Source organism: Loxodonta africana, chromosome X, assembly GCF_030014295.1.
Source record: "Loxodonta africana isolate mLoxAfr1 chromosome X, mLoxAfr1.hap2, whole genome shotgun sequence".
NCBI lineage: Eukaryota > Metazoa > Chordata > Mammalia > Proboscidea > Elephantidae > Loxodonta > Loxodonta africana.
Window position 1 is genome coordinate 152,045,262 of NC_087369.1, and position 220,180 is coordinate 152,265,441.

Below are 220,180 nucleotides of genomic sequence, written 5' to 3' on the forward strand. Positions count from 1 at the left end.
TGCCAGTGGCTGCACTGCTTGCTTCCTGGCCTACTTTCTTGGCGACATCAAAACTGAGTTTGCAGAGCAGTGGAGGTGCCATAAGGAGCCCTGGTGGCACAGCGGTTAAGGGCTCGGCTGCTAACCAAAAGGTCGGTGGTTTGAACCCACCAGCTGCTCCACGGGGAAAAAGATGTGAAAGTCTACTTCTGTAAAGATTACAGCCTTGGAAACCCTATGAGGCAGTTCTACACCATCCTATCAGGTCACTATGAGTCGAAATCGACTCAACAGCAACAGCTTAACCAGGGATGCCATCTCTGGCTGGAATGGTGGAAACAGGACTGGCCTCCAAGGAGTCCTTGCGGAACGCCACCCCCCCCTCCCCCCGCCCCAGCGTGGCTCTGAGGACAGACTAGGAAGTGGGCAAAGATGGTGAAGGGAAGGCAGAGAGGACGCTCTGAGGCAAGGGTTGGGTTGAGTTACAACATGGTACCATAAGGTGTGAGAATGCCTTGGATACCACTGAGATCATGGAAGGGCAGACACTTGTGGAAATGCCCAAGTGAAAATACTGATCCCGCTAAAAGTCTCAGGAAATAACTGGATCTGAGTGTTGGGGATGGGGTACAGGTAATGGGTGGCTCCATAACTGTCTGCAGCAAAGACCTCATCAAGGGTATTGCTGGGGTGGTCATGAGTAAAGAATAAAGGAAACCGTAGCTCTAGGAGCTTTTCAAAAGCAACAGGAATCGATACAACAGATGATTATGTGGCCACAAAAATGATGTTTACAAAGATCTTTTTTAATAACATGAAGAAATTCTTGTTATAAGTTTAAAAAAAGGCAAAGGTAGGCTATAAAATTGTTTATTAAGTTGAATCACAAACCATGTGGGAAAAATATGCATTAAAAAAAAAGACTGGAAGGAAATGCCCCAACAGCTGATTTTTTGGGGGGTTGGGGGGAGTAGTTGTGTAACAATATTGGCTACTCACAAAATATTAAGTACACATTAAGTGCCAGGTTCTGTGCTCGGCATTTTATTACGTAAATTACTGTGCTGCATTGCACAACAACCCTGCGAGCAATTGCTCCCACTGACAGAAGCCCTGGTGGTGCAGTGGTTAAGAGCTGTGGCTGCTAACCAAAAACGTTGGCAGTTCAGAGCCACCAACCACTCCTTAGAAACCCTATGGGCAGTTCTACCCTATCTTATAGGGTCACTATGAGTTGAAATTGACTCGATGGCAATGAGTTTGTTTTTTGTTTGTTTTACAGGTAAGAAATCAGAGGCTCTCAGAGGCTAACTAGCCCAAATCCACACAGCTTGGAAGTGGCATGATAAAAATCATTGATTAGATAGTATTTTTCTGCTTTTCTCTCTTTTCCAAATTTTTGACAATGAGCATGAGCTTCTGCCTTTTCCCAATTGCCCCTTTCCCCCACTGAATTAATCCTTCAATTCAGAGCAAAGGGAAGCATTCTCTCCTACTCCTTGGAACTTGTGATCTCTTTCTCAGCAGAACAGAAGCTCCTGGTGGGTAGGGACTCTTCTGTCCCCAGTGTTGAGCATAGAGACAGGAACACAGTGAAAACTGGATACGTGTGCATGGAATAAAGAACTGGAATAAGTAACAGTCACAAAAAAGGTTAATGGTGACAATGTTAATGCTTTGTATATAGGAAGTGTTTGGAAGTGGGGACGGGGCATCCTTTTCACCAGGATGTTGAGAAGGACGACATTTGGTTGACAGACAGCTTTCCTATGAGACTTTGGCCCCCTTGCCCTGAGCAACCTAGGCAGCCACAGTCTCATTTCTCAAATGGTATCCCTAGCCTTGGTGCCCAATGCTCTGGGCATGCCTCCCAAGGCTGTAGCTGCCATGTCCCTCCCCCACTGATGTTGACGTTGTTGTTAGGTGCCCTTGAGTCAATTCCGACTCATAGCAACCCTATGTATAACAGAACAAAACAGTGCCCAGTCCTGCGCCATCCTCACAGTCATTGCTGTATTTTAGCCCATTGTTTCAGCCACTGGGTCGGTCAATCCATCACATTGAGGGTCTTCCTCTTTTTCGCTGACCCTCTACTTTACCAAGCATGATGTCCTCCAGTGACTGATCCCTCCTGACAACATGTCCAAAGTATGTGAGACAAAGTCTCACCATCCTCACTTCCAGGGAGCACTCTGGCTGTATTTCTTCCAAGACAGGTTTGTTCATTCTTCTGGCAGTCCATGGTATATTCAATATCCTTTGCCAACATCACAATTCAAAGGCAGCAATTCTTCTTTGGTCTTCCTTATTCACTGTCCAGCTATCACATGCATATGAAGCAATCCAAAATACCATTTCTCTGTGTTTGTCAAGCCCCAACTCCTATCTGGCTGAAGGAGGGAGAGAGGCTAAAGTCAGGGAGATGCTGGATTGTATTCCCAGGCCCTGGGAAAGCCCCCTTCAGATAACTGGGAGTTGACTGTATTTTGCAAGCTATATCAGATAAGAGATTAAGGAATTCACATGATTACTGTGCCAATAAGAAAGGGCCAAGACGTCTGAAGAACACCTAACCTGCTCATAGGGACCTGGCATCTGAATTTGGCATCCCCGCCCTTGCTGTCCAACCCTAGTGGCTCCAATGGTGAGGCCATGTGTACGGTGAGAGGGGAGGGCAGTGCCTCTCAGGGCCCCTGGTCCATACTCACTGAGTGGGTGGCTACCTCCTCCTATCCTTGTGGGGCAGGGGGACAGGGGACAGGATACTGAGTTCATTTCCTCCTGGCCCATGCTTCCCCAATGGAAAAAGCAGACTGAGGAAAGTTTTCATTGAACTGGTAGCACTTTGGAAAATTATAGCCAATTCCCAGTAATCAGCAGCAACAAGGGGCCAGCAGTAGGGCCTGCAATTAGATAAAGAAAAATAGCAATGCTTACAATCCAATTTGTTTTAAAATAACAGATTTATCTTTATAATTATGAACCAGTGCAGATTCCTGATAGAAGGAGCTGCCCTTTACTCCAGTCCTTCTGCTCAGAAATTCACAATAATGCTTCCACCGGTACCTACATTCCCTGGACTCCGAAGCTCTCCTCCCTCTGCCTGTCAAGGCCTTGCTCTAATCCTACTTCCTCCATGAAGCCTTCAGGTTCCTCAGTCATTTCTCCTCCCTCCATACTGGCTCAACCACTTCCCTAGCACCAGGTCTGTGTCCTCCTCTCCCTCTAGAGTAGAAGCTCCCAGAAGGGAGGCTCAGCTGTGTTGTTCATCTCAGCAGCCCCTAAGCCTAGCACAGTGCCTGGTACAGTGGGCTCCTCGCTGGAGCTTCCTTTGTTGTTGTCCAGTGGAATGGACTCCTAGGGCCTACCTGGGGCCTTAACTCCCATCGGACTGGGGTGGAGGGAGTGTCTACCGTCAGGGAGATACCGGATTCCCGGCCCCGGGGAAGGCCCCTGAGGGCAATAGGGAGTTGTCTGTATTGTGCAAGCTAAAAAGGAATATTCTCGGCCCCAGTTACAGCTGATGTCGTCCTGCCCGGGGTGGGGAAGCCTCAAACCTTGGCTGCAGGGGCAGAGTGAGCTAGCAGGGAATAAAGGGCTCCTTCGGGAGAGGACCTTTTTTTTCGGGAGAGGACCAGGTCTCCGGCCCGCATTCGGTCCCCAGGCCCCCCAAATGGGACGCTGGAGAGTTGAGGCTGGGGAGGAGGGGGTAGGGCCCGAGGCCGCGCTCCCCCCATCTCTGCCGCTCCTCCTTCCTTCCGCGGCCGGGCCGGCCTCGCTCGCTGGCTCTTTGTCGTTCTGTCTGTCTGCCGGCTCTCTCGCGCGCCGGCTCTCCGGCTCGCTCTCCCTCTCTCTCCTAGGTTCACGTGACCGCCTGCTCTCAACCGCTCCGATCACCTCTTCCTGAGGCAGCACCTTTCGGTTGGTAACAGGAGACACTCGGGTGTGGGGGGCAGGATGGTTTCCTGCCTCCTCGCCTTCTCCGGCCCGCGCCCCTCGACCGCTCCCAGCCCCCACCTCGCCTGCACCTCCCCCGGCGCCCAGCTCTCTGGGGAGGGGGCTCCGGCGGGGACAGACAAAAGAGCCCAGACGGACTCAGGGCACCCTCGGAGCCCCCATCACGGGGCCCCACCCTCCTCCGTCTGCGGGAGCCACCCTCCCCCCAGAGGTCTGAGGAGTCCGGCCCCGAGGCAGCCTTTCCGGGCCACGTTCGCGCCACTCGCTCCACCACCGCGAGCGCTGAGCCTCCGGGCGCCTCGGATACTAAGAAATCTCCGGGTGCCGGTCCCTCGGGTCCCAGGCTGGAGGCCGGCCAGCCTAAGGGAGGAGACTTGGGCCCCGCCATCGGAAGGCTCCTGGTCCTGTAGGGGTGCCAAAGTCTCCAACCTCTGGGAGCCTCGAGTCCGATAGGGGAGACCCAGTCTCCCTCCTCTTTGCAGGGCAGTCAATAAGGAGGAATCCCAAAGTGTGAGGCAAGTGTTCTGCAAAAGCCCACCTGGACCTCGTATTCGTGAACTCCTGGCAGAACCAGATCGGGTTTCCCCAGCCCATTCTCCTAGCACTTAGCTGCTCCCCAACCTACTAATTCCAACATTTGGAATTAAAATTGGGCTCCCTCTCATTCCATACCAGGGAACATTTTGAAACATAGGCCATTTAAGTTGTAATAAAAAAAAATATATCAAGTAAATTAGACAAAACCTTTTCAAAGCTCCCTCACTGTGAATGCACACTTAGCTAGTGGCTAAAGAGCTGACCAGGCCTCCATACCATTTTAGAACCTATCAGTTGCCTAGTGGTTAAGTGCTATGGCTGCTAACCAAAAAAGGTCAGCAGTTTGAATCCACCAGGCACTCCTTGGAAACTCTGTGGGACAGTTCTACTCTGTCCTGTAGGGTCGCTGTGAGTGGGAATCAACTGGGTGGCAAAGAGTAAGGGCCTGTTTGGAGCTCCGGTGGCCCAGTGGCTAAGAGCTGTGCTGCTAACTCAAAGGTTGGCAGTTCGAATCCAACAGCTGCTCCTTGGAAACCCCATGGGGCAGTTCTACTCTGTCCTATAGGGTCACTATGAGTTGAAATCAAATCGTCTGCAACAAGTTTGGTTTTTTTGGTTTTAGGGCCTGTTTCCCTGAGCCTCCCACCCCCCCAGCTTACCACTTCATACCATTTTAGTCAATCAAGCTAAGACCCCTCAGGGGATGTTACCTGTGGTCAGAGCCACACTTGCTGCACCTTAAGCATTTTCCTGGCCAATCGGGTAACAAACGACCCAAATGCTAGGGGACCAAGGGACCAGAAGGAATTCCATTTTTCCAGGATCTTGGGAAAGGACTTGAGCTGAGAAGTGCCCAAGTTTGACAGGTACCAAGCAGAACAATACGTGCTTGTGGCAAAATCTGGTAAGAATGGTCACCGTAGGTACTATTTATTGAGCATTTACCAAGTGCCAAGTATACAGCACACATCAACTCTAATCCTAGTTAAGTCTCATGGTAGGTACTATTATTATCCCCATTTAACAGATAAGGAAACTATGGCTCAGAGAAAGTAATTTGAAGAGGTCACACAGCTAGCTGGTTAGGAGCAGAACTGGGTTTGGAATCCATATCTGGCCCATAGACCAGGTCCTCAACCATCATATTACCCCACCTCTTTCCCACATGGAATAATTCTAAAACTCTCCCAAATGGAGCTGGGGCAATTATTGGGCCTGATCATAATCTTGTGGAGGACTGGCTATTCACCAAAATGTGGAGGGCTCCACAGGGCCCCAAAGTCATAAGGCTGACTTTGTAAATGCCACAGACTCCCAAACAGAAGTCCAGATTCCTAGATTCCCAACCTAGAATCCAAATGATGCAGCCCTATCTGCCCATCCACAGAAATATCCCACTTCCGGTTTTTGTCTTCTGGGCAGCAAGATTTGCAGGATGCCAGGCCGTGGGTGAGCTTCTCCGAGGGAGGCAGTGTTATGGCGGGTGGGGGTGGGCTTGATAATGGACCCCCACTGCCCTACCCCCAGTCTTCCCCGGAGGGAGGACAAATAGGTCCATTGATTCGAAACTCTCCCAGAGGGCATTAGAGTAATGACTCTAGACTGTGTGATGCCTACACCCCCTCTGACCTCCTAACTGACCCCTGCCCTGGGAGGTTCCAAAGGCCACAAATCTCTGTTGCTTGTGGGCCATGTGGTTTGTGGCTGTTTGTAGTTTTGAAGGGGAGGGGGAAATGATGGAGGTAAGGGACACTGCTTCTCACTGTGCTGGGCTTCCCAAAAGGACTGGCAAGGGGTGGACAGGGCCCTTTCCAAACCCTGCCAAGACATGCTGCAACCACTGATATACGGGCTCCATCATTTATTTTTGAAAGCAGCAGGGCTCTTGGCTCATTTGCATAAATGTTTGCACTGCCTGCTATATTTTGGTTTGGGAGAAGGGCACCAGCGTAAGGCACATACATAACAGATTTGTAACTGGAAGGTTAATACTGCCCCTGGCTAGGTGAGCTAACTAGCCAGCCAAAAATGGCCTCTCACCCTCTGTGTCTATTTCTAAAAGCCCCTCTAAGTGCAGGGCCCAGCACCAGGGTTATGTGGCAATAGAAAGATCGTGCCCCTAAGGGGGAACTTCTAAACCAGGCTTGTAGTGTAGGTGGATGAGGAGATAAGGCAGCATTTTGACTCCTGCCTCCTGTCATTCAATAAAGACTCATTTACTGAGTGCCTTCTAGTTCTACTCTGTCCTATTGGGTCTCTATGAGTTAGAATCAACTTAATGGCAACGGGTTCTGCGTAGCAGGCACTTTACTAGGCATCGAGAGAATAAAATAAATATCAAGACCCTGTTTCCACCACTGAGGTGCTCATAATCTATCATGGGTGAAAGACACATAATCAAAAAACGCTAGTGCAGTGTGGTGTGCGCTATCAAGAGCATAAGAGAGGGTTGCTCCGGTGGGGTTCTGGAAAGATTTAGGGGGAGGTTTAAATGTGGTTGCTTAATCTGAATCTTAAACATCAACTCTCCCCCTCCCCATCCCCAAACTGAGTTTTAATCTCTGTTACTAACTCCCTGTGTGAGCTCCGCATATGATTAACCTCTCTGGGCAGCCTCAGTACCTTTGCCTTCAAAATGGGGGTAATAATCTGTGAAGCTGGCCTCTGGGTGTCTTATGTGCCCCACCTCCCACCTGGCCTGGTCCTCTATCATAAGGGCCAGTTTCCCCAAGCTGCCATGCAAACACGCGGCAGACGTGGCGAGTATGGAAGACTGAAAGGTGGTGGAAGTGGAAGGGAGATGCGCTTGGGTGCAAGGGGTGTGGCCCCAAAGGGGGGTGTGGGTAGCGGTAGTGGGAGTGCCCTGGAGAAGAACCTCGTGCTTGGTAGAGGGTCTGCGAAAAAGAGGAAGACCCTCAACGAGATGATTGACACAGAGGCTGCAACGATGGCCTGAAACATAGCAATGATTGTGAGGATGACACAGGACCCGGCAGTGTTTCCTTCTGTTGTACATAGGGTCGCTATGAGTCGGAACCCACTCCATGGCACCTAACAACAACAACAATGTATTTAGCCATTTTTCAAGGCCCCTCCTCCCCCCACTGTCTTGAAGCGGGGAGTCCAGTAGCGGTACTGGGGGAGAAGAGTGGGGCTACTGGGCAGGCTCCTAGCAGTCAAGCGTCGCCGGCTTCAGCCTCACGCTCCAAGCAGCCTGTCTTGAGGAAGGAAGCACTGAGGGATGGACTGCCCTCCAACCTCCACCCCAACTTGACTCTCTCTGGAGTCAAGCATTTGTCCGCACTTTTTTTCCCCCCAATACCCCAAATCTGGCCCACCTCTGGAGAGGGGGTTATCAGCTCCGTTCCGTTTTCTCCCCGCTGAGTTAAGGACTTCCTTGGACTTGTTCCAATCGACCCCCTTCGGACTTCCAGGGGGCCCGAGGGCTCGGGTCGGGGACCTAGCCGAGCCGGCCGCGCTGCCCCTCCGGGATGTGCGGCACTCGGCGGGCGCAGCGAGGTCGGTCTGAACTCAGGCCGCCTTCGACCCAGGTAACTCCGCTTCCCTTTAAAATGCAGCTTCTCAGGCCCGCACCCTGCCCGCCTTCGGGCCCCCGCCGGCCCGCCCCGCCCCGCCCGAGGCCCCGCCCCGCCCCGCCCGAGGCCCCGCCCCGCACCCCCGCGCGGGGGGCCTCTCTGCCACCTGCCCGCTGCCCAGCCCACATGCAAAGCGTGACGGCGGGGCGGGCAGCCGAGCGCGCCCACCCGGCCCTGCGCCGGCCGCCGCCCGCCGCTCGCCCGCCGCTCGCCCGCCCCGGCCGTCCGCGCTTACCCAGCATGCACTTCCAGGCCCCGAGCTATCTCGGCGCTGCAGCCCCGGGGTCAGGGCAGCCGGAAGAAACAGGAAGTTTGGGACGGTCCTCGTGGTGGGGCCGGGAGTCTTCCCCGCAGGCCCTGAGCTCGGCGCCGCCGCGCCTCCCCCCGCGCCCTCCCTCTGGCCGACTTCCCTGGGGTCCGTTTCGGGGGCTGGCCTGAACACCAAAAATCCAGATGTGTTTGAGGGTCATTCAAGGCACACTCCCAGGGTTCCCTTCGCGGTCGCATCTCCGGGCCTTCTGGACACAGGGGTGGGAAGGGGAGGGAGTGCGCCCGCCCTGGTAGGGTGGGAGTCCCTGAGGGTGGAGAAGGGGAAAGGCGCGCGATTGGGTGGGGTGAGCAGAGGCTGAAGGTTGGTTTCCCACGGCCATCGCTTGGACAGGTAGGGCAGTGGTTAGAATCTGGTCCAAATGAGGCTAGGGTTATTGTTCCCCCCTCCCCCCACCAGTTAGATTCGCTCTAATCTGCCCTCCGCAAGGACTTAGCTCCATTATCCTTGGCAACCATTTCACAAACCGGGCAATGTTGTTCACCAGGGGCACCAGGCGAGGGAGTAGGGGTGCCAAATACGGTCCCCTTCCTAGTGAAGAAAACGCAAAGCCCTGTTGGAGGTGATGCCCATCTAAACACCCCATTGGCAGGGCGGGAAGGACTGGATGGGTTCTCAGTTTCCCCGGCTTCCCTTTCAATCACCACCCCCACATTACTTAAACCTGTGACACGGGCAGCCTCAACCATCCGCACGTGAGTCTTTCGCTGGAACTATGGCTGAGAGGGGTACAGGTCACGGTTGGCCCCGGTGGGCCTTTTTGATCTTACTGGACCATTTGGCCGGTCCTTTCCGGGCAATTGTGTGCAGACAAGCCTTTTGTGTGGACACACTCATTCTCTTCTCATAGTCTCACACTCCTAGCCAGGGACATCTCACTCCCCATTCACTAGGGGTTTCTGAGTTTTCCCTGTTGCCTTCAGCTCACTGTGCATCTTCCTAGATTTCCTGAGAGGAAGGGGGAAGGATGAATCTATATTTTCGAAGTAGGAAAGTGAAGGCAAAAACTCTTTGGCTGTACAGACAAACGAACAGTAGAGAACAGAGAACTCCCTGAGACTATCGTCCTGAGACACTCTTTAAACCTAGAACCAAGCCTATCCCCTGAGATCTTAGTGAAATAGCAGAGTGGTACACAAAATAAAGACTTACTTGAAAACCAAAAAGGTCAACAATTACTCAAAAGCAAAGATGAGAAGAGAAGGGGACAGAAGAACTAGAGTACTGGAAAGGGAACAAACAGAACACAGTTAAAGACAATGCTGACACATTGTGATAAATGTAACTGTCACTGAACAATTTGTGTGGAAATTGTCAAGTGGGAACCTAACTTGCTGTGTAAACTTTCACCAAAAACTCAATAAAATATTATTAAAAAAAAACTCATTGGGCTGTAGAATGATTGCAAAGTGAGACTGTCACAAGCAGTATTTTGGTCCCAGACACCCCCAGGCAGAATTAATTGGTCTTTCCTCTGTGTTCCGATAGCATTCTATCATCACATTGTATTGTCATTACTTGTGTATGTGTTTCTCTCCCATGCTAGATGGTGAGGTGAGTTCCTAGAGAGCAGGAACGATGCCTTATTTATATCTCTGCAGCCCCCTGCATAGATCCTAGCTCACACACACAAAAAAAAGACTGTTAAATAAATGAAGTAGAAATGAAAGGGATTGAACGAGATGACTGCCAGGATCTCATGTAGCTCTAATATTCTGAGGTGCAACTTAAATATGTACCCATCAACGCACCCACATACTGTAAACACACAAACACCATCATGCCACAGTTGGGGCACCAGCCTAAGACCTCTTGCTTCTTGGAAAGTAAATAGACGTTACATGATGCCAAGTAACTGGCCTTTTGAAAGTTGAATCTGCAAACCTAAACATCTGACATGTCGACAGCCAGCGTCACAACTGGTTTGACTGATTCCCGCCCCCCCCCCCCCCCCCGCCGCTGCCCGGACTTTTTAACCAGCCACAGTTTTATGTATAGACACGTGAACATTTCAGCTGAAAAGGCCCTCTGAGATGCTCTGGTCCAAGTCCCTTCCTTTTACAAATTAGAAGGTCCCTGGTCCCAAGTCACAAGAGCAGAACTGGGAGTAGAACCCAGATGTCTTGTTTGTCCTAGATTCTCACCACTTGGAGTGTGCACATGTATGACACACGTGCATATGTGGTCACCTGTCTGGACCTGCACACATGGCTGCTGACATACATAGACGTGGGTGCAACCCAGAAATGTGTACCACCACTACATATGGGCACATCCTCCCCTCCAACACACACCAACCCAGAGAGGATGGACCCATCCCCATAGAGGAGGAGGCAGGGCTGCTGCTGATCAGAGGTGGGAGGGCAGGGGTCACCCAGGGCCTGGGCAGCCATTGCTAGAGTGCGCAAGGGACCCCGAAGCCTACAGGTTTGCAGCTGTCATTTAACGTGCTCGGCTTGCCCAGTTCCCCTCAGCTCTCCTCTGTCTGTAGAGGGCGAGGAGAGGAGACATTCCCGGCTCATTCCAGTGAGCCGTGTGCACGCTGCAGGCGTGGTATGTGAGTGAGCGGCGCGCTTCCAGCTGCTGCCTTACACTTCGAGGGCTGACAGGCAGCCCCCTCCCCCCAAGCAAAACTCATTACCCACCAATGGCCTCTCTTCACATGGGCGTGATTATGGCCACCAGGACTGTTGCAACCCCTTCTCCAAAGGAGAGAAATTATGGTTTTCCTCCACCTCTCTGCCCGCCTTTGCTGGGGGGCTGTACTTTATAAAGACCCACCTCCAACTGAAAGCCCCCCCCCAGACTTAACCACCCCACCTGCCTCTGATAGTCCCATGACAGCATGCGCCTTCCAGCTTTCACCCTAATCAATGCCCCCTGCTTACATCTCCCCAGCAGGGTCCTCTCTCCTCCTCCCACCCCACAGAATACCATCATTCCTTCCTTGCTTTGTATCGTGCTTTAGAGTCTTCCAAGCACTTTCTCGCCCATGTCTTGTTTTACCTTTACCACAGCCTGGCAAGGCAAGTCTGAGACTGAAGCTCAGAGAAGATAAGCAAGCTGCCCAAGGTCACACAGCTCAAACGTGGGGGCGGGGCAGGGCTACAATCTCCATCTTTGACTACAAAGTGCACGCTTTGTCCTCCCAGCCACCCTAATGCCCAGTTGATGCCCAGCTTTCCAAAGGGAGGGTACTGCCTTTCTGCTTCTTTTGTACCTCCAGGGTATCTGATGTAGGACTGACTCGGTGTAGGCTGGCCATTCCGAGGCCTGGGGCAGACAGACACACAGACAGATGATAGAACCCGCCAGCAGCTTCTGGGAGCTCCGGGAAGGGCGAGGCAGCGCGGTCTAACGGTGTTGGACACCCCCGGAGGCTTTCCAGCAGCCTCCACCCTTTCTGTCCTTTTCTCTGTCCCGCGGGGAGAGCGTTCCCAAGGTTTAGCCCCCAGCTTTCCCTTTCCCCTCTCCTTTGGGGCTTCAGCTTGTTCAGAGCTCAGGAATAAAGCTAATATTGGAACTAGTCGGAGACTAGTCGGGGAGGGACTGTTGCCTGGAGCCTTCCTCGCAGGGACGAGTTGTGCCAATCGAATGTCCCGAGGCCCCAGCCCTTTCCCGCGGGCAGGCGGGCGCGCACTGAGGGCCCCCGGCCCTTTTATGAGTCTCAGCTGATGTTCCCGGAGGGCGGCCCCACTCGGCAGCCCCCTCCCCCGCCCCGGACGCCCTCACTGTACCTGGGCCCCGCCCCGATTGTCCTCAGGGGCGGGGCCAACCCTAGGGCAAGCTGGGGCAGGAAGTGGTTGCAATTACACACTCCCGCCCCGCACTGGCTGCCACTGCCAGAGCGACAATGCTCACTCGGCCGGCCCCAAACGTCAGGGCGGGGGCTGGAAGAGGGCTCGGCCGGGGACTCCTGGGCTGGAATGAAGGGATTGGGTCTCCCTTTCCTGAGAAAAGGGAGTTTCCAAGGCTGGGCGAGGTTGGAAGCCTCCATTGATGGCTCGTCACATCCAGGGATGAAGGGAGGGGGTCGTGGGTCTCCTTGCTCACCCCAGCATGGCAGCCCCTCGGCACCGTCCTGCCTTCTGAACCTGACCACTAGCTAAAAGCAGCTTTCCCCTGCAGTTGGAGCCCACACTGGCTGCTGCCAGGGCAGCTATCTCTGATGCCTCCTCCCAGGAGAGGATAGGCTTTGATCCTCTACTACTGCAAACCACCAGAGTGGTTTTATATCCCGCATTTCTCCCCGAGTTTCTGGGGCATTCCCATCTGGGGCCGGCTCTGGGCCAGGTGGAGGCTGTGACTGGTGTGGCCACAGCCGGGGCTACGTACCATGTAGAGGGAGGGTTAGGGGGAGTTTGAGAATGTTGAGCTGGGATGGCTTCAGGATTCTCTGGGGTGAACTTTCAAGGAAAGCATCCTTAGCTCAGAAAATTGAGGCTACATTAAAGGGGTGAGGAAACCCCGGTGGGATAGTGGTTAAGAGCTAAAGCCGCTAACCAAAAGGTCAGCAGTTTGAATCCACCAGGTGCTCCTTGGAAACTCTATGGGGCAGTTCTACTCTGCCCTATAGGGTCGCTATGAGTCGAAATCGCTATGAAAACAGGTTTGGTTTCGAGGGATGAAGGTAGAAGGGGCTCAGTGAAGAGAACGGTTGAGTGAAAGAAGATAGGGGAGTGAGTAGATGGGGAGGAGTAAAGTAGATTAAAAAAAGAAAAAATCTAGAAATCCAATGGATACAATGGGGGTGGGGGCTCCTCTTTGCCCTTCACTAGCGTTTTCTCCCCCAAGCCCTAGGTTCCTTGAATATATCTGCACCCTGCAAAACCTATACTCAGCAGTTGCTTTCCCAGCTTCACAGCCCCATTTCACATCCTGCTAAAAGCTTCAGGGCACCTTCCTTTCCTTGTGCTATTGAAACTGCTCCCTTTCTTCCAGGTGAGGCCCACCCAATCCACTGAGGTGGGCTAGGGTCCACTTTGGGGCTGCTTGAAGAGGAGGGTCTTCCCTCCCCATCCCGCCCCATCTGGCAGGCGCCAATGGCCTTGTGGCCTGCCTTGGGGGGCTAACTGGCCAGCTGCCCTTTTCCCTGGGCTCCAGGCACTGGAGAGGTTGGGAAGCTCCACAGACAACTCCAGGCTCCACATACAACATGACAAGAGAAAGGAAAGAGAAAAGGATGGGGGGAAAAAAAGCCATCATTCTGTCTGTTACTAGGGGGCAGAAGGGACTCTTAGTCCTGCCTTAGCCATGTGTCATTCACTTCACAGATGGCGATCACAATCAGAAGATTGTCTTTGAATATGAAAGATGATGATGCAGGCACAGGATCAAATAAGGTAATTGGGATTGGAAGAGTTTTGTAAACTCTTACGCTTTATACAGATGTGAAGGATTACTATTATTATTATGCAGTACAAACTTTCAGTTTTCTCCCATGGATCTGGTTTATTGAATACTCTCCTTAATAAAGGAACACATTGCTGTCTCATTAGGGGGAGAGTAACTAGGAGTATATAGCAACGTGTATGTAAATTTTTGTATGAGAGACTGACTTGATTTGTAAACTTTCACTTAAAACACAATCAAAATTAATAAATAAATAAAGGAGCATGACACAGCCCGGTCAGCCCTGGAGGCTTGGGGGTCCTCAGTAAAGTGCCCTGTGTGTGTGTGCATACGGCGCTCACATACACCACACTCAGTGGGAGGGTGCAATAGGGTGGAGCCTCTTCCCCCAACATTTATACCCTGATAAAATGGGGTGATAAAGAACAAGAAGGATCGACTTGAAGGGGAAAACACCTCACAAATATATAGACAGAGGGGTGTAGGAGACAGTCTTGTTCTCTACACCTTCAATGCCCAGAACAAACTGGGGAAAGGAGCTCGCTTAATGTCTGCTGAATGAATGACTGTTGGAATGGAATTGGGAAGGGGGGCTCCCACTTCACCTTTTCTCCTGCTGCGAAAGTACTGAGTATGTGCAGATGAGTCTCAGCTCCTTTCATGGGCAGGAGTCACCTCCTCCTAGCCCAGTCCCCCAAGTCCTGATGTGTCCCCGCAGTTCTGTTGCAGCAAGTCACTGTACGCCTGGAGGTCTCTACCACATCAAGAGGCCTGGCGTTCAGAGACCCAGCACACAACCAAGGCCACTCACACCACACATGTCGTTGTCATTTGATTCTTCACCAGGCCCTTCAGGATCTTGCAAAGCCTCTGGATTGTTATGAACATCAATCAACAAATGGGGTCATGGATGGATGGGAGAGTACTGAGTACTTCGTGACTGGCAAAAGCCCCATACAAATGTAAAGGATTATGGCATTGTATTGCAAAATTAGCTTTCCGATTCTTTGAGGGTTGTGATCATTTGGATTTGGGCAAATTGGAGTTTACTGCATTATGAAATGTGTGTAAAGAGCCCTGGTGGCATAGTGGTTAAGCGCTCAGCTGCAAACTGAAAGGCTGGCGGTTCGAACCCACCATCCACTCCTCCAGAGAAAGATGTGACAGTCTGCTTCCCTAAAGATGTACGGCTTTGGAAACCACATGGGGGCAGTTCTACTCTGTCCTATAGTGTCGCTATGAGTTGGGTTTCATTCCCCGCCCCCCCGGGAGGGCTGTCCATGCATGCGTGTGTTCAGTGTTTAAGGCCCATAGGTAGAACCCTACCTGGCCGAATGGCACATACAAAGAGTCATTTAGATCCATGCAAAGGCAATATTGGTAAGTTAACAAGAATCCCTGCTCCTCTCTTTTTTTCAATATGCTTTTATATAGGTGCACTCATTGGATTCTCCCAACAACACTATGCCACTGTTAGGTCCCTCAGACTTGAGTTCAGTAAAATAAAACACACAGTGAGCTCAGAGAAATCTACTTTTGAGACTTGCAGGCTCTGAGAACTTTGCCTGGGAGAAATGTTCAGACAGAGAAAAACACGGTCTGTGTCGGTCCTGGCAGGGCCCTCCAGACCTATGGCAACTGCCCTCCATTCTCTGTCCCCACAGAGCAGCTCTACGACACCTCCACAGCAACCTGCAGACCAAGAAGAAGGCTCTCTTTCAGTCAGTCATTCAGTCAACAAACATGTATTGAGCACTTTCCCATCAGCACCAGCCCTTCTGCTAGGCTCTGGGCTACTTGGATGAAGAAGCCTCCCCTGCTCACCGTTCACTGTGCACTCCTCACCTCTCAAGCGCCATGTTTTGTAGTCTCTTTTCCCTTTCAAGGCACTCCTTGATGTTCATTTTATTCTGTTGAGCGAAGTCAGGGCTAATGGTTTTGAATCTACCCCAGCTGCTTGGTCTCTGATGCACCTACAACGGGTGCCTTTGGAGAGGGCAGTGCTCAGGACATCAAATGGGGCTATCAGACATGGGACATGGGTATCACAAGCCTCCAGAGGAGATGCAAGCCTGTTTATTTTTTTGTCCACACCCTTGACAAGTCAGGAGAAAAATCATGTGATCAGCGTTGTGTTGGAATAGCATTCTCACCTTGGGTTCTGTCAGAGCAGATGCTTCGGGTTTGGAAGGCCTCTGGAAGGTCTGGAAGGCCTTTCAGGGAGACTGTCTTATTGGTCCTGGGGACATGGCCTTGTGCATTCTTTGTTAACGAAAACACCTCTGGATTTTGGAATTTTCTCATTTACTAAAGGTTAATCCTTAACTTCTTTTTTTGTCCTGCTGCTTTGAGTAGGAAATCTTTCTAATATACATGAGCCCACTTTCTGGATTGTTAGTAGAATCTACTGAGCCACTGAATAGAATCGCTCTTTGTTGACTGGGTATCTTGCAAGGATTTGCCATCAGTGGATCCCTAATTGGGGTCCCCAAGCCCAGAAAAGCCTGTGGGAGACTCTGTGAATTGTGTTTAGTACTTCATAAAGTCTATTGAGACCAACTGGTAACGTAGAGGAGTCAGCAAAAAAGAGGGAAGGCTTCAATGAGATGGACTGACACAATAGCTGCAATAATGGGCTCAAACATACCAACGATTGTGAGACTGGTGCAGGACCAGGTAACGTTTTGCTTCATTGTACATGGGGTCATCATGAGTTGGAGCCAACTCAGGGCAACTAACATACACGCACGCACACACGCACGCATGCGCGCAGTGAAACCAAACACGTACCTGCATGAAGCTGCAGAGATTACACATCGAGTGCTTTTCGGTTTTGGCTGGAATAAAATTACCACAATGTGGCTAGTTCTGGCTGATCTGAAGCTCTGGTGGGTAGTTTTGGATGTGTTTGGTAAATTTTTAATTGGCAAATTAATTATTATAGGAAAACATGTTCTGTTTAAATAGATGAGCATTTCGAACACAAGGGAGTTCAGGGCACAGACTCTGAAGTTAGACTGTCTGGATTCGAATTCTGACTTCAAAACTTACTCACTGGGGAGAAACAAAAACAGAACAAGCAGACAAAAAATGAAACAAAACTTATTAGCTGGGAATGGGTAAACAAATTTGTGGCATATCCATATAATGGAATATTATGCAGCCATAAAAAGGATTGAAGTACTAATATAAGCTACAAAGGTGAATGGACCATGAAAACATTATGCTAAGTTTCTGATTCACTTACAGGAAATGTCCTGAATAGGTAAATCCGTATAAATGAAAGCAGATTGGTGGTTTCCAGGGGCTGAGGGAGGAGAAGAATGTGGGAGCAACTGCTTAACGGGCGTGGAGCTTTATTTGGAGGTGATGAAAATGCTGATGGTTGTACAACGTTGTGAATGTACTAAATGTCACTGATTTGGTCACTTTAAAATTGTTGATTTTATGTTATGTGAATTTCACCTCAATTAAAAAAACCTTAATAGCTGGGCAACCTCGGGCAAGTCACTGAACTTCTCTGTGCCTCAATTTCTTCATCTGTAAGAGGGGGAAATAATACCTTGTGGGGCTGTTACGAGTTAGTATTTGTAAAATCCTTAGAACAGTGTCTGGTACGTACTAAGTAACATATAACTTTGTTAAATGGAGTCCCTGAGGGAAAAGAAATAATAAAACCCTTCTTAGCGAAAAGTTTGGGCATCTCTGGGAAAGATGAAAACGGAAAAAATGCTCAGTGTCTTTCAAGGTATAGTCCATGGATCCGCTGGTTCAGAATTATCTGTAGAGACTTTCAGAGATGCAGAGTGCCAGGCACCAGCCCGAATCTATTAAGTAAGACCCTGGGCAGGAGGGTGCCTTGGAATTTGAATTTTAACAAGCTAGCTCTCCCCAATGATTCTTATGTATGTTAAAACTTGAGAAACATTGGTGTAAGAGTTTATATTGAATGTGTGCTGACAGCAGAACACTCATTTCATGGATTAAAAAAAAAAATCTAAATACCTGATCTTAACCTGATTTTTAATTATCTTGCAAGTCTTCACAAAAATGGACAATTCCTCCTCTGGAGCCCCTTGCAGTTTAACGAAGAAGAACAGAAACACAAGAATATATATAAACACACATGCACACACAAACCCAAAATAAGAATGGTATCTTTACCAAGTTATCTATAGCAGCAAAACTATGTGCTTACTCTATGCTGTTAATGTTGGTAGTGCTATGCTGGGCCGGGTCGAGGACACAGGAAAACATAGCCCTTGCCCTCTAGACATTTATAAATTTAAGAGGCAAGATGGCTACTGAAAAGGCTGAGTGGTTGATTTGAGAAGGGCAGTGTCTGTATGGATACGGGGCACTGGGAGAAGGCATGGTGGGCAGGACTTGAGGAGGCCTATGCCCCCACTGCTCCCCAAGAACAGCTACTGTCAATGAATCCCAAATATTCATTGAGTGCTGTCTGCTCAAATGCTGGCGGGCGAGGGGGGAGGTAGGGGAGGGAGGTGGGGATCCACCTTCTGTGACAAGGTGCCTACCCTCAAATGGGGAGGTCAAACTAGCACAGAAAAGCATTAAGTGCTAAGCTGGGCAGTACTTAACCTACCAAGAGGTTAGGGATGAGAGCATTCCTAAAGGCAAAAAGCATTTGGAGAAGGCTTCCTTCAGGTGGGACTTGAAGGATTTGGCCTGGGAGAGTGGCACTCAGGTGGAGGCACCGGGATAGGGGTGAGAATGTTATGTGTGGGTTCAGCAGGGCACCTCAGTCCCATGCCAACTTCCCCACCACACAGCAGGACAAACGCAGCCATCCCAGGAACTGAAATTTGGTTAGCGCCAGTTGATTGTTGGCCACCGAACTGGGTGCTAGTCTCAATATTTTTTTTCCTCAGTATCCTTTAGCCTCTTTTGGGAGGGGGATAACCGCTTTACTAAATAAGGTCTTGTTAAATTTCATTCCATTTCCCTTACTGAAAATATACTTCTCTTTTTCTTTATGTTCAGGTTGTGGCTTTTATTCCTGGGCTTGAATTAAGCAGGTACTCTCAGGTTCTGAACTCATAAACGTTTCTCAGATTTTAAAAACACTGCTATTGAGCATCTATTAGGTGCCAGGAACTCATTTGGTCCTTATAACGTTTTCAAGAGGTATTTATTAGCCCCAATTTTATAAACAAAGAAACTGAGGCTCAGAGAGAAATGCCCAAGGCAATATCCCTAACTTCAGAGATTGTGTGCATCGCCACTATTTGGGAAGAGAAAGACTAAAAGAGACCGAGACTTAAAAGTGAATCTTTAACTGGCAAGAAGGGAAGCCAGGTCTGGGCCTCCACTTCCCCACTGTAAAACAAGGGAGTTGGACTAGCTCATTCACTCATTCATTCACTTAACAAACATTTATAGTGGGCCTAATCTGTGCCAGGAAACCCTGGTGGCTTAGTGGTTAAGTACTACGTATGCTAACTAGTAGGTCGGGGGTTCAAATCCAGCAGGTGCTCCTTAGAAACTCTATGGGGCAGTTCTACTGTGTCCTATAGGGTCACTATGAGTCGGAATCAACTCGATGGCATCGGGAATCTATGCCAAGGTGGGGGAGAGAGGAAGAAGAATGTGATACACAGAGGAGAAATACTGGGTCCCTTCATCCAAGGAATTAAAAATGCAGTTGGAAAGAGACATGGGCAAAGTATATCAAAGTGCTAAATAAAGGGATAAGCTAAGTACTGTGGAGATACCCTAGAAGGGCAGTTAACTTCCACAGGGAGGGGGCCGGGGTGAGGGAAGGTGTCCTGAAACAGCTGGCAGTGGGCAGCCACAGCCAGTTTTTCAGGAGAGCAGGTAATTTCTTAGAGTTCCTTCCACCTCTAATACTGTATGTTTGATTAAGAACTTAGTTAAGTGCCTGAGAGTCTTCGGGGGGAGTGGTCAGCCAGCTGGAGGGGGCTTGACCTGGTGAGGCCTCTGAGGTGAGTCTAGTCCCCTTTCGTATTTTCCCCCCTTTGGCTATAAAATCTAAAAAGGTTGTTGGTTGTTGACAGAGTTAAGTTTAACCAGACAGGCTGGCTCGAGATCTAGACCCGCGGTCCTACCAGGGCAGAGCCCAGGCCTTCCCGGGCAGCTGGCTGGCCGTTTGTTCTCCCTCGGTGAGCCAGCGCTTGGTCCCCAGCGCTCATGGGCTGCTGGAATGCACGAACAGCAGCAACCCTGCTGTAATAGGGTTTGTGATTTTGAGATTTACAAATAGCAGGCATTGAATCCTCCCCCGCCCCTCCCCAGAACATAAAGTGAAACACTGGCAAACACCATGTAACCCTTGGTCAGCCCTGCCGACCTCACACCAGCCCAGCACTGTCTCCTAGCAAGTGTGAGGCTGTTTCTATCTCCCCCTCGCCCCTGGTCCCCTTTCCACCGGGGTGACTTAGAATGAGCCCTTTGGCAGCCTTGAGACTGAGTTCCAAACCTGACTTCACCTTCAAATGAGCGACTGCAGCAAATGAAGGGACGGCCAAGCCTCCAATTTGCTTCCCTCTGACATTCTAAAGATATAAAGTATTTGGGATTTTTTTTTTTTTTGGTCCTAGGGCTGGGTTGCTTTACCAGAGAGACAAGACCTCTGATTGCAGAACAAAGCAGAGAATTGAAGCAATTATCCTATGAATTTAGTTGGAGGTTGGTTTGGGGCTACTGAGACCCCCTCCCCAATGCCTTGCTTTGTCTGGTAAGTTGCAGGAGGGTGGGGCCCAAGCTGGAGTCACCCCTAGGTCTCTGTACTACATGACCCCAGAAGCTTATGGTGTACAAAACCATCTCCCATCCTTTATCTCATACGATGCTCACTGCTCGCGGAAGTAGGGCAGGTACCTTGATTTCCATATTATGGGGGGGGCGGGGAAGAGACCCAAAACATAGTCCCTGGCGTCGGGCTGGCACTACTCAGTCAAATGTTAGGGCTTGTTTGAGGTCACATTGCTAGTTATTGACAAGACAGGACTAGGACCTGGTGGTTCTTAGAACTTCTCAACAATCCTCTTTCCATTATACCAAGATGCCTCTCTGAGAGTCAAGGCCTGGGCCAATAGATCTTATTGGTGGGAGAAATAATCAGAAAAAACAATCTGCCTAAAAAAGGACTACTTTGGTATTCAGTGGAGACAGGTACCATATTGAGAAGAACTCTGGATGGGGAGTCAGGACTACTACTTGGGGGTTGAGTCCTGGCTCAGGATCTCACTAGCTATATGACTTTGAGCAAGCCACTCATTGACTCTCATTGACTCAGTGTCCTCACCTCAATTACAAAATTGAGCATTGTGAGAAACAAATGAAATAATGTAAGTGGGAGGGCCTTATAAACCAGTCCAATGCTGTACGAAAGTAAGGTATTATTATTATGGTTATGTTGCGGTTCTTGCCTAAAATAAAATCATCATTAATATCTACATTCTTTACAAGGTTTCCCACACTTCTCTCCACCCTGCTCCTTGGTTTCCCATCATCTCCTGTAGGGCAGGAAGCCTGGCCCCCAACAGGAAAGGGCTCAGAGAAGCTAGAGCTCCAGCCAGGAAACAACCATCTTGCCCCAACCTTCATCTCACCAGATAAATGATGCAGCCAAATGGCGAGACACAGACTAGTGGGAACGGAGGTGGCCAGAATCCATTTCAGCCTCAGACCAAGGAGCGAAGTAGCCCTAAGGCCCTAAGAGCCTTAAGAGAAGTAGAGATTTCATAATTACTAGATTTAATTAAAATCAGCAAAGATGATCAACTTAAATCAAAGCAGAATTGGTGGGGCCCCCTCAAGAGGCAGTTTCCCCCTAATAATGCATTTTGAATTCATATGTTGATTAGCTTGAACAACTTATTTCCAAATCTTTACCTTCCCTTGGTGCACCTTAGGCCAAACACTTTTGGGCGGCAGGCGTGTATGGGAGGGTGCAGTGGCCAAGTAAAACAAGCTAGTGAGGAGGTTCCCAAAGCAAAACAAAATGGCCAGCACCATGTCCATTCTGCAGCCAAGAGATGTGGAGGCTAGTGAGGACAAGCAGGAGGGGGTCATCCAACACCAGGCCTCAGCAACAGCAAAGCCACTGCAACCTTAGATAACTTGTCCTCCTCCTCAGTACCCACGCACATCCCTCAAACCAGGTGAGGGAGACAAACCATCTCAAAAGTCCTAGCAGAGGAGGGAAGACAGCCCCTAGCTTACAGATGGACCCCCTGGGCCTAGGAAAAGGGAGGGGGTGGGAAAGAGGAGGAGGAGGGCATTCATTCGGCAGGGCTTCCTTCTAGCCCAAATGACTCTCCAGCTTCCTTAGTATGGATAAGTATATAATAAATAGTATCAATATATCTGCACATAAAGTTTTTTTTTTTTTTAATTCCTGCTATTCATTCCACATTCCGTTTACAAAGCGCTGAACCCTCCAGGAACTACTGGGCACCTCCCCTAATACCCTCCAGGCTGAGGCGATGCCTTTGAAGTCTCTACTACAGGCTCAGGGTTAGAGCTGCTAAGCACCCGAAGACTGAAAGCGAGTCTGCCTGCAGTTTCAGCTCCTTCGCAAGCTTCTCTCCTCGTTAGAGTTAATGTAAAGTCACCAGAGTTCGAATGTGGACCACAACTTTGCTTTTCAGCCCTTCAGTCCAGGGGATGGCCTGGGATGTGAATACACAAGAGAATTTATTTCTTTGGCCAGGCCGGGAGTCGTTAGGGTAAAGGGTAAGGGTCAAGGGGCTCGGATTGGTGCCTGAGGAACCCAGGAAAAGCGGGCAGAACCCGAGTCCTCTTCGAGCCGGTTTTTGGCCCCCGAGTCGTGCAAGATTCCCCCTTTATAGACCTTTCGCCCCCTTCCTCCTCTCCCCTCTCCCGCTTCTCAATCCCTCCCCCACCCCGCCCCGTGCCTCCACCCCGCCCAGGTAGGGGGCTGCGCTTTGAGGGCGGCTTTGGGAGTTTGCAGCCCGGGAGGTTACCACGAAGGGTGGGCCGCCTCGGAGTCGCGAGGCGAGGCGGCGAGCCCCGGCATTTTCCCTTCCCCAGCACCTGTCCCACTTCAGCCGCGGGCGGCCTCGGTGCCCGAGCGCCAGAGCCACGCACCGAGGTCGCTTGGGGTGGGGAAGTGGAGGGCGGGGGGGGGCGGGTCGCCTAGTGGGGCGCCCCCCTCGGCATGCAATACCCTACACCCCCCAACACGCACACAGTGAGGCTAAAACGGAGAGAGAGAGTCACAAATAAAGCACTAGCGAAAACGCTCGCTCTCCGACCCCGAGCGGCGCTGCTCGCGGCCCCCCCCCTTCCTGGAGCCCGGGGCTGGCCAAGGACGGTGGCTCCGCTCTTCCCCCGTGGCCAGTGCGGGGTCTGCGGCTGCCGGGCGAGGTTCCGGCTTCCCCGGGGCTCGCAGGGGGAGCCCCGAGAACTGCAGGCCTGCCCCCCTTCCTCCTCCTCCTTCCCCTCCTCCCCCACGTGTCCTCCCGGAGCCCAGCGGCCTGATCTCAGCACACCCCCCCTCGCTACCTCCCTCCTCCTCCCGCGTCGCCCGCTCCCCCGGCGGCGTGGAGAAGAGCAAAGTTGCCACAGCGGCGGGCGGGGGGGCTCTCCCCAGGTGAAGGGGGCGCCGTGGGGGGGCCGGCGCGGCCCTGCGGCGGGGGCGGGGGGGGAAGAAACTTGCTTCCCATGGCCCCCACCGCGCGCGGGTTCGGATCCTGCGTGGACCGAGCCCTCGTGGCGAGACGCGGCAACGGCGCCTGGACCGAGGCCGGGACCCGGACCCGGACCGTGCGCCTGGGCCGCCTCGGCGGGCGCAGGCAGCGGGCCAGGCCGGCACTCAGGCAAGGGCGGGGTGGGTGGTCGCACACCGGACCGAACCGGGGACGCGGGTGGCCTGGGCGCGGGCCGAACCGGGCCGGGGCCGAGTTGGGCGGCGAAGTAGGACGTGGGTTCGGGGGCGGGGCGCGCGGGAGGGAAGCAGGCCTGGAGGGCTGGCCTGGGCGTGGGGGTGGGGGGCGAGTTCGGGGCACTTGCTGGGCTCGGGACCGAGCGGTAGGGCGGGGCGGCGCGAGGGCTGGGTCGGACCCGCGGGCCGAGCAGGGAGGGGAGCCGGGGGTGGAGTAGGGGCGTGGAGTTGAGAACGGGGTCTGGCCTCGGCCGGGGGCGAAGGTAGATCGGCGGGGCCGCGAGCCGAGGGAGGGAGGCCCGCGGCAGCGCGGCGGCGGCGGAGGCCAGCTTCCGTGGAGTTTGTGCCGGGGCTGCCCGGGCTCTGGCCGCCTCCCGCGCACAAATGGGGAGAGGGGACTGACTGGTAAGCAACTCCGAGTGTTAGACGGGGTTCGGCGGCGATTCCGGGAAAGGCGAGCAAAGACACCGTCTGCAATTACGCCGCACCCCCCACCCACCTCTTAGCATCTGGATCCTGCTCTCAGGGGGCCGCGGACCCTCCCCGCACAAGCCTTCCACTCCCACTGCCTCCCGTCCTTTCTTGGCCATCTGACTCTCCTTTGGGGTCTGCGTTGGGGGGGGTGGTGCACGATGATGGTGAGGCAGACTTTCCCTCCTGCGGCGGCAGCCTAGTTCGTATCTTATTCTACAGTGTAGCGTCGCTTCGAGTCGCGTGGACGTTGGGGTTTAGCTAACCTACCCCCTAGGTACCCCAAGCAATTTGTCTTTTAAGGAAAGGGAAGAATCCCTGGATTTCCACGCCTGGGATGAGGTTTGAAGATTGGGATTCACTCCCGGCTCACTTCCACTACCAACCCCTTTCCTGCGAGCCATTTCCACGGGAATCCGAACCTGGCGGGGGGAGGGGGGCGGGAATATTAACGTGCTTCTCTATCTCGACACAGGATCGGTGTGGCGGAGGACGGCTGGCCTCGGAGGGAAAGTCGCCATCAGTCCAATTCGAGTCGCCCCCACTATCACTTAGGTGAGGGGGGCAGAACTAAGAAGGGGATACTGGTGGGTAGAGGGCCCAGTACAAGGGAGGGGACTGGGTCTGCGCCCCTAAGGGACTCCGATTCTTGGCGGGGAGACAGAGGCAAGCCCCGGCTTCAGGGGAGGGGTTCCGGGGAGGGAGATGGGGGGTGGCGACGGCTGGCGGGGGGGGAGGGAAGAAGGGGGGAGTCACGCCCTGCCAGCGAGGGGAGCCTCCCTCTGGCCCCTGGGAGGAGGGGACTGAATGCGTTTGCTCTGTGCTGCCCGGCAGGGGAGGTCTCCGGATTTGCACACTGGATCCGGCACCAGTGGCCTGAGAAAGTCAGGTCGGGGCATAAGGTGGGGAGGGTTGCAAGAAAGAGAAATCCCTGGCCTAGGCGCACTCATCTCCCTTCCTCAACCTCCCCCTTCGGGGGACGTCGAGGAGGGGCATGGAGCTCTTGCAGCCCCTCGGGTTGAGCACCTCCGCCTCTCCCAGGAGTCTAGCTTTTTGCCCGGCTTGCTGCAGCCACCGCTGCGTCCCTCTCCGGAATCCGCTCGGTCCTCGCCGCGATCCCCTCCTCCTCCCCTCCCCTCCCAGTGTCACCGGGGCTGCTTGGCTCTGCCCCCTTCGCCGCCGCTTGCTCCCTGCTTTCGTCCCTCCCTCTCTTTGCTTGCTCGCTCCCTTCGCCTCCTCCTCTCCATTCCCCCCCCCCACGTCGGCGGTGTTCTGGGAGTTGTAGTCCCACGGAGCAGGGGCTGGCGCCGCCCGCGAGCCCGGCCGGACTCCACTTCCCGTCGAGCTCTGCGACCGGCACCCACTCCACCAGGCATCTCTCGCACACACAGACACACACACACATCGCTCTCCCCCTCACTCTTTCGCTCGCCGCGGCTGCTGCCAGTGTGTGGCTCTGTCTCTCCTCCGCTTTGCTGAGCCCTCCCTTCTTCCTCTCAGTTCCTAGAGTCCGACCGCCGCCGCCGAGAGAGAGGAGAAGGAGGTCGGTGGCGATAAGGGGCGGAGGGGGGCAGCTGATCTGGGCGGTATTAGGCGGGTGGCGGTTCCGAGGGGGTTAGAGGGAGCCCGGGTGGCGGCCTGAGCCTCCCCGCGGAGCCGACCCGGGAACAGGTGCGTCTTTTTTTTTTTCTCCCCCAAGCCTCCACCCCTTTTGACTCCCCTGCTTTCTCGTATCCCCCCACTGTCTTCTTTCTATCTTAAGCTTTTCACCAGCCCTGTCCCTTTTTCGCCCCGTGGCCGCTCTGCTTGTCCCTGGGGGCGCCGTCCTCTTCGTGTCCCCGGACGTAGCGCTCCCTGGAGCTCGCTCTGTCCTCGCCCCTCCCTTCGGGACAGCTCCCCTCTACTTCCCACCTTCGTACCCCATTCCTCTGCCCTAGCCTACCTTCGCCTCACCCCCTTCTCCCGTAGCCAGGTGAGACTTGTTCACCAGGATCCGAGGAAGAGTCTTCTTCCTGGCTGGGCGGGGGCCTCCATGGAAACACGGGGGTCGATTGATCCTGGGGAGGAAACCATTGGAATTACCCTACTCCTCGGAAAGGGCGGTGGAGGCTATGGTCTTGTGAACTCTCTGGTCCTCGACCCCCCATCCAAGAACCCGACAACCCTAAGGGAGGCTGGTCAGCAGGGCAGGGCGAGAAAGGGCTTGGTTTTTTTTTTTTTTAGGGGGGGTGTCCGTGATGAAGTCTTGAAAAGACCAGGAGAAAATACCCTCCAACCTCAGAAGGGAGGTGCGCCGGGTGCTCTTGAAGGCTGCTTTCTCCCCGGTGCTGGGGTGCGGGAACCATAGGGTAAGGGGGACCCCTGGGTGGCGGCGGGGCCTGGGTTCGGGAGTGGGAGTGTTGTGATGGGGGCAGGGGCAATTAGCCGAGTCCCTGGAAAAAAGGCGGGGGATGACTTCGGAGCGCCCTGGCTCAGCTGCCCTCGCTCCAGGGGCGGGGGCCGCCGGGCCGGGCGCGGTGGGGAGGGGGCTTACAGGGAAGGAGGCTGCGATCGGGGGCAATTCACACTAGCCCCGGCCAGCAAGGGGGAGAGCCAGCGTGCAAGCCCTCCACCCGCCTCGCGCCAGGCCTGGAGGCACGGGGTCTGCGAGCGGAGCCGAGGGCTGGAGGGAGGGAGGCTCCGATTACGGGGCCGGGTTTCGGGATCAGGGGCAATCCCCCAGCCCTGGGAGAAGGAGGGAGAGGGATGGCCGCGAACCAGGGGCTCCCCCCGCCCCCTCGCCGCCGGGTCCTAAGGGGCGTGCAGAACGGCCAGCAGGCCCCGCGGAGCTGGATTCGAGCGGATCGCGGCCGGGGCGTGGGGGGGCTCAGCGGTGGGCTTCGGGGGGAGCAGTCCGGCGGCGGGGCGGGCGGGCGGGGCGTGGGGCTCCGGCGGGGCGGGGCCGGGGCGGTGCTGCCGCCGCCGCCGCCGCCGCCGCCGCCGCTGCTCCTGCTGGGGCCGCCGCAGCCGTTGCCGCCGCCACCGCTTCTGGGCGGGGAACGGAGGCCAAAGGGAGTCCCGTGCCGGGGCAGAGGGCGCCGCTGGCGCGCCGTGGGGAGGGGGCCGTTTTGGGGGCGGGGGCAGGAGGGAGGGTGGAGCCCCGACGGGGGGCGGTGCGAGCCCGGACGACGACGACAAGGAGCCTCGGGGGCCGGGTGCATGGAGGACGAGGTGCTGGGAGGAGGAGGGGGGGTGGGTTCCGCGACGGGCCTCGTGGGCTTGGCTCCTCGAGGTTCTGCTTCAGGTCAGAGCCCTGGAGGGGGGCCCGGGAAGGGACAGGGAGGTGAGCTGGACGGTGGAGGGGGCCCTCCTCGCCGGAGTCCCGCCGAGAGGAAGGCTGGGCCGGAGGGACGTCCGGGGCAAGACTGGGAGGAGCCGGCCGCACCTCGGCTCCGGGATTTCGAGTTATGGAGGTGCAGGAGATCGTGGTAGGGGAAGATGTGGTCGAGGGGAAAGGAGGGAGGCAAGCACACTGCAAACCCGGGAGACCGACAGCACAGGCCGGTGAGGGGGGTTCTACTATTCCGCCTGCCCCTTCCCCCCTCCCCCAGTGGAAGCGCTATGTTTCTGTTTTATTGTTTTGAAATGTTTAGTGGTGGTGGTTCGAAACTGTCGGTGTGGTGGTACTTAGTCTCGATGTCTCCTAGAGTCATGACAGCGTCAAGCCCCAGGGATTAGGCACTCGCGAGGGGGATGTGGGAAGGGGGCAGGTAACTTTGTGTTACAGCTGAATACTCGCAAGGCACTTTGGATGTTTTCTCCGTGGTACAGAAGTGGAATACAGTTGCAGAACGCTTTGGTGCTACTTCTGGGGATGCAGTTGTCGGTTAGCATCACACTGGGTTAGCTCCATAGTTGTTTCAACTTAAAAGGCTAGTTCTCAAAGTCACGTTGCTGAAATGTTTTATGGGGAAGTAGACAAGGGGTGCATTTGGGGTTAGGAACGTATTAGGTGAATAATAAAATGCTAGGGTTGGAAGAGACATTAAAGGTCATATAGTTCTCTGTTTGTTTTGTCTTTGAATGTTGGCATAGAAGGAACCTTGTTATGGGGGAGATGGTAGGTGGCACAGTGGAAGATACTTGGAGATTTAGCGGTACTCATATCCAAAGATGATATCACTGTGTGGTACCGAAGATGAAAGAATGTAGAAATTCGGGAGGTTTCACTGGGTATTAAGCAGGGTAACTCAATCCCAAGAATCACCCAGAATCTCTAAATAGAAATAAAAGGTTGGGGAGGAACTTATAAAATTCTGATGGAGAAGCGAAATTAGTAGGACAGACTCGGGGAGCTTGGGAGGAGCAGGGGGTTTGGTGAGTCAAGAGAATCTGAAGGTTGATAGTAGAGTTTAGGAGGGACATGGCCATCTTGACTAAGTCAAGTGAATATTGATAGGCAGACCCATCTTTTGATAGGGCAGCTGAGGCAGCTGTCCTTGAGGTGGGTGTAGGGTGTGAGGGGCACAGGCCTTGGGGCACAGATCCTTACTAAAATTGGCTGTAAGAGAACTGACCCTGTTACATTAGGTTTGCAGCAGGGGTGGGTAGGTAGGTAGGTTTCTTTCTGTCCTGGAGCTGAAAAAAATGGGACTCAAAAAGTAATTAATGGGGGAAAGGGAAAGGGGTCCCTAATGCCTGGGCTAAGGAGAACTAGCTCTTTAGAATATGCTAATAAGGAAGGGAAGGCCAATCCTTGAGATGGGCAGAGGAAAGCTAAGGCCCTGAAAAGCTACGCTGTTGGAGTCTGAATTGGGCAGAGTCGAGGGGAGTTCCAGAAGAAAGGACAGCTGCACCAAGGGCACTCATGTGGATCTGGTCATTTTGATCTGCCAGGAGAGGGTAGGGGAGAAAGGGAAAGATACATTTATTTCTCAGTGGTGTGGACTTTCTTGGGAAGCAAAAAGATTTCTTCTAGGTGTTTGTTTGCTTTATTCATAATTTAATTCACGAAATAGTTGTTGTTAGTTGGCATTGAGTCATTTCCAACTTAAGAAGACCCCATGTGTGTCAGAGTAGAAGTGTGGTCCATAGGGCTTTTCATGACCTTTCGGAAGCAGATCTCTTCTGAGGCACCTCTGGGTAGGTTTGAACCGCCAACCTTTCAGCTAGTAGTTGAACGCTTAACTGTGTGCACCACCCAGGGACTCCTATAATTTGCTTCATAGGAGGGGAAAAATGTTTAATACAGGTGGCAGAGAATCTCACAACGTGGTTAGTCTAGATCATGGGCTGCTTTTAGGGGAACAGAATTATGGGAGGAGAGGACTTCAGTACTAGAAAGGAAGAGAGTGGATAGTGAGGTAAGAAGAAAAATGATCATCACTGGTCCCATGTTTGGGCCCAGTAAGGAAATGTCTAGGACAATGTTCTCCAAAGTAAAGTTTGAAGAACCTTTACATTTCTTTACGGTGTCATGTTAAGATCACTAAGGAGGGAGCAAGAGATAAAGAAGATTTTGGGTAAAAATACGGTGGGGGAGAAACTGGCATTTAGGAAGAAATATAAATATATGTACCCATAAGAAAATAGAGAACTTAGAAATAGTATACAGGTTTTAAAAAAAAAAAAGTAAGAGAGAAATAAAGAACCAAAGGATGAAGACAGTTACTCAGATGGCATTTGGAGCTGCTGTTGGAGAAGGAAGAACTTGCCTTTCATGACAACTGCCCCGGTAGGGGCAAGGAAGCAGGGATTAGCACGGATCCAGGACTAAGCATTAATTAGAAAATCTAGAGGAAAGTAAGGATACTGAATGGGGGAAGGAATCCGCTGTCCTAAATATAAAGCCCTTGAAAGAAGGAGAAAGTGGGAATACACCAGTTTTTCCAGTCGGCAAGTGGGAGGGATCCTAGATACAAGGACGTTAGTGATGGAAATTCCAGAGTGAAACAGGATAAAGAGCAGTGGCAGGAGGGCCTTGGCCAGAATTTGCGGGTGGGGTGCGGGCATGGGGGAGAGGCGCTAATCAGGGGTTGGACAGGATGACATCTGAAGCCTAGGCTCATTGATTCTGGGCTGAGCTAAGACTGGAATGGAATAGAACAGCCACAGGGAATAGAGAGCTGTGTTCCAGGGCCAACCAGCATTCAGGATTGAGACAGAAGGTCTTGGTTGAGTTTGGGTGAGGAAGTTACCACTAGAGTGGAACAGAGAGCATTCTGGGAAAGTAGAAGTTGGTGGTGGGTGGGATAAAATAGATGGGAAAGGGGAGAAGGATGCCACTGATAATTGTAAGGGGAGGGAAGACCCTAGACGCTAAACAAAAACCAAACCCATTGCCATCAAGTAGATTCTGACTCTTAGTGACCTTATAGGATAGACTAGAACTGCCTCATAGAGTTTCCAAGGAGCGCCTGGTAGATTTGAACTGCCGACCTTTTGGTTAGCACTTAATGGTTACGCCACCACGGTTTCCTCTAGATCTTAGAGTTTTCAAAAAGAAAAGAAGATTTTCACTGCTGGAGTTCAAATTAAAAATGAGTCAGTACTTGCCAGAATGTTTAATGTCAAGATAGCCAAAGAAGAGGGAGGTTATAACCTACCTTTTGGCCACTGGGATGCTAGTGTAGTATTTTATTTAAACTCATGTATGAACTGTGCTTTATTAATGCCAATTTTGAGTGGTCATCTTAAGCTAATGTAGAACCTGTTCTCTTTCCAAATAGTACCCTTTCCCACTATTTATGATTTTAAAAACAATGTTTTAGGATGGAGACTTTGTTTGGTGAACTGAAGTTGAATTCTGGTGGAGACTAAAAATTCACTCTTACATTTCTATCCCCATAATTCAAATATGCTGGTTTTTTTTTCTCTTTTTAAAGCAGAAGCCACCCTTTCCCCATAAAACATTTAAAAATGGGTAATTTTTAAAAAAGTGGCTGCAGGCTGTATGTCAAGGTCACATTTTCCCTGGTCATTGAATTGTGATGAACTTGAAGAGATGATTTATTGTTTGTAAAATGTGGTAATTTTTAGACTTACACAACAGAGTATATGAGGCAGGATAGGCCTTCATTTGGATTTTAAGAAGACCTGAAGCTAAGCATACGTGAAAAGTTGAGAGCAGTAAGGGGCAGGCAAAGCTTTGTGTTTCAGGCTTCTTGACCCACCGTCTGCTAAGAAACAAAATTTAGTTACCTCATGGCTAAGGTATGCCTAGAAATCTTAGTGTTAGTGCCATTTAAGGGTACAGTTGAGTTTTGTTACAATGCCGGTGTCGGGGGTAAGGAAAATAAGCAAATTTTAGTTTTTCCAAGTTCTGCGGGGAAGTACACTACACGCGACTATGTGAGCTGATGCACCATCTATGCCTGGATCCAGGAGACGTTTAGGTATTTTATTACGACAGGGCTTTATTCAGATTGACTTGGTTGTACCATGGACAGGTCAGTATCGTGCAGTAGTTCTCCAGTTTTAGTATACATCGGAATCAGCCGGGGGGTTTGAAAACATAATGGCCTTAGGTTAGAGTCCTCGATCTTCTACTTTGTGTTGTGTGGCATGAAACAAGTCATTTAGCTTTCTTGACCTCAGTTTTCTCATCTATAAAATGGAGGTGATGATACCAGTCTCACAGCGTTGTGAGGATTACACGAGATAATTTACATACAGTGACAAGCACATAGTTGCTATTGTTGGGTACCATCGCCAGACCCGACCCTACGTGATAGAGTAGAACTGCCCCATAGGATTTTCTTGGCTGTAATCTTTATGGAAGGAGATCGCCGAGTCTTTCTCCTGCAGAGCAGCTGGATGGGTTTGAACTGCCAACCTTTTGGTTAGCAGCCAAGCACTTAACCGTTGTGCCACTAGGGCTCCAAGCACATAGTAGGTGCCCAATAAATGCTACCTATCCAAACGGTTTGTGGTTGGCTGCTAACCTAAAGATTGACAGTTCGAACTCACCCAGCAATACTGCAGAAGGAAAGGCCTGGCAGTCTGCTTCCCTTAAGATTACAGCTGAGAAAACATTCTGGAGCAGTTCCACTCTGTAACACATGAGGTCGCCATGAATCAGAATTGACTCTACAGCATCTAACAACAGCAACATTATTGTAATCTAATTGTTCTTATCCGGTTGTATTTTAGGGCGTTACTTTTTATGTTATGTTATGGTATGCATGGTGGCAGAGAGAAAACTCTCAGTAGCTCTGGAGCCTCCCTTATGTCTTCATTGCCTGTGCTCTTTCTCCATATTTCTGTTGTATTAGTACACATTTAGCGTTTACAAAGTGGTAGGAAGACAGAGCTTGGCTCATCACTGCATTATTGCATCCATCCTTGAGGTGGAAGTGACAGCTTCTTTACCAGCTGTGCTGTAACACTGCTCAGTATTTCAGGGCGGGAACTGAAGGTTGTATATCCAGTTGGAGCTTCAGGGGAAATTTGGGGCCATGCTTAAAAAATAACTCCAGTCTTGTTACTCGGGTGACATTTTTTAAACCATTGCTTTCTGGAAAAGGGCTGATGTGTTTAATTATGACTGCCTGGGCTTTCCAGCTGTCTGTTACATCTGGAAGTTCTACAAAAGCTGGTAGATAGAGCCTGGGCCTGGCATGGCTCTATGACAAGGATTCGATCAACGGTTGAATAGAAGAGAATAGTATTATCTCAAATAGATGAGGTATCCCCAAACCAAACTTCTGAGCAGGGAGAAACGATGGCATGTCAAATAGATTTTCCTCTCTGCAGCCCAAGTGAACTTTGACGGCAGCGGCTCTCAGTTAGCTAATGTAGGGAGAGAGAGATGGCAGGCCAATCTAAAACAGTAGATCAGTTAACAAATTAACAATTTCTGTTTGACACTGGAAATGCATTATTATTCTCTACCTGTCCCCCTCCCTAGCAGATTTATCTTCTTATTTGTATTCTGCTTAGGCTAATATTAAAATGAGTTGTTCCCGGAGCACATATCTACTGACAGTGGCAGGAGGCAGCCCATAAGTGGGTCGGGTTTAGAAATTAGCAGTGGCTTTTAAGCTACACTCAGATATTGGAAGTTGATTTTATTGTTTTGTCCCAGCCCAATTTTATTTTATTCCTGATCATCTTTGTCATGGAAGTAAAGAAAAGAAGAGAAAGTTTATGGGAGAACAAGGAAAATAAAAGGAATCCATGGACCTAATGCTTTTTATATGCCATTCTTGGTCTTTGTATGACATAGAATGAATTTCGGTGTTTCCCCAGTAATTTAGCACATACTTATTGAGTACGTAATGGGAGGGGGATATAAAGGAAGTAAAAAATATTCTCTCTATCCTTGAGGAACTTACAGACTGAAAGCAGGTTGAGTCAGCAATGAGAGTTTGAAATTCTGTGACCTAATACTGTTCAATTAAGTAAATATATGTGCGTATACACATATATTAAGGAGTCTTGGTGGCACAATGGTTAAATGCTTGACTGATAACTGAAAAGTTGGTGGTTTGAGGCCACCCATCTGCTCCAGGGGAGGAAGACCTGGCGATCTGCTCCTGTAAAGATTGTTGTTGTTGTTGTTAGGTGCCATCTAGTCGGTTCCGACTCATAGCGACCTCATGCACAACAGAAAGAAACACTGCCCAGTCCTGCACCATCCTCATGATCGTCGTTATGCTTGAGCCAGCTGTTGCAGCCGCTCTGTCGATACATCTCGTTGAGGGTCTTCCTCTTTTTGGCTGGCACTCTGCTTTACCAAGCATGATGTCCTTCTCCAGGGACTGCTCCCTCCTGATAACGTGTCCAAAGTATGTGAGATGAAGTCTTGCCACCCTCACTTCTAAGGAGCATTCTGGGTGTACTTCTTCTAAGACAGATTTGTTTGTTCTTTCGGAAGTCTATGGTATTGTCAGCATTCTTCACCAACACTGTAAGGTGTCAATTCTTCTGCCTTATTCCTTGCCCAACTTTCGCATGCATATTAGACAATTGAAAACACCATGGTTTGAGTCAGGCACACTTTAGTTCTTAAAGTGACATCCTAGAAAACCCTGTGGGCAGCTATACTGTGTCACACAGGGTCGCTATGAGTTAGAATTGACTCGATGGCATCTAACAATAAAATAACAACCACGTACACATATATACGTGTATATTTACAAGTTGAGCCCATAGCTGGATCTGGGATGAGACAATAGGAAAATAACCCGGTAATGGCCTCTCCAAATATTTGCGTATACGTATGAAGTCTCGGAGAATTAATTTAAAAAAAGTTGGATGAGGAGGAGTCCTCATGAAAAAATACAAAAAAATTCCATATTGTGACTGTGGTATACTGAAATGGAGACACCAGAAGGCCAGTGTCCCAGTCCACTGCAGGTAGGACACGGAAGCATCATAGAAGGGATTCGTGTCTCATGTTACAATGATGCAACTTCTGAGTGTGGAAGACATACTAAATATTCACATGGTCTTGTTGAAGATCAAGAGTAAGGAAAGCTAGCTCTAATTTTTGATCTAGCAGGAATTCAGAGCGCTCCAAAAAATGAACCTAGTTACTTAGGGTGTCATTTTGAGATGGCGTTGCATTTTGAAAAAGACTGATGCATTTCCTGATGATTGTTTAGGTATTCTAGATACCTGTGACATCTAGAAGTTGTACAAAATATTGTAGCTAGAGTCCAGGTCTGGCATAAAGCTGTGATGAGGTGTTTTCCTTACGTGGAGTAAAATGATTTCCTTAAGGCAGGAAATGAAAGTGAGTACTATTTGAATAATAGGAAAAAGGTATCAAGCACAGCAGTGGGGAGAGGAGCTAAAACTACCTGAGGGTATGGAATTGTAAGTGAGACTTTTAAACAATTGCTTTTGCCTACTCAGTTGTTTGAATAGATTACCTTTGATCTTTTCAAGTGCTTTCATGCTATTCTCAATTTTAGGTAACCAGTTGCCTTGAGTCCACTTCCACTCATGGCAACCCCATGTGTGTCAGAGTAGAGCTGTATTCTGTAGGGTTTTCAGTGGTGATTTTTCAGAAGTAGATCACCAGGCCCTTCTTCTGAGGTGCCTCTGGGTGGACTTGAACTGCCAACCTCGAAGTTGGCAGCCAAGTACTTTAATCATTTGCACTACCCAGGGACCCCCATTTTAGGTAGCGGATAGTTTGTTCCCATTTTATAGATGACGTAGTGAGGTGAACGTATTGAGATGGTCTGAGGTCGCTGAGAATTGGGGTCTGGAAGTGCCCTCCAAGTTTTCCTACCACAATTTGGGCTATATAGATGCTAAAGTATGTCACTTTTCAAGGGTATGCCGCTCTTTAATTAGATGGTTCTGAATGGGTTTGGACAGTTCCTAAACATCACGTTGACCCTCCACGGATGAAGATTCAGCACTAGTAAGGAGATCGAAAAGGGTATGGCCTGCATTTGGGTGATAACTCTCCCAGAGAAGCTCCAGGGAGATCGCAAGCCCTGGCCACTGCATTGAGATGCATGTCCTGCCTTCCAGGGTGGCTTCTTTGGAGGTAACAGCATTCATTTGAAAGAGTAAGTTTTCAACATGTTTAACAGACAGTTAACTTTCCTTTGTATCCAGTCTCATTAACCCTTATAGGCAAGATTTTTGAACGTGGTGGTACCCAAGGAGTCTATAAAGGTGTTCATGCCGGAAACAAGTGCAGGCAACTACTTTAGCCTTCTTGGTAAATACAGGAATTAATGTATGCGAGACTAGGATACAACGTCCCTTGTAAGACTGATCCGTTGGAGTAGACACCAGTGGAAATATCTGGATAGAGAAAAAAAAAACAAAACAGGAGCCAAAAAGTGTCACAATAGTTTTAGTCAGGCAGAAGGCTGGGATGAACAGTTAAAGGGTCCTTCTTCCTCCTATAAATTGCCCGGCAGGTTATTTCCAGTCGCTTGCGTGTGTGTGTGTGTGTGTATGTGCATGCGTGCATGCGAACACAACTGCATGTCTCTCTGTATGGTAATAGGGGAGCCTGTTCTGCGTGAAGGGGAGCAGAGTCAAGTGATTAGGGCAGGTATATGGGGCTCTTGAGTTTCAGGGAATGATAAAAATGTTTGGTTAAAGGTAGTGAAAGATGAGGGGATACAGATATTGGGGGAAAGCCTGAGGAGAGAATAGGTTACCTTTATATGCGAAATCATTAAATTAGACCACTTTAAATGAGAACTTCCTCATTGGGGATGAGGGGTAGTGTAACTGAAAAAAATTTTTTTTTTTTTTTTTTTTTTAGTGTAACTAGGTAGGGAAAAAAGGAATGTTAGTTTCCTGTTGAATACACGAGGAATGAGGCAGCGATACAGGGTAAGATCTGTAGTAGGAGTCTTATATCTAAAGCCTGGTAAAATTATCCTTGTTGGGTATGTGTATACTTGCCTTTTGAAAAAATGATTTTGAGACATTTTGACTTCTCTTTGAAGGTACTCCAGTGACTGGTAGAAATCATGACCTTTTCACTTTGGCCCTAGGATCTCAATTTCAGTGGTCTCTTGGATCTCCTTGCAGGTGTCTTAGATGCTGCTTTTCCCAAGGTAGGATACTGGAATGGCCTCTCTTTTGAATCTGTGAAGTTTGAATGTGAATGACTCTTGTCTCGTGGGAGCTTTGGCCAGAGCTCTGTGTTTCTATTGGAACAGTAGGTCCCAAAGTTGCTTTAATTTTTTTTTTTTTTTGACTCGTTAGTCATCACTGACCCAACCCTCCTCCTTAAACTACTGGCCTCGCCTATCCTCCTGAGGACAGATTCAGGGCCAGGCTTCAAGATGAATATTTTCCAGCTCTTTCCTTTTTTAAGTCATAATTGCTTCCAGGTCACCAGGCAGTATGAATCAAAAGAAGCCTGGGGGAGTACTACCAGATTTACTTTAACTGAGACCTTCTTAATCTTGGGTTCCTAATTTGCTGTCTTGATGGTAGAATCCAACCAAGAAACAATGGGCAGGCTTCATGCTATGTGTAGAGGGCCTAGTTGTGTTCCATACATTGTCATCTCCGATGGTTCTGTCTGTAAGGGGTCTTTTGGCCTCAGAGGAAGCTACATGATTCTGGGGAACTTGTCAGCTGAACAAATGCCCTGTCTGGTTATTTTCAAGGTTAAAAAACTTTTTAAGCCGCGTCTACCTCAGTCGAAGTTATTTGTCAGATGGATGCTCTGTTACCTTTTTTACTGTCCTTCTCTTCCTCATATGCATGACAACTATGCTTTTGCTAGTAATTGTTGTGAAATCTGCTTGTTTTGGCACCTACATTTCAAAACAAAACGAATTATACCCCATCCGTAAAATCTTCCTTGAGATTTTAGTTCTGCCCATCCTCTATTACCGACTCCCCCTTATCCTGACTTGGGCTCTAATTTGGCATTGCTCTTCCCGTTTTGATAACATATTCTCTCTAAACTTTCCTAAAATGTCTGTCTTCAGTGCTTCCCCACAAGTGTTTCAGTTTGGCCCATGATGGTGAAATATTTCAGGTTCCCCTATTTCATTTTTTTCCCCTTTTGGTTGTTCTATGCCATGGGCTTCTCTTTTATGCTTTTCATACCTGCCCTTGTCTTCTAAATTTTTGTTCCTTTTTGGATTTTTTTTTTAAAGATCTCTGCTTCATTATGGTTTCTCCTCCACTACCCACTCACCCTCAGCTTAGCTGCTATTTTCACCATTTTTTAGTTATTGCTCTCCTATTAGTCTATTTTATTTTCAGCTTCCCCTATTCCGTAGTGTGGTGATTATGTCTGGATATCTACTCTCTGCTGCCCGCGTACAACTGCCTGCTTGTTGAATTAATCTCCCTGAATCTTGGTTGTCCTTCTGGTTCCATGTGCACGTGCCTTCTGGATCAAAAAGGGTCGTCTTTACTGAGTTCTTTTCCAGCCACGCTCATCATTTTGGGCTGATAGAGCATGTGCCCCCTTCTTTGTCCCTGTCATGAGTTGGATGTGTATTTGGAGCTCTGCTCCCCCAAGGTGGGGATAGCTCACAGGGGTCCCACCGCTTTCCAAGCGGTGGCCAGCATTTGAGTCTTAGCCCATGCAGCTGTTCATTTCTTAACAATTACATGGTTGTGACATCTGGGAAAATCCTTTGAGGTATTTCATATCCTTGTGCTTGCACTTCCTGGGTCACTTGGGATTACCAGGTTTCTTCCAAGTTCCTTTTGGGAACTTCTCTGCCTTTGATCTGAACATTCCCATCGGAGAAACAGAGAGATAGAGAGATTATGAACACACGTGAGCTTTGTGCTGCTGGCAAAAGCAAGCCCGTACACAAGTGCGTACACCGGTGGAATGCACCAAGCAGTAAGGTTTTTCCTTTGCTCACCTCTCCTGGAAAGTGGTTACTAAATTTGATTGGACATGATACAATAAAACAAAATTCTAGGCCTACTGAATGAGAATCTCTGCCGCTGGGACCTAGGAATCTATATTTTGAACAAGCTTCTCTGTGATTCTGGCTTGAGAAACACTGGTTTATGTTGACCATCTTGCCCCCTTACCTTCCTCTGTGGGCATTGACACCATTGGGAACCTGTTCGTTAGTGCCTCTTGAGAAGTTCCTTTTGCTTACTGTCTGGTCTGGGAGGACCCACCTTGCCCTCTTGCGTAGATCACTTAGCCCAGGGCTCTCCCGCATCCTCTACAAAGTCTACTGCTAATTAGCAACAGTGGGCTTCAAATAGGAAGGAATGCAGCCCTAATGAAATCATAATATTAAGATTGGGAGGCAAAGATTTAAGCAGATGCTTCTATCTTCAGGATCTTATGAAAATGGAAGTCGCTAACATTAATTTTTGGAAACCCTGGTGGCATAGTGGTTAAGTACTATGGCTGCTAACCAAGCGATCAGCAGTTTGAATCTGCCAGGCACTCCTTGGAAACCCTATGGGGCAGTTCTACTCTATCCTATAGGGTTGCTATGAGTCGGTATCGACTTGACAGCAGTGGGCTTGGTTTTTTGGTTTAACATTAATTTTACTCTCTAGGAAATGTGTATTGTATGGTAATTATTTTAGTGTTTATTTGGTTTCTTTTTCTTTCCTTTTTTGGTCTGTAAGTTTATGTAGGTGATGACATCCTATGTTGTTCTGTTCCTAAATGCCAAGATTCCTTCTCTGATTTCTGTCCCAGGCCCTAAAAACAACTACTACTCCCTTCTAGACAGAACAGAAACCTGAGAGTGAAAAAAGCCATGGTCCCTGATTTAGGTCTGTTTCTTACAAATATTCAGGTAGCGACTTTTTAAAACTCCATGCTTCATGTTGAAATAATCTTATGGCAAGAACAGACCTTTCTTTTGCCTGACTTCTCTAGTGCTTCATAGAGAGAAAAGATGAAAAAAGTACCTGATGTCTTAGCTGACAGGCTAAGTTGTTGTTTCTTAAACTGGAATGTTCTAAAATATCCTAAAAAACAGTCAAAACCTGATGAACTAGGACGTTCAGGAAATGTGGTCCTGTTGAACTAATGTGAACCAGACAATCCATTTGTCCTACCCCTTGTTGAAAATCTTTCTAGTAGTGTGTGTTAAACACGGTAACTGTCTTAGTAATGTTAAAAGTTTCGGAAAAAGGTAAAATCATGACTCTCATGCAGATATAAAGTGAACATGTGTTAAGGATTTTATTTTACTCATTAATCAACCAGGGAGGGAACCAGACAGATGTTATAACTGGTTGAAAGAAAAAGAAGTCAAAAGGCACAAATTTTTATGGAGTAAAGGAATTGAATTGCAAATGGAGGCAAAACTGGTTTTTCCACAGTGGGGAGGGAAGTCAATCCAAACTCTACCAGACAAGAGTTTGCATATCCATCAGTTACCTGCAATTTATAGAGGTGCAAAGTAGCTCAAAGACAATGAACTGGGCTTGCATCAGACAACCAGGGTGGGTGCGCTATAGGCATTGCATAGTTTTTTCACTGAAGTACAAAATGTATTTCTGCAGTAATTTAGCATGGTGGACACTTTTTTCCCCCTTCTTGTGATCTCTCAGGGTCGTCACCTCAATTCTCATCTAGAATTCAGTTCCACATAACAGGGATTTACTGAGTGTGGAGGAACCAGGGACAAAGAAGATAGCATCTCTTACTTTAAGTAACTAACTGTCTAGGAGAGGAGACAGACATGCCGTGCCACCAACTAGCCACCGACTAGCCACGCTGCAGAGGAGAATAAGAATCAGTGCTATGATAGAGGCATCAATCAAGTGTTTGAGAAGAAGCAGAAAGGGAGGGGTTAACTTTGATGGGGACTGGGGCTGGGGAGATGACATGGTCACATTTAAACTAGGCCTTGAGGGATGACACAGAGAGGAAGAGGGGCATGGGAGAGGCTGTTTCAGGATGAAGAAACAGTAGAGTCCTGAACCAGGATACTCTGTTTAGGGAAGAGTCAGGGACGGTAGGGAAACAACAGGATGTGGTGGAAGAAGAGGCTAGGCAGGAGGTTTGAGGCCAGGTCATAGAGGACCTGAATGCTGTGCTGAGAAATGTGGCCTTGATGGTGAAGGCAGAGGAAAGCTATTGAAAGCTTTTGAGGCTGGAGGGGGTGATGTGATCAAACTGGTGCTTTAGAAGATGAATCGGTTGTAGAATCAAGAGATTAGAGGCAGAGAGACCAGTTAAGAGGTTATTGTAATATTCTGGGTGAGAAATTATGAGGGCCTGCATGGGGTACTGGGAGAGGGGTACAAGGAGAGGATGGAGATGGCATTTTCAGGCTTTACTCCTGGTTGGCTGTGGGCAGTGGTGGAGAGGAGCTGAAGACAATGCAGAAATTTCCAGGCTAGGGGATAGTGGTGTTGTTAACTAAGATAGGAAACACGCTGGGGCTGGGGCTGGGGCTGGGGCTGGGGCTGGGGCTGGGGCTGGGGCTGGGGCTGGGGCTGGGGCTGGGGCTGGGGCTGGGGCTGGGGCTGGGGCAGGGGCTGGGGCTGGGGCTGGGGCAGGGGCTGGGGCTGGGGCTGGGGCTGGGGCTGGGGCTGGGGCTGGGGAGCAGGTTTATGGGAACGGATGATCAGTGAGTGGCTGGCAGCTAGAAATTCTGGTCTGGGCCTAAGGAGAGAGGTCAGAGCTAAAGATACAAACTTGGGAGTCTTGAGCACATGAAGGGGAGAGGTGAAACTGTGGGAGCTCCTGAGCTGAAAGAGAGGGGCAAGGCAGGCAGACAGACACAGAGAGATGGGGGTGGGAGAGAGCCAGGGAGAGTAGAGAGAGAGACAAAGGAGGGAAAGAGACAGAAGGAGACAGAAATACAGAGGGAGGCAGAAAAGGAAGAGGAAGGAAAGGTGGAAGAAAGGGAAGGAAAAGGAGGAGAAGAGAGAGCCTGAAGGGGGAGATTGGGAGGAATGGGGAAGACAAGATAAAGGGGGGAGGGGAGGGCAGGGAAGAAGAGAGACATCGGGGGGAGAAAGTTAGGGGAGAGGGGACTGTGCAGAGAGAACTATAGAGGGAGAAGAGAATGGGGAAGAGAGATGGCTAGGATAAAAGTCAGGGGAAGAGGAAGGTAGTGAGGCGGAAAATAGGCCCAGAAGTAGGAGGAGAAATAAAGAGATTGACCTGTTGCCATCCAGTCAATTCTGACTCATACAGGAGGTGCATATAGAATCAAAATGACAACAGCAACTTGAAATCTTAGATGGGAAGTTTGGAGTTGGGGGGCAGTGAGTTTATGTTAATGGGGAGGAACAATTGGGGAAAGGATGGCGAGAATGGTTGCACAGCATGAAGAATGTAATCAACGTCACTGAATGGTACGTGCAGAAACTGTTGAATTGGTGTCTGTTCTGCTGCATATGTTCTCAACAACAGCAACAAAAAAGAAAGATTGTGAGGGAAGGATGAAGGTAGGAAGAAAATTGAAAGGGATGGGAGAGAGTGGCAGAGGTGAAGAGAGACAGAGAGCAACGTGAGGAGCAGACCTCAGTGCATGGCCAGGTTTTTGGGGTGGCCAGAGAGAGATTGGCCAGTGAAGGTGACTGCAGAGAAGAGCCCCAGCCATGCCAGCAGGCACGAGGTCAGGAAATAAAAGAGAGGAGACCAGATGATGAAAAAAAGTGAGAGGGTAGCAGTATCCCATGCTGCAGAGATGGTGAGTAGGATGAGGGCCAAGAAGAGAATGGGTCAGTACTTCTCTGCTCTAGTTTCTTACCACCTCTCTTCCTTTGTGCCAGCCACACTTGCCTCCTGGCTCTTCCTTGATCATGGCAGGTAGTTGCTCCCTCTGCTTGGAGTACTCTTCTCCCAGAGAGCAGCAATGGCTTATTACTTCACGTCTTTCAGGTTGTTTAAATGTCACTTTGTCAGTAAGGCCTACCCTGATCACCCTATTTCAACCACCCCTAGAATGGGGGGTCCAGGTTTGATTCCCGGCCAATGCATCTCACGTGGGGCCACCACCCATCTGTCAGCGGAGGCTTGCATGTTGCTGTGATGCTGGACAGCTTTCAGCGGAGCTTCCAGACTGAGATAGACTAGGAAGAAAACCTGGTGATCTACTTCTGGAAATCAGCCAGTGAAAACCTCGTGGGTCACAACAGTCCATTCTGGAACCAGTTGTGAGAACAGTGCAAGACTGAGCAGCGTTTCATTCCGTTGTGCTTGGGGTCGCCATGAGTCAGGGTGGACTCAGCGGCAGCTAACAACAACAAGCCCCCCTCCTAGACCATTCCTTAGCTTGTGTTATACCACCTTGTAACATACTATAACATCAGGTTACTTAACGTGCTTATTGTCTGTCTCCTCCCACTAGAAAGTTAGGTCCATGAAGGCAGGGACTTTGGGTCTATTTCGTTAATTGTTGAACCCCTAGCTCTTAGAACAAGGAGCCCTGGTGGCACAACAGTTAAGCTCTTGGCTGCTAACTAAAAGATTAGCAGTTTGAACCTACCCAGTGGCTCCATGGGAGAAAGACCTGGTAGTCTGTTCCTGTGAAGATTACAGCCTAGAAATCTCATGGGGCAGTTCTAGTCTGTCACATTGGGTTGCTATGACTCGAAAATCAGATTGATGGCACTCAGCAATAACAGTGCTTAGAACAATGCTGGCACATAGTAGGAGCTTAATATTTGTTGAATGAATAAGTGATATCGTGATAAATATGGACAGTCTCTGAAAATTATACGTAAGGTAAATGGAACAAATCCTTGATGTGATTATTTTACTGTGGTTTGTTTTTTCTCTGGCAAGTGGAGAACAGCATAAAATTCTGATCAACTTATAGCCCTTTTCAGCAGAGCTCTGATGAATAAGGATTTCAGCTAATAAATTAACTAAGGCATTAAAGGATCTCAAGTCAAGCTCATTGGATAAACTTTTTTTTTTTCTTGGTGCCTCATTTTCTCTAGAAAGTGACCTGGCTGTGCAGTGGTCATTGACAGCGAGAGCTGGGCATTGGCTGGTGAGGGGGGTGATAGGGCATGGGGTGACAGACTAATAGGAAAGGACAAGGACAGACATCTGTGGTTCCTGATGAGCCATCTTTTGTTTGTTTGCTTGTTTGTGGCCGGAGTACAAGGAGGATTGAATCTGATTTGCAGGGAGCTTAAAACCAGGTTAGATACAGTCCATGATGTCCAACTTGAAATCAGAACAGAGTATTTTTGAAGGGCTTATCAAGAAAGTGTGCGCTTCCTCTAGAGAGCTTAATTTGGCTACGTCACTCCCGTACTTGAGTACTGAGGGATTAGAGAGCAGACAAGAGAAAGCTCCCCAGCAGTCTTTCAATACGCTGTTCATGTGTGGGAATGATCCCCTCGTTGTAGTTGGTTAGGTTAAATGTGTGTAGAGAAATACCTCATTTATCTGAGATAGATTGAGTTTCCTTGAACACTCAAGCATATCTGTCTTTAAGATAATTTAAAAGTTACTCTAGGTCATTAACAGTGGCCTCGTCTCCATCCTGAAACTTACGGATTCCTGGAAAGCTGGAGTTCCCTCATCCCCATTTGGACCATATTTTTCCATCGCAGGCTGGCTTGTTAGAGAGACTGCTTTAACATTTTGATGCTATAATTCCTTTTATTGAAACTAGTTTCTCTTTGAAAGGTGGTTAGCACAGTGGTCCATGTTATGAGTTCTGATTTGTTCGGATTCTTTTTCCCCAGGGGGAGTGGCCACAGAGGTCCTATCTGGCGTGAGTGGCTGTCATGATCTCTACGGCACCACTCTACAGTGGCGTGCACAACTGGACCAGTTCTGACCGGATTCGCATGTGTGGCATCAACGAGGAGAGGTGAGGAGGCTGGGAAGGCGGCTGTTTGTGGCTTCCAGTGAGCAGTGCCTAGTCACCAGAGGGCTGGTCACAGCAGGGCCCGTGAAGGGGCCCTGGGAAGAAGACTGTTGGTGGTTTCCAGTTGTCCTGAGATGGGACCTTGTGAGTGGCCTGCTCTGCCATGCTGCCCCTGCTCAGAGGAAGGGGAGGAGACCAACAGATGACCTTTTTCCCCCTAGTATTTGTCCACTCGTTAAAAGCTGCCAGGGGAAGTTCAGGCAATCGCAGTTTTTAATTGCTGCATCAAAATTTGATGTTCTAGCCACAGGTGACTGGTGAGCACTCGAAATGGATCTTGTCTGAGATGTGCCATGAAGTACACACTGAATTTCAAAGACTTAGTAAGCAAAAAAAAAAAGAAGGATGTAAACTAATGAATAAATTATTGTATTAATTTAAAAAACACAAAAAAATTTCAGTGTTCAAGGATATTAAAAAACAAAACAACTAAACAAAAATGTCAGTGTTCAAGGATATGTGTATTTGTGGCCTTTGATCTAAGCCTGGAAGAAAGGCAGTTTTCTACTGGAAACTGTTAGTGAGCATTCTGGTGTCAGTGCTTTCCTGCTTCACAAGGCTAACAGCACACAATTATTTGGCAAATCCTTGTGGAGTATCAAAGGAAGATAAAATGGTTTAACCTGAGTTTTAATACAAAGTTGAGAGTTGGTGATGCCTGCCCAATCAGTGTGTGTGTTTCTACTTTTTCATTCACTAAAATACTTAGTTGACCCAGATATGCCATTTCCTGACCAAGCCCCATACCAGAGGCACTCAACTGATTTTATTTTTTATTTTATTTTTTATTTCCATAACCCTTGGCCAAAGAGCTGTGTGATGGTTGCAACGCCTCTCCCATTTTTAGAGAAGGCATGGCTCCCCCATGCTTGCTGGTGTTTAGCTGTTGTTTCAATCCATTGATCGTTCCCATCCAAATGCATCAGATAAATCATCTAGAACACAGAGTATATGGCTTTTCCTGGGATTTAAGATCTGGCGTTTTCTTGGGTAAATCTCAGAAGCGCGTGCGCGCGCGTGTGTATGTGCGCATGTGTGGGAGAGTATTGGTAATTTTGAAGGGAAAAGGAATGGTGTGTTTGCGTTTATCTACTCTCTTGTTCTGTTCCTAACAGGAGAAGTGCGTACTTGTCTGAGGTTAGGGTTAAGGAGAACAGACCTTTTTATTTCTTTAAGTCATTAGTGCCTGATGTCTTAATTCTCTGTACTGAATAACAAGTTAGAGATGGACTTAAAAGGAGTTTAATTTTAGAATGTACAAGTCACACACAAGGAAATAAGACAAAATTCTTCTCCAATACTGAGTAAGAAAGGTATCTTCCTTTGCATATGAGGACTATCCTGCGATGATTACTAAGAGATGATCTGGGGGAAGGAAGGGAAGTGGTATTGATTTGTGTAAGTATTCATTGGTAGGCTATGTTGATCTAATTATAAGTATTTGAGTCTTTGATGCAAAGATCTGGACTGTAGCCTTCAAAAAGACAACAGACAAGTTACCTTGGTTCACCATTCATTATAGTGTGTCACTGAGTTGATTCTGACTCATAGTGACCCCATGTGACAGAGTAGAACAACCCCATAGGGTTTTCTAGGTTGTAATCTTTATGGGAGCAGATTGCCACCAGGTCTTTCTCCCCCAGAGCTGTTGGGTGGGTTTGAATCGCCAGCCTTTCAGTTAGGTGCCGAGCACTTAACTGTTGTGCCACCAGGGCTCCTTCTATTCATTATAAATCCCTGCAAAGACAGGAGCAGGAAGTGGACCCACAATCTGATTTTCTCTCTTTCAGGACCTTTCTTGAGATGCTAAATTACCAAATATGCCTGGTGGTTAAGGTGACCTTTTAAGCATTGTCACTTCTGATCTCATCCACCCGTTATTGTCGCCTTCCCACCCCAGCCTAGGCCGCACTACAGCTGATTTCCAAAATGTGATCTCACCTTGTTTAAAAACCGTCTTCCTCAGCATTTGACAACTTGTAGAATGTAGAGATTTCGGGTCTAAAGCTGTACCTGGGGTTTACTTCTTCAAGTTCTGTTGTAAACCTGTCTAGCTTCGCCCTATGGGGTGGCAAGCACAGGGAGCAGGGGGCTTCTGCTGGCCCCAGGCAGCTGGCTCTAGTCAAGCCCCCAGCGAAATCTGTTTTCTGGTTTGTTTGCTTCCTTCCTAGTGTTAACTCAGTCCTTCATTCTGCAAATATTCTGCCAAGATTTATTAACCATAACAAGGGCAAACCAACAGTCACATGAGGTAGGTTGGTGGTGAGTGCTGTAAGAGTGGCACGTACAGGTCCTGTGGGAGTCTAGAGGCAAGAATGACAAACTTTCTGGGGAAATAAGGGAAGGCTTCCCAGAGGCAGTGACATTTGAGTAGGGTCTGCAGGGATGAGTAGGAGTTGGAGGTGATGTTTGGTAATTCCCTTGGATGGTAAGGGGGGCTGATGGGTTTGGGGAGGGCTCTGGCTGGGATGAAGGTAAGGAGTCTGGTATGTGCTGGGTTGTGTATTTCTGTGACCCCTGTAGTCAGGGCCCAACAGGAACTGAAAGAGGTCCAGCTTGATACCAGTGCTGTCCCTTAATAATTAGACCTACAGCCCTGAAAGGTTGTGGCCGTTTCTGGTTTGAGTTCAACAGAGTCTTGAGCTTAACAGCCCAGGGTCATCTCTGGTGGGAAGAAGCAGCAGGATTGATTTTCAGACCTGTTTGAAACCTGTTTTGACCCCTGCCCCCTCCTCCTCCCCATTCCCCACCGCACCCTCATAACCTTGCCTTGCTGACCCAGCCCCCCCAGCCCTCCCTGTGAACTATTCGCATCCCAGACACTTCTCTCAAGCGAGCAGTTGAACGTTTGCTCAGCTTTGCACACCCCTCTCCTCAGCGGATTTGAAATGTGGCTGCACAACATCTTCTCAGAGCCTCGGGGGCTGGCACTCGGGCATGGGTATGACCGGAGTCACCAGGACTGCTGCTACCTCCGCAGTTCCTTTGGCCAGCTTGGTGTGCCTCTAGTGGCTGCCTAGAGGGCAGAGTTTCTGCTTTCAAGTGTGATTTCATGCGAGTGGGAGTGAGCAAGAGGACTCAAGTCTGCAGCTAGCTCCCCTTTCTGTAGTCAAGAGGGGAAAAAAAGTAAAGAAATAGCACCTTCCCTAGGTGGTCCCCCCTGTGGGGTCAGCGAAGGGGTGGGGGTGGGGGCTGCTGCTTGTTTCCCTTCGCTCTGTCTTCCCCTCCAAAACCATCCCTGGTAAGTCTAGTCAGAACAGGCTTACCCCCTGGCCCAAGGCTGGGTATAGGTCTAGCTTTTCTGGTCTCTCAGGAGTTGATGTGAAAGTATTTCTTCCTTTTCCCTCAGGCCCTCCCTTTCTCTTCTTCCTCGAGATCCCCCTGACTGCATCCTCCCCTCTTCTCAAGATCATTTCTGTTGTTTGTCACCAGCAGTCATGGCTAGCAGTGGAACCCTCCCACTTCTGCTGTTCTGGCTGCTTTTTAAAGGGGCTGAGCCTCCCCACTCGGTTAGCCTCTTCTGGAGCCCTGAAAAGATGGGGCGAGGCCCACAGTGGCACCTCCCTTACCTTTTTTGCTTCTCTTGCCCTAGGTACAGTTTTGGAGCCCATGATGGTACCCTGGTTCCATGGGTGGGAGTGAGTTAGCAGTGCTCTCCTTTTTCTCGTTGGGCTTGGCTCTGGGCGCCCTGACTGCCCTTTGGCTAGGGTGGCTGGTGAGACGGGAGCTGACTTCTTCAAGGACTGTTGCTCCAGAGAAGGGAGGCAAACCCAAGTGCAGGCCTTTTCCCCAAAGATGCGGAACATTCCAGTGCTTTGCCCACCTAGGAAATGTGCTGCAGCTTATGTTAGGGCTTTCTTCTTTAACCCAGACCTCCCACTCAGGCCACTCAAGCCATCGTTCCTGCCCCATCTTCCCTAGGGCAGAGGACAGTACATTCTTGCTGTGCTTAGAACTTTAAAACACTCAACTTCCCATGAGCGTGGGTCCTCTTTTCAACATCACCCTCCTCGTCTGACCCAACAGCCTTTTGTGGTCAGGACTGTACTGTTGTCTCAGATTCTTAATTGAAATTTGGAGAACACTTTGTGAGCAGGTGGGAGTACGGATGATGCTTTTTCCTTTGGGACCCAGCTCTCTGGCCACGAGCCCTTCCCTCTGGGGTGCACTAACCTGGACTTGGAGTCTGTGGCCTTGAGGGTTTTCCTTTGGTGGTGCTGGGAGGCTGTGGGGATGGGAGGAGATGGAACTTAGGCAAGGGTTCAAGGGTGGGAGAGAAGACACTGGCCTGGAGCTGGGTGGCATGCTAAGAGGGGGACATGTACACTGCAGGGAAGGAAGGGACACCCTTAAAATTATTGACAGCACCCAGCAGCCTGGCGGCCACGCATCAGTATCATGACATGTGCAGTAAGTGTTGTCTGCTCTAGACACACCCATCAGGTGACAATTTAGATTTAGGACATAAAACACAGCAAGGGTGGTGGTTTGTTGTAGAAAAGGATTGCCTATATGGCACCTTCAGCCAGCTTCTCTGATAGACTTAAAATAAGACGACAGTGCCCTGAACATCCTGGAGGGTCACCTTGATGGATAAGCCCCAAGAGAAGACCTGGGTGCTTGGGTTTCCTCCCCAGTCCTGGTGAGAGCCCTAGAAAACTGTAGAAATGGCCACAAGAGGGGAGTCCAGCTAGACCAGGCTTCTCCGCAGGGACTTGCAGACCTGGGCATGGAGGCCCCGGTGTACAACTTGGGAACCCCCCACCCGTTATTTGTGATTTCCTGAAAGCCACTGAGGGAAGTAAGACAGGAAGGTTCTAGGGGAACCCAGGCAGGCAGGGGACATTCAGAAGCAGGTGGTGGTGGTGCCCAGTCGGGGCCTCATGTCCTTCTCTGGTTGTGTCCCCTGCTAGAAGAGCACCTCTTTCTGATGAGGAGTCCACGACAGGTGACTGCCAGCGCTTTGGGTCTCAGGAGTTTTGTGTCAGCAGCAGTTTTTCCAAGGTAAGGGGCCATGTGCAGCCACATGCTGCTCGCCAGAGGGTGGCGCTGAGCTACCATCCCAAGAAGGTAGGAGGGAAGGGCCAGGGTGTTTCTGGGGTGTTGCTGTAGGTGGGACAGATACTGGCTGGCTGCCCTCTGCCTCTCCTGAGACCTGATTCGTTGAGTTGCAGAGGATCGGCAATGGTCTCTTAGGGATCTGGGGACACTTGCCCTACCCACAGGGAGCTAGCTAAGACATGTGCACTGCTCTGTCTTTGCAGGTGGAGCTCACAGCGGTTGGTAGTGGCAACAACGCCCGGGGGGCAGACCCAGATGGCAGTACAACAGAAAAACTTGGGCACAAGTCTGAAGAAAAGCCTGACGACACCCAGCCAAAAATGGACTATGCTGGGAATATGGCAGCAGCCGAGGGCCTCTTGGTGCCACTGAGCAGCCCAGGGGACGGGCTCAAGCTTCCCCTTCCTGACAGTACCGAGGCCAGCAACAGCAGGGTCGAATGCTCCTGGACACCCATAAGCACCCAAATGAGCAAGCAGGTTGACTGCTCACCAGCAGGGGGGAAGGCTCTGGACTCTCGGCACGGTGTTGGGGAGAAGAATACTTTCATTTTGGCAACTCTGGGAACTGGAGTCCCCGTGGAGGGGAGCCTGCCTCTGGTTACCACTAACTTCAGCCCACTGCCGGCCCCCATCTGTCCCCCTGCTCCTGGCTCGGCCTCTGTTCCTCCGTCTGTTCCGGATCCATTCCAGGTTCCCCTCTCCGTCCCTGCCCCAGTGCCCCATTCTGGGCTAGTTCCTGTCCAGGTTACCACTTCGGTTCCAGCGCCTTCCCCTCCCTTAGCACCAGTCCCAGCTCTGGCTCCAGCTCCACCATCAGTGCCCACACTTATCTCTGATTCGAACCCCCTTTCGGTTTCAGCCTCGGTCTTGGTGCCCGTGCCAGCTTCTGCTCCCCCCTCGGGCCCAGTTCCCCTCTCGGCTCCAGCCCCCACCCCCCTTTCAGTCCCAGTTTCAGCTCCTCCCTTGGCTCTGATCCAGGCTCCAGTGCCCCCTTCAGCTCCGACCTTGGTCCTGGCTCCTGTCCCTACTCCAGTTCTGGCCCCCATGCCAGCATCCACACCTCCAGCAGCCCCCGCTCCTCCATCTGTGCCGATGCCCACCCCAACCCCATCCTCCGGCCCACCCTCTACTCCCACCCTCATCCCTGCCTTTGCCCCTACACCAGTGCCTGCACCCACCCCAGCCCCCATCTTTACTCCAGCCCCCACACCTATGCCGGCTGCCACACCAACTGCCATTCCCACCTCTGCACCGATCCCGGCCTCCTTTAGTTTGGGTCGAGTGTGTTTTCCTGCAGCTCAGGCACCAGCTATGCAAAAAGTCCCCCTGTCCTTTCAGCCAGGGACAGTGCTGACCCCAAGCCAGCCGCTGGTTTATATCCCGCCTCCAAGCTGTGGGCAGCCACTCAGTGTGGCCACACTGCCAACCACTCTAGGGGTCTCCTCCACTCTTACACTCCCTGTCCTGCCATCCTACCTGCAGGACAGGTGTCTTCCTGGCGTGCTGGCCTCCCCGGAGCTCCGGTCTTACCCATATGCGTTCTCTGTGGCCCGGCCTCTGACTTCAGATTCAAAGCTGGTGTCTCTGGAGGTGAACAGGCTCCCCTGCGCGTCCCCGTCCAGCAGCACCAGTACCCAGCCTGCGCCTGATGGGGTACCCGGGCCTTTGGCAGATGCTTCCCTTTCCACTGCTTCTGCCAAGGTGCTTCCAACTCCACAGCCTCTGCTGCCAGCCCCCAGCGTGAGCTCAGCCCCACCACACCCCGCCAAGATGCCAGGTGGTGCTGAGCAGCAAACAGAAGGGACTTCTGTTACCTTCTCTCCCCTGAAGTCACCTCCACAGCTGGAGCGAGAGATGGTCTCTCCCCCTGAGTGCAGCGAGATGCCCCTGGATCTCTCCTCCAAGTCCAACCGCCAGAAGCTTCCATTGCCGAACCAGCGCAAGACACCCCCCATGCCAGTGTTGACCCCCGTGCATACCAGCAGCAAGGCCCTCCTCTCCACAGTTCTGTCTAGGTCTCAGCGCACAACCCAGGCTGCTGGTAGCAGTGTCACCTCATGCCTGGGCTCCACGTCCTCACCTTTTGTCATCTTTCCTGAGATCGTAAGGAACGGGGACCCGAGCACCTGGGTGAAGAACTCCACTGCGCTGATCAGCACCATTCCTGGCACCTATGTGGGAGTGGCCAACCCAGTGCCTGCCTCCCTGCTGCTGAACAAAGAACCCAACCTGGGACTCAACCGAGACCCCCGCCATCTCCCCAAGCAAGAGCCCATCTCCATCATTGATCAAGGAGAGCCTAAGAACACTGGTGCCCCCTGCTCCAAAAAGGGCAGCCAGGCTGGTGCTGAGGGACAGCCAAGCACAGTCAAACGTTATACCCCAGCCCGCATTGCCCCTGGGCTGCCGGGGTGCCAAACCAAGGAGCTCTCTTTGTGGAAACCCACAGGGCAGACAAATATTTATCCACGGTGTCCAGTCAACGGGAAAGCCACCAGCACCCAGGTCGTGCCTGTTGGCTGGTCACCGTACCACCAACCATCTCTGCTTTCCATTGGCATTTCCAGTACTGGGCAGGTGACCCCCAGTCAGGGGGTGCCCATCAGGCCCACCAGCGTGGTTTCTGAGTTTTCTGGTGTGCCACCTCTCAGCTCTAGTGAAGCTGTGCATGGACTTCCCGAGGGGCAGCCAAGGCCTGGGGCCCCCTTCGCTCCCGAGCAGGACACTGTCACAAAGAACAAAACTTGCCGGATTGCTGCCAAGCCTTACGAAGAACAAGTCAATCCTGTCCTCCTGACTCTCAGCCCTCAGACGGGGACCCTGGCCCTATCTGTTCAGCCTAGCAGTGGGGATGTAAGAGTGAATCAGGGGCCTGAGGAATCGGAGAGCCACCTCTGCTCTGACAGCACTCCTAAGGTGGAAGGCCCCCAGGGGGCCTGTGGACTGAAGGTGGCCGGAGACACGAAGCCCAAGAACCAAGTGCTGGCCACCTACATGTCCCATGAGTTGGTCCTGGCCACCCCACAGAACCTGCGCAAGATGCCTGAGCTGCCTTTGCTACCTCACGACAGCCACCCCAAGGAACTCATCTTGGATGTGGTTCCGAGCAGCAAGAGGGGCTCCAGCACAGAGCTTTCGCAGCTTGGAAGCCAGGTGGATCTGGGGCGGGTGAAAACGGAGAAGGTGGATGGTGATGTGGTCTTCAATGTAGCCACCTGCTTCCGGGCCGATGGCCTCCCTGCAGCTCCCCAGAGGGGCCAAGCCGAGGTTAGGGGCAAGGCTGGGCAGGCGCGAGTGAAACAGGAAGGTGTCAGTGTCTTTGCTTGCAAGGACAAGTGGCAGCCAGATGACATGACCGAATCGCTGCCACCCAAGAACGTGAAGTGTGGCAGAGAGAAGGAAAGTGAGGAGCAGCAACTGCCACAACCCAAGCCCATAGTCCGGAGTTCCCATGGACCCAAGGTGAGTGCTGGGATGAGGCTGAGGGCAGGGTAGAGACACTGGTGCTCTCCTTCTTTCAGCAGATACCAGCCTTGTTTTACACTGAATGCTTGAATGGCTCTGTGAGCTGAACTTATTGGCAAGCTTTTGTAAAGTGAAGAATGACTAGTCACCTCCTTTCAAAGCCCCATTCTCTGTATATGGTGTTGGAGACCAAGGAGGGGTTCACTTGTATCTTGGAGGATGAGGAAACCGATGTGATCCCCGAGGCTAGGGAGTCCAATGTCCCAGATGAGGTTGGAAAGTGAAAGAAGGTTTTGGTGAGGGAAATCAATTAATACCAGGCCCTTTCCCTGAATAACTGTTCTTCCTTTTCCTTTACTGAGACAACGGCTGGCCTTGAGAACTTGGGGCCCAGCGAGGGAAAGGGTCTTGGGTAGGGTTATTCCCTGCATCACTGGGGAAGCCTGCTTAGGATTTGCTTGGAGCTTTGTGGGACTGGAACCAATTTGGTTTCGGGGCTAACCCCCCAGTTTCCTGCCCACCTAACGCTTGGGGTGGCAGCTTTGGGTTTTTGAGTCATTGGGAATTTAGTGTGCAAGGCAGGTAGGCACCTGGGTCTTGATAGGTTTTTATTTATTTACCGATTTTTGATTGTGGTATAATAAAAACTTGCCATTTTAAATTAACAACAGCAACTCGAAAGATTAGATAGGAACCTTAGGGGGCAGTGAGTTTCTGTTAATGAGGGAGGAACAACTGAGAAAAGGAGGGTGAGAATGGTTGTACAACTCGAAGAATGTAATCAGTGTTGCTGAATGGTACATGTAGGAACTGGTGAATTGGTGTATGTTCCCCTGTGTATATTCTCAACAACAACAACAAAAATAAATTATTTTTTTAAATTGTCATTTTAACCGTTTTAAGTGTATAACTTGGTGACATTAGTTACATTCTGCGTATTGTGCAGCCACCACGACTATGCATTTCCAAAAGTTTATTTTTCTTGTTGTTGAGAATATACACAGTAAAACATACATCAATCCAACAGTTTCTCTGTGTACCATTCAGTGACATTGATTACATTCTTCAAGTCATGTGATTCTTCTCATCCTCGTTTTCTGAGTTGTTCCTCCCCTGTTAACATAAATTCACTGCCCCCTAAGGTTCCTATCTAATCTTTAGAGTTGCTGTTTCCAAAAGTTTTTCATCACCCCAAATAGAAACTCAGTACCCCCAAAGCAATAACTCTCCATTCCCTTATCCCCCAGCCCCAGGTTGCCACTAAAAAGCTTTTTTTAGTTACTGTGATAAAAATATATATAACAAAGCCTTTGTCATTTCAATATTTTTTACTTGTACAGTTCAGTGACATGGGTCTTGATTCTTAACAGGCGTAATAGCAGAATCCTAGGCAAAAAGGTGGGCCAGGAGGACTTGATTTGAATCCAATGGTTCTCAATAGGGGGATATGGAGGCCACGGGTCATTTAAGGAGATTCTTGAAGCAGTCGAGGATAGGGCTTCTCCAGAATATTTGAAGTTATGTTAACACACGTTCAAATAGGATGCTGATAAACTCTAATGAACAGATTTCTAGCCAGAGCACCATGGATTGGTTTGTGGCAGAAGCTCTTCATAGTTTTCTGGATCATAGGCCCCTTTGAGAAGCTGCTGAGAGTTATGAACTCTCTCCCCGGAAAAATGACCTCAGAATTTTGCCAGTAATTTCTGGAGGTCCATGAATGCATCCCCTCCCCAAAGCCCGTCTACGAACTCCAGGTTAAGAACTTCTGGGATAGAGTTTGGGTAGGTTTTACTGAACCTTAAAACCCCCTCCGTATGTGAGAGACATGCAAAGTAGAAACAGAGGTCATGACATAGGCGATTGTAACATTTGGTCCACTAACTGAGTAACCTGCCCTTGTTGGTAATACAGCTAATAATTAATGTTGTTATAGTTGTTAACATTTGTTGAACTCCTACTACATACCAAGTGCTTTTTTGTTGTTGTTGGTAAAACATCTATAACAAAATATTTACCTTTTTAACCATTTTGAAGTGGACAAGCCAGTGACATTATATTCCCCTGTTGTACAACCATCCGCACTCCCCGTTTCCGAATGTTTTTCGGCTCCCTGAACAGAAACTCAGTACCCCTTAAGTAATAACTCCTCACTCCCCCCAGCCCCTGTAATCACTAATAAACTTGGCTTGCTGTGCATTTCCTGTTCTACGTAATTTCATGTAAGCGGAATCATACAGTATTTGTCCCTTGGCCACTGACTTTTTTCACGCAGTGTAATATTTTCAAGGTTCATCCATATTGTGGCATGTATCAGAACTTCACTTCTCTTTATGTACAAACAACACTTCGTTGTACGTATATGCCACGTTTTGTTTATCCATTCATCTCTTGATGGACATCACTTTGTTTCTATCTTTTGGCTATTGTGAATCGTGCTGCAGTGAACATGGGTGCACAAGTATCTGTGTTCCTGCTTTTAAGCCTTTTGGGTATATACCTAGAGTCCCCAGATGGCGTAAATGGTTAAGCGCTTAACTACTAACTAAAAGATTGGAGGTTCAGACCCACCCAGAGGCACCTTGGAAGAAGAGCCTGGTGATCTGCTTCCAAAGGTTCACAGCCTTGAAAACCTGATGGAGCGCAGTTCTTCTCTGCACACATGAGGTTGCCATGAGTTGGAACTGACTCAGTGGCAAGTAGATTGGTTTTTTGGAGTGGTACATACCTAGGAGTTATATAAACCAACCACTTTTTACACACATTATCTAATTTAGTCCGTGTAACTACACTTTTTAACTACACTCTGAGGTGAATGCTATACCTACCTACTTTACAGATGAGAAAGCGTAGGAAACAGAGGCTCAGAGAGGGTAAGTTACTTAGTTACGTAGTTACTAAGTGGCAGAGTTGGAACTCAAACCCTAGTTTCTATGGCTTCAAAGCCACAGCTCTTCTTCAGCTATGCTGCACTATCCTCCACTCTCCGTATGTATAGTTATTTCATTGTGGTGCAGTGTGTTGGTGAGGAGTGTGATCTCTGGAGCCAGGAAGAGTGCCCGAGTTTGAATCCTGGCCCCTCCACTTCTTAGCTGTGTAATAACTGGTCAAGTTACTTAATTTCTTTGGCCCTTCGTTTCTTCATCTGATGATACCTATTCATTGGTTGGTTATTAAGATTACATGAGATGCCCAAAACAGGCAAACCTATAGAGACAGAAAGTTGATTAACGGTTGCTGAGGGCTGGGGAGGATGGAAGAGTGACTGCTAGTGGGTACAGGGTTTCTTTTAGGGGTGTTGGAAATGGTATGGAATTAGCGGTGATGGTTACACAACTCTGTGAATGTACTAAGAACGATTGAATTGCACACTTAAGTGAATTATATGATATATATCAATAAATTAGATCTCAGTAGTGCTGTTATTAAAAGTAAAGATTAAATTAGGTTATATATGTAAATGCTTAGGGTAGTAAGGACTCAGTAAGTGTTAGTTACTGCTGTTGTTATTGTTAGTATTATGGACAGACCAGACGTGGTCCCTGGCCTCAGGACAGGTGTGTCTGTGGATGCCTCAATGGCAGGCAGGCCTGGCCCCTCTTGCGTTAGATGAACAGTTCACTGGGCGGATGAACAGATGCAGAGGGCAAGGGATAAAGTTAAAGGACCTCAAAGCAGCCGTCAGTAACTGCCTGTAATGCTGGAGTAAATGTCCATTTTGCAGGAGAGCAGACAACGTAGATCTTTCCTTTATCATGTCCCATTTTCTTGAGAAAGAAACCATTGACAAGTGGACTAAGAAGATAGAAAAAACCAGTTGCCATCGAGTTGACCCTGCCTCGTGGTGACTCCATGCGTGTCAGAGGACAAGTGTGGTTTATAGGGTTTGCAGTGGCAGCTTCGTTGGAAGTAGATGATGAGGCCTTTCTTCCCAGGCATCTCTGGGTGGACTTGAACCTCCAGCCTTGTGGTTAGCAGCCGAGCATGTTAACCGTTTGCACCACCCAGGGACTCCAAAAGCAAAAGTTAGTCCCAAAGAGCCCCCTTCAGGGCATGGCCAAGCCACGGACAGTCTGGCGCCTCCTCTGCCGCGTGCTCCAAGGCCTCATGGGGCCTGAAAGGGCCTCCTGAATCCGCGGCGAAGATAATGCGTCTGCTCCATTGGCTGCTGGGGGTACTTTATTGTCTTCTCATCTTTTAGAGGATTTTTTGGGAAATCTTTGACAGCCCTGTTAACCAGAACATTCATCTTACAAGGTCTCCCCATCCTCCCAACTTTTTGCGTGAGTCGTAGTGCACAATATATTTTTATTTGCAGAAGATATAGACAGAAATCCCTTCTAGATGTTCTGTTTTACTTGTTTTTGTCTATCTTGGGAAGTAAAATTTAACAATCTGTACTTGAAAAAGCCAGGTAAAAGTGATATTCAGAAGTAAATAGGACATGTTCAAATTTATGTGCATTTAACTTTATTTCCCCTGACTTAAAATAGTTTTTCTCCGGCCAGACCTGAAGGTCAGATTTTCAGCAGCCATTGCCCACCTTTGTCTTTCCTCCCCAGTTCTTTCTTTCTCTGAACACTTTGGTTTATAGGAACTACCAGCAAGCAAAGTTCGAATTGAATTTTCAGCTCAGCCCTCTGCTGAATAAAAAGCAGGAGGAACTCATGGGATGGGAGAGTCCCTGTAATTGGATGGGGAATGGTGATTCCCTGTCCCCAGAGAACTGAGGCCCCTCCCTCAGGATATATCCCATCAACAAGATATCTGCCATCCCCTTAGCTGAATAATGATGACCTTCTAGAAGGTAGGGTGTGGGTCTATTCAAAAGAAAAACAATTCAGGCAGGTTTAACTCTTCCTTTCCTGCTAGGACCTGCTTTCATTGTTAACACATTTTTGCTTATTCTGCACACCCTGACTACTAGAATACGGAAAATCCCGACATTGCCCTATTTTTTGGTTAGTGGCATAGAGAGACCTCAAAGCTTGTGAGAGTATGTGGTAACTGTTAAGCTGAGAGTGTCCTTGGCTGTGTGAGCACAACCATTGTGCCTATGGGAGATGCACTGGGCGGTAGGTATGAGTGGGGCAGGAGAAGTAATGGGCGCTGATGTAGAGAGGCTGCGAGTCAGGAGCCTGGCTCTTAGTCCCAGCTCTGCCACTTCCTTGCCGCAAGTACAAATGAGCGAACGTCCAGGGTTGCCTGGAAAGTGCGCAAGTCAACTGCGCATCGCCCTGGGTGAATCATTTACCTTCTTGTCCCGGATATAGTCTTCGTTTCCTCATCTGATGAATGGGAATGAGATTAGCTTCTCCTCTCAGGGTTGTTGGGAAGATACAATCAGATCATGGAGATGAGAACATTTTGAAAAGTTGAAAGTGCTGCTGGGTGGAAATGGCATTACCAGTACTGCCTGGGCCTTGTCATTGTCTTTCAGAAGTCTGGGGAGACTGGAAGCTCCTGCTTTGTGTTTTTCTTCTTGCCTTAATTGAATCTACTTTCTGGTATTAATTTCGACATGAAAATAGACAATTTTTCTTGATTGGCCTATACTGAGAGTTATTTTCAGTTGTTGGTGTCAGTACCATTCACAGTCAAGTTATTAGAACAGTTTAATCATCCAACTTACAGAAGAGACAGTTTTTGTTTTATGCCCATCTCACCATTGGCGTTTGGGTAGACGATGGGGTCCTGAATTTGCACCTTTTAAAATGACTTTGGGTGTTTATTCGGCTTGTGAACACAGACTCTGTGAACCTGCTTAAAATAACGGAGTGTGGATGCCTGTAGGTAATGACCAGGACACCGAATTCCGTCCCAAATTGCTTCTGTGCCCCACTGTGGAAGACAGCAGATGGCCGTTTCCCCTCATCCCCACCTTGGGCAGCTCATGTCTGTGTGCTGGCAACAGGGGCACGTGGTTCAACTTTCAGAAGTTAGGAGAATTTCCCTCGTCAGTGAAACTGACCTCAGTGTGTCCCTGTACCTCTCCACAGTGCCGAAAGCTGCCCAGTGACCCCCAGGAACCTACCAAGAAGAGTCCCCGGGGGGCTTCCGATTCAGGAAAAGAGCACAATGGAGTCAGGGTAAAGCACAAGCACCGGAAGCCAACAAAGCCGGAGTCCCAGTCTCCAGGAAAACGAACCGACGGCCATGAGGAAGGTAGGCCCCAGGCCCTGGTCCGCTGGCCTGGGCTGGAAAAGGATCCCCGTGGCGGGTGTGGGAGGCCTCCGAGACTGACTAGAAAAGTGAGCCTTTTTCACTGTGGAAGAAAGATTAACTGACACCTCTGAAGTCAGGCCTGGGAGGAGGAAGTAGGGGTTTATTCTGCACGTCCTGGGCACTAGAATAGGGCACACTCTGAAGGTCGAAGGAGGTGGTTTTCAGCAAGACAAAAGAGTAGCAAGCCCCCTTACCCTGCAACAGGTCTTCGCTTAAAGAAGAAACCGGTTTCCAGGGAATTTAGACAAAAATAGCAGAACAGGGTTTCATTATACAGTTTTGTCTACCTTTGTGTATATTAAGGCTCCCACTTTTAAAAGTTAAAAATAAATAACCAGAGGAGTTTAGAGACATTTGAAACCCTTTTTATTATTTAGGAACACACAGGATGTTTGGTTTTGGAGGGTATGTACTTAACCTGGCTGCCCTACCACAAATTGTTCTAAACGCCCTCATCAGAGAGAGAAGCCCAAGTATTCTTGACCCTAGTAGTCCATGTTCATGGTTTTGCCCATTGGACATGACCTGCCTCTTTCTGTCTGTTCTTACATGGCAGCTTTCCTCTGTCTGCCCCTCCCCTACTCCCATCTTCCCGTCTTGCTCCATCCTCTAAGATTCATTGAGGTTGCCCTTCTCTGGGACTTGCTCCCGCTCAGTTATAACTTTGTTGAGGTACAGCCGCCTCCAAGTCATACACTCAGTGGACCCTTGTGCTTTCTGCTGTACTGTCGAATTGATGCCTTTTTTGGTATAAGCAAAAATGACCAAACACCCAGTTTTCCAAAGCCACCGGGAAATGCTCATTCTCTCAGAGAGATACAGATGTGATAGCAGCATAAGGGGAGCTGATGGATGTCACCCAGAGTGAACACGACCCTCCTTGAGTTTTCCATCTGAAAAATCTCACCAGGCTATAGACTCTGATTATGTGATTTCTGCTTTCTGTCCTGAAATCCCCTAAATTACCCCAGGTTCCTTGGAAAAGAAAGCAAAGAGCAGTTTCCGGGACTTCATCCCCGTGGTCCTGAGCACCCGGACGCGCAGTCAGTCTGGTGAGTGAGTCCTCGGAGCGGTGGCCCATCTTAGCGACTTCTCTGAAAAGAGAGGGAGAAGGCTCATTGAACAGTTTTGCATTGGCCCAGGTGGAGAGTTGGGAATTTGATTGACCGCGCCAAGATCCCTAATTCCTTAAAAAGGCAAGAGAGCCGGGGACGGGGGGGTGGGCATCGTCCATGATTTTAGAACTATTTGCTTAGCTTTCGGGGCCCCTGGGTGGCGCAGATGGCTGGCTTGCACTTGTTTAGTAACCAAAAGGTTGGCAATTCAAACCCATGCACGTCAGAAGAAATGCCTGGCAATCTACTTCCACGAAGATTACAGCCAGGAAAAACTTAACAGAGCTCAGTTCTACTCTGAGACACGTAGGGTTGCCATGACTTAGAATCAACTCTGCGGCAACAGTTTTCGGGCTTAGTTTTCCCAAACAGGGGTTTGATATCTCTTGTTGGGAGTCAGTGGTGGAAGAAGGAAAGTGCTATGCCACTCAGGAAAGTTGGCTCTGCTCCAAGCTTTGGCATCTGATAATTACTGGGGTCAGTCTCAGGCATGGACATTTAACCTTTGGGTCTTGGTCTGACTGTCCTGTGTAACAGGTGTCATCAAAATTGGAAATGGTCATTGAGTCATCAGGGCTGGCAGTCAACCCCTGGTGTCTTAAAAACACTGGCACTTGCCAGTCACCGCTATCTTCTGCTAACCTCCAAGTTGGTACATAAGGCTAGAGATGGTTGCCCCCGTTCACCCAGATTTCCATGCACATTGGATGGAACAGGGAAGCAGAGTGCAGCATAAACTCAGTTATTTGACCATCTATTAACTGGGACCTCAGCACATGGAGAGTGAAGTGGTAACTGGAGCTCTCGGTGATGGCTTGGAGGCCTCGCAAAATCCTGACGTGTTCTCTGAATCATCAAAGAGCGGTTACATCATGGTCAGTCCCATCTTAGTGTTAAACACATTGGATTATACATGATTCTTTGGAAATTGGTGATCCCTGTGTGATCTCTATGGTGATTGTATACTAACCAGAATATTAGATTAACCAGAACACTTTGTTCCCTGCCTGGTCTGTATATTGGAAAGTTGGCAGGATATTTGCTGTCTATAGCGGTCTGGCCGACTTGAAACTTTGGTCAGGGGCTGCTCTGTTTGCCTCCATTTTCTTTCTTCAGCTGACCTTGTGTGAGTTTGGGGATCGTCGAGTTAATAGCTGTGCCTTTGGAGAAAGATGGTAGTGTCTCAGAGCTGCTTCCAAGGAAAGTGTCAGATCTCCTGGGGTGCTAAACCAGGCCAATTTTGGATTGTACTTTTGTTGTTAGCATAGTCAAAGGCAAGAGTGGGGAGAGAAAATGGCCTCTTGGCAAGGTGGCCTAGGAGGCTGGAAGAGGTGCCATTGGTGGTCAGAACAGGAGGGTGAAGTGCCTGTCCAGCGGTGAGGAATAGCTGCTGCTAAGATGGGGGTGGTGCCAAGGAGAAAGCTCCACCCCCAAACTCTTAGCAACTCTATAAAGGAGGTGGGGTCGATTTCAGGGAAGAGGGCCTGGCCAAGGCCTATTTGGACATGACTGAGCAAGGCTGTGTCACAGGAAAGGGACTCCTTATTGCTTCGCTTTGCCTGACACTCTTCTTTGGTGGTGATTCTGCTTGTCTAGGGTGGATCTGTCCAAGAGATTGGTGGTGCCATGGAATGAGCAGGGGTGGGGCACAATAACCAATCTGCCTTCTTTCACCATCTGCTAAACTCCACTTTCCTGAAGAGTAGGGATCTTTGGCCTGCTCCTATACTTCACACAGTACTTGGTGACTTACAAGCACTAAGTAAGAGTTTGTGGAATGGATTACAGTGATACCGTAAATGAGTATGAGAAAGGGTGTGTGTTTTTAACACTTTTGAGTTTTTTATAGTTGTATAACATAGCAGACCCTGTAACGCGCTTATGGGAGAATTACCTCATTTGATCCTCAGAACAGCCCTGTTGAGGTCAGTAAGGCAGGGAGTGGTAGGTATCCCTGTTTTACAGCTGAGGAAGAAGAAGTGAAGGAATGTTCCCAAAGCATTCAACTAATAACTAGCAGAACTTGAACCCAGACCTCTCAACTCTAGTCCAGGGCACTGCTTCTGCACCATGCTCTTTCCTTTGAAGATGTATCTGACATCCTCTGTACGTGCCATCCACAGGAAGCATCTGTAGCTCCTTTGCTGGTATGGCAGACAGTGACATGGGAAGCCAGGAAGTCTTCCCCACAGAGGAGGAAGAAGAGGTAACCCCCACCCCAGCTAAGCGTCGAAAGGTGAGAAAGACCCAACGGGACACCCAGTATCGCAGCCACCATGCCCAGGACAAGACCCTGCTGAGCCAGGGCCGTAGGCATCTGTGGCGAGCCCGAGAAATGCCCTGGAGGACAGAGGCTGCCCGGCAAATGTGGGACACCAATGAGGAGGAGGAGGAAGATGAGGAGGAAGGCCTCATGAAGAGGAAGAAACGGAGACGACAGAAGAGCCGAAAATATCAGACTGGGGAGTACCTGACTGAGCAAGAAGAAGAGCAACGGCGGAAAGGGAGAGCAGGTAAGGCTGGCTAGGGGGCTGCTGCCCCAGTGAGCTGCTGCACCCCGTCTCCAAACCACAGCCGGTTCAGCTCCAGGGGACCCTCGGGCATCTCAGATACTCCCAGGAGCCCATCTCTGCCTGCTCTACGCCAGCAGAAGGCCTCTGGACCTGTAGAAACTTGGTGCTATGATCTCCAGCTGCCAGAGGGGGTCGCTCAAATCCAGCCCCAAGGTATTGCTTGGGTTGATAATTGAGTGAGTTAGGACTGGCCTACTGGTGCACTGAGGACATGAAGGCCCAAGCTCTCCAATGTCTTATAAAAGCCTGAACCTGTAGGCAAGGCCACTCCTTGGCATGGGGCAAACTCCATACCCGGAAATTCTCTGGTAGACTTGAGGGAGTCCAGTCTTTTTGGAGGCCAGGCTCTCTCTCCTAGAATCTCGGGTTCAAGAAGAAGGAGGGCGGGCATTAGCTGCTTTTCCTGGGATGCCTCCAGCCCCTAAAATGAAAAGAAGTACAGCGATTCCCTCAAGCCGATAGAATAACTTCCAGTAGAAGCAGGGACAACTTTGCTTTCTCAGTCGATGCCACAAAGGTTATTAAGGGGTGGAGTGAAGCTTTGAGGTGACGTAAGGTGATATCATTTTTCTTAGACCTGAGTTGGAAAAGCAGTCAGCCCAAAGAGAAAACCAGGCTTTCTTTGGCCATGTCAGATGCTAGAATATGTAATCATAGAGGCACAGACTGTCACGAGAGGCTAATATCAGTATGTTCCGCTAAGTACTCTTGAGGCCCAATCCTATAATGGATTTCTAAATGAGCAAGCAGCACATCTCTGGGTTCCATGAGAACCCCTCTCTCATTCTCTCTCTGTGATCTCTGCCCTTGAAACACCAATTGACTTGTCTTTTATAGTAGGATTCATCGTAAGCTGTTGGTAAACATCTGCAGTCTCCTTAGTAGCTAAAATTGAGTAACTGCATATTGAGTGGGTAGTAGATTCTAGTTAACTGTGATGCAAAGAAGGCTTAACCTCATTCCTAGCTCTGCTGAAGTGGCCGTACCTATCTGTACACTCAAGAGAGCAGTTGAGCCCGTTTTCATCAGTTGTGTGAGAGAGTGGGGACAATTTTCCCTTACTTCTGCCACAGCCACAATTGATGAGTCAGGAATGAGTTGTCAAGGCATTGACCTTAGCCACTTGGGTTGGGATGAAGAGGTGCTTTTTTGTCTCCTGCTCTTCTCTAATGGAGGCTGATTTCCTAGCTTAGAAGCTTTCTATAGTATTTATCAGCTCTTAGAACCTGAAGGAACCTGAAGGACCTTAGCGGTTGCCTGGTCCAGTTGTCCACCCAATCCAGAGATCTCCACAGCATTCTTGACAGGTAGTGAACACCCGCAGTAACACGGAGAACATCACTTGTCAAGGCATCCTATTTGATTTGGATGGGGGCAGCTCCAGTTGTTGGGTGTATGTTTTAAGTGTTTGCATTGAGGCATCTGGCTTATGGCCTGGCTCTCTTCCTCCAGATCCGAAGGTGGCATTTTCATTAATTAATTGCCTGGCAAGCATCTCTCTTCTCAGAAAGTTCCGATCCCTCCGTCTTTCAGATTGATATCAGAGAATTTAAGCAATGGCCAAGCTAGGCAGGTTACCTTACTACTCTTTGAGCCTCGTGACCTTTCCTTTCATCCTGGCCTTCGGTGGCTCCCTTCTTGACCTGCAGGGGTGATAAGAAGAGCCACTTCTACTCACACACTTCCTACCTCCACTCTTTGTTCCTTTCCATGCTACCATAAAGCCCTTGCTCCTCCGCAATTGAATGAGCTCCAGAGCCTGGCCTGCCCTGGGTCAAGGGGGTAGGGGGAATGATTCTTTTCCTGTGGCATTGAAAGCTATAATATGGCTTCTCCATGTTTCCTGAGGTCCTCACAAGGCACGGTTTTGTACCTTCCTCTTTTGCCTCAGTCCGAACTTGTATCAAAAGCCCTGGTTTAGAATGTTTTGGCTGGAAGTGCCATTAGCAACTATCTAGCACAGCAGTTGTTGGACAGGTTGTGGGGACCCACTAGTGGATCTAGTTTAGTTGGGAGAAAGGGGTGGTATTACAGCTGCCCTTTTCATAATCTACAGCCAATGCCTTATACTGTAATGACAGCTCCCACTTCTGGATTTGCCCTTGGAAATGTCACACATAAGAGCATATGTCAAGGTCGAGGGGGGTGAGTTGAGAACTCTTAGATCTAGATCCACTCTGTCATTTCACAAATTGGAGAAACTGAGGCTGCAGCCATTTACTTGGCAGACATCATGATCTTTTTGCCTTGTGCTAGGCATGGTGTTCACTTCTGTGAGGGAGAAAGAAGACATGGGCATGGCCCTTACTTAAAGAGCCTACACTTAAATGGAATAATAATATCTTTCTTTAGAAAGTGGTTTTGTGTATATCACCTCATTTAGTTCTCATGCCAGCCCTGTGATATGGATTATATTCTCCACATTTTATAGGTATGGAAACTGAGGCTCAGAGAGATTATGACTTGCCTCTGGTCAGTCACAGTTAGTGGCCAAGCTAGTAATCCATATAACACTGGTATTGAGAGAGAAAGGTAGATACCTATCAAGGATAGACTCTATGGGATGAAGGTCTTGTTAATGGAATTCTCAGCTGGCTTTTTTGAGATTGGAATGTCCTTTGTCTGGTGAGCTGTGGCTACTTATAGATGTTGCCCAGTGTGTTCCAATGGCACCAGTAAACTTGTCAACTGGGAAAGGCTGCAGGTTTCTGCCATTGACTTCCGGCTAAGAAGACCCCTGGCACTTTTTGGTTTCAGAGAGCTTCTGTTGGCTTTGGTCTTTGTGTCCTCAGAGAGTGGCAAACAGGGCAGTCGGGTGGGCAGAACTGAGGCTACGAAGGAAGCATTTTACCATTTATTCCTCACCCCGGTATACATTTCATGCTTCAGCAGAGCTGCTAGATTTGTCTTCCACATTAGAGCGGAGAAAGAGAGACAAGGGGGTTGGAGGAAAAGCTGAAAAGAAAGTTCTGATTTGCTTTGGGCTATGGCGGGGGAGTCCTTTTAAAACTACCCTCAATTTGGGGACACCCAGATGGGCTGCCCTCTGCTGGCAGGGATGGGAGTTGTCTCCTGCTTGTAGAGCACGGAGATTGATGTTGACGAATGGTGTCCATACAAGAAGTATTTCATGTATCTGTCAACACAGAGCTAGATACTGATAGCTGATGGTTATACAATTTTACACTGAGGTTCTAATCCCCAGAGTCCTCTGATTCATCTTTAGAGGGAGCTTAGAGGAAAACTTTGCTTTTCTGTGTTCCATGTCTCTGGCATTCATTCTTTCCTGTCTCATGCCTTCAGATATAAAGGCCCGTAAGCAGAAGACTTCGTCCCAGAATTCAGAGCACCACCTCAGGAACAGGAACCTTCTCTTGCCCAACAAAACCCAGGGGATCTCAGATTCACCAAATGGTTTCCTCCCGAATAACCTGGAGGAGCCAGCCTGCCTTGAAAATTCAGAAAAGCCATCAGGAAAAAGAAAGTGCAAGACCAAGCATATGACAAACATCTCAGAAGAGGCAAAGGTACGTTACCAGCGTGGGGAGTGAACTGATCAGGAGGATCAAGTTAAGTCGTATTTATTAAAGTATTTTAAACTAGTTCTGGGGGCATTGGTGGTTCAGTGGTAGAATTCTCACCTTCCACGTGGGAGACTCAGGTTCGATTACTAGCTGATGCACCTCATATGCAGCCACCACCCATCTGTCAGTGGAGGCTAGCATGTTGCTGTGATGCTGAACAGACTTCAGCGGAGCTTCCAGACTAAGACAGACTAGGAAGAAAGGCCTGGTGGTCTACTTCCTAAAAATCAGCCAGTGAAAACTCCATGGATCACAGTGGTCTTATTCCAAACTGATCATGGGAATGGTACCAGACCAGGCAGCGTTTCATTCTGTTGTACTTGAGTTGGGGTTGACTTGAGGGCAGATAACAACAATAAAAACTAGTTCTGGAAGGGTGGGGCGGGGTGGGGGTGGGGGTGAGGATTTGAGGAATGGGAACTAAAGTTATAACTAAAAATAAGCATTTGCAAACTATAGAGTTTGGCCCAAGTTGACTTTTCCTTTCTAATCCTGGGGTCTCCTTTGAGTTAAGGAAGAGTTAAAGAATATGGCAGGATGTTAGCCCGAATAGCTTGTTAACATCCAATCAGGAAGCTTTTGTCTGGACTCAACTCACTGGAAACCAGTCAGGGAACTTTCCGAGTCAATCAAGGTAGAAAACTACTTGTAGAAGCAAGGATGTTGATGTTCAGACAAAGGTTACTTGAGGATGGGGCAAAAGGAATTCCACTTGGGCCTGGTCTGCAACTGCCCTTCCCCACCCCCACTCCCCAGCTGGATGACTTCTCAGGGAAGCAGAAGAGTGACTGAGTGGGCACTCACTAATCCATAGCCAGGGAAGTGTTCCTAGAACTCCTCTTCAGAATCAAACATCTCCTTTGGGTCTGATGTTCATGGTATTGGTGTTGGTGTTGGCTTCTACATTGTACTACCAGAAAAAATAGCATAGTCCTCATCCTGGAGAAGCTTCACGCTTGAGGGAAGTGATGGTCCATGTTCAAATGTATACCCATAATGCATGTTTGTCTTCGGCAACCAGAAGAAAACAAGTCACACTGGGCTTGTCGTGGTGGTTGTGATTCTTACCCCTCTTTCCCCGCTCCAGAGCTGAAACCGCTGAGTGGCTCAGGCAAAAGGAAGAACGAGACCCAGGTGCTTGTCTCCCCCTCCTTTCCCCTGCCCCTCCTGGAATCTAGTTCCAGCTCTAACAAGGTACTCAAGCCAATCTCCTCATCTGTAAAAACGGAGATCGTACTCCTTGCCCTTCCTATCTCACAAGGGTCCTTGGGGGAACAAAGGAGGCAATGGATGTGAAAGGCACTGATAACCGTAAAGTGCTCTCAGAGAGCTGGTGTATGTCCCTGTGCTGGAGGAGGTGACCAGCCTGAGGGAACAGGCACAGAGCCGTGGCATGCTAGTAGGGTCCCTGCCCTCTGATTCCAGAATGAGGGTGCACAACTTTTCCCCAGAGAGAAAGACAGGAGGACCGAGGGATGAGCAGGGCACTTTGGCCTGTGCTAAGGGCTTCCTCCACATTGTTGCTCTCAGTTCCCACAGTGGCTCTTTAAAGTAGGCGCTGTTGTTATCCTCATTGATCATGAGGAAACTGAGGCTCAGGGCTGGCGAGGGACTTGTGTGAGGTTACTCAGTGGTCATGAATGACAGAGTTGGAACGGGACTTGAGTTTATCTGCCTCTGGAGCCCAGGTTCTTTCCATATGCCTCTCAGCTGCTGAGTGGGTGGTGTTTGTATCCTGGCGACACCGGGGGAGGGAGACGGTCAGTCAGGGACATTCTGCAGCACTCCCTAACAGCTCCTGCACAGGGTGGGAGTCCCAGGCTCCTGCCTCCCTCTCCCTCCCCCTGCTCCTCCCCAGATGCTCAGGTGGCCCTGGCCCACACAAAGGTGACCAGCCGCCTGACGTTCAGTGGCACACTCTGCTGATTCTGTCTGGTTGTTCTGCCTGGCAGTGTATCTGCTGAAATGTTCCTCCCGGAGAGGTTTTGCCCCTTCACGGGGCCTCCCTTCCTCCCTCTTGCCTTTCTTTCTCTCCCAGTCACCGCCACCTGCTCTGGTTGCCCCCATGGCACGGTGCTTTGTGGTGGGAAGCAAGGTGGGGGGAGGGTGGGCAACGCTCCTGCAATGCTAAAGCTGGGGTATTGGCCAAAGGCTTCTTCCCACAGGAGCTCAGAACCATGGGGGCAGGAGGAGGGGCCCCATTTGCTGTTGCTTCTCCTTGTCTCAGCCAGCCTCCCTTACTGCTCTCTAGCAGCTCTGGCCTCCAGAAGGAGAGTCACCCTTTGGCTGCTGGCTTGACTTAGCTGAAACCTGGGTGCTTTACCCAGCATCCTCCAGTACTGCCATTATACACCTCTGTCTTCCTGGAAAGATCCTTTGGTGGCGCAGGTGGTTTGCACTCGACTACTAACCTAAGTGTTTGCAGTTCAAACCCACCCAGTGGCACTGCAGAAGAAAGGCCTGGCAGTCTGCTTCCATAGAGATTACAGCCATTGAAAACTCTGTGGAGCTCAGTTCTAGTCTGTAACCATGGGGTTGCCATGAGTCAGAATCAACTCGATGGCAACGGGTTTGGTTTGGTCTTTTGTATCCTCCTGGATCAAGCAGCATTATCTACTCATAGCTGGTACCTTCCTGCTAGGGATTGTACTCTTTGCCCTTTTGGGATGGGGAAAGGTAGTAGCTTCTCATTGTTTTGGGATTTATCAGAGGAAACAAATGCCCTGAATCTTCATTTTTTCTCTGCTGCTCCTTTTCCTGGCTTCATGTCTTTCTAGGCTACTTTTCTGGTTGGCCAGGGCTCTGCACATGGCTGCCTTGAATCAAGTCAACAAGTATTCATTGAGAGACTGTGCCCAGCCCTGAACTAAGTGGTATAAGGAACGAAAGAGAAGATGACAGTATGATCCCCGCCCCCAAGGAGCTGAAAACCTGGCAGGGGAGGCAAGGCTTACTGGTGAAACAATGAAAGGAAATTAAAAAGCAAGGCAGCAAGGACAGATTATGTGGTTCAGACAAGGTGCTCTGGGTAAGCAGAGAAAGAAGGCAGTGGGAACCAGAGGGCCGTAGAATGTTGCAGAAGGCAGAGGGCTTCGATGAGACTTTAATGCTCTGGGGGATCTGGATAAGTGAGATGCATTAGTTATCTATTGCTGGGTAACAAATTACCCTAAAACGTAGGAGCTTAAAACAACAATAAACATATATTATCTCATACAGTTTCCATGGGTCAGGAATTCAGAAGTGGCTTGCCTGGGTGGGTCTGGCTTGGGGTCTCTCATGAAGTTGCAGTCAAGATGTCAGCCATGACTGCAGTCATCTGGAGGCTTGACTGGGTCTGAAGGATTCTGCTTCCAAGGTAGCATGCTCACATGACTGGCAAGTTGATGCTGGTTGTCGACAGGAGGCCTCCTTTTCCTGCCTCGTGGACCTCTCCAAAGGACAGTTTGCTTCTCTCAGAGCCAGTGATCCTAAAGAGAGCGAGACAGAAGGCATAGTGTCTTTTAGGACCTAGCCTTGGAAGGTATACACCATCATTTCTGCAATCTCCTGTTGGTTACATAGGTTAGCTCTATCCAGTGTTGGAGGGGACTACACAAGAGCATGGATACCAGGAGGTGGAACTGGCTACCACAGTCCACACTCTGGTCCCCAATAATTCACATCCTTCCCACATGTGAAGTATACCCATGCCTTCCAAGGCCCCCCGAAGTCTCATCCAGTGACAGCATCAGCTCCAAGTCTAGAGTCTCATCATCTAAATTAGGTGCAAGTGCAGATGAGGCTCCTTGGGTCTGGTTCCTTGAGTACAGCTATTCGAGTACAGTTCCTCACAATCTGAAGACCTCTGAACTAAAGAAGCAAGTTACCTGCCCCGCTTCACCCAACGTGCAGTGGTGGTGGCACAGGCATAGGCACCCCCTTTAGAGATTCCCCTTCAAAATGGGGGAAGACGAAAAGGGGAGGGTGAAGCACACAGAGGCCATTCATGAGGAAAGGATTCTGTGCGTTGTTCTGGACCCTTCCCAGTTCATGATTTCAAAGACCCGTCCAGGAAGACAGTGAGGCTCAGAGCAGTTGTACCATGCCTCAGGTCTTACAGTTAATGGATGGCAGAGGCAGGATACCAACCCAGGCCTGATTCCTGCACTGGAACTCTTTCTAGGTAGGAATGAGTAGGATTGGGGAACATGGTGTGGTGGAAGATGAGAGAAGCCTGGGGAGGGCTGGATATAGGGGGAGGTTTCTGCAGCAAGAGTGACGGATGGCTTTAGGAGCTGTGCTCTGGCCTCTTCAGTCACATAGCTGTCTCCCTTTGCTTCCCTTTACTCAGACATTACTTCAGCTTATTGATAGGTATGACTTGTAAAAACCTCAACAAAAGGGGGATTGATGCAGGTGAAGAAAGCATGCAGAGCAGAGTGCTTGGGGGAAGCTGGGATGGCTGCTCAGCCTCTGATTTCCAATCCCTTTCCCATTCTTTGGTTTATGGGGTTGAGGATTTGAGTCTCTTAGCATCTCCCCACTGGGTAGAAATGAATGGGAACCTGTGCAGATCCTGGAAATATGCCAAATGGCTAGTGACTGGCTTCTAGCCTCCAACCTGACAGTGGTCTGGACCATTTGGGGTATCGCATGCAAAGCACAAGGTGGACAAAGATGAGTTGAGATGGCCTTGGCAGCTCCGCGAGTGGCCATGATGGGATATGTTGCCTGACCTGACCCAGCACTGCATCTCTGCTTTCCAGGGCAAAGGTCGTTGGAGCCAGCAAAAGACACGCTCTCCCAAATCTCCCACCCCAGTAAAACCCACGGAACCATGTACGCCCTCTAAGTCCCGAAGTGCCGGCCTAGAGGAAACCTCAGAGTCACCTACAGCTCGGCAGATCCCCCCAGAAGCCCGTCGGCTCATTGTGAACAAAAATGCTGGCGAGACCCTCTTGCAGCGAGCGGCGCGTCTTGGCTATAAGGTGAGGGAGCTCCTCGACCTCAGGATGCTCTTGGCCTGACCATCTGTGGAGAAACTTCTCACCAGTGGCTCTTTGGTGAGCTGGGTAGGGCTTTGTTTGGGGCTTGAGCCCAGGCTGGCCTCCTTCACTGCCCAGATGGCTTCTGAGGCTGCCTATCCCCTTGCCTTATTGGTGTGTGGGAACGTGTCAGTGTGAGATGAAGGCAGTTGAAACAGCAGCACGGTATCATCTGGTGCATTCCTAGGCCAGAAGTTTTCATGTAGTCTTGAATTCCTGAGTAGCGGCCCCCTCCTCCTCAGAGAGGGATCAGTATTGTTCCCCCCATTTAGGTTTTCTGTAGTAGAGGAGTCAGAAATAAGTTTGAGGGGCAGGGCAGAGCTAACCTCACTCATTACTCCTTCCCTATGGATTGGAAAGAAGGCAGGGAAGGAAGCTGAAGTTTATCGAGCGCCTCTTTTGTCATGTTAAGAGTTTTGATTACTTAATATCACTTAATCTTCGCAGTGAGCCTGTGAAGGTGGAGGTAGATTTTATTATCTCCATTCTACAGGTGACAGAGTCAGGGCTTGGCAATGTTAAGTGACTTGTCAAAGATCATCCAACTAAAATATAGGAATATAACATACATATTTATTAGTATAAACATATATACTAAAAAAAAAAAACATTGCCATTGAGTCCATTCCAACTCATAGCGACCTCATAGGACAGAGTAGGACCGCCCCATACAGTTTCCAAGGAGCGCCTGGTGGATTCAAACTGCCGACCTCTTGGTTAGCAGCCGTAGCACTTAACCACTACACCAGCAGGGTTTCCGTACACAAGTACTAGGTATATACACGTACACACATTTTAACATATACATAGTATACATACATTAGCATATGTATGTATGTTTAAAAATATATATATGTGTTTAGCATATACATAAGGAGCCCTGGTGGCTCAGTGGTGAAGCACTCATCTGCTAGTTGAAAGGTTGAAGGTTTGAACCCACCCCAGCAGTTCTGTGGGAGAAAGACCTAATGATCTGCTCCTGTAAAGATTACGACCAGGAAAACCCTATGGGACAGCTCTACTCTGTCACATGGGGTTGCCCTGAGTCAGAATTGACTCCACACAACAACAGTATATACGTACATACATATATATGTGTATATATGCGTTGTGTGTGTATGTGTGTGTACACATACACATGCACACATATCTGAATTCAAATCAGGACCTGTTTGATTCCCAAGTAAAAGGGTAGGGGTGGAGGACTGCCTTATTTACCAGAATCAAATTATGTAGTTGGACATTTTGGTTGCTGCCCACTTTTGATTTACATGAACTTGAACATGTAACACGAACTTTGCCCACCCACTGATATGTCCTCAGGATTTGCTCTTAGTAGAGTTGCTGAGTTCCAGGGTATGCACTCCTTTTCTGAAGGCTTTTGAGAGCTGTAACTGATTCATTTAAAGACAGCCCCGCTCCCAGTCAGGTGAGCCAGCACCAGCAAGCTGACTTGACAGGTCCATCCACCCATCTTAGTTGAGCACCTAGTGTGGTGGTAACTGCTAAGGGAGATCTGAAGAAGAAATGATGCCAGCCCCTGCCCTCCAGGAGATCCTTCCTGTACCCAGGGCCAAACTAGCAAACATGGTACCATCAGAGAACCAAACAGGCCGGGGCTATCAAGTGTGAGGCAGCCTGTCGAGAGGGAGGGAAGAGTGGTGTTGAGAGGGCTTTGAGCAGGGTAGGAGGTAGGGTGCTCTCCCGGGGAAAAGTAGCACCCTCAACATGGGCAAACATACAGCTGCTCTAAGCAGCCTGTGCCCTGTCAGCAGAACGGAGTGTTCCACGTCACCAGTGGCTGGCCGAGGGCTGGTGCTAGTGCACTTGGGAGATACACTGGTTTGAGTGTCAGGCCCTCAGCTTGTTCACCAGCTCCATCCCAAGACTAGCTAGGGTGCCTCTAGTCCCTGGAGTCCCACTTTGGTCCTTTTGTCTCAGCCCAGGGAAGTTAATCATGAATTACGTGAATGAATGACCAATCCTGATTTGAGGGGAGCGCTGGAGTTTACTACCCTGGGATGAACATTGGCCCTACTGAGAACAGCATCCAGAGATAGTACTTGAAATGATTCTTCCTTGTTCTCAAAAGTCCCACTAGCGACTGTGCTCTGTGTCCATGCCACCACGTCTCATTTCTAGTCTCAAAGCCCCAGACTAGGGACCCAGTGCTTAAGGAGTCGAGGTCTTGGTGTTTGAGCTCCAGCCAGGGAGGTGAGCCTCTCCAAGAATCTCACCTCCACAACCAACAGCAAGCCCAGTGTTCTTGGCCCTAAGAAATGGATCCCCACTGCCGAGATGGTGGCTCAGGACAGACTTCGCTGACACGATTTCGAGGTTTGCTTGTCAGTCCCCACTATAAAGGCCAGGCTCTGAGACTCTCTGGACATTTGTGGAACTTGGGCTTGAACTGAGGTGATTTCAAGACTTAGACCTCTCTAATTACTAGCCCAAGAGACAGAAAGGGCCACATGAACCAGAGACAACATCATCCTGAGACCAGAAGAACTAGATGGTGCCCGGCCACAACCGATGACTGCCCAGACAGGGAACACAACAGAGAACCTCTGAGGGAGCAGGAGAACAGTGGGATGCAGACCCCAAATTCTCATAAGACCAGACTTAATGATCTGACTGAGACTGGAAGGACCCCGGTGATCATGGCCCCCAGACCTTGTGTTTGCCCAGGACAGGAACTATTCCCAAAGCCACCTCTTCAGACATGGATTGGACTGGACAATGGGTTGGAGAGGGATGCTGGTGAGGAGTGAGCTTCTTGGATCAGGTGGACTCTTGAGACTATGTTGGCATCTCCTGCCTGGAGGGGAGATAAGAGGGTGGAGGGGGTTAGAAGCTGGTGAAATGGACACGAAAAGAGAGAGTGGAGGGAGAGAGAGCGGGCTGTCTGATTAGGGGAAGAATAATTGGGAGTATGTAGCAAGGTGTATATAAGTTTTTGTGTGAGAGACTGACTTGATTTGTGAACTTTCACTTAAAGCACGATAAAAATTATTAAAAAAAAAAAAAAAGAATTAGACCTCTCTGGTCATGGAGCCCCTGTCCCTATCCCCACAGGATGTTGTTCTCTACTGTCTCCAGAAGGACAGTGAGGACGTGAATCACCGTGACAACGCTGGCTACACGGCTCTGCATGAGGCCTGCTCGCGGGGCTGGACTGACATCCTGAACATCCTGCTGGAGCATGGGGCCAATGTGAACTGCAGCGCGCAGGACGGCACGAGGCAAGGAGGCGGCTCCACCCTGAGGCCCCCTACTCTACCCCGGTCTCAGCACCTCACTCCAAAGAACTGGCCCAAGCTGAACCTTTGTGGCAGGCCAGGTTGCAAGTTGCAGAGGCCTTGGCAGGAGGTGTTTCAGATAGACTTCTATAGACTGAAGGGAGGACCAATCTAGGGCCAAGGCAGCTGAGTTCCAGGATGGCTAGTCCATGCTGGTTACTGACTGGAAGCTGGCATTGTCTAGGGCTTATCCTCTCACAGGCAGCTGCCAGCAGGGAAGACCACACAGCCTTCCTGCAAATCACCCTGGGGGTGCCTCTGTCTCAGGCAGAATCTTGGGCTTTAGGAGCTGATTGGGAGGCTGACCTTAGGGTCACTTTTCAGATCTGATTTTTTTTAACCTGTTGTGTCTCAAAACAATTGCACCCATTCTCCTTTCTGCTGGATCAGAGGGCCTGCTTCCTGGTCAAAATAGAGACATGAGCTGCGTTCCCAGTAGGGGAGCCTGGGCTGAAGGATGCAGGTTCTGCTTGACCACTGCCTGCCTGTACGTGGAGCTGCTTTGCCCATCCCTGCTTCTGAGGGTTGTCTGCTTCCTTAAGTTCACACCCTTCCTCCAGCATCTGCTTTAACTCTATTGTTGGTCAAGGACACATTCTCTTTAGAACCACCAGTGGAGCTACACTGTGCCCTAGAGACTGCCCCCAAAATGTGGGTAAGAGGCAAGGAGTGGGAGAGAGGAGAAAGAGGCGGAGAGAGGAGAAGGAGGTGGAGAGATTACAGTGTGGGGTGCAGGCCAGAGGTGGTTCCCTGCTCTAAGTCTTGTCCACCATACACAGGGATTACCCTGGGGTCATCTCCCTTTTCCCTGATGAGGTGGCCTGAAGCCTAAACACCAGGCTCCCACTTGGGCCCTGCTGTCCTCACCCCATACCACCTCCACAGGCCCGTTCATGATGCAGTGGTCAATGACAACTTGGAGACCATCTGGCTCTTGCTGTCCTATGGGGCCGATCCCACGCTGGCCACCTACTCGGGGCAGACGGCCATGAAGCTGGCCAGCAGCGACACCATGAAGCGCTTCCTCAGCGGTAAGCATGGCCAAGACTTAAAGCTGTCATCCTTGGGGCTGCTTTCTGATTCTTGCACTGGGGGAGGGAGATACTCTTTTTTTTCTTTTAAAACTGCTCCTTTTATCTCACTGTCAGCTTTTGTATTAGAGAAGTCTGGGTGTAGCCATTATATATGTAATAGCAGTGATGGAATAATTTTCTTTTTCGATGATGGTGCAGTGGGAAGATGGAGTACGTGTCCTCTTAGAAAGGGAATGGTTCTTTTTTTTTGCAATTTTGAGCACTGTGGGCTTAACAAGTGCTGTCTTGTTTATTTTTTTGTTGTTGTTGTACTCTAGATGAAGGTTTACAGAACAAACTGGCTTCTCATTAAACAGTTAGTACACATATCGTTTCATGACATTGGTTAACAGCCCCACGACATGTCAACACTCTCCCTTCTCAACCTTGGGTTCCCCATTACCAGCTTTCCTGTCCCCTCCTGCCTTCTAATCCTTGCCCCTGGGCTGGTGTGCCCCTTTAGTCTTGTTTTGTTTTCTGGGCCTGTCTCATCTTTGGCTGAAGGGTAAACCTCAGGAGTGACTTCATTACTCAGCAAAAAGGGTGTCCGGGGGCCATACTCTTCGGGGTTTCTCCAGTCTCTGTCAGGCCGGTAAATCTGGTCCTTTTTTGTGAGCTAGAATTTTGTTCTACATTTTTCTCCACCTCTGTCTGGGACCCTCTGTTGTGATCCCTGTCAGAGCAGTCAGTAGTTGTAGCTGGTCACCATCTAGTTGTGCTCGACTCAGTCTGGTGGAGGCTGTGGTAGTTGTGGTCCATTAGTCCTTTGGACTAATCTTTCCGTTGTGTCTTTGGTTTTCTTCATTCTCCCTTGCTGGAAGGAGATACTCTTGATCTCCCTCCAGTTTCAAACGGTTCCCATGAGGGACACCAGCCCTGTTCACATGCTTTCCTTCTATCTTCTCAGAAATTTCTATGTACTTTAAAAAGCCCCAAGATCCACTTCCTCTTATCCCCTTGCCGCGTGTGTCCACATGGCATGCACCCTCTTCAGGGCGCTGGTAGCCCAGGGGGACCCCTTGCACAGCCTGAGTATCTGGGAGAGGCCTCCTAGTGGGATTAGCCTAGCCCCATAATTGGTTGAGTTTGGGGCAAAATGTATTACCTTGTGCTTTGAGTGAGATGTCAATTGCAAAGAAGTGGCACTTAGTATTTTCCTTTTGTTATTGCACTTTTTCCTTGTTTGTGATCGAAGGGAATCCCTCAGGGACCTCTCCCTAAGCATTGTTCCTTACAAACCTTGCTGTGGTAACTTCCCTTTGTATCCCGGCATCCCTCTTCTCTCCCTTCATTTCGCTTCCTCCCTCACCTGCCTCCTTCAGAAAAGTATCTGGTGCTCAGGCCCATGGCAAGGGCCACAAGCCAACATGCATTTGTTTTCTCATTAGTGAATAGCAGCTGTTTGTCTGCAGTTAGATAGGTCTACTGAGTTGTGCAGAAGGGAGGAGGGAAGGAGGGGAGTCTAGCTTGGGCATGCTCAGTAGGAATCTCCTCAGACTTGACCTCCGAATTAAAAGAAAAAAATCTCGCTTCCTTTGTGACATCACAGCTTGGCCCTTGCTCTAGCAGTTACTTCTGACTGCCTGAGCGACAGAGCAGCTGGGAGTGGAATCTCTGATCTTCCTTGAAAGCTTCAGGGTTGGTGGTGGAAGCCTCTAGAATAGGGAGCTGTCAAAACCAAGGATTTGGCCGAGACTGCTCCCTCCTCCCACTCGAGCTTTGGCCCCAGTTAGTCCCAAACCCACACTCCTCAGAGATAGAGTTCTGGGCTCCCAACCAGGGCTCATTTGTTTATCGAACAAAGGTTAATAACTAAGTAGCTGATGATGGAGGAAGAAAGAAAAAAACACCAGAACTAGAGGTCCTGATGGAAGGAGGATTAGCTGTGGAGCGCCACCTGTGTACTGATAAAAGCTGGGAAGGAGCGATGGCGGCTTGTCTCCTGCTCCACTGGACTCCATCCAGTTCCAAATCTAGCTGACTGAGTCTGGGAGGCCCTTGTACAGCCCTCGTGTACAACCCTCAGGCCCTCACAGCCTGGCTCGGCCTCTCCCTTGCCTGGTCCCTCCCTGTACCTCTAGGTTCCCAGGCCCCTGTCCTTGCGTGGCAGAGCAGCGGTGGGATGCCCAGGCAGTCATTTGTCCTGGGCCACTGATGACTGTTGTTCCCTTTAGCAGCCCCATTACGGGGGGGTGGTGGGGAGGTGCAGGGCTCAGGGCCCGCCGCTGTTTGTGGCTTCCCCCACATACCAGACACACATCCATACACATGTTGTTGTCTACACCCGACTTAGTTTCCCATAAATTCTGGCAAAGAGCGAACACCCAGAGCATCTCAGTATGACAAAGGCACCGTATGAAGGTCTGTCTTTGAAAAAATGGTCTAATCCAAGTGCTTCTTTAGGCTAGAGATTGTTGTCCTGCAGTCTTGGGGCTCTTGGGTCCAAATAACGCTATCTCTGACCACCTTAGTAAGCAGACTCACTCTTCTCCGTCCCCTTCTCCAAAATCCCAAGGGAGTTGGAAGGTTGAAACCATTCTAAGTAGTTAAAAAATTACACATAAACACTTTTTTTCACTCTTATTTCTGTTAACTCATCACACCTACTAGCCAGCCTTTTGATGCCCTCCTTAAACTACCTCCAGTGCTAGTCTATGCTGCAGAAGAAAGAGAAGGCTAAAAAAACCGGTTGCTGTTGAGTCAGTTCTGACTCCTGGCTAGCTGTGTGCGTGTCGGTAGAACTGTGCTCCACAGGGTTTTCAGTGGCTGAGTTTTCGGAAGTAGATTGCCAGGCCCATCCTTTTGAGGCACCTCTGGGTGAACTCAAACTTCAACCTTTGGGTTAGCAGCTGAGTGCTTAACTATTTGTACCACCCAGGGACTCCAGACTAAAGAGAAGACCTTTCTTAATTCGGGCACTTCCTCACCTTCACTCAAACACCTTCGCTCAGATCTTGGTATCGTTTCTCTACCTTATGAGCATGGAGCTGTAGTTTCATACACTGGTGCCTGAAGGGGCTGTTACAAACTGGGCCCCTTCTTTTCCATGCAAATAGCGCGTGAGTTTTTAAAAGCAGAGGAGTCCCTGAATGGTGCAGATGTTTAAAGTGCTCAGCTGCTAACTGAAAGGTTGGAGGTTCGAGTCCACCCAGAGGCCTAGCGATCTTCCGAAAAATCAGCCACTGAAAACCCTGTGGATGCAGCTCTACTCTGACACACATGGGGTTGCCAGGAGTCAGAGTCAGCAACTGTTTTTTGTTCTGTTTTGTTTTTATTAAAGGCAGAGCTTTGCCTGGCTCTTAGGGAAAAGTGCTGGAAAGCTGGTCCTTGGCCCCTCACTCCAGAGAGGCCGGCACTGGCAGGAGTCAGCAAGCTCTGGGGAGGGGGCACTTGGGCCCAAAGAATGTTTGGGGGATGAAGCGGCAGTCCTCAGGGACTTTTTTGATGCCTTGAACCAATTATTTCCCTCTTTCTTATTCCCATTTTTTCCCTCCAGCATGCGTGCACGCACACACACTGAAACACACGCGCACACACGAATCTCAAAGAACCAGTGGGTACAGTGGTATAGTGACTGCAAGGAGCATGCTGAGCTTGGAGGTTGGGAACCCATTTCCCTCCAACCCCCTCCCCCACCGCCCCCAACCATACACCTGGACACACATGCTTGGGCTTCTGGGTTTTGCTGTTTTTCTACTTTGCCTGTCTGGCCGAGTACTTTAAAAGCTTTTTGCTTTTCATTCCCAAGCATTTGCCTGACCAGACCCTCTGTAGATTACTTGTTCTCTTCCTCCCCTTGTGGTGGTCCTACTGAGCAGAAAATGAAGGCGAGTCCCTGCGGGGTGCAAAGGGCTCCATTTTCTGCAGGCAGAAAAGGTGAGCGGAAGCATCAGGGCTGTGCCTTGTAGAGCTTCCCTAGCATTGTGCAGGGCCCCTTTTCTGGAAAAGTCAGAGGGGAATGAAATCCTCTTTTAGATACACAAAGGGGCGTCACTATTTCCGGGTATCCTGTAGTGAATCCTTTTATAAAGCAAAAGATGCGGGTAATTATCCAGGTCGTAAATGTGGGTTTTTTTAAGTTGGATTTGAGGTGTTGTTTCTCCCGCTATACAAAGGATGGAACAGCACTCCTTCATTTGTTCATTTGTTCATTCACCAGTTTATCTATTCAGTCACCAAACATTTACTGAGCATCATCTGTTAGGTTCAAGTGCTGTGTGGGGTACGGAGACTGCACAGTAAACCTTTTCTACCTCATCCTCAGGCTTGAAGCACCCAGGGGCCAACCTCTCAGAGCAGCCTTTGAAAGGCCTCACACTTGGGCCAAATTACAGGCTGGCATGTGACTGATTGACCTTTGACCCTTAGAAGAAAAGAGCGATATCCCAGCTAGCCAAAGGAAAACGGACTCGTTTTTTCCTCCTCTGCTGGAAAGAATGTGGGGGTTGAGGGGAGTTGTTGCAGTTTGTTTTGAGGCGTCTCGGGAAGTATCAGGACTGCTTTTCCTTCCATTGATGGAAAGGGTTAGCAATTTATCACTTAAAGCCACGGAATTAGAGGTTTTTGTTTTTCGTGCCAGAGACCTCTGCCATATGACGCCATGTCCAAGACGCTTCTTTTTTGTTTCTCTGGTTAAGAACTATGGCTGTTAACCAAAAGGTCAGCAGTTCGAATCCACCAGTTCTGCTCTGTCCTGTAGGGTCGTTATGAGTCGGAATTGACTCAACAGCAATGGCTTTGAGTTTTTTCACGTCCCTCAGCTGATGGCTTAGTTGAATGGGACCTTAGAAATAGAGACACTTTGATTGCTGGGGTGGCGGGCTCATGGAGGTTGAGAGGCTCTGCCCTTGCAACGAGTCCCTGAGAGTACTTCTGTTTTTAAATCTTTTAATTGAAGTGAAATTCACGTAATATAGTTTACTGTTTTAAAGTGAACAATTTCGTGACATTGAATACATTCTCGGTGCTATGCACCCACCACACTATGTAGTTCCAGAACTTTCTCATCCCCCCCCCAAAGGAAGCCCCATACCCATTACAGACTGACTCCCTGTTCTCCGCTTGCTGTAGTCCCTGGAAGCCACTAATTTCGTTTCTGTCTCTCTGCATTTGATTGTTGTGGTATTTCATATGAGTGGGATCATGTATCATTCGTTCCTTTGTGACTGACTTAATTCACTCGACATTATGTTTTTTGAGGTTCGTTCACATTTTTGTGGGTATCAGTATGTCACTCCTGTTTATGACTAAATAATATTCCATTGTATGGATGTAAGAAGGAGCCCTGGTGGTGCAGTGGTGAAAGCGCTCAGTGCTAACTGAAAGGTCGACAGTTCAAACCCATCAGGTGCTTCACGGGAGAAAGATGGGGCAGTCTGCTTCTGTAAAGACTTACAGTCTTGGAAACCCTATGGGGCAGTTCTACCCTGTCCTATAGGGTTGCTCAGAGTTGGAATTGACTCAGCAGCAGTGGGTTGGGTTTTAGGTATGGACATACCACATTTTGTGTATCTGTTCATCCGTTAATGGACATTTGGGTTATTTCCACTTTTTGGCTACCTCAGATACGCTGCTGTGAACATCATGTACACGCACTTGTTGAAGTACCTGTTTTAATTTCTCTTGGGTATATGCCTAGGAGTGGAATTGCTGGATCATACGGTAACTCTATGTTTAACTATTTGAGGAACTGCCAGACTGTCTTCTGCAGCAGTTAACACCGTTTTACATTCCCACCAGCAGTGCATGAGGGTTCTGGTTTCTACACATCCTCACCAACACTTGTCTTGTTATTGCCCATCTTTTTTTATTGTAGCGAGCCTACTTTGTATGCAGTGTAACTCATTGTGGTTTTTGCTTTTTTTACTGAATTTTTTTTCTTTATTATGGTAACATAAAATTTGCCATTGTAACCATTTTTTTTAGTGTACAATTCAGTGGCGTTACTTACCTTCACAATGTTGTTTCCAGAACTTTTTTTATCACCCCTAAACAGAAACTCTGTACCCATTGAACAATAACTCCCCATTGTCTTCTCCCCGCCAGCCCTTGGTCACCTCTAATCTGCTTTCTGTCTCTATGAATTTCCTGTTCTAGGTATTTCATGTTAGTGAGATCATACAGTAATTATCCTTCTGTTGGGACTTCCGGCCAACATGGCGCCATAGTAATTATCCTTTTGTGATTGACTTATTGCACTCAGCATGATGTTTTCAAGGTTCATCCATGTCGTAGCATGTATCAGGACTTCATTTCTCTATATGGCATGGCTGAATAGTATTCCGTTGTATGTATGGAACACGTTTTGTTTCTCCATTCATCTGTTGATGGACACCTGGGTTGTTTCTATCTAGTGGCTATTGTGACTAGTACTGCCGTGAACATTGGTGTACAAGTATCTGTTTTAATCCCTCCTTTCACTTCTTGTGGGTATATGCCTAGGAGTGGAATTGCTGGGCCGAGGGTACTTTTTGAAGGAAAGGATAAGAGTAAAGGACTTGAAGTTTTTTTGGCGAGTGGGCAAGGGAGAATCAAGGCAAAGGAAAGCCAGTCTTCATCCTGACTGTATGCAAACATCTGTGAGGAAATGGGAATTGAAGCTGCAACATCAAGCAAATCTTGAAGCTCATTCATGGGCCTGCTTCGACTTTAGCATCTTTGCTCATGCCAGTTAGCTTTTAGCTGTGTCAAAAAGGCAAATTCACCTGCAGGCGACAAAGAGTTGCAATCAGTGAAGAGAATCGGAGGAATGTGCTGAGGGGCTCTGAAGGCATTTCCTCGAGAGGAGCCCCAGGAATGTGGTGAACTAGGGCTGCTCTGATGATGAAATCTTCACATGACCCCTTGGGGATGACAGTCATTTGAAAGCATATGTTCGGGCAAACTGGTGAAGCAAGTACATTACTTTATAGTCCCATTTGTAGACCCTTCTTCCTTTCCTCGCTCCCTTCCCTCTCTCCCTCCTTTCCTTCCCTCCCTCCCTCCCTCCCTTTTTTCCTTCCTTCTTCCCCCCTTTCTTCCCTTCCTCTCTTTCTTCCTTCTCTCCTTCCCTTCCTCCGTCCCTCCTCTCTTCCTCTGCTTTCTTTTCATTCCTTTTCTTCCTTCCCCATGTATTTATTAAGCTCTTACTGTGTGCCAGTTGCTCAGATTAGGTACTGGGGAGAGAACAATGAGCAATACAGAGACGGGACCTGATTTTTTGGAACTGACAACCTCATTCCTTTATCTCCCATGACACCTAGCACAGGGCTCATCCCAGAGAGTAGACATGTACCTACTCTCAAGTGGCACAGGTTACAGAACAGCCTGTAAGCTGGCAGCCGTGACCTCAGAGGAGGAGCTTTTTTTTTTTTTTCCTCATAGAATTCACAAAAGACCTAATGTACACGACTAAAGTTTTTTTCCACTCTGGGTGCTCAGCTGTTACTTTGAAAGCTTCTCTCTGGCTGCCTTTTCCTAATGGGAGAAACCCCGTATCTCCTAGAAGGTTGCTACAAAATGAGTTATTTCAGTAGCTCCCCACAGCTGATAGGTATTCTTGTTGATAGGATGTGTGCCCCAAAGGGAAGCTGTATTGGGGGTGCTGTGGTGCTTTCAATTTCACTGAGAATGATGTTTTCAGGGCTCATTCATGCTGTAGCGTGTATCAGGACTTCATTTCATTTCTTTTTATGGTGCGGCTGAATAATAGTCCGTTATGTGGGTTAAAACAGAGACTTGTACACCGATGTTCACAGCAGTACTATTCATAATAGCCACAAGGTAGAAATAACCCAAGTGTCCATCAACAGATGAATGGATACTAGCTCTGCTCCTTCAATAGTGGCTGCCAGCTTCCTCCTGGGGTTTGGTGTTCAGTGGGTACTCTGACCTCACCTGTGCCCTTCGGACTCTGGGGTCACTTGAGAGCTGGTGACAGCTATGTCAGCTTGTCAGTTGTACTAGGTGGCATTTGGCAACTCCTGGGCCATGTGCCCACAGATGACCCAGTTGAATTTGTCGTGAAAACCAGCGGACCTGCTTTTTGTCCACTAGGCCAAGAAGTGAAAGAGCTCCACTAGATGGCGCTTAGCCAGGAAACAAGGCTAACGATGTCTGTTCTCAGATCAAGTAAATGAGTATTTTTTTGTTCTTTTTCAATGTGGGTAAAGTACACGCAACGTAAAATTTCCCGTTGTAACCCTTTTAAAATGTACAGTTGAGTGGCATGCAGTATATTCACAGTGTTGTGCAACCGTCACCACTGTCTAGTGCCAGAAAGGAAACCATGTACCCATTAAGCAGTCACTTTCCATTTCCCTCTCCACCAATCTGCTCTCTGTATGGATTTACCTGCTCTGGATATTTCATATACGTAGCCTCATACTGTACATGGCCTTTTGTATCTGGCTTCTTTGACTTCCTATGTTTTCAAGGTTCCGCCACATGGTAGCATGTTTTAGTACTTCATTCCTTTTTATGGCTGAGTAATATTCCATGGTATGTATAATACCACATGTTGTTTATGCAGTCATCTGTTAACGTTCCCTTGGGTTGTTCCCACCTTTCAGCTATTGTGAATAGTGCCGCAGTGAACACTGGTGTTCAGGTTTTTGTTTGAACATCTGCTTTTGGGTATATACCTAGGAGTGGAAGTGAAAGGTTTTTATGAGGATAAAGCTGGCCATTTCTCCCATGTTTTCCAAAAGTGCAACAGAAGGAAATATGCTTGCTTACTTTACATTGGAGAGACCAGGGGCGGGTGGGTGGGTATATGAATACGTCGTGAATTCGACTTCTAGGGTAGGTCTAGGATTCTACTGGCAGAGCCACCCCCTACACAGTTTAAGGCAGGGGTCACAAACCTAAATGTCTTCAGGCCGATCATGTAAAAGATAAGCCCTTGGGTGGGGACTGGTGAATTGGAGAGAGTGCATGTCACCTCTCCCTCCAGCCAACTGTTGACATGCAGGAATGTGGACACAGTGTTGCCAGATCTTCCGATTTTTTTTTTCTAGAAAACCTGGAAATCTGGATTTTTATGTGAAACCTCCCAATTTTAAAGTATGGGAAGTTAATTAAATTTTTTGGTTTTAAAACACTGGGCTAGATTTGGCTCTCGGCTGCTGGTTTGCAACTGCTGGTTGAGAGCGGGAAGTATCTCTGGTCACTCTGGGCCCCTCTTGTGGTCCTTCCTTCCCGTCTCCCATCCCCCTAGCCCCATATGCATCTATGTTGTCCCTAGACTCCTTCTCTAGCCCATTTTCCTTGTCTCATGCCTTCTCTCCATCAGATCACCTCTCAGATCTCCAGGGCCGGGCAGAGGGTGATCCTGGAGTCTCCTGGGACTTTTACAGCAGTTCTGTGTTGGGTAAGCTTTAAACGGTTTTCTTCCTACCTTGACTGTATGGCTCAGAGATGTGGGATTTGGTTTGGGTTTCACTGAATCTTCTCACAGGAGTAACCCTGTAGAGGTATCCCTTCTCTACCCGTTCATAGCTTACTCTTTTAGCCAAAGCCCTAGCCCATCCTTTCCCCAGAGGCAGAATTCACTTGCCTAAACCAGTACATGCAACACTGATGGGACAAAGCTGTCCTTCATTAGCCCTCTACCACTCCCCACCCTGAGTGTTCTTTTGACTTCTCTTTCTTTTAAGGTCCCTTTCTTCTTCCTTAGGGAACCCTGGTGGCATGGTGGTTAAGAGCTACAGCTGCTAACCAAAAGGTTGGCAGTTCGAATCCACCGTGCGCTCCTTGGAAACTCTGTGGGGCAGTTCTACTCTGTCCTGTAGGGTCGCTATGAGTTGGAATCAACTCGACAGCAATGGGTTTGGGGTTTTTTTTGCGGGGTACGGGGCAGGGTTTCTCCCTTGCTTTGTGTTAACTCTGCCAGAGGGTTAAGACACCTCTTCTGGTATTGCTCACATGCGAGAAGGACCCAACCCCTCATCTGGCAGCTACCATTCCCTCCCTGTCCTGACTGTACAATGCACACAGAGTTTTTGAGGCAGCTGCTGTCTCCTGGGCCTTTAGCCTCTGGCCCAAGTTTTCCTTTCTTGGAAGAGCAGCATGACTTTATCCGTGGTGGTCACCCTGGCATTTGCCCGTTGGGCCAGAGGTTGAAGATTGAGGGAAGCACCTGCCCCCCAAACTTGGGGGAAGCTGGAGAAGGAGAAAGTTGGGATGGAATGAAACAGGCCACACCCAAACATATGGCTGGGGGAAGGGAGCCATCTGAGACTCTTCTGGGCTTCTAGAGAATCCCAGCAGGCAGTGGGGCAATTTGGAAAGGTTTCAGCAGGTGGAGGGCAGGAGTTTTTACCTGGCCCTTGACCACTGATAGTATCTTCAGGCTTCCATCCTCAACAGCTGAGCAGCTCATCCTTCACACCCTCTTGCTTTTTCCAATTGGAGGAGGGAGGAGTGTAATGAACCTCTGGCCACAGAATAACTTTCTTCCAAGACTAGAACTTCCATGTGCCCTCTCAAGAATTGAGCCATGGAATCAGTGAAAGTTGACCCTGATGAAGGGTCTGTGGGCTTGTTTGTTTTCTCCCAATCACCCACCTGCACACCCCTTTATCTCTTGTATCATTTCTTCAGTTTTTCTGTGTAGCTGACTCCTAATTCCCAATGTGCCCTCCTTACAGAGGGAAAAGGTGGGTTTGCCTGTGACCTCCTGCATAACCCTCCTGGAAGCTCGGATCAAGAAGGAGATGATGTGGAAGAGGATGATTTCATGTTTGAACTCTCAGACAAGCCTCTTCTCCCTTGTTACAACCTCCAAGTGTCAGTGTCCCGCGGGTAAGTGGCTGAGAAATCTACAGGGACCAAGCATCAGGATCCTGGCAACCCCTGGCCCGCCTCCCTGGGAAGGGTGGAGCTCTCCGGGAGGAAGCTGAAGACCTGGAGCACGAGTGCAGAACATAGGAAAGATGATACGTGACAAAAGCTAGCCTGGCGTCCCGCCCCGATTACTTAATATTCACAATAGGGTCTGTGAGCTCTAGGTAGATTGACCGTATGTATTTCCTGAACCCAAAATTGAGGTTCCCTCTCTGGGTTTACTTTGTGCTGTTCCTGAGCGTAAGAGATGATCTGGGAGATTTTGGCTGATGAGCTATTAGAATCTTCAGAACATTTTTGTGGTTTCTGGGGGCAGCCAGACAGAATATTTGAAATTGAAATTCTAGGAAAAGCCAGGACATACGGTTGCCCATAGCTGTGGGGCCACTCGGGTTTTTAAGTAGTCCACAGCCTGGTGTCTTGTAGCCTCAATGTTGGCAAAATGGTGGCGTCAGTGCTGTCATCTCTGATTACTGTGTCTATTATATCAGGGGTCACTCATTTTTGGGGACTCTGTACTTGACACTTAACATTAGACCAAACTCAATTTCATTTCTATTTGATGATTCAGAAGGGATTTCGCAGCCTGCAGGGCTGGTGGTTCTTGATGGTTTTCATCACACTATCAGTGTGGGGACATGCTGTGGAGAAGAGAATGCCAGCAAAGACTGTCCTTTTGTTCTTAGCCTCATTTTTAAGTATTGTCTTCTCACCTGCATCTTTGCCCACTTCAAATATATTTGCATACTGTTATAAGAACAATTTTTCTTTGATATCTAGTGGAAAAATATCTGGTTTTTTTTTTTAAGTGAAATGTCATGAAGGGCACGTGATAGGGGGTGGAAGATGGGTTAGGAACCCTTCAGGTGAGACCTCCGTTTACAGCCCTAACCACTAGACCGTGGTTTCTTTGCACCCCTTCCCCCATGGCCTGATAAGAATAAAAATAGCCTATATGATAACACTGACAGGAGTCAAGTTTCAGGGGCTTTTGGTCCTTATTCTTCTGGGCATAAGCTGATCTCTGCGGGCGGGGGAGGGCCACTGGGATATAGTGTTGCACGGGTAATTAATTCCTCCGAAGCATTCAGCACTGCCGTCTCCGAAACGATCTTGGGCCCTGGGCAGTGAAAGGACCAGGGCAGTCTGCTTTAGGTGCAGGCAGCGCACGAGGCGATCAAAGGCTGCATGCCACCCAGCGAGCCAGTCGGCGAGGCACGTTTTCAGGAGAGAGGACTGGCAAAGCTGGTCTGTGGGTTTTCCTGACGTGACAGTTTATGCTGAAGCTGCCCTTCCCCACAGCTGCGGTGTGATGTGAAAATTTATGTTCTTCAGGTGGGGGGGCGTGGTGTAGAATGATGCCTCTGAGGCCCTGTGGGGTTCAGAAGTGCCTTCTGAATCATCGAAGAAGACTGAGTTCTGATCACCTGTGTTTATGTTCAGGGTTTTTTTTTTTTTTTTTTTTTAGTCTTTCAAAGCGATAGTCCAAGTAGATGGTATTGATGATCCTTTGCTCTTAACCCAGAACACTCCATTCCCTGATTGTCTGAGATGACAGAGGTTGTTGTCATTTGGGAGAAATGTTGCATTTTAAGGATAAGGATACAGGGTCTGAGTAGAAGTTTTAGGTGCTGTACAGAAGGATCAATGCCGTAAACATGTCTTAAGCAGCTGCACCAGGTCAAACCCCGACGACCAGAATACGGCTCTGGCCTTTTAAAGAATCCACAGTCTAGTGGAGGAGACAGGCAAGTACATAATTAACTATAATAAAAAACAAAATGTTCTAAGTAGACTTATTAGGAAAGTGATCCATGCTTGTTGTAAAAAAGAATTCAGAAGAGCGTCGAGTGAAAAATAAAAGCCCCACGTCACCCCGAGCCCCCATTCCTGGGCTGTGCAGAGAGAACTGCAGTTCAAGTTGCTTCAGCATCCTTGCAGAAATGGGCTCTGTTATACTTACACTAGGGTGTCAGCCAAGTGCCATGAGATCACAGAAGATGGGATGAGCAGTCAGTTACATTGGGGGAAAGCTTCACGGGTGAAGTGGCATCCGAGCTGGGCCAGAAAGGAGAGAAGAATGGAGAACATGGTACAAGCAAAGGCACCGGGCATACAAGTGCATTGTATATTCCGACAGCGGTGGGTAGTCTTGGATCAAATGGCTGGCACTTGGCGGGGTGAGGGGTACAGTGTGTATTGTGTGTTATAGGGTGGAGATTGAGCTGACGAGGTGGAATGCAGCCACGTTTGGAAGATCTTGTATAATATCAGGCTGAAGAATTTGGAGTTTTCCTGGAGGCACTGGGGAGCCATTGTAATCTGTTGAGGAGAAAGTGAGAGGGTCAGATTTTCTTCTTAGGAAACTAATGTAACATAGAGGATCAGATGAGGGTACGTGGGGGGTGCAGAAGAGTGACTTCTGGTGGAGGGAAGCCAATTAGTAGGCTGATACAATATAGTTCAGGCTGGAACTGGTGGCAGCTGGAACTGGGGCAGCGGAATGCAAGGCGGGAAACCCTGTAAACGCGGGGACCACTAGCATCGGGATGCAATGTTTCTCGATCACCCCCTTCCTGGTTTACCAGCGCCAGTGTCTGGCCCCTGACCGGCCTCCTGGGCACCCCTCCCAGCTGTCCCCAGGCTGCCGCCCAGTTGGGTACACTCAGCAGTCAGTCTGTAATGTGAGCTCCGACCCTGCAGAAACGATGGTGCTGCCTCTGCTGCCGCAGCCGGAGAAAAAAGTTGTCTAATGCATTCCAGAGCCAAAGAGAAATGCCTTTTGGATTACCCGCAGTTTAGGCCTTTCTCCACGGCTCCCCCTCTGCTGGGGAACATCGTGGAGAACAAGAAGGCAAGAGAAGCAGGAGTGAGAACAGGAAAGGGAAACGAGCCGGGGTTGGCAGGGGTGGGGGTGCCAGTAGATGGTCCATCCCAGGTCACGGGGTGCAGATATGACGTCCTGGGGAAGCCTATGGAAAAGAGTTTTCAGTTCTGGAAGGCTCACACCAACTCTGCGTTTCCGTCCCTCTCCCTCTCTTTGAGACAGGCCAGTCACGGATTGAGTGCTCGCCATTTTGGCGAAAGCCGGGCCAGGCAGTGGAGGGGACCAGAAAATACTCACCTCACCTATACCCAGTGAGCCTGTGGTTCAGTGGAGGGAGGCCAGACTAGCACTGTGGCCCAGTGGGAGAGTGACCAGCCAGGTTCAAATCCAGTGGCCCTGCCAGCCTTCCCCTCAGCCCCCTTCCCTAACTCTCATTCTTGCCTTTTCCAGGCCCTGCAACTGGTTCCTCTTTACAGACGTCCTGAAGAGGCTGAAGCTTTCCTCGAGGATCTTTCAGGCCCGATTCCCGCACTTTGAAATTGCCACCTTGCCCAAGGCAGAGTTCTACCGGCAGGTGGCCTCCAGTCAGCTGCTGACCCCTGCTGAGAGGCCTGGAGGCCTGGCTGACAGATCTACCCCAGGCTCTTCTGAGACTGTGGAGCTGGTGCGGTATGAGCCAGAGCTGCTCAGGCTCCTAGGGTCTGAGGTGGAATTCCAGTCTTGGAGCAGTTGACGGGGGAAACGGCCCCTCCCTTTTCTTCTTTCTCCTCCTGAGTCCGCCCTTCCCCCATCTCCCATGTCTCCCCCCACCGAGCACCAGACTGCAGAATGAGGCAATAATATGGACCAACAAGAAGCCGCCTTATCAAATGCCAGCATTAGTGACTGGATTTTTTGGGGGGGTTACAATTAGTTCTCATCTCCCTGTCATCGTCATTGGTGTCGTGGTGGTTGGTGATGGGGGTGGAGAGTTCAACCCCACATCTGAGGACAACAGGTCCCAGGGGTGGTGGGAGGTGGCGCTAGGGTCCTTTGGACTGGCCTCCCGGGGTATGACCAAGACCAAACCTGGGCCCTGGATGGCCATGGCCTGTCCTGAGGAGAAATGAGAAAAGCTCAAATCTCTGAGCGCCCGCTCTGTTCCCCTGTGTTCTTCTGTCTTTCATAGTATTTATTTTATTAGTATTTAATTTGTATTGTTTCATTGGTTTCTGATAAGTCTGTATCACTGTGATGGTTTGAGACAACTTGTATTGAGGGACTTTCTTCACCACCTTCTGTTTCTTGATAAGCTCTGGAGCCCCTCCCTGCCTCTTACAAAGTGACTCTTGGGGTTTTTCCCCACCGGGGAAGGCGGGGGGGTGGCTGGGGAGACATCAAGTGTGACTAATGAAGCTAGCTGGTGCTGGCCCGGGGCTGGGGGTTGGGGTCAATCCCAAGGCTTTGGTGCTCCCCTCCACACACAGTTTTTTCTCGTTTTCCCCTCCTCCCCTTCGTGGCAGCCCTGCTATCTTGAGATATGTGTTTACCAGGGCGGGGAGGATTGTCGGGGGAGAGGTTAATGAGTGACTCTAATAAAGGAAGAGTAGAGAATGGGTCTGCTGGGTAAGGTGCCCCCCCCTTCGCTGCCCCCTCAGAGTGCACAATCTGGATTTGTTCCCGCATCTTTCCCCTGCAGCCCCACCCACCCCACCTGGTTCTGGCTGAGCCCTCTCTAGATACTGAGCTTCTCAGCTCCCGGCTCTCATCCCTTCCCAGACTAGCAGTGCCTCTCTCCTTCCTCTGCCCCCAGTCTCCTTTGGAATCTGCAGAGGGCTTTGGGACCGACGGCCAGATGTGAAATCCAGGCCTGAGCTGTTTCTTAGGCAAGAGATTCGTCTCCAGCTCCGGCTCCACTCCTGCCTGCAGGCTTGGGGCTGAGTGTGGCCGTCAGGCCTCCCTCCTGGCCTCAAGGGCCCGCAGTGCTGGGTTTGTTCAGGGAGAGAGAGAGAGAGAGAGAGGAGGAGGGAGGGAGGAGCTTGGCTGCTTCCCCATGCCTGCCCCCTCAGTGGTGTTGTCTTTCCCACTCTTGTTCTTATTTTTCTACCAATTGCTATTTTTCCGAACAATCCTTGTAGAGAGTATGTGCCATCCAAAGTCAAGAGGGCCTCCCCGTGGCTGGCTCTGGTTGGAGATGGTACAGTTTTATTGTACAGGTGCTAAAACAACAACAACAAAAGAAGAAAATGGGGGGGGGAAAGACAAAAAAAAAAAAAAGCCAGTTTGAGGATGGGACAATCTATTCTCTGGAGGCTCCTGACCCACGCGGGAGCATTGGTGGTTATTTTCTTTGTATTGTGTTTGTTCTTTGTTCCCGGGGGGGATGCTCTAGGCCCCCTTCTGTAGGACTGCTCCCACCCCACCGTACTGCCCAGTTGGTTTTGAACAGTTGTTCTCCCTTTTTAAAAAAACAAAAACAAAACAAAAATATATATATATATATATAAAGTTGAGGGGTTTTGCATTTGGACTTTTTGGTTTTGTTTGGGCCGTGGTAATTGTGTGGTTTATTTTATATTTGCCTTTATTTTTATGCATTTGGGTGTGTATTCTGGCTGCTGTCGATGTTTCGTTTTAAGCAACAGGCTGTGGAGTCAAAAACACTTGCATACCGAAAACCTGGCTCAGGGCTTCTGTCTCCCGTCTCTCTTTTCACTACCTGCCCTTTGTGGCTTTTCACTGGTTAAAGAAGATTGGCATCCCGATTAAGTCCACAGGGGAACCCCTGGTCCTGCTCGGCAGTTCGGGACCCTGAGGAGTGCAACAAATGAAGAATAAGGTGGAATGGCTAGTAGAGTTCTGGGTCACTGGGTCAAGCTCTGGAAGGGAAGGAAAAGAAAAGGCAGGGCACGTCCTGAGTCCTCTTGGTGGGTAGGGGGGAGGGTGTGCATGTGTGTCAGCGTTCCTTGTTGGCCAGAGGAGTGGCAGGATTCTTGCCATCTGGTGAGACTTGTGGTGGCTCCATCGAGCAGCAAGAGGGGACAGTAAGCAAGAAAATCACCTGCTGGTTGGTTCTCTTGCCTGCCCTGGACCACCCAAACGAGTGCCTGGCTGCGTGGTCTCCCTGCCTGGACTACTGTGCCAATGTCCGGCGGGTCTGAGCGAAGCTGCGCCCCTGCCCTGCCGCCCCCCTCACCGTGTCAGCCTCCTGTGGTGCTGCTTTCCTAAGATGTCCAACAAAGATCTTACGAGTTTCTGAAAAATGGTGCTAGAAGCTATGGTTCCTTCTGACTGCTGGCTCCAGAAGGCACCTGTTTCTGTTCCAGGGGAAGGGAATGTTTGACAGGACTAGGATGAGGCCCTTTTAAGCTGTGTTCTTGGGGCCTCTCACCACAGGAAGAGAGCGTGTAGGTAAGGGGGTCTTTGTGCCTGGCTGACTAGCATCCAGCCATCCCTGGTAGTGAGCTGTTCTCTCTGCTCAAGCCCCAGGAGCTGGCCTCAACCCAGGTCTGGCTCTTTCTGCCCAGACATGTAGCTATAGGGCATCACCCCTCTGAGCCATAGCATTAGTCTTTCTTGTTGGTCTTTCCCTTTGCATTTCTGATCCCAAGACCGTCTGGAATAGCTGCGTTTCTCTGGTTCCCCGACAACCCCGTAATGGTTCAGATTCAGGTCCATCCTCCGGTTGGAACTTTAAGTGAAGTGAAGAACAGACATGGCAATAGGCTATGAGAGCCGGCTATGAAAGCCATGGGGTTCAAGGATTCAGTTAGGCACAGGATGTAGTAGCTGCTCAAAGGGATGGACCTCAGCCTAGACTGGGCAAGGGGCCTGGGGTGGTCAGAGAAGACTTCCCGGGAAAAGTGAAGACTGGCTGATACTTAATAAGTGGAAAAGTAGGAATTAGGGGAGGTAGGGAAGAATGTTTGAACCAAAGGGACAGTCTGAGCAAATGCATGGAGCCAGAGAAGAGGAGGAGTAGGTATAGGCAGCTACAACCCACTTGAATGTTGGTGTGGCTGAATGGTGGGGGGGGGGTGTGGCGGGGAGGCAGGAGCCCTGCAGTCCAGGCTGAAGAGCACAGCTGGGACCTTTGTCTTAGACATTGGGAACCATGGGAAGATTTTCAACTGGGTAGTGACAGAGGTCAGGGGTTTTTTGTTTGCTTTTGTTTTAATAAATCGGTAAACATGTGTTGGGGGTGGGACAGGCAGAGAGAGTGGAAAGGGAGGGGCCGCCATTCAATCCCTTGAGAGAAGAGAGGATAGAGGGAAGGTGGGAAGGATATTATAAGGATTTCCGTTTAGGGTGGGAGGGGGATGCTGTGGGCAAAGTCAGAACACCATCAAAGGCAGACAAGGATGGTCCTTTGGGGAGCTGTGGACATCTGAACCAGCCGTATCTGTGTGTGTGTGTGGCCCCTTTGTCAGTTTTCAGCAGCTTCTGGTTTTCCTGCTTGTGGGCTCCTACCCACAGCTTTTCCAGTGTCCTCCCACTGCCCCTCCCCCAACCAGGTTGCAGAGAGCAAGGCAGGAGGTATGGGCTTTGATGTTAAATCTGCCTCGCTGGTCTGAATTGGGGTGAGGATGGTGGCCTTTTATTAAATGGTCTCCTAAGTCGTTCAGTGTGACCTAGAGTCAGCTCCACCACTTACTCCCTAGGCGCACTGTGAGTGAGAACCGAACCTTTTCTGGAGCCCTCATTGCTCCGTCTGCTAGATGGGGCTCAATTTACCAACAAAAGAGAATCATATGAGAATTATACTGAGGGCAAAACATGGCGCCTTGTGCGCTCTTCATGGCTGTGACAGTTGAAGTTAGTTTCGTCCTACCTACCCAGGGGGAGCCCTGGTGGTGCAGTGGTTAAGCACTTGGCTGCTACCTTTTGCTAACTTAAAGCTTGGCAGTTGGAACCCACCAGCTGGTCCCCAGCCGCTCTGTGGGAGAACGATGTGGCAGACTGCTTCTGTAGAGATTACAGCCTTGGAAATCCTATAGGGCAGTTCTGCTCTGTCCGGTAGGGTCACTATGAGTCAGAATTGATTAGATAGCAACGGGTTTCGGGTCTACCTACCTAGGGCAGTAAGCCTATAGAAGGCAGTTGGTTAATGACAGTCTTACCAGAATGTTCCTCCTTGGGATGGGGGGTAGGCAGGGAGGCCCTTATTCCCTGAGAAAGGACCATCCCCTATCTCCGTATCCCTATTTGGAACCAGCCATTGAAAACCCGACGGAGCACAGGTACACTGTGACACACATGGGGTCGCCGGGAGTCACAGTCCACTGAGGGCAAGTGGTTTTAGGTGGGTTTGGAGGGGCGTGAATTGGGCAGTAAACTCCTATCCCCTTCCTTCCATACTACAGCCTATTTATTGTGTGTCCCACCACCGCCCAGGCAAGCAAGCGTGTGTGGTGGGGCGGGGGGCGGTTCTGCCGCAAAGGGGGTCTTTAGCTGTGAGGGGGCGGCACGAGGTCCTCGGCCCTGTGGGGGTTCCATGTGTCCCCGGAGGCTGGTGTCCGCTGGCTCCACTCTGGCTCTCCGGAGCTTGGGCTCACGCAGCGGTCGATCGGGGCCCTCCGCTGCAAACATGTCGCGGGCACCTGGCTTCCGCTCCGATTTCAAGGTGGAAAGCGGCCCACCTGAGGGCGCCCCTGCAGGCAGAGCGTGTGAGGACGCGGACGGCGGCTGGGGCGCAGCCCACTGCCCCCGACCGCCGCCGCGCGCTCACCTGCCGAGCACGGCGAGGCGGGGCCAGCGCCACTGGCCAATGGGGAGAGGACATTCAATCGACGGCTACATTCCCGGGGCCTGGGCGGGGGGGAGGCCGAGGAAGGGGGAGGGGTTTGAAGCTCCGGAGCAATGGGAGGCGTTGATGGAGGCCCGAGCAGCCGGATGACAGTTGGGGGCGCTGGGGCATGACAGAGGAATGAAAAGATGTGCCGGCCACCGCTGCCAGGAGTAGCAGGCCCCGTCCCGGTCCCCCCTCCTTTCCTGGGCTCCGCTGGACCACCCGCCTGCTGCAGCCGGCTCGACAGCGCCACCTGCTGGACGTCGGCGTCTACGCCCGGCGAACCAGGGCCGAGGCTCTCGGAGGCTCGGTCCGGCGTGGTCCCCAGCCCTGGGAGCGGCCCGGGGAGGAATGAGCTCACTCGCTCCGAGTGCCGCGGCTTTGGCCTCTTAGAATACGTGATGGGGTCAGAAAGGTCTATGGTCGTCAGTATAACTTCTTATTCCGCCCGTTCCACTGGGGCGTAAGAGTTCCACCGCTCAGTCCTGCCCAAGGAAGAGGAAAATCGTGGTGAGGCAGTCCCTGGAAGGAGGCAGCAGCCGAGGAAGGGAGATCAGGAGTTGGCCCGCTGTGCCTGGTGACAGCAAGGCACAGCTGGAACCAGCCCTGGGTTTGTTGTGGATTCTGTGGCTCTAGACATGGGCAAAGGAAGCAGCTGCCTCGCAGTGTTACAAAACGTAACCAAACGCTTTGCTGTCCAGTCGGTTCCGGACTGACACCGACCCATAGGCTAGAGTACAACTGCCCCCAGGGTTTCCAAGGCTGTAAATTTTTAGGGAAGCAGACTGCCGCATCTTTCTCCTTCAGAGCAGCTGGTGGGTTCCCACCACCAGCCTTTCGGTTAGCAGCCAAGCACTTCAACCAGTGCATTACCAGGGCTCCTGGCAGTGTTATATGAGCGGTCAAAGAACTGGGGTGGGTTGTCCATCTCCCACTCCTCTTACCTGCCATAGTAGAGGGCTGAAGGCCCCCTAATTAGAGACAGGACTCATTCGTTCTTTCACTGAACATTTATTGAGCACCTACTGTGTGCCAGGCATTGTGCTAGGCGCTGGAGATACAGCAGTGACCAACACACAGTCCCTGTCCTTGAGGAGCTCACAGTCTATCGGAGGAGAAACATACATAAATAAGGAAGGTGCTGCAATGTGCTAAGTGCTACAATAAGAAAAAAAATAAGAGGTACGTACAAAGTGTTGAAAAAGGAATACGTCAGGTACTGGGGGCGGGGATGGGGTCTCTCCTCCATGACACTGTGGCAAAGGCAGGGATGTGGTTGCCACATGACCCCCGTTCAAGTGAACCTGTCTCCTGAGGTTCTCCTCTAGCCCTCTCCCATAACTATATCAAACCTGTTGCCATTGAGTCGATTCCCACTCATAGCAACCCTCTAGAACAGAGTAGAACTGCCCCATAGAGTTTCCAAGGAGTGCCTGGTGGATTCGAACTGCCGACCCTTTGGTTAGAAGCTGTAGCACTTAACCACTATGCCACCAGGGTTTCCTTAACTATATCAGCACAGGTTAATTTATCAGATGGGCAGGTTTAACACCTTAAGTAAGAAAGAAACTGGACAGGGAAGTCTCTTTAGGGGCAGAAGATGTTTAAAGTAGTAACAAATCTTGGGTGGTAAGGCTGAGGGGTGGGGGTATCATGAGGGCACTGAGCCAGGGAGGGCAGCCCCTGGGCAGTGGAGCACCTGGGATGAGTGCCTGTGCAGACAGGAGGTCAGAGGTCACCCACCTCAAAGTTCGGCTCCCTTTCTCCCACCAGCTCAACCAGTCACTGTTGGTTGATGTTCACTGTACACTCGTGGTGTGCCTTGTTCTGCAGGTGATACAGGCCCCCGCCCCTCAGGAGGTAACACATTAATTGGGGAGACTAGGTACAGGTTGTTCAAGATTTCAGTAACAGTAACAGTGATTACGATAGAGGAGATGTCACAGGCTGGTCACGATCAGTTGCCAAAAGAGTGGCAATTGCTATGAGTTCAAAATCAAGAACTCACTTAAGGCTAGGCTGGTGTGGGGAGGATGCTTCCATGAGTTGAGTCTTGAAGGACAGGTACGATTTAGTTGGTATTGGAGGTGTTTGACTGCTAACCAAAAGGTTGGTGATTGGAGTCCACCCAGAGGTGCCTCAGAAAGGCCTGGTGAGCTACTAAAAAATCACAGCCAAGAAAGCCTTACGGAGCACAGTTCTACTCTGAACACGTGGGGTCACCGTGAGTTGGAGTTGACAGAAACTGGTAAGAAGAGACGTGGAAAGACCACTGTTGCCAAACAGAACCAAATAAAGCAAAAGCACAGAGGGGGGAAAGCCCCACGCATGTCCAGAGGCCAGTGAGCCCATCAGTTCAACTGGGGCCGCGCATTCACGTGGACGACCAGTGGGGGAGAGGACTGGAAAAGTCAGTTACGACCCGATGGGCAAGGGCCTCGAATGGCAGGCTGAGGACTCGGGACCTTGTCAGAAAGCAGGGCAAGCTTGAAATACTTCCCGAACTACTGCCCTGAGCCCTCCCAAGTGCCCTCCCCAGCTCTTCCGGGACCCCTGGACTGCCTCACGATCCAGCAACTAAAGAATTCATGCCCAGCCACCTAGGATGGCTTGGAGGTGAAGTATTTTGAGTATCACTCCTACCTGTAGGCAGTGAGGAGCCACTGGAGGCTCTTCAGCAGAAGGACAGAATTGGTTCCCTGGCAGATCAGAGGGGGTGCCACTGATCATACTGGGGGCCATTAGTGTGTTCAGGGGAGGGAAGCTAGGGGAGTTGAGTTAAGCTCTGGGAATGTGGAAGAAAGGCCAGACGTTAGAGACATTGCAAATTGGGCTGGATCTCCGGAAATGGGAGAATGGGACAAGGCAGCCATCGGACAGGTCTGCTATTTCAAGGTTAGAAGGTCAGAGAAATGGCGACATCATGAACAGAAAGAAAGAAGGCGTGGAGGTTTTTAGTTTGGGGAAGGTTTTTTGTGTACATGGGAAGAATATGGAAATCCATTTTTAATAGAGGGCTGTCTTTGAGGGGCTGACAGGCATCTAGGTGGAAATGGCTGGCAGGCCACCAGATGTGAGCCAGGAGCTGAGGAGGAAAGGAGGGGCTGGCATTCTAGAGCCGAACTGGAGCCATGAGAATGGACGAGACCCTTGGGGTGCACCCACATTTAAAGCCACAGATGAAGAGCCAGCACAGGCACAGAGGACGGGCAGCAGGAGAGTGCAGGAGAACCAGGATAGTGCAGAGGAGGGAATAGGAAGTAGTGTCACATGCTGTGAGGGCTAGAAGGGACCGAGAAGTGTGAAGAAGACGTTGGATTTGACTGTGAGGGTATCGATTACCTTCCGATGATGAGTTTCTGGGGGGGAGGGACAGAAGCCAGGTTTTGGGGGGGGAAGGGCCGCCCCTAACCCATGCAGCGCCTTTGTGCACATTTTACAAAGGTGACCCCTTCTCAAGACGCTTTACTTGCAACCACCAGGAAACTGCCATAATAAACTGATTTTATTAGAAAAAGACACTTTAATGCCATCTGGTGGAGATGTGTAGTAATGCACCTGCACAACCATAGATGGTTTCCTCCTGGAGGAGGAGGGAGAAGAACGAGAGTGGGAAAAGATGATAGGGCTGGTAGCGACCAGAAGAGGGTGAAGAGCGTGAAGAGCAACCAGGGGAGGTAGTTAGGTCAAGTGTGCGGCTTTGTACCGAGGACATAGCAAAGGTCCTGAGGCACAAATTTCACACCAACCAAATTCACCAGAAAGACATGGCTGTTTCCAAGGCTGACACTTCTTAGCCTTGCCCCCAAACTTGGCAGAAGAGAGACAGGCTAATTCAAAGAGGGGAGGGGGGAGGGGACCCAGCCCTTGGCTCAGGGGTTGGCTTTAAGAGAGAATAGGTTGACCCTCAGAAAGAGGACAGAGGGGAGCAACGAGCCACATGGATGGAGACAGGAGAGGCACCATGGGAGCACTTGTCTTCTTAGTGGAGGAGGAATGAGTTGGAGATGAGGGGCAATGGTCTACTTGAGAAGGTCTGCGGGATCCATCGGGAGAGTGGGTTAGGAACCCCACGAGATGAGTAGAAAGCAGGCTGGGTGGCAGGAGCAGAGTGGCAGTGGGCCCAATCTACACCACTCCAGGACTATCCTCAGCAAGGCCTGACAGCTGGGAAATATCAGGGGCAAAATGAATCCACGGAGTCCCTGGGTGGTGCAGTTAACATGCTTAGCAGCTAACTGAAAGGTTGGAGGTTCAAGTTCACCCAGAGATGCCTTGGAAGAATATCCTGGTGATCTGCTTCTGAAAACTGAGCCATTGAAAACCCTGTGGAGCACAGTTCTACTCTGACATGCATGGAGTTGCCGGGAGTTAGAGCTGACTCACCAGCAACTGGCTTTTAAAAATTAATCCAGAGGGAACCCAGGACCGAGGATGTAGGCCAGGGTGTCAGAGAAGACTGTTGTCCTGCAGAGGGCTGGTATTCCAGAAACAGCCCAAAGCCCTAGGCACAGATGCTCAATTAAGTCAGCCCTGACTGGGGATTTTGTGGCTGGCTCTGACTCTGGAGGGGCACTTTGCCCCTGGCAAAGCACTCTGGGGCAGCCACGGTCGCAGCCTTTTCGCGTGGCGACTGTGGTGGCCAGTGCAGCAAACTCCAGGAAGAGAAAGCACCTCAGGCTAGCCTCTCTTCGTGGTTTTATACCACTCGGTCTTCTCGTCCCTTCCAACTGCATCCCCGTCTCCTGGTCCACATACATTGCAGCTCTCCTACCTTCATCCTGTGACAGCTGTGACATCTCTCTAGACCTGGAGGCTCCAACCTGTACCCCATAGTCCCAGAGCAACCAAATCTTGGTTTGTACAAAGGGAATTACCTCATGCTTTTCCCTTTAAAAAAGTCCCCGCGTCTGTGGCAGACCCACAGAGAGACACACACCCTTGAAGACCTCACAGCTACACCCTTGTTCCCCCCGAAGAAACTAAGATACGAACTCACAAATACACACAAATACATACAGAGATATTCACATACGGGATAGCAAGTTCCCTGTGTAGGGAATGCGGCTGGTGAAATGCAGTCAGGCAAAAGGCCGCGTCTCGCTAAGCCCTGCACCTGGCCTGGGCACTGACTTCTCCCTGGCCCAGGAGGTTTTCCCTCCATTGCCAAGTCAGGCCATTATCCTGGCAAGAGCATATCCCCCTAATACTCTTGAAGGCCATGGTCTGATACCAGGGAGGTTTGAACTAGGCAGAGCTTGACCATGGTGATGCCAGGCAGGGATGGGGGCTGAAATGTAAGGGCAGGGTGTTCTACTGAAGTCAGTCTCCACTAGAGGAAGTCCACAAAAAAATGCTACTCAAATTGGCCTAGTAGGCCACACTTCCCCCAGCCCCTTCGCTTATATATCATGGGGCTCCATCTTAATGAGGGAAGTTGGGTTGAATGGAGAGAAGGGGGCTGGAGTGGGGGATCTGGCCAGAAGGCTCCCAGAGGTGGTCACACTAGGCTCAGCCATAAACAGGGACCCTGAGCCTGAGGAGAGCTCAAGTTCAGCCACTGGGGTCAGCCCAACAGTGGGGCGGCTGGGTGGAGAGAAAGTCTGGTTCCCCATAAGGCTCTGATTCTGGGAACCCCTTGAAACCACCTGGGTTGGGAGTGGCTGAAGGTGAGCCTGGTCTCTCAGGAGCTCCCTCAGGGTCTCTTCAGGAACCAGCAGCCCCTCCATAGGGGCCCCAGTCACCATGCCCTGCACATAGGAGGAGGACCTGAGTGGCCCCTCCTTGACCCCAGGGGCTCCTGTGGCGCTGGAAGTCCTGATGAAGGCAGCAATGACAGTCCCAGGGGGCTGAGAGCTGGGGCCTGCTGGTCCAGCACCCGTGACCGGGGGTGGTGCTGGATTGGTTGGGCGGTTGGCCCCAGCCAGAAGTTGGGGAAGGCCACTGAGAATCAGTGGAGGCCCTGGTGCTGCCACCTGGCTCTCTTGGAAACTGGTGTTCAGGGGAAACGAGGCCTGCAAAGTGAAGGTGTCCTTGAAGGTTGAAGCAGGTGGAACGCTCTGGAGAACTAGCTGGGTTGAAGCAGTAGTACTGGTGGGAGGCCCGTTGGTCAGCACCGTGGTTAGCGGGATTGTCTGCAGGGTCAAGGCAGAGCCTGACCCCACAGGGGCCACTCCTAGGTGGATGTTGCCAGGCACTGAAGAAGGGCTGAGAAAAAACAGAAAATAGGTTTGGTTAAGACAGCAGACATGCCCCAGCTGGTTAGAAAAGAGGGCACATGAAGAGTGAAGCTGAAGGTGTCTTGTTTTTTGTTTTGCCCATTGCCATTGAGTCAATTCCGACTCATGGCGACCTCATGTGTTACAGAGTAGGATTGCTCCATAGGGTTTTCTTGGATATAGTCTTTACAGAAGCTGATCGCCAGGGCTTTCTTCCACAGCACTGCTGGATGGGCCCAAACCATCAACCTTTGGGCTAGTAGTTGAGTGCCAACCATTTGCACCTCCCAGGAACCTTGTTGTTTTAGCTAACGCTTATTGAGTATTTAGTATAGATCAGGGATCATTCTGAGCACTTTACATGCAGTAGTTCACTCAATCCTCACAACAGCCCACATTCTAATAAAATTAATAACTTGATTTGATTGCTTGAGGAAACTGAGGTACAGAGAGGTTATGTAACTTGTCCGAGAGCACGCATCTAGCAAGCAGTAGAGCAGGGACTCAAATCTAGGCTTGCTGACACCAGAGCTTATGTTCCTCACCGTTCCACTCTACGCCTCCCCTCCTCAGAAGAGTGCACAGTAGGTGAGAGGTACATATGCAGAACCCAGAAAAAGTCCAAACTTTTCAGGGAAAGTTGGGGGCACCCTAGCACGGACCAGAAATACTGAGAGCTTTCCAGCTGGGCCTGGAGGACCTGAGGAAAGCAGAGTAGATATTCCTGCAATGGTCTCTGCTGCCTCTCTTCTGGAGTGAAGGAGAGTTGAGGGGATGGGCCCAGAGGTGGAAGCTCCTGGTGGCTGCTTGAGGGAGAATGCTGGTGTAACAGGAGCAGCCCCAGCTGGCGGCAGAAGGCAGGCCTCCCAGATCAAGTGCTGGCTCTGCCATTACCCCAGTGTGTGACCTTGGGCAAGTCACCTTTCCTCTCTTGACCAACAAGTGCCCCACTGGCTTCCCGGGAATTCTGTTAGGGTCCCGTGAGGCCAGAGACACAGCAGAGCTTTGTGAGATGTTGAAGACTGAGCCCCTCCACCTGAGGTGCTGAGCAGCATCATACTTACTCTGGTGCCCTTACCTCACGGCTTGGGTGAGTTTGGCCTGGCTCTCTGGTGGAGAGACAAGCACAGTGGAGGTAGTGGGGATCTCCTCATCTAGGGACAGTCCCAATTCCAGACTCGCAGATGGCTGCAGACCAACATGCTGAACCTTTGGCTTCTCCCAGGAAGGGCTGCCCTTGCCCTGGGTGGTGGCTCTGGAAGAGACCCTGGAGCTGGCTCGGCGGGTGGTGGTGGTGGAGGGAGTGGAGGAGGTGGAGGCCTGAGGGGACATGGCTGCAGCCTCACTTCTCTCGTCCTCATCTTCAATCACCACCAGGTCCTTGGGCATCTCCTTAAACTGGTACACCAGCCTCTGCCCTTCCACTTTGGCAAGGATGCCTCTTTGGTAGTAATATCTGGGGGACAAGGATAGGGGAGTAGGGAGTTGGCTAGGGACTGAGTGGGGAGGCCATCCCTCTCTGTCTCCCTGATGTACCACCTTCCAGCACAGCGGAGGCAGGAAGCTGAGGCTGGCAGGGGAGCCAGCCAGGAGACCAAGGACAAGGACAAGGGCAAGGACAAGTCCAACTCTTGGACTTGGAAGGCTTTTAGGAAATGTCTAAGATTTTCCCCTGAGGACTCAAAGGATAGTAATAAGGGTTTTAATAACCCTTATCAAATGCCAACCCCCACCTTGCTTTGGGGCGGAGGACAGGGGTGAATAAGGGATGGAAACACGAGTGAGGGGACAGGTGGCTGGGGTTTCAACCATCCCCCAGCCTGAGAAACCAACTCAAGCCTGTCTCCCTGCATCCCTTCTTGGGACGGGAAGCCCAGAAATGCTCTTCCCACTATAAAAAAGAGGCAAGGCTAGGGCAACAGATGTGAGAAGGAGGGGGTTTTCCCTCCCGGAGGACCCTGAGGGCCTAGGGAAGGGGCCCAGGGGCAAGCAGATGAGAGGCCTATGAGACGCATGTCCTCAAAGGACTAGCCAGGCCTCCATTACAGCAGGAGAGATGCTGGACATAAGGCAGCGCTTGGTGACGGTCACCGGGTGGGGACTCCATGCCCCAGCAGCTCCTACCTTAGGGCCCGCCCCATTGTCTCATAGTTCATGTCAGGCTTGTTTTTCTGTTTCCCCCACAGCTTGGACACAGCTTTGGAGTCCACCAGCTTGAAGATGCCTTTCTCTCGCTGGGTCCACTTGATGTACTTGGGACAGGTGTTTCTGTCTTGCAGAAGTGCCAAGAGGAACTCCCACAGATAGATGGTGCTGCCTGCAACGGGCAAGTGGTGAAGGATGGCCTGGGCACTCTGGAGGCAGAGGAAGGGCTCCCTTCCCACCTCACCATCCTCCCAGCCATACCTTTGCCATCCTTGGATTTTTTCCGTATGGGGATGCTGGGGTCGGTGACAGGTGAGGTACTTCGGTTGCCCTTTGTCTTTCGGACTGTGAGAGAGAGGTAGGAAAGCAGGATGAGGCTGAGGCTGTGGTGAGCTATGAGGGAGGGAAGGCCCAGGATCTCACCTGCTGGGGTGGGATGACACAGACAAGGAGGGGGCAAGTCATGGAGGCTGGAGGCCCAGCCATCAGGGGTCCACCCCTGCTCAGTGGCCCACCCTTGTTTCTGGACCCAAAGGTAGCACTGAAACACAGCTAGGGTGTGGGGAAGTGTATTGTTGTTGTGTGTTAGGTGCCAAAGAGTTGATTCCGACTCATAGCAATCCCATGTGACAGAGTAGAAGTGCCCCATAGGGTTTCCTAGGCTGTAATCTTTATGCAAGTAGATCGCCAGGTCTTTCTCCCATGGAGCCACTAGGAGGGTTGGAACTACCAACCTTTAGGTTAGCAGCCAAGTGCTTAACCCTTGCACCACCAGGGCTCCTTGTGGAGAAGTCTAATGCTTGCCTAAGAGGGGTACCTACAGTATGGCAGGTAGGGCGCATGCCTTGGGCACCGCTTGAGGAGGGGCGCTAATGAGCAGTTTCTGTTGGCCATTGCAGTCTCCGTTGCCAGCTGTGAGAAATCGTTCAGCAGTTTAACACTAATTGCCATAGGTGCTATTTTCTGTAGATAGGCTCCTGCTTGCACCTCAGTCACCTTCGTAGGAGCATCATCTACCGAGCCTAATTTTTTTTTGGAATGGAAGGGCAGCCTAAAGGCATAACTGTTGGGCAGGCCAGGTGGCGCTGGGTTTTAGTTGCCACGCTGACAAGGCAGTATCCACCAGCCGTTACCTGAGTAAATCAATAACACCAGGGCTTGGGAAAGCCCAAAGTCCTCTCCTATGTCTGACCTCAACTTCATAAGCTCCACAGAAGGAAGATAAGGACATGGTATATGACTCATCTTTGAAAGGCAGAGGCCCCCCGAGGTGCAAGCCTGGGGTCCGAACTCCCAGCCTAGGCCTCAGCCCATTGGGATCCTCTGCATGTCTGGAAGAGCTTACATCTATGTGGAGTAGACAGGAGCTGGGGGAGAAACGGCCGGCTTTGGGCAGGCCAGCCCATGAGGGCCAGGCATTACACAGGGGGCGCCTTTTAGGACCTCCCTGGCATACCAGAGTCGACCTCTTAACGTGACCATAAGCCTCAGCCCAGTCCTCTCTTATGGTCTCCCTCACCCCCACACCCACTGCCCAACCCCCCCCCCAGACACATACATGCCCCCCCCCCCACACACGCTTACTTCTCTTCTTTGATTTCCCAGTCTTCTTGGCGTTCTCCTCTCTGAGGCTCTTCTCCTCCAGAGAGTGCACCTCCTGGCCACCAGTGTCACCCTCCCTGTTCAGGGCCTCGGGCTCAGAGGCAGGAAACAGGTAGCTGGGCAGAGAGACGGCTGGAGCAGTGTCTGAGTCTGGAATCATTTCGGAGGTGCTGACTGCAAGGGGAAAGACCTGAGGTGAGTGAGGCCGGGAGCAGGGTCTCCCAAGGTCAGAGAGAAGGGCGGGCCCATGGAAAGGGGGTGCTGTTCCATGCAGCCTCTGATGCAGGACACACCTGAGAATGCCTCAGGTGCCTTCCATCCTGAGGGGAGGAGACATCTGCAGAGCTGTGGGCGCAAGCTGCCCCAATCACCACCGCCACATCGAGAGGCCACTGGTGGTGGTGGGGAAGTTCCAGGATGGCACCCAGGGTAAAGAGCCACCTTGATTAGTCATTCACTCAGTTTACAACTTGAAGGGGCCTCAGAACTCAGTTACCCAATTCCTCTGCTTAACTGAGACCCAGAGATGGCAAGGCATGTGCCCGAGGTCACACAGCAAGACCTGTCGGCACTCAGGAAAGACGTGGTGAATCCAGGATGAATACTGTGACAGAGTCAGGATTAGAAACACTAGGACTCTTCGCTTTCAGCTTCCGGACTTCCTTTCCCCAGTGTTATCACAGCGCCCCCTTGAGAAAGGGTGGGTCAGGCAAGAGATTCCCCTGTGGCATTAGGGCATATGCCAGGGGGGTGACTGGGGTGGAGACTGCCTTGGGAGCTGTCTGGGAAGGTAGGGGCCAGGTGGGATCAGCAGGGATCTGAGCCCTCCTAGGAGCTGGCCTCTGATAACAGGGAAGGGATGAGGAGGTTCCTAGACCGGTTCATTTCTAAGTATCCTCGATGAGTGCCCCAACTCAGTCATAGCCTACATCTCTTTGTCTCCCTGGGGGCCAGGCAAGAGAGCGGAGAGGCTGGCAAAGCCACTGGCCACCATTTCTGTGTCTACAGCTCCCCCTTGACTCTCTCCCATTCCAGTCACAGCTCAAGAGTGTGTCTATATATATAGTGGTGGGTGTGAGTACACGTGCCTGAAAGTCCAATAATGTTAGGTAATATTTAAGAACGGAATTTTGGGTTGCCTTGAGCGGTCAGTCTAGGAAAAGGACTGGGGTTCCAACTTACAGATCTGCTTCTCATCCAGGACATCGTTGGGAGATTCCACATTGAGCAAGACTTCGGTGGTTGACATGGAGGGCGAGGTTGCTTCATTGTCATCTGACCACAGGTTGAAGAGGGGAGAGAGAGAAAAAGTCTCCTCAGGACATAGGGCACAGGGCGGGGGTACAACTAGGATCAGGGCCAACCCAGATGGTGGTGTTAAGGAGCCAAGTAAGCAGAGGTCCCACAGGACAGCCTGAAAAGATCAGTGCCCCACCTGCCATAACTCTTCACCTTTTTCTCCACAGCTTCCCAGCTGGCCTCCATTCCTCATTTTTCCACCCCATCTCTAAAGATCATGAATCCGCTAAGATGGTCCCCTCCTCTGTGAAACAGCACCACCTTTTGCTCATCCTAACCACCCTCCTTAATTTCCAACTGTTGGGGGCCTTGCCCATGCTGCCTGGGGTCACTAGGAGCCATTGTGGGCTACTGGTCCCTGAAGACAGAACCCCTCTCTCCTCCGCCAGTCCTACCCTGCCCGGGAAGGGGACAGACCTGCCAACAAAAACCTGCCCTCCAGGATCTGATTCTCCGTCATGCACAAGGTCCCATCCGTTAGAATGCCATTGTGAACGTCATCCAGCTCCAGGCCTGAGTACAGATGCAGTAATTCGGGGTAGGGTACCTGCTCCACGATCACGGCTGGGAACACTGAGGGGTCTTCCAACTATGGAGAAGATAGGAATCTGGTTTAAGGCCCATCCACCTCTTCTAGAAAGCCCTCCCTTCAAGAATCTGGCCTTTCGTGCAATTCCTAATTTTGGGAGCCCTGAAGGGCTGTCCTCTGTAGAGGATGATATTGCCCTGTGTCCAACATCACTTGGTGATACTTTGCATGGGTTCTTTTTCATTTTTTTTAGTGGCTCAAAACAACATAAATTTATTATCATACAGTTCTGGAGGTCAGAAGTCCAACAGAGGCCTCACTGGGCTAAAATCAAGCTGTTAGGAGGGCCCTTCCAGAGGTGCTAGGAGAGCATCCCTTTCCTCACCTTTTCCAGCTTCTAGAGGCTGCCTGCATTCCTTGGCTTGTGGCCCCTTCCTCCATCTTCAAAGCCAGCAACACTGAGCTAAGTCCTTTTCAGGCTGCCATCTCTCTTATTCTTCGTCTGCCTCCCTCCTTCACTTATAAGGACCCTAATGATGACATTGGGCCCACCTTGATAATCCAGGGTACTCTCCCTATCTTAAGGTCAGCTGATTAGCAAACTTAGCAACCTCATTTCCCCTTGCCAGGTAACCTTACATATTCATTGGTTCTGGGGATTAGCATATTCACATTTTGGTGGGGGGGAGGGCATTCTTCTGCCTACCACACTCCCCTTTTCACCTGTTCTGTTCTCTAGTTCTTGTTTAACCGATTCCTTATATTAATTGCTACTGTTGTTAGGTGCTACTGAGTCGATTCTGACTCATAATGACCCCACGTGACAGAGTAGAACTGCCCCATAGGGTTTTCTAGGCTGTAATTGTTACGGGAGCAGATCGTCAGGTCTTGCTCCCTTGGAGCCGCTGGGTGACTTTAAACCACCAACCTTTCATTTAGTAGCCGAGCAAGCACTTAACCCTTAGGCCGCCAGCGCTCCTTATATTAATTACTCTCTGTTGAAATAACTGGCATAGTTTCTGTTTTCCTAATTGGATGCTGCGTGATCCTGATACTATTGGTTATTGCTTGTTACATGAAACCTTTTAAACATCTCTGTCTCTCTTTCTCTCATCTGTTTATTTATTAACCAGCCATCTTATTGAACTAGGTTTACCAGGCGTGCAACCATATTATCAGGAAACAAAGAGCCTTGGTGGAGCAGTGGTTAAACGCTCGGCTGCTAACCAAAAGGTTGGTGGTTTGAACCCACCAGCCGCTCCACGGGAGAAAGATGTGGTAGTCTACTTCCGGAAAGACTTACAGCCTTGGAAACCCTATGGGGGCGGTTCTACTCTGTCCTATAGGGGCATTATGAGTTGGAATCGACTCGACGGCAATGAGTTTTTTTTTTTTTTTAAATAAGGAAATAAATCTAATTTTCCCTCCTATTTTCCACCATGTGGTTCTCTTATTGACTCTCTTGTTCAGTTTTATCGGCCAATACTTCCAGAATAATGTTCAATAACAGAGGAGGTGGGTGCCCTTGTTTTAGTCCTAATATATGTGTGCATGCCCACACATTGGCATGGGTTCTTAACAGAAAGGGGTTGGCTCTGCACTGCCTGCACTCAGTCAAGGGCAGGCATTTTTAACTGGTTGTAGTTCTGAGTTAATCTGTGGCCAGGGTAAGAGCTCAGGCTGTGGGAAGGGTCAGGTTCATTCTGAGGGCAGTGGGAAAGGATTAGTCAATGGCAAGGGTGAGGGCCTCAGCCTATAGTCAGGGTGGTGGACCCAGTTCTCAGCTCGGGTTAGGGGCTCAGAGTGTGGTCAGTTTAGGGCGAAGTCTGTGGCAATGACAGTGGCAAAGAAGATGAAGAACAGAGACATCACAAGCGTAGAAAGGCCAGGGTGCAGTAACTGCCTGGAGGGGGAGAGCATTTCATGTTTCCCGCTTGAGTCAATGGCCAGGGGAGTGGGGATACAGCTCATGTTAATGGAGAATCCAGGAGGAGGAGGAGCAGGTTTGTTGTTGATTTTGTTTTGGTTGTGGGTTTGTGACTTTGGAGACCCCATTGTTAGAGAGTAGAACTGCTCCATAGGATTTAAAAAACCCAAACCCAAACCCATTGCCGTCAAGTCGATTCTGACTCATAGCGAGCCTATAGGACAGAGTAGAACTGCCCCATAGAGTTAAGGAATCAGGCTGCCAAATCTTTCTCCTTCAGAGCAGCTGGGGGGTTTGAACCGCTGACCTTTTGGTTAACCTTTCAGTTTGCAGCCAAGTGCTTAACCACTATGCCACGAGGGCTCCTTTCCATAGGGTGTACTTGGCTGTAATCTTTACACAGGTTGTCAGGCCTGTTTCTTCCACAGTGCAGCTGGGTGGGTTTGTACCACCAACCTTTTGGTTATCAGCTGAGTGCAAACCGTTTGTATCACCCAGGACCTTGGAAGAGCGTGTTTGTGGAGAAAAGTAAGCGGTACAAGGTGTGGATACGGTGAGTTTGAGACCTGTGGGATATCTAAAATAGAGATGCCTATCAATGGAGCCAGAAATACGTTCCTGAGTGCTCAAAAGGGAACTGGTGGTCACTGAACCCCTCGGAGTGGATGAACTTATCAGGATGAGACTCAGGCCCCTGGAGAGCACAGTTGTGTTACAGTGAAACCAGTAACCAGTTGCCATCCAGTCGATTCCGACTCATGGCGACCCCCGTGTGTCAGGGTAGAACTGTGCTCCATAGTGTTTCCATTGGCTGACTTTTCAGAAGTAGATCACCAGGCCTTTCTTCCGAGGCACCTCTAGGTGGACTCAAACTGCCTGCTTTTCGTGTTGGCAGCCAAATGTGTTGGCCATTTGCACCACCCAGGGAAATTAGGCTAAACTAAATGAAAAAAGAGTGTGACTGCAACTTTAAAAAAAAAAATTAGACATAAAAGGAAATACACTAGAATGTTTATAATGGTTATATTTTGATTGTGGGACTTTGGGTGATTTTTTTCCCCCCTTTTCTCCAGTTTTCCGTATTTCCCAAATTTTCTTTAATGAGAATTTTTAATTCTTCATGAAAAAAGACTGAGAACGGTCAGTTTTGTCAATGTTCTTGAGATATCTGGAAGGATAACAATTGATCAAAGGCCTCTGGGTCTGGCCACTGGGCAGTCATGCTGGCTAGAGCAGTTTCAGGGGAGTGCTGGGGTCCCAAGCCAAATTCCAATGGGTCTCAGAGAGGACATACTGAGGCAGGCAGTCGGGTATAGCAATTAAAGCCCTGGATTCTAGAGCTGTGGTATCTGTATGCTAGCCACTAGTTATGGGGGGAAAAACAAACCAGTTGCTGTCAACTCAGACTCATGGCAGGTGACCCCAAGGGTGTCAAAGTAGAACTGTTCTCCATAGGGTTTTCAATGGCTGTGACCTTTCGGAAGCAGATTGCCAGGCCTGTCTTCCAAGGCACCTGTGGCTGGATTCAAACCGCCAAGCTTTTGGCTAGTAGTTGAGCACTTAACCATTTGCACCACCCAGGTGCTCTCCATTGAGCAGACTAGAAACGAGTAAAAAAGGACAAATAGCATTGAGAGCCCAGGTAAGGTTAGATTTTTTTCTTCCCTTCTCCCCACACGATGCTTTTCATGGGGCTAGGCACACCAGAGGTATTTAATAAAATTGCTCCACCACAAGGGTATGGAACAGCTGGATAGAAAGTACAATGTGCTAAAAGCCCCACTAGGGGGCAGCCTTTGGCAGGCCGCTGGACACTGGACAAAAGTTATCCATCCAGGGATTTAGGATAAAGAGCAGAGTTAGGCTACCATGCCCTTCCAAAAAAAAAAAAAACCCCATTGCCATCAAGTCAATTCTGACTCATCGTGATCCTATAAGACAGAGCAGAACTGCCCTTTAGGGTTTCCAAGGCTATAATCTTAACGGGAGCAGATTGCCACATCTTTCTCTCATGGAGCAGCTGGTAGGTTTGACCTACTGACTGTTCAGTTAGCAGCTGAGCACTTAGCCACTTTGCCATCAGGGCTTCTAGAGATGGATAATCCAGCTGGATCCCCTCTTTGTGAAGAGAGGGATTTGGTAGCCCAGATATGGTAGGGACAGGACTTGTCTAGATGACGCTGTAGCCAAATTGGGATCAGAACCCAGGGCTCCTGACTCCTAATCTTCCATTTCTTCTTTCTTCATTTTGTGGAAGGAGTGGAGGGTGGCAGTGAGTGTGCCAGGACACCATCCAATGAGTGCCCAGAAAATGGTGCCCTCTTGGCCCCAATGCAGGGCAAGGCATGGAGCAGTGAGGATGTAAGCACCACAATCCTGTCCTAGTTTCCAACTCTCTCCCATCAAAAGACCCCATTTCCAGTTTATTGAGGCCAAAAAGACGGTCATGTGAGGGCCCGTCAACAGGGCTAGAGACATGAGTTTACAGACGCCAGGGGTTGGACTCCACCCTGAAGTTTCTTCCAGCTGGCAGTGCTCCCTCTTGCTATGTGGTCATCCCAGCAGCTTTCTCACTGTGACACCAGGGGTGGAGGGAAGTGGCCAAAAGATCATCTGGTTGTCAGTCCACACCTTGTGCACTCAATCCACGCTGCTGACTGGCCAACAGCTCAGCTGATCTACTTAGCAGCTGCTTTGCTGGCTTGGTTGCTGCACGTGCCACATAATTGCACACAGACAACTGGCTCACTAAATGACTGCCCAGTGCCTACTGACTGGCCACATGAGTGAATAGCTGGCGCACAGTCTGGTCGGCAAGCAGGCACAGCACTCTAAGCATAGTAGGTGCTTGGTCAATATGTTTTGACTGGCCAGCCGTCAAGCTGGCTGGATCCCTGTCTGTCTGCCTGTCTGTCTGATTGTCCATGCTAGCTGACCGTGCCTTGGTCTCTGGGGCCATACCTGGTGGATGTCATCCATCCCGTTGCTTGCAAACTCAAAGATCAGGTCACTGGGCTGCAGGGTAATAGCCATGCTGCCTTCTCAGAGAGCTGGTAGCGGGATTTGCAGGGCCCTCTGGAGCTGCGGGGTTTTCTTGATGAAGAGAAGCTGCTAGAATACCTCGGAGCCTAGAGCCTACACCCTGAACCACAGTAAAATAGGGGCTGCAGAGAGCTGGAGTCGGAATTAGCCTAAGCCAGGCTCAGGGCTGCATGCTGGGCTGGGCCAACCGCAGGATAGACCTAAGAGAAGAGAAATGGGGGCCATGAGTAAGTCACCTTCCTAGAGCGAAGCTTTTAGGACAGCTAGTGAACCAGAGGGACCTGCCCATGCCAGGGCAGACTGCCAGAAGAAGGAAGGCAGAAAGGGAGGAACGCGGGAGAAGAAAGGGGAAGGAGAGGAAAGAAGACAGGTAAAGAACAAGGGAGAAGAGAGGAAGCCAGCCCATCACCTCTAGTAGAAAGTGGCCAAGCCTTGGTGCCAGCCCGGGTCGCCAGCATCGGCATCCTGAGCCAGCCCTGAAAACACACAGCCTCCTACTCGCCCCCTCCCCATCTTCTTCCAGAGAAGGTGACAGATCGAGGGACTTTGGGCTCTGCCTGCCTCCAAGACTAATCCCCAGGGTGCAGCCACGAAGAAGCCAGGCCTGGCCTCAAGGAGGACAAGAGGAATCCCTAAAATCTCCTTGGCTTGGGAAGGAATCTTGTGTGAGGGATGTTGGTGGGGCCTTGTGGGTGGGCAGAGCGCTCGTGCAGACTCTGCCTGGCTCTAGTTGACATTGTCTCAGGCCACCTGGGGAGTAGAGGCACATTAGCGCTGAGAGGTGGAGTCCAGAGGAAGAAGTGTCTCGCCATGGGGGTTATGTTGTGTCAGACCCAGCTCTCAGGCAAGGGACTCAGACCTGACCATGCCTCCAGAGGGTCTGGGGACAGAGGGACACGTGGGCCAGATGTCCTGGGTGCTCACCAGTGCACTACCGCCACCAGCGCCGGAGAAGATGACCTTCGGTGCTGTGTGTGGGTTTGTGTTCTTGGTTCAGCTTTGCTTTCAGTTTCAAGACTGAACTGTCACCCTGGGAACTTGTGAGGAGAGCCCCGGCTGGGGGAGGGGCCGGCGGAACCTTCCCCATCCTCCAGGGCGCTGGCTCAGCCCTTTTCCAGGAAATCTCTGTCTGCTGCAGCCCCCCCCCACCCACCCACACACACTCTGCTCCCTGAATGCCTCTCGTGCTCACAGTCTGCGCCAGACACTCAGGTGTCATTCAGCCTCCCATGGTTTCCTGTGTCTCCACTCAATACTGTCAACCCCATTGCGGCTCTTCAACGTGGTCTCAATGGTCATACCCCTGCCTCCTACCTCCCAAAGCCCTCGCTCCCACTCAGACCTTCCTCCCCAGCAGCCTGCCCTGTCCATCAGGCCCTTATCACGGGCTTCTCCACTTCTAGGTACCACGTCTTTAGCCCTTATTCTTGTTAGCTGCCTTTGAGTTGGTCCCTGACTCATGGCGACCCCGTGCACAATAGAACAAAATGCTGCCCGGTCCTGTACCATTCCCATAGATGGATTCAGACTGACCATTGTGATCCGTAGGATTTTCATTGGCTAATTTTTGGGAGTAGATTGCCAGGTCTTTTCTCCTAGTCTGTCTTTGTCTGGAAGCTCTGCTGCACCATAGCCACACTGTAGTCCCCCACTGAAAGACGGGCAGGGCTGCACTTGAGGTGCATTGGCTGGGAATCGAACTTGGATCTCCCACATGGAAGGTGAGAATTCTATCATTGAACCACTGCTGCCCCCCGCCCCCCGCCCTGGCCCTTAAGGTTAATTTTAGTGATATTCACGTGTCTCTGTTTGTGTGTGTGTGTGTGTGTGTGTTCTGTATTGACAGCCTGGTTCGATCTTGAGCACCTAAAGAACTGGGTCCATGCACACAGTATGCTCAACACACTTGACCCCTACCTCCTTGACATGTCCTGAGCAGTGCCAGGGTGGCAAAACCTTCTCCTTGCCTGGAAAGAAATGAGGAACTGCAGAAAGGGGGAAAGGGGAGGAAAGGGAGGGGACCACGGGTGACCTCCCTGATGACCGCTTTCCCCCACAGGAGACACCCAGGCCTCTCCCACTTCCTTTCCGTTAGCCCACAGGGCTGGCTCCACCCTCTCCCCACCCCCACCCCCACTCCCACACCTTTCCACCCACCCCCCAAAAAACCTCGAGAAGTCGCTCAACTCAACCTGGCAGGTCTGAGTTTCTCTGCGGGTGAGTGAGAGCCTGACCCTGCTAGGTCCCTGCTAGAGAGGCAGTGGGGGCACCATCTTGGCTCTGAGTGCCACCCCTCCCCCACCCCGACAGACCTTGCCTGTGACGTGGTCTCCCATAGCCAGCGAAGCCTGTCAGGGCCATTTATGCTTGGAAGGTCTGTCTCTCCTAGCCCAAGTGCCCCAAGGTCTGCATTCCCCAGCTCCCCACCCTCCCACAGGCCTGTTTTTCTGCCCCCAGCAGCATTTGCTTACTAGTCAAACGAAAGGGGATCGCTTTCACCTAATCCCACTTTGTCTAAACACGAAACTCCTGTGGCTGTTCTCCCTGCACCCCAAGGTCATTTCGCTATGGCCCTTCCCTCCAGGTCTGCTCATTTCTGGCTTCTCCGCACAGATCAGTATTTCAAGTCTGCTAGGTTACCAGCGCTGCCTGCTGCCTGGGGAACATCCACGCACCTCCCCCAATAGACAGTGGCTTCCCTGAGGGCAGGGATGACTGTGTGCTGGTCATTGGTGAAGCCTCAGCACCCTGCACCAGGGCTGTCATGTAGCGGATGTGGAATGAATGCATCAATAAATGAATGAATGGAGCAAGGAGGGTACCCATGTGTGCACTGGGTGCAGGGCGGGGGGTCATGCACTCTGTGACTGCACTACATGAGCGCTGTTGTTGTTGTTGTTAGCTGCCGTCAAGTTGATTCCAACTCACAACGACCCTATGTGACAGAGTAGAACTGCCCCATAGGGTTTGCAAGGCTGTAACCTTTAATCTTTACGGGAGCATGTCACCAGGCCTTTCTCCTGCGGAGCTGCTGGGCGGGTTCAAACTGCCACCCTTTCAGTTAGCAGCCGAGTGCATAACCCTTGCACCACCATATGTGTGTCACAGCTGTACATTTGTGCATTGCTAGTTACATGGGGGCACACTCTATGTTTGCGGTGGGTGCGCCAACACCCTGTAGGTATGCACCAGTGCGAGAGGTGTGCATGTGTCCCGAGTGTGGGAACATGGGTGGGGGAGAGCCTCTGTGTGTCAAAGAGCTGCCCTGGTCTGGCCCGCGGCACCGCAAGCTAAGTCATCGGTTCCTCCTCCTCTAGGCCAGCCCGCGGTGCTTCGTGAGAATGACAAACCGAGGCTGATACTGGCTGAAAGCCGCTGTTCCTCTGCTGTGAGGATGGGCGTAGGATGGAGGCGGGCGGGTCAGGCCCCCTGACCCCCCTACACAGCAAATTCCAAGTTGGATGCTTCCCAGGAAGACAGTACCATCAACGATAAGTATGTGGCCCACGGATCCTGGGGGGTGAGCCCCACAAAGTCCCACTCTGTTGCGGGTGGGGTGGGGAAGGGAAGGCCTCCAATGCAGGACGCAGTATTGGATGGAACCCTTGACAGTCTACATGAAAAAAAAAGGTTTGAAATAAAAGGAAGGGGCTAATCCAATTGCTTTTTTCCATCTGTCCCACAAGTTTAAAAGCCTAAATTCTGGACTTGGCGGGTGCAAGTTCCACTTGTCCAGGGTTGTGAGATTGTACTCAGCACCCAAGAATGACACTGGAGATCTCAGTCTGCCCCAGGCTCTAGCCTGAAGCTAGGATGGGGGGAGGGGGATGTTTGGAGGGGGTAGAAGGTGGAAGTAGCTGTCCTACTCTCTTGGCCAAGGCTAAGAAAATCCTCCCCCTCCCCAACGGAATCTTCCAGGCCAGAAAGCTTCTCCCTCCCCCTTCAGACGTTTGAGGATTTGAAAGTGAGAGGTGGGGAGATGCCCTGCTCGTTTGCATGTTCACTCACTCTCCCCTGTAGAGGAGTGACCCCCCCCAGTCCCTCAAAATAACCTCCCTCTCCCAGGAACCTGAAACCAAAGAAGCCACCACCACAGAAGGCCCGCCCCACTGGAGGCCAGAGAGGCCCACACCAGGGGCTCCCCTCTCTGGCATCCTTACAAGAGCCCTTTGGCTGGGACGCAGCTTCAGTGGCCTAGAGCCCTGGACACTGAGTGGCCAGCTGAGTGGGGGGCTGGGGGCACACACAGACACTTGGCTCAAGGAATTGAGGTCTCTGGGAGCCCTTAGCAACTGGTGGTGAATCCCCGCCCCCTGCCCTGCCCCATCACTGCACAACGCACAGCTGGCTCCAGTCAAAGTCCACTCCCAAGGTGGCAAGAGCACTGCTCCCTTTGAGGCCCTGCAGGGTCCCTGGCTCCCAGGCCCTGGCCTGCATGGGCAGCAAGTGAAGCCTTTGGGAGAGTACATGGCCCCTGGATGCTGTGTGTGAGCCTGTGTGCCACCAGAGTGAGTGAGTGAACAGGTGAGGGGGCGCCGTCACTGGCCTACAAATGCACGCCTCTGGCTCTCTGTGGTTCTGACTGCATTTCAAAACCAAAGCAAAATAGAAGTGGTTTGGGCTGCTTCAGCCTCACCACAGCTGGGCCCCCTTCAGATGCACAGACCCTTTCTGGGGCTGTCACTGGAACACATCAAGCAGTGTCCAGCGCCCACCCAGCTGGGCCTCCCCTACAGGAAACAGCCCCTATGTGAAAGCCACGTCCACAGTCCCTGTAGAGTGAGTTTAAATCTACACCCATTCCGCTGAGCCAATGGCTCTCACAGAATTGCTGGTAACACGCGTGGCAGTTCCACACCTGCCAAGAAACATGGGGGCCAGATGGTCACCTGGGCCACAAAGCTGAATTCTCCTTCTATAGTCCTCGGTCCCCTTGGAGGCAGTTATCACTCCTGAAATACCTTGTCCTCCATGAAACCTTTCTGGAATTCTCTGGAAAGGAAGTGACAATTTCCTTCATGCCATTTCCCACTCCCTCAACACCCCTCCCCCACAACCACAAACAAAATGGAAACTACCCTGGGAACAGCTGTACCCTCTCCTTAAAAACAGTCCTGCAAATCCTTCTGCTGTACCGCGTGACCAGTGGCGTGTATTTAAGAAACAGAGGGCCGGAGTCAGAGGTCCAATCTGTAGTCATGGGCAGAGTAGAATTAACCCGTCCATGGGACTCAAACTCAAGACCTTGACCCAATTAGGGCTGGACTCTAATCAGCCAGCTAAATCTTCCTCTTTGGGAAGGAAGGGGCCCCTCAGAGAAGGGGCCCTGGTCACAGCTATTTTGTCAGCTCCTCCTCTATTCCTTTCTTTCCACCACCCCCTCCATTTGAGATGAAATCAGGAAGAGGGAGGGAAAAAAATAAAGGTTTTGCAAGCTCTGTTGGTTGGGGTTTCTCTGTGTGTATTTACAAGAAACCTAGTTTCCTTCCTTGCCTCTCAGTTACTGCCTGATTCTAGCATAGGGCTTGTTACCATTGGGATGGTGAGGCTGGCCCTGAACTCTTTGTCAACTGCCCCCTACCTTCTTTCTCAGCCTTTAGTCCTGCCTCTACCTTCGCAGGCCCTGACTGGCCCCAGAGGAGGGGTGGTTAGGCTGTAGCAGAGGGTAGGCAAAGAGATGTCCTCTCTTTTCCTCCAGGAGACCCATAGGCCCACCCAGAGTGTGCACAGGGGGAGTCCTCTCATGGCTGCATCCCACCCAGATGTGTGACCCTGGAACAGTTAGCCACCTTTCTGGGCTGCGGTTTTGCTCCTCCTTAAAGTAGATGAGTGCTGCGGCTAATCCAGGCTTAGCACAGGCTCACCAGGAGAATGAAGATGGCGGTGGGAAAGCACTTTGAAAGTTAAAAAGCACTCAGTCAGATAAGGAGTTTCAGGTGATCTTCCTGAGAGCAACGGGGTGGGGGGGCTGGGGACCCCATTAAGCCCCCAAAGTCCCCCACTGGCTCCTGAACATAGGCAGAGTGGGGCTGGAGAGTTCCAGCTGTTGGCTTGAAAGAGACCAACTCCTCAACTCCTCACCTGGGTTGGGGGCCCTACCAGAGGGGCAGGCTGCTGCGGTTGGTGGAAGGCTCCCAGTGCCCCCCGTCCTTGCCACCTTCACCCCGCCCCAGCCCTTTGACTGTGGTTATGTGGCAAGAAGAGCACTACAGAAGCCCCAATAGGCGAGGAGGAGGAAGAGGCCGGGGAGGGTTACCGACAAAAGGAACCTAATTTCCTCAGCTGGCCCAGTCTCCTCTGGGCTTTGCCTGAGAAAACCAAAAGAGCACCCCCTAGGGGTGCCTGCGGCCACTGCATCCTCACCTCTAAGGCTCCAAGGAGGAGTACTTCTGGAAAGTGATGAACAAGACAGTGGCTGGGGAGGAGGCGGGGGGGGGGGGGGGGGGGGGGGGGGGGGGGACACGACACTGCAGGAAATAGGACCGCTTCAGCTCAGGGGCCAAAGGCAAGTCTGAGAAAGAACCCCAGTATGATGGGCTGCCAACCATAGCCTGGGAGAGGGTCCCAGAAGTTCCTGCAGACTATAAGAACGCAGGCTTCCCAGCCCAAAGATTCAGCTTTGTCCTGGGGTTTAGGTAGGTCCCAGGACCCCCGAGCCTTGCTGTCTTCATCTGTAAAACAGGGATAACGACATCCTACCTAGCTCAAGGGACCGTTGTAGAAAGCCAATGAATTCACATAGGAGAAACCTCTTTGTTAGGTCATGAAAGTGCTTTGCAGTTATTGGCTGGTCTGATTTGGGTCATTTTGGCTGTGGCTGCTCACTAAGTATTCAGCATGTCTTTACATAAATGGAGAGAAATAAAGGGGAGACAGAGGTGGTGGAACGAAATGAAGGCCAAGGGGGGTCATAATCCACAACTATACAATTGATGGAAACCCTGGTGGCGTAGTGGTTAAGTACTACAGCTGCTAACCAAGAGGTCAGCAGTTCGAATCCACCAGCCACTCCTTGGAAACCCTATGGGGCAGTTCTACTCTGCCCTATAGGGTCGCTGTGAGTCACAATCCACTCAACAGCAACGGGTTATACAGTTGATAGTAGGGAGAAGAAACCAATTTGATTATAGGGGGAGAGGAAGGAGTTGACTGGGGAGTCAGAGAAATGAACTAGATAAGTGGAGAGGGCCTAGATGTACCAGGCAGTGGAATTTGAACTTTATATGGGAAGCAACTGGGAGCTACTGTAGATTCTTGAGCAAGGTAGGGGCATAAAGGAAGCAGGTCTTTAAGAAGATCAGTTTGATCTGGGCATGTGAGTGGCTCTGTGGATGGAGGAGATGAAAGGAGACCAGGCCAGGCAGCTAGAACCCAGGAGTGAATCCCAGAGCCACCCTGCCAGAAAAAAAAACAGACAGACTATGGGGCAATACATGAGCTGCAGAGACACCAAGCTGTGTAGCCTGTTCTCACTGGAAGAATGTTCAAAGATAGCGATTGGGGCAGGAGATAGGGTAAGAAGGCCAGTTCAGTTTGGACGTTTTGAAGTTGGGATTATCTCGAAAAACCCAGGATTAAGGAGGGGAAGAGAGGGCCCTGAAGAGTTTTTTTTTTTTTTTTTTTGCTAACCCTTGTCTTGTCTGGGGCCGGGGCTGCAGGGTGAGAGAGGCCTAGACAGGCATTTAGTGGCCAAAGGAGCAGGCCTGGCCTGGCACGGGCGATAATCCCGCCCCAGGACTGTGGCAGGGAGTTGCAGGCGCCGAAGGAGCAAGCGACGGCTTCAAATGGCACACACCCCGCCCCCGCCCCGCCCAGGGAAGGCCTGCTTGCTTTTATTGTTGGGGAAGGGAGGGAGGGAGGAACAGGAACACTGACCAGAGACTAATTAAATTAATTAGTGGGTCTTTTAGAAGCTGGGGGTAATATGTGACTCGGCATCAACATTAAGTCAGATAACTTTTATTGGAGGGACAGCGTTCTTTGTCAAGGCCCCTGCCAGCGCGTGCCCTAGAAACTGACGCCCGGATCCCGGACTCCCCTACGTGGGAGGGGCCTAAATCGGGTCCCCAGCCTCGCTGCCTGCTTCGCGCTGGATGGTGCCCTGTCCAAACGTCTCCTTCCCTCGCCAGTCACTTCCCAGGCCACAAAAGCAAAAGGCAGAGGTGCAAGGCCCGCACTCCAGTGTTCCCTCCGCAGAAGCGAGGGGGCAAGAAAGGGTAAGATGGAAAGACCACCGATCAGGGCCTGGCTGGACAGGGAGAGAGGCTTCTGCACCAGAGTTCCTCACAGGCTCCTGGGGTTCCTTCTTCCCACTTACCCACACTCTTGAAAGCCTCTCCTTGAATCGGAGTCCTGAAAGATCGCTCCATCCATCCCTCTTATTCTCCAACTTCAGGCACCGAGTCCATGAGGGAGGGGAAATGACTTGCTCAAGGTCACACAGCTGGGCGCTGTGACTCCCAGGCCACCCTTTTCCCTCCCCTCCTCATTGTCTCAGCATCTTCAGCAAAGCCAGCCCCGCCCTCTGTCGAGGCCAAAATGTACAGAGCACATTCTACTTTCACAGTGACTTCCTTCCGCCGTGCCTTCCTTCACGCTGTCCCCTTGGCCTGACATGCCCGTCCCCAATCTCTGCGGGTCCAATGCCCACACGCCCTTCAAGATCTAAAGCAAATGTCACCTCCTTTTCAGAGGATTACCTGCTTCCTCCTCACCTGGTATGTTCGCTCCTTCTCACAACACACTATTTTAGACTAAAATAGGGGCAGTGGCGTCAACTAGGGGAGCGCGGACTGCACCGAGTGACATTGTCAGAGGGGATGACACCAAACTCCCCACCAGCCGGCCACGGGGCGCGCGCGCCGCGCCCGCGCCCAGCCCGGCGCCCGCGCCCCCGGCGGCTCCGCGGGTCATGCACACAGGCGCGCACATGCACGCACCTCTTCTGGAGCTCGAGAAAACGGAGACACAGCCCGAGAGGGAAAAAGACTGCCAACGACATCCCAAACAGCCCGGCCCTCTGGAGCCCTGGACTGAGCAGCTCAGCTTGGAGAACAACTCCCCGCTTCCCTCCCTCCCTCCAGAGGCAGAGATTCCCGGGACCTTGCAACCGGTGGAAACACTCCAAGAGAGGAGAGGTTGATTTAAATTTTCTAAAACTCCCAAGTGAAGAAAAATAATCAAACTTAAAAACAAAATCGCTAGTACCAACCTGGGTAGAGAGGAGAAGAGAGGAGGTGGATGATCTGAGAGCAGAAATTATTGCTCACTCAGATTGCCTGGCTGGCTCTGCCTCCCACTCTCTCAATCCAGCTTTCCGACCTAATGCCTTAATGTATCTCCTGTAACTGTAAAGTTTACTGTTAAAAATGAACATGATTTCGATGTACGTTTTTGCTGCGAATTTTATTGTTTTCTTACCAAATTTTCACTTTAACCACATGAAACTAGGTAAGTACATTTAGGCTGTGCGTATGATGTTGTAACTTAAAGGTGTCATTTTAATGTTGCTAGTTGTTTATGTCACTACTATTGCCGTTACATCCAGTGATCTACGGGAATTATGATTTACGGGTGACATTAGTACAAAAAACATTACTCAGGATTCTGTATGGTCTAGTACGGGCATAGGTCCATGGGAGTTGACACCATGAGTTACCTACCGCACTGGGTGACACCAAGCCTACCGACGCCACTGAGTAGGGGTCAGCAAACTATGCCCCCCCCAGCCAAATACCACCTGCTGTGTGTTTTTATACAGTCTGTGAGCTAAGAATGGTTTTTACTTTTTTTATCTTGAAATTCCAAAGCTTCAAAGTGCAAAGAATTTCCATTTTGAAATAGTTGGGAAAAAACCAAAAGAAGAATAATATTTTGAGACACATGAAAATTATATGACATTCACATTTCAGTGTCCATAAATAAAGTTTTATTGGAACACAGCCATGCTCATTCATTTATATAAATGTCTATGCTGCTTTCTTGCTACAGCAGTAGAGTTGAGTAGTTGTGACAGAGACTGTATGGCCCGCAAAGTCTGAAGTATTTACTATCTGGCTCTTTACAGGAAGTTTGCTGAACTCTTGGACTAAAGGCTTCACCCTCCCTCCCTTCAGTGTGAATAAATTCAAGCTCATTTTCTGAGAAGAATATCATACAGCACTTGGAAGTAGAGGTGCCTGGAGGGAGATGTGGGCCACAAAACACAAATGTGGTAGATTTTCATCAAAGAAAGTCCTGGTTTGGGGTTAGCTGATCTGAGCTCTGGCCTTGGCTCTGCCCCCGATTCCTGACGTGAACTTGAGCAAGTCACTTCCGCTTTGTGGGCCTCGCTTTCCTCATCTGCACAAGTAGGAGGTTGGCCTAGGTGGTCTAAGGCCCTTTCTAGCCTTGTGATTTGGACTCAGCAATGTGCTGCCTTTCCAACTCACACAGTTGTGAGTGGCAGAGCCCTGATATTTTAGTCTCAGGGCAGGGCTCACAGAAGGTTCCTTTGCCCAGCCGTGGTTTTCCGCTGCGACTGTGGGCCCCCCTCACTCCATACTCACCTGCAGCACCCCTCCCTTCCCCTCTGCTGACCTGTCTGCCCTTTGCTCTGAATTCCTCTCCCTGCAAAATGAAGATGGCCTCCTCTGAAAAAGCACCCCCCTCCGCCCCATTCTGGTGGGCCAAAAGCCTCCACTTTGGGTTGGGGGTGGAGAAAGAAGGGCTCCCACCTCTCCCCACCCTCCTGGGGCCTACAGCAGACAATGAAGCAGGAGATAGGGCCAGGTCTCACCGCACCCCTGCTCTGCCAGAGGAAACAGCCCCTCTCTGCCACTTCCTGTCCCAGGGGTTTCAGCAGTTTCCCCTCCAGGGCCTGCTGGCCCTCCCAGCCCCACCCCTGCCCCACGCAGGTCAGAGAGTGCAGAGAGGGGAGGATCCCTCGCAGGAAGGCTGAGGAGACAGCTGTCTACACAAGGGGGTGCCCCAGCCCCCCGGCAGCTCCTCTACCGCCATGCTTCAGGCTCTTCAGGCTCGGGGAGCGGGTAGAGAGGGATGTCTTTCCTGGGAGGGAGACTGAGGCTGTCTGTGTAAACCCTCTCCTGTTACGAGATGAGTAGAAGTGAGTTTGTCATTTTAGCTAGCTCTCAACTTGGGGGGCAGAGTGAGCCTGGCCCTGGAAGGGTTGGATGGAAAAGAGGAATATAAATGCTGTGGCTGAGGGCAATGTCCAGTAGGGGCCGGCCCTGGGTGGCTTCAGATGGAGGAGGAGTTGAAGCAAGAGGATGAGGGGGGGCTGATTTGGAGGGGCAGATGACGCTGAAATCAATGTCACTTCATAGTTTTGCAGAGGGCTTAACCCTGGCACCAATGAACAGAGGCAAGAGTGAAAAGCAAAGTATTGTATTACATGTAGGTCAAGGGTAGTGGCATTTTCTAGGTTATAGAACAGGGAACTCTCCCATTCGGTAGCAGCTGCTGATGTGGTGTGGTGACACATGCTTGTAAATACCTCCCAGTTGCCCTTGCAAGGTGGGGCTCCTAGCAGTAGGACCGTGTGCCCGAGGTTTCCCAAGGTGATGGGTCAGAACAACAACAGCAGCCTGAGGTCCTGGGCCTCTGCCCACTTGCCACTCCTCCTGGGGACAGCTCTGAACTACATGATAATGATTCCAGAAGCCTCGATGCCTAGGATGGAGGCCTAGTGGCAGATGGACATAGTTGCCTTAGCCCCCTGTTGTGATAGTGTTCTGTGAGGGTCAAAGAGCAGTGAGAGAAGCCAAGGGGACCCCTAGGAATTATGGTTCTGGATGGGCCAGTAAATATATGGATGGGAAGATAGTCTTGATACCTCTCTCGGCTCTGAAGGGTCATCCTCTTGCACCTTTGGCCAAAAGTTCTGCCCAGACAGGCCACCTCTCAAGAGAGCAGAGTTCCACTTTTCCCTGTCCCCTTTCCCTCCATGCCCCCAAGGACAAATAGGAGCCTGGCCCCCTGGCCACAGGGCCTCATTGCCCCGAGGGGAGTGCCTGCACAACCCAAGCCTGCCTCTCCACCCCTGCAAGTTTGCGTAAATAGGGTTCCACAGCTGGTGTGAGGGATGCCAAGGAAGCCTCAGAGACAACATCTGGATGTGCACCTGGGCTCCTGCCAGCCCCTCCCCACATCTGCAGAGCACACCCAGAGTCAGGATTTGGTTACAGCCTGACTCAAAGCTGGTGGCACATGTTTGGAAAGGACATCTAGCCTGGCAGAGGGGTGGAAGCACTTGTGAGGCTGGCACTGATCTGAGCTAGTGCTCTGCCCAGGACGGCAGATGTGGCCACGGTGGGGTGGTCTCTGCCATGTACCCTGGTGGGGGACGGGCAGGGGGTGTGGTTATCTGTTTAAACATGGGCAAGCTTTTCTTTTGCACTCTCCTTTTTTTTTTTGTTTCGGCTGTCACTTCAAGTTGCTTCTCTAGCTTTGCAGGGAGGGGGCCAAAGAGTACAAATGACCAGGTGAGACAGGATGGAGCATAGGGAAGGTGGTGGGAATTCACATTGATTGGATCCATGCTGTGGGGCTGGTGCGGTGCCAGGCACTTTACATACCGTATCTATCTCCTTTAATTCTTACAACATCCGTACAAAGTAGCTGGTAAGTGGCAGAACTATGGTTTAAACCCTGGTTTATTTCCAAAGACTAAACTCTTTGAGCTTTGTTTTAATTGAAATCTATTTTCGTAATTCTGTTTTCGAATTTCCATTTCAAAAACAATAGAAATAAGGCTCAGAAAAGATGAAGTAACATGACCAAGGTCATGGTGCCAGTTAAGAGTGTAGGCCGAAGTCAAACCAGGGCCATCTAACTTTGACCTCAAAGTCCATCCTTTTCCCACTGCCCCAGGCTGAAGATTATCCGCTACGATCCCGAGCTCAGGGCTTGCTCGCAGCACCCAACTTTGAAGGCTCAGAACCTCTTTGATGCCCCCTAGGCATAAGCTTCTCAGGCCTGTGTCCCATCCACCTGGAGGCTTCGATCTCAACCAAAGTTCTTTCTAATAAGTGAATCCTAACTTCCTGGGTCAAGTCTGCACCAAAATGGTAATGGTTTGAGTTCCTATGGCCAGCTGTGGAGGAAAGGAATTGTGGAGTGGGGGGCTTCCAGCACTGTTGATATGGGAGGCTGACTCTATTCCTGAACCTCTGGGGCCAACTGTTTCCAGAGAGTTCCTCGTAGTCTGGCCTCAGACCTGGAGCAGCCATGGCACGGTCCCTGCCCCATAAATATACACTTGCTCTCAGCTTACACATAATGTAAGTCTGGTTATCTTGGGGTGTTGGTTCACATGTTTATTCAAATATTTATGGAAAGTCAGCCCTGAGCACCTCATATGTGCCAGGCCTGTGGCCAAGGGCTTGATCACTGGGCCCACCCAATTCTTCTCTGTGGTAGGGTCTTTAAGTATCTAAGTTCCCAGTAAGCTGGGCTAAACAACATTGTAAGCATCTGCCTAAACAACATTGCTGTTTTGTTTCCAAGACACTTCCATAGCAAATGCCTCTTCAAAACTGAGGCCCAGGGGTTAGAGGGAAATAGGGAGTGATTGCTCATGGGTACAGGGTTTCTTTCCGAGGTGATAAAAATGTTCTAGAATTAGATAGGGGTGATGGTTGCACAACTCTGTGAATATACTAAAAACTACTGAACTGTACACCTGAAATGGGTGAATTGAACAGTATGTGAAATATATCTCAATAAGGCAGTTATTTAAAACAACAACAACAACTGGAGCCCAGAGAAGGGCAGCAGCTTACCCAAGGCCACACACAAGTTAACAGAGCAGCTCAGGCCAGACACCAGGTCTCCCGCTTTGCGACTCTGAGGCTCTTCCCCCCTCTCCCCAGCCCCTCCATAACCCTATGCAAGTTCTGGTGAGTGAGCAAGGCCAATTCAGCCCTGTGCATGAGGGTTTGGGGCTGGACCTAAAGGTGCCATCAAGTCAGCCCCCGACTTACAGCAACCCCGTTCACAACAGAAAGAAAAATGTTGCCTTCCCCATGATCAGTTGTGGATTGGGCCATTATAATCCATGGGATTTTCATTGGCTGATTTTTGGAAGCAGATTGCCAGGCCTTTCTTCCTAGTCTGCCTTAGTCTAGAAGCTCCAGTGAAACCTGCTTAGCATCATAGCAAGATGCAAGCCTCCACTGACAGGCGGGTGATGGCTGGGAATGGAAACTGGGTCTCCCATATGGAAGGTGAGAATTCCACCACTGCCTCCTAAGCAACAGGATAAAAAACAAAAACCAAACTTGTTGCCGTCGGGTTGATACCGACTCATAGCAACTCTATGGGACAGGTAGGAGTGTCGGCATAGGGTTTCCAAGGAGCGGCTGGTGGATTCAAACTGCTGGCCTTTTGGTTGGCAACTGAGCTCTTAACCACTGGGCCATCAGGGCTCCAAGCAACAGGGTAGGCAGTGGTGAATGTGCTAGGACAGGGGTTTTCATTTCAGGTCTGCCATTAACGTGGCCAATCCCTGTTCCTTTCTGGGTTTCAGTTTCCCATCTGTAAAGTGAAGTAGATGAGCTTGGTGATCCCTTGCTAAAGGCTCTGCCACTCCAAGGTTCTAATTATAAAGCCCTGCAAGTCAGCGTAGAACTGAGCGTCAGTTATGAGGTTCCTCTTGAAGCGTGGCAAGAGGCCTTCCACACCAGACAACTTGACTTGGAATCAATGCTCTTCACTGATGGTGATGATGCGGATTTTCTCGTGAGAGTCAACTTCTCTCAGACAATTCTACTGCTGAGCATCTCCATGGGAGGTAGCTTGGTTCTGATTTTCCCCCAGCAGTGCTGGGTGGGGGAGCCACCCATAATTGAGACCCATTGATCATGTCCTTTGGAGATGTCAGGAACCAGGTTCTTGGCCTGGTGCCCAGGGAGCCCCACCTTGGGCTTGAACTTGCCTCCATGGTGGAGGGAGTAAATGCTGATGGCCACCGGTCTAGCCCCCGCTGGACAGGATGTTTCCACATCAAGCCCCACTTCCTGCAGTGAGGCCTGGGCTCCGGTCCCCCCGCCTCCTGCCATCTGGTTGCCTGCCCTCTGCCCCCTCCCCTTGCTGGGTGTTTACAGGCTGCCTTATCAGCCTGGGGAATCTGGGCCTCGCCCATCGGCTGCCTCGCCCCACCTAGCCCAGACAGCCAGCCTAGGGCCCTACCTGTTCTGGTTTCGTCACTACAGGCACCCGCAGCCTGGAGCCTTCTCCCTGTCCCTGGAAGGCAGGGGGTGTGGACAAAGACCTGCTGCCTGGCACAGGCCCTCCGTGCCTGCGGCTCTGCCTGCCAGAGTGAAACCTGAATATTCATAGTGCTTTCTCCAGCTGGCCCAATCTGAGTAGGGCATGTGTTCTTGTTAAATTGTCATCTTCTCTATCTGCAGGCTATGGGGACAGCAAGGAGGCGCTGGCGTTGCTGAGGAGGCTCACTTCGGCCTGGAGCACCTTGGAGGAGGCTCTTCTGTCCCCAGCCAGCGGGAGATGAACAAGGGCAAACTGGAGAGCACCTTAAACACTCCAAGCTAAAGGTGGGGCTGAATGAGGGGTTGAGGGCTGAGCATGGTGGAGGAGGTGAGACAGGGAAGTCCTGGGGGCCAGGACTTCAGAGTCTCATGAGTCCCAAGCTGTCTCCACCCCACACTGAGACCTGCTCACCCACCCAAAGGCTCAGAGCTAACTGCTGAACAAGTCAAATGACTTTCCCCCAGAACACAAGGGCCTAGATTTTTCTATCAACTGGGTATGAACCAAGGAGGGGGACAGACATGGGGACAGCAGACAAACAAACATAGTGCACTAATGGCCAAGATCCTGAAAGGTCAAGTTCTGACCTGCCCAGGATCCCCCAAGAACAGGGTTTGCTTGTAAACACTGACCAAGCCCCAGCCTAGGAGTGAAAGCCGCAGTACCAGCTCGGCCAGTCTTCCAGGGGCTTCCAATTTATTCAATGAAAAACACTTCAAATATTTTTTATTTAAATAATCATCAATATTTTAGGCAGTAGATTACAAAATTCACACTTAGGATACAATACCATACTTGAAAGAAATGTTACAAGACTATGTCCTTCTAAGAATCCCTGGGTGGGGCAAATAGTTAACATGCCTAGTTTCTAACCGAAAGATTGGAGGTTGGAGTCCCCCCAGAGGCGCCTCAGAAGAAAGACCTGGCGATCTACCTCCAAAAATTCAGCCATTGAAAACCCTATAGAGTGCAATTCTACTCCGACACACCTGGGGTCGCCGTAAGTCATAACTGACTCAGTGACAACTGGCTATGTTCTCCTAGGTCCCTAGGATACAATCCAATAGTTTAGGGCACTTGGGTGGGAAAGTTTGGAAAAACTCTGCTCGGGCAATTTTGCCATTAACGGCCTGTGCAACCACAGGCATGCCATGTTACGTGGCCCTTGCGGCCTCAGGCCTCCCTCGCCCCGACTACTGTCCTCACACGACGCAGAGTATTCACTGACCCTAGCAGCAGTCAGGGCTGCATGCGTCTCCCTTCTATCGAAACTTGCAGGTCACCATCCCATCCCCCAGGAATCTGCACCCCTGCCACTCAGAAAAATCATAAACCATTTCGTGTTAATGCACTAATAGCTGGCATTAGGTTAATGTGTCACTTCTCTCCTTAACACAGTTGCATTTTAAGAGGCCATCTGGAGCTACCGTGCTATAACTCAAGAGTGGCTCTGGGGCAAGCAGTGGGGCCCACCAGTGGGTAGGTGAACTAGGGAGTGCTTTTCTGCAGCTCTGCCTCCCATCACACTATTAACCGTGGAGCGAGCTGGCCTTTGCCATCTACTTCCCCTGCTTGTGGTCTCTATTAGGAAGGTATACGGAGTGACTGTGAAAGCCCTTTGCAAAGCTAAAAACTAGGCCTGGTACAACAGAAAACCCACTTGACTGGGACTGAGGAAGATGAAGTTCCAGTCTTGGCCCTGCCTCTGACTAGCTCCTCCCTCAGCCTCTGAACCAGGGCCAGCTCCTACCCCAGGGCGCACATTTAGATCTATGGCTGTGGTCACACCAGCTGTACCCAGCAGAGCCTTCGAGTCCAAACCATCTGCTTGGTTTCCAAAGGTCCCTCATAGTCTGACCCCACCCTACCTACTCAGCCTTATTTCCCATGATTTCCCAACTCAAGCCTGGGCTTCAAGCCCAGTGGTCTCCTCATGGTCCCCTGAGGGAACATTCCAGGCTCATTCACAGAGTTTCTCAGGCCTGCCATGCCTTTGCTGCTCCTTTTTGGCTAATCAAATAGTGCCCATCCAGCAAGATCCCAATCAAGTCCCTCAACCCAATGAAGCTGGTTATGCCCTGAGAAATATAGTTCCCACCCATAACCCCCTTCTTTAAACTCCCATAGCCCTTAAATTCTACCACAAGATCTCTTAATTCCACAAAGTCTTGAATTGCTCTTTGATCATTTCATGTGTATGTCTTTTTTCTCCAATAGGCAGTAAAATCCATGGGATAAAGGCCTAATTCATCTTCTCCTGACTCTAACATAGGCCTGGGCATTCATGAATGACATCCATGTAAATGCTCAACCTGCATGAGACCTCTAGAAAAGAGAACACAGGTCCTGAGAGATTTGAGGGCTATAGTCTAAGGGTGGGGGTGGGGCAGAGTTAGGGGTCAAAGGTCTCCAGGGCTCAAACATTACTTTTCCTCCCTTGCTCCAAGCCTCTATTAGGGGCAACATCTACCAGCTAGAGTCATTTATTTCAAACAGCATCGAGAAGATAGTTGATGGCCAGGTCATCATCAAAGTATTTCTCTCTTTGTACCAAACCACAGTCTTTCCACCCTGGGAATACTAGGCCCAGATCTGATCACTGGAGCCTCAGGAAAGAATTCATTATTCTGGATCAGCTCTAGAGAACTAAAATGGTTCAAGAGAATGGGGTATGATGATAACTGCAGGAAGGTAAACTTTTTAAAGAAGACTTTTGTTGTCTAGATAGACGAGGCTGAAAAGGCATATGACTGACATCTATAAAGTCATGTATAGAGCAGATAATCACAGACACATTCATGAAAATGTGCTATGAATTAAGAGCAAACAATAAATAGTCCTATTTTACAGACAGATAGTAAACTTAAGGAACTCTTTAGCCTAAGAATATCAATGAAAGATAAGCATCTTCTAAAATGATATCAGGGACAAACAAGATTATAAAAGCAAGTCCAAGCATATCTGTTACAACAAGTAATGTAAATAGAATAAATTCAAGTATTAAAAGAAAATGACACTGACAGTCTGACCCTAAAATTCATGTGGAATTGCAAAGGACTTAAAATAGTCAAAAAAATAACTTTGAAAAAGAAGAACAAAGTTGGAGGGCTAACACTACCTGATTCCAAGAATCATTATAATGCTACAGTAATCAAAACAGTGTGGTATTGGTATAAAGATAAACAAATTAATGAAACAGAATATAGAGTCCAGAAATAAGCCCAGGTATATAAGGACAACTGACTTTTTACAAAGGTGCAAAGGAATTGCAGTAGACTAAGGATAGCCTTTTCAACAAATGGTGCTCGAACAATTGGATATCCATATGCAAAAAATAATAACTTGGATCCATACCTCTCACTATATACAAAAATTAACACAAAATGTATCATAGACCTAAATGTAAACCTAAAACTATAAAAGTTCTAGAAGAAAACATAAGAGAAAATATTTGTGACTTAGGACTAGATAAAGAATTCTTAAATACAACACCAAAAGCATGATCCACAAAAGGGAAAAATGAGAAACTGGACTGCATCAAAATTAAAACCTTTTGCTCTTTAAAAGACACTGTGAAGAGAATGAAAGACAAGCCATAGGCCAGGAGAAAATATCTTTACAAAGCAGGTATCTGATTAAGTTCTTGTATCCAGAGTATATAAAGAATTCTCAAAACTCAACTACAAGAATTTAAACAACTCAGTTTAAAAATGCACAAAAGATTTAAACAAACACTTTGCTCAAGAAGATATATGGGTGACAAATAAGAACAAATAACAAGAAAAGATACTTAAAATCTGAAACATTGTATCAATGAGATACCATTTCATACCTACTAAAAAAAAATTGGCTAAAATTAAAAAGACTGACCATAGCAAGTGTTGGTGAGGATATAGAGCAACTGGAACTATCATACACTGCTGGTGGAAATGTAAAATGGTGAAGCCATTTTGGACAACAGTTTGGCTGTTTCTTAAATAGCTAAACACACAACTACCATATGATCCAGTCATTCCACTCCTAGGTATTTAACCAAAATCCATAGAAAGATTTGTCCATAAATATTCATAGCTGCTTTGTCTATAATAGCCCAAAACTGGGGGAAAAAACCCATCAATGCCTATCAACTGATGAATGGATGGACAATGGAATGCTACTGAGCAATAAAAAGGAATGAAATATTGATATATACAACAATATGGATGAATCTTAAAATAAGTATGCTGAGTGAAACCAGAGCAAGAAAAAAAAAAGAGTACATACTATATATATACATGTATATACACGACTCCATTTATGTAAAACTCTCAAAAATGCTAACTAATCTACAGTGACAGAAAGCAGATCAGTGGTCACTTGGGGATGAGAAGGAGGGATTACAAAGTGGCATGAGGAAGCTTCTGGGGGTGAGGGATATATTTACTATCTTGATTTTTGTGATGGTTTCATGGATGTATACATATGTAAATAATTACCAAATAACACACTTTAAATATTTGGAGTGTATTGCATGTTAATAGGAAACCCTGGAGGCATAGTGGTTAAGTGCTACAGCTGCTAACCAAAAAAGTCGGCAGTTCAAATCCACCAGGCGCTCCTTGGAAACTCTACAGGGCAGTTCTACTCTGTCCTGTAGGGTTGCTATGAGTCGGAATCAACTTGACGGCAACTTTTTTTTTTTTTTGGGCATGTTAATAATACCTCAGTAAAGCTGCTGAATAGAAAGGAAGAGAGAGGACCCCAAATTGGGTAAAATAACATTAACAGTAGCAGCAAATGCTAAGTAATTTTATTATATATTACTACGTAATATTATTATTGCTATGTAATAGCAATAAAGTACATACTATGTGCTAGGCATTGTTCTGAGTGCTTTACATGTAATAAATTCTCATAACAACCCTATGAAATCCTAAAAAACATTAAACTCAATGTTATATACAGACTGTAAGAGACACACCTAAAAAAAAAGTATAAGATAAAAGAAATAAGAACACCCACACTCTTCTAGAAAACACATTCCTTGGTGCCACCAGTATAGACAAGGTCTGAACTTTGGGACTTATTGTGTGTGCTGAGTCTAACGGGCTTGTGTTGTTTTATCTTTTGTCCATTCCCATGCCAACGTTACTGTCCCACCTAGCCTGGAATGCCCCTATAGCACAGCCAATAATTTTTCTTTCCTCTTTTGAAAGGTCATTTGCCCTCTCGCCTCCAGGAAGCCTTCCCCAGTGAAGCTGAAGGGGAGGAGTGATCTTTGTCTAGCCACGCCATCGGACCCATAATCACCCATCTACAGACCTGAAGTGCCGGGGCTGACTGGCAGGTCAGCTCTCTCCTGCTATGGGGCTAAGTGCATGTGTCTATTACTACACTCTAGAATTGGGTTTAGAGTCTTCAGAGCAGGGGGCTGGGCCTGTTGTGTTTTTTTTTTTTTTTTTTTTAGGATCAGAGTGGCGCCAATAAAGTGGTCCCTAATGAGACAGGTGTTTTCTGGGCAAGGATTCTCACAAAATCAGCAGAGCTGAACTAGCCTCTCTTATCCTCGGGGGCATTATGGGAAAAAGACAGATTACCTCCTAAGTCTAAGTACCTCCTTGTTATCAGGTCATCAAGAATTTGGGGAGGTTAAGACTAATTGCCCACCTTCCCATCCCCCAAGGCCCAACAGCTCTAACCTGATGAGCTGAGACTAAGGGACTGTGTGGAGCACTCTGTTCAGGGGTGGTCCAGTTTATCTTGAGCTGTCTGCCCCTGTGGGTGGCCACAGGGCCTCAAGCAAACAAAATCTATTCAATAGCGGATGGAGCCTCCAAGTTACTTCCTGGTGGGCCTTCAGAACGGGAATGGCCCACAGACCCCTGCGAACTCTACTGGGCAAAGACACTGGCAAAGACGGTGCCCCAGCCCCAACCCAAAGGCCCCTGGGCACTGGCTCAGAACTGACCCATCATCTATTCTAGCAAAAGGAGGGAGAAAGTGAGTGGTGGTTGGCCAGTCAGCTCCCAGAATTCTCTATTCAGTGGGGTAATAAAAAACTGATGATTGCTAAATAGTTCCCAGGGGGCAGAATGCTTGTCTTCTCAAAGGGACTAATTTATTCTTACTTCTGAAGAGAATGATACTCAAGATGAAAATGGTGAAGAGATAAAGATGACACTGCTAATAAAAATATTAAAGACTTGAGGGTCACTCTTTACTATGCCCCTGCCTGCCATTCAGAAAGACTATGTATTCCACACACACACAGGCCTCCCTTGGCACTCCCATCTTACCCTGTGCAATGGCAGAGCTCACCAAAAGTGAATTCTTGGTTTCAAGAAGGAGTGTAGTGTGTCCTGCCAGCACTGCCAGAGAAGAATTTGATCCCAGGATCCTGGCAAAGTCAAGGGTGTGCAAAGGGAAAATGATAACAACAATAATCATAACCACAGGAATAATCACTGCTAATACTTACTGGGTGGTTACTATGTGCCAGGCACTATGCAGAGTGCTTGACATGATTTATTTCAGTTACTCCTCACCCCAACCCTGTGAGGTGGGCACTGAGACCCAGAGAAGTGAAGTAATAGCCCACAGTCACACAGCCAGGAAATGGTACATCTGGGATATGAACTCAGAGAGCTTGTGCTCTTCCTCCACTTGTCAATAACGATTCTTGTGAAGGATGTTGGGTCATATTGGAATCGGAACGGAAGCTCCAGGAAAGCAGGTGGACTGAGAGGCAGGAAGAGCCAGCAATGGGGCAAGAAAATGGTCTACCAAGAAGGTGGGAGCCTAAAGCAAAGCTTGCTCAACCTGGGCAAGTTGATTGCCCTTCTGATGTTAATCTCTCTGAGAAACGTTCCGGTGCTTTCCCTCGCAGACCCTTCTGTGTGAAACACCCTTTCTCTGCTGCCTGACCCTCCACCTCAGCCTGGGAGCAGACTGGGTTCTCTCTCTGCCAAGAAATTCACCTTGGGACACAATTTCCCAGCTAAAAAGTCAGGGTGCTCTGGTATGTGCCTGCAGCATTGAAATGTGCTGGGGAGGAGGCCAGGCAAGAGGGCAGTGAGAGGAGTGATGAGGGGTGAGTGCGTGCGTGCGTGCGTGCGTGCGTGCGTGTGTGTCCCCGAGTGCTTTTATTCAATTAAACCCAACAACAGCCAAGTCCCCCTCTACACACAGCCATGTGCTATTCACCGACGGAGACACAAAAGCGGCAGAACAAATATATGGTTAGTCCTTGCCCTTGCCCGGGTGGTCCAGGCAGGAACATGTGGGACCCTCTAGACCCTTCAATTTCCAGCTGGCTGAGGGGGAAACAATTATGAAAAGTGCTGTCCTCCACCTGAACCTCTGGGCTTCCAGAAAATTCCCAGAACCCTGGAGAAAAGTGGGACTCAGTCAGCCCGCACCTGCCATGAACACCTGTGGCTTGGCAGTTTCCCTGTCCCTTTGGTCCCCCACACCTCTCTGCTCTCCTCCCCCCTCCCCAGGGCCTGTGTTGGGGAGGAGGTTTTCAAAGTGAAATCTCCTCAGCTTGGGTGGCAGGAAAGTCTGCTCACCCTTTGTGTCTTATCAATACACGCCGGGCTCACTGTCTGGGCCGACCACTTTGTATCTCCTGAAGTGGAGATTGGGGTGTGCACCGAGCCACCCACACTCGCTGACCTGGTCTTTTATGTGACATGCATTTGCCAAACAATTATCCAGCCTTCGAAGGTCAGTCGGTAGCCAGGATATAGAGAGAAAGAAGTCTTTTCTCCCTTTTCTGCCTAGCCGAGTCTCCCCCGCGCCGCCTCCACCCCCCTTCAAGGTCTAGCTCAAGCCCTGAGTCCCTCACAAAGCCTTCCCTCCCTGCTCCAGCTGCCACTGACCTCGAGTCCCAGCTGCCTCTGGCCCCTGCTCCAAGGAGCACAATTAGCACCTGGCCGGTCACCGGCCTGGCTGCTTGTCATTGCCTCTGATTTTTTTTCAGTGTCTTAGTTATCTCTCCCCCACAGAGCTTAGCACGGGTTGGGCACACAGTAGGTGTTAATAAATGTCAGTGGAACTGAAGCTCAGCGGCCCCTATGAGGTTAGAGCCCTCATAAGTATCCCAACCAGCAGTTCCTTGGCAACCAGCACTGAGGCCCAAGCTATAGGGCATTAGCAGTATGTCGGCTATTACAGGCCACACGAGGCTCAGCGGCCATAGAGTTTCGGGGAGGTTGGTGTTGATGAGAAAAGCCCCTGACCCCTAAGAAAGTGCCCATGGAATTCTGGGTACCTTAGATGAGTTTTCTTTCTCCCCTGTAGGACTAGTTTTCAGTCTGAGAGCCACAAAGGGAATAAATTGGCAGTGAAGCCAGAAACCTCTTTGCAGCTCAGAAATCCAGGCGAAAGAATCAAGCCCAAGTTGGGGACAGGCCCAAGCCTGGTGAGAGAAGGCTGACCCAGGCCCAGCTCAGTTCAGTGGGGGACCCCAGAAGGATATGCAGGAGTCATGGCAGGCCTGGGCCCTGCTACTCCAGGGGGCTATAGGTGTGTTTGGGGAGTGGCCCTAAGTAATGCCAACAAATCACACTTTGGAATGCTTGCTACCTGCAGCTCATGCAGGGACCAGGTCTCCCTGTCTCCTTTCACCCAACTCCTAGAACTCAGGCAAGGAAAAGCCCCCAAGTCCGGGCGCCTGGCTCCCAGTACTGGCTCGGAGATTCCAGCCTGGCTTTGAATTATGGTTCCTTATCACTCTCCCTGGCCCCCTCCCATACTCCCCACCTCCAGTCCAGCCCACACAAGAAGGGGCACATGATCCTGGAAAGCAGGTGGTGTCTTCTTCATCTCCATATTTTCCTCACTCTCACTTGGCTGATGCCCAGTATTGGCACTGGCTCTCGGTACATGTTTGCTGAGTTGAATGGAAGCTGAGTTTTAGACTGTGTATGAAACAATGTCATAATGTTACTTCATGCTTACTACGTGCCCAATGCACATAGTAATAAGCCGTAATAAGTTCTAATAAAGCCACCTCTATGGATGAACGCAGTTGATCCTCATCACAACCCTATGAGGCAGGTCTCATCTGACAGATGAGGAAACTGAGGCATACGATTGACTGGGATCACACAGCTAGTAAATAAGAGAGCTGGGGTTAAACCCACACAGTCTGGTCCTGGAGGCAAAGCAGGAAAATTGGTGGTGGTGGTGGGGTATACATGTGTGGAGAGAACCAAGGTTAAGCTTAGGAGCAGGGGTTTCCCTGGGGAAGCAAGCATCTCAGCCACCTTCTGGCTGGGCCCCTCGGAGACAAAAGGCCTGGATTTTGCAGGCTGGGGGGCATTTGGGACATCCTATCAATCAGGCCCATGAGCAACAAACCACCCTCACTTTTAGATCCCAATACATGACAGAGGGACAGAAGCTACTGTGTCACCACTTAAAGCTGGCCAGGAGCAGGGTGGGTTTTGGGCTCCCAACTTGCCCAGGGGTGGGCAGCAGTTTCTTCACAACCACCGAGCAAACACAGTATAGCAGTGGGAGGAATGCCAGACATAGTTGCAAACAAGCCACTCCTTCGGTTCACAGCAAGAGGCTGGGTAAGGGTGGCAACGTGGAGCCTGTTCAAAGCCCCCCCACCCCCCACCCCAAGACATCCCAGGCTTTGAACCCAGCCCCAGAGACAACCACAAGCAAGGCAGCCTCTTCCCCACACTGGCTGGGATAGGAGGTCCTCCCTGATAATCCTCACTTAACTCAAGACAGCTCCCGCCACAGTGTCTCTGCCCGGGGTCCCCAGAATGAATGGTTGAGAAAGCACTTTGTAACTGGTCAAACCCTGTGTAACTACTGAGAGGAGAGAGCCGCATTCTTGCTAGGCATACGTGTTCCCCGGGCATTTTCAGTGCCAGAGTGTCCTGTCTCCCCAACAGGGAGAGCTAGACCATTCCCTTCATTACCCACCCCCAGCCTGGCACTCAGGCCAGGGGTCAGCTCAAAGGGGGTAAGGCCCCACTGGGCGTGCCCGCCAGCTGTTGGGGCTGAGCAGTGGTGGATCGCTGGGGCCCTCAGGGTGGTGACCTCACTTCCGCTCTTACCTCCCCAGCACCCCTCCCATTTGAGGCCCCACCGGACCAAAATCGAGAAGTCCAAGGTTAACTGTTCCTCCCCACTTTAAGAGCTAATTAAAATGATTAGCCACAATGAACTGTCAAACATTAACCAGAAGAAGCTGCAGGACCAGACAGGCCTCTATCTCGGGGAGAGGGATGAGGGGCAGGAATCAAAAGGCCATCAAATCAAATCCTTTGGCTGGGGTGTGGTGAGGAGAGGGTAGGCAGCCCGAGAACCTCCCTGGGCTGAGGTGCCAAGGGGTCAGGAGGTGACTCTGGTCAGGAAGGCCAGATTCCAGCATAGAGTCATGAGGAAAGGGCAACAGGGCTAGGGTGTGGTTGAGCGGCTGGCTACCGGCTAAGCAGTCCCCTGAAAGCCAGACGCTGACGGCAGGGGACCCCCGCGCTGTGCAGCGACTAAGTCCCCTTGGCGGCAGCAGGGAGGGAACCGAGAGGCGGGGGAAGTCGAGAGAGCGGGAACGCCGGAGCGGGAAGGCTGGAGGCTGGCTCACACGGAAACTCCGGCCCCTGCCAAGAGGTCTCTATTTTGGCGATCCAATGATCCAAGTCATAAGTTTTTTCTTTTCTTTTCTTTTTACCCCAAAGCGGCTGCCCCCCAAAGCCCTAGGGACCGCCTGCTCAGTCCAGCAGCCCCGTCACAGCCGAGCCCAGACGCCTGCCCTCGGGCACCGAGCTTCTGAGGGCCCGTGTCAACATCGGCCCTGTCACGGAACCCGGGCTGCCCAGGGCGCGGGGAAACTGTCCCCTACCCACCTCAGGAAACCGAGTCCACTTCTGACCCCGAGTCAGGAGCCCGCGCAGGGCGAGGCCAGAGGGGACTGTCCCCGCCGCGTCGCCCCCACTCGTCCCCGGGCCCCAGCCCCTCCACTCTGGCTCCCCGGCGCCCTCCCGCCTGCCCGCCGGCAAACTCTTTCAGTTCTCCAAAGCCTCCAAGAGCCGGCGCCATCGACGTACCTGGGGCCACCGGCAGCTTACGGCCGGGGTCGGTCGCCGGGGTCCCTTCCCCACTCCGGGGGCCGCGACGCAGGTCCCCAGCCCGGCCGGGTTGCCTGCTGCCCTCGGAAGCCGGGCCGGGCTAGTGGCGCCGGCGAAAGGAGAAGTGGAAGTTGATCACGGCGCCCGGTCGGTCGGTCCCTGCGGCCGCCGGGGCCGCCGTCCCCGCCCCGCGGCCCGCGCCCGTGACTCACCTCGGCGCCGGGCGCTGGTCCGGGCGGGCGCAGGGCTCCCCCACGCAGCGCCGCCAATGGCAAGTTGGAGGGCGCGATGCAATCACCAGGTGAGCCGGCGGCGGCCGGAGAGCACGCACGGCTCGGGGGGCGCGGGGCGCGAGGGGCCCGGCCAAGGGAGGGCGGCGGGGCGCCCAGCGAGGGGGCGCGAGCCGGCCGAGACCTGCGCGGCGACGAGCGAGCGAAAGGGGAAACTGCACTGGAAACACACGTCCCCGAGGCGGCGGCTGGGGCGGGCGCAGGAGGCAGGGCGGGCGCGAGGGAAGAGCCGGAGGGGAGGGACCGACGGGAGGGCCCGCAGGCGGGAGGAGGAGGGAGTGGGGAGAGCCGAGCATCGCGGTGGAAACAGCGCCCCTCCGCCACGGCCCCCGCGGTCGCCAGCACGGCAGGGGGAGTCCTGCCAGGGGGCCGCGCCGCCTCTCCTTCCCCTCCCTGCCCGCTCGGCCCCGGGGGACTCACAGCGAGGACAGGGCCCTGCTAGCCCGCGTCGCGCGCCCTAGGCCTGGCCGGCGGTCCCCACTGCGCCCATGCTCCCGGCGGGAAGCCCCCACACCACGCCCGGGGACTCTGAAAGGCCAGGTTCAACCCCTCGGTCTGAGCGCTCCACTCACTTGACACCCTCGGCCGGACTCCTGAACACCAGATTAGTGAGCGCCTGCTGCGTGCGGGCTCGGCAGGAGGGCTGGCAGGGCGGTGGGCGAGGCCAGGCGATGATGCCCAGAGGATACAATGGGGTCAATACGCCAAACACTGCGGAATCCCAGGCCGAATGCACTGTGTGGATGGGGTGACTGGAGAGATTCGGTGACTTCCCCTCGAAGTCAGGCCTAGGGTTTCAGGGGGGCGGGGGAGGCTCTAAGGATGTGAATGGGCAGAGGGCAGATGAGGGGCCTGGGGGAGAGGGGCTGGCGGCAGCAGGTGCAAAGAGAGCCGGTTAGGGTGCTGGGAGAAAGCCGGTGCCTCTTTCTTCCCCTGTACAAAGTTAGGCTGCTGTACTTGAGGCGGCCCCTGGAACCACAGTCTCCCATCCCACCCACCCCTCCTCCTCTGACCTACCTTAGCGTCTATTCCAACTCCTCACCTGGTCCCCCAGCTAGAAAGCTCAAGGAGGAAGTCTGCTGGAAATTGTCATTCCTTACGGCTCTATTAAGGAGCCCTGGTGGCGCAGTGGTTAAAGCGCTTTGCTGCTAACCGAAAAGTCAGCAGTTTAAACGGGCCAACCTCTCCTTGGAAACTCTATGGGACAGTTGGAATGGAATTGACTGGAAGGCAATGGGTTTAGTTTTGGTTTTTATTAGTCTGGGGGAGGGGCCCAGCCAGGCCTCCGCCCTGACATCTCCTTGACAGAAAGCAGCAAAGCTGAAGGGGCCCCAGGGGAGGAGGATCCTCTCTCTGAGGGGCAGGGATGGACAAAGCGCCCAAGGTTCAGGGACTTGCTCAGCCACCAGTGTCTGCCGGATTCCCCAGCCTTGGAAAAGGCTGATCCCAGCACAGAACTGGGGGACAGTGGTGGTGGTTGATAGCAGAGAAGGCAGCCACAGATTCCAGGCTTTCAGGGAAAGACCTAGTGGCTAGACTGGGATACTGGCCCCTGAGGCCTTCTGGCTACCCATAGCCAAGTCCCTGAAACAAGCACCAAGAGCAAATTTCCACTCCTTTTTCTTTTGTGAGCAGGCGTGCTTTCCCCAGGGGATTTTGGATCCACTATGCTGGGTCCCAGACATCCCTGAGCTTCCTTTACCCTAACCTCAGAACTCGCTGATGGACACACACACACACACACACTTTCCCGTTTTGCTAAATGTTCAGTGGTCTCTGTGATCAGACAGACCTGTGTTCTAGCTGCACCATTTTACAAGCTGTGTGACTTTGGGTAAGTTGCTTCAACTCTCTGGGCCTCACTTTCTTTATATTTAAATGGGGGATAATAACAACCTACCTCACAAGGCTGTAGTGAGGACTGAATGAGATAGCCTATGTCTTTTGGCAGTGCCTGGTGCCTAGTAAGCCCTTAGGAAATGTCAGCTATCTTCAGCAGCATCTTCATCCTCATTTCACTTTTCTCAACCCAGCTCTAGTAGAGGTCTTCCTCTTGGGAAAGGCAGGGAGAGAGGTCAGCACTGAGCCGACCTGCTCGTGGTGGCTGGCCCTAAGGCCTGCCAATGACCCGGAGCCCATGGCTTGTGGGAATCCCATAAATTCCCACTAGGACCTTACCAGAGCCCCATGATCTGGGAGTTGCAGCCAAAGCAAACCCAATTTTCTTGGTGAAAACCCTGCACTGGCCTCACCTTGGGGAGCCATGGGCCACCGTGGGACCTTCCTGATTCCGTGGCTCCAGTCCAGCTGGGTGACCCTACTGCTCCTCAGTCTGCCGTCTTTCCCCACCTCGCTGCCTGCTGCTCTTCCACTTACCCGTTGGGGAGCCCCAACCAGGTGGGGCCAGCCAGCCTGAGCTCATCACCCTCCTGACGACAGCCGTGCTGTCTCTGCCAATAGCTCATTCCCTGACTTGGCAGGAATTCCCCTTCTCGAGTTGCCCATGGATGCCCAGGCTGCGCCATCCAGCAGTGCACTCTTCCCAGCCCTTCTTCCAGATGTGGTTTCTCCCTCACTCCCTGACTTGGTCCGCTCAGGCCTCAGAGCGGAGGGGCCTCCTAGCTGTCCACAGCCTCCGTGGGGCCACCTCCCTACTTCTGCACTCAACTGGCCCTTCCACCCTGGCTTCTTTCTGAGCCTCTCTTTGCCCCCCTTTTCCAGCAATGCCTGATTAGTCTATGTTCTTCTGCAAATCACCCCAGGTTCTTTGGTGACAAGGTGGCTGATTGCTTCCCCCGTCATTTAACCCCTTGGCCTCGACACATTCTGTTCAAACCTGTGGCTAGAATAAGGTACCACAATGCCACAGCTTCTGTGGCTATGGCCCTTACTTTCTACCACAGGCACATGCCAGAAAAGTTGCCTATTGGTCAAACTTTGGTAGCAAGAAACATATTCAAAAGGTGGGAGAAAAGCTAGGGTTTAGAAGGAATCCTCCCCACCTGTGAAGGTGAGAGGCCCCTATAATCCTTTCTATCAAGCCGGTAACCACCCCTTGGCTGGCATGTTCAATAACTCCAGATTTGCACCTATCAGGTGTGCACAAGTAGGCCCTAAAAAGTTAAATGACAGGAAAAAACAAACAAACAAAAAAGCCCCAGACTGTGGCTGGTCAGCATAAAAAAAAAAATTTTTTTTGTGTGTTTATTCTCAAAATATTATTGAGTAGCTCCTTGGGATAGGTTATAGTTACGTCCAAGTCGCCTTCCAGCAGAGTCCCTTACCTGGTTCACATTGGAAGTGGGGTGTGCTCAGGCTAAAGCACAGGCCATGAAGATGGGTGTGCATACTTAGTAGCAACTCTTCACGTCATGATTTTCATCTGCTCATCTGGCCACCGACTTTCCTTGGCTGGGGAGCATAGGACTTGTGGCCCCAAGGCCCTCGGGGGTCTTGGAGCCTTTGTGGCTCTTGGAAAGCCACTTGACCCCCTCCCCCTGTTTACTGTCATTAAAATGGAAAGTTACCTATGTCCCCTTCTTGCCAGCAGGGGCTTGCTGGGACAGGCCCTGGAGCCGTGAGAACCCCTGCGAAATCTTCAGGGGAGCCTCAGGCTCTGGGACCACTGGGTTTCACTTCTGGTGGGCTGCCTGGAGGGAGAGGATGGCCAAATGTAGGAGGCGCTGCCACCTCCAGCAGGGTGCGTGGTCAGCCCTGGGCCCAGTGGCTGCTGGGAGGTGCTCCCCTGGGCATACACGGCTGGAGAGTGGGTCTGGTATTTAGGAAACTAAGATTATTTTGGGCTGGTCCTCTGGGTTGGTGGGAGGTGTGTGTGTGTGTGTGTGTGTGTGTGTGTGTGTGTTGTTGGGGGGAGGGACTCAAACCTTTGAAAAAAATAAGGAAGAAGTGGCTTTGGATAGAGTCTGGCAAATGAGGGCAAGCCCTGGGGAGTCTCTGATCCCACTGGCCCCTGGCCCCCGTCTTGGAGCCAGGACTCAGCCTGGAAAAGTCCCTGGGACCAGAGCAGAGGGACCAGGGCACCCTTTGGAAGCAACACAGCATCCAGGATTTTCAGGCCACTGTCCACTGGAGCCAGAGTTAACCCCTCAGCACCGACATCTGCTGGCCTGACACCTGTCTTAAGTGGTGAGGGGCGGTGTCACTATGCCCTACCGCCTGTGGGGATTCCAAATGACCCCGCAAAGCCACCTCCTCACATGGCCACAGGAAAAACAAGTGGAGCAGAGTGAAGGCCTTGGTTGATGGGCCCACAGCCCATTGCAGGTAGACGGGATGCCCATCCATGGAGGTCATGTTGAAGGGGGCACCAAGTGATTGCTGTGGGCCACTGAGTGTGCAGGGGCGGGGAGGGGGGACAGGGGGCACAAGCAGCCATCAAGCCAGCGGTGCTCCTTCCTCAGTGGAGAGGAGACCCAGGGAAGGGGAGGAGGCTCCAGCCACAACATAAGGGACTCTGCATATTATAATAATGCGAATGGTGGTCCCCTGGAGTTGTGCAAGGAGGTGACAGTAGAAGGAACTCAGGAGATTTGGGGAGGGGCTCAAATAAGACCAGAGCTCAAGAAGGGCTCAGGCAGGAATAACCCCCTTGGGGGCACCGGGCCTGACCTCAGGTACCAGGGACTGCAGACGAGGTTGGGTGGAGGGGAGTAGAGGCTGGGAAGGGGCCCCTCGTTTCACCCACTTCACATCCTGCCATGGGGCAGCCCTGGGCTGCGATTGTACCAGGCGGTAGATGAATCTGCTCTTTCAGGATTGCCCATCGCACAGAGGAACAGGACAAGCCTGAGCCTTTTGCTAGACAGAGGCATTGAGGAGGCCCAGTGGGAAGTCAGCCACTCCTCGGTTTCCCCAGCCTGTCCCCACCGGTCAGGGGTTGAGGGGTGTTGTTGTTGTTGTTGAATCCAGAAAAAATGCAACATTTAATGTCTATAAAGGTGCAGTATGAGTCATTTCATGGAATGTCTAGGCCCCTTTGCTGGCAGCAACCAAACTTTCCAGCCCTCTTTTGAGGAAACCATCCAACTCGGCTGCCGCTGCTGGTTTGTGTGTGTGAGAACGTGTGGGTGTATGTGTGGGTCTGTGTGTGGGATGGCTCTCTGTAGGGCCTCGCCTGTCTATATGTGTGCTTGTGCGGGTCTCACAGATGTGAGGGCATAACCGTGAAGGCGCCAGCGTGTGTGTATGCATGTGCACGTAGGTGCAAGCCTTGGCTGTATGAGTCCCCTCGTGCGTGCGTGTGTGCTTGCGAAAGGCATGTGTTTGTTGTGTGTGTGTGTCTGTAAGGCAGTATGGTATGTGAGCCTGTGAATCTGAGGGTGTCTACGTGTACATTTTTTTCCTCATTGCTGCCAAATTATCTTCCCATCTCTCCCCTCACGAAGTGAAGGGCTGGCTGAGGAAAGCTAGAAGTCCAAGAGGGGGGCAGCTGGGGAGGGGAGAGGGGCTGGAGGGAAACCAAAGCAACTCCACTCATAGGAGAAAAGTGTCAGCCAAGGATGAAACTGAAACCGAGGCAGCAGCTCCAACGAAAGCACAAGCACCCTGGGATTGTCTTGGGGCTTCAGTTCCTCCCCACTTCTTCAACCCCTCCAGTGGCTGTGGAGATTAGTCAGCCTGAAATTCCCATCCCTGCAACTCGGAGTTGGGGTTAGAGCAGTGGGGCTGAGCTAGAACTTGGCTGTGGCTAGCACGTGACCCCATTAGCACTCATTATCACATTAACACAAATTAGTATATCTGCTCCACTCTCAGTCACCTAGTGAGTGCAGGGCCAGGCTGGAGGGAGAGGTCACAGCTCAGGCCCTGCTCTGAAGAAGCCAGCAGCACGAGGGTATCAAGGGAGGGGGCAGGTCGAAGCCTGCAGGGCAGGTTGGAGACAGAAAGAGGGAGCAGGGGGACATTGAGCTTTGCCTGTTTGATCCTTGTCCTCAGCCATGCTCTGGGAGGAGACACCTTGGGGAGAGGGTGAGCAGCAAGGAGGGGGTTTCCAGGAATAGCTGGGCACCGCCCTGTAGGAAGGAGGCCCGGGCTCTGAGGTCTGGGCGGGAGACTGCCGGTATTTCTCCTGGCACACAGCAAAACCTGGGAACGTTTAGGATCCTTTGGGGTTTTTTTCCCCCCTTTCTTTTTCTTTATGGAAAATCCTTAGATAACTTTCTCAGATGGCTTTGGACACCCTGAAAGCAGCAGAGCTGGGCTGGCTGCCAGGTAGAAGATGCACCCAGAACACTAGCACAGTGCACAGCTTTTCTTTCTCAGCACAGAAAGGGGGACACACTCCATCCATGTATTTATATGTAGAGTTGGATCATGGGACTGGCCACTGTAGCTTCTGGAAAGGTTGAGGTTGGAGCCCCCCAACGACTTTTCTTTTTTCAGCTCAAAGGTGTCTGGCCACACCTAATAACATGTTTAATGCTTCTGCTCTACCTCCTAGTTCGTTGAGTAGTGCCTGGGGTCTTAAGAGCTTGCAAGTGGGCATCCAAGCCACAACAATTGGTCTCTAGTCACCTGGAGCACTACAGGAAGAAGGAGAGTCAGGAACAGAAGGAGGATATGGAATGTGTGGCTAACTGCCTCCATGAATAGCTGCCTCCTTTGCCATGAGACCAGAAGAACTGGATGGTGCCCAGCTACCATTACTGAACATTTTGATCAAAGTTCTATAGAAGAATCCTGATCAAAAGGGGGAAAATGCAGAACACAATTTCAAATTCTTATGGACTCCAGACTTCCTGGAGCCATGAAGGTTGGATGAAAACTATTGCCCTGAGATAATGTTTTAAACCTTAAACCAAATATTCCCTGAAGTCTTCTTCTTAGAACCAAACAACAGTTTAGCTTAACTAGTAAAAAATGTCTGCCTTGAGCATTATGCTCTTTTAAGAATTATCTATATGAGATCAGAGTGACAACAGCAGCTTGAAGGATTAGATAGAAACCTTAGGGGGCAGTGAGTATATGTTAACGGGGGGAGGAACAACTCAGAAAAGGAGGGTGAGAATGGTTGCACAACTCAAAGAATGTAATCAATGTCACTAAATGGTACATGTAGAAACTGTTGAATTGGTGTACACTTTGCTATGTATATTCTGAACAATAACAACAAAACGAAAACTTTATGAAGCATTGACTTGACAACTACTGGTTTTTTATATTTATTGATATATGAAAATGCTCACAATATAATACAAAGTAAAAAAAAGTTATAAATAATACCAACAATTCCATTCATGTAAGAAAATCTATGTCTTACTGATAAAGGTCTGACAAAATTTGCAGTAAATGTTAACACTGGTTATCGCTGGTGGTGAAATTATGGGAAATTTTATTTCTTTTTGCTTACCTGGATTTTGAAAAATTTTCCTACAAAAAATGTGTAGTACATGTATAATAAATAAGGAAAATAAAGGGTTTTGTTTTTCTTTAAAAAAACAAAAATAGATGTCTGGTCACAGGTTATTTTTGTGCCTTGATATTCTCAGTCTGTTAACTAAACAGTCACCACAGGACCATGAACCACTACAGGGAGGTCAACACGCAGCTGTATCTACTGAGGTCAAGGTTACGAGTTTGAGCCCCAGATGGGCCTCTTCGCTTTTTTTTTTTTTTTTTAAAGCTGCAGAAGACAGGATTGACAAGCCGGGAACCCGTAACCATCGCCCCCTAGACCCAGCCTAAGGCTAAGTCCCTAACCCTCATCTAGGCCCAGCCCTGGCCCTGGTCTGTATCCCTGTGCTGGAGATGCATTTTTGGTCTCAAGAGAGCCAGGCTAGCGAGTGGCTGTTTCAGGGAAACCCACCCCCAACGCCCTAGACGCGACTCAAAGTTTCCATTCTACTGCCCGCGGGTCAAGAGTGCCATCCCCAGAGAGAAAAGACAGCCCAGAAACCACAATTCCTTTGCTGAAGTTAAGGACACCCCCGAGCTCTGCAGGGGCCTGGGTGGTGGCCCAAGGGATTTGTAAGTAGCGCGCTCGAGCGAGCCCCAGACCATGTGCGCGCGCAGATGTCCCCCTTGAGTGGGGGCGCGGCCTTCTCGCAGGCCCCGGCGGCGGGCCCAAGGACCTCCCCCCCCACGCCTTTCCCTCACCACCCCGTCTCCGCTCTCGCGTCTTGCAGGTCCCCGACCCCTTATGGGGCTGAGCTCCTCACCCCAAGCGTTGCGCCCCGGGAGGCCCCTGTAGCGCCACCTACAGGCGGGATGCGCGCCGCGCGGCGTCTTGGGTCGCTGCGGCGGCGGCGTCCGAGATGAAGGCGGAGATGGGCACCTCTGCCCGGGCTGGCCCGCCTCGCGCGCCCTCTCCTTGCCGCCCCAGCCCCGAGAGTCCTGTCCCGCGCTTCCAGTGCAAGCAGCGGTGCTCCGACCTGCCACTCCTCCGCTCTGCGCGCTCAGGGCCTCCTGCCCGGCGCGGGCGGGCCCCTTTTCTCGGGAAGCAGTGAAGTCACACGGAGCCCGATCCGCTGACTCATGAGAATCCTCTCCCTCCCTGGCACACCCCTCGAAACTTCCCGTTCTTTCCTGCTTCCGCCTCTCTTCCTTTGGCCCGGGAGAACCAGGCAGCTCTGGGCTGGGGGAAGGATCCCGGGAGCAGCTGGGAAGCCAGTGGCGGCGAGGGTCCCCGTTGAGCCCCTGGCCCTTCTCTTCCAGCCGGCCGCTCGGTGCTGTTCTGGGGCGCACAGGAAACGCCCGGGAGAGAACTGCATGCTTGCCACTCTGGGCAAAGTTCTCACTGAGGTTGTTATTGTTGTTAGTTGTCGTCATGATGACTTCATGTGTGTGGAGTGGAACTGCTCCATAGGATTTTCAAGGCTGTGACCTTCGGAAGACCAGGCCTCTCTTCCAAGGCACCTCTGGGTGGGTTTGAACCACCAACCTTTTGGCTGAACCTTTGTGCCATTCCAGGACTCCTCCCACTAAGGAATCCTCTTGCAATTAAGCACCTTCACAAAGGGAGTGCTTGCTGAGGGAGTGGCGTCTGGGGACCGCTTCCTTCCTCCAGGCTTCAGGACTGGCTGCAGAGTTAATGGGAAGCGGAGATGGCTTTTTTGGAACATTTTGTTCCAAAGGACAAGGCTTAGGATGTCTGTGCTACCAAGCAGTACGCTGTGCCCTGAGCTGCACTTGACCCCTACAGTAAGCCAAGCTGATGGCCTAAGAGGTCACTGTGGCCCTTCCTCCTGGGACTTGGTGTTGGACTGGTCCAGGTTGGGGTGGAGGCAACTTTGAAGCCAAGGATTCCCTGTTCTCACCACTCACCCCCATTGTGCCATGAGGAAATAAGACAAGGTGCAAATTCTAGGGGTCTTAAGTCCAGATGTAACTTGCTAGGAAAACGAATTATTATAAGCCATAAACTAAAATATACATGTAAATCCAGTTGAACCAAAGGGGCAGCAGCGGCATGGTGGGGGCACATTTGCCAAGGGCTTTGGGTTCCAATAGCAACTGCTCTAGACTTTAGGGATGTAAAGCAACTGAGTCTGTGGAAAGTGTAAGCACCAAGAGACTTTTCCATACACAGGAGCTGAGAGCTAAGGGTGGAAAGATGATCTGGTCTGTTCCCTCATTTTATAGCCCAGTTAAACCCAAGCTGAGAGAAGCAACTGCCCAAGGACATTCAGGGAGTGGGTGGCTGAGCTGAGACTCAAATCCAGGAGAATGCGCTTTCCACTGTGCTCCACTGCTTCAGGAGAAACGACAGGGGCAGGGGACACCTACTGAGCCTGAGGAAGGAACACAGGGAGAAGGAGAACAAGGGGGGAAGACTGCAGAGATTCAGAGAGGAAGAAAGGGAAAGGAAAGGCCTGAGGAAAAGTGAAGAGAAAGATGTGTAATCTCTTTGGGCCAAAGGAACATCAGCCTCCATCCATTGTATTAAGCAGTTAATTCTGACTCCTGGCGACCCGGCGTGTGTCAGAGCAGAGCTGTGCTCCAGAGTGTTTTCAATAGCTAATTTGTCAGTAGCTTGCCAGGCCTTTCTTCTGATGAGCCTCTGGGTGGACTCGAAGCTCCAGCCTTTCAGTTAGCAGCCGAGCCTGTTAACCATTTGCACTATCCTGGGACATCCTCTGTGTTAAGCATAGTTAAAAAAAAAAAAAAAAAAACCAGTTGCCATCCAGTCAGCTCCAATTCATGGCAACCCCAAGTGTGTCAGAGTAGAACTGTGCTCTGTTGGGGTTCGCTGACTGATTTTTCAGTAGATCATCAGGCCTTGAGCTGCCCTTGACCCCTGCATTAAGCCAAGCTGATTGCCTGAGAGGTCACTGTGGCCCTTCCTCCTGGGACTTGGTGGACTCGAACCTCCAACCTTTTGGTTAGCAGCTGGGCATGTTAACCTTTTGCACCTCTCAGGGACTCCATTAAGTGTAGTATTACCCATGTTCTGGTCCCAGTGATGACAGAAAACATACAGCAGAGGGAGAACCATGATTTGGTCCGTGAGAGAAAAGCTTAGAATAGTTAGAAGCAGAAAAATAGAGCCATCTGAGGAGCACTGAAGTTCCAATCTGAACACACACATCACTCACAGCACTGAGCCGCACTGATAGTCCCTGTTGCCTTGTCTGTGTCTGCCATTAGATAATAAAGTCATTGAGGGTGGGGACTTTATATTATTCACCTTTTTATCTTCAGGGCCAATGGCAGTACCGTGGCATGCGGTAGATGCTCAGTAATTGTTAGCTGGCCAATGAGTACATTTATATGTGTGTGTATCTTCATATAAGGAGCCCTGGTGGCACAGTGGTGAAGTGCTCAGCTGCTAACCAAAAGGTCGGTGGTTCAAACCCACCCAGTGGCTCCATGGGAGAAAAGACCTGGTGATCTGCTTCCGTAAAGACTACAGCCAAGTTAACTGGCAGCAGTCACTCATATTAAGGAGATGTTTAGCCATTTCCGTGGCCTGGGCTATATTCATGTTTTTCTCTGTGTTCAGACATGATTACGCAGTGGGCTTGTTTTTGTCTTGATCCATCATGGTCACATACTGTCCCTGTATGATAATAATGTCCTATAAATCTGTTTATGTTCGACAGAACACCAAGGCCTGAGGGCCAGGCCAGCTTGTAGCAACACCAACACTTAGCTGATAGCACTAGGCCAGCTTCTGGGTGGCAGGAGCTGGCTGCTTCTCTCTTTCTCAACCCGTCCATGTTGAGACAATCCCTGTTTTCCAGCTAGGGCTTGGCCGTCCAGTATCTAAATATTTAGACCCTCCCTGTACTCTGACCTAGTCACACCCATATGTGGAACCAGCCAGACAGAGGGACGTCATCACTGGCTTGGGCTGTATCTGTGTGTGGTTTTGTGTACATGTGTATGTGTCCACCAGAAATTCCCTGATAAGATGGGAAAAGAGGCCAGAGGCAGTTCCACCTCACCTCTGGGCCCAGCAGGACGGCCCATCTACTCAGAAAGCAAGGTGCTGGGATTGAGGCCCAACAATCTCTAGGGCAGCAAGGGTGGCCGGTTCTAGGTGGAGTCAGGGAATGACAGAAGGCATATCGCAGCAGCCAAACTCCAGAGGAGCGGGAAAGGGAAGGGGTAGTGGTGGAAGGGAGGGGAGAGTTCCTTTGTATGAAATGGGTCTCTTGAGAAGCTGCTGATTTTCCTTCAAGGAAACAGGCTGCAGTAGGTCACTGTGGGTTTCCCTCCCCCATCCCTTTCTGCTCGAAGCTTCTTGTCTCCAAAACAGGCCCTGTTGATTAGAACAGCAGCAGCAACAAAATCACATACGTTGGCCTCATCCTCCACTAAGAGGCTTAATCTCACCCCTTTCCAATCAACCAGGCTTCCTTAGCTCCATCTCTTCAGGGCATCTCCTTTCTCTGTCCTCACAGGTGACCAGGCAAATCTAGTACCATTATGAAGTGGTATCAAGGTGCCACCTGATACCATTTGCAGAATGGCATGGAAAAGCAAGGTTGAGGACAAGTGGGTGGGCTCTAAATGCTTGATATTTTGCCAAAGCCCCAGCTCTTCTTCCCCGGGTGTGACTAGTCCTGTATTGCCCTGTGGTGCGGTCCAGCTGATCACAGATTGGCTACCGAGGCCCAAAACTCAACCAGCATGGCTCATCTGTACAGTCAAAAATCTGGCCCATGGTCACTGGAGGCCTGGACAGACGAAATGCATCCTGGATTAAGTGGCAAGTGGCAGCAGAGGGTGAATGCCCTCCCATAAACAACCTGAACTTGGGAGAACAGAGCCTACAAAATGCAGGCTCATTTTTATAGTAAGCCCTGTTGTTGAGCATCACCCAACCACTCAACCGAGGACTTGTTCAGCCAGGATTTGGAGGGGTGGGGCATGTGGTCCCTATCCTGAGGAAAACATATAGCATCTCCCTGAGAGAACTTACAACCCATGTGGGGAGAGAACACTGATGCACAGAGAATCAATTAAACCCATTGCCGTCGAGTCGATTCCGGCTCATAGCGACCCTACAGGACAGAGGAGAACTGCCCCATACGATTTCCAAGGAGTGCCTGGTATAGATCTGAACTGCTGCCCTTTTGTGATTAGCTGCCTTGACACTTCACCACTATGCCACCAGGGTTTCCAGAGAATGAATTAAAAAACAATTAAGTTCAAAGGTAGTCAGTGCAATTGGAGTTCAGAGATGAGAGACATCAGCACAGGCGCTAGTCCATCTGGTACCACAACGTAGGACTTGAATTAGTCCTTGAAAGATGAGTTGGATTCGGATAGGTAAAAGGGAATAACGGATGAGCTTCAGACGTGAGGAGCATGGACAGATGTTTATAGGTGGCAGTGAACCAGGTGTGTGTGTGTGCACACATGCACATGTGTTCATGTATGTGCATGTTGGAAGTCACAAGAAAGAAGGACTGGCAGAGTATGCTGAGATCACGGAGGGCTATGGGAGACTTGGGACTTGATATGGTTGGTGACAGAGAGTCACTGTAATTCTTCAACAGGGAAAGGACACAGAGAAATTGGTGTTTAGGATGTGATCTGGTAGCAATGGTTGACTAAGGACAGGTGCCCAGGTTGATCTCCCCATTCTTGGCATGTCCACAGTACTTTGCGTTTCTGTGGGTGCATCTCATTGTACTGTAATTATGCACTCACGTGTCTGTCGTCCTCAGTGACACTAAACAATCCTTAACAGTAGTGGCTATGCTTTTTCCATCTTCCTGTTGTCGCATCTATCTGGCTCATAGTAGGCACTCAATAAACACTGATTAAATGAATATTTAATTTTAACTGAGTAACAGTTACATACAAGGACAGCTGTCAAAGAATTAGACTGAATTGCACATTAACACTAAGACAATTTGATCTTCCTTTAAATGATTCGGGTGTTAGTGTCTTACCACCATCTTTGTAAGCAGCAATTATTACTGCATAATACTTTCTATCTCACAGGATGCTAGGTGAGTCTTCTACATATGGAATTGGATATATCACCCAGCAGATCACATCCGCTAAACCTGCGTACACATAAAGAACCCCGTCTAGTGCTGAGTATGCTAGCTCTCTGAAAGTGGGGATCTGCCCTGCTCTCCTAGCATTAGGAAGGGGTTTCACTGTATAGCTGCAACTCCCTTTAAACAAACCCAAGAGAAAAAAACCCAGATTGGGAGTAATTTTCTCTTTCCAAAAGGATTCACAGTAGGCCTACTGAAAGTAGTAAATATTTCCTCTTGACTGAAATATGATTTGATTTTTAAAAGCTAAGTGAGTACAAATGCAAAAAATTTGAGTTGATTTACACAATTTTGATCTGTCTTTCCAGGAAATCATCTGTGAAGTCAGGTATGCCTATAGGCATGTTTTAGATAAAAGGAGGCAGAGACTTCTAGTTTGGGGGACAGAGGAGTCAAGTGATCATGATCCCTCTCAAAGGGTCAGTCTCCAGGCTTGGCCACGAAGCTGCCTGGCGTGCCCCAGGTCTCTGAAGCCTTCTTTCTGTTTGCAGTAAACGTCCTTTCTGCCTGCTCCCATCCCTGCCCCTTGTGGGACAGGGGGTCATGCACACGAGTAACTACAGGTAAAGGAGAGTCTATCCCACATGTTTACTTGGTCAATCACTCCACAACGATTTACTAAGCCCCTACTAGGAGGCAGACCCTGTGCTAAGCTCTGGAGACAACCATGAGCCAGACATTACATGGTTCCTGCTTTCAGGAAGCCCACCGACTAGCAGGGACCAGGAACAGGGAGCAGCCCGACCTCGGCAGGGCCAGGAAAGTCTTCGTAGAGGTAGTGAGCTTCCCTAGAGGATGGGTCAGCGGCCAAGCATTGCAGGCAGAGGCCACTGCAGGCGAGTACAGAGAGGCCTGGCCAGTGCGACGGTAGTTTGGGAACTGAAAGAGAGTGGGGAACACAGGGTGGAGAAAAATCACGCCCTCTGCAGCAGCTCCCATTTGCTTGCTCTCTAATATGTACAGCTTTTTTCTCTTCACTCGCCCCCCCCTTAAAAGAGAACAGAATTTAACTTAGAAGAATCATGTTTTATTTAGTGATGTGAACATTAAGAATTCATCTACATGGATGAAAATATTCACAAAGGACTTGATCATTCACACTCATACACACAGAGGAAGTTTGCTCAATAAAAAATGCTCTGGCACCCATCCCATCCACTGTCAGGGACAGAGAAGTGCTTGCCCGTTCTGCTGTGTGGCTTCAGTCTTCATGAATGTTGAAGAGTTTGGCTACTTCATTGAGATCTTCGTGTTGCTCACCGTCCTTAATGATCTGAGGGCGAGAGGAACAAGGGGTCACTCGCCCGCTCCATGTGCATTCAGGCCAGACCCAGACAATGGGGCAGCCTGGGCCAGGCCCCACATGACACTATGAGGGAGTTGTGGGAACAGCTTCCTACTAACCCAAAATGAGCAGTGTGCCAACTCCCAGGCCACCCAGCCAAGTCCCAAGTCAAAAAGAAATGTTCCCGAGCCAAGGCAATGCTTTTGTTCTGCCTAGGCACAATCTGACCCAGGTGGACAATGCATATCAGGGTACCTGATGAAGTCACACGGGCAGTTCCCAGCCTGCACTTCCCATCTTTCTCTAAGAGCTTTGACAGCCACCTACCTTCCTTGCTATCGGCATTCGGTTAAAGATGTTCCATAGCACGATCCCCACCACCACTTTGTCCCTGAGGTAGAAGATGACACCTTTGCCATAGTCCTCCCCTTCAATGGGGACCTGTGGGACTGCTGGGCTGCTTGGAGGAATAGTGATTTCTGAGGCCTCAGACTCTGTCTCGCTCTCTGATCGGATACCAGTCCCTGTGGCCAGCCCCGCAACAAACAAACAAAGACAAAATCTCAGTTATTATGAACTTGGAAAATTCTAGAAAGCAAGGGTCTTTAGAAACCTGCTTCAAGATTATTTGCCTTCTCCAGTCCCTCTCCACTGACAAAGCCGAGGAAAGTTCTTCCTTGCCAGCTCATGGGCAGTGGGTCATTTGCACTTAAAACTAGCCTCCGCCTTACTATCTAAATTTAAATTTATGTTATAGATATTTCCTGATATCTGAATTTCCTCAAACTGCAGAAGACTTGCTCGTACCCTCTGAAAAACATTCTAGAGCTGTGCTGTCCAGTATGGTAGCAGCTAGCCACGTGTAACTATTTATATTAAAGTTAAAGAAAATTAAAAATTTTCCTTCCTCAACTGTACTAGTGCTGTTCAAGTACTCAACTGCCACATGTGACTGGTGGCTAACACACTGGACAGAGATAGAACACAGAGAAAGTTCTACTGGACAGTGCTGCTAGAGAGACATTTTAGCCAAAGCAGAAGGCACTTTCCATATGAAGAACTCTAGTCAAGGAGCTTCCTTCTGGAGGAGGAGGAGAATAGCGGTGTGGGAGGGGGGCACCTTGCCTTCCAAGAGCAAGCAGGCTACAAGTGATACTGCCCAGTGGCCAGGGCAGTGACCTGGAGTTTAGAAATGCCTGGGTCCCTCTCCTGGATCCACTTCCCAGGGCAGAGGTCAGAATTAAGGAGTGGGTTTATGTATTACACTTGAATGACACAGGAAAAGGACCTACAGAGACATATGTCTTGCTCTTTTCCTTCTTAAAGAGCTACCTGCCCTTCAAACACCTCTGGCAAAAGGACACAGCGGGTTAAATAACTTGAGCCAGGGTCAGAGAAGGGAGAGAGAGAAGGCCTAGGAGTTAATGAAAAAGATGTGTGTGGGAGAGAAGTCCATTCCAAATGAGGTGTCTCCCATCTAAACAAAACTTGGCATTAAGATCCGATACATGGAATCAGAGGCAGCTTAAGAATTACTCAGCCTAGTTCTTCACTGCCGAGGGCCCGTGGAGGACAGTGGGCCCTAAGCTAGCATTTTCATTCCTACTTCTTGGGATTAAAAAAAAAAAAAGCAGGGAGCAAAACAAAAATATAAAAAAGATTTTCTTCACCACACAGGTTTTCCTATTCCCTAGAGACAAACTAAACAACAGAGCCATCCAGCCAGCCACTGCCCGGAGGCTAGGACAGAGACCCACTATCTTTGAGTCTATGCCTTGACCAGGATGCCTTACTCTGCTAGATCTTAGACCACTAAAGAGTGAGGACTTCAGATCTGGTTTATTTTAAAGCACAACATGAAGTCAGGCTTTCTCTAACAGTTCCCTCTGGCCAATATAGAAACCCCTTGTTCAGGAAAATTCTGACCACTGCTTCTCAACACTCTTCCAAGAGAAGTGGTTGGGTTTCCTTACCTGATTGCTCGGTGGCAGATTTTGGGTTGTCTTGTGCAGTTGCTTTTGCAAAAACACCAACTGTAGGCAAACTACTGTCCACCAGGCCAATAGCTTCATAGCCAACATCAGGGCCCAAATCACTCCTAAGGGAGGAGAGATAAGTGGGTGTTCTGTCAAGGGACTATAAGGAATGACACAGTAGTACATGTTCTCTCAGACACAGCACCTTTATACCAACCGAAGAACAACAAGAGAAACACTGGAATCATCTGTCTCCCATAGGGCAGCAAAGGACAATCTTGAAAAAGCAGGATTATCCCAAACAGCTTTTATTTTCCTCAAGAAGCCATTATACGTATCACATACCCATAAAACGAAGTAAACGTTTTGGACTGACTTATCCTTTTACCTCATACCACATTTGCTGAGTGATGAGTTCCACGCTTTTACCTTCCTTCTGGGGAAACCCTGGTGGCGTAGTGGTTAAGTGCTACGGCTGCTAACCAAAGGGTCAGCAGTTCAAATCCGCCAGGTGCTCCCTGGGAACTCTATGGGGCAGTACTACTCCGTCCTATAGGGTCGCTACGAGTCAGAATCGACTCGACGGCACTGGGTTTGGTCTTGGGTTTTTGGTATCTTCATTCTGGAAACCCCGGTGGCGTAGCGGTTAAGAGCTACAGGTGCTACCAAAAGGTTGGCAGTTGGAATCCACCAGGTGCTCCTTGGAAACCCTTTGGGGCAGTTCTACTCTGTCCTATAGGGTTGCTATGAGTCGGAATCGACTTGATGGCAACAGGTTTGGGTTTACCTACCTTTAACTTGTCCTTTTTGTCCTGAAACCACCTTTTTGAAGCTTTAGAGAGTGCCCCATATTTATAGAATCCAGAATTTGAGGTGTTTTATGGTTTCATTAACCGATAGTATTTCATCTAAGCTTTCATTTTTCAAGACTGCAATGCTTTCTTATAAAGAGGTACATTCATCCACTTGGTCATTTTCACTGTTCTTCTTGGGAACTTTTCCTATTGTCATCATGCCTTTATAATGTGCTAGGAACCTCATGGAATATTTCGGGCACAGACACACCATGGTTTTATAAAAATCAAGGACACTTTAGCTGCTTTGTTTCTAGTATCTACAGTGTTATCTTCCTGGACACAGTAGCTCACTGGACTAGTGTCTTCAGGGAACAGTCTTCAATGACTCCTTGGATTCTGTCCCTGGGCCGTACCTGATAATTGTATAGTTATGGACTATTTTTCCTAACTGCATTATCTTACATGAGTTGACCCTGAAATTCATCTGTTGTGCCCACTCATAAAACCGTATGTGATCTTCTTAAAATGTACTCCCATCAGCCAAAAACTTCTCTAACAGGAACAGCTTAGAGGCTTCTGAAACCCTGAATTTTTTTTTATGCAGCCCATCTTTCAAATCAACAAAATGAAAAAGAGTCAACTGAGACCAGCCCCACTGCTCAGGAATGTCCACTGCGGGTCTTTCTTTATCCAAAGAACCGCCTCTATGTGCCTGACTGTGAAGTCCTGATTTTAAGGTTACAGGTGAATGGGCTGTCTTTTTTTTCTCACAGTATGTTGGGCTCATCAGGGTTAGCAGCACAGAACAAAATAAAATACACTAGTGTCTATACCTATGAGGACACTCTGGTGCCACCTACTGTAGGTCACACTCTCAGTTATTTTTCCAGGAAGAGCTGATGCCATCTCCATTCATTCATTTGGTCTATCTCATGCCAAATATGACACTTTTCACTGGGTGGCCACTCAGGGTTAGAATGCATGGACCTGAGCTGGAATTTTTTTCCCTCTGTATGAAGCTAACTGGCCCACAAGGAAACCAAACCATTATCCTGTTCCTATTAGTTCTGGGTTCTAACCAATTGAGCCCCCAAGGAACACAAGTATTACCAGAACATTGACTGATGCCAGTATGGCTTAGCAGCGCCAGTCATATTTTCTCCAGCCAATCTTCCGCTCACGACAGCGTGATCGTGGTGCTCTACACGCCTTCTACCCAACTTTATATCGTAGAAGCATGCAGCGTCTCCCGCCTTTGGAAATAAACACAGAACATGAACACGAAAGAAAAAAGCAAGTTAAAGACACAACAGAATTTTGGGGGGCTCAAAGAACCCTTGCGATGTTAACTAATTCATGTTTTCTATCCATGACCTGAGGAACCCTGGTGATGCAGTGGTTACAGTGCTTGACTGCTAACTGAAAAGTAGGCGGTTCAAATCCACCAGTTGCTCCATGGGAGAAAGCTGTGGCAGTCTGCTTCCTAAAGACTTACAGCCTTGGAAGCCCTTTGGGGCAGTTCTTTATGCTACATGGTCGCTATGAGTTGGAACTGATTCTACACCAGTGAGTTTGGCTTGGTTTCATCTACAGTCTAGAAAAATACCTAAACTATCAAAAACAGTTGAGATTCTATTTTTTTTAATTTATTTTATGCTTCCACAAAGCTAACATAAATCTATGTTTCAGCTTAAGCCTATTTCTTCTCATTCTGTCCTTATCAGAGACAGGATCTTTGATGTGCTGAATATTCTCTTGTATTCTGTGAAGACCAATTTTTAGATGTGACTGCCTCTCACCATAAGCCTTTTTCAAGGAAAGTTTTTTTTTTGTTACTCAGCATTCATTCACTCATTCAAATATTTACTGAGTACTTATTATGGACAAAGCGCTATAGATTGCAGAGATGAACTGACATGGTCTTCGCCTATAAGGAGTGCATGACCCAGCAGAGAAAGATAACAGTATTGCTCTTAAGTACAAGTGTAATGGAAAAAAGCACTGTGCAACGTGAGAGGTACAGATTAAGTAAGCCGAGTGTTTCAAACACAGAGCGAGAGAACCCCCAGGTCAGGGTGAACAGGGCCAGCTTCATGAAGGATGTGGTATTTGAGATCTCTAACCCTTTGTTCATCTTTGTGGCTATTTAAACTCCCCTGAAAAAAAAAAATCCAACAAGTGAGCAACAGTAAACTAAACTATGAAATCCACTTGATGGAGTATCATCCAGTCGCTGAACTGCTTGCAGAGTCTGAAGCAATGTGGGAAATACGTTATGATGTTAAGTGAAAAAAAAAAGCCAAATACAAATGTTTATATATAGCATGCTCACCAGAACCATGTAAAACAAAGGAGAAAACTTATGCACAGGAAAACGAAGGGAAGGAAATACACCAAAATATTCACGGTTGCTGCAGGTGGTTTTCCCCCTTTCTCTTTTTTTTGTCTGTGTCTCCTATATTGAGCGTGTATTACATTTATAACAGGTTAAAAAAAATCCAGTACACTTTATCTTAAAAAAGAAGCTTTAAAGGAAAAAAACCCCCTCCAATGTTCCTATGTATTTAATCGCAAACACAATACACTTGTAACGATCTAACAATGGGGGAAATTACCTCACAGTTCCTACCTACTGTAGTCTTGTTTGTGTCATAATAGATTTTTAAAAACAACTAAAAATAGTACTAAAGGAAAATGGAAACGGAGTACTTTTCCTTTCTAGGGAATATGTTATAAAATTGCTTCATCTTCCATTCCCTGGACTCACGCTGGCACAAAGGGAAAGGCAGGGTCAGTCTGAATGCCGTGCGCGTGCCTGCCAGGGGTTACGCTGATGGCTGCTGCCCACAGACTACAACCGGAAGGGCTCTACTCCTGGAGGCACTCATGCTGTTCACTTCATTTTCCACTAGCTTCCAGCGTGCGGCCATACCTGACGTTGCAAATCTAGCAGTCCACAGGTTTTTATTCTCCACCCTCAGCCTCCAAACACTTTTCCCCTATTTGGTTAAGCTGTGGATGAGCTTCAGTACACCACTGGGCAGGCTTGTTCACACTTACCACCCAGATGTTAGAGCGTGCCTGTAGCTCTGCATTTACCCGGAAGCCACCAAAATCTGAGTCTATTTCCAGCCCACCAGTCTTGGCCAATTCAACATTGGGCTCCAGGCCCACAGCTGTCACTATGTGGTCAGTTTCTACCTGGGGGAAAAAAGAAATAATTCAGTCAGTCACCACAATTTCCACTTACATCTGTGGACGTAACAAGTGCACATCACATCATTAAGAATCGGGGCTTTAGAAAAAATGATTGGTTAATTTACCTCTGGTAAACAGATTTTACACTCTGTTTCATAGAGGTCCCCCCTCCACACACACACACACCCCGTATCATCTGAAGAGAAATCTGGCGCCCTAGTAAGAACTTAAAAATCTGTGCCACAGATAGGAAGGGGCCAAGGGAAGTGCTTTAACAGGTAACTACTCAGGCTCTTGTCATTCTCTATTTTAAAGGAGAGGCAGTTAATTCTGAAAACTATGACAGGTTAATGACAGGTGCCAAGAAAACTAATCTACTGGTATCAAATGAAGGAGAAAGAATGAGAGCAGGGGAGAGAAGAGCTGGAAGGTATCCTGGCAGCCTCTCTTCCCCTCTTTACCTTCCTGCCGTCTTTCAGCTTGATGAGTAACTTGCCACCGCTGACTCCAACTGATTGCACAATTGCATTGGGCATCACCTTAACCCCCTCTGTAAAGGTAAACAGACCTGAGCCTCAGCCTGTCAGCCTACCACCTCTGTGGAAAGTAGGCCTCTGACAAGAGGCATCCCATTGTAAAACCAAGAACCATCAGGATGTGGGCAACCTTGAAGGGCTGTAAGAACCTAAACCCACAGTTCATTTTTTTAGCACTTTATAGAGAGTTCGGTGCCTCTGATTCAGAACCCCTACATAAACCTGGCTGACTAGAGAAGGGTGGAAACATTTGTTTGGCTGGGTGATATAGCTTAGGCCTAACTCAGAGGAAAGAGAGTGGCATCCTATGAAAAAGACTCTCTACCTCGTCTGACTTTTTCCATGGTCCAGTTGCTGAGGTATTCAGGGAGGATCTTTCCCATGTTTCCTTTCTCAGGGAAGAGCTGAATCACTTCTGTGCCCAAGGCTTGAGCTGCAAAGAAGAAACAGAGTAGGTATAGCAAGAGGCAAAAGCCAAGCCCAGAAAGACAGGAGAAGTCAAGCAGCAGTCGGCAGCCATTGACTAAACATAGGGCAAAGCTGCAATCCAGGCCAGAGCTCCCATTTGTGGGGCACTGGGGCAAAAGGCCTTGGTGCTAGAGTTCATTCGTAAGGCAAATACAAGTGCCAGAACTGCTGTCCCTGGATTAGACTACAGACTGTGAGCTCAGTGCACTTACACCATGTGGTCACTTCAGGCTTACGCAAGTGCTTTGGGGCCTCTGAATGGTAGGAGATGTGAGAAAATGCCCTGGTTTCACAGAGCTGAAAAATACCATGAGAAAAAAAATGGCTGCCAACAGTTTGGCTCAATTAGTAAAGAATGTCTGCCCTGAGCATTGTGCTCTTTTAAAGAACTACCCACATGGGATCAAACTGACAACAGCAACTTGAAAAGTTAGTTAAGAAGCTTAGGGGGCAGTGAATTGATGTTAATGGAGGAACGACTCGAAAAAGGAGGGCAAGAATGGGTGAACAACTTGAAGAAGGTAATCAATGTCACTGAATTGTACATGCAGAAACTGTTGAATTGGTGTATGTTCTGCTGTATATATTTTTAGCAACAAAAAAAAATTACTTAGAAGGAAAAAAAAAAGGAAAATGGTTGCCACAAAAACAGTCAAACTTGAACTCACAGATCTGTCAAGCTGAGAACCATCATGTATCTGGAAGGAAGTTTTGGGCTTCTTACAGGGAGCAACAGTTAAAAGATACATTTTTCTGCAGTCTACAGTGCCTTTACCATCTTAGTAAGTCACTTAATATTTTATTTCTAAGGAACCCTGTCCTAGAGGCTCGAAGGAAGGAAGAAATCACCTCTGCCAAGTTGCTGAGATGACATCTTTTCAGTCACTAAGGGATCCCCACACTGGAACTAATTTCAGTGCTTAGCTTTTCACCATATAAGCCTTAAACACTTTCTACAGATCCTGGCAAATCCATCTCTGGAATCTGTGAGCGCCCACCAAAGAGCACGTGATGTAAGACTAGAGAAAGACAACAGAAGTTGCTCCCCAATACTCACCCTTTCTGCCAAGAGCACAGGCCAGTTCGCTACCAAGGAAGCCCCCACCAATAATCGTAATCGACTTGACTTCTCGTGAGATCTTCTCCAAGGTTCTAAAGTCTCCAATCTGCAGGGTCACACCAGTTTAGCTCAGTGATTTCCCAAAGGGGCACAGGATAATAATTCCAGGAAATATTTCCCTCTAAATCTTTGACAAGAGGAATCTGCAGATAAAATCTTCTCCTTGTATAAAGTTTCTTGATTATGGCCTCTACATTATTACTGTCAGTTTCTTTCTCCACTGTTATTTGTAACATCCCTTCTCTCAATAGTGCTTCTCAACTGGTGGTGGTTTTGTGCCCCCACTTCTCCCTACCTTTCCGCCCAGGGGACATTTGTCAATGTCTGAAGACATTTTTGGTTGTCATGACAGGGGTGGGGGGCGGTAGTGCTACTGGTATCTAGTGAGTAGAGGCCAGGGATGCTGCTAAATATCTTACAATGCACAGGGCAGGCCCCACAGCAACGAATTATCTGACCCAAAATGTCAATAGGGCCAAGGTTGAGAAATCCTGTTTTATCAAGAACAAATCTTATCAAATACCCACAACGGTGGCTGCAGAGTTACAGCAGTTTTGTTTTATAAGCAAAGAACGGTGTTAAGAAGCAAAACTCCTCTTCCCTTTTCACTTAGGTACCTAACTTTTCTCCTCAAAGTCTCTAGAATAGCACTTGCAATGAAAAATGCCAAGAGGCTAGAAGGAGCTCCAATGAATGAAATGCATCAGGAAAAAACAACTATGGAAGGGCAAGTGAAAGGAGCCACAGCGAGCAAATAAAAATGCTACGTGTATTTTTCGCCTAGGAGCTTAAAACACTTGAGTGAGGTATTTGAGGTGCAGAGAGGGGAAGTGACTTGCTGAAGGCCAGAGAACAAGTCTGTAGGAGAGCCATAAATAGAACCTGGATCTCCCAAATCCCAGGTGGGTATTTGGGGACCACAAGATTATACTACCTCTTCAAAAACAACACAGTGAAAACACTAAAGCAGACAATTACCTTTCTGAACAGCGTTGTTCTACTCTTCACCTCTGCTCCAGCCCTATCAATGGCGGACAGATTTCTTGGAGTGCCTCCTGGAATTAAGAGGAGGAAAACCCTTTAGCCCAATGAGCAGAAGCTGGCCCAAACAGGCACCCGTCAGAGGGGGAGCTGCCTTCGTCTAGGGCTCTGGTATGTGCTCCCTGCTAGTGCCACGGTAGCATCAACAGGATGTGACGGCTTGTTTTCCTTCTCCTCGCTGCTGCAGAGCAGGCTTTTATCAATTTCCTTTGAGAAGCAGATTGGAGAGTCCCTCTTCAAGGGGCCCATCCTTCCCATTGATAGCCAACAGGCCTCACTTCTAGTTTCTCTTAAGCACTGACCAGATACCATAAGTTCTGTTTAAGAAACTGCTTTAGTCTCCTAGGAGCCCCTGGATGGTACAAATGGTTAAGCACTCAGCTACTAACTGAAAGTTTGGCGGTTCAAACTTACCCAGAGGCACCTTGGAAGAAAGGCCTGGCAATTTACTTCCAAAAGAACTAGCCATTGAAAACCCTACAGAGCATGGTTCTACTCTGACACATATGGGGTCACCATGAGTCAGAAATCAACTCAATGGCAACTGTTTTTTTTTTTTTTTAAGTCTGCTATCCTGATTTCTGATTGAAACTGTCAATGAAACCATAGGCTATATCACTTTCAGGGCACTGGGCTAAGCAGGGGGAGAAAAAAGGCAACCTTCTTCAATACACATCCATGCCTTCACTGGAAGGAACAGCAAGGATAAGTCAGAAGGGTTGTTGATCTAGGATGGGCCATCTGTAAAGCCAGGCTTTGCACTGAGAGAACATACCCATGTCAGAGTCTGGGCTTTGGTTTTCTTGCAGTTAAGTAATGCCTTCTATAGAGAAGGTCTGACTCTAAAATATGAAAGAGCTGTATCAGGGAAGAAAGCCATTTCCAGAAATGCTCACCTGTTGCAATCAAGCACTTTTCATAGGTTATTTGAGAGCCATCATTAAGTTTCACCATGTTGTCTCTCACGTCCAGCTGTACCACCTGGTAAAGTCATACCAAAAAAGAGAGAGAAATGAGCTGGCTTTTAAAAAAATAATTTTTATTCAGCTATTAATTCATACAACATAAAATCCATCAATTTAAAGGGTACAATTTGGTGGTTTTTAGTGTATTCACTACATTGGGTAACCATCATCACTATCTAATACCAGGGCATTTTCGTTTCCTCAGAAAGAAACCTTGTACCCATGAACAATCACTCCCTATGTTCCCCCAACCCCCAGGCCTCAGTTTTGAAGAGACATTTGCTATGGAAGTGTTTTGAACACAAACTCCCCCCATTCACTAGAGACTTGGAACCTGGCTCACACTTTTGCTCTGAGCCACACCCAGAATCTTACGTTCTAAAATACTACTTCTAAAACCTCAAATATCCCACTCTTTGATCACAATTTTCTATTCTTTCAGCTTTCTCTCAGTCTCACTCTCACCTATACTTGCTCTCAATTTTTTCTTAGTTTATTGGCCACTGGCTGGCTGTTCCTTCCCAACTAACCTGGGCCAATGGTAGATCATCCACTCGGTTCTCTTCCCAGTAACCTTAATTCCCTTGCACTCTGCTCCTTCTGATAGTTGGAGTTTCAGATTTGGAAATAGAGAGATCAGGGTTCCAGTCTCTGCTCCACTACTGATTTTTTTGTTTGTTTGTTTTTAGATAATTAAAAAATATATTTTATTGTGCTGTAGGTGAAAGTTTACAGAGCAAATTAGTTTCCCATTCAACAAATTGTACACGAAATGTTCCGTGACATTGTGCCAGCACTCTCCCCATTTTCACCTTGGGCTCCCTGTTTCCTTTTGTCTGGTTTTCCTATCCCTTCTTGCCTTCTCATCTTTACTTTTGGCCGAATGTTGCCCTTTTGGTCTCGTATTCCATTACTTACTAGCTGTGAACCATTCATTCAAGAAATATTTAGTAAGCACCTACTATGTGCCAACTGCTGTATTAAGTGCAGGGGGTAACACTGATGACAAAGACAGACAACCTCCCTGACTTTCAGGGTCTAGTAGCCAAGACAGACAACTTAACAAGCACTAACAATGAGCCCTGGTGCTGCAGTGGTTAAGCACCTGGCTGCTAACCAGAAGGTCGGCGGTTGAACCCACCAGCCGCTCTGCAGCAGAAAGATGTGGCAGTTTGCTTCGTAAAGATTACAGCCTTGAAAAACCCTATGGGGCAGCTCTACTCTGTCCTATAGGGTGACTATTAGTCAAAACAGCTCGGCACACAACAATAACAAGCACTAACAATAATCACAAATGGTAAGATGGGACAATGCAGGCTGCTCTAGGAACATATGACATGTGTGCCCAATCTCATCAGGTTGGGTAGCTTTCCAGAGCCCGTGGCAAAGAAAGTGAGACCTGACACTGAGCTGCTGCTTTAGCCTCCTGCAATTTGTCCCTCTCCAGTCCAATCCCACCACTCAACCCCGACACTTCTCACTCTCAGACAACCACCTTGCATCTATTTTATTGTGAAAACAAGTGAAACCATTAGATTCACTCTACCTCAGTTTCTCTTAAGGGTTCCCATCCCCTCAACCCCCTGAATAAAAACTTACGGATTTCCATCTTTACTTCATGTCTTCCAGCTTCTGGGATGCGGGTTATCCTTTCTCTTATGGGCAACCCTCCCATTTGTGTCTGACTCCCATCCCTTCCTTTTTCTCCCAGAACCTGCTCTATCAGTCACCCCCTCACTCCCCATCCTCTCTCTCTCCTGACATCTTACCCCCTCAGCCCATTAACATGCTTAAGTCTGGCCCAGCCTAGAAGTCCCACCTTTGAGTCTATGTTCTCCTCAAGCTTTTATCCAACTACTATCTTCCTTTTCTCATTTAAACTTTTTGAAAGAGTATTTTATTCTTCTTTTCTAGCTTCATGATGATATCTGAACCACCACGTCTGATGGGACATCTGACCATACTTTTCTTACCAGATTCCTCTGCTGCAGTCACTGTGTGTGGACCATAACCTTCTTCTTGAAACCTCTAAAACCTTGGCTTCTGGGACATCACTCTCTTCTGGGTTTTCCTGATTTCTCTTTCTTTCTTTCCGTCCTTGTCTCCTTTATGGGCTCTTCTTCTTAAGCCTGCCTCCTAAAAGTTGGAGTTCTCCAGGGTTGGATCCTTTTCTCACTCCTCTTCTCACAACGTAACTTCTCCCTGGGAGACTCATCCACACTCTCATGGTTTCAACTCCTACTCACACACAGATGATTTTCAAAGCTCTATCTCTAGTTCAAAGGAGCCCTGGTGGCACAATGGTTAAGCACCTGGCTGCTAACCAAAAGGTCAGTGGTTCAAACCCACCAGCAACTGCCCAGGAGAAAAGGCCTGGCAGTCTGCTCTCAGAAAGACTATGACCTAGGAAACCCTATGGGGCAGTTCTACTCTGTTCTATAGGGTTGCTCTGAGTCGGAATTGACTCAACAGAACAACTACAATTTCTAGTTCAGACCCTTCCCCTGAACATCGCAGTCATATATCCACGTACCCATAAGACATCTCCATGCAGATAGTCCACTTCAAAGTTAGTAGTCCAAAACTGAACTTTACCTTCCCTCTTAACTAGCTCTTCCTCTTCTAGTATCTTTCTCAGTTAGTGGTATACCACCATTCATCCAGACACACAAACTAGAAATCAGAATGCCACCCTTGTCTCCTCCTTCTCCCTCATCTTCCACCTTCAATCAATCACCCAGCCCTGTTAAGCCTGCCTCCTAAGCATGCTTCAAGTCCATTCCCCACACGTTATCACCTTTTGATCATGAAGCAATACAGTGATGCTATTAAAGAGTTTGGCCCCAAATTCTCATAAAAAGACCAGACTTAATGGTCTGAGACTGGAAGGGCCACGGTGGTCACGGCCCCCAGACCTTCTGTTGGCCCAGGACAGGAACCATTCCCGAAGCCAGCTCGTCAGACATGGATTGGGCTGGACAATGGGTTGGAGAGGGATGCTGGTGAGACGTGAGCTACTTGGTTCGGGTGGACACTTGAGACAACGTTGGCATCTCCTGCCTGGAGGGGAGATGAGAGGGTGGCGGAGGGTTAGAAGCTGACAAAATGGACATGAAAAGAGAGAGTGGAGGGAGAGAGCGGGCCGTCTCATGGTGGGGACTCCCAGTTACTTAACTAGGAGTATGTAGCAAGTTGTGTGTGGGTTTTTGTGTGAGAGACTGGCTTGATTTCTAAATTTTCACTTAAAGCACAATAAAAATTATTAAAAAAAAAAAAAGAATTTGGGCTCTGGAATCAGCATGTCTGGGTTCCAGTTCTAAAGCCAGACAGATCTGGGCTCAAATTCTGTCTCCACAACTTATTAGCTGTGTGATCTTGGGCAAGTTATTTAATTGCTCTTTAATCCCAAATTCTTATTTATAAAATGGGAATAATAAAAGTACCTACTTCGTAAGATTATTGTGAGGATAAAATCATACACGTAAAGCATTTAATAACCACGCCTACAAGATTGGAACGGGCACTATGTTAGCTCTTACTTCCATCAGCATCATCGTCACCATCATCATTACTCCATTACTATCCTAACCCGGGCTCTCATCAGCTTTGGCCTGGACTAGGACAATAGCCTTTGAAATGGTCTCTCTCAAGTTTTGTGCCCCTGACATCCATCCTCCTCACAGCCAATAACCCACTGTCATGGAGTCAAGTACAACTCATAGCGACTCTGTACGACAAAGTAAAACTGCCCCATAGGGTTTAAAAGGCTGTGATCTTTATGGGAGCCGACTGCCACATCTTTCTCCCACGGAGTGGCTGGTGGGTTTGAACTGCCAGCCTTTCGGTTAGCAGCCGAGTGCTTAAAACACTGCACCACTAGGGCTCCTTCACAGTCAACGGAGTGATAATTTAAATTCAATCTGTTTATATCCTTGCCTAAAACTCATCAGCTGCCCAATGCCTATGGGAGCTCAAGCTCTTTCACACGACAATCAAAGCTCTCCATGACCAGGTCCCTGCATAACTTCCCAGTTTCATCCTTGCCACTGCCTCCCGGATATTTTCTGCTCCATCAGTACCTAGGTGCTTGCATTTCCTGCCACTAAACATGTTTTTTCATCCTCTTGTACCTTTGCATTGCTGTACTTTTTGACTTGAATGCTCTTCACTGCTCTCTAGTCTGCCGCATACCTCCTCATTCTGTAAGACTTCTCATTCTATAAGACTTCCTCCTCCTGGAAGCTGTGCATTCTTCCCATTTATTGCCATGATACACTGTGCATCTATTTCTTACTACACATCTATGTTTCATGATTAACTGTTCGTATTTCTGCCCAATACTCTTAGCCCCTAAAAGGTGGGCCTATGAGTTATTTACACATAGGAGATACTTAACACACAACATCTCATTATCAGGTAATCCACCAACCTATATGCATCTTCTCTGCCTAATGTCCTCTTACAGGGGAAGAAGTGGGCCTGTCCCTCTCAAAGGCCAATCTATCCACGTGCACTCTGGATCCCATCTACTCTGTGTATTGCTCCTTTAGATAACCCCTCTTTCTCAAGTGGAACATTACCGTTAGTTTACAAACACACTCTAGTACCTCCCACTAACAAAAACAATACATAACACAACGAGACACAACCCTCCTGGACCCCACAAATGCCCTCCAGTAAGTGCCCCATTACTTGGGCACTCACCTTTGTAACTTCTAATAATATTCTTGATGCTGAGCTATGCCTGGATTATTTTATTGTCTTTGTTGTTGTTAGGTGCCTTCAAGCCAGTTCCAACTCACAGCAACCCTATGCACAACAGAACGAAACACTGCCTGGTCCTGAGCCATCCTTACAATTGTTACGCTTGAGCTCATTGTTGCAGCCACTGTGTCAATCCACCTCGTTGAGGGTCTTCCTCTTTTCTGTTGACCCTGTACTCTGCCAAGCATGATGTTCTTCTCCAAGGACTGATCCCTCCTGACAACATGTCCAAAGTATGTGAGATGCAGTCTCGCCATCCTTGCTTCTAAGGAGCATTCTGGCTGTACCTCTTCTAAGGCAGATTCATTCGTTCTTTTGGCAGTCCATGGTATATTCAATATTCTTTGCCAACACCACAATTCAAAGGCGTTAACTCTTCTTTGGTCTTCCTTATTCATTGTCCAACTTTCACATGCATATGATATGATTGAAAATACCATTTTTTTTTTTTGGGTCAGGAGCACCTTAGTCTTCAGGGTGACATCTTTGCTCTTCAACACTTTAAAGAGGTCCTTTGCAGCAGATGTGCCCAATGCAATGCGTCTTTTGATTTCTTGACTGCTGCTTCCATGGCTGTTGATTGTGGATCCAAGTAAAATGAAATCCTTGGCAACTTCGATCTTTTCTCTGTTTATGATGATGTTGCTCACTGGTCCAGCTGTGAGGATTTTTGTTTTCTTTATGTTGAGGTGCAATCCATACTGAAGGCCATAATCTTTGATCTTCATTAGTAAGTGTTTCAAGTTCTCTTCACTTTCAGCAAGCAAGGTTGTGTCATCTGCATAACGCAGGTTGTTAATGAGTCTTCCTCCTATCCTGATGCCCCGTTCTTCATACAGTCCAGCATACAGACTGAATAGGTATGGTCAAAGAATACAACCCTGACACACACCTTTCCTGACTTTAAACCAATCAGTATCCCCTTGTTCTGGACGAACAACCACCTCTCGGTCTATGTAAAGGTTCCTCCTGAGCATTTATTGTCCTGAATAATATATATTCTGCCAGTCTCCTGTCATCCATAATGCCAAAAAAATGTTAGTATGGAAAAACAGAAAGAAGGAACAGCATAAGAGCAAATGAAGAGAGAAGTAACAGCCTTTAGGGTCATAATCCCCAACAGTTTGGCTTTGATACCAGTGTGTTCCCCAGCAGGACACACTACGCAGTGCTGATTGCCAATAATAAGCCGAAAAAATGCTGCCTCGATCCTTCTTTGATGAACTACAATGACAGGACACAGACATAAATGGCAGTGGAAATAAAACAGTCCCGGTACTTGCTGTCCACATGTGCACATGACACAGGAAGCCACTGACTAGCTCACCTTCTTCCCAGTGAGGACAGCCACTCCACCATTCTCAATGTGAGGCAGGTCCTGAGCAGAGACATAGAAAGAAGGTGGCTGGAAGTATATGCTGTCCAGAGAAGAGGGGGAAAATGTTATACAAACCTGGAACTCCTACCAGCTTCCACCATAGCTTACTAAAGTTGTTTCCATCGTGAAAATAATTTTAGGAACATTTTCCAAAGTGAGTTTCCAAGGCCACTAAATTTCACGTATACAGAGGTATTCTAGATCAGTGGTTCTCAACTGGGGGGAAATTTTGCCCCCAGGAGACATTTGGCAGTATCTGGAGATATTTTTCATTGTCACGAGGGGGAGGGGTATTACTGGCATCTGGTGGGTAGAGGCCAGGGATGCTGCTGAACACCCTACAATGCACAGAACAACCCCTACAACAAAGAATTATCCAGCTCCAAATGTCAACAGTACTGAGGTTGAGAAACTCTGCTCTAGATTTAGGTTAATTTCAAAGTAAGAACAAGAGGTACAACCAAGGGGCTGACATTCACCTCGTCACCAAACAAGTTGTCCAGAATTGTGCTGGTCACTGTAAAACCAGGTCTACCTCCTGAGATGATTTTGCCTCAAACAGCAGGCATTAACTATGAATGTTAATTAAGGGATGGCTAACTTAATTGGAAGTATGCATCCTGCTTAAGAATGGAATATGACAGTGGGCATGATGGAAGCAGGTAAATCTGTAAAATTTAGTCCAGTATCAAAGGGACCATGAATGGGAAAAAGATTGGAACCCAAAAAACATGGTATTGGGATCAAGAGATGTAAAGAGTCCTTCAGAAGGAAAAGGCTTCAAGTCTCTTCTGCAGCATTTTAATAAAGGAGCTCTTCCGAACAGTGTTTCCACTCTACCTCCATAATTCTGAATGCCTGCTAGGGTACCAAACAAAGTGTCATTAAACAATTTCTTCTCTTGTGACGCCTAGGCAAATATAAAAAAAAAATTTTTTTCGTGACAAAACAGGCCCGGTTGATTTTCACTAGAGAAGTCTAATACAAAGGTCCTGGAAATGGGAGCACGAGTACTCCAGGGGGCAGCATTATACCTTCAATTGTTGGTAGATCCAGCAACCGAATCCAGGACAACTGCCCATGCGGTCTGTTGCCTCTGGTTGTACCAAGTGTGCACCACAGCTGACTGTAGTGTCCCTCCTGCTCACTGCGCACAGTATAACCCATTCCCCGTGCTTGGTTTAAGTTGCCAGTCTGGCCCATTTTACAGATGCGCACATACCTTCTCTCTTTTCCATTCCACTGTCTGAATCGCAATGTCTTTGTGACATCTGGATCGTCTGAAAACCACAGTTCTTTTGACAGAGGAGGCCGCATGTACGGCAGCTCAGGATCTTCAGATACAATCAGTACCTTTAACACAAAAATAACGATACTTATCAGAGCCAAGTCATTCAAGCGGCAAGTGTCGAAGTGTCCACACTGGCTAAATGCTTTCAGGCTCTACCCTCCGCGCCAAGCCCAACCATGGACACCTTACCCTGGCCCCAGGATCCCGAGCCCGGATAGACCTGGCTGCAGCAAAAGCAGCAGTGCCTCCTCCGATTAGCAGGAAAGGAACGTGACTGGGTACCCTGACTTGGGGAACTGGCTCTTCTTCTGAAGCTGGAAGCAACAGACCAGACAGGGTGAATCTTCTTAAAGTCTCAGGTGATTCCTTGTCACACCCTGCAATGGTCTCAATCCTTTACGTAAAGCTAGCTACAATAACCTTAACAAACGTCACAAGATCCTGATGGGAGAGGAAAAGCAGGTATTCCCTTCACTTCACAAGTGAGAAATACCAAAAATGAGGCAAATGATTTGGCCAATCTCATTCATTCATTAACTCTGTGCTGGAACTGAAACCTGGCTTAAATGTTTAGTTATTTCCAGAAAGTACAGGTTACTGCTTCTGCCCTTCCCGTTAATTTCCTAATGACCAACAGGAAAATACCAAGTTCAGTTTCACCTTTTGTTAGCAATAAAGGGGGGAAACCCAGTAGGTCAACTGGGGATTATTACATAGTGTTCAAGAACAAGGAGGTGTTACTGAGGAAAGCAATGCAAATCGCTCACCCAGAGTTTGTTTGGCTTATTAAAGGACGAAAGCATTCGTTCCTCTTTGAAAAAAAATCAAGCAAATCATCTGGCTTGGAAGTGACTGCTAGGGCTATATGCTTTAGGAAAACAAATATATCTTTAATAACTTGAAACTCCAAAGACTCAAAAGGGGAACAAAACAGACCCAAAGAATTTCCTCCTTGAAAAAACAGCTTTCATTTCTTTTCCAACAGTTGTAATCACCAAGCTGGCCTTTCTTAAAAAGCTTGCCTTTTGAGTCTAACATAAAGAAAAACAAAAATCACAGTCTTCCCAAATTATATTCTTAAACCAAATTCCACCCAAATTCTTTAACAAATGTCTCCCAGTTCTGGGCTAATACCATTGTTTCTGGAAGCTTACAACCTTACAGCCTCATTGCTTCTAGAAGATATCCTTAAAACGCAGCACCTAAACTGTTTATAACTTTCCCTTCATACACTGAGTCTCAAGTCACAGGAGAGGTAAGGTGAATACTCACCAGGTGATGTGGCCCTTTTCTGTTTCTCTTCAGGAGTCAACCCTAACCCTGCAATTCTTTCATTGTATCTTTTTTTGTTATCTTTTAGAATCTTGTAGGCCTGCAGATCCAAACATGAAAAAATTTATTTCACCAGAAAGCTAGCTCATACCATTTATAATACCATTATCTTTAAATTAAAGGATAAGCTTTTGTCTACGTGAGGTTAATTCCTCTTCATTAAAACCACTACGGCAAAATTATTTTCTTCTTATGAAATAAAAAATATTGGATGTGCAAATATTGGTGTGAAAAAAATAAGGTAAGCAAATGTAAATGTTCCAGTTTCCGATTTTCTTAGGCTCTATGTAAAGAACTCTCTTCATATTGAATGCTGAAGGTACAGCTAGAGAAAAAATGAAAGTATTCTTTTCTAGGAGAAAAGGCACTAGGAAGGACCAAACAATTATATTGAGCAGAAAGGGGTTTTGGATTATGCTGGACACTAGCTGTGAAATCAATCTATATGGTCCTGATCCTGGGCAGGAAGCTGGGACACAAATTTTCCTCATGTAATGGATGGAATTGTATCCCCTCAAATATGTGACGGAATCCTAACCCCGATGCCTGCAGGTGGAATTCTGTCTGGAAACAGGGTTTTCTTTATGTTAATGAGGCCACATCAACATAGGCTGTGTCCTAAACCTAATCACTTCTGAGGTATACGGAGCAACATAGCCACAGAGACAAGGAAACAAACGGGGAAGACAGGTGGCATGTGAAGACTGCTAAGGAACTGAGGAATGCTGAGGCTACAGACCCTAGAAGAGACAAGGCTCTTCCCCTAGAGCCAGCAGAGGACCTTCCCCTAGAGCCAGCAGAGGACCTTCCCCTAGAGCCAGCAGAGGACCTTTCCCTAGAGCTGGTGCCCTGAATTTGGACTTCTAGCCTCCTGAACTGTGAGAAAACAAATTTCTGTTCTTTAAAGCCACCCACTTGTGATATTTTTGTTACAGCCAAAAACCAAAAACCCACTGCTGTTGAGTCAATTCTGACCCATACTGCCCCTATAGGACTGAGTAGAACTGCCCCGTAGAGTTTCCAAGGAGCGGCTGGTGAATTCCAACTACCAACCTTTTGGTTAGTAGCCACAGCTCTTAACCACTATGCCACCAGGGTTTCCTTTGTTACAGCAGCACTAAATTAAGGCCTTGGAGAACTACAAGGTGCTCAGGTAATGGAAACATGGCCACCTGTATCCTATTCTCACAGAGTAATTCATCTTTCCCTCAGTGGTCTATCCTTTTCCTAAACTGATGAGGCAGAAGGAGCCTTATTAAGAAATGCTACACACGGATATTTATTAAGGGTCAACACTTTGCTTAAACCCTGTTGTATTTAAAATATATTATCTTTTCTATTCTTTCAAACTGAAGCAGGGCCCCTTACCATTATGATTGGTTGTTTTTTCTCTTTTAACATACAGCACCAGAGTTTCTTTATTGGAGATTAAAAAAAGAAAGCAGTAGGCAAGAATGACTTGTTTTAATTATAATACTTTTGCTCTCTTTGTATCCCACAGGATCAACAAGAGAGGGATTTAAATGACTACATGTCCAATGAAATTCCAGATTATTAACTGCAGGAGAACGTCAAAACCATTTGAGGAAGTACCACAAAACATGTTCGAAGACTATTTCTCTGACCCCTTACAGAGTGGCCCATTAGACAATGTGCCGCGATAGGGACGCTGGACCCTGAAACCTGGGCTTCACGGTGATCAGCATGCAAACATTTAACATGGGAGATGAATGGAGTAGAAAGCTAAGCACTGTGTATCAAAAGCCAATGATTATTCCTTGAATTTACCATTAAACTTCTTCAGTTAATAAACTGAATTCAATTTACATTAATTTCAGAAAGAAAGTTATATCTTGGCATAGGATACTATAATAAAAGTTCAGTATGCCCTCATACCTAAAAAAAAAAGTTTATTTTAAGAAAAGAGAATTTACCAAAAAAAAAAAAAAAAGGCTTAATCTAGTCAACATGAGTGAAAAGAAAAATAAGATGGGGCCATGTTCACATTGAGAGGAATATCCAAAAATAGCCTAAGCTCAAACCTCCTAATGGCTTCACAAATGAGGGAAAAGCAGACCAAGAAATATAGTGACGTTTGATGGGAAAGTGAAAGAATGAGGGCGTGGCGTGTGTGTGTCCGTCAGTGTCTGTGTGTGTGTTTGTGTGTGTTTGGAGTTCCTGGGTGGCATAAATGGTTGCCGCTTGGCTGCTAACCAAAAGGTTGGATGCTGGAGTCCACCCAGAGACGCCGTGGTGGAACAGCCTGGCGATCTACTTCTGAAAGACCACAGCCTTGAAAACCCTATGGAGCACAGTTCTACTCTGACACACATGGGGTTGCCATGTGTCAGAATCAACTTAATGGCAACTGGTTTCAATCAGTTATGTATGTATATACACATCAGCTTTTAAGCTGAACGTTCGGATGCAAAGCTAAGTTTAGAGACATACAAAATCAGAATTTACTTTCCTGTATTCCCAGTTTGCACTGATTTCCAATTAGTGAAATGTCAGGTTAAAAAAAACTACATATTTATGAAAAATATCAGAGGAGACAATTTTTCTGAACAGATGAACATGGTGGCGTTTATTCAACTTAAAGGAATTTGAAAGGAAACAGGTCGCTTTCTGTATGAGGCAACGCAATCCTACCAGTTGAACAACGGCAACCAAACCCACTACTGTCGAGTCGATTCTGACTCATAATGACTCTTACGACAGAGTAGAACTGCCCCACAGAGTTTTCGAGGCTGTAATCTTTATGGAAGCAGACTGCCACATCTTTCTCCCATGGAGCGGCTAGTGGGTTTGAACTGCCGACCTTTCAGTTAGCAGCCTAGCACTTTAACCACTGTACCAGCAGGGCTCCTGAATAATAACAGAAGGCTGAGATTAGGGGATCTGCTTAAGGTCCTAGAGAAAGACACCAACAAAAGAAGAGAAACTCTTGCGTCCATGCCAATAAGGAGTTCATATCTGAAATCTAAGCACCAGAAGCACTGTTCAAATCAGTGGTTTTCAAACGCAGGTTGCTACCTGTTAGTGGCCTATGGAATCAATTTAGTAGGCTGTGGTCAGCATTAAAAAAAAAAAAGAGAATGGAAAATATTAAAGCATATTTTGCACTGTAAGAGTATTATTTCTTGGATTTTTGTTGCAGTTTTATATACTTTATTATGGGTTGTAACATAAAATGTATTTCTGTGTGTGGATCACGGTTAAAAAAAAAGAAAGATTAAAGCCACTGGACCCCAAGTGAACATTTCAGAATAATTTTCCTGTTCTTAGTGTTGCTCCCTTCTTTTTTGGAGGCAGTGGAGGGAAGAACGGAAAGCACTTCTAATATAGGAACCGCTGAAGTTGTATTTATACTTAATTAGAAGCATTCTGGAAACCCCGGTGGCGTAGTAGTTAAGTGCTACGGCTGCTAACCAAAAGGTGGGCAGTTTGAATCCACCAGGCGCTCCTTGGAAACCCTATGGGGCAGTTCTACTCTGTCCTTTAGGGTCGCTATGAGTCGGAATCCCTCATATGAGGAAAAAAAGTTATGAAGAAACACTAAACAACGTATAGCCCTATCTCATCAAATCTGAACTCCGATCTTCAGTAAATAGTTCTCCTGAAATGCATACCAATTTCAGAGAAAAAAAATCTAAGCTACTTCAGACCAAAATTTTTTTTATAATTTTTATTGTGCTGTAAGTGGAAGTTTACAAATCAAGTCAGTCTCTCACACAAAAACCCATATACACCTTGCTACACACTCCCAATTACTCTCCCCCTAATGAGACAGCCCGCTCTCTCCCTGCACTCTCTCTTTTCGTGTCCATTTTCACCAGCTTCTAACCCCCTCCACCCTCTCATCTCCCCTCCAGGCAGGAGATGCCAGCATAGTCTCAAGTGTCCACCTGATCCAAGAAGCTCACTCCTCCCCAGCATCCCTCTCCAACCCATTTCCCAGTCCAATCCATGTCTAAGAGTTGGCTTTGGTCAGATCAAGTTTTTTATAACTGAAAACCTAATGCAAGGCTGTACCACATAGTTCAATAACAGCTGCAGGTAGACAAAAGCTTATCATTTAACCTGAAACCACATAGTATAGTAGCTTTAGTATTACCAGTGTTGGATAAACACAGAGGACCAGGAGGCATTTAACTGAATGGCTTGAGAGGAACTTGTGCTTCTTAGATATTTCTAGGGTGAGAGAGAGCAACAGTGACCAGCCCTGTCTTGTGGACTGGAATTGAGAGAATTTGCCTGGTCAACTCTGTGGAGGACATCCAACTCTGGTATAGCAACATAAACCAGAGGTTCAAATTGATATAAACGTGTCAAACCCAAACTTAAAAGTCCATTTTTAAATGAATGGGGGTGGAACAGATGGAAGAAACTGAAACAGAGATATGAAATGGAAAAGTTAAGGCTCAGGGGTAGTATCTGAATGATGAACAAGAAGCATTTAAGAAAGCAGTCGACGTGAATGTGTTAGCTTGTACCACTTCAGCCACTAGATTGACTAAATTAGAGATCACAAAAGGGACACTGCCAAATGAACTTACTTTAAAATACAGGTTGGGGGTGGGTGGGGAGACTATCGCAATTTATAGACCTCCTCAGAAGCATTCAATAAAATGCCTTTGCACAATAAAAATCAGGTTATTTGAAATGTTTCCTACAAAACATGCAAAACTACATTTCACCTAAAATGACTCAGAATGGATGGTGCTCAAGTTTCCTTTAATTGCTTATTCAATGTTTACCACCAAAACCTGTCCTGTTAGCCATGCAGCACTAAAGCACAATACAACGTAGCATCATAAAAAATTAGGAACTAGGGAGAAGTTTTGAAGGGGCTGATACTGTGATGTGCAATAATCATTAAATTTATGGTTTTAGAGATATCCCGTGGGACTTAAAACAGATCGAAGAATGACATCTGAGGACTCCCTAATGGCTGACAATGTCCCTTTAATAAATACCTAGTAAGCACATGCTGTGAATATTTTATTGTATTCTAATGGCTCAAGTATTCATTCATTAGTGCCATGGTCTCAACCACCCTACCCCCAAATACATTTTAGTGTAAGCATCTTACATAATAAACTCCTGCCTCAGTGACTGCTGCTCCTACAATTAAGTAGTATACTAGGCTGCTGCCATCTTTCCCAGAAGCACCTGCAGACGCTAGTGATCTAGAAGGGGATCCTAGGTGATGACACTGCACAACTGTAGGTAAAGATAGGGCCAAGACAAAAACAAAAGGAAACAGAAAAAGCACTAAGTATTAATGAAGAAACATTCAATACAAAGACAAGGGAGCATTTTTGGTGACTCTGTGCTAAAAAAACAAACAAAAACAAAAGCTGCTCCAGGACTAGAGGAGGGAAATGTGTATTTCATCCATGTGCGTTCTCAGACAGATCTCGCCTATTTCTTACTCTGATTTGACTCACAACTATCAAAAGTTGTCTACTCTTCTTGTGCATCTGGAGGTCAGGCCAGGGTATGAGGATATAAAAATAATTTTCATGTCCCCTTTTTGGGAACCTAGTGATCAAGGAACAAAGGTTAAGTTCACTGTCTTACTAATGTAGAAAGATCTAAAATTGTCATGGCTTCCAACTGTTTGCTCTTAGTAAGTAAAACCAAAAGCTCCCTTCAATCAAGGTTGTTGCTAGGTATTATCTAAGTTGGTTCACTCAACGCCACATGATCCAACTTTAGGCTGATCTGCTTAGTCACAGTAAACCCTGCCAAGTTTAAACAAAACAAAACAAAAACACACCCACAAAATAATTCCTCTGTGACCAACTAAGCTGATCAGAGTTCATTTAAGTAGCTATAATTGTGCCAATACTACATAGCAGTTAAACACTGTATTTCTCACCTCATGCAAACTCCCCTCTAAAATTACTGGAGACACTAGGCCTGCTTCTATAGTTTAGTCTTAGGGTGAAATTCAGGGATACTTTTCCTTTTAGGAATACGTAATATTTTGGATTGAAGATTGCTGTTTTTTAATGATTGATTACCTTAAGCTGAGGAAAAATAAAATATTTGACAAAAATGGCTCAAAATCAAATATTGTGCTAAGGAGCTGCAATGAATTCTGACCTTATCCACAGGTTAGTGTGCCATTTCCAAGAGAACATACAATTTTGTGGGTTAGTCAAAGCTAAGAAAATCACAATGGCTTCCAAGGAAACAGTGAAAAGACAACTGAAAAGAGCAGAGGTCAATCAATGTGAGATTAAATTTCAGTCATTCCCAAATTGCCTCTCTTAGGATATTAGACAGTAGGCACTTTAAAGAAGGCTTTCTGGAAAGTTTTCCAAAAGAAGCAAGCAGAATTAATTGCAAAAGTTTGAAAGCAGAGTAGTATTAAGTCCACTAATGGGAGCTGTTTGGCAGCAGCTTTGCTACTTACGTATGCACCAGCTCCTATGGCTGATAAGCCCACAAAAAGGACTAACACAGAATTATCGATTTTGCCCCCTGATGCACCAGAGCTAGCCATTCGTCTTGTCATCTGGAGTTCTAGGGGAACATGCCATCGCTGGAACAAGTTGCCTAAGGAACACAATTTATTAAGACACACACACAGAAAAATAGAAGTTAATACATATTTATGACTAAACATCAATGCATTGTATGAGTAAAGACTTTCTGCCCAGAGGGCTATGTGGTGTTCATTGTTAAATAACCAAGAAAAAGAGAATCAAAACTAAACACACAAATACTACAGATACCTGAATGTACACGCTTAAGTTGTTGACTTTTTTTTTTCAAGTACAATTTAATGCTGTCCAGTAAGAAAATTTACAGCTTCCAGAAAAGATAATGAAAATCATATGGGCAGTTCATTTCTCCCCCTTCACACCTTCACAATAAATGAAGTAAACACAAATAGATGACTAAGTAGATAGATAAACAAAGTTAACCACAGGCTACCTGGGACACTGTTGTAATCATAAAAGAAGTAATCTAAATGGCTCAAACCTTGCATAAAATAAAACACTTTAACACAATCTAACCATGACTTAGTTTAGTTTTCTGTGAAAGGTAATGTGTCCTGGAAGACAGAAATGATAAAACTCAGAAGAATTCAAGAAAAAAATTAATTTCTCTTCCCCCCCAAGAACTAAAAATTTAAGACTACGAAATATTCCAGAACGACCAAATTTAAAATGCCCACCAACTACGTGGCTCTTATTTCTCCAAAATAATTCCAAGATTATTTTGATGTAAAACTATGACAACTGTGTAATGATCTAATGATCATACTAACTCTCGAACACAGAAATGTAAGAGTTTCATAGATTTCTTTCTTCAGGGGATGCTGGTATTTTCAGATGCAGGAAGGTCTTAGCACCTTCTCTTCTTGTACTAGTCCTCATGTTGACTGCTGCTCTAGGTCAAGGGTCAGCAAACTTTTTCTGCAAAGGGTCAGATATTAATATTTTCAGCTTTGCAAGCCATATGGTCTCTGCCACAAGTGTTCAATTCTGCTGCTGTTGAGCAAAAACAAACATGTTGTGTACCATCAAATCGATCCCGACTCACAGCAACCCTACAGGATAGAGTAGAACTGCCCCAAAGGGTTTCCTAGGCTATAAATCTTTATGGAAGCAGACCGCCTCATCTTTCTCCCTAGAAGCCACTGGTGAGTTCAAATCGCCGACCTTTCGGTTAGCAGCCGAGAACTTGACCCATTGTACCACCAGGGTTCTTAAAGCAACCACAGACAATATACAAATGGATGGGCATTTTTGTGTTCCAATAAAACTTTCTTTATGGACACTGACATCTGAACTTTATATAATTGTCACGTGTCACAAATTATTATTCTTTTGATTTTTTTCAACCATTAAAAAAAATGTGAAAACTGTTCTTAGCTTACTAGGGGCACAAAAAACGTGCAGTGGATCAGAGTTTGCCAACTTGAATCTAAAGCAGTGTTCTCAAACTTGAATCTGGACGACAATCACCTGGAGGGTTTGTTAAAACACAGATCTCCAGGCCTCACCCCCAGAGTTTCTGATTCTATAGGTCTGGGATGAGACACAAGAATTTTCTTTTCTAACAAGTTCCCAGGTGATGCTGATACTGCTGGTGTGGGGACCACACTTTTAGAACCACTGGTCTAGAGGTCGGTAGATACGTTCCTGTCCCGACTAGGCTTTAAAAGACAAACAGAATGGGCACTGGGAACAGCAGGCCATGTGTGCTTGTAGAGATTGGGAATAGGGAGCCTCTCCGCTTGCTTTCACAACTGCAGGGCACAGAGGGGTAAAAATGAGTCCAGTACAGATCTGCAGTCTTCTCACCTGAAATCCTTAGGACCATGTGTGTTAAGAGAATTCAGAACTGTTTGCTTTATTTAAGTATATCGTGCATATACCAGATATTAAGTAACAGCCAACACAGTAAGGGACAGCAACTCATAGTCAAACACATCAAATATTTCTATGACCAATCACACTAAGTGAAATAAGCAAAAGATTATAAACCACCTCTCTCCAATTCAGGGCAGGTTTTACTGGCAGGTGAGTTACCAAAACTTGACTTTTAGTGCTATTTGAATTCCTGAATTGCAGATAAAAGACTATGGACCTATACTCTTTACTGTTCTTATTTCTTACCTGCTTCAGATTCCTTGATTACCACAGGAAAGAAAATCGTTTAGATTTGGAAAATAACAGCAAATTATGAAAAGAAATAAAAAGACATGTGAAAGGATGGAGAAGCTGATCTCAATCTGGGCAAGCCCTTGATTTTCAGAAGTCCGTAAGAGCGACGAAGCAGCAGCGGAAGTAGAAACAGACAACTGTCAGAGCTCAGAAAATGAAACTGGCTAGAAGAAGTCCCACGAGGTTAAGTTCAGTTAATTGAGTTTTTGTCCCTTACCTCTACCCCAAATATTTGCTGAAAATGTTTTAAAAAATTCTGGTGAGCCCTCTTGAAGATCCTAAATCCAGAAGGCATAACAACTTTTTTCTAATGTAACACCGATATGTTTATTCTATTTTGGCTTGTTTTACACAAACTGAAAAAAAATAAGCGTGTAGATTTGGGAAAGTTTACTAGCTTTTGGCTCAATTTGTGAAAAAATAAAGCACTTCAAAGTAAATTGGTTTAAAAAAAGTAAATTGGTTAACATTTAAACTACTGCTTGAAAAGAAACGTAATATGACACTATTATCACGAACAAACCAACTTTTTACAGACCTATGAAGTTACTTTAAGTATTGGAAAGGTACTAAGGTAAGTATTGCATAGATATATTTATACCACCCCCCCCAATTTTCTTTTACCCATAAAATTACACCCATGCCTTTCTCCTTATAGCTTCAAAATTCTAGGATATTTTATATCAGGATGGCAATATGCCTTTTCACTTGTCTTACTAGTGAGAAAGCCAGCCTTACTCCTTGCCTTCTCATTATTGCACCAGTCTACTTGTTTAAGATTTTCTGCAAGCAGACCGCACATACAGAGGGAGAGCTTTGTTCCTCACACTTAGAATTCTAATACTTGATATGCCAATTTGCAGTGTGTAACAGTGCCTGACACACAGTGCCTGCTCAAAAAAAATTTGCTGAATTAATGAATGAATGAAACAGAAAATCTTCTATTGATAAGGGCTGAACATTCTGAAGAACTCTTTGCAAAGTGTTACCCAGATCCCGTTGATTTCAGGTTGCTTAATAATAAATTAGTACCCTCAAATGCCACAGGATAACATTAAAATAGTACCTAAACCAGCAAGTTCATTTCTTCAGGCTTCATACTCTCCTGTTTATCCATACTTGCAGAGGACTTTTCCAGAAATATATCTATGCAATTTAGGCACCTTGGAACCCCAAATCGTTAAAAGGTCCACATTTTCTTTTTTGTTTGCTTGTTTTTTTTTTAAATAATTTATTTTATTTGTTGTTGTTGTTAAGTCCATATACTACTGAGACTTGTTTCCTGAATGTCAAACTGGTTTTTCCCACACGGATAAAACAAAGATAGGGCATAACTACGAGCTCCATCCATTGTAGCTAGGCTCCTCTTTATAAGGAATCCCACAACTATTTCTCTTATCACCTTTTTCTTTTAAAGCATCAACTCTTGCTGGCATTTTAAAACACTCAGGGTAGTAACAACTACAGTACAGTATGAACCACTCTGATGAAAGGCACTGTAGGAAAAATGATTCAGATGACAAAAAAGGAAATCTAATCACTCTCTCTGCAAAGTTGTCCTTCAACGTACTAGGCTTCAGTCTGCTTTGACAAACATTCACTGAGAATTCACCATGTTCTGGAGACAGTGCAAGATGCTGAGGACACGAAGACTACTAGGTCATGGTCCCTGTCCTCCCTGGGCAGAGTTTAAGAGGCGAGAATGGCTGCTACTCTGAATATCAGGAAACGAGCCTGATACAAATCACAAGAGACTAAGGTTGCTCAGTTTGGTCTTTTAATTCTTTGGCCAATGGAACAGTATTGCCCAAATTTGCCTGATTACACGAATTACATGGAGGGGCTTGTTAACATGCAGAGTCTCAGGTGTGAGGTCGGCCCACCACTTGATTCATATGACCAGGCAACTCTGGGAAACATGACCTAGAAGAAAGTTAAGACATGCAGCACATCCCCTCAAAAAGTTAGAAAGTTTCTAGAAAAAAACGATTTATTAACTGGTGACAGAAAAAGCTGACTTGCCAGATATTTTCTTCAGGAAAGCTTTGCCTCAGCAGAAAGAGTGGGGGAAGGCTCAACTTCTAGGCTTCAAAAAAAAAAAAGTGCCATTTGGCAGTGTCCAGGAAGTCTGGATCCTTGCCTACAAGGAGTCAAGTTTCCTTTTCAAAGAGGTTAGAAGGATAGAAAGAAGATTCCGAATAGAGAAAAAAGCTCAAACATTTGAACTTCAGGTCAGGGGTCAGTGACCAATTTGATCACACAGGCAGCACAATGTTTGGTGACCAAATAAAATATTACAGAACAGAAAATATCTATTACCTAAGCCATCTGCATAAAACCCATTGCTGTGAGTTGATGCCGACTCATAGTGACCCTGTAGGACAGAATAGAGCTGCTCCATATGGTTTCCAAGAATTAAACAAACAAACCCACTGCCGTTGAGTCAATTCCGACTCATAGCGACCCTACAGGACAGAGTAGAACTGCCTGCCCCATAGAGTTTTCAAGGGGCACCCGGTGGATTCAAACTGCCAACCTTTTGGTTAGCAGCCATAGCACTTAACCACTACGCCACCAGGGTTTCCTTCCAAGGAATAATAGCTGTTACTAAGGCAGTAGGCAACGTACGTAATTGAAATAAACCTGACAACAGTGACAGCTGTGGATGACATAGTTGCAAGGCAGGTTTGGAGTTTGCTAACATCCTGGCAAAGTATGGAGGAGGGGGCTATTAGATAACATTCTATCAGTACTAAATTTCTTAAGAATAGTAACGGTATTGTGTTTATGTTGGAGACACATGCCAAAATATTGGCAGGTGAAGTGTTATGATGTCTGTAGTATTTCAAATGGTTTAGCATTCTCCAGAGCCCTGGTGGTGCAGGGGTTAAGAACTCGGCAGCTAACCAAAAGATCTGCAGTTCAAATCCACCAGGCGCTCCTTGGAAACTCTACAGGGCAGTTCTACTCTCTCCTATAGGGTCGCTATGAGTCAGAATAGACTCAACGGCAACGGGTTTATAGTGTCCCTGGGTGGTACAAATGGTTTACACGCTCAGCTGCTAGCCTAAAGGTTGGAGGTTTGAGTACACCCAGAGATGCCTCAGAAGAAAGGCCTGGCAATCTACTTCCAAAAAATCAGAGCACTGAAAACCCTATGGAGCACAGTTCTACTCTGACACACACGGGGTCGCCATGAGTCGAATTCGACTTGACTGCAACTGTTTAAAAATATATATATATACACACACACACATACACACAAATATAGCAAGTTAACAATTGGTGAATTTAGGTGAAAGACAGATGGGTATTTGTTTTGCTACTCATAAAACTTTTCCTCAGATTTGAAAAATTCCAAAATAAAATGTTGGGAAATAAAAAGTATAGGGGGGATAAAGGGAAAGAAAAAGCAAGCTTTTTGATCTTCCATCTTCATTCTGTGAGGGGGAAATGGTGTATAAACAAACACTGCCTCTTTACCCCCTCGGCAAAAACATATGGTAGATGCTATGTGAAAAATAAATCAGATTAAAAGCATCAAGCCACAAAACAGGGTTAATTCCTAAAATGATTGGGAACCCACTCCCACCCATTTTTAAAGGCAGGTGATGTCATACTCTGGTGCTCGGCCAAAGAATAAGGAGTAAGTGCGTACAAAGAGACTGACATATTTGTCAGGAAGTCAGACTATATTCTACAGTAGCCTGCCTTCGAATAAGGTCACGCAATGGAAAAAGCCATTTTGAGTCTGTATTTTTCAGTAGTTCTAACAGCACCAGGAGTCCCTGGGTGGCGCAATCAGTTAAATGCTCAACTACTAACCAAAAGGTTGGCAGTTAGAACCCACCCAGAGGTGGTGCTGAAGACAAGCGTGGTGATCTGCTTCCAAAAACCCTATGGAGTGCAGTTCTTCCTTGCACACATGGGGTTGCCACGACTTGGAATTGACTTGACAACAACTGGTTTTTGGCTTTTAATATCATCAACCATCTAAATGCATTTAACTTTGCAAATCGTGTTTAATTGATGAGAACTTTTGGTCAGACTTCACAATGCTAGTACAAAGTTGTGAGTCTCAAGCAAAATAAGTATACAAAGTTTGAAAGACCAGTGAGGATGAAAATCTTCAGGTCAACTGACACTTCTCCAATTGCTAGGCAACGTGCACAGAGCACCATCATTTCAACGCACAAAACCCACAGAGATGACATCCACAGGCTGGGGCATTAGTTAGACAGCCAAGGCACATGTTTTTAAGCTCCAGGAGCAATATGTCTTAGCACAGACCTCAGACACACCCGTCAGGAAACATTTTACTGAAGCATAGCAACTGGAAAAACTGTTCAAATGCACATTTGCAAAAAATCTAACAATCTAAGGGAAATATTTTCCACTTTTTAGTTTCAAAGCACCACAAATGCCCTGGAGTGGTCGGTCATTTGAAGGTTATTAATTAAAAAAAAACTATGCGCCTCCTACAGGTGGATAATTCACTACATCATGAAGTTGTGCAGATTAAAACTATAAGCCGGCTCAGGCCATGCTCAGATAAATTCATGGATATCTGATATACAATGAGCATATTACTGGAAGGGGAATTGAATTCATTCTTAACCTCTGGAATCAAACTTTAGTTGGCAGTGTGGAGTTGTGGCATGGGGATTAGGGGCCTAGAGACTGGCAAACTAACCTTAGCTCTGCCTATTAATTAGCTACGTGTCCTCGGGCAAGAAATTTCAGCTCTCTGTGTCTTCCTTTATTATCTATAAAGTGGCTGGGTACCAGAAAACCCCTTCTGGCTCTAAAATTTGATGATACAACTTCGTGGAGGGCAGATACAATACTTTCCGCAAATCATTACTTTGAAGAATTAAAGACCACTGATCCTGGGCCAACACTCTTGGGGCCTGGTGCACAACTGAATCCTTCCTTGCACTGCACTGTTTCTGTGTCATAGGTCATTCAGATCTATGGATCTCATCTTGGGCTTGGAAGGTAGAGCAGATATTATTCTCATGACAGAAAAAACCTAGGCATGAGGCTTAAATATCCTGCCTCACAGGGCACGAAAAAGTCTTTCTACTTGACCTCATTGCTCTGAAAGGGTGAGAGTGGTGGGGAGGCGGCGTGGGACAAGACACGATGGCCAGCTGCTCTGGTAACCTTGAACAGCAAACCCTCCCAGGAAAAGGCCTCATGGGGACTACTAGGGTGCAATTCCCATGAAGGTCAGCTCGGCACAGCCGGCCGAATTCCTCTGCTTTCCGAAACCAATAGTATGGATTTCAATTCGGGACTCATACAACTGTAGGCGTGTTAAGACTTTTGAGGGGGGAGGGCGGAAGGGCTGCGAGGCATCAGAGCCTAGGACGGCCATGCCCGGGGACGCTGGAGGTGGGGGTGCCCGAGATGGGTCAGTCAGTCACCTGGGAGCCGGTTCTTCTGCCTCGGGCTTCTGACGCACACGGTCCGCACCAAGGGCGTCAGCTTCTGCCTCAAGGCACCCGCCGCCAGGGCTCCACACCTGAACATTTCGGCCACAGCTCCTCTGGGTCGCCTCCTCCTTCCCTGTCTTCTGCCTCGCCGACGGCCGGGTCAAACACCGTGGGCGCTTGTTCGCGCCCCTCCCTTCCCACGCACACTACGCAGGCTCCACCTCCCGGCTCCGCGTGAGCATTGGACAGTTCCAGGCAGCGTGCGGGAGCAGGGGAACGGAACGCGACCGGGGGCTGACTGCGCAGGCGTCGCATTCAACGCCGCACTGCGATTGGCCGGCGTGGGGAAACGTGCCAGAGAGGACCAAGGACAATGTACTCATGCGCGAGCTACTAACCACTGGCAAAGATCCCGGTCCCTGGTTTCGAGTGTCCGCGTGTTGATGACAACGCGTTGGCCTGAGCGAGTTTGAAAAGCTGGCCAAGGAGGGACCTGTGAGTCCTCTTTGCCTGGCGGTTGGGGCTACTGCAGCCGCTGTTTCGATGGCAGGAACTGATAACAGCACCTCACACAGCGTGGACCCGGCACCACGCTTTGTTCTGTTTTAGCCACTAGCTAGATACTAAGCTTTTCGGACTGTCTGAATTGAGTTCACTTCCAGTCTTTCCATAGGTCCAAGGCGGGGAACCTGGCTTCCCAGATCCGGAGGAGACTTCCATCTTTTGCAAATTGCTGCCACTTTCCGCATCCAACCCCTGTTTCCGGGACAAGTGGTCCCTCAGCGCTCTCCTTTTCCCGATATCCCATTTATATTGTGCAATTCTGTATTCTGGATGCTGTACCAGGTGCTGCGGTTCGTCTCCTGCTATTATGGCTTCCGTGTTTGAGAGCAGGATGCTGGCAAAAAGAGTTCGTGCTTCACAGACTTTCTGTGAGAGAAATCCTAAGCAGAGCTTCACAATTTTGGGAGGAGTAGGGTGAGGCGCTGTTTTGAACATGTCAAATGTAAGCTAAATTAGAAATAATTTTTTGGCTGTATGCAGAACGTAAAACCAGTTGCTGTGGAGTCAGTTCCAACTCATGGCAACCTGAGTATGTCTACCAGAGTAGAATGTGCTCCTTACGGTTTTCAATGGAAGTGGATTGCCGGGCCTTTCTTCCGAGACATCTCTGGGTGGACTCGAACAGCCAAACTTTCAGTTAGCAGATGAACGCATTAACCCTTTGCACCACCCAGGGGCTCCATGCAGAGCATAAAAAAAAATAGCATATGCTTTTTTCAAAGATTCGGGTGACGTATTCATTCAGCACGTATTTACTGAGCACTTGCTACTTGGACTGTACTGTGAAAGGGGCTTTGGGAGATAGAAAAAGTATAGGAAGTGGTCACTGTCTTGTTGGGGAGATGACATATACTGCTTATTCAAATTATAAATTGTATCTGGTGGTGTAGTGGTTAAGTGCTATGGCTGCTAACCAAAGGGTCGGCGGTTGGAATCCACCAAGTGCTCCTTGGAAACTCTGTGGGGCAGTTCTACTCTGTCTTACAGGGTCACTATGTGTCGGAATTGACTCCACGAAAACTTTTTTTTTTTTTTTTTTTGGTGTAGTGCCAGAGCAAGAGAAGAGTATGGGCTGGAATGACTAAGGAAGGACTTCATGCAAGAAGTGTTACATGAGCTGTGCCTTCAAGGATGAGTAGTAAAATTCAAATAGACAGTGGAGCAAGAGGAATGATATTTCAAGTGGTGAATCTATTGTGACCAAAGGTAACCTTTTTAGTGGCTAAGCACGTCGACTTTGGATCCAGACCACCTTAAGCTGAATCCTGGCTCTGCCACTTCCTAAGCTATGTGACCTTGGGCAAGTCATTTAATTGTGTCTACCAATCTCATAGGGTTGTTATGAAGATTAAATGGGTTAATGTTTGTGAAGCGTTTTATAGGAAGCACCACCGTGTGTTAAATTAAAAGGCTTAGAGGTATACAAACAAAACTCAGCACATTTCCAGGGGACAAAGAGAAACCAATATGTCTGGGGCAGAGAATTCAGACTAGGAAGAAGCGGTGAGGACTGGTAAGTATGATGGGGCCAGATTTGAACTGTCAAAAAGAGTTTGGCCCTAATCTTGTGAGTGATGAAGTAGCTTAATCTTGTGTGTGTGTGTGCATGGAATGTGGATAGGGAATGAAATTATGGAGGCATTGTTTAGGCAGCTTAACCCAGGAAGCAGTCTTTATTTATTTTTCTGGAGCTGGCACTTAATTTCTTTTTATTAAAATTTCCACAAGCCCACGCAGAGAAGCCCCTGGGTAATAAAATAACATCTATGGAGCCCAGGATGGCGCCACACCCCAGCGTCCTCACAAGGCTCACATCTGGCCAGATCAGCAGTGTATGCAGGGCCTTCACTGCCAGCTGCCGCCCCTGCGTGTCCCCTACTAGGCCATGCCTCTGTCGTTGGGTTTAGGGTGGGAAGGAGTCATTTACTGGGCATCTACTGAATGCTGGGCCCTGGGCCAGGTGCTTTACAGACATCATTGCTTTTCATTCTCACGTCCCCTTTCAGACTTGTTGAAGAGGCTGAATAGTTGGCCCAAGCTACCCCTGGCTGCCTGGCTTTAAAGTCCCTCCTTTTCCTGTCTCCATAGTGCAAAGCAGCCTTGAGTGGAAATTATCTAAGGTTCCCTTAACTATTAAGCAGAATAGATTAATGTTCAGAAATGAGTTATATTTTACCTACTGCTGCTTTGGAGGGAGGTGGTAATATTGAAAATATCAATTCCACAATGAGGTAAAAATTACTCATATTAATTTAATATTTTAAAGACCTTACAGACATTGATGATTATTGATGTTTCTAAAAACTAGTAATAAACATGGATTGATTAAATACAAAGTTAAACATATCTGTTGGTGAAAGAGGCTTTGGAAAACACTATGATAATCAAGTACCTATGAAAACAACTGTGTGTATTCAAAAGACAATCATTTAACGATGCATAATCAAAACAGAAGAGGCACAGTATAGCACATTTCATTTTTTTTTTGCCATGGTGCGATGAGGTAGTTTTCTTATCCTTTTAATTAAAAATTGTGTGTGTTTTTTTGCAAAATATACACACATTGAACTAATTTCAAAAAATATAAGTGAAAGCCACCTAAAAATCTCACCCCACAGAGGTAAAACACACTTTTTAATATGGCAAGGTGCCCATCTTGAAACACTGCATTTCCAGGAATCAAAGTTTCTACCCAAATACAGTGTGAATCCTCAGACTCAATGACAAGTTTTTGCCAGATAAATAATCTTATTATGTAGGTGTAAATTCTTTTTATATATCTCTCAGGAAGTTAGCATTAATTCTGGCTATGAGCTGGCAAAGCCTCTTTCCACTCTACCTACCAAAGAAACAAATCCAAACCCATTGCCGTCCGACTCTTGGCGACCCCATGTGTTACAGAGCAGAACTGCCCATAGGGTTTTCTAGGCTCCAATCTTAACAAGCAGGTCACCAGGCCTTTCTTCTGCTGTGCTGCTGGGTGGGTTTGAACTGCCAACCTTCACGTAAGTACCTTTATAGGTTAGCACCTTTAAGTTAGCAGTTGAGCACAAACTATTTGTACCACCCAGTGACCTCCCTCTACCTACAGGATATGCCTAATAATTACCCCCTCCCACTTTTCGTACAGCTGTTCTTGGGTAGATAATGAGTATTTCCTTCAAATACAGTGGTGAATGATCCGGCAAACTATTATCTAGACATCAGACAATCAAAAAACCAAAATGTTGTGTAAAGTTGATGGCTATTGACACTGTACAATGGCAGTTGGTATCCATATGATGACCTTGGATTAGCCAATTATGATTAAATCCTCCCCTGATGCTTGAATAGTATAATCTAGGGTTTCAGACATGGGTGACACATTTATGTGATAAGGGGGTTAGCTATAAATAACGCTTGCTAACTTAGCTATATAGACCCTGTTTTCCCAACCATTTTGAGTAGTGAACTCGGTTGAGTATTCAGTATTCCAGTCCATTTACAGATCTGCCACTGATGCACTGAATTGGTTTTCTCTCGTTGGGAATGGACTAGTCACACGTTTGTCTCTTCCTGAAGCTCAGCCTCACACACAAATAAGATGGCAGCTTGCAGTGCTCCTTGACTCCACGACTTTGGTGGTATTAGCAGTAACTCCTGTGTCGGAGCTATTGGCATATGTTGATATTGCCTTAGCCTATGAAATGGGTGGGGAGGCGGAAGGTCTTAAAAACAAACATAAAATAGGTGCACTTTATTGAATTTCAATTGTAACTCAGTAAGGTTGATTTCAGACAAACTCTGAACCTGCAAATCACTTTCGGGAGAGGGAGCATTGACCTTGACCAAGATGTGTGATTATTAGTAAGCTTTGGGAAGCTGCCCCCAGTACCGTAATAAAGTTGTGTTCATTTATTACCTTCCAAGCATAATCTAGGCTTCTGGCAAATTAGAACCAACCATTTTGTTTTACATTCAGTCGCAGGGGGGTGAACCCACCTAGGGGTTTCCAACTCACTTTGAACGTTCACCGTTCTGGAAGGAATTATGGTTATATGGAGGACCCGGCAATGCAAGGCACTGTGGGGCTTATGCCATGTCCCAAGATCCCTCCACCTGGGCCCGTAATGGTTAGCCCCAGAAACAAAGTCCCCTTTTGCTGGAGCTGCCACCACTCGCTTCCCCCCTTCTCCTACCCGCTCATGGCCCTCTCCCGCGGCAAGCCTTCCCCATTGGCCAGCTAAACACAACCGACTGCTGCAGCCAATGGGAGCCGCTCTCCTGAACATTCAGAGGATGGGTGCTCGTGGTGTGATGAGGGGAGGTTGGCGCCTGGCACGCGCCCCCCTACATCTGGCCCTAGACACACACGCGTACCCACCCGCGCCCCCGCTCCCTCCTCTCAGCTGCACGGACTCCCCACACCCTTCTGCGTATCTTGGCAGAGCCCTCTCCCGCTCCTTGAGGCCCGCGGGTGCACCTGCTCACTCAATAAGACAGAGCATCCCGTTTAGCTCAAGGCTTGGGAGGGGGTCCGTGGAGGCGCGGCTCAGCTGCCCGCCGCCGGGAGGTGAAAGAGGTATACCCCCCACACCGCACACCCCCCACCACGAGCTGCGTTGCTCCGATGCCGAAGAGCCCCGGAGATGCCTTAGGCACAGCGCTTTTTGTCCTCCCCAGCTCTGCCACCTGCCCGATGACCCCTGGCACTCGGAGAAAGTGGGGGTGGGGCCCCGGGACAGAAGACATTAGTCGGGGCGCGCAGAAAGGAAGGCCGCCCCGGGGTGGTGTGTGCAGCGTTCCCCACCCCCTTCTTTTCCTCCTCCAGCTTCTTCCCTCCGGGGTGTCCCAGGGGTCCAGGCAGGGGGAGGGTCTAGGCCTAGGCGCGGCGGCGGCTGCGGCTCTGGGAGCGCCATCGGGTAGCACGCCCTGGTGTCCCGTCCGAGGGCACAGGCGGCAGGAGGAGGCTCACGGCTTGCCCACTCTCCTCCATCCATCGCTCCTCCTCTCCTGGTTTTTGTGTTGGGGCCTTAGAGCTCTCAGGAGGGTGCGCTGGAGGAGGGGGGCCGGGGCGAGAGCACCCCCTTCCCGCGCGCGCGCACACGCTCCCGGCGCACGCACACACAGGCGGACACACACACGCACACAGCTCGCTCGCCTCGAGCGCACGAACGTGGCCGTTGTCTTTGTGTGGAGCCCTCGAGGGGGGTCGGGCTCCGGGCCGGTCCGGGGGAGATGGCGCAGCCCATCCTGGGCCACGGGAGCCTGCGACCCGCCTCGGCCGCTGGCCTGGCCGCCCTGGAGCTCGACTCGTCGCTGGACCAGTACGTGCAGATTCGCATCTTCAAAATCATCGTGATTGGGGACTCCAACGTGGGCAAGACCTGCCTGACCTTCCGCTTCTGCGGGGGCACCTTCCCGGACAAGACTGAAGCCACAATCGGCGTGGACTTCAGGGAGAAGACAGTGGAAATAGAGGGCGAGAAGATCAAGGTGATCCAGACGGTCAGGTCCGGGAAGGGAGGGAGCTGGGAGGGGACCTCGCCTGAGGCATCGCTCTAGTGGCTGGAGACGTCCAGCTCTTGGTTGTGTCGCCGCCCGCTGAGCCCAAGACCCTGGGCACCTCCTCATCCTCTTTTGCCTCTCTCAGTGACCCCGTTCTTACCTCACCCCTGTTTTTAGGGCAGGAGGGAATGGTTTCCTTTTTCAGCTCGTTGCCCCTGGCCGACAGTTCTTGTCTGGAATAGCAAGGTTGATCCCATCCTTGACCCTGCGCCAAGAGCAGCAGCACTTGTGGGCAGAGGGAGGCATGAGGCAGCTTTTGGTCCAGGTCTGTGGGATTGATCCCAAAGCACTTTACGCATCTTGAGGTCTAGTCTACCTCTTGGGTGCCAATAGGCTGCAAAAACCACTTGAGCTAAGCCTCAAGAATGAGAACTGCTTTGTTTTAAATTACAGTTTATAGTTGAGATTAGGGCTGAGTTGAGAGCGGGGGTGGTTCTGGCCCACAGCCATGAGTCCTTTGAAAGAAATTCAGACAGGGTCCCCCGCCAGCCCTTCATAATAGACAAAACTTGTTCTTTTGGAACCATCCTTCCCAAATGATAACTCTTTTACTTGTCTGGGGTATCTTGCTCTGTCAGGTCAGGGTATTATCTTCAGAAGGCCTTTGTAAAAATACAGAGCAAGTTACCTGAGGGCCAAGGGAAGTGCCTTGGTCTCCCCCTTCCCCATGAGTTTATTACATAGGCCAAGTACGAATATTCTTGTCTATTTGTTCTCATCTTTAAGTCTACAGGACAGAACATTTCAGTGTGCAGGGTGTGATGGGAGGGAGGACGTGGCAAGGGCAACTTCAGGTGTGTGGGGGGAGGGAGCAGAGGAGGAAGGGGGAGGGAGGCACCTCAAAAGGCACTGGGGACACTGAAGACCAATTTCGCTAGAGTCACAGCTGGCCTTTTCTAGAGCCTCTGGTTGGACCCTCCACGGAGTCAGGGTGAAGGTAAACCTCCCTCTTGCCAGTCCAACAGCCAGAGTGTCTCTGAGGCTGGTCATCTGAGAGATGTGCAGAGAAGGGCTGAGGAACTGGGGAGAATGATGAAACACTCTAAACTGAGCAAGACTCCTGACTCCTTGACTTAAGATGAATGTTTTTTAAATGGCTTCAGAAACCAGGCCAAGGTAGGTGCCAGGAAGATGGGCTGCTCGGTTCTGTTTGTTAACAGAGAGCTCTCCAAAACAATTGAGCCCCAGGGTCAGGAAGCTAGGGCATTGTTCTCAAATTGTGATCTTTTTGACCCTGGCCTTTTGGGAATTGGAGCATTTCCCTTTAAAGTCATTGTAGGTATCTGTCTTGGTCTTTTCCTAGGGCTCATACACTGACGTTTCCTTGGTTAGGGCTTTCTCTAGTGTGTCTAGTTTCTTTAATGTAAGGCTGCAAGATTCTGGAATTTCTAAAGCATGCCTTTTTTATCCAAGTAGAAATATATCTGTGCATGGGATCTAAAATCCTTAAAATGTAATACTATCACTTGTTGAAAATCAAGTGTCACATTGAGCCAAAGTGTTCCCTGAATTTAAAAGGGGGAAATGAGAATAAGGCCGCCTGAAATTTAGGTGGAGGAGAAAGGAAGTGTTTGAGAGTCTGAGGGAGGACGGAGAAGAGAAGGAAGCTAGGAAGTGGGGAATGGGGAGGTGAAAATCAAGTGCAAGAGGGTCGTTATCCAATGGCCTTGGGGACATTTTTAAACCATTCCTTCCCTTCTAACACCCCAGTACTTAGCTAAACTGGATTTTACAGTCTCTGCCAAACATTCTGGATCTTCTCCCAGAGGGCAAAGCCTATGACAGTGTGACTCACTGGAAGCAGCTCAGCACACTAGCACGTGCAGATAAGTGCTTAATACAGGCTTTTTGGGGGAAGGTGATATCTTTTAAGAGGGCAAAGTCTTGTGACCATGCCTGTGGAGGAGTCCTCCGACCACAGATTCTGAAGCACTTAAGGTGGGGTATGGGAGCAGGGAGATGGTGTCCCTGCCTCTTGTAAAGCTGCTCCAATCTCACAGCCAACGCTGGCAGGCGAGAGGCCAGCATGTCCGTGGGAAGATGGCAGAGCATGGCAGCTGGACAGCTAGCATGTGATCTAGATAGGAGAAGATTTTGCCCCACACTTCTGCCGGTCTGGAGTTCCTTAAGGAACAAGGGCCAAAACCACTCTAGGAGGTGACTGCCAAGGGCTTTCCCCTTTGGGGGAGAGAGAGAAAAATCCAGTGTGACAGGCCCAGGTAGCCCTAGACCACAGTTAGCAATAGAAGGCTCTAAGCTCTAAAATACCAGCCCTCACAGGAGAGTGGTAAAGAGGTCTCAGCAAGCTCTTTGCTACAGTCCAAGACTAGGGTGGGGCCTCTTTTGGGCTGACTCCTTGTGTCCTGGGGTAGCACACGGGGCAACTCCTGCTGGGGCATGACTGAGTTAGTATATATGGGGCTACTCCTAATTACCAGAGCCATCCCTAGGAGGTTGAAGCCCATTTGGTGTCTCCAGTCCATGCGCCCCCCCACCCCATCACAGCATTTATGATCCATGTTTTCTGGTTAACATGAATATTGAGAAAAGCCTCCAACAAACAGGCAATAGTAATAATAATAACTTGTTTTTATTGAATGGAGCCTTGATTAAGAGCTCAGCTGCTAACCAAAAGATCGGCAGTTCGAATCCACCAGATGCTCCTTGGAAACCCTGTGGGGCAGTTCTATTCTGTCCTATAGGGTCGCTGTGAGTTGGAATCGACTTGACAGCAATGGGCATTTATTGAATGAGGCCTTTGGGTTCAGTGGTACAATCCTTGCCTTCCATGTGGGAGACCTGGTTTGATTCCAGGCCAGTGCACCTCATGCACAGCTGCCACCCATCTGTCAGTGGAGACTTGTGCATTGCTACAAGGCTGAACAGATTTCAGCAGAGACTAGGAAGAAAGGCCTGGCGATTTCCTTCCAAAAATCAGCCAATGAAAACCTATGGATCATAACAGTCTGATCTTGTTGTACATGGGGTAGATATGAGTTGTGGGTGACTCAACAGCAGCTAAAAACAACATTTATTGAATAAACAAAGAGCCCAGGCTTGGCACTTTACATGTATTATCATATTTGATCCTTGTAACAACCCTATGAAATCAGTACTATTGTTATTATCATTCCTATTTTATAGATAAGGAGACTGATGTTTAAACCAGAACAGTTGCTGTGGAGTCGTCTCCGACTCATGGTGACCCCGTGTGTGTCAGAGTAGAACTGTGCTCCGTAGGGTTTTCGATGTCTGATTTATCAGAAGTAGATCGCCTGGCCTTTCTTCTGAGGTGCCTCAGTGTGGACTCAAACGTCCAACCTTTTGGTTAGCAGCCAAGTGCATTAATCGTTTGCACCATCTAGGGATTCCGACTACTGTTTAGAGAGATTAAATGACTTTCCGCATGTCACATGGATCAGTGCATCAGTCTTTGACTCTTGAGCCTAAGCCCTTCCTTTAGCATCTCACTATACTGCCCTCTCTGCCAGCGCCAGAATCAGAGCCCATGGTCTTTACCCCCACACTCTTCTCTAGGAGGCAATACACAGCCTGAACAAGGGTGGGGATCGGGAGGTGGGTGCCAGGCAGCCAGCCTCAGCTAGCCTTTTCTAGGCCCAGGGCCTAGGGTCATAGCCTGAGGACCCAGGAGCCTTCAAGATGTCTCCTTCAACTGCACCTAGGAAACTGAGCAGAGTACCTGGGTTTTAGTTTTTGCATCTTAACTGTCTCACATTGGATACAAGAATCAGTGTTCAGAGATGTAAGAGACCTTCGAGATTCTCTAGGCCAGTGTCCTCATTTTACAGGTAGGAAACTGGGGCTCAGAGAATGTGACTTGCCAAAGATCACACAAGGTGAGGCCTAGAACTCAGGTCTCCAAATTTCCTTTCAGTACTCTTTCCATGCATCAGGCTGCCTGGCGTAGAAGAGCTCATAAATACCTGCTCACGGCATCCACCTCCCAACACCCCCGCAAGTTACCTCTAACAGGGACATCGTATAGAAAAGCTAAGAGTCCTTCCTGACATCAGCCTGAAAAGGGTAGAGGCATCCGCTAACATCTGGAGCTTCCGTTGATGACCATTCTGTGTCTGTCACCTATAAAAAAAAGGTTTAGCTAAATCATATTGTGCCTGTCTCAGCTAAAAGCACTGGAAAATGCCAACTAGGGATGTGAGGAGGCTGGGGAGGTAGTTGTCGGGATGCTCAGAAACTAATTTCTGAGCCATTCTTTGTAAATTCTCAGACAAGTACCCCTCCTCTCAAATTTGGTTCCTTCCGCAGGCTGGGCACCCCGTCCGCCAAAGTGCAGGTCAGCGGTGACTGTGGGCAGGTGTGGCCCTGGATTTGAATTTCTCTTTCTCTGCTGATCCGGTGATAAAACACCTTCCTGTGTCACATTCCCGAGTGGATGGAGGCTGAGCTAAGTGTTCATTGGAAGCTGGCCTGCCGTCAGAATGACATCATGTTTTCCTTAGGGCTTCTGGGCTTCCATCTTCTGCCAGTTAGCTTAATGGTTCATTATCCACCAATGTGTGTATCTCTAGCTCCCTTTCAGCGTGTGAGTTTCTCTTTGTCCTACTTTGCCTTTCCCTGTATAAGCTTTGTGTGTGTGTGTGTGTATCTTAGATGCATATGGGACAAGTCCAGCTGGTTGAAAAAGACGAAGATTTGTTTAAAACTTTTCCCATCATCTACTTGTTTTACTTGTTACAGATGTACTCGTCTCCCTTTTTCCACATCTACCCTCCCCCATTGGCTTCCAACAAAGGCACATTCATGCCTCATCTATAGAAAGATGCTACATATGTTCCCTAGGGAAAAGAAATACCCATGTCAGCCAAGAGCACGTGCAGGGAGTGGGGGGCTTGCTGAAGCTTCTCAGGCAGGGATAGCCCCAGGAAAATGGTTAAAAGGCTCTATTTATCTTTGGCAGCTCCCCATGCTGTGCCCCTTGACCCTCCTCCAGCACCCTATAAGTTTGGGCCTGTCCCTGGCCACCCATGGCATGTTGCTGGAATTCCTCTCTCCTCCCCTTCCACTGAAATGCCCTTGCTTTGGGTCTATCTCATCTTCAAGAAGCCAAGATTTCCAGGATGACATCCAATGGATCCAAAGAGCAATGCTAACAAGAGAGGGTTGATAGGCCTTCTGAGACAATAGCAACAACTAATATTGGCAGAGCTTCTTGGGTGGTGCAAACGGTTAAGCACTTGACTACTAGCTGAAAGGCTGGCAGTCTGAACTGACCACAGGCACCTTGGAAGCCAGGCCTGGCAATCTGTTTCCAAAAGGTCGCAGCCTTGTAAACCCTATGGAGCACAGTTCTACTCTGACACACATGGCGTCTCCCATGAGTTGGAGTTGACTTGATAACTAACAACAACAATATTTGGAGAGCGCTTTACATTTTGCGAAAGCTCTTTCTCATGTGTTTATTTCATTTGATCTTTCTGGCAACCAGGGAAGAATCAGGTTCCCATTGTACAGATGAGGAAAACAAAGCTCAGTTTCAGAGACTTTAAATGACTTGCCTAGTCATGTACTCAGCTAGTAAGTGGAGGTGCTGTGGCTGGAACCCAGGTCTTCTGAAGTCCAAAGCTACTGTTGTATTTTCAAAAGTGGCCTCTCGAGTAGTCGTCCATCCAGACTTAACAGTGGAGCTTTCGAGCCGGGGAGGAAGAAAGAGTATATTAAACACTGTGTCATGTACTTGCAAGCAATGCTAGCTCACCGCATTCCCACAAGATTGGTGTTGCGATCCTTATTTTTCAAACAAGGACATTGAAGTAAGTAACTTGACTAAGGACACATAACTAGTAAATGATTTGGGTTGAGATTTGCACCTACGTTGGTTTGACTCCACTATACCCTACTGACCCTCTGAGTGAAAAAGAGATTGGGGAAGCATATATCTAGCTCAGCAGTAGCCAGTGCCCACAGGAAAGGAGGAATAGGAGTGAGGAGAGCTAAGCGCAAAAGGGGAAGAAGATAGGTCTGAAAACAGGTACTCAAACCTGGTATACAGATACTTGTACACCAGTGTTCATTGCAGCATTATTTACAGTAGTCAAAAGGTGAAAACAACTCAAGTGTCCATCAACAAATTAATGGATAAACCAAAAGTGGTATATACACATAAAGAGAAATGAAGTTCTAATACATGCTACCACATAGAGGAACCTTGAAGACGTTACGCTGAATGATATAAGTCAGTCACAAAAGAACAAATATTGTATGATCCCACTTACCATATTTTTATGCAAATAACATTCTCATTATCATGCTGAGCCCTATGCCAGAACTGTTTTTTTTAATGTCATCATTTTTGAACCTTTATGTGTGTGGGCATGTAATTTGCAAAAAATAAGGTAAAAGAGTTCTGACATAACAGTTGGCAAAAAATGTATAACACGTGCATTATTTTCGTAAAAATACGGTATATGAAGTATCTAGAATAGGCAAATGCATAAAGACCAAAGTTTATTAATGGCTGCCGGGAGCTGGAGGGAGAGGGAATGGTAATGCCGGCTTAATGGGTACAGGGCTTCCTTTTGGAGTGATGAAAATATTTGGAACTAGATAGCAGTGGTGGTGCCACTGAGTTGTTCATTTTAAAATGGCTCGTTTTTATGTTATGTGAATCTCACCTCAATAAAAAAAGGGGAAAGTAGATTCTTTCACTCTCTGGCAGGGGCCAGGGGCTTATGAGGGTGCTGAGAAGAGCAGGAACATAGAACCCCCTGATAAAATGAGATTGCACCACGTGTCCTGTGAGCCTGCCTGCTGTGCTGTACCTTTCTGGTGACTTGAGACCACACCATCCACACCATCGGCTCTCCTGTTTTTCTGCTGGGAGCAGCCTGCTTCTTGGCTCACCTCTCACCACAGACTGGGATGCAAAGAACTTGGGGTGGGGATTGTAAAGAGCTGGGTGGGAACAGTGACAACCATTTAAATTCTGAGGTGCCAAATCAGAGCTTCAAGGCTCCGTATCCCATTGGAGAGGCAAAGGAGGTCTTCAGCTGGGAGGGCCCTCCCCGCAGTTCCGACAACCTGGGTGGTGTACACAATTATGAAGCCAAAGAAAAGTCAAACAGCCAACCTACTCAACCCCAAACACCTCACACACTCCCACCCATGTTCCTGCTAGTGGCAGGTATTTTTAGAGTGCTGAGCTCATGGTGTTAAAGCATCTGCCATACGCCTGAAGGCTGGTAGGGATTCAGCCTCACTCAGAGGCAAGAGGGGTGGGGGTGGGGCTCAGGAGCAAATGGTAAGGATACTCTTGCGATAGATCTGCTGTCTTCCCACCAACTGACCGCCGTTCCTTTTCTGGCCTGCTCGCCCTTTCTTCCTGCTCGGAGCACCAGAGAAGTGCAAGAGATGACAGTCTCTCTCCGCTTGCAGAGGCAAATCCGTCTTCTCCTTTGAAAGGATGTCAGACTCGTGTTTTTCTGTGTAACCAGTCAGATGTTCTCTCTGAAATAGGCTTGACGGCCAGCCTGCTTGTCTTTTTGGTGGCTCAGGGCAGTACTACTTTTTGGTGAGAAGCACAATGATGACAACCTTGATGATGAGTGCTCTCAGGCAGAAGACTGCTGAGAGTTTGGCTGAGGAGATGCCAAGAGCACTAATGAGACAATTCGAGAACAAATACATTCATTCTGAATGGTGTGGTACAGACGCACAGTACAATAGAAATTCCTAAGGAAAGAGAATTGTAGAGAAGTTGCAGAAAATTTTAGGAAGAGGGCAGAGGCATGAACTGAGTTTTGAAGAATGGGTGAGATTTGAATGGGGCCATGAGGGGTAATCAGTTCCGTCTGTCAGGGGACGGTGACCTAGCATGAGCAAAGGTACAGAGAAGGGAAAGAACCAGGTGTAGCTGAGTAGTTTGGAACTAGGTTGAACCCATTGCCGTCGAGTCGATTCCAACTCACAGTGACCCTGTAGGACAGAGTAGAGCTGTCCCATAGGGTTTTTAAGGAGCACCTGGTGGATTCAAACTGCCGACCTTTTGGTTAGCAGCTAAATTCTTGTGGGGTCAAATTATGGCAGACCAAAAAATTCCCATTTGGTGCCACACGCAGTAGAGGGCTATCGTAATTTCCTGAATAGAAGGACGAGGTACTACTGATGTAAGCAGGGGCTTAAGAGGGCTAGTCTGAAAGCAGTAAGCAGAAAGTGCCAGAGTAGAGGCATCCAGAATCCAAAAGACTTTGCTGTAATCCAGGAGTGAGTAAGGAAGGGCCTGGCCTTGAGACATGTAAATAGAAATAGAGGAGAAGGGGTGATCTGAAGGTTGTGCTGAAGGAAGTTGGCCACCGTGTCGACAGAGGAGACGAAGGGGGCCTGGACCACGAAAATTCATGTTCAGAATGACTCCAGGGCCCTATAAGATCTTCACTGAGCAAAGAGATTCAATTATATTGACTAGATTATACTTACTGCTAACTTCCAATAAAGGCTATACTTCGTTTTAAGAGCCAGAGTAGTCAATTAGTGGCCATAATCAAATTTTCTTTGATAACTGAGAATCGTATAGGGCCTTGGGACCATTGTTCTGTGTGTGAGTTTCCCTTGTCCAAGACTTTGGAGGAATAAAGGGAAATAGATTGGGCTGAATGTGTATTGACCCCAGGGTCTCCCTGAGGAGTTGTTTCTTTGAGTATGTTACTGAAATCAGCTTTTTTCCCCTCCTAATTTGGCCTTTCTTCCAAAAGTTGTGATGCAGAAGAAAAATCCACTGAGCTAAAGTAGCTTTTATATAACAAAGAAATGAATTTAAAAATAAATTGAGCTAAAAGGTGAGACTTTAACACTAACCTTCTTTTCTTTAAAAAGTAACTGCAAAAAAACCCCAAAACAAATCAAAAACAAAGTAATGCATGCTTACAGTAGAAAATTTTGAAACTATAGGATAGTGTAGAAGAAAACCAATATAATGTGCAGCCCCACTGCCCATAAATAACCATTCGTGTTCTGTTGTGAACACTTCCAGTCTTTCTATGCCTGTTTGTTAAATATATTTTAAAAACTGAGAACATAATATATGAAACATTTTGTATCCTGCTTTTTTCCACTTAACTTGTATTTTGTGAGCATCCCCCCGATTATTTAGTCTTTGAAAACATTATTTTTAATGGCTACTTAGTATTCCAATCTATGGATATATACTCACAGTGACCCATGTGGAAAAGAACTGCCCCATAGAGTTTTCTTGGCTGTAATCTTATAGGAGCAGATTGTCAGGTCTTTTCTTCTGCACATCTGCTGGGTGTATTCGAACTGCCAACCTCTTGGTTAGCAGCCTGGCAGTTAGTTGTTTGCGCCAACATGGATCACTGTGAGCCATTATCAACTAGGGCACCTAACAACAGGAACATGAGTAGATAAGCGTTAGCTAGTCCTCTCCTCCTGAGCAGTTAGGTGGTTTCCTGTTTTTAGCAAAGTATAAATAACACCACGATGGAGATCTTTGTACACAGAGCCTTGACCCTATCTCTGCTATTTCTTTTGTATAGATTTCTGGAGGTGGGACTACAGGCTCTAAGAGTTTTGAGGACTTTTAAGGTTCTTGATAATACTGCCAACTTGCTCTTCTGAAAGGTTGACCAATTTACATCCCGGTTTTTCAAGTAGAAATCTTAAAAGAAAAATTTTGATAAATCCTGAAGCAAACGTCTCTACTTACCTTGATAAGTCCATTTTTGTCGATGTGTCAGAGACCTGCTTCCTATGCCGAGACTGTCATCTCATTTTTATAATGCCACAGAGCCATGCTTTCTCCTATCTGTTCATATTTCTTTTTCTGATCTCAGATATTGGCTTTGATGTCTTCCAGGTTCAGGTGTGGGACACGGCGGGTCAGGAACGCTTCCGCAAGAGCATGGTAGAACATTACTACCGCAATGTGCATGCAGTGGTCTTTGTTTATGATGTCACCAAGATGACATCCTTCACCAACCTCAAAATGTGGATCCAAGAATGTAATGGGCATGCTGTGCCCCCACTAGTCCCGAAAGTTCTTGTGGGCAACAAGTGTGACTTGAGGGAACAGATCCAGGTACCATCCAACCTAGCCCTGAAATTTGCTGATGCCCACAACATGCTCTTGTTTGAGACATCAGCCAAGGACCCCAATGAGAGCCAGAACGTGGAGTCAATTTTCATGTGCCTGGCTTGCCGATTGAAGGCCCAGAAATCCCTGCTGTATCGTGATGCTGAGAGGCAGCAGGGGAAGGTGCAGAAACTGGAGTTCCCACAGGAAGCCAACAGTAAAACTTCCTGTCCCTGTTGAAACCAAATGGTGTAAATACAAGCTAAGTTATCACTGGAGTTTTTTCTTTCCCTTTTTTCCGTGCCTGCAATAAAGCTGACACCTGCTTGTTTCCATACAAGTTGATATTAAAATAAAATTTGTATAGATTATCACATGCTTCATGTCTTGCTTTCCTCCACGAAGACATTTCTGACTGTGATAAGAAGAGGCAGCTTGCCCTATTAGGGTAATAGATCCATGACATGGTATACTCCCTACCAGCCTCCTCTGCTGTCGGAAGATCTTATGGTTTGTGTCACTTCTTTGGGACTAATTCATTCTCTCATTCACCACCATCGGTGGGCAGAAACACCTGGAGGGGATGGGACACAGGCCAGGTATGTTTTTTTCTAGTGAGCCACTGCAGGTGGTAGGATAGAGAAGCCTTCAGGGGAGATGCTGACTCATCGTTTCCTAGGTTCCCTAGATGTGTGCCTTGGATGTCAAGAGGAGGTTGCTTTTCCCAGATTTCCAAAAGTTTAAAAAGTATAGGTTGCCCAACTGTGTTAGTCATCTAGTGCTGCTATAACAGAAATACCACGAGTGAATGGCTTTAACAAAGAGAAGTTTATCTCTTCCTAGTAAAGTAGGCTAAAAGTCCAAATGCAGGGCATCAGCTCCAGGGCAAGGCTTTCTCTCTGGGTTGGCCTTCTCATCAAATTTCCCCTGGACTAGGAGCTTCTCCGTGCAGGGACCCCAGGTCCAAAGGACACGCTCTGCTCCCGGTGCGGTGCTTCTTTCTTGGTGGTATGAAGTCCCCCTGTCTCTCTGCTCACTTCTTTTATATCTCAAGAGATTGCCTCAAGACACAATCCAATCTTGTAGGCTGAGTCCTGCTTCACTAACACAACTGCTGCCTTTTCTCCCTCATTAACATCATAGAGGCAGGATTTACAACATACAGGAAAATCACACAATACCTTCATGGCCCAGCCTAATGATACACAGTTTTTTGGGGAGACATAATTCAATCCATGACACCAACAGACCCAGTTGCTTCAGAGTAGTTAGATCCTGCTTCCCATTTTTCACCAAGGCATTCCTGACACCAAAAGTGTTTTTTTTTCCCCCTTGCCCTTTCTTGGATGGGGACAGGGGTCAAGCTAACAAATATCTATTATGTCCCAGATCTTTGCTGGGTGCTATGGGAGAAACTTAACAAGAGAAGGATACGTTCCCTACCTTCAAAGCCCTTATTATCTAGTTGCACAAATGATGTACACACTGAAACTACTTGAGAACAAAAAGTAGACAACAATATCACCAAGGACAAGGTTGTGCTATGGGAATGGAGAGTATTATGTATTCAAAAGTGGGGAAGGTTCACAGAAAAATAATTATATTTATTTTGTATGTTGAATGAAGTGTAAAGTTTGGATTGGTGAGGAGGGGAGTGGGCAAAAGGGAGGTAGGAATGGACTTGGTGGTCAGGTAGGAGGACGAGTAGGAGTCTGGCCCAATGACAGCTGAGGAGCCACAGTGGGGAGTGGAGGTAGGGGAGGGCAGAACAGTTTGCACTTGCTTTTTTAGCCAGTGGGAGCCTTTGGTGGTTTTTGAGCAGGAGAGTCCTGTAGGTGTGTCTTACACATTTGGTCCTATTGATGTGAAAGCCCTTGTTCAATTGTTAAAGTAATTAAAAGTGGCTAGAAAAGGCATAACTATACTAGCCCCAGGTAGATTCCTTTTTTTGCAGGGAAGAGGGGGTACTCCTTAAGGGGATCTTTCTTGTTGGAAGCCCTCTGTGAGAGGGTCCAGGCAGAAAGCTTCAGAGCGCTTCCCCCTGTAGGTGTATGGAGGTCTGCCCCTCACACAATGTAGGTAACGCACACCAGATGCGTGTCCCGCCAAACAAATAACAGCCTGTCGGGTCCTGCCTGCCTGTCTGGGCAGCACTCTTCCTCCAGCACTGGCCAATATCCTGCTCCCCGCTCCACTCCCGCCCAACCTGCAGGCTCAGCCCAGTCTTTGGAATTTGCTTAGTACCCCAGTTAACCAGTAACCACAGCCTAAAGTGAAGTCAATTCTAACTCATGGCGACCCCACGTGTGTCAGAATAGAACTGTGCTCCACAGGGTTTTCAATGGCTGATTTTTCCAAAGTGGATCGCCAGGCCTTTCTTCAGCTGAGTGTGTTAACTGTTTACACTACTCAGGGACTCCTGTACCCCAGTTAGGACTGCATTTTCTTACCAGTCGTTCCCACCCAACACCCTGCTCCTGAATCTCACCCAGGGGCTGGGGTTGTGTTGTCTGCTGCTGCACTGCCTGCTGAAATCTCTGTTGCTATGCGTCTCCCTCGTGGAATACTTCATGGCCTTGTGTCAGACTCTCCAGCAGTGAACTCCTCGCCCAGGATACAACCTGCTGTTGTGGCATCTTTTGGTCCCTGTAGCCTGGCTGCAGGTGCACTTGCTGTCCTAATGGCTGCATTTCAGTCCAGAGCCCAACCCCTCTTGGTCTACCTCTTTCTGCTGTAACAGGGCCAAGATATGACAACACGCTGAGCCCTCCAGCTAGGGCTGCCTCTTCTTACACCTGGCTTGCCTCTGACACCTTGTAGGCATTTACTGAGCACCTGCTATGTGCACTGTTGTAAGCTCTGGGGATACATACCCACTGCCGTCGAGTTGATTCCAACTCCTAGTGACCCTATAGGACAGAATAGAACTGCCCCATAGGGTTTCCAAAGCTGCAATCTTTACTGGAGCAGGCTGCCACAGCTTTCTCTCGTGGAGCGGCTGGTGGGTTTGAACTGCTGACTTTTTGGTTCGCATCAGAGCACTTTAACCACTGTGCCACCAGGGCTTCTTGAAGAGGATACATAGGTGAACGAAATAAAACTCTGCCCTCACAAAGGAGACAGACACTGAACAAGAAAAGGAAGAAAGAAACGAATAATCTGAGGTAGTGATAAGGGCTCTGAAGGCAATGAAGGTAAAAAGAAAGTGAGGAAGGCAGGGTAGGGCAATATCTTAGAGTGTCAGAAAAGGCACCTTTGAAGAGATAGCAATTAAGCTGAGACCTGAGTGAAGAAAACCAACAAGCCATGAGCTCAGGGGGACGAAAATCCCAAGCAGAGGAAAGAGCAAATGCCAAGGCCCTGAGGCAGGAGTGCAGTGGACTCATTTGAGGAACAGGAAGGAGTCTGCCATGACTGGAAGAGAGGGATGGAGGGAAAAAGCGGCAGGAGGTAAGATAGAGAAGTAGATGAAGCCAGGTCAAATGAGGCCCTGTAGGCCGGCAGGGAGTATGGGTTTCATTGAATGCAGTGGGAAGCTAGTGGAAGACTTGAGCACCATCCAGACTCGGTTCCTTTGGAAAGGCTCAGCAGGCTTGCTGAGATGCAAGAGGGAAAAGCCGAAGAAGGATAGACAGCCTTCCTGGGGGACTCTTGAGTGTAGGCCTCAGGAGTGTACTTCCAGGGTGGCTAGACCCCCACCTCAAAAACCAGACTCTGAAGCCTTCCCTCAGACTCTCACCTTTTGGTCCTGCCAAGCCTGTGACAGCTTTGCTGCAAATAGCAGGCACCCACTAATCCCACCTGGCTCTATCCTCTGTGCCTTACCTACCTGACCCTGTCCCTTCCCTCAGTATGAAGTTGTTCTCTCTCAGCCACCTGGGGACAGCCAAGAAGCCCTTTTTTCCCCACTGTGGCCCAAGGAATCCTGAGAATCTTTGGGCTTCACTTAGATTTTCTCTCAGTCTCTTACTGGGGTCCCCAGTTTCCCTCCCTGGGTGTGGGGGTGCAGGAGAAGATGGTATCCCAATATGGAACCATGAAATTTCAGTGGACTCCTAGCATTGCTAGTAGTAGGAGTCCCTGGATGGTGTAAATGCTTGGTGCACTGAGCTGCTAAATGAAAGGTTGGAGGTTGGAGGTTGGAGGTTGGAGGTTGGAGTTCACCCAGAGGTACCTCAGAAGAAAGGCCTGGCAATTTACTTAAGAAAAAGCAGTCATTGAAAACCCTGTGGAGCATAGTTCTGCTTTGACATACATGAGATCGCCATGAGTTGCAATCAACTCGAAGGCAACTAGTTGGTAGGTTTTAGCATTGCTAGTAAGATCCCTTTCTCAGCCCCAGAACTGACTGATGGCAACAGCCAGGTGGCACGGTGGTTGGTGCTCAAGCCTCTCTCACATTGAGGGAGAGGACTTGGGGATGCGCTGTACTCAGCATATCTGGCAGAAGGGAACTCAGGAGGCCAGAAAACCATGAGACACTTGTGAGGATGAAGAGTGAGGGAATTCAAGGGAAGTGGGGTGCTTCTAGGCTCCTCATTTAGTTTCACTATGTCTCTGGAACTACTCATGATGGCCGCTCTCTCTCACTTTCCAGATCTGTACCCTTGGGGCTTTGTCTATGCTACAGAGATAAGACCTGGATAAATAACTACTAATATCCCAGTGCCTATTATGTGCCAGGCACTGTGCTAAAGCAGTTTACATTCATTCACTATCTCACTTCATGCTCCTTCTGCCCTTGGAGGTGGGATACATGATTTTCATTTTACAGATAAGAGATGGATGTCCTGTGAAATTTAGTAACTTGTCCAAGGTAGTAAGTGGTGAAATGAGATCTGTCCAACTTCAGGTCAGGACTCTTTCTAGGATATTATACTGCCTTTCTGGCTCGTTGCAAGCTCCAGAACCCCTACAAAGGCACCAGGTGTACTCCAGCCAGTCACCCTGACCCATGGGGGCTTGGCCAGCAGGTCATTCCAAATCTAGGCTGCCAGCCTGGGACATTCCTCCTTGAGTAGGGTGCTCTGACCAGATGTCTCCAAGAAGCCCATGTGGCTGGCAGAAAGAGTGTCAGCTCTGGGCCAAAGGTGCCTCTACAATAGCTGGGAGCTACACAGCCAGCTTGACTATGCTGCTTAGCCTTTGGGGCTGTAGGATCTTCCCACTGGCTCCCAAAAGACTATCAGTTCCGCAATACCTGCTCATTTCCTCAGGCCTCAGTTCCAGCCTGAGGCTTTTCTGTGGTAGAGTCCCTGAGCTTGAGGACTGTGTCAGCAGGGTCCTTCTGTCTGAGAACCCCGGACCAGATGCTGCTCTGAGCACCACCACCTAGAGCAATGCCAGGGAGGGAAATCCAGCCCAGAACAGCTGGAGAAGCCCACAGGACAAGAGAGGCTGACGGCAGCCCACGGACCACCCTGAGTGTGTGTTGGGGGTAGGGGGGTGGAGAGGCCTGGATGTGCCGAGAACTCCCCTGGAGAGCAAGGTGCAGCTTCTCCTGAAACTTTCAGCAGCAGCTGCAGAGAAAGGCCAGTAATTATTCTCTTGTAACATCTGTGGAAGTAGCCCTGGTGTCGCAATGGTTAAAGGTTCAGCTGTTAACCAAAAGGTTGGAAGTTCAAACCCACCCAGCAGCTCTTCAGGAGAAGAGCTGCTCCCATAAAGATTCAAAAAAAAAAAACCTGTTGCCATTGAGTTGTTTCCAACTCATAGCGACCCTATGGGATGGAGTAGAACTGTCCCATAGAGTTTCCAAGGAGCTCCCAGTGGATTCACACTGCCGACCTTTTGGTTAGCAGCCATGGCTCTTAACCAGTGTGCCACCAGGATTTCCCCATAAAGACTAACAACCTAGAAAATCCTGTAGGGCAGTTCTACTCTGTCACGTGGACTCACTATGAGTTGAAATCGACTCCACAACACCTAGCAGCAACAACAACATCTGAGGAGACAGATTTGCTGCCTTGCCTTATAGAGCTTCCCCACCCCATCCTCCTCTCCTCACCGGGAGGGGCCTCGCTCCCTCTGAAAGGGCTGGCCTAGACTCCTGAACCACCCCCAAGGCCCTTGAAGGCCCTAGCATGATTCAAACAGAGCAGCCACTGGTTTAACACCTTGTTCTGACTCCAAGTCCCCTTGAACGTCCACACCTCCATGGGTTGGTGATGGGGTGGCAGGACTAAGATGTGGACCCCAGATATTTCTCTAGCTCAGTGGTTCCTGAATGCTCGTTCACAACCAATGGATAAAATTATTTAGGGAGTTGTTAAAGTACAGATTCTTGGGGCACTAGCCCCAGAAGCTCTGGTCTAGTAGATCTGGGGCCAGGATCCAGAATTAAAAAAAAAAAAAATTATTGTGCTTTAAGTGAAAGTTTACAAATCAAGTCAGTCTCTCATACAAAACCTTATATACACCTTGCTTTATACTCCTAGTTGCTCTTCCCCTAATGAGATAGCACCCTCCTTCTCGCCACCCTGTCTTTCCGTGTCCATTCAGCCAGCTTCTGATCCCCTCTGCCCTCTCATCTCCCCTCCAGACAGGAGCTGCACACATAGCCTCAGGTGTCTACTTGAGCCAAGAAGCTCACTCGTCACCAGTAACATTTTCTGTCTTATAGTCCAGTCCAATCTCTGTCTGAAGAGTTGGCTTTGGGAATGGTTCCTGTTGGGCTAACAGAAGGTCTGGGCACCATGTCCTCCGGAGTCCTTCTAGTCTTAGTCAGACCATTAAGTCTGGTCTTTTTAGGAGAATTTCAGATCTGCATCCCACTGCTCTCCTGCTCCCTCAGGGGTTCTCTGTTGTATTCCCTGTCAGGGCAGTCATCGGTTGTGGCCAGGCACCATCTAGTTCTTCTGGTCTCAGGCTGATGTAGTCTTTGATTTATGTGGCCCGTTCTGACTCTTGGGCTCATACTTACCTTGTGTCTTCGGTGTTCTTCATTCTTTGCTCCAGGTGGGTTGAGACCAATTGATGCATCTTAGATGGCCGCTTGCTAGCGTTTAAGACCCCAGACACCTCTCACCAAAGTGGGATGCAGAATGTTTTCTTAGTAGATTTTATTATGCCAATTGACCTAGACGTCCCCTGAAACCATGGTCCCTAAACCCTTGCCCCTGCTACGCTGGCCTTCAGAGCGTTTGGTTTAATTAGGAAACTTCTTTGCTTCTGGTTTAGTCCAGTTGTGCTGACCTCTCCTGTATTGTGTGTTGTCCTTCCCTTCACCTAAATTAGTTCTTGTCTACTATCTAATTAGAGAATTCCCCTCATCCTTCCTCCCTCCCTCTCCGCTCTTGTAACCATCAAAGAATATTTCCAGAAAATTTTTTGTTATAAATATATATATAACACAACATTAGCCAATTAGAAGTTTGTATTTTTAAAATGTCAGACCTGCCTCCAGGTCTCTGCGTTTGTGTGTCTCTTGTCTACCCTAGGCTTCCTGATGAACCCTAAAATTAGAAACTACCTTTCCCAAGCCAGAGCTTCAAAACAGGCTGTGTGGACCCCAGGGGATTCTGGGTAACAATGGATCCCAGCCTGGTGAGGTAGATGCTTTCAAGCCCTGAATTTATGATAAATGAAACTTCTAGTCATACCAAATGCCCTTGGACTGTTCGCCCAAAACTAGTAGGTAAGAGCCTCATAACTAAAGAGACAACTGAAGACTAATCCTGAGTATAAACACTTCCACACTGTGAGTGCCACTCTGGACGGAAGACACAAGATTGATAATGAAGAAAGAATCTGTCTGCTGTGTGCCCCCTGCTGGTAATATTAGTGAAGCTAGGAAAGTGTTTTCCAGGAGGAGTTTTTTCTCACTGGTTCTGACCATTTCCTGGGATGGAAGCCCATAAAGAAGGAGATAATCCTGGTCCCAGTCTTGGCACTTGGACACTTGGAACAAGAAAGGTTACCCTCATAAAAGGATATGGGTTGAGGGTGCTGTAAAGCTATCTCCACCAAATCACTGGGACTTAACTCTCCTAAGGGAAATCTGTGAACCCTGGTAAGAACTACAAGCCTGCAGCAGGGAGGGAGGGGAGTCATGAGAAGAAGGACCTCACCTGTCCAGGGAGATAGATTTTATTTCTTAATTAATTTATTTATTGTGCTTTAAGTGAAAGTTTACAAATCAAGTCAATCTCTCATACAAAAAGTTAAACACACCTTGCTATATACTCCTAGCTGCTCTCCTCCTGAGATAGCACATTCCTCCTTTCTACCTTGTATTCCCTGTGTCCATTCAAATAGCTCCTGTCCCTCTCTTCCTTCTCATCTTGCTTCCAGACAGGAGTTGCCCACATAGTCTCAAGTGTCTACTTGAGCCAAGAAGCTCACTCCTCACCAGTATCATTTTCTATCCCATAGTCGAGTCCAATCCCTGTCTGAAGAGTTGGCTTCAGGAATGGTTCCTGTCTTGGGGTAACAGAAGGTTTGGGGACCATGACCTCCAGGGTCCTTCTAGTCTCAGTCAGATCATGAAGTCTGGTCTTTTTACGAGAATTTGAGGTCTGCGTCCCATTGCTCTCCTGCTCCCTCAGAGGCTTTCTGTTGTGTTCCTTGTCAGGGCAGTCAACGGTTGTGGCTGTGCACCATCTAGTTCTTCTGGTGTCAGGCTGATGTAGTCTCTGGTTTTTGTGGTCCTTTTTGTCTCTTAGGCTCATAATTACCTTGTGTCTTTGGTGTTCTTCATTCTCCTTTGCTCCAGGTGGATTGAGACCAGTTGATGGATCTAGATGGCCGCTTGGTTGAGACCAATTGATGCACCTAGATGGCCGCTTGGCTGAGACCAGTTGATGCATCTAGATGGCTGCTTGGTTGAGACCAGTTGATGCATCTAGACGGCCGCTTGCTTTCATTTAAGATCCCAGGCACCTCTCACCAAAGCAGGATACAAAACGTTTTCTTAATACATTTTGTTATGCCAGTTGACCTAGATGTCCCAGGGAGATTTTGAAGCTGGCTAGGTAAATAGCCTTGATGGTCTTAAGAGATACCACTGGGGGCACAAAGAGACTCCCCTACATCATGATGCAGTTAAAATAGAATGAGAAATGGACCTCATGACCTTGATCTGACCCTGCGGTTGTCACTTAATCCTTTCCCCAGTAAGTATTGTGAACCTTGTACATAAAGTACTGGATGAAGCTTCAGGTAAAAGCATAGATAAGAAACCTGGCCTACCCAACCCTTACCCACCAACCGCTGGTAGAAACCCTGATGTGTCAGATAAAGAGGAGGTCTCTCAGGTATTGCACTGTCTATCCTTCCAGGGAGATCTTCAGTGGGAAGGATGCTATCAGACCTAGCCTAGTTTTTGGACTCCATACCTCCAACTAAAATAATAACTATTATTAATGGCAGCTAACATTTATTGAGAGTTTACCCTGTACTAGTAAGCACTATTTTCTGTGCTTAACATGGATTGTTGTACTTAATCTTCATGATAACCTCTGAGGCACAAAGATGATCAGTGCATCTTGCCCAGGGTCATGCAGCTGCCAAGTGTTAGGGCAGGGTTTAAACCCAGGAATGTTTAACTGCAGATTCTGAACCACAATGCTAACTTCTCTTAATCTTCTCAAGACTGAGAGGAGGAAGTGCTCCTGGGCCTGAAGCTAGTGCCTCCATCTTGGATAGCCAATGGGAGTTGGTGTTAGATGCCAGGGCTCATGGCCAAATAATATTTCATTATATGGATATATATATATATATATATATATATATATATATATATATATATATATATATTTTGTTTGGAGCCCTGGTGGAGCAGTGTTCAATAGCTCAAGCTGCTAACCAAAAGATCAGCAGTTCGAATCCATCAGCTGCTGCTTGGAAACCCCAGGGAGGCAGTTCTACTCTGTCCTATAGGGTCGCTGTGAGTCAGAATCGACAGCAATGGGTTTGGGGTTTTTTTGGTATCGTTTACTGATGAGGAAGCTGAGGCTCAGCAAGGTTAAAAGTAATTTACTCATGGCTATGGAGCTGATTAGATTACAAAACCCAGGTTTAAACCTACCCAGTGCCGTCGAGTCGATTCTGACTCATAGCGACCCTACAGGACAGAGTAGAACTGCCCCATAGAGTTTCCAAGGAGTGCCTGGTGTATTTGAACTGCCAACCCTTTGGTTAGCAGCCGTAGCACTTAACCACTATGCCATAAACCTAGGCATGTCTTATTTCAGGGCCACACTCCTTTCATACCACCGTACGTCACAGTGGTACAGATAAACAGATATTTTTCAGTGTGAAGATGCACAGTAGCCTCTCCAAGTTTGCTGATGACAGCAAGTTTTTCCAGGTGGTCAAATACCAAAGTAGCAGGAGTGAGGCTGCAGAAGGATCTCAAAATCAGAGAAGTGAATGAATCTCAGTATCAGGTGGACCACAGTGTGGTCAAGTATATAAGGAAGCATAATTTAGGAAAACTACTCCAATACTATTTATAAAATACAGTTAATGACTAAAATAAACCTAGAAGCTTCATAGATATTCCCTAAATATAAGTCTAATGACCTTGAGACACAAAAATCTAATGGTATGGCTATTTTTAGTACTATGTGCTCTGACGATAACTGTCAATAAAGGCATTCTAGGTTAGGAAAAGAATTAACACAAATGACTGTGAAAGTAACAGCAGCTACTGTGAAAACAGATGATTAGAATGAAAAATAGGCTGAAGATTAGGGCCATCAGCTGAAAGGTTTTCACTGGCTAATTTCTGGATAACATTGCAAAGAATGAGAATTCCAGAACACTTAACTGTGCTCATGAGGAACCTGTACATAGATCAAGAGGCAGTTGTTCGGACAGAACAAGGGGATACTGATTGGTTTAAAGTCAGGAAAGGTGTGCGTCAGGGTTGTATTCTTTCACCATACCTATTCAATCTGTATGTTGAGCAAATAATCTGAGAAGCTGGACTATATGGAGAAGAACAGGGCATCAGGATTGGAGGAAGACTCATTAACAACCTGCATTATGCAGACAACACAACCTTCCTTGCTGAAAGTGAAGAGGACTTGAAGCACTTACTAATGAAGATCAAAGACCACAGCCTTCAGTATGGATTGCACCTCAACATAAAGAAAACAAAAATCCTCACAACTGGACCAATGAGCAACATCATGATAAATGGAGAAAAGACTGAAGCAGTCAAGGATTTCATTTTACTTGGATTCACAATCAACACTCATGGAAGCAGCAGTGAAAAAGCGAAACAACGCATTGCTTTGGGCAAATCTGCTGCAAAAGACCTCTTTAAAGTGTTGAAAAGCAAAGATACTACTTTGAAGATTAAGGTGCGCCTGACCCAAGCCATGGTGTTTTCAATCACCTCATATGCATGGGAAAGTTGGACAATGAATAAGAAAGACCGAAGAAGAATTGACACCTTTGAATTATGGTGTTGGCGAAGAACATTGAATACACCATGGACTGCCAAAAGAACAAACAAATCTGACTTTGAGAAAGTACAGCCAGAATGCTCCTGAGAAGAGAGGATGACGAGACTTCATCTCACATACCTTGGACATGTTATCTGGAGGGATCAGTCCCTGGAGAAGGAAATCATGCTTGGTAAAGTAGAGGGTCAGCGAAAAAGAGTAAGACCCTCAACAAGATGGATTAACAGTGGCTACAGCAATGGGCTCAAGCATAACAATTGCGAGCACGGCACAGGACACATCAGTGTTTTGTTGTAGAAAGGGTCACTATGAATCGGAACCAACTCGACAGTACCTAATAACAACAACAACTGAAATGTTGGAGGTTTGAGTTCACTCAAAGGCACCACGGAAGAAAGACATGCTAATCTACTTCTGAAAAATCAGCCATTGAAAACCCTATGAATCAATTATTGTAATTGCTGTCAATTCAATTAGTACACCTGTAAAAAGTTAAATTGACAAAAGTTGTATGATAGACACATTTACAATAAAGACCAAAAACAAAAAACAAAAAAAGATGAGCTGTTGAGCCTGCTTATGTACAACCCAAATCTTCATGGAATTTGGTTTCTTGGTTTGGAGGTTTAGGGTCATGGTTTCATTGTACATCCCAGTTAATTGGTCTAGTAACATGTTTAGTGCTTCAATTCTACCTCCTGGTTCATGGCATAGTGCCTGGCAAGTGGCCATCCAAGGCACAACAATTAGTCTCTATTCACCTGGGGCAAGAGGAAAAAGAGCACCAGGAATACAAGGAGCATATGGAATGTGCGGCTAATTGTCTCCATGCACAACTGCCTCCTTTGCCATGAGACCAGAAAAACTGGATGGTGCCCAGCTACCATTACTGAACATTTTGATCAAATATTCTATAGAAGAATCCTGATCAAAGGGGATAAATGCGGAACAGAATTTCAAATTCTCATGGAATCCAGAGTTCCTGGAGCCATGAAGGTTGGATGAACCCCTGAAACTATTGCCCTGAGATAATCTTTAAACCTTAAACCAAAAATATTCCCTGAAATCGTCTTAAAACCAAACAATAGTTTAGCTTAACTAGTAAAAAAGGTTTGCCTTGAGCATTATGCTCTGTGAAGAACTATATGGGATCAAAGTGACAATAGCAACTTGAAAGATAGTAACCTTAGGGGGCAGTGAGTTTATGTTAACGGGGGGGGGGGGGAGGAACAACTCAGAAAAGGATGGCGAGAATGGTTGCACAACTCAAAGAATGTAATCAATGTCACTAAATGGTACATGTAGAAACTGTTGAATTGGTGTATGTTTTGCTGTGAATATTTTCAACAACAACAAAATAAAAAAAGAAAACCCTATGGAGTGCAATTCTACTCTGACACACATGGGGCTGCCATGAGTCAGAGTCGACTTAATGGAAACTTTTTATCTGAATAAAATGAATGCAAAAATAAAATTCTGAAGGGTAGTAATAGGATAAGATTAATAGTAACTACAATGACTTACACTGTTAGTGTTTATGTGCCAGTCATTGTTCTAAGTGCTATATACACATTTAAAAAACAAAACCATTGCTGTTGAGTCGATTCCGACTCATAGCGACCCTATAGGACAGAGCAGAACTGCCCCACAGGGTTTCCAAGGAGCAGCTGGTGGATTCGAACTGCTGACCTTTTAGTTAGCAGCCGAGCTCTTAACCACTGTGTACCAGGGTGTATATATACATTAAAATATATACATTAGCTCATTTAATTCCCTCAATAACCGTAAGAGTAGGTGTTGTAAAATCTGCATTTTACAAAAAAGAAAACTGGGGCAAAGAGGTCAAGTAACTTGCCCAAAGTTATACACTACTAAGTGGCAGTTTGCTGCAGAGCCTGAAACTCTTAACCAGTCTGCCACACTGCCCCTTTAAGGGTTCAAGGGGGGTTACTTAAACCTCCTAACCCTAGTGTCAAGAAAGACCTGCTGAAACTGTTTAAGCAGGAAGTAAAACGTTACAGATTAAGAAAGCCCTTAATAGATAATAATAGGTCAAAAATAATCACAGTTTCAAGAAAATAAGTAGGTATACTGATAAACTGAGCATAATGAGTTATAGAGAGACAATAGAAATAATTAAGATAGTCTTAAGCTTCTTGAGTTAGAAATCATGTAAAGTAACCATGCTTTCCAACAAAAATAACTGGTCTGTCCCAGTTTTATATTTCTTAGGGTTTTATAAACACAATAATAAGCATACAATTTTCCCTGATATAACTTATGGAAATATGAAAATGTATATTGCCAGCCTCCAGTTATATACTCCACCTTACAATTTTTTTTTCACTTTTTTTAAATTGTATTTTGGATGAAGGTTTACAGAACTAGTTTCTCATTAAACAGTTAGTACACGTATTGTTTTATGACATTGGTGAACAACCCCATGACATGTCAACACTCTCCCTTCTCCACCTTTGGTTCCCTATTACCAGCTTTCCTGTCCCCTCCTGCCTTCTAGTTCCTGCCCCTGGGCTGGTGTGCCCCGTTAGTCTTGTTTTGTTTTATGGGTCTGTATAATCTTTGGATGAAGGGTGAACCTCATGAGTGACTTCAGTATGGAGTTAAAAGGGTGTCTGGAGGCCATACTCTCGGGGTTTCTCTAGTCTCTGTCAGATCAGTAAGTCTGGTCTTTTTTTTTTTTTTTTGAGTTAGTGATTTTTTTTTTCTGGAGAAAAAATTTTTAAATTGTATTTTAGATGGTTTACAGAGAAAATTAATTTCTCATTAAACAATACACACATTGTTTTGTGACATTGGTTGCCACCCCCATGATGTGTCAACACTCTCCCCTTCTCGCCCTTGGGTTTCCTGTTCCCAGCTTTCCTGTCCCCTCCTGCCTTCTTGTCCTCGCCCCTGGGCTGGTATGGCCATTTAGTCTCTTGTTTTGTTTTATGGGCCTAATCTTGGCTGAAGGGTGAACCTCAGGAATGACTTCAGTACTGAGTTAAAAGGGAGTCCACGGACCATACTCTTGGGGTTTCTCCAGTCTCTGTCAGACCGGTAAGTCTGGTCTTTTTTTCTGGGGGGGGGGGAAGTTAGAATCTTGTTCTACATTTTTCTTCAGCTCTACCCGGGACCTTCTCACCTTACAAATGACTTACGTTTAGGAGTCCACCTTAGGCAACAACCTCATCCAACTACTTTTCCCTTCCAATTCAGAAAATCTGAAGAATGATTACTGTAAATCAGAATTCTCCACATTCTACAGAGAATATCAAGAAGTTACTAAGTTTTTAGAGGGAAAATTCCAGGGTGAAATAAGTGCCTGCTAAGTTTTTTCTTAGGGAATCACAGGCTACATATAGCATGAAAAATCCCACAATAAACAATCTAATTTTAACTTAGTATTTCACAAAATTATTTGCCATGGAGCCTTTATTTTGAAGACTATAAATTATGGACATTAGTTCTAGACCTAAATACCTTCTTTTATAGAAATGGAAGACAACTGTCTTTATAAGAGAACATGTAGAGAATTAACCATTTTTAGGTTTTTTTTTTTAGGTTTTTAGGTTGCTATGAATCGGAAACCAGTCGACAGCCGTGGGTTTAGGTGCAATGGAAACATTTTTCTCAAGATTGAAAGAGTCCCTGTTTCTGCTCTTGGGGATTACTGTATGTGGTAATCTGAATTCGTTTTCTCATAGAACAAATTATTAGTGATGCTTAGGTATAACCAAAATAGAATCCCAGAACTCTATAGAATAAGTTAGCACCCATGTTGTACAAATAGGGCACCTGAGGCTTCAAAGACACTACCCCTCCCTTGGTATTCCTCATTACTGGGCACTCCACATCCCCTCCACTGACTCCTCATCTCCCCAACCTTTTAGTGCTGGAATGCCCCAGAGCTGTCTATGCACCTTGTGCTTTTCTCAGTCTCTACTCCTTGGTGATCTCAGTCTCATGACTTTTATGAAAATTAAATTTTACTGACAGCGTGGACCTCTCCCCTAAACTCCAGAGTCATACATCCTAATGTCCATGATATACTCACCTGGATATCGCATAGGCATCTCAAACCCAAATGTGTCACAAATCAAGGTCCTCATCTTCTCACCCAAATCTCCTCCGTTAGTCCTCCCAGTTAATATCAACATCATCTTTTCAGTTGCTCAGGCTAGTAGTTATACTGTCCTCAACACTTTCGCTCACACCTCACACCCAAATCATCAACAAAATCTGTTGAGATATATCCAGAATTAAACCACTTATCACCTACAGTGCTACCATCCTAGTCTAAGCCCGTCATTGACTGAATTGTGTGCCCCCAAAAATGTGTTTATCAACTCGGTTAGGCCATGATTCCCAGTATTGTGTGGTTGTCCTCATTTTGTGACTGTAATTATATGTTAAAGAGGATTAGGGTGGGATTGTAACACCCTTACTAAGGTCACATCCCTGATCCAACGTAAGGGGAGTTTCCCTGGGTGTGGTCTGGACCACCTTTAATCTCACAAGAGATATAAGAAAAGGGAAGCAAGCAGAGTTGGGGACCTTATACCACCAAGAAAGCAGTGCTGAGAGCAGAACCCGTCCTTTGGACCTTAAGTCCCTGTGCGAAGTTTCTAGTCCAGGAGAAGATTGATAAGGCCGACAGAGACAGAAAGCCTTCCCCTGGAGCCAATGCCTTGAATTTGGACTTCTAGCCTACTAGACTGTGAGAAAATAAATATCTCTTTGTTAAAGCCATCCACTTGTGGTATTTCTGTGATAGCAGCACTAGATGACTAAGACAGAATTTGGTACTGGAAATAATAAATACCTAAATTGTGGAAGTTGTTTCGGAACTGTGAGTGGATAGAGTGGCAGCGGCAGAGGACCAGCAGCTGCAGAGAAGCAGCAGTGACAGAGAACCAGCAGCAGCACAACCAGACCAATGCCAGACAGCACTGGAGCTGACCCATGGAGAGAGAGAGCTGAGTGCCTGTGTCCAGGAGGCTTCTTGGCAGAGTGGGGTGCCTCCAGGCACATACCAGTGGAGCTACAGAGCTTTGGAACACTTGCCCCTGCAGGGCAGATGTGGGCTTGAGGCCCAAGGACCCAGAAGCCACAGGAAGCAGAAGAGACAAGGAACACAAGAAGCCGAGCTGCCTCAGTCTCAAAAGGGATAGCCAGGACCTCTGGGGTTTCAAAGGGTGGAGTCACCACTCAGGTAAGACCAGAAGAATGGTGAGTCTAAAGCCGAGGGAGCAGAGTTGCTGTCCCAGTGGGCATGGAAGGTGGAGCTGAAGCCCAGGGCTGAGGAACCTCCATTCAGGATCCAGTGTGTGTGGCCCATACCTAGAGCCTGGAGGGCAGGGCCATTGTGTAAATTGTCTCAGAGAACAGAGGATTATGTTAAATGCCTTGAGGACTGTGTTCTGCTGACTTGCTTGATGCTTATTATGCCTTCTTTTCCTCCAGTTTCTCCCATTTGTAATGGAAATGTCTAGCTTGTGCCTGTTCTGCCATTGTACTTTGGAAGCAGATAACTTGTGTTCTAGATTTTTCAGATGAAGAGGAATTTTTGGATTTTGGACTTGGAGTTAAGACTTTTGCTATGGTATGATTGGGTGAAGATGTTTTGCCCGTTGCAAGGATGTGATCTTTTGGGGGCCAAAGGGTGGAATGTCATGGATTGAATTGTATCCTTCAAAAATATATATCAACTTGGCTAGGCCCATGATTCCCAGTATTGTGTGGTCGTCCTCCATTTTGGGATTGTAATTTTATGCTAAAGAGGATTAGAGTGTGATTGTAACATTAAGGTCACATCCCTGATCCAATGTAAAGGGAGTTCCCCTAGGGTGTGGCCTGTACCACCTTCTATCTCAAAAACCCAAAACCAAACCCGCTGCCTAGTCGATTCAGACTCACAGCGACCCTATAGGACAGAGTAGAACTGCCCCGTAGAGTTTCCAAGGAGCATCTGGTGGATTTGAACTGCCTACCTTTTGCTTAGCAGCCATAGGACTTAACCACTACGCCACCAGGGTTTTCCCTTTTATATTACGAGAGATAAAAGGAAAAAGAACCAAGCAGAGAAAGGGACCTCATATCACCAAGAAAGCAGTGCTGGGTGCAGAGCCTGTCCTTTGGCCCCGGGGTCCCTGCACAGAGAAGCTCCTAGGCAGAGGGAAGATTGATGAGAAGGCCGAGAAGGAGAGAAAGCCTTCCC

At 48.6% G+C, this 220,180-nt stretch overlaps 4 protein-coding genes across 16 annotated transcripts; 2 read left to right on the forward strand and 2 right to left on the reverse strand.

Moving 5' to 3' along the window:
• Positions 1-24,572: 24,572 nt before the first annotated feature.
• Positions 24,573-94,834, forward strand: BCORL1 (BCL6 corepressor like 1). Of its 8 annotated transcripts, XM_023553832.2 has the most exons (16): positions 24,584-24,667; positions 25,613-25,655; positions 26,336-26,460; positions 44,195-44,322; positions 49,293-49,383; positions 49,644-52,904; positions 58,907-59,072; positions 60,104-60,184; positions 62,371-62,760; positions 66,124-66,347; positions 71,153-71,374; positions 74,507-74,673; positions 75,616-75,761; positions 85,075-85,152; positions 86,432-86,585; positions 89,905-94,834. In XM_023553832.2, the coding sequence occupies exons 4-16, from the start codon at positions 44,237-44,239 to the stop codon at positions 90,185-90,187; spliced, it is 5,349 nt and encodes a 1,782-aa protein (XP_023409600.1). In that variant the 5' UTR covers positions 24,584-24,667; positions 25,613-25,655; positions 26,336-26,460; positions 44,195-44,236; the 3' UTR covers positions 90,188-94,834. The 8 variants fall into 8 exon arrangements, with proteins under 8 accessions (XP_023409601.1, XP_023409600.1, XP_064133642.1 ...); XM_023553833.2 differs by lacking the exon at positions 25,613-25,655 and having other exon boundaries at positions 24,573-24,667; XM_064277571.1 differs by lacking the exon at positions 24,584-24,667 and having other exon boundaries at positions 25,454-25,655; positions 74,531-74,673.
• Positions 94,835-95,620: 786 nt separating this feature from the next.
• On the reverse strand, positions 95,621-138,663 carry ELF4 (E74 like ETS transcription factor 4). 4 transcript variants are annotated; one of them, XM_064277573.1, is made up of 9 exons: positions 138,535-138,663; positions 111,903-112,183; positions 106,903-107,074; positions 106,369-106,461; positions 105,169-105,360; positions 103,846-103,929; positions 103,564-103,756; positions 102,518-102,895; positions 95,628-101,428 (listed from the first exon to the last, which is right to left on the reverse strand). In XM_064277573.1, the coding sequence occupies exons 2-9, from the start codon at positions 111,972-111,974 to the stop codon at positions 100,624-100,626; spliced, it is 1,989 nt and encodes a 662-aa protein (XP_064133643.1). In that variant the 5' UTR covers positions 111,975-112,183; positions 138,535-138,663; the 3' UTR covers positions 95,628-100,623. The 4 variants fall into 4 exon arrangements, with proteins under 4 accessions (XP_064133646.1, XP_064133643.1, XP_064133645.1 ...); XM_064277575.1 differs by lacking the exon at positions 138,535-138,663 and adding an exon at positions 138,302-138,429; XM_064277574.1 differs by lacking the exon at positions 138,535-138,663 and having other exon boundaries at positions 111,903-113,093.
• A 14,426-nt stretch (positions 138,664-153,089) lies between these two features.
• Positions 153,090-186,574, reverse strand: AIFM1 (apoptosis inducing factor mitochondria associated 1). Of its 3 annotated transcripts, none has more exons than XM_023553829.2 (16): positions 186,361-186,574; positions 177,337-177,467; positions 172,182-172,281; positions 171,099-171,223; positions 170,841-170,971; positions 169,568-169,658; positions 163,408-163,492; positions 162,449-162,525; positions 161,408-161,516; positions 160,208-160,315; positions 159,808-159,896; positions 159,209-159,349; positions 157,259-157,401; positions 155,349-155,473; positions 153,703-153,899; positions 153,090-153,363 (listed from the first exon to the last, which is right to left on the reverse strand). In XM_023553829.2, exons 1-16 carry the CDS (start codon positions 186,464-186,466, stop codon positions 153,292-153,294), a joined length of 1,830 nt encoding a protein of 609 aa, XP_023409597.1. In that variant the 5' UTR covers positions 186,467-186,574; the 3' UTR covers positions 153,090-153,291. The 3 variants fall into 3 exon arrangements, with proteins under 3 accessions (XP_023409597.1, XP_003414792.1, XP_064133647.1); XM_003414744.4 differs by lacking the exon at positions 177,337-177,467 and adding an exon at positions 178,669-178,811 and having other exon boundaries at positions 153,095-153,363; positions 186,361-186,572; XM_064277577.1 differs by lacking the exons at positions 171,099-171,223; positions 177,337-177,467; positions 186,361-186,574 and having other exon boundaries at positions 153,096-153,363.
• Positions 186,575-192,150: 5,576 nt separating this feature from the next.
• RAB33A (RAB33A, member RAS oncogene family) lies at positions 192,151-202,956 on the forward strand. Its single transcript, XM_003414743.3, has 2 exons — positions 192,151-192,408; positions 202,331-202,956. The coding sequence occupies exons 1-2, from the start codon at positions 192,151-192,153 to the stop codon at positions 202,784-202,786; spliced, it is 714 nt and encodes a 237-aa protein (XP_003414791.1). The 3' UTR covers positions 202,787-202,956.
• Positions 202,957-220,180: the final 17,224 nt, after the last annotated feature.

Excerpts from the sequence above, each read along its gene's own strand:
- BCORL1 (XM_023553833.2), top strand. The coding sequence starts at position 44,237 with ATGATCTCTACGGCACCACTCTACAGTGGCGTGCACAACTGGACCAGT. Across the intron at positions 85,153-86,431 it reads TTACAGCAGTTCTGTGTTGG|AGGGAAAAGGTGGGTTTGCC; the intron begins GTAAGCTTTAAA and ends CCCTCCTTACAG. Across the intron at positions 86,586-89,904 it reads CAAGTGTCAGTGTCCCGCGG|GCCCTGCAACTGGTTCCTCT; the intron begins GTAAGTGGCTGA and ends TGCCTTTTCCAG.
- AIFM1 (XM_003414744.4), bottom strand. The coding sequence starts at position 186,466 with ATGTTCAGGTGTGGAGCCCTGGCGGCGGGTGCCTTGAGGCAGAAGCTG. Across the intron at positions 178,812-186,360 it reads GCAGAAGAACCGGCTCCCAG|GCAACTTGTTCCAGCGATGG; the intron begins GTGACTGACTGA and ends TGTGTTCCTTAG. Across the intron at positions 172,282-178,668 it reads CCATAGGAGCTGGTGCATAC|GCCTACAAGATTCTAAAAGA; the intron begins GTAAGTAGCAAA and ends TTGGATCTGCAG.
- ELF4 (XM_064277573.1), bottom strand. The coding sequence starts at position 111,974 with ATGGCTATTACCCTGCAGCCCAGTGACCTGATCTTTGAGTTTGCAAGC. Across the intron at positions 106,462-106,902 it reads GGGCAGGTTTTTGTTGGCAG|ATGACAATGAAGCAACCTCG; the intron begins GTCTGTCCCCTT and ends ACCTGTGGTCAG. Across the intron at positions 102,896-103,563 it reads ACAATGGGGCGGGCCCTAAG|ATATTACTACCAAAGAGGCA; the intron begins GTAGGAGCTGCT and ends CTTGTCCCCCAG.
- RAB33A (XM_003414743.3), top strand. The coding sequence starts at position 192,151 with ATGGCGCAGCCCATCCTGGGCCACGGGAGCCTGCGACCCGCCTCGGCC. Across the intron at positions 192,409-202,330 it reads TAGAGGGCGAGAAGATCAAG|GTTCAGGTGTGGGACACGGC; the intron begins GTGATCCAGACG and ends GATGTCTTCCAG.